Source organism: Parasteatoda tepidariorum, chromosome 8, assembly GCF_982258835.1.
Source record: "Parasteatoda tepidariorum strain Cologne lab strain chromosome 8, Ptep-v5.0, whole genome shotgun sequence".
NCBI classification, from domain to species: Eukaryota; Metazoa; Arthropoda; class Arachnida; order Araneae; family Theridiidae; genus Parasteatoda; species Parasteatoda tepidariorum.
The window spans coordinates 5,342,467-5,576,708 of record NC_141762.1 but is presented as its reverse complement, the minus strand read 5'-3'; the positions used below and the strand labels follow the sequence as shown (position 1 = coordinate 5,576,708).

At 30.7% G+C, this 234,242-nt stretch overlaps 5 protein-coding genes and 1 long non-coding RNA gene across 12 annotated transcripts in view; 2 read left to right on the top strand and 4 right to left on the bottom strand.

The window, feature by feature from the left end:
• Nucleotides 1-14,125: 14,125 nt before the first annotated feature.
• LOC107442036 (phospholipase D1) lies at nt 14,126-120,765 on the top strand. The gene is made up of 22 exons (XM_087149751.1): nt 14,126-14,267; nt 17,075-17,198; nt 22,440-22,505; nt 24,391-24,545; nt 36,247-36,399; nt 36,486-36,632; nt 40,037-40,202; nt 42,212-42,322; nt 43,809-43,945; nt 54,039-54,177; nt 65,887-65,964; nt 66,908-66,981; nt 74,306-74,460; nt 78,938-79,056; nt 84,259-84,384; nt 102,600-102,710; nt 105,233-105,324; nt 105,865-106,028; nt 106,814-106,881; nt 107,642-107,856; nt 117,768-117,891; nt 120,319-120,765. The coding sequence occupies exons 1-22, from the start codon at nt 14,254-14,256 to the stop codon at nt 120,541-120,543; spliced, it is 2,763 nt and encodes a 920-aa protein (XP_087005877.1). The 5' UTR covers nt 14,126-14,253; the 3' UTR covers nt 120,544-120,765.
• Nucleotides 26,779-32,391, bottom strand: LOC107436571 (uncharacterized). 2 transcript variants are annotated; one of them, XR_001583120.4, is made up of 4 exons: nt 32,059-32,391; nt 29,112-29,120; nt 28,961-28,984; nt 26,779-27,049 (listed from the first exon to the last, which is right to left on the bottom strand). It is a non-coding gene; the product is annotated as an uncharacterized LOC107436571 (long non-coding RNA). The 2 variants fall into 2 exon arrangements; XR_015428608.1 differs by lacking the exon at nt 29,112-29,120 and having other exon boundaries at nt 32,059-32,384.
• Nucleotides 120,766-123,902: 3,137 nt separating the features above from the next.
• Icmt (isoprenylcysteine carboxylmethyltransferase ste14) lies at nt 123,903-132,873 on the bottom strand. Its single transcript, XM_016055493.4, has one exon. It carries the CDS (start codon nt 132,799-132,801, stop codon nt 131,935-131,937), a length of 867 nt encoding a protein of 288 aa, XP_015910979.1. The 5' UTR covers nt 132,802-132,873; the 3' UTR covers nt 123,903-131,934.
• Nucleotides 132,874-141,981: 9,108 nt separating this feature from the next.
• Pld (Phospholipase D) lies at nt 141,982-192,715 on the bottom strand. 6 transcript variants are annotated; one of them, XM_016055484.4, is made up of 25 exons: nt 192,456-192,715; nt 190,231-190,359; nt 189,108-189,258; nt 188,897-189,025; nt 185,931-186,039; nt 184,353-184,418; nt 183,719-183,879; nt 178,703-178,855; nt 177,291-177,440; nt 175,674-175,839; nt 174,813-174,923; nt 174,113-174,252; nt 170,616-170,775; nt 169,301-169,606; nt 168,306-168,376; nt 167,197-167,348; nt 162,296-162,414; nt 159,441-159,563; nt 157,030-157,140; nt 155,568-155,659; nt 154,295-154,458; nt 149,557-149,624; nt 149,252-149,469; nt 147,978-148,101; nt 141,982-143,669 (listed from the first exon to the last, which is right to left on the bottom strand). In XM_016055484.4, the coding sequence occupies exons 2-25, from the start codon at nt 190,352-190,354 to the stop codon at nt 143,445-143,447; spliced, it is 3,393 nt and encodes a 1,130-aa protein (XP_015910970.2). In that variant the 5' UTR covers nt 190,355-190,359; nt 192,456-192,715; the 3' UTR covers nt 141,982-143,444. The 6 variants fall into 6 exon arrangements, with proteins under 6 accessions (XP_015910970.2, XP_015910974.2, XP_071036858.1 ...); XM_016055488.4 differs by having other exon boundaries at nt 169,301-169,570; XM_071180757.2 differs by having other exon boundaries at nt 169,301-169,570; nt 192,444-192,695.
• A 14,114-nt stretch (nt 192,716-206,829) lies between these two features.
• On the bottom strand, nt 206,830-208,187 carry LOC107442039 (histone H1-III). Its single transcript, XM_016055492.4, has one exon. It carries the CDS (start codon nt 207,966-207,968, stop codon nt 207,378-207,380), a length of 591 nt encoding a protein of 196 aa, XP_015910978.1. The 5' UTR covers nt 207,969-208,187; the 3' UTR covers nt 206,830-207,377.
• A 24,032-nt stretch (nt 208,188-232,219) lies between these two features.
• The window catches only part of LOC122270795 (uncharacterized), a 6,929-nt gene continuing 4,906 nt past the window's right edge, over nt 232,220-234,242 (top strand). The window contains exons 1-2 of the mRNA XM_043049566.3: nt 232,220-232,516; nt 233,736-233,809. Coding sequence (XP_042905500.2) covers nt 233,752-233,809 — 58 coding nt within the window. The 5' untranslated portion in view covers nt 232,220-232,516; nt 233,736-233,751. The remainder of the gene's footprint in view (nt 232,517-233,735; nt 233,810-234,242) is intronic.

Sequence of the window (234,242 nt, the reverse complement as noted above, 5' to 3'; positions counted from 1 at the left end):
TTTAAATGGGATTCTACTCCATCATATTTTGAGAATCTATTTCCGGTGTCAAAATAGATTCGTCCTTGTGTACGCAGAAACAAGCCCAGAGAAAAACATCCTGTGAAGGAATGCGATATTTAAGCCAGAGGGAAGCTAGAGATTGAACCTATCAAAGTAAACCTGGTAACAAAAACCACACTTATCAATAAGAACAATCTTATCAATAAGAAAGAGGTGATTCTTCTCCCCCAGGCTTCAGTGACTGTGGGTCTATGGTTCTCAGAAAAGATAAAAGACAGATCCAAATGATGGTAATAATAAATGGCGATAAAAAGACAAAAAACGCTTACCATACATTTTCCGATTTAAGTTTAAAAACTGCTCACAATTTTAAGATTCGCTGTTTCTTACTATATATAAAAATCTAATGATGGTGTCACAGTTTTACACTGTTACTAATGCATTTTTGTTGACTGGAAAATAACATGGTAGGATCCAGTTTTCTCACACTAATTTTCACATTGGTTCGGTTGTCATCAGCATAAAATTGATATGAGTCGCAAAGTTATTATTTTCCTATAAATATTTTTGTTTCCCGAATTTAAAGTTTAAAATTACCTGTACTGTTAGCATTACGTTTTTGATATTGTTTGATTTTTAAATGAAGAGTTTAGGAGGATTGTTTTTATTATTATTAGAATAATGTAATTCTACATTACATTTTAAGATAAAGTAATTTAAATCGGTGTTTGATCGTTATTTATGGTCTTACAGTTGTCATTTTTTGGTGCAGATGGCATTAATATACTCTTTTGAATTACGGTTAAAGAGATTTATTAAAAGTTTTAGAACTTAACTTCCAGCTTCATGCACAAAGTGATGAATGCAAATATTGTATTTAAAATGCATCCGTCCGTTCGGTAAGCAAAAATATTAAATGACTGTTGCCAATTTGTTATAACGATATACTTTTAATTTTAAATGTTATTTTAAAAAAAAATGATTACTTAGAAAAATGATTTATGACGTTCACTTATAGATCTTAATAGTATCATATGGGAAATATTTGGACCTGGGAACACAAGTGTTCTTTTTAGTAATAATGCCGAGAAACAGCTATTATTCCGAAGCGGATTCGTGAGCGTCTGTGAACAGGTTGTTTAATCTAAATATAATACGTTATCGCTAAAGTGTAGAAATCAGCTATTCTACTGATTATCTTGCTAATGTGCAGATTAACTAGGGTGATCTGTTAAAGTACCTAAATTCGTTTCTCAAATGACCTCTGCAAATTGTCTTGATAATTTGCACATTACCCGTTCAAGTGAAAATAAGATCTTTAGTGGAACAACGATTATTTACGCTTAAATTAACATAGTTTTATTTGTTGATGTGTATAATTGTTGATATTTATAAAGTCATGATAAATATCAAATCGTTACAATTAACACAAAAGTTGAAAGAATCAAAATCACTTTTGAAAAAATTATAATACGAAGAGTTAAGCGGTTTAAATTCAGGAAATTAACCGAGCGCCATTTATTTATTTTTTAATATCTTAAAAGTCAAGTCAACGAATACGATCCACAATTAGTGGATAGAATGAGAGAAACAAAGTTTTGAACTTTAAGGATACGGAAACCGTATATATTTGAAATCGTTTTAGGTGTGGATCGATACTACGTCACCGAATTAGCATTACTAAAGCACTTGTATATTTTGTTTCTATTTGCGCCTCTAAAACGTGTTTCTGCGAAAAAAAGGAGCAATTTTTTTTCCAAAGGATTTATGAATAATGAAACAAAAGAAGTATAAATTAAAATTTAATGAAATTTTAAAAACAACAATTTTTATATGGATCTACACGAAAAATAATGAATAAAATAATGCGTGCAACTTATAAAAATCAAGTTTATGTAGTCTCGGCTAATTTTACAGGTTCATTTCATATTCATTTCATATAAAGTTCATCTGAAAATTGGGAGCAAGAATTTCTCATCGAATTTTTAAAGAAAGCAGATCAAAAGTTGGTAGTTTTCAAATAACAATAAAAAATTAAAAAAATTCCAATATACAATATCAATTCAAAATATAATAAATTTCAATGTACTATTGTTTTAGAATCCAAATAAATCACGAAACCTTGTCAGGCCGGTCTTGACGTATGCATGCTTTTGAAGTTTGCACAATGACAAAACTGGAGGAATAACACTGTATCGCACTGTTTGGAAGAAAGATTTTGCGGAGTATAATTGATGCGGTAAATGAAAATAATAACTGGAGAAGAAGATCTAACTTTGAACTGTACAAGATTTATAAGCAAACCCGATATTATTAAATACATAAAAATACATAGAATGAATTGGATGGCCCACGTGATACGAATGAGTGATGACAGTACAATAAAAAAGATATTGCTTTTTAGTCCCACTGGAACAAGAAAGCGAAGGCCTCGATTGATATTGACTGATTCGGTGGAGTCTAATTTTCTTGCAATTCGTGAAAAGAATTGGAGATAAATCGAAAGTCGTTATAGAGAAATCTTCAGAGGAAAACATTGGTCCACATTGGGCTGTCTGGTCAACTTGGTGATGATGAAACCACGGACCACTGATCTCCTTTCTTTAAAAATTTTATAAGAAATTCTTGCGACAAATTTTAGGATTACCTTTATAAAAAAGGAATAATAACATCTGGAAAATTAGTCGAGACTATATGAACTCGATTTTTATTAGTCCCAGGCAATATTTTATTCATTAATTTTTCCTTGCAGTTACCCACATTAAAATGCGTTGATTTTAAACATTTTTAAATTATTTTGTTCTTGGATTCAATGGAAAAATAATTTTGAAAGCAGGAAATAGTATCAGAAATGAGGAAAGAATCGAACAGTGTACTATTAAATGTTTAAAATTGCTAGATACTACGAAAAATATTTTGACGTCATGAGTTGAATAATTTTTCAAAACTATCGACAACACTCAGAGAAAAAAGTGGACACCAGAATCAGCTGATAGTCTCGTTTCCATAAAGTAAGGAAGGAATTTTCGTCAGAGAAGCTGGCTGTAAAAAAATAACCGTCAGAAAAAGCTCATTTCCAGCATTTACCTTTTGTGGAAAGCGTGCTTTTTATTCATTTGCTTAAAATATCAGAAAGAAAAGTTGCTGTTGTCGTAGATCATTAAGGCAAAGGGTGCGATTGCTCTTGTTTTCCAGTGGCACCATCTATGGCCAAAAATTCGGGTTGGACCCATTCATTCATCCACAGATCGTTATTTTAACCTGAGCCAGAGAATGATAAATCTCCAATTCAGTACACCCAGAGGTACAATTTGTTATGGGAACATGGAAGACTTTGTGATCAGACAGATTTAACGCGCACCAATCACCGTTTACTGCATGAGGAGTCTTCGGATTCGAATTCCCGTTCTCACGAACATGAGTCCAGCTCCCTGCCAACCAGGCTATCCAGGTCAGAGGGATAAGGTTTTTTCCCAAAATAAAAATGTCAAAATTATTCAAGTTTCTTGGAAAGAGGAGAAAAAAATGTTGCAATGTGTAACTGAAAGTATGTAAAATCAGTTACCTTAGTTATTTTTTTATGTTTACTTTATTTATTTATTTTTTTATACTAACTTTGAATTTGGATTTAGCGAGCAACCAGTTTTTATGAACATTTTCCAGTTTTTCCCGATTCCCAACGGATCTTGCTGTATTTTTATTTTCGGAAGTATGCTCTCATTTGTTGTTAACATTTACAAATTTTAATTAAGAATATGAAATAAAATCGAAATTTTTTACAGTCTCCTTTCAGTCATTGCCGTACTTTAAAATCCTAGATCAGTGTCGACCTTTTAAGGATCCCGCATTCACGAAGCTGATTCCCGGATGTAAATTACGAGTCGTAGTACAGGACGTCTACTCTGAAGACGAGAAATGTTGGTAAGGATGTATTACCCTACCTTTGACTGTTCTAAGTGGAAGCGATAGCTGGGGACTGAATACTTTTGATTTTATCGGCGGTGGACATTAGTACACATTCCAACCGCTACTTTAGTTACTCTAAAACAGATCCAAATACTTTGCATATTATTTATTCACCAATGATTCAGTTTGAGACGTGGTGGCTCAAGGGAGAGAGCGATCGTCTTCCAATGAGATAAATCGGGTTCAAATCCCAGCCATGGCTGGTCAATAAGAATGCCGCACCCTGCTCGCACCGACCGCAGAACGTAACCGAAGTAAAATATCCTCAGTGGTAGACTGATCATGGATTAGAGTCCCCTTACCGTAAAGTTAATCGTGAGATGTTCTCGTGGTCTTCCTCTCCACGTAACTCAAATGCGGGTTTGTTCCATCAAAAAGTCCTCCACGATTTCAAATTTCTCCCAATGCTTGATTCAGGAGTTCCCTTGTCTTCTGGATTGTGTTCAAAATTACAAGGCTAAGGAGATGAATATTAATAGTCGTCCACCCGTAAATTGGGTCGGTTGTTTAACGACGGTAATAAAAAAATTAAAAAAACATATCACCCTAAATAAGTTTTGTTTTAGTGAATGATTTTCGCAAACTAATTGCAAATAAAATTTTAAAAAAAAATATTTACATTGTATAAAGAATCATCCATAATAACGCATAGCTAAGAAACACTTGGACAATTCTAACAAAGTGATGCTTTCTTTTAATAAGAATAAGCTGAACTCCCGCTTTTCGTACGGAATGAAAAAAATTTTTCAATAATCAATAAATCGGTATTAATCAACATAAAGAAATCACGCATAAAACTGAAACACATACCGAGGCCATTAATCAAGCTAAAAAGTTCAATTTTTTTCTATTATTATTTGTTTCCCTTCTTCGTGGCTTTATGTTATCAAATTAAACAAAACATGTTTGTAGAGGTTTACCCTATCAAAAAAGAGACTAACTATATTCAGCATCAATTTACATAATGCTATTGCTCCAATTCAATTTCTGACAGTCAAAAATTCCATCCACTTTTCTCCAGCAATTATACTATACCATGTACTTATTATTTTCACTTGTATTTTGTGGACCATTCCACAGTTTGGCTATTTCCGCAGTACCTATAGTAGATATTTTGGTACTATTATTAGTATATTTAGTAAAAAAGATCATAGTACCCTTTCTCCATTAATTTAGCTTTTTCAACACGTTCTTCTAAAATTTCAATTTGTAGCTATTATCGAAATTAATTGATTTTAATTCTCGAAAAGAATTTGTAACGACATTGTTTCATAACCGTTGTTGAACAGATGACTCAATTTTAGGTTTGCGACTACTAATGTTAACTCCTTGGCCTTGTAATTTTGAACCTAATCCAGAAGACAAAGGAATTCCTGGATAAAGTATTGGGAGAAATTTACCTTCGTGGAGAACTTTTTGATAGAACAAACCCGCATTTGCGTTGCATGGAGAGGAAAACCACGAGAACCTCCCTCCGTTAGGCTGATGGCAAGGGGACTCTAACCCATGATCCGTCTACTGCTGAGGATATTTTACGTCAGCACTGTGGTCGGTGCTAGCCGGATGCGGAATACGTATCGCCAGCGATCGCTGGGATTCGAACCCGGTTCGTGCCATTGGAAGGCGAACGCTCTATACCATGAGTCATCACGGCTCAAGTCAGACTTATTGTAAAATATTTAACAAATTCCATGAAAAACTCTTTCTTTGGGATGTAGCGCGCAAACCGTAGATCGGATCTAAAGTTAGGCTCGTCGTGTCTTCGGGTGTATGTGTACCAAATTTGGTGCGGATCTCTTCAGAATTGCTGATTTGTATAAGTAATATGCATGCACACGCATACATGTAAACATTCTTTATTTATATAGATTTCGTAACTAACTGAAAAATTGGTAATAATGCAACTTTTTTTTTCTTCTATATTAATGTATACGTGGAAGCCCTTACAAAAATTTAAGTTATTTTTGAGGAAGAAGTTGTTTTGAGGTGTCGAGGTTCATTCGAAGTCGATTTCAAAAACAACCTGAAAAAGATCAACCTCCCAAAGTGTATAATCAAAGTTTATGAAGTTGTTTATTTATTCACACTTGAAGTTGTTTTGAGGTTGATGGAAATCTACTTTAGAGCAACCAGCTTAGGGAGGTTGCTTTTGAGGTGTACGGATTATTTTTGGACGCTTCAAGCAAATATCTGCAAATATCTGAGTTATATATGAGGTTCATTTTGTGAGGTGTAAATGAGGTTGAAATTGAGGTTATTTTGTTACATTTGTCAAAATCAAAATAACCTCAAAAGCACCGTATGTTTTCGTAAGGGGAGTCCCCTTTAGAGTAATATTTCGTAAGTGAAAAATGCACTAAAATCTGGTTCGAGGCTGCTATTTCCGATAAATACATAAATATAACATACGTTAAGATTACAGAATAGATCACATGTTTTAACCTGAAAATAAACCACAGCAAGGGGAATGACATTTCCAATAGAAGAAGTGAATACAATTGGTCAGCAAAACGTGACTTTTATGCATGGGTCGTTATAATGGAAAGATCATTGTAATGGGGGTCATACTAAAGAGCCTAGACTGTATAATAGCTTCGAAAATATAAATATTTAAAATTCTGACATTCATTTATGTTGTAATGGTGTGTCGCAAACGAAAATAAAATTTAGAAATTTGCCAGGAAACAAAAAGACAGGTTATATATATTAAAAATAAAATAGAGATATGATTTCAATCTTTATCCAAATATGAGAATTTTTTTCGAAGCTTGCGATGTATTTTTAAAAAGGATATGACACTTTTGTCAAAATGTGTAAGCTCTTCAATGAAATGACAAATATCGGTTTAATCGATTTCACCTCCATTGTTTTATAACAATCTGTCAACGTAAAGGAACTACTTCAAAGGAAAGTCTTTCACCTTATCTATAGGAGGGTTCACATGAATAAATAATAATAATAAAAAAACGAATTTCTTAAGCTTTTGTATATTTTTTTTTAGTCTCTTTATCTTAAAAATACTTGAACTGAAAATGAGTTCGTGAATTTGAGTCATTGTCTTCCAACTGTTGTTGTCGAAGTGCCCATTGTGAAAAACCACATAACTCATTATTTTAAGAGCTTGAATATAAATATGATACTTGATTTGTGGGAAGATTAGATAAGGAAGAAAAATCGTTAAAATGTAATATATCACTGATTGTATTATATTTATTTCAGGTCGCTATCATTCTCATGCTGAGTATAAACGAAGCTAATTATTAAATTTTAATTAAGCATCTAAATCATGTTATGTTTTAATATTTTTGAGACTTAGATAGATGTATTAAAGGAAATTTATATAGCTTTTTATCTATAATTAATTTAATTTTCGAGACAATGTTTTTTTTGCTGGGAAGGTGGGTGGGATTTTCAAAATTTTATCTTCTGGAAAGATTTGATTATAAACTTGAACTTTTGTGCTTATGTATAACCAAATTTATAAATTTTGTATTTATAACTACAAATCAATTGAATGGAAAATTATGAAATTAATGAACGCACAAGAGAAAATTGCTTCTCAATGTTAGGTTTTTCTTCTTGATCCCCTGCTAACCTTTACTGTTACCCACATTTGTGCAAACATAGTTCTTCATTACTATTTTTTTGGAATTTACTGAAGTTAATAGCGGATGGTAGTATAAATATTTAGATGAAAAAAATAGTTACTCATCGACATTCAAGAATTAATGAATTTGGTGGGAAATATACTTACCAGGGCCCGATAAAGGGTTAACTCGTGCGTTTGTGACAAATGTTGCAATCGAAATGTCACCCACTTTCCATATAGAGCACTCAAAGTTTATCTGAAGCTCTGTGCTAGATGACAATATAAGTTTTAATAGTTTCCTGATCGTTACTATCAGGATTTATGTCGACATTTTAGAGCCGAATTGTCAATCAAAATTTCGATCACTTTCCGAGAAGCTAGAGAGCTTAAATGTTCAACTCGAAATCTGTGTTTGTTGCTACACAATTGATACTTTTTAAAAGTGTGAAATCTCTCTAAACTGTGAATTGTATTTTTATTATTTTAACTTAAAATCTTTTTTTATTTATTTATCTCCCTTTCCTGTGGAAATTTTATGGTTTTTGTGATCTCTCATTCATTTACATCGATTAAAATTTCTTAAAATCACCTTATTCTTCTAATTCTATATATTCTTCTATAGGAATCTTTATACCGTCGTAATGTTTTACAGCCTTCAAAACATTGTGAGTGCAAAATCCATGATAAACAAATTATCGCAGCAGAAAACAGCAAAAATAAGGGGGTCTTTTCACCCAGATAAAATATTCAAAATATCATTGTGATACGTTAATGTTGTTGGTTCATATAATCACACTTTCAGAATATCTACAATACATAGTATTGCGCAGATTTGGACAAAAATGTAATCGATTACATTTTTCGATTACACTAATCAATTAATTATAGTCATGATTACAAGGTAACATAATTATGATTAAAGCTGTAATCGTGATTACAGCAATCAATTACCGTAATCAATTACTTAATCGCGATTACTTTATTTAAAGCTCAAAATCGTGATTGCAATAGTTGATTACAGTAATCAACTATTTGTTATAGTGATTACAACTTTCTATAATTTTGATTGCATCTGTAATCATGATTACCAGTAATTGATTGCTGTAATAGAAAAATGCAATCGATTACATTTTTGTCTTACTCTGATGTAATCAAAATTGTGATTACTTGTAATCGCAATTACCTGTAATCGTGATTGAAAGTAATTAATTGCGTAACAGTAAATATCTGTAATAAATTACGGTCGTAATTGAAAATTGTAATCGACGCCCAACTTTGGCATTGTGCCAATATTGAGACCCATAATAAAATCCCTCATGATAATTTGTACCAGTGAGAATTTATCTACATAATATTTTGCACATATGATAATTTGTCTGGACAATCTCCAGTTTTTTTTTTAAAGAAATATTTCAGTTTGTGCAGGTTGTCAAACATACGTGGGTTTGATTTTGATAAAGTGCATTAGTCAATTTTTATAATATAATAGCCACAAAAGCTAAAACTTGAAAAATATAGAGGGTACTAAGCTATTTCTTGTTTTATTTGCCATTTTAATGTTAAAAACTTACATCAGGTAATTTTTAAATTAAAAACAGACATTCTATTGATATCATTTATCTTAAAATCCATTTTATGGATTGTTTTCAGCTCAGAACTTAAAACGAGAAAGCATCTCTATCGATTCTTGTAAATTATTATTTTAATTTTTAATAAGACGTTTGTACAGGAAAAATCAACGTTCCGCGTCGATACCTAAGTTCTTCTACATTACAAAACCTTTTTTAAAAGAACTGAGATATTTAATAAAAAAAATTATATGTATAAATAAAAGTGATGAAGCATACCCCTACATTGAAATTGACTTAATGAATATACAGTACTAGTGGGCTGTGCCCCCTGCTCGCTAACGCTCGCCAACCCCCAAAAATTGCTACGCAATCTTATATGGTTTGCTTCGCAAACCAAGCTCGCTTCGCTCGCTACTGACTTAGGTACATTGCAAATGCACAAAATTCTAAGAATTCAAAACAATCATTCAAATCCATATAACAACTTTATTTTTTAAAAAAAATTACATCTTTTTAGTAAATACTAAGTCATTAAAATGAATTTGAATTCATATAAATGACATGTAATTCGTTAAACCTATTAGAAATGTGCTATAGTATAAAATCTTAAGATAAAATTTCTAAAACTGATATCTCTTTAAAAAGATTAAAAATTTTGGCTATAACTAAGTCTATTAAAAATTGAAATAAGTGAATTGCAATGGAAAAACCTGCATAAACAAAACATTGAATTTTGGAAAAAATCTCATTTGGTGAGAATTCTCTCTCTTGTCATCGCAGTTCCAAAAAACAAATCTCACACTCACTCAAAAAAACAATTTACATTCTAATTAGTCACCATAGCAACCACAAAACTCTTCTCGTTACCATCTATAAACTGATATATAATAAATAAATTATTTATCAAAAAATACGATGCGCATAAGCACATAATATTTTACACTCTGGTTATTTCAGTTTCCGTTTTTATAAGCGCTATATGTTGAGCCTCCTAATCTAGATTTGGCATGTCACATTTTTATCGGCAATCATTGGTTGATTTTCTAGCGTTGCCATTCGGGGAGTTGTAATAAGGCTTTTTTTTATCGCCGTGTAAGAGAAATATATATATAGATACTCTCGATATCTCAAAGTTGAAGAGACGCTACAAACATTTCGAGATAGCGAGTTTTCGAGATCACAAGTTCGAAACTAAATATGTTCTAAATAGTAGAAAAATATATTCAAAAATATTACTCTAAAAAGTAGAGTCGTGAAACTTAAGAATAACTACTATTAAATTTATACGTAATAATAGTTGACTATAAGTCTAAATATAACAATGATAATGTTATTTTCAAAAGTAATATAAAAAATAATTATGCATTTAATAGAAAAGAATTAGTGTACAATAGTTTTACATTGTGATTTTTCTGAAGAAACTAAATTTCTATTTCGAAAAAGAAATCGTCATAACAAGGTTTTGAGAAGAAACTCGGAGACATTGGAATTCAAATTAACATTCAATTTTAGTAACCATATAGTCTCAGTTATAAAGAGTTCCACTTTTTAAAAAATAATTCCAAAATGATATCAAAACCTGTATGGATACATATATTTTAAATATAATAGAATAATAAAGAAATTTTGGAATTAGGAATCTCGTGCAGAAAACTAACAGTACTTTTTTGAAAAATTGAATTCAACTTATATTATGCAGTAACAGATAAATATGGAATGAGCATAGAAGTGGAAAGACATTTCAAAAAAGCATTTAATAGTGAATCAAGTTAATAATGTTTTACGAAACGTAGAAATATGCACCGCAAATGCTAACTACACTGGTAAAAACACTATGCCTTGGCCCATATACTCGTGCGACCATAACAAGGCCACTGTAATTATTCTTGTATGTGAATGTCTTTCATGTAGATTTTTATCAGTATTTTTACTTATAAACTTATCTATTAGAATATATTATCAGAAGTGATCAGGGGTTTGAGATGACCACAGATAAGCATTGCGAAGTCACTGATAAAGTCATTTCCTTTAACAGTAATCCTTCATGTATTTTATCTGGAACTCCACAACACTCGTTCTATTAGATTGGTTTTTCTAATGGAAACTCGAACAGTGCTAACGTTACCGAGAATGACCGAAATCACGAGAATGTCGACTTTCACCGGTGAATGTCAACAATCACATGGTCCCTTTGGTGAATGTCCGAAATATTTGTTATATCCGATTTGATATTAATTTGTTCGTTGTTATTACTATATTTATTCGATATTTTAATGAAACATCAGTGTTCGGAGTACCGGTAGTTAAATGCATACTGGGACTCGGGTTTGACTCGGTACCGGTTTCCCGGATCCGGTCACTCCGCGTATCCAGAGCTACGTAGCATTAACTTACGCTCGATATAACCATATTCAGATTTTCAGTAAACTTAAGCCCGACTTCGCGTGCAGGTCGTCGGGCTACCGAAGTGGAGGTGCCATCCCCTCTGCAGACGATCAAAATTGTGATGGCATGTCTTCGGATCATCCTCAGGGATGTTTCCCAGACCGTCGCCAATAGCCCATTGTGCAGCTCTAGTGCGACGTAAATGAACAACAACAGTAAACTTAAATATAGCAGTTTTAGAAATCTATGCATTCCACGAGTTTCTTACTAATAAAGTTGAAACCACAGATTTAGGCAGTGATGATTTTACACTTGAGTAGAATTTTAATTCTCTTGGTTGACTGAACATCTTAACGCCGTTTTTCGAAGCTCTGTAGCAAAAGGAAAAAGAAATAGCTTAAGTGCCTTACACTTGAAGCAATGCAATGATTTTAAACTATACACACAATCTTGTCGTGAAGAATTATCTGGGCCTTTGAACAGGCTAATACTAACTTAGATATTTTAAAAGTTTTTAAACTTTTTTTAAAAATCGCTAATTAAGCAAAATTTTTCGACCTAGAAAAAAAATTATAAAAATTATTGCCGTATTCTCAGTTTTTGCAAATTTTCATGAGCCCGGGTAATGCAGTATTGGAGTAAGTTTTTAAATATTAAAAAGTTAGACCGTAAACGCTTTTAATTTTCTGGAAACTGAAGCGCAAAACGCCAATAAGAATATTGACGTTTTGTGCCATTTTCAAAATACGCTTAAACAGCGCTGGCTTTAGATAGGCTAAACTTGACCTAACAGTCATGAATAACAGTTGCAAACTCGCAGCATCTAAAAAAAAAAAAAAAGCAAATTTTCATGTTAAGACGTAGCCTTCGAAAAAGTATGTTCGCTAAAGAAATGTATTTTTTATATTTCTTTGCATTACTAAGGAATCCGCTTAGTCGAAGCAGGACATGCAAATTCAGAAATATAATGCTAAAAACAATTTTTATTAAACTGATATGATAGTTAAATAAATACAAAATTAAAAAAATGGAGAGAACTACTTTTAAATGTTCATGTCTTGCGCAATTTTTAGCAAAATTGTTCAAATTTTAAAAAGAAAATCTATAATTAATTAAAAATTTCTCCAGAACTTATGTTTAATTTTATTAAATATCTTTAAACTTAGAAAAAGGGAAAAAAACGTAAGATAAAAATTTTTTTTATAAATATTACCTCATTTCCATAAATATGATGTGGTATAGGCAGTGTCTGATTTATCTTAAGGCTTAAGAGGCCCAGGCCAAGGGCCTCCTCATTTCTGGGGGACTACTCAGTCTTACAAATAATTTCATTTTGTGTTTTTGCTTAAGAATTGTCTATTATAATTTTGAGTCAATGAATATTGAAATAGATATAAGCTAATATTTGCTAGTGAATCGTAATTTACGTATAATTTAAAAACAGTTCATCACTAAACAACAAGTAAATTTTGTTTAAAATAACGACAAGGGAGCTCTTGACAGTTCTGTGTCTAAAGCCCCGTATTTCTAGATCAGCTAAGCTTACTAAATATTATGCAATTTATTGCTAATAACAACTAAAGAAATCGATGCCAGTTACAAGCTTTTTGTCACAGGGTGTTTAAAAGATGCTTGCTTTCATTCATAATTTATTGTCGATCTCTCAAACCTCTGAAAGCTTTAAACTTTATTGATAAGTATGAGAAATCGCGTGACCTAAACAGCTCTGTTTAGTATATATATGTCTGCTAGTATATATAGTCTGTTTAGTATATATAGTCTGTTTAGTATATGTCAAAAACTGAAAATGTTTTCCATTATTGTAGGATAGAGTTTTTATAAGACATGTAACTGTCCGAAAGGTTATTACCTCTCGGATACATTTTCCTTACAACTAAAAAATAACAAGTAAAAATAAATTCTGGATTAATAGAAAGCTCTATCATGATAATATGAGTTCATTAAAAATATGAATACAAAGCTAATATTCATGTCCACAACCGCTTTTCAACGATGTTTGTTTTGTTCTTCTTCTCTTTTCATTTATCTTTATTATTTTCCGTGTTTTCTCTTTTTTCTTTTTAACCTTTTTGTCTTTATATCTACGTATCGACATCCTACTTACCGTACAACTGTTCATTCATCAAGTAATGTTTAATTTCTGGGGGGGGGGGGTTGCCCTCCAAACCCTTTCTTAAATTTGGCATGACTGAAAATAAACAATGATACTCAAAACACACGTTTTTTTATTTTATTCAATTCCTTTGTAACACTAAAAGTTCTCCATTATTATTATTATTTTTTTTGTTGCACTTTTGTTTTTAAGGAAAAAGAGTGTGAGTAAACATTTCACTTTCGATTTTCTTTCGATACGAACCTGATTGACAAACGATTCGTTATTACCCCCCCCCCCTTTATAAATACCAATCCGACTCTCTTCATCATAAATGTGGTATTTGAACTATTATAACTATGCTTCATTTTTATTTTAATAAAAACGTTTTAATTACTGCACATGTTGCTAAACAGCTCGTTTGTTTACTTTTGCTGTCAATTCTATGAACTATTTGAACATTCCATAAAAACTGATATTTTTTTAAAAATATTTATACTACAATATTTAGGTTCACTTTTGAAGTGGGACATGGCTGTTTTAGATGGACCCTTAGAAAGCGTTTGAGCGATCTCAAACGACTTCACACACAGCTCACAGTATTCAGGACTCTCCAAACCATAAAGATGCCCGACATCAAGTAAGGAAGCGTATCAAGATAATGGCTGTATTGCAATTTGTAATGACTAGTCAACTCCGTGATCAGCATTCTCAACCCCTTCGGAGTTAGGGCTCGAAATTATATCAAATATATATCTATATCTATATCAATATATGTATATATATATATATATATATATATATATATATATATATATATATATATATATATATATATATATATATATATATATATATATATTGTATATATATATATATATATATTGATATAGATATATATGGATGATATACACATTATATGGCAATGTTACTTTTAAAAAGTAACGAGTAAAAGTACAAGTATTTTTAAAAAAAGTATCGAGTAAAAAGTAAAAAGTTATTATTTTAAAAAGTAACGAGTAAAAAGTACAAGTTCAAAACAAAAAAAGTAACGATTTGAAAGTACATTTCTAGGAAATCGAAAATTCAAACTTAACTAAAATTTTATTGAATAATATTCTTATATTCTTCAATGTTTTTGCAAAATTGTTGTTATTTATTTAGTTATTTTTAATTTTGAAAGTTATGGACATTAATTTATTTTTAAATTCGGAAGAATATTATAATATAATTTTATAATATAATTGTGTAATATAATTTTAAAATCAAATATAATTTTAATTTCAAACTTTTTATGGATTTGCACGAAAAAGAAATTTTATGTATTATCCTTAATTTTTAGTCTATTACTTTTATTTATTTAAATTAACATTGATTTAAGATTGTTTTACTCTTTAAAAACACGTTTTAAAAGCACAAATATAAACAAAGCAAACACGGGGTTTCAGATAGCTTTGTGATCTTTGAGCTAGTAAAAAATAATTGAATGTGCAGTATAAGTTGAAACAGAAGGTATTTAAACACGAAGTTACCGGTGAATGCATATATATTGCAAATTAATTTTATAAATTTAAAAAACATAAGCATTTTTTTACTTTATTTTATTTTATTTATTTTTTTATTTTTAAGAAAACTTACTGAGTTTTAGAAAAAAGTAACGATTTCATTCGATATTTCCGTTACAAATACTTGTACTTAACGAAAGTACAAGTACTGCCATATATGGATATATATATATATATATATATATATATATATATATATATATATATATATATATATATATATATAACCTCACAAAATGGCAATCATGAATTCGAACTTAGAATATTTTAATTACTTGATTTAAATTGCTTTAAAATTAAGATAAAATGAATGAAATAAATTACCTGCAAATTATTTATCGCTCATTTAACTTTATATTTTAAAATTCTATTTCGCTGTTTTGTTTTTATTCTGTTCCTTGAGAGATTTGAACAGCATTAGGGAAGATACATTTCCTCTGCGGATGGAAGAGTAAGAGATGATTTGATAGCAGTTTTCACCAAGGAAATGTTAGAGCTTGCTTGGAAGAATAGTAATTTTTTTTTTAAAAATTGTTACACAAAAAAATTATTATAACTTTTTTTAATTTTAAATTTAATAACACGAATATTGAATGAAAAATTGTAATCTTAGAGAGGGCTGTCTTTTTTCATCTATAAAATGTGAGTGAGGTGTCAAAGCCCCTTCTCTGCCCCCCCCTCCCTTCCACGGATTCTTAGACTAGCAATTGATATAGAGATATGGTAAGCTATTTTGGTTACAAAATAGTACAGTTCATCATAATTGTAAACATTACATACTCTTTGTATTATAATTTTTCATTTACCTTATTAACTTTTTAAAAATAAAACCTAATCGAGATATGTTAACGGACCACTGACAATGTGTACGGACTAGTAAGATCTTAAACGCTGTTTTTCGAATCTCCGTCGCCAAAGAAAATGATACTTTAAGTGCCTTACACTTGAAGCAATGCGATGATTTTAAACTAGATACATAATCTTGCCGTGAAGAATTATCTGGGATTCAGAAAAGGCAAATAACTTAACTATCTTATAAGTTATTATATTCTTTTTTTAAAAATTGCTAATTTAGTGACATTTTTCGACCTAGTAGAAAATTATCAAAATCACTGCCTTATTCTCAGAATTTGCAAATTCTTATGATCCTAAGTAATGCAGTATTGGAGCAGGTTTTTAAATATTAAAAGATTAGGACTACAAATGCTTTTCATTTTCACAAAACTGTGGCTTTTCTCCATTTTGCGTCATTTTTAAAAAAGTTTAGACAGCGTTGGCTTTAGTTAGACTAAATTTGACCAAACAGTCATGAGTAACAGTTGCAAACTCACAGCAGTTATAAAAATAGCATATCATTCGCAAAAAAGCATCATTACATTTCATGTTTCGACGCAGCCTTCGAAAAACAGCTCTTGGCCTTCCCAAAAAATCGCAAATATTATTGAGTACTTTTTGAGACGTTGGTCAATTTTTGTTATGGCTGAGTTATTCTCTTTTTTCTTTTTTAATATGATCTTCGAATTCTTCCAGCGGTTTAATAGCGTATCTAATATAAATAATTCAAAGATCAAATACGTTCTCAATTTTCAATCTTCTTTCGTAGTGCTGCCATCTAGTGGTCATTTGTCTTTGTAACCGGACTCAATTAAGTCAATTTCGAGTCATTAACAAGTCAATTTCGTTGATAACACAATACAAATCATCTCTGTTTCTTGTTTCTCCTCAAATGTCATTTAGAGAATTTTGGATTTTTTTTTTTAAATCACAGAATGTATACGTAACACGAGCAAAGGCGGGGGTGGGTCCATTCTAGTGATCAATGTTTGACCCTTTTGTTGTGCTTTGATATGAATATTAATTTAAGAACACCTTTTCGTTATAGGATCGAAAAGAATGTAAGAACACAACGATCAAGTATAGTGTTAAAGTCTAGAAAAATACCAGCCCTGCCTCCTTTTCCTCTAGAATCAGCTGAAATTGCAGAACAAGCTACTATTCGAAAGAAAGTAAGAGCGTCATTTATCAACTAGTTAATACTAGTGGGCTAAGTTCTCTGTTAGCTGACGTTTATCAACCCCGATTGGTATTTCTTGTAACAAACACTTGAAATTATTAAAGTAAACATATATGCTCTGAAAAGAGCACTCGTTCCTCCACTTCCCTTGTCCAAATATTTCCCTTATGATACCATTAAGATCTATTAATGGACATAAATCTTTTTATGAAGTAACATGTATAATTAAAAGTATATTGTCGTAAAAAATTTCGTGAGTTAACACAACTGCATTTTAATATTTTTGCTTACCAAATGGATGGATATATTTTAAATACAATGTTTTCATTCATCACTTTGCGCATGAAGCTGAAAGTGAAGTCCAAAATCATGAAACGAATCTCTTTAACCGAAATTCGTAACAGTACATTGATGTCATTTGCACCAAAGAATAATAATTGCAAAACTGTTAATAAGATCAGACACCGATTCAAATAACTTTATCTTAAAATATAACGTAGAATTTCGTTATTCTAATAATAATAATAATTATGACAGTCAGTGTCGGATTAAGCGTACGCGGGGCCCCTAGGCCATTCAAATTTTTGGGGCCCTTAGATTAAATTTTTTTTATTTACTCAAATATAAAAGTATTTATAGATCTTTTCATTTAAGAAATCATATTTAAAATTAAAATAAATAATAATAAATTAAATTTTACTTTATTTTGTTAAATTAGAACTAAAAAATAATCATAGCATTTTGAAAAAATTTGAAATTTATTAACACTTTGGAAAATCAACGCTACCGTAAACCGGGGCGAGTCTACTCATCCAGGGGCGAGTCTACCCATTTTAGTTTTATTTAATTTTCACTATTTTAAATTGCAAATAAAATTTTTTTTACCGACGGAGGACTTAGTTCAGACTCTAAGGAAGATGGCGCTGTAGTAGTTTGATCCGTTTTTATTTATTTGGTGTCTTTTTAACCGACCTGCTCAAACCTCTTTTGAGAAATTTGTATTGAAAATCAGCAAACTTTTAGTTGATGCTCCGTAAGTATATTATTATTATTACTATTTTCACTTTGGTTAAGTGATAAACTTATCTAAGACTAAGATTACATTAATTTTATATGAAAAAAACCAAAAAGAATGTAAGTTTTGCTGTTGTAAACAAAAAGCCAGAATTCGCGGGGCGAGTCTACCCATTCGTATTTAGTTTTAATAAAGCATAATAATATAATTTAGAACTTTGTTTATATTAAAATTAAGTCATTTTAAATGAATTTGAGTATATTATTTTAATTCTGCATTGATAAATTTATCATTAATAAGAAAATTTATAGGTTAAATATAAATGTAAATATAAAATATGTTTATTTTACCTATTTTTTAAATTTTTATATTACAAAATTAACTTTTTTTTATTTATTATTATATTTTAACGAGAAAACATTGTAAGAAAAATCACACCTCCCAAAAGAATGGGAAAAGGATTTTTCATGATTCCCAATGTTTGAATTTCGATTTTGTTAATAATCTTTAATTATTATTATTTATTAATTATTTAATTGTAAATTTATATTAATTTTAATTTATTTTTATCACCAATAATCAGAAAAAAATGCTATTTTATAATGTTAATGATTATAAAAACAAAACTGTGATCAAAATGTGATAATCGATCAAATACTCAATTTGTGTTATTTTATGAATAAAAAAATGGAATATATAATAAAGTTATGAATTTTACTTCATAAATATCCTATATAGTAACTAAAAAAACAATTTAATAGTAAAATTTGATTATTTACAATGTTAACATTCATTTTAGTAGAATGGGTAGACTCGCCCCATACGAGAGATTTGTCAGCAGTTCTATAAAAATATACAGTAACAGCGTAACTGTTAATATTTTCTAAAATCGATTTCACAGCTTTAAAGAGGGATAAATAGCGATTCCAAAACACCTATTAAAAGCCTTTTTTCTTTAATATTTACAAAAGTTTGACCACTTGAAAGTTGACAAACTGAAAAAATGGGTAGACTCGCCCCGGTTTACGGTACCTGAAATTTGGTATTCAAAATTTTTTTTTTTTATGCTCTTGCGATCAATAAACTCAACTATGTTATCAAAATTAATTTCACGGAGAACATCTTAATTTTTTTAAATTTATTTTCAAAAAATCCATTTTAAGGGGGCCCCAGGCCATGGCCTAGTCAGGCCTAATGGGTAATCCAACACTCATAACAATCCTCCTAAACTCTTAATTTAGAAAACAAACAAAATCAAAAACGTAATACTAACAGTTCAGGTAAATAAATATCTTTAAATTAGGGATGCAAAAATATTTGTAGGAAAACAGTAACTTTGTGACTTATATCAATTTTATGCTGATGACAACCAAACCAATTTTAAATTAATGTGGGAAAACTGGATTCTATCATGTGATTTTCCAGCCAATAAAAATGCACGGACGACAATGGAAAACTGCGACGCCATCATTAGATTTTCATATATAGTAAGAAACAGTCATTATAAATAAAGTTACCCTTTGAGGATTCTGTAAAAATAACCGAACGCGGAAATATTATAAATAAAAGTCGTCACGGGATTTTTGTTTTCAAAAGGAAGAAGAAGAAAAAATGCATGCGGTGTAGAATAAATACGCATACGTTTTCAACTGGAGGTCTTTTGCAGATGATTAATACTCATGAATGAAAGTAAAGAGAGTTAATACGCGATCCCAGTAGATCACCGAAGTCAAGCATCAATGGCTGCGGTCAGTGTGCGGGTGGGTGACCACTTTGATCAGTCTGCGTAGGGACCGAGGGTGTGCGGTATGGGTCCTCGTTAAATTGTTTTTCCATAAAGTGCTCGACTTCGCGCGCAGGTCGTCGGGCTACCGAAGCGGGGGTGCCATCCTCTCTGCAGAGGATTAAAATTGTGATGGCATGTCTACGGATCAACCTCAGTGATGTTTCTCAGACAGTCGTCAATAGCCCATTGTTAGAGCTCTAGTGAGGCATAAATGAACTGCAACGATAACTAAGTAGTCTGCAATGCAGAACATTGTTCAAACTAGAATTCTTCACCATTAAAAATATTTTTTAAAAAAATTATACAACTTCATAGCTTAATGTTTGTCTCAAAACTTGTTTTGAAAATAAGTAAGAATATTAAAAAAGTACTAAACATTTTCCCACATAGTATGAACACAAATGTTATTTTCATAAAGATGAACTTTTAACTTCCGTTCTTTTCTGCAGGGATTGGCTAATGAAAAGAAGAGTAGATTACACAAATATTGGAAAGGAACCCATTGTTAACCCGGTAGCAGAAACCCTTTAGCTAGCGCTGAAGATTATTTCTTTTACCGCAGATTTAAGAAAAGAAATAATAATAATAATGATAATAATAATATAATACGCTGCTTGTAAAACTATGTCCGTTTCTGTTTCTTTCTAAGTAACTGAAATTGACGAATAAAATAGAGATCGAGAGAAAAAGTTAAGATTTTTCATCCACAAGGAATCATCTTTTGAAAACTGTTGTCGTAGGTCATAAAGGAAGAGGGGATGTGATTGTTCTTGTTTACCAGTGGCGCCATTTATGGACAAGAATTCGACTTCTGCCACATCCATGCATCACACCCGTTTAACGAGGTGAATCCATTCATTCATCCACGGAACGTCATTTTGACCTGAACGATTCATCTCCAATTCAGTACACCCAGAGGTATGGATTTGTTATGGGTACATGGAGGACTTTGTGACTCGACAGATTTAACGAGCACCAATCAGCATTTACTACTCTTCAGCCGGCTGGATTCGAATTCCCGATCCGCATTTCTTGTATTTAATTTTTATGAGCTATTTGAAAATTCAAATTTTGTAATTAATTCTGATATACGCCTAATATTTACAATATTAGTCTTCACTTGATTGATTTTGGGTCACAGACACATTTTAAATTAATGCTGCAGTTTGGTTCACTGTGACCGGGATTGCCATTTCTGATTATAAAATATATTTATAGTACGATATTAAAGGCTTCCTGATCTGCGAACCATGAACTCACCACTTCGTTACACCCTATTGAATCAGTTGCTTTTAGCAGCATTATGGAGCGATCTCGCCGCTGTATGCCTTCCCATTGATCAATCTCATACTGTAAATTTAAAAAAAGTGGCAAATTGAAATAATCACAAAAAAGGACTTTTGAGAGTGCAAGTATGGAAGTGAAACTTGAGTTGATCCTTTTGCTTTTGGGTCATCAGTTATCCTTTACATACTTTGTGGATTATGCCTAGTCAACATTCCCACGGTATGAGAAAGATACGAGCTCGCAAATTCGAAGACACAAATGAAAATCTGAATGGTGATAAATATTTTTATCCTCGAAAAACTCACGAGAAAGTAAATTTTCAGTTTTCAACATTTTCGAGGCCTCTTTCTTCTCCTTTTTCACACTTAACCGTCACATGCCACGCCATAATGCATACACTTATAACATCTCCAGTGCAGCCGGGATAGTCTGACTGGCAGGACGTTGGGCTCCTGTTCGTGAGAACGTGAGTTAAACGTCCTCTGGTTCAGTCAAAATTACGATCTGTGGATGAATAAATGGAGTATGATTGGGTCTTCCAGGTAAAACGGGCTGTGATATTAGTGTGGCTGTGCGTTAGTGTGTGGCACCACTGAAAAAACAAGAAACGCACCCTTCTCCTTAAAAATTCGATTAATCTCATGATCACATTTTTATTAAATAGATATTTTATCTCTAATCGTCCAATTAAATGATTCACTGTTTATTATTTTAGCCACTGGATGGCGCTGTTTAATTATGTAATGTTTAACTTTTAATAAGATTCACCTCACTACTCATCTTTTCTCCATCTTGTTAAAAGCATATTTACTAATTATGTTCATTTAATAATAAACTCGTATTTTTAAATGCAATCTGAACTTTCTTACTGAATTAATTATGCCTATATTTATTGAGTCAAGTCACACTAGGTATTCCTGCACTATTGAAGAATATAAGTCAACATGCACGAGACAAAGATAAGCAATATTTATCTCTGCTACCTTTTATTCACATAAGTATGTGATTATATCAACACACATCGCTGAAAATAGTCATAGTTTTTAAACTGAATTCTGATAATAGTTATGGTGACTCCCAGACGATAATGTCGTCTAACAATAGTTGTCTCTTTTATAATAAAATAATTTTTTGTTTTTATCTAGGAAGAAATAGAAGATTATTTAAAAAATCTTTTAAAAGAATCGGCATTTAGAAATTATCGCGAAACAGTGAGTATATTTGTTTTAAAATTTTCAGTTGTTAATGTTATTTAACACGTTGAGTTTTTAAGGAATTTCACGTCAGACCAGGATCCCTGATTAGAAGTGCTCATATTGTCATATAGCAATACGAAGAACGCAACTATCACATTGAAATAAATGAAAATTTGATCAGTAATAAATAAAAACTAAGTGAATTTCAAATAAATTCTCAGTAATTACCTAAAATTTTTAAGTTGTTTAGTTTTATATCATACTTTGCACAGTCAGTCACCGGTAACTAAAGTGGTCTAAACGGGAAATTCAGTTTCAGTTACTGTTGACTGACGAAGCTCTCAACTAGTTAAAAAAATTTCAAACCGCATTTAATTTTTCATTAGTTAAACTTTTACTGTTTTAATTATCCTTAAAGTATCATAAATTCAGTAAAGTTTCGTTGATTTTTCATCATTTAGCTTAATTTAGTAAAAGGCGAACTCAAAAAACGTTTAATATTTCTTTTGAATACACATATATTTTTCAAGTGGCATTTCATATTAAAGTTCAACATAAATTCAGTTAAGTTTTAGTGTTTTTTTACAAAAAAATTATTGAATTGAGTTCAATTTGTTTAAAAATTGACTAGATATTTAATAGTCTTTTAATGAAATGTGCTTCTATTTACTAATGCTTAAGTTGTATTGAAATAAGGTGCAATTCACTACTGCATAAGCTGCATTGAAATGTGCTTAAATTTACTAATGTTTAAGTTGCATTTAACTGAAGGAAAGGTCACTCCGTAATAAGTTTTATTTATTGCATGTGATGCATAAAGCATAAAACTTAAAATTTACTTAATATTTTAAAGGGTTTTTAAGCGAACTTTTCTCATACCTGATTGATAGATTCTGATTGACTGTTTTTTTGCAATTGAGTGTACATTTTACTTATCAATTTTTCAGAGGTACCTCCAAATTCGTAAAAGCAACTTTGTCGCATGTGGTGTGTGAACAACGGACAATCATCTTCTTTCGTAAGATGGACTATGGATGTTGTTTTCTAAACTAGGGTACACTGCAAGCACTCTTTACAGTCTATATTTTGGGGTTACTGTTTCCGTTCTATTTTGAAAAAATTTGGCTCACAACGTGAACCAAATGGTTTTGAGACTATCCTCAGTAGTATTTCTTGAACACGTGTATTTGTTATCTGATATATTATTTGTGTTAAAAAAATAAATAGTTATAAGAATCGGCATTTTAAGACCTGTCATTTTAAAACGGAAGAATCGTCGTTCGAAAAAAAAAGAAGGAAAAAGAAAAAAGAATCGTTCTAAAGCATTGTTCGAAATTTAAATCTTAATGATAATTTGTAAAATGGACTTAATCTCGCTTCTTGAACAATATGCTAATGCTAACATATGGCGATGCATGGCTTGCAACAAGAATAAACAGTAATAAACAAGGACAAATAGGGTCTGTCAAAAAAGCGAGATCTTCCTAAATCTAGCAACCATGTCATCTTTTTTAACAATACATATAAAAATAACTAAAACAAATTTTCACTTCAAACTCACCCGAATTACTTAATATCATTAATATCTTATGAAAGACAGCAGATTTGCTCACCGAAATTATATTATTTATTTATTGCATTAAGAACAAAATTATCTGTTTGAAATTATCACCGCGCAGAATAAGCTGTAGTAAGCAGCTGTATACTTTCTAACCGGAAGTAGAACAGGTCCAGAGCTCGAGATTCTTGTTTGAATTTATATTGAAAACACCACCCATTAGTATTACTTTTTTTATTTTATGAAAATGGAAAATGTATTGTATTTCATTTGGTATAAAATAGGTCGAATAACTTATGCAATCACTTCTGATATGAAGGATTTTCTTCTGTTTTGTTTCAGTTAGAGTTTTTGGAAATAGGTCCCTTGAGTTTCATTGATGAATTAGGACCGAAAGGTAAAGAAGGCTATGTCTGGAGAAGATATGGTTTCCGGAACCGCTGTCTGGCAACTGTCACCAAACCTTGTGTTGAAATATGCCCCTGTTGGAGTAAAAGGTTCGTTCTAATTGTTAATTCTAAGTTTGCTAATTGTTTAGAATTACAGTAAAATTAATCATAATCAAAAATATTCAGGGCCTAAGCATTCGCCGTCTCGCCAAATACAATAAAATCGGAAATTCAGCGAAAAAAATTGTGTTTTGGCGAATGCTTTTTTCTACCGAAAAGAAAAATACAGATACTCCTCGATACTATAAAAAAAAAGTCCAAGGGAATTTTTCTGAACGAATGCTGTACTTTTTATTCGAAGGCAGTAATTTCCGTTAGATGCGTCGCATAACCAATTAGAATTATATTAGATTACCACTTTCTCTGACGGATCAGGCGATATCATAGTCATGATTTATTTTCCTTTGGTTTGGTGTCAATAAAGCAGATTAAATGGCAGCAAGATGCATTCAACTATTTTCTGCAAAAATATGTTTCTTCGTGACAATAACATAATGTTGCTTCAGGTTTATCCTTGTATTACTGCTCCAATTTAAGAAGTTATCAAAAATTATTACCAACCTACTCCCATTTTCTTAAAGACAATAAAACAACATCTACACTTTTCATTCTCTCCCATTCATTGCTCATTTTCTCTTCTCCATCTGCAAAATGTTTCTTGATCTGAATGTGCATTTTATAAAATAATTTAATTTTTAGTAAATTTTCATTTTGAATTGAAGTTTTATATGGTAAAAAATCATTCTTAAAAATTGTTATGATTTGCCTTCAGCTAAGAATTTTGAAATTTGGCTAGTACTTTTGATATTTGGTTAATTTTCAGGCTAATAATATGAAGTTCTTAGCTCGGACACTGAATATTTAACTTCACAAGTTTTATTACAAGTCTCAAATTTGCGCAATTTCCCCACTTTTTTCTCTCCCCGTTACCATGATCTCGGCAAATCTAGCTCAACACCACTCATGTATATTCCAACTTCTTACTGAAACGTACTGCGATAGAAAATAAGTGAGATTCGACGTAATCATTGTAACGGAGAGGGGAAAAGTGTGGAGAGTAGAAAAATTGCGTCATCTTGACATGCATAGTCTATTCACGAAGGATATAGTTATTATTCTTGAGTGTTAATAATGTAGAAAAAGAGCGTGAGGGTGACCCAACTTTCTGGGTTTTAAAAAGTAATAGCAAATTATTTTAAGGAAAATAATTTATGATTCCAAAAAAATTTATTCTTAAATGCTAAGAATATATATGTGTTCTTCATAAGATATTTTGCAGGCTGGGATTGTCTGGTTGGTTGGGCTTTGGGCCCATATCCAAGAGGACATAGATTTGATCCCCGCCTGTCGAAGACTCCCCATGGTGACTGGTGCATTTTATATCTGTCTGGTCACAAAGTCCACCTTGTTCTCATAACAAATTATACCTTTGGGGGTACTGAATAAGAGATGGATCGTTCTCTGGTTCAGGCCAAAATTACGATCTGTGGATGAATGAATGGGTGTAGGAATGGGTCCGCCCTCTAAAGCGGGCTGTAAGGTATGTGTGACTAAATTCGTATACTTGGCTATAGATGGCGCCATTGAAAAACAAGAAATGCACCATCTGCCTTAAAATTCGCGTGGTTTCACCAAGCAGGCTTACTGATATTGACAAGCGGTATTAGAAACAGCAACAGCAGGATATCTTGCTTCCGAAATGTGTAACTCTTGAGAAATTTACATAAAAAAATATTAACATTTATAAAAATTTTATAATAAAAATAATGGCCTCTGACTTAAAAACTAAGTGTCTTTAGTCGAACAATGGACGACAAATTTGACTTAAGTTTTGAGTGCATTTCATGAGTCCATAAAATACTTATTTTCTTAGATTATGGTTATTCATGAGTCCATAAAATAATTATTTTAGGATATAAATTAGAACATTTATTTATCATAACTAAATTGACATGTTGAATTAAAAACACAGAGAATTTTATTGCTTGAAAAAGTAGTGCATTTTTTAAACGTTTTAGCAATGCTGAGGTTATAAGTTATCAAAGATAATTTTGTAGGATATAAATAATTGCGTAATTGATTAAACTTCATTTGCATATTTTTTTTGCACTTCTTTTAACAAGTGCTCTTTTGCATATTCCTTTGTGCCCTTTTCAGTCAACAAAATACTTATTTTAACATATATTTTATGTAAGCCATTCAACTTTTGTGTGCATTTCTTTCAAAGCCGAACTTCTTTTTGACTCAACCTATTTTATTTAACGAAAAGAAATATAAAACATTAGACTAAGAAGTCGCTTTGATTTATTTTTGACTATTCTGAAGATTGATATTTTTTACATTCGCTGTTAATCTAAAAAATATGAATTAAAGGATTTACAAAAAATTTTTTCTTGCATAATATAATCACATAATCACGTTTTTTTTTAAAATTTTTTAATATTTTTTTTTTATTCCAAGAAAATTCCGCCAGTGTTGGGGCTTTTCCGTGAGCTTTCACTGATTGTGAGCTCCTGCAGTGCTGAGAATCTCATCGGCTCCTTCTTTTAAACCTGAAACAGAAAATAGTTTATTGTCATAAATCGATTAAAAAATAATAAAACAGAGCATCGAAAATAGTCTCACAGTACAAATCACAGAAGGGTTGACTGAATGTAAACAATAAAAAGCTTCTTAGAACCTGAAGAAATTCAGAAAACTTCCCGTGTCTACCTCCGCTTATCTTATGCTTACGAGGTGATGTGTGAACAGGCTTAATATTCTTGGAAGTTTTATTAATGTGATTTATTTTTTAAATGTACGCGTAATTTTTTCACTCATGAGAGTTTTCTGTTATTTATAAATTTTAACAGGTCGTGAGCCAACAGCAAATTTAAAAAAATTAATATCAGAATATAAATAAGGTGTAAGGTTTATCATATTTTGAATGTTATCTCTTATTTGGCTGTATTTGTGTAAAATAGCGCCATTTGTTATTTTTTGGGTAGCCTCATAACAAGCTTGCGGAGTCTTCCGAATTCATTTGTTGTTTGTTTCGTTGAAAGTTAAATTGAAAGAATGCCTTATATTAAGAACACTAAAAGCATAATACTATTGGATAGCTCACTTTTTCAAGCTTTGGCAAAAAAATCAATCTTAAGCAGTAGCCCGGAAGTTTTACGACAAATTTTAACCTGTAGCGCCATCTGTGCTTAGCTTTACATGGTCAACCAACCATAGGAATCTTGACATCACGTGTCACAATTCATTCAGAAATTGATATGTTAAAAGTAAATAATTTGATTAAAAAATTATATTAGATTTATTTTATTTATAGAAAAATGCGTTTTATTAATATTTGCATAATAGAAATTTTTTTAAAAAAATCTTTATCTTATGGTAAAAAGTTTTTGCAAATTTGTAACTTACCCATTTTAAATTTGTTTATACTAAAAATAAAACTCTATCAGGAAGAATATGGGTCTGCTAACAAACCCTTCGTGATTTATTTCATCGTAAAAACAGATTGTTCACTATTTATTTACAGTAAAAATGGATCTTTTACGAAATATTGCATTACAAAATTGGAAAACAGAGCTAAAATGCTAAAACTACAATTTCTTGAAAAGAATTGATGTAATTTATTTTAGAAAAACAGAGCCCTATTTTCGAGCATTTCCGAAAACAGGACCCTCACAGAAATAACCCATTTCGTTGGCAATTTTAGAGTCAGAAGATTTTTCACGACAATACAATTACAGGACCTTTTCCAAAAAAGTTTAGACAGATCACTTTTTAAATTCTTTACGGAACCACTGAAACAAGACCTTATTTTTATAAAATTTGTAGTTTATTTTAACAAAACATCTGAAAATATTCCTGCCTATTGAAGATTAAAAAAAAACTAAGTAGAAGAGCATGTTTGTTAGTGAATTTAAAAACTATAAACTGTAGAATGCATGTGAATAAGCGTTGCAAGGCGACCTCTGAATGAGTTTATATTCTATAACAGAGTATTGAAATTGAATACCTTCAAACATCATGCTCTAAACGTTCTAGAATCTTCAGAACATAATGTAGCTAACAAATAAAATGCTACAGCAATAAATTACATTATTGTAACATTTGACATCTAACAATTTATGATTATTTTAAGATAGGCACTTTACAAGTTTCCAGAATAACAATAATAAACTTCAATTATCTTAATGCCAAAATGGAAATGGTAGTTTTTTCACCAAAAATGTCTTTCAATTTTAAAGTGTAACTACTTGCATCAAGCATCTAGAATTCTTGAGCGCCCAATGTTTTACAGAATGAAATGTTTACAATGAAAATCATCACGATTTTCTTAATTAACATTCGCCCCCACAAAACATATAATAGATTTACAAATTTTCACAAAATTTTTAGATTGTCTATCCTTTAACTTTATTCTGATTAATGCTTGCCTGTTTAATATTTAGAGTTATATATATACTCACCTCCCAATACTCCCAAACCTGGCTCTAGAGGGAGGAAAAAAACATCAATTATTATTTATTTATTTTAAAAAAAACTAGATCAATGAATTTAATGTAATTTTTAAAAGCTGGACTAAAGTATGCTAATTAATGCAAAATATTTACTGCTTACCGGCCAATGCTAGGAAAAAAAAAAACAAGAAGGGAAAAAATGTTATAATAATAAATTTAGTGTACATTTTAAAGACATGTAAAATTTCTAAGTAAATTAAAATATTTCTAAATAAATTAAGAATAAAGTGGAAGAATGATTTATGTAAACTTTTCACAAAAACGACGATTGGATCAAAATCGGTTGCATTTTGAGAGATTCTAAGTTTGGTCAAATAAATAACGTGCAAAATCGGTTCCCCCGAGAGTTTCTGATGATGGGGTAAAACGCTTCCTGTCCACTCATAGACAAGGAAAACAAAGAAAAAGTGAAGAAGACAACAGAACTTTCACTCAGAAAATATTGGTCGAAGAGGAATTTGAAGGAAAAAGAATGGTTCTTGACCGATTCAACTCTCAAATTTTATTTCTTCTCAATATCAAAAATTATAAGTTTTGTTTTGAAATTTTTGGAGGTTGCAAATAAATGCTTACCATGTTCATGCATATTTTTGTTTTTAAGATTTCAGTCGAATGCTGACTCCTGATCAATCTCAAAACCTTAAATTAGTTTTTTTTTTCTCCCAGAATCAGATTTCTTTCATTCATTTTTATCACTTGATCTTTAAATAAGAACATAAAAAGAACCACTGGTAGACGGGATTAAGCGGACTTCTCGATGGTCTGATGTAGAGTAAGATATAGATTATGATAGATTTTCTATAGATGTAGAGTAAAGATGATAGATTTTTGATGTAGAATTGAAAATTTTCAGACCAATAATTAGCTTTAAAATATCATTTACTAACTTATTACAAAAAATTAAAATTTGAGTAAAATAGTAAAAAAATATTTTCCTACAAAGATTAATTTTGTAAGCTCTTTCGTTCAACTCATATTTGTGATGATTATTATTATGATTGTGATTATTAAACTATATTTATGTGATTATTAAACGCATTTATATGATTATTAAACTTATATTTATGATGTAATAGCTTAAAAGCATCGAAACATATAACTTTGAAGGGAAATAAATGCCTTGAAATTATTTTTCTCTCAAATACTGCTTATGTTGGACAAAATCTCATCCAGTTTGAAGCATTAAGTCCAACGTAACACTTTGATAATATTGCTGTAAATTTGCGTAACAAATCACACGTTTTACCTTTTAATTGAGGACAAACTCTAATGCTATCTGGATTTTAGTTTGAATTTTTGATATCCGTCGTTGAGAGTGCATGAAGGGTAAGAAAGTAGGTGTCGGCTACATTAGATTATACTCTGTTGAGTTAAGAAAAAACCATTATCCTTTAGCCAGTTTGCATCTAACAATAAGTGTAAACTAAAAGGATGCCAAGCTCCAAGTGCGTATAATTATTAACATCGCCAACTCTTGAAACGGCGTAGCATGGCCTTCTTTTTGCTTGCTTCCTTAAATCGTGTGAAATAAGTAAAACAAAACTTATTGAATAATCAATTAAGAAGCAATAAGAATTAATTGAAATGATGTCTAAATATCGTAACAAATATAAGCCTTTCTGTTAGCATTTAAAGATACTGATGATAAATATTGTTTCTTGCAGATGATTTTCTTCTACAGCAATACAAAAGTAAAAATTCTTTAACTCGCATTTGGTTAGTTAAGAGCATGTCAGTATAAGACTCGCGATTTTTATTGGACCACTCAAATCCAATGCTCTTGCTACGTCATATAGTTGTTTCTTTTTCAAGAACGAATGTTCGCGTTTTTTATCGAAATATGTCGCCAAGTCTAGGATTCCAGTAAGATTACGTAACTATAACCTTTTTTTTTTAATAGTTCTATGATATATATCGCAAAAAAAAAACGCGAATTAAATTTCTGTCCGACGAGTTTAACTTTTAAAAGCTTTTATTTTGTTTTGAAAATATGAATTTATTATTTGATAGCTTAATAAAATGGAACTACTAATGATTTGATAATTACTTAAATCCTATACCGCAATGGTCTTTTCTTAACTTGCAAGGAGTATAGTAGAAATAGCGTTCGACAACTTTTAGAACTACTGCCGATTTTTTTTTAAAACTTAAAACAGTAACGTGGGGCGGCTAGTAAATTTAGGAATGTATTTTAAAAACTATACATTTACTATTGTTTATTGCTGAAATCCAAATTGGGTATTACAATAAAGCTCTCTAAGCGTGAATATGTTAAATACGTGAAATATGTTTAAAAAACATGAAACATTTTCAAAACTCTAAAAACAAGGGTAAAATATTACATTTCTATCTTGAAAATGCTAACGATGAAATTCCCTATTTCTAATTGGGTTAAAATTTTACATGAATCAAAGATAGTGCCAAGAGGTGTGGATGTGATTTCTGTTCTTTAGATACAACTGTATATACAAAAGTAAGTGCAAAAATTGCTTGATTCATATATCAGAATCAAAATGGTCTATAAAATACCGTTTTTGTAAAAAAAAAGAAGAAAAAAAAGACATCATGCTAAAAGTGAATTCTCGGATATCACGCTTCTAACCATCTAAAGCCTCAAAATTTCAGGAAGGTAGAAATGGCTTTTGTCACCGAGATCACTGAAATTGTCGCCAAATTGGCCATAATCCTATTTTTCCCCTCTTTTTTTTTGCAAGCTGTTATTGTTTTCTGCTAAAGTACTTAAAGTCGCCAAGTTAAATTCTGGATTATTAAAAAAATAGTGCTTGGTAAGAAAAAAAACAACAAATCCGTTTTTAATTGAGCCAAAAATATACAAGAAACTCATATTTCCATTTAAAAGACATCTTTTTTATGCTGAACAGTGATAAATTTATACTTGTTTTAGAGAAAGACCGAAATACAATTTAGTATAAAAATACTCATTATTTTCATGGTAGAGAGAGACCTAATTTCAATCATTTAGTACAGAAATGGTGGGAAAAATCGACGTTATAACTATTATTTGTGAAATATATTTTAAGACTTACCTAGAGTAGCAAAAAGGGCCAAAATGACGAGGACAAGCAAGTAAAGTAAAGAAGACATCTTGAAATTGCTGTTATTGGATGAACCTATAGCTTTCACTTTTGAAGATTCAGTATTTATATTGAAATTTATGAGGGGAAAAAAAGCGTTTAAAAAAATAGATTATTTACACAAGCTGCGCATATGGATACGATGTTTACCAAATTTACTGCATGCATTTTTGGTAATTGTGTTCCATAAAAAATTTATTATAATGCATCAGTTTCGCCGAAATTCAATTTCATTTCTGTTTTTTTATAGCTAAAGATAGACATTACATTAATAAACAAAGCATATTAGTTGCTTTTTATTATTCTTTCCATTAATTTCCATCAGACTGAAGTTGTTTGTTGGAAATTTTAATTTCTCCGACCGGTGGATAAATAGACAAGTTTATGTATGGGAAGAATTCAGTAAACAAGCATTTTAATTTTTATGTCTATTACTATTAGTTAGTAAATAGATTTGTTTGATACATATCTATTGAATGGAATTGTTTTTCTTTTTTCTTCTTCATTTTACAACGTTGTGGGCAAATATCAGGCAAAAAGTTTTAAATTGAAAAGAAAACAATCGAAAACGTTTTTTTCCCCTCGCAGTCAGGCATTTAACTTACGTTCAACTTCACTGCTGTAAATGCCACCTCTGTTCGCCGTAATACAGATATTTTATTATATATGTTACCGAGAAAGCTCAAAAGCGTTAATATGCACATTATCCAGCGCATATTCGCTAAAGTGTGAAATCAAGTGTTTCTCGCAATTTACATACTGTTTGTCTAAGATAGGTACTCTGACCGCCACTAAGTCTGCGGCAGTCTGGTGCTATGGAAACAAGAAGAGGGTATTTTAGGGAGGGTGGCTTCCATGAAGAGGTCTCCATTTCTTGTGCCGAAACCAGTCCTAAAGAGGGACCCCGCATCCCTAATTGAAATAATCATACCTCGTTACCATAGTCACCGCCACAGCTCCGGACGAATGTCTGGCAGAGTACCTATCGTAGACAAACAGAAGGTAATGTGCGCATTAAAGTTTACCGTATCGTTAAAAATCAAAAGCTTGTTTCATTTTATCAACTAATGTGTGGATTCAAGTTGAAATCAAGTTGTCGTTGAAATTAAGTGTTTTTCGCAATTTACACAGGTAATGTGCGCATTAAAGCTTTCAGTATTGTTAAAAATTAAAAGCTTGTTTCATTTTATCAACTAATGGGTTGATTGTTTTAATGTATTTACTAACACGATTCTTTAGATATTGAAAAATAATAAATAAATGCCATGTTTATTTCATTAATTGTAATAATATTTCAAACCGCTTGATTACTTGCATGATTGTCTTTAAAGTGATTCTAACAATTAATGTGTCAATTGTAGTCACTTGATTTTTTAGATAAAAGGATATCAATAACATTAAGGAGATTTCGCGCTTTTGCGTTAGTTTCCGTACGCTCCAGTATGTAAGATTGAAGCAATTGCGTATGCTCGCGCTTATTTTAGATGCTACGTATCATTATACTATGTTGGCGTGATTTGCGCTGCAAATACGAAGCCACAAGCACGCTGTTTACAGCTGTTGAATGTTGTTTTCTGTTTAAGCCTGTCTTCGAACTAAAAACACGGACATGGAAGGCGAATTTGAAGAAATGTATTGATGAAATTTAGATACGAATTGAATGATCTTATAACCATTGATTCATTCATTAAAAAATAATTTTGTTGATTTTTGTTCAACAATATAGTTGTCCAATTACCCAAGTTCCATAAGAAACTAGATATGTTTTTGCTATTTTAAAATTATGAATTATATTTATATGTTAACTATAGGGGAGAGTGGTGTCAATTGTAACATTTTTTACTTAACTATTTTTATCTAACAAAAAATCCAATATATTATTACTATTAATTGACAGACGAGTAAAGTAGACTATCCTCTACTAGAAAAAAAATTAAATACCTGATTTTAAATATTATTATATTAGTTATTAACAATTTTTGACAATCGTGCACTTGCTACAATTGTCCCCACTTACGGGGTCAATTGTAACAGTTCATAAATTCAACTAAAACATAGTTAATTATACATATTATCATAGTTGTGATTTATTTTTTTATTGATCAAAATAGTAGTGATATTTTAGGAGAAAAATAATAATGAGCATTGACCTAAAGGGTTAAACTTTTAACTTTAAGGGGTTAAAATTTTTAATTTATGCTGTGAAAGGTGACAAATAAAATAATTCACATGCAACATAATATAAATGCTATAGGAAACTATTGGTGGTTCTTAAAGAGTTAAGTAATGGTTTGTAAACATAAGATTATTTATTTTCAGCTGTTACAATCGTCCCTTTACTTATTGTTACAATTGTCCCCAAGACGCCATTTCAGCTTCATTTGTTAAAAACAATGCTAGTTAATTAGCAAAACTAATCTTTTTTTTATTGAAATGTTAATTAAGGTGTCCACTTACATATTCGGTTACTAATTTTTATTTGTTTAAACAAAATTACTTTATTACAATAAAATATTCTAATACCAAAAAAAGTACTTGCGTGACATGGAAATATCTTTTGTGATGTAACTCTTTCAAAAGTACATAAAAATGGTTGCCATCAGGGGTGTACATGTAGATTTGTTAAATACACCTTGTGCACCACCTAGGAACCAAATCTAGAACCCGACACTCGAAATCTTTGCTCTGTTACAATCGTACCCTGTTACAATTGACCCCACTCTCCCCTACAATTTAGTTTTTAAAAAAAGTTAAATAATCAAGCTCAATAATATTTTTTAAAATATTAATAATAATAATAAGCTGCATTCTTTATCGCTGAATTCATTAATCTACCAAATGATTCTGCTCATCGTGAATGTTTGTTTTGATTTTGTGATCAAAAGTTAAAATCATATTCCAATACGCTAGCGTTTTTAACTTACGGATTTTTGCAAAATCTCTTATTTTCACTTACGTAAGTGTGATATTTTTTCTCGGGCGCATGCGCAATTACTTGAAATATTACGTACGGGAGAGTGGTGTACGCAGAATTTTTTCAAGGTGGGGTGTTCATAATTTTCTGAAGCTACTAAAAGAAATTCGAGTATGTGATAAAGAACTATTATTTCCCTAATTTAGACAGTTTTGACTTTTTATTTAGACAACATTGTTTAGTTAAATTTTGATTTAATTTTTTAAGTTTAAGAACATAATGTAATATCTTCTAGCATGTAATGTCTTCTGAAAAAAAGTTCATTGTCATATGGGTGGAGAGTAACACTTTGAGGGCCACTTTCACATTCATCAGATTTTGTTATGCTAGAAACGTTTTCTTCAACGGAAGTATCACATTTTGAACAACAGAAAAACTTAAATTGTACTCCGTTCCCCCTTTTATATAATTTTTCACCGCATCTCCAAAATTCTCGAATTGTCTCAGAGACGACAGAACGTCTAAGATTCCAGAATCATCGCGTAAAGACCTCGCGAATGACAGCCAGTCTCGAAAACTATCGCGACTGGCAGAACAGAAAGAAACCATTCCGTAACAGTATCACGTGAATTTGGTTTCAAAAGTACAACCCTATTAGAGTAAATGTTTTTTTTCAGTATTCTGAGAAATACCGTGAGAAAAAAAGGTAGGCATATGGCAAATAAAAATGTATAGTCTTAAAAAATAATACCCGCATAATTTCAACTAAAATTTTTATTTTTGCCATTTTGTCAGAGCTCAAGGGGGGTGTTCAAACCCCTAAACCCCTCCCTTGCGTACGCCACTGTATGGGAGAGTACGGAAGCTAACATAAATTTGCGAAATCTCCCTGTTATGTTAATTTAAGTGTACGTTGCTCTTGTTCCAGCAGAGATCTTAAGATTCAATTTAGTAGACAAGTAGATATTATCTAGGTAGTTTGCAGATGAGTTAGGTACGTTGAGAAATGAAACACTTTGTTTTTAGTACTTTAACGGTCTTCCTAGATAATCTGGCACATGAGCTAGATAATCTGTAGAATATAAGATTTCTACACTTTAGCAGAAACCTGTAGATGATTAATATTTTTTTAAATAAAAAAGATTGATCTGTAGTAAAAAACGAAACTATGTCATTTCTTAATGAATTAATAAGCATTGAGCTTAAAGGAATGCTTCATTTTACAGGTGGCTTTTCATGAAAGTTGACTTCGTTGGACTTCTAAACCCACACTCAGGACAAATAGAAAATGTTCTATTATTAGATCAAGCGTTTCGTGTCAGATCGGGTGGCGGGAGATCGAAGTCGAAAATGGGTATTTTGATACAGAATCTTAACAAGTAAGCATCAATAAATAAAATATCAATCAATAATTATGCATATGATTGAATATGAATCAAAAGCACATTTTATTGACATTTAATAGGAAATTGTACGTCAAATGTGAAAGCGAGTATGAAGTGGAGTCCTGGATTATTGAATTTAATATGATGGTCAGAAAATCTGCCGATTTCGTTCGTCCAAACAGATTCAATTCGTACGCTCTTGTGCGTCCTCTCTCGGAATGCAGATGGTAGGTTGTCATTAAAAGGAAATGATTTTTTGGTTTGGTTGTTCTATTGGGTTGTTTTAGTGGGATCCATCTTAAATTGAAAGATGATTTGGAGACGAGAGTATCGCAAATTGCAATATGGGGATATAATTATCGACTATGTCTACCTTCATCTATCAAAAAGTAGCTCGAGATAGAATCAAGTTAACATTTGTTATTTAATGAGGGTTGTGCCACATTACTCCCCTTCCAGAATTTTTATCGATGATAGAATTCGATGAACGAATACCACTAGTTGATTAATGCTGTTTGCTTATTTATTTATTTCTATTCTCTCTTTTGCCCATTGGCAAAATGGGTCCTGGTTTGGATTTCTGGTCGTCCCCACTTTTCAACAACAATGTCAAGAGTAATAGTAAACAGTGCGCATGCGTTGCTATGGCGACCGCAGCTGTTTGATAATTTTTTTAGAATTTCTTTTTTTTAACTTTTAATTTTGTTATGCATTAAGTGGGTGGGTTTATTTTTGAGATATGGGATCAGAGAGATCCCATAAATACTTCTTGAGTTGTGAATAAAAGAGAATTTTATCATTTGAACGATATTTTGGTTTTTATTGTTTTAATTAAGAATCAGAAATTCTAATCTACAGTTCAAATTGGATCGTTTTCAATACTAATTCAGGTGAATATCACACATAAAGAGGGTCCAAACTGATTGACACGGTCCCAAAAGTAAAGCAAGAAGAAAACGATGCCAAGGCTTAAACTTACCGAGGCTGAAAAAGCCGAAGCCAAATAACGTAGACGGGAATATCTTAAGCGTTACACACAAACAGAAAAAGGAAAGGATTCCGTTCGAAAACGCAAGCATGAAGCCCGTCCCTTACAAAATTACCAAAGTGGTTGAGAGAATTGAACCCTACCGAAGATTGAATGGTGGCGCTCCGAACTCCTTTCATGCAAATACGAGAACTGGATGTTGATCACTAGTTAGGGGTAAAAGGATCTATTGTCAACGTACCGAATAACTTGCACAAGACCGCGAACTGTCTTCCACGCAATATAAATGATTCATTCACTATTGATGCAAAATTGAGAAAAAGTCTAGCTTTCAAATCATATTTCATGTATGAAATGGTGAATCCGAAACAGGTGTATGATGCTGCTTACAATCTCCATCAAACACCATTGTACCCAGCCGAAAATGTTAATATTGATCTCGATGTCTATTCAGTGATCAAAAGAATTGACACAGAATGCGTCAGAGCTGCATTAAGATATGTCTGCGAAATTGTGTACCGAGCAGTTCAGGATGACTGTTACAGATTTCCAAGATGAAAACACAATAAAGTTTCTTTTCCAAAAAATTAGACAACAACCATTTTGCCAATGGGTCACAATTTTCTTCATTTTGTAGTGGAATTATGAAACTAGAATAATTTTTATTTTGTTATTGGCCGGGAGAATTGTAATTACTTCATCGGATTTTAAAGCGCTTTTTTGTGAACAAATCAACTGTTTAATCTGGATCATCCATCGATGTTGGCGAGTTCATATTACCAATGTGTCCGGATCACCAATGTGGGGATTGTAATATTGACTACGTCAACCTTCATTAATCAAATGAAGGTACCTCTGTATGGAACAAGTTAACATTTATGTACTAGCGAATTGATGTTTAATATTAGTAGTGGTAGTTACGCCACAGCACTACCGCACTTTTGATCGTACGGCAGATGATAGTAGAAATTATCTGGCCTTTGCAACACACTCCTCAACCACCTAACTCTGCGCACGTATTTTTCGGATTTTTAAAAAAAAACTAGGAATTTTATATTAGAATGTATTGATTAGATGAACAATACGTCATGATTGGCGGGGACGAACGGAAGAACCCACCACGCCGACTGAACGATTAAAACAACGAGAAAAAAACGTGCATTTATAAATATTTTTGCAGGTTGAACCACCTTGAAAACTCGCTCCAACTTAATTAAGGTGTTGCTGCGAAACATTCCTAGTGTATTGTGGGGAATTATAAATCGACTATGTCAACTTTTATCTATCAAAAGGTACCTTAAGATGGAATCCAGTTAACGTATCTTATATACTAGTGATTTGGTATTCAATATTTATAGTGGTAGTTACACCACATTATTCCCCTTCCAGAATTTTATCTGTGATAGAATTCGATGAACTGTTACCACTAGTTGATTCATGCTGTTTATTTATTTATATCCATTTTGCTCAATATATTTTCTTCATTTTTTTGCTTATAGCATTTCGCTCATAATTATTTTTTCTTCGTCTTTTTATAGCATTCCGCCCATTTTTTTTCTTCATTTTTTATAGCATTTATAGCATTTTTTTCTCAATTTTTTTCTGTCTTTATTAACCGGGAGATTTAATTTACTTCACCTTCTGAGCAGTATATTTTTAAGCAAATCAACTGTTTTAAAGTGGACCATCATCCATCAATGTTGGCAAGTTCATATCACGTCCGCTGGTGGATTTAATTATCGACTATATCAACCTTCATCTATCAAAAGGTACCTCTCGTGATAGAATCCAGTTAACATATCTAGTGATTTTGGTATTTAATATTTGTAGTGGCAGTTACGCCATAGTTCCGTAAAAATTGTTATCTATTGCCACCATTGAGAAAGACGAATATACAAAGAAACCTGTTTGGTTGCCATTTGATGATTATTAGAAACACCTTCAAATTTCAACCGGAAATCAAACATTTTGTTCTCCCGCTTTACTCAATAGTGATTTTGAAATATTTCTATGACATTTTTGTATCTTCCCATATTGAATTTGTGAAATGTTTATCGTTTTGTCTTTAATTTTTGTCTAGAATTCTAAACAAGCATAATTTATAATAATTAATTAAATATAATTTACAATAATGAATTAAATATAATTTACAATAATTAATTAATATAATTTACAATAATTAATTAAATATAATTTACAATAATTCATCAAATATAATTAACAGTATGTAAACGCACAATAGAATGACCAGATCTATGGTTTTTCAAACCGATCACACTAATATCCTAAAATAAAGAAAAATAGGTGAAGTTTATTTTTTCTTCAAGTTACAAATATTAAGTGAAAAAAAAAACTATGTGTTTAGAAATTTGTCAATTAATTAAATGAAAACATATTGAATATTATCTGTAGTCAAATTCGTCGTAAGTTCCGCAATAATTAATTTTCATGAAAATAATATTTTATTTTTCAGGAAATACTTTCCTTGAGCTAAAAATTTACTTCCCAAAATTTTAATTTTAAAACTTTTAAAGTTTTCAATTGGATGTACTCCACTGAAAGGAAGTGGATCAGTTTTTAAATAAGTAATAAAACTTTATCAAGAGTATCCAATAACCATTTTTTTTTAAAAAAAAACCTTAGGATTGTTGATGGGGCTACGTACTTTGAGGCCGTAGCCCAAATTCTAATGAAAGCGAAGGAAGAAATATTCATAGCAGATTGGTGGCTTTCTCCTGAAATTTACTTGAAAAGGCCAACCTTGCAGGGGCATTATTGGCAGCTCGATCACGTGCTCAGGACAAAAGCAGTAAGTGTCTTTTTTCTTATTTTATAACCATCGCTGAACGTTTGCCTTCCTGGAGGATTTTTCGGTGGAACCAACCCACATTTGCGTTACAAGGTGAGGTATGCCACGAAAATCTCCCAAGGTTAGCCTAACTGCAAGGGAACTCTAACCCACGATCCGTCTACCATTAAGGATATTTTACGTCAGTAATGTGGTCGGTGTGAGCCTGTTGCGGAATTCGTTTCAATCAGCCATTGCTGGGATTCGAACCTGGTTCAACTCATTGGAAGGTGAACGCTCTCTCCCCTGAGCCACCGTGCCTTAGTAAGTGTCCATTGAAGAAAATTCGATAAATTCTAGAAGTAATCATAATAATAAAATATGTCAATGAATAAAAATGAATTGTTGAAAAAAAAATATGCTTTCTATATTTTTTATTTTTATAAAAAGCAACGCCAACCATTGCGTTGCATGGGAAATAATGGAATGTGTTTCGTAATAAAAATAATATGTATTTTTCGATTCCTTGTTAAATTATCGGTTATAAGAACCATGTGCTAGCTTTTCCGAGTTACCTTAACACGAACAGTGCCTCATACATCCGATAAATACGAATTCTAATATCACGTTACATTGTAAACAATATCAAAATTTAGCTATGGATCGTGATATTTTTTTTTCCAATTTGGTTAGTTTTTATTATTTTTTTCTTAACCGATATTTTTTATGCATAAATAAAATTTATCAACACACACAATAATATGGTATTCAATGATTATTATGAACAATAGACTGAGTACTTTTTGATGTGTTATGTTATAGATGATAATCGCCTGACATTATCGTATTCGATAATTACAGTTATCAATAATAATCGCAATATTATCGTATTCGATACGTAAGTGATAATATAGTATTATTATTGATGGTCTCGGTATTGTCGTCGTTCATGCACCCATATTTATTATCGATTCCCCTTTGACCTGCGTAAACTATTATCTGAAGTTGTTCTTGTTTGTTGGCTTCATAATTGGCTCCATGGTTCATGGCCCCATGGATGATAATATAAAATAACGATCGTAGAACAGTCGACCCAATTTTGGGGCTTGCGACTTCTAATGTTCAACTCCGTAGCCTTGTAATTTTGAACCTAATTCAGAAGTCAAGATAACTCCTGGATCAAGTAGTGGGAAAAATTTTGCCTTCGTGGAGGATATCTTGATGGACATAACCAGCATTTCAGTTACATTGAGAAGAAAACCACGAAAATCTCCCACGGTTAGCCTGATGGCATGGGGACTCTAACCCACGATCCGTCTACCACTGTGGATATTTTTGCCTCAGCACTGTGGTTGGTGTGAGTCGGTTACGGGATTCACTTCGACCAGCCATTGCTGATTCGAAATGGGTTCACCTCATTGGAAGGAGACCGCTGTATCCCCTGAGTCACCTTGGCTCTCATGGTTCCTTTACCCAAAAAGTACCGGAATCAGAAAAAGTTTAACTATCAAAAACATCCTCAAAGTTTCATCAGCAAAAATATTTTTCTTTTCATTTCTCACTAGTAATACGACAAAGTCTTTGTTTTATTTCTAGCTTCAATACGATGAGCGTATTTTTAAAGAAATCTACGTCAGGCCACGATTTCTGCTTAGAAGCACTTGTATAATGGCGTAGCAATACGAATCGCACAACTAACAGATTAAAATATGCAAAGATTTGATTGTAATAAATAAAAAATTAAGCACATTTACACTGTCGATCACAGGTGACTTTTGCGGTCGGAAAGGAAAGCTATGTGTCAGTCGCCGGGGACTGACGTGATATACATTTAAAGACCCCTAATATACATAGATTTTAGACTTCATGTTTAACGAGGATTTTAAAAATTTTAATTTAAGGGTAGTCATTATGGAACACCCTGTATCATTGAAAAGAAGACACAAGCTTACTTTTACCCAACAATTGAACGTTTATTTAATAACATATTCAGTGGTTTGTTGGTATTATGATGATAACTTTCTTTTCAGAGGGAAGGAGTTAGAATTTACATACTTCTGTATAAGGAGCTGAACGTTGCGCTGGGCATCGACAGCCAGCACACAAGTAAGAAACTCTCCAGAATGCATCGAAATATTAAAGTAAGATTTTAAATTGAACATTGAAAGAAAATTAGAATAATTTTTTTTTTCCAATCAGTTATGCAGCTCCTTCTTTATTTTGTGTTTTACGATTAAAGGTTTGATATTCATGTTGCAAAAAAGTATTCTTTAATAGGCCGATATTTGTACCGTTTGATGAAGTCCGTAAAAATCACTTTTTTTAATGGGGAAAGTTATAGTTAAGAATAACTAAATGAAAATGTAAGCTTACGATTCTTTTGTGTCCTGAAAAAATAACATTGTAAGAGGTTAAGGAACCCACATTTGTTGGTAATGCTACAAGGTATGTTTAAATTACTTTCATGTAACTTAAAAATATCCTCTGGAAAAATTAATTAGCATACTTGAATTTTTCTCCCTTAAGATTACATCTTATGTGGTAATCTGTTCACTAGATCAAAAGTTATTAAGATTTCCGTTTTTTTCTCTTTTCTGTCTTTTTTTCACGATCTACACATTGATTTACTCGGCAAAAAATGGTTCATATTCTTTGCAAATAGAAAAGTCATCTTAAAGATGCACATTAACCCATTCTCCACACTTTTCCGTTACCATGATTTTGGCAAATTTTGCTTTTCCCTCCATTTCAGGTTTCCAAGGTAATTCCCCTAGCGCAGAATGAGTTCGTTGTAAAGAGTGCCGTGCACTTTTGAGTAAAGACGATGACAGTATGTTAACGAGAGAGGTCGTTCTATGAGATGTTCATTTGTTTACTGGTTTTCTTTACTACTGTATCGTCTTGTTTTCGAAATAAATGTTTATTTTATGTTCACGAAAATTAAAAATTCCCTTCACAATTAACAGAGAAGAACCCCTTTATTATAACCCGAAAAGTATATTCCAATTTCTCACTGAAACTGAGGAAAAATACGATTTTCCGAAACCATGGTAACGGAGTGTCAGGAAATTGAGTAACCTTGAAACTTTTATTATAAGGAATTAAACTTCAAAGTGGCTGGATCACTCTATCGGTCGAATCTTTACTTGTGGGTAGGGAGATGGTATTATGTATCGACAGGCGTTTACTTAACTTTGATTAAAGATTTAGTTTTTACTCAGGACTTATTTCATTCTTTTAAATGCTTACGTAATATGAGGATTTAGTTTTCTTTCAATGACTCAAAATTGTACAAAGTGTAAATAGTATTTTTATCTTAAACGATTTCAATAATTAGAAGAAACATTTATTGAGTCGCATGCATTATACATTATAAAATTTGTAATGGGAACAAAACAATATGCTGTCTGCAGTCACAGTATTTATATTTATTATCTATCAAGTCTTATAAAAGTCTTTTTCCAAAATCGCGTGAACTTCAGCCGATACATATAGTCTCCTTTTCCACAAGTAGTGATGTCATTTTTGATCAGTAGCGTGATCCGGCCACTTTGAAATTGAATCACTCGTCTTTTATTTCCAAAGGGTAATTCATAAATATTTAAAAAAACATTTCCCTCTGAACAGGTGATTCGGCATCCGGAGGTTTCTGAAGGAGTGTGGTTATGGGCCCATCACGAAAAAATCGTTTGTGTAGACCAAACTTACGCTTTTGTGGGTGGCATCGATCTGTGTTACGGAAGGTGGGATGATTATCAACACAGGTAGGCATCTTATTGTAATTCTTCAAGATTACTCTTCGAAAATCTTTTAGGAAGAAAAATGATGAAAAAAAGTTTGACTGTCTTAAACTCGGGGTAAAACTAAAATACCTTAACAAAACTAAAAGGCATTATGCGGTGACAATAAAATTTTTTTCAAAAAATCTCTATTTTTTTCATATAAGTTTTTGCCTTATTTAAAAATTTTTATGTATACCTTTCGGGAGTGCTCTGCTGTAATATGGTGGTCAATGACGATTGGTCATTCCTAATGGCTACCTTCATTGACTTCAAAATATTAGCGAAGGTTTTCCCGTAAACAATTTTTATTTTACTCAGGGGGATTCTATGGGGCAGAAATGCCACTTGTTTTAGCGTCATGAAAACCGGATCAATTCATAAAATTTAACTTACATAAAAATCGCCTTTACTGATATAATTATGTGCAAAAGCAAATTTACTAATTTTGAATAATAGAACTATTTTAAATAAATAAACAATTATGTTTTTTGTTTACGTTTTAATTAATTTTATGTCATAAAAATGAGTTAGCCTTAAAAAATCTGAAGACGTTTGTTTGCTTGATATGCTCATTTTTTTTCTCAATAAAAATCTCCTTTACTGATATAATGATGTGCAAAAACAAATTTACTAATTTTGAATAATAGAACTATTTTAAATAAATAAACAATTATGATTTTTGTTTAAGTTTGCATTTAATTTTATATCATAAAAACTAGTTAGCTTTAAAATAACCTGAAGACGCTTGTCTGTTTGATATGCTCAGTTTTTACTAAAATAACTTTCTTTTTTTCTGATTTAACTTTCAACTGTAAAAATAAATCCTTCATAGTATCGTCTTTAATGCACTCTGACTGCAACAAGAGACTGTATCTTTAAAAAGAGGTCTCTAAATAAGAGCCTCACACAAATATTCTGAATGCAGTTGAATCTACTTATTTGTTTTGTTGATATTTTATTCGTGTTTCCTTATTTGACCGCATTTGGTGCACAGGTTTTCCCTGTCACTGAGAGAAGTTTTGATGGTCTCTCCTAAAGGTTTTCTTCAACGCAAAGTCTGTGGAAAAAATTCAGCGCCTCCCAACCCAAATAGAGGATGTCCTTACACTACCTTTAATAATAGAATATTATTATTAAATTACTATATTAGATTAAGAGCCACTGTGTCTCAGGCAATACAGCGCTCGATTCCCCGTGAGGTGTCCTTGGTTCAGACCACAGCGATGTCTGATCGATTCTCCCAGCTCTTACCGATCACAGTGCTGACATAAATTATCCCCGGTGGTACATGGTATCAATGGGATAAGATTCCCTTATCACTGAGCTAAAGATTTTCGTGGTTTTTCTCTTCATGTAACGCAAATGTGGGTTACTGCAATCACAAAGTCTTCTATAATGTCTAGTTTGTCCAAGTATTCCCTTCTCTTTTGGATTGGGTACGACATTATAAGGCTACGAAGTTGAACATTAATAGCCGTGAACTCAAAACTGGGTCGGCACTTCAACGTCAAAATAAATTAAAATAAAATAAATTATCCGTACTAGGAATAAGATGTTTTCCTTTGAAAAAGTGTTCAGAATTGTGAAGGAGCTAAAATGTGATTTCTTTTCTCTTAACTTAACTTACTTAGTTAGTTAAACTTAACTTGCTAAAGGTTCTACGTCCTTTAACTTAATTTACTAAAGATTCTACTTATAAATCATATTCAAAATTAATTATCTTTCTCGAATTTTCAAACCCTGTGTATAGTGTAGAAAGTATGAAATTTTAACCACTGTGGTTCTAAGGATCAGTTATTAAAATATTTCATTTGTCCGTACATGCTCTTATTGAATATATATTAGTAAATATTGATGAACCAATGATAAAATAGCATTTCTCTGACAAGATTTTTCCTTTTATAAGATATTCAAACTTTATTTACATTTAATAATAGATTGTAAGAACAACCATGTTTTATAAAACAGCGAAATTAGTCATTTGAAACAATAAAAGAAGTAATAAGGAATAAAAAAAGTAATAAAAAATAAAAGAACCTTAAAGATATTGATAAATAATTGTTAAAAAGATGTACTCATTTCATGAAATTGTTTTCTATCGATCTAAACAATTTCAACAAGAAATATTTTTTGTGAATTTAACTAGATATTAATATTTCTGTGCTAGGATAATTGTAAAATTCGGCTCTTTGTTAATTTTTAATACGCCAGACTGACTGAGAAATTCTTCAGTATATACTAATCTGATAGATCTTTTGTAGGCTTATTATGATCAGCCTATATACCATTGAGCAAGTAAGAAATTTTGTGGAGAATCAGGAGCTTAATCAGACTGATTTGTTTTAGGCTTATTGTAACGAATTATTTTCATACGACTATTTAAAATAAGCCTTTAATACTCTGAATTCATCACAACTTGCCTAAAATAAATCAGACTAATTGAACTATGGATAACATATTTTCTTATTAGCCTTAAGGTGTACCGGTTCACTGAATAAAGCTTACAAAATGCCAGAAGAATTAGAAACTGATAACTTTCTTTATTAGCCTGTATTGCAAAATGTCAGCAGCTGATTTCAAGGAGCTAGATTTATTAAATCAGCTTACGACATGTATATTATTGCACGAAGAAAGGATGTACTTGGTAATGTCAAAGCTTCATTAGTTTTAAAAAATTATGAAAATGGGAAAAAGTCGACAGGTTTCGAGCTCTCAAAAATAAGGGCCCATTTTAAAGACTCGCTAGACGTCAAGAATAAGGGTCTATTTTAAGGACTCGCTAGACTTCAAGAATAAGGGTCTATAAGCACTCGAAACATGTCGATTTTTACCATCTTCATAATTTTTAGAAGCAAGTGAAGTTTTTGCATTATCAAGTATATCGTTCCACTTTAGTTTCTTAAGATTATTCATTTAACATCTTTGATAACACGATATTTAATATTTAATGATTTCAAAAATTATCAGGGAACAGTATTGGATTTTAATACGGTTTCACTTACGGTGCTTTATTAATTCAATTACTGCATAAAAAATGGACATCGATTTTTTCAAAATTATTTTTGGAAAATTTTTAATTTTTATGCATTTAGTTATAGTATCACTCTTACAATAATGTATTCAGTTAAATGTATCTTATCCTTAGATAATATCTTGCGTGAATAATCATCTAATTTTAGTTGTCTTCTCAGCTCTAGTTGTCTTCTCTCTTCATTGGATCCAATCTTGTGACTATATTTTCCAGTTTTTCTATATAACCATCAAGACGCTGATTGAAACAGCAGTTATTGCAACAGATGCACGTAGTTTTTGGCAAAGAGCAATAAGATGCTAATTCTGAACTTTGATTATCCAATACGATATTAAAAAATTGTAATATCTCCTTGAAATTGTGCAAAGTGTGAAGATCCATTTTCATTTTCTTGATTTGCAAAATATTACCGGTGGTATTCATAATTTGCAACAACCATTTCTCTAAAACTTGTTGATTTTCTTCATCCAATATCAACTCTTCACAATTTTCTTTTGAACTGATCGGTGGCAACATTTTGGCTCTTTCCTCGAAAGAGTTAGTTGAGGAGGTGTAATCAAGAAAAATACTTGGATTGTCTGTTGCAATTGCTTCCCCTTGTTGTTCAATTTCAGGCTCGCTATTTACTTTAGGAATTAATGGCTTTTCACTTATGTAACCGAAATATTCTTCATAATTTTCTGATAGAGTGGTTGGAGGTTCAGCATCATGTTCCATCACTGTTTCAGTTTCTTCTCCACGATGCTCAATTTTAGGGTCAAATACTTTTTCAGAGACTGGTGAGATTTCATTTCCAAATCCGAAATATTTTTTATCATATTCAGATATTGCGGTTCGAGATTGGGGATCAGGATCTTGTTTAATTACTATTTCAATTTCTTCTCTTCGATGTTCAATTTTAGGGTTAAATACTTTTTCAGAAACTGGTGAGATTTCATTTCCAAATCCGAGATATTCTTTATCGTATTCAGATATTGTGGTTCGAGATTGTGGCTCAGGATCTTGTTTAATTACTATTTCAATTTCTTCTCCTCGATGTTCAATTTTAGGGTCAAATACTTTTTCAGAAAATGGTGCGATTTCCTTTCCAAACCCGTAATATTCTTCATCGTATTCAGATATTGTGGTTTGAGATTGTGGTTCAGGATCTTGTTTAATTACTGTTTCATTTTCTTCTCCTCGATGTTCAATTTTAGGGTCAAATACTTTTTCAGAAAATGAAGGGATTTCCTTTCCAAACCCGTAATATTCTTCATTGTATTCGGAAATTGTGGTTTGGGATTGTGGTTCAGGATCTTGTTTAATCAATGTTTCAGTTCCATCTCTGCGATGTTCAATTTTAGGGTTAAATATTTTTTCCGAAAATGGTGCGATTTCCTTTCCAAACCCGTAATATTCTTTATCGTATTCAGATATTGTGGTTTGAGATTGTGGTTCAGGATCTTGTTTAATTACTGTTTCATTTTCTTCTCCTCGATGTTCAATTTTAGGGTCAAGTACTTTTTCAGAAAATGAAGGGATTTCCTTTCCAAATCCGTAATATTCTTTATTGTATTCGGAAATTGTGGTTTGGGATTGTGGTTCAGGATCTTGTTTAATCACTGTTTCAGTTCCATCTCCTCGATGTTCAATTTTAGGATCAAATACTTTTTCAGAAAATGAAGGGATTGCATTTCCAAATCCGTAATATTCTTCATTGTATTCGGAAATTGTGGTTTGGGATTGTGGTTCAGGATCTTGTTTAATCACTGTTTCAGTTCCATCTCCTCGATGTTCAATTTTAGGGTCAAATACTTTTTCAGAAAATGGTGAGATTTCCTTTCCAAACCCGTAATATTCTTTAGCGTATTCAGATATTGTGGTTTGAGATTGTGGTTCAGGATCTTGTTTAATTACTGTTTCATTTTCTTCTCCTCGATGTTCAATATTAGGGTCAAATACTTTTTCAGAAAATGAAGGGATTTCCTTTCCAAATCCGTAATGTTCTTTATCGTATTCGAAAATTGTGGTTCGAGTTTGTGGCTCAGGATCTTGCTTAATTATTGTTTCAATTTCTTTTTCTTGACGTTCTATTTCAAAATCATTTATTTTTTCAGAAAATGATGGGATTTCAATTCTGTAATCGTAATATTCTTTATCGTGTTCTGATGTTATGATTAGGGGTTTCACATTTGGAATATCTTCGGCAATTTTTGGTTCCTCTAAGTTTACAGAAATTTTCCCATTTCCGGGAACATTTTTAGTACTATTTTTTCCTCTAAATATTGAGCTTGCCTCAGTTATTTCCGTTTGATGATTAATTTCAGATTCGGGCAGTTCGTTAAAAACTGGTGTTATTTCTGTAAAATTTCTTTTCTGCATGTTAATTGAATTTTGTAAAATACCAGGATTTGGCGATTCAAGGAAAGGAAAAATCTCATTAATTGCTGTTTTATTATTTAAATCCTGTTCTATTCCAACCACCAAATCATTAGTCTCTCCACTTTTCGGTTTGATTTCCAGATTTATAAGTTGAGTATTGGATTTCACTTTGTTTGGAACGATTTCATAACTAGTTATTTCAATTCTTGGCACTAACGGTATGCGAACTTCATATTTCACGTCTGATTCAATTATGTCACTTTCCTGTGTTTTTAAGGTTTCTTTATGGCTGGGATCTGTCACAATTTCTTTCTGCGTTAATTTGTCTTTATTCATATTTTTAAATTTTTCATTAGATACCGACGATATATTCAAAATGAGTGGTATTTTTTCAAATTGCACTTCTGGGTCCTCTTTTGGTATTTCAATCTCAGTTGTCGATTCCTCGGGAGCTTTACTTTCGGATATTTCGTTAATTATTCGAAAAGTTGTGGGTAAAAAATAATTCCTGAAAACATTAACCAAATTTTTGAAAAAATCCCGATGCTTACTTCTAAAGTTTATGTTTGGACTGGTATTCTTATTCTGTAGAATAATGGATTCATTATTAGGCATCACTGATGGATCATCAGTTTTTTTACTCGAATCGTTCGTGTTTTCAAATAAAGTAACATTCTTTTGATTAGTAATCATTATTTTAGGGTTAGTTGAGTTTATTTCCGACGTGTCAGTTTTTGCTTCAAAATCCTCTCTGTTTGTGTTTTGCTTGTCACGTATGTTCTTTAAAACTAGGGACGATCGGAATAATGCATCAGGCTTTATTGGATATTTTCCATGAACTAAAGAAATGCTATGAGGCTGTTGCTTATTTGTTGCTTGTTCATTTTGCATGCCTTGCAAAACTGCAAGAGAACGAAAAAGTGCATCGGAAGACGTTTCACTTATGCCTGAAGCTGCAGGAATCGTTTTAAAAGTTAGATCAGATTTTTTGTGTGGATTATGCTTGTCAGCCAAGACAACGTTTGACTGAAGTACTGTATCAGGATTCACTTTATTCATCCCGGAAGCTGCATGACGGGATCTGAAAATTCTTTCAGGCATCTCATTCATGCCAAAAGTTGCTTGACTGGATTTGAAAAGTTTCTTACCTAGTTTCTGCATTTCATCAGTCCCAGAATCTGCATCACTGGATCTGAAATGCTTTTCCCCAATTTTGAGCATATCATTCATTCCAGAAGCTGCATGACGGGATCTGAAAAGTTTTTCACTAATTTTCCGCTTATCATTAATTCCAAAAGCTGATTTGAAAAGTGGATTCCTAACGGTTTGCATTTTATTTACTCCCGCAGATGTACGGCTGGATTTGAAAATTTTTTCCTCCATTCTCTGCATATCATTCATTTCAGAAAACGCTTGACTGGATTTGAAAAGTTGTTTGGCCATTGCCTGCATATCATTCATCCCAGGAACTGATTTGAAGCGATGTTTTCCCATTTTCTGCATTTCATTCATTCCAGGAGCTGATTTCAAAAATTGATCTCCAATTTTCTGCATATCATTCCCTCCAGGAGCTGATTTCAAAGACTGATCTCCCATTTTCTGCATTTCATTTATCCCAGGAGCTGATTCGAAAAGTTGTTCTCTCATTTTCCATATTTCATTCATTCCAGGAGCTGATTTCAAAAAATGATCTCCAACTTTCTGCATATCATTCCTTTCAGGAGCTGATTTCAAAGACTGAACTCCCATTTTCTGCATTTCATTTATCCCAGGAGCTGATTCGAAAAGTTGTTCTCTCATTTTCCACATTTCATTCATTCCAGGAGCAGATTTCAAAAATTGATCTCCCATTTTCTGCATTTCATTCAATCCAGGAGCTGATTTGAGAAGTTGTTCTCCCATTTTCTGTATGTCATTCATTCCAGGAGCTGATTTCAGAAATTGATTTCCAATTTTCTGCATTTCATTCATCCCAGGAGCTGATTTGAAAATTTTTTCTCCCATTTTCTGTATGTCATTCATCCCAGGAGCTGATTTCAAAAACTGATCTCCCACTTTCCGCATGTCATTCATTCCAGGAGCTGATTTGAAAAGCTGTTCTCCCATTTTCTGCATATCATTTATTTCAAAAGCTGAAAGAATGTCACTCTTCCCAGAAGAAGCATAATTTTGCAAAAGCCCTGGAAAGTTAAGTATCGATCCAGGATTCATTGCTTGCATTGTACCAGATTCCAAAGCATTTTTCCAGAAGTTTGTTATTGGGTTATCAGATAATGCAGAAGCACCTTTTTTCACGAGATCAGAAATTGTGCCGACTATTTCTCCGAACGATGGTATGTTTACGTCGAATTCAGATGCCTTCGAATATTTAAACAGACTTTCGTCATCGGATTCTTTTGACTTTGAAGAATACGATTCGGGAAAATCTGTTTCCAATCCTCTCTTCTTTGTGATCGAAGCTGACTGAGTTTCGTGTTTGTTATCAGGTGCCATTTCTGAAATGCTCTTAGAACTTTCTCTAAATAATCCATTCAACATCGATTGTTCATTTGAAGGAAGAAGTTCCTTTATACTTGAAAAAAAGTTGGCATACGCTGTCCAAATTAGCAAACTAGGATAGAAAACCAGTAAAAATGAAAAACGCAACATTTTCGATCGAAATAGATAAGAGCAGTGAAAAACTGCAGTCTTAGGAAAAACTTTCTCTTATCATTTCGCCTGAGCACCCATTTATACACCACGCTTAAAACAACTAATGTATTATTTATGAAATAATTATTACTCTTCTTTATTTTGCGATCATTAGCCAGAAAAATGATCCTGAAGTTTGCTTATTGAGAAAGAGAAATTTCAATTGAAATAACTATTAATTATTTGAGCAAACATATTTTTTTGGGGCATCAGAGAAATTAATGATTAAAAAAACAGTCATTAAGCATAAAAGAAACGTTTTCTTGATAAATAGGTTTTTGACATTAAGTGCTGTTCAGATAATTTTGATTTGTGATTATTATTGTTATTCCAGCTGTGCGTACTAGTTAGAAAGGAAATAATCTTTCAAAAACCGTTTGCTTTTTAAACTACTTTTGAGTTGTCTAATTTTTAGTTTTTATTATTTTTGAGAAAAAAATGATAGAAAATTTAAATTGAACGTTCCCTTGTTCGTTCTGTTATATAATCTTTCTATCTTTATATTATTGTTCACAAAGAGTGTAAGAAAAATTAATACATAGTTATTTTTATATTATTCTATATCGTTTGAACAGCAAAATGTGAAATAATTGGGAACTTGCACTTCAAGAAGAAGAAGACCTCTCATATCTACACATGTGACCTATGCGACAGCTAATCTTCATCAGCAAAATGGCGTATTAAAGTTGAGCAAAGTTTCTCTACATAAGTTAGAATGTTAATTAACTCAAAACCAATTAAATTCAGAGCCATATCGCACATCGACTTTAGTTGAAATATAATTCTTTCTCCACTACATCTTTCACTTAACTTAGATTTATTATTTGTTAATGTATTTTATTGTAATCGTGATATATTTTTGTGTTGTGTGCCTGGCAACTTCGATGTATAATTAGTTTAATTATGTTCCACATGACTTCGTGTTAAGGAAATATATTGTGGTAGAATTGAAATCTTTGAGAAAGAGTCCTTATGAGAGAATTTAGAATATGTCACTTAAGAAAACTGATGCTTGACGGTCTAGGCTTACTCGAAATAGAATGGAAAGAACAGTTGCTAACGTAAGCAAATGCCAAATTTCAAAGAGTCATCGGGATCTACATACCCATACTATGTCACTTGCAGGTGTCTCATTGTGATTAATTTATCTATGATATGTACAATATTCTATTTATCATAAAACACTTGTTTAATGTTTAGTATTGAATTTTTTAAAATGTGTATAAATCGCTCTAATCGTTCATTTGAGTAATGCGATGCTTTGAATTGACATGGAAAATAATTAAGCATTTAAAGAATTGACTTGGTGAAGCATTTTTTAAAATTTTCTTAAAAAGAAGTCACTCATTTAAAAAAAAAAAAAGATTGTCTCGTCGAGATTTAAAATATTCTTTAATGTCGCTGAGCTATAGTTAATAAATGCTGGTTCTTAATAGATAAAAATATAGGTCATGAGAAGAATTCTTTTTATCTATGACTTGAAAATTATTTTATAGAATTGTTTTGAACTTGCAAATTTAGGTAAGATTTCCGTATCGTGGCAACTTCCGGGCAGCTGCCCGCGAGAAATTTAAAAATATCACAGAAAGTGACCAACTCGAAGGGTATAACTCATAGCCAACCCCGGGCAAACCTCTACGTGTTTTTTCTATAATAAATTTTTTTTGTAGTTTTTTTTTCGATTAGAATCAATTTGGTGCCTTGGTGTAAATAAAGTTTTAATAGTTGGCGTAAAAATAGATGAAGAAGGATAAAACAAAAGTTAAAGAAAGATAGAAGATAAGATAAAAAAAAAAGTTAATGGAAGATAAAGCATTCGAAATAGTTTTTACGTTTTTAAGACAAGTGCTTGCTTTGTTATTATTTAAATTGGCATTTTCAAAATTTTTTGCGAATTTGAAATATTGCCGTGATTTTGTCAGCCCTTCTTTTGGTTGTTCCATAAGGTTAACTGAATTTTATCTTAATCACATTTCCGTCTTTTGTTCACAGGTTATGCGACATTGGTGATGTTATGGTAAAAAGTAAAGCAATGCGTCATATGTCTACAGCGGTCCCCTCTGACGTACCAAATATTCCAAATATCAGGAGATCTATTTCTGATCCATCAGTGTCAACAAGCAAAAAAGAGGTGAGGAAGCCTAATCTCTTTATAATACAGGGTGTTCCCCATCAAGAAAGGTAAGAACACCCTTAATATATAATTAGAATATTTGTCAAAAATTAAGTAAGAAAATAAGTATACACATTGCGGTTGCAAATTAATCTTTGCGAAACCAAAAGCGCTATCGAAATCTGCATATGCATTGCTGAGGAAGGTGGGATGGAAATATCAATCCCAGTTTGGTTGCCAAAGGAAACAATATTAAAAGACTATTCTTAAGACCTGTTTACACCGTTCAAGTTCTTGAATCCGAGAACTTGGAGGGATTTTGCTCTCCAAGAAATTCGATGATTCGTCAACACTATCCAAGTTCTTGAATGTCACTGATTGGTCGGATGAAAAACCAGCCCATTGTTCATATTCAGCATTATAAAATCATACTTAAATGAATTCGAAATTGCTAAATAAATTCAAATTCAAATAAAATCATAATAACACAAATAGATCCTAACGGATTAATTTATTTGAAGAAAAATTTATGAAAACAGACAACAAAATGACATAATCTGATGCCTGCTTGGTGACGTCACGAAACTTTAGAGGTTAAAAGAGGAAAAACTTGGATGAAAAGTAGAACATGCTCTACTAAAAGTTCTACTATCCAAAGACATGGACCAAGAACTTGGATGATCGCTTATACGATCCACGCTCCAAGCAAAACATGTTTCCGTCAATTTCAATCAATCTTCGTACTAGAACTTGGAGCAAGATCTGTGTTTTAGCAGGCAGTCATTCAGGTCCGCTACAAGTTAAGAAAAGACCATTACGGTATAGAATTTAAGTTATCATACGCTACTGCTCATAGTTCCATTTTATTTCATTAGCAAAATATATAAATATGCCTTCAAAACAATATAAGTATTTTAAAAGTTAAACACGTTTGCCAGAAATTTAATTTGTGCTATCTTTCTCGATATATATTAAAGAATTAAACAAAAGGTTATAGTTTCCTGACATCCTAGACCTGGCGACATATTTCGATAAATAAAGAGAACATTCGTTCGTGTAAAGAAACGATATGGCGTTGCAAGAGCATTGAATTTGATTGGACCGATAAAAGTAGCACGTCTTATTCGGACATACCCTTAACAAATCAAATGCGACATAAGGAATTTTTATTTTTGTTCCTCTGTAGAAGAATATTGTCTGCAAGAAACAATATTTATCATCAGTATCTTTAAATGCGCACAGAAAGGAGTATATTTGTTACGATTTTTAGATATCATTTCTATTAACTTTAATGCTTATGAATTGATTATTCAATAAGTTTTGGTTTCTTCATTTCACGTGAAGAAAGTAAGCAAAAAAAAAAAAAAAAAATCTGCTGTGCAAAGTCGTTTTGAGAGTTAGCGATGTTGATATTCGTTCGTGCTGTGAGCTTTACATCCATTTGGCATGCACTTAGATGCAAACAGGCTCTATCCATACCATAGGGATAATGTTTTCCAGGTTTTTTCAGTTCCACCTTCATCAACAGTTATTCGTTATATTTAGTTAAAGTTCTTGCTTTTGGATCTTGTAATATTAATTAATAAGCGACTCCTAATGTTCAGACATTTTTAACAAGGATTTTGGAAACAAATTTTATTATGCAGCTGTGATTACGGAACATTCTTCATGTGTCCAGAATTAAGGAAATTGTCAAGTTATCACTGTGATTTCGGAACACCCTGTATGAAGATGCTTGCGAGATAGTAATTACGGAATACCTTGTATCTGTCCTTAAATAAGGAGACACATTAACATTTTAGGCAACTTAAAATCTCTCATCATCACGTGGAAAGTCAAAGAAAGTGCATTTCTGTGTACTGTGTGTGATATGTTTCTGTTTCAAAATCAGCCAGAACACTTCTTTGATTTTTGGTATTTATTATAATTCCAATAAAAGATCATTCCACCCCCGTAACAACCAGTTCAATAACACCGTTTGCTTCCGTATACTCATGATTTTGAGCTTAACTCAAAAGACAAAGGAACACAACTAAATCGAGTCGGCACTTTAATAAATTAGCACATTATTAATTATGAGCATTTACGACTGAATAAAAAATTATTCAGGGTATGTACAGTGAGCGAAATAATATAAAATATATAATTGAATAACTTTTGTTCCAATGATCGCATTTTCAGATTTTAAGTATTAATCTTAATGACTTCAAATATGTTGATTAGTTAGTGCTAACTATTAATTAAGCTACGAAATCAGACATAAAAACGCACTTTCTCTAAATAAACATTTTCCTCACATACTTGGATTTCTGATCCTCAAAATTGGGATCAATCTGAAAATTGTGGCCCGAATAATTTAGTCAGGAGAACGGTTTGAAGTTTGGACCCTTAATGTTAACTTAACTTTTTGCGTTTTTGGTCATGTCTTTAAAACTGATTGCACAATTTGAAAAAATAGCATCCATTTATGAATCTTGTTTACCCAATGGTAATTTAATGCAAAAAATGCAACTTTAATAATTATTTATCATTGATTAAATTAATATTGGAAGAAAATTTTTTTAAAAATGAACCAACATTTTCTTCATACCATATTAATCTACAAATTTTTCTTTAGTGAAATCTAAAGTTTTAAATGTCCTTATTAATTGTTTTTATATATCTTCAGAAAAATTAAAATTAATTATTTTTAAAAAAGTAATTTGCCAACACTAAAAATTTTATTTAAATTGAGCGATTGATGCCTAAATTTGGTAAACTTACAAGTAGGACTGGGCTATAAATCGATATATCGCGACATATCGATTTAACACCTGTATCGGCAGGCCGATACAGCGACTTTCGTTCCAGGCGATGCATCAGAAATCTGATTTAAGCCGTCGAGTAAAGAAGACGAATGAAATAGCGATATACGATACAGCGATATAACGATATAGCGATATACGATATAGCGATACAAGACAAGAAAGGGTCTCTTACGTTCCGATGCCAACTCGCGCTGGGGAAGACGATGTACAGTCAGCAAAAAAAAAAAAAAGATATCACCCTGAATAACTTTTGTTCTAATGATCGGATTTTCACGATCTAAGTGTCAATCTTAATGGTTCCCGGGGGTGACCTCAAATATGCTAATTAATTAGTGCTAACTATTAATTAAGTTACGAAATCTGACACAAAAACGTACTTTCTCTGAATAAACATGTATTTTTTTTTACATATTTGGATTCCTAACCTTCAAAATATAGGGGGTAGCCGCAATCTGGGAAATGTGGTCCCTATAGTTTGGTCAGGAGAGCGATCCAAAGTTCGTACCCCTTAATGTTAATTTCGCTTTTTGCGTTTTCAGTCATATTTTCAAAACTAATGAAGCAATTCAAAAAAAATTGCACCCACTCATAAAACTCATTTACCCAAAGATAATTTCATGAAAAAAATAATTTTTAATAATTATTAATTATTTTTTATTATTTAATTAAATTGAGGATGAAAAAATTTTGAATTATAAGGTATGAATTTTTTTATACCATAATAATCTACATATTTTTCAATAGAAAAATCTTAAGTTTCAACTGTTTTTATTTATTAGAAGCTGAAAAAAATTAAAATTAATTATTTTTAAAAAAATAATTTGGCGACAATAAAAAAATGATTAAATAGGGCGATTAATATTAAAATGTGATAAACTTGCGAGGAACTTGACTTCGCGCGCGTAGTGTAAAATTTCATTCATATTTTTTTCGCTAATAATCGTTTGCTAATCTTTTTATTTTTATTTCTTTCAAACTATAAAATACGATGTTTCTTTTTAGTCATTTAATAATGTATTTGTAATTTAGTAAAGAAATTATGAATAAAACATTTTGAATAAAAAACACTTTATTCAACGAATGTCTAGTTTTATAAAGGCGTGCTTCTGATAGAATATGATTATGCACCAGATTGTGCTTACTTAATGTGATTATTTTTTAATTTTCGATTTTCTTTTTCAATAACTGATACAATTTCAATAATATACACACGTATGCATAGATTTGGAATAATATATTTATCAATTTCTTGAATATATATTTTATAATTATTAATACGAATGCGTAGTCAACATTTTTAATCATCTTAAAACTTCCCCCGGTGGCTGAGCGGTAGCGCTTCGCCCTGTCGTTCCTCGGGCCGGGCAAGGCTGACTCAGCCTTTCATCCCTTCAGTGGGTCGATAAATAAGTACCAAGCATGATTGGGAACTAAACACTGGGGGTTCCGCGTTCGGCTGACCACCTGACCGGAACATCTGCTCCTGCACCCCAGAGCCCTAGGTCCAGAAAACTGAGATGGGCATAGTAGGCCTTGGCCCTCCATGGGCTGTCGTGCAGCTGAGTTTAGAGTAGAGTTTTTTAAAACTTCTTTACATCTTATATATCGCCTTAATCTTAAAATAAATTTGTAAATTACCTGTCTATGCGTGTTTCGCAGAATTATTTTTCTAACTTTTTTATTGAATTTTAATGCAATTTTTTTTTAAATTCTATTTTGTATATTTTTTTCCAATAATATACTAATCAATTGTTTAAGTACTTTAATTTATGTTTTTCTTTAAAATAAAATTACTTTTTAAATTATTGCTAAGTTCTTATTGAAAGAAAACTTAAAATTATTGCCAGCTATCTGAGAATTAAATCTTGTTAAGAAATTAAAAATATTCTACTGATCACACTCAATATCATTCGAAGCAGAACAGCTGACTATTTACTAAAAATACTATTGTTTACGAAAAATGAAGATAAATTATTAATTTTATTTTTTTTATTACTTCTTATTTATTCGAGTAATGAAAAGTAAATGCGTATGTGCGCACAGGGGAAAAATTTAACAGATTGTTTTGTTTTTTAAATGAACAAAAAACTATGGGCATGCAATTTTAATTCAACATTCAAAGTTAATCTTGTGCGCTAACCCTTTTAAGTTACCCTTTTGTCTTAAAAAGTTGAAAATATTTTCTTTAAAAGTTGTTTGTATAATTTCTCAACTTTTGCACAGTTCAAAAAAATATTGCTATATCAGGAAAATGTTCGATATGCCTTCTTTTGTTAAACAACTACTAAAATAAAAAATTGCAAAAAGATTTGAAAAATGTGCTATTTTTAGAATCATCATCTCAAAAATTGTTCTTTTACTCCATTTGACTTTTTTCTTCTTAAATAACTTATAATCATAGTTTTAACACACGTTTTGAAGAAATTATGTATACAAATTTCTCCTAATATTTCGTAATAAAAAAACAAGAATATTAATGATTTATTTATACAGTGAAACCTGCCAAGTTGACCACACTTGTAAGTTTTACACCTGAATAAGTTGACCTCAATTATCAAGAACGGAAATTTTCCTACATAATAAAGAAGCAAAACCTTTGTAACTTGACCACCTGTCTATCTTGTATGTTGACCACTGAAATAAGTTAATTTTGTCTAGGAGTATTATGACATTCTATTCCAAAACCCTCGTAAATTGACCAGAAAATAAAAATTCAGAAAATTTTCTGTCATTTCGCAATGTATGTTAATATTTCACTTGTTTGGTGAAATAGTGTAAAAAGCTAATCTAAACCTTTTTGTGAGTTGACCATCTGGGGAAACTGTAGGGAGTCAGCTTTTGACCATTTCTTTCATTCATTCATTGAAAACAGGTGTGTTAGTTGAAAAGTTGCTCTTCCAGTTGCAATAGTGAGCAAATAGGCTTGTATGCGTAGTAATAACAGAATAAATTTTAAAGTGTTAAAATAATTTTGTTTTGTTAAAGTTTTCAATGTTTTCGTGTTCTGATATTTTAAGAAATTATTTTTATTAAACACTTCACATGCATAACTAACAAAATAATTTTTTTTTAAAAGTTAGTTAAATATTAAAATTATTTCTGTGTAACAAATTGAAGTTCGTTTAGGTTTAAACACATTTCTTGAGATATTCATTTGGCCATTTGCTAAATCAAATTTTTACGTCAAGTAAAAAAAAAAATTTTAATGTATAGCAACATGTAGGAAACGAAAAAGTAAACAATGTCCCACCCCTTCTATAAGTTGACCACTTGTCTACGTTGGCCACTAAAACAATGCACATGAAGTGGTCAACTTACCCAAGTTTTACTGTAATTGTTTCATTGAACCAGAGTAGTTAATTGTTTTCGTAATAATCGGTCTTACAACTATTTAACTTAGATTCTTTGGACTAGGCGTCACTTCATGCATGTCTTTCGAGACTGAAATTTCAAAGATAAAATGTAAAAATTACAAGAATGCGTAAGCTGGTTTCAACTAACAAAAAAAAGGGACAAAATCGTTGGCAAAAGAAGTTATCTCATGAAAAGAGTGTCAGAGTTGAAAAATTATTGTAAAAACTGTAACAATTGTTACTCTTGTTTAATTAAGGGTATTATAAACCTAATTTTCGTTTAATCATGTTTTTTAAAGAACTAACGAAAGGAGTGTGTAAATAAACATCAACTCTTTTTACTGCAAACTAAGTTTACTTAATATCATTTGCAAATATTAAGAAGTACAAATTCTTGACTTGCTCCTTAAAATAAAGTTTTATTTTAATCGTAGTTGAAGAAGTACGGATATAGTTAAGGGAGGTATGCGACATTCGGAAAAAAAAAGTCGTGTGATAGAGATAGTTTTAAACAGAACGAATTAGTTCTTTTAATTGAAATGCTGACAATATCATTACAGCATTTTGGTTAACAAGTGCCATGAAAAAAGGTTCTGAACTTAAGATATGGATTTTAATATATTTTCCTATTTACATACCTCCTTGATCTCCGCACCGTTTTAATATTCTGTAAAGCATAAAATGAAATAATGTTGAATAAAAAAATAGATTTCAAATGAAATATTTTATTTTCCTTAATACAGGGTATCTGTTACATTTTAGATTTTCAAATTCATAACTTTTCATGTCTAATTCCAAGAATTTTCATGATTTAACGAAGTTACTATTTTCTCCGATAAAAACAGAATAATAAATTCAAAAAGCATTATAATCACATTATATAAAATAGGTATAACCAAAACACTGCAGTAAGAACCCACTTTAATACAAAACCCCTCTATTTAAGCTTTTAGCTCAATTTCCGCTTTTGGTTTCATATTTTGTAATGTGGCAATCTTTTTCGAAAATATTTTAAATAATTCTTTAAAAATTTCACGTTCATGTAATAAGTTCATTTGAATTCGCAGCTCGCTTTATAGATTTCGTTTCATGTTTTATTCTGTTTCTTCTTTATACTTAATTTTCTGATTTCGCTTGATATTTTTACTTATTGTGTTCCATTATGTTTGTAATTTTTTTGTAAAATTTTTTTGAGTGCTTCTCAAACTATTGCATTGATATATTTTATTTGGGCTATATTGATACAATAATAGAAAGTACTATTTTTTTGCTGATATAATCGTGTAAGCTGATGAAAAGATTATATCTTTTATTTTCCGGATATTTTTAGAATTTTTTTTCCGGTTTCTTGCTGTTTTATTTTTTATTATTATTTTTCTTCCCCCCTTTTTTATTGTTCCGTAATTTTTCCCAAGTTTTTTCTACATTTTGAACTTATTTACTTATTTTATGAGTTCTATTTACTTGCAGCTTATGCGCAATAAATAAAACTTATTATTTTTCGTAATTTTCTTCGTGTTTTTTTTTGTTTTTATTTATTATGATATATATATATCAAAATGCTTTTAAAATGCCTTGTAACATTTATTAAGTTTTACAATTTTATCGAAAATAAATACCGTGATTTCTATAAAATTTTGCGATTATGCATCAGAATAGCTATCTTTTTTCAGGTCCACCTTTGCTTGATCACTTTTTTTTCCTTTCCTAAGAAACTCGAAGTGCGGGGCAAAAGCATTTAACCCTACAACTCTTCATAAATTTATGATAACTTATGGAAATTTGGTTTTAATTCAAAACTGTCATACAAATTACATTAAAACAGCTTTACAAAAATAAATAATGTCAGATAAAAATTCAAAGATTCTATAATCTTGGAGAATCAAAAATAATTTATTAATTTATTTAAATTTCCTTTTTAAAGGAGATTTAAAAAAAAAAAAAAAAAAAAAAAAAAAAAAGCCCAGAAAGCAACGTGAAAAATTCTTTTGGTTGCTTAGCAACGAGAAGCACTATCTTTTCCCATCTTGTCATTCATTCAGTTTCTTTATGGTTGTTATAAATTATTTCCCCTTCTATGGCGAGGTAATTTGGCATATTTTTAAACCATCGCCAGATATATAAATCCCTATTGCGACCTAATTTACAACCCATTTTTTTCGAAATTTTGTCTACCCCCCCTATTTTAAGGGTCAGGATTCCAAATATGTAAAAAAAATACATGTTTATTCAGAGAAAGTACGTTTTTGTGTCTGATTTCGTAACTTAATTAATAGTTAGCACTAATTAATTAGCATATTTGAGGTCACCCCCGGGAACCATTAAGATTGACACTTAGATCGTGAAAATCCGATCACTAGAACAAAAGTTATTCAGGGTGATATATTTTTTTTTTTGCGGACTGTACGTATCGTTATATTGAAACGGCCTTGTTTGATGAGCGGTAGAATCAGAATCAGTTTTGAGAACATATATCGTGATCTCGCATGTTCGTTTCCACACCTCTTAGTTTTTTTTTTCTGCTTTGTCGCTACTTGATATCGTTTCTTGTAGATTATTTTCAGTGGGACTGACTTTGTGATCGTTACCTTGTTCTGAACGTAATCTATTATTGAAAAGAATATATAAGGAAGTGTTTCTTAATTAATTGGTTAAAATTTTTTTTAAACAAAAATTTCTTTTTTATCTTTAAATGTGAAAATTAATTTTGATACTATATGTTTAAATATTATTTTACATTATTGAATTTATTACAAAAGGAAATCTAATTTAAGGTGCCCATAAAGAATTAAATTAAAAAGTAATTCAATTTGTTAGGCTATTTTTTACTTTATTTTAATTTATTAAAAACTTTTTGGATAAAATAATAATTTAATGGGTTTTTATTACTGAGTTTAAATTTATAAATCTTTAGTTGCCTTTATTTCTATAAATAAAATTATAACAAAACTTGTTTTTCCTCTTTTGGATTTGGACATAAGTCAATCAACTTTGTTTATTCAAAAAAATTAGTAATGTTTGCGACTGCGACTTCTTTTTTTTAAATCTTTTAGCACTTTGTTTTATTAAAGATTATAATCGTGTTTTTAATTTTCTTTCAATATTGTCAGTTGAATATATTATCGAATATCATAATTCGTTTGTTTTTATTTTAAAGAAATTAAACCTTACTTTGTGTTTCCTTCAGAATACGGTAATTATTCAATTTAACTTTATTATTTATGTGAAATAATAATGATAAAAAGTAGTGTTGTTTTAAAAGTGTTTTTTTTCTTGTTTAATTTATTTAGCACTTTGTTTTAAGCATACAAATCATTTTTAACGAACTTATTTTTTAAATTTTCTTTCTATATTGTTAGGTAAATGTATTGATAAATTTCAATTTTATTTATTTTTTTATTATTTATTTTTAAACTAATAAATCTTTCGTTATTCACGTGATCATTTTTAGAAAATATAACATTAATATCTTTCTTAAGCAAAGCATAGAAATCAAATTCATAAATTGATTTAAATCAATCTGAGTATGAAGTTTTGATAGAAATCCGACTTTCTGCACCTTACAAGTAAATGAATTTTAAAAATACTATATTGCGATACATCGCTATATCGCGATGCAAAACTGACGATGCACCACGATATAAAATTTCTTATATCGCCCAGTCCTACTTACAAGTAATTTGACTTACGCAAGCCTAGCGTAAATTTCATTCTTGATTTTTTGTTGTTTTGATTTGATATCGTTTTCTTTTTTTAATTATAGAATACTTCTTTTAAGGTCGTCTGCTGTTTTATACTTAATTTAGTAAGGTGATTTGTCGAGTCTGTCGAGTTAAAAGCAAGCTTTTAATTGAGTGTGGTTTGCTTTTTTCAATTTTTGTTTTTAATTATTTCATTCCACAATTGATTCAATTTCAGATGTTTCTAATGCCTATTGCATTTACTAGCAAGCTTGCTTGGTGAAATCAAACGAATTTAGAGGGTTTCATAGAGAGGCTTGTTTTTTTTCTGTGTTGCCATCTATGTCCAAAACTACAACTTCAGTCATACACACGTCACTGCCCGTTTATACGGCGAACCCATTCATACACCCATTCAACAGATCCTAAAAAAATTCCACAGATCCTAATTTTGATACCCCCAGATTGTTAATGCAGTACCCCCAGAGGTATTGATTTGTAATAGAAACATAGTGGATTTTGGGACCCGACAGATTTAAAGTGCACCAATCACCATTTACTACACGGGAAGTCTTCGGTCGGTGGGGATCGAACTCACGACCTCTTGGTCATGGGCCCAACATCTTATCAACCAGACTATCTCGACCGATCAATTTCAATGAAGTGCATAAGTATGCATATGTTTGGAATAATATATTTATCAAGTAATCAATATACATTTTAATAACCACGCAATATAAATATAAACGAAGATACCGGTTATGTAAAAGATATATCGTCTTGAGCTGAACTCTTGTAACATCAACGACCATTATCTTTTTTATTTTAATTTTATTACCGTCGTTGAACAGCCCACCCAATTTTGGGTTCACGACTACTAACGTTCAAATCCGTAGCCTTGTAATTGTGAACCCAATCCAGAAGACAAGGAAACTCCTAGATCAGTACCGCCAGAGGTATGATTTGTTACGGGAACATGGAGAACTTTGTGATTCGACAGATTTAACGTGCATCAGTCACCATTTACTACCCGGGGTATCTTCGGCCGGTGTGGATTGAACCCATGACCTTTTAGACATGGGCCCAGTGCGCTACCAACTAGGCTATCCCGGCTCAACGACTATTATCTGTAATATTGTTGATATTTTAAAAGATGTTTTTCTCTGATGATATTTTTTTCTCTTTCGCAACCAATCTGTTTTTGACAATTTTCAGGCTATTGTCGTAACTCTAAGTGTTAGATAACTCTAGTTTTACTCTTTGTTGTTGTTGATGCTATATGCCGATCCAGCAACCTGATTAGTGAAACAATACGTATTTACGGGAGAGGGTGTGTTTCTTCCTTTTATGTAGCGCCATCTGTGGCCAAGAATATGACTTTTGCCACACACACGTCACAACCCGTTTATAAGGTGTACCCATTCAAACATCCATTCTTTCTTCCACAATCGTAGCTTTGACGTGAACCAGAGAACGATCTATCTCCAATTCTGTGCACCCAGAAGTATGATTTGTCATGGGAACATGGAGGACTTTGTTACTCGATAGATTTAACGCGCACCAGTCAGCATTTGCTACACGGGAAGTCTCCGGTCGACGGGGATCGAACTCACGACCACTAGGATATGGGCCCTACGCCCTGCCAACCAGGCTATTCCGGCTTCGTTCTCTTTGTTAATAGAATAGTTGAGATTTCCCCCCTCTTCGTTACCATGGTTTCGGCAAGTCACAAACCAAAAGAAAAATCAAGTTTTGTTAATTTATTCAATAATAATAAAAGTGTGCTTAAAAGTAATTGAGAGAAACAAATACTATTTGCTTCATTTTTTTTAAAGAACTGCGAATCTATTTTTTTTTTTTTTACCCATCATATTGTTTATTTTGCAGATTGAATTTGTATCTGAAAAGCAATTAGAAAAAGCAGCTCGTTTCAGAATCGCAGCTGAGAAACTTAACGCTGCCCAGGTAAGCTAAGCGTTTTAGGGTTTTTTTCCCTGAAGAATCTAGATTTACAAACCAGAGGATCCCCAACAAAAATTTTAAAGTTGTTCCCTCACATAGGATGGTTTGAGGAGCATCATTGAATGCATCTTTAGAAAATATTTCTCAAGTATATTTTCAGATATTTTATCCGATGCCTGAAATTTGATGTGTTTGGTTACTCAGTATATTATTTCTGTTATTAATGTTTCCCTTTCATGCACAATCTTTTGATGAATGAATTTGGATTATTGAATTTAGTGTCTCTCGATAAATTTTAACAGAAATTGTGTACAAGGTGTAATACGATGAGTATGTTTGTGTGAGTGTATTTGTAAGATAAAGGAAGTGTACTGATTCCAATGTTAAAATGGCTAAATTTTGAGGGCATATTCTTTTCAGAAACTAAGGAATTCTGTTTTTACGAAAAAAGCATGTTCCGCACAATTCTTCTCTATTTCAAAATGATTACAAACATCAGGTTTTATTGAAATTTGAAAATTTTTGCATTTAAAATGAAAGTCGAAAAACATTTTGTTAAAAAAAGAAGGCACATTAACAAAAATTTAAAAAATTCAACGGCTTAAAATATCAAAATAAAAATTAAAAGCGTAATTAGACTAAAAGTATTCATTATAAAAATGAAAATCAGTGCAGCAGATTGTCTTTCATTAAAAAAAAAAAGTAGTTATTTATGAATCATAATAAATATACAGACCTATAATCGCTGGCTTAAAAATGTTTCTTTTCAACTCCCTTATTTGGCGAAATGAAGAACATTCTGTTATCTGTCGTTCATAATTTCTCTCCTTTGTTCTATCTGTATTTTCTACTTGACAATGACTTATAAGCCTATATTGAGCACACAAGTCAGCAAATGTATGTATGTAATTTCAATAAATAAATAATTTCTCTCCCCTTTTTCTAGAGGTTTGATAAAATCAGAAGAAAACTGTTAATGGAAGCAAAAGAAGATTTTGCCTCGACACAGAAAGCAACGGCGTAAGTACTATAACTCATACACGAATCCAGTTTAATTTCATGAAAGCTTTTATCTTTTATTTAATTTGTTGATCTACGGAACAACCATTTTTTGGTTTATCTCTACCCACATTCATTTAAATTCTACCCAGAAGACAGGAGAACTCCCGGATCAAACATTGTGTAATATGGAGAGAACAATCTCTCCTCAGCCTGACAGCAAAGGGATTCTAACCCTTGACAGCATTGTGGTCGGCGTGAGACGGGAACAGAATTCGTAGTGGCCTACCATCGTTGGGATTCAAACCTGGGTTACCTCATTGAGAGGTGAGTGCTTTATCTCCTAAGCCACCGTGACTCACGGGATTGCTATTAATGTAAGAAAAGAATTAAAAGTGTTGTTTAAAAATTAAATGTTTTCAAGTTTCATATGGATAGGAAATATACTTTGATATTCTCAGTCATGCCTTCCTTAGTAGTGAACCATTAATTTTCGATGGAGTTTCAATTATATCCATTAACGACCCCCAACGTGTTTACTTTTTTTTAAACTTAATTTTGAATGAGGATTCTGAAAATATATATTAAAAGCGGTCATTACGGAACACCATGCATAGTTACTATAGTGATTCCGCTAGATTTTACAAGCTACGGGTCCCCAATTTCTGGGCCCTTTTATACCAGAAAGCGGATTCCGATAAATAACAGTATAGATACAAGTTTGAAAGATACGCACGAGGAGTAAATATTTTATATTTAAACTTTTTAAATGTCTTTATTGTTGTTAAAATTGGAGTTTAAAACCTTTTAACCTTCATAAAGCACAAAATTATATGCAAAATCAATTAAATTTGCATTTTAAACGATATTTTAAAAATTAGAACTTTTAGAAAGAGGAGAGGAAGTCTACAAGTTTTAAAGAAAAAAAGGTACAAATGATTTGTAATATTGAACAGACGATAAATTCTCTGCTCCTTAATTTTACACCATACCCTCAAAATAGATATGATGGATAAAGGCATTGCCAAACTGAACATAAAATTTTACGAAAAAGCCACATCTTACTCTGCAGTTAACGAGATCCTCTCATTTGAAAACCTAATGTGTACTTTATTTACAATGAACTTAAGAAAACATCCCTGGGAATGCATGCCTCTGAAAAGGGGGTGGCTTTTCCGCTTTGGTAGCCCGACGACCTGCACGCAAAGTTGAGCACCTTACGAAGTACAACAGTTTAACGAGGATCGATACCACGCGCCCTCGGTGCCTACGCAGTCTTATCAAAGTGGTACTTGACTTCGATGTTCTACTGGGAACTGTGTCTTTGCTAACAGGCCACTGCGGAATGAAGTCCTAATCGAGGAGAGAAACATTAGTCCCATTGCAGCATTGTATTACCTACAGTGACGTGTCATATTCTAAGTATGTCATCTTCATCAAATATCGTATTTTCGTTCAATTTGAGCTTTTAATTCAAGTAGAGCTCTAATTTTATATTATTTATTATTTTATGGTTTTATTACCACATTGAATATTACTATATAGTCATAGTTCACCTGCCATCTAAAATACTTCATTTGAATTTCCACCACATCGATCCAGATCTGGATGAATGGGTGGCAAACGAGCATACTTCTTATATAGTTCAGTTCTTCTTAATGCATTTAATTAATATGTGCATTTTATTTTGTTGTTGTTGTTGTTGTTCATTTACGTCGCACTAGAGCTGCACAATGGGCTATTGACGACGGTCTGGGAGACATCCCTGAGGATGATCCGAAGACATGCCATCACAATTTTGATCCTCTGCAGAGGGGATGGCACCCCCGCTTCGGTAGCCCGACGACCTGCACGCGAAGTCGAGCACTTTACGATAGAACAGTTTAACGAGGACCAATACCGCACACCCTCGGTCCCTACGCAGACTGAACCAAGTGGTCACCCACCCGCACACTGACCGCAGCCAGTGATGCTTGACTTCGGTGATCTGCTGGGAACCGTGTCTTAACGATCAGTCCACTGCGGGACTGCATTTTATTTATAGATAGACAAAACAAGAAAGAATCAAGACTCTTAATTAGATGCAACGGAATTATTTCATCCTTCTGATGTTAGTGCATTATTTTTTCTTTTCTAATTTGCTCCGACACGTCGGGGGTGTTGGTCTTTTCGCGGTGGTGGAAAATACGTCTTCCTGGAGATATTATTTCTCCTCTCCCCTATCCTCTTTTCGGTTTACTAAATGCGCTATAGCGTGTAAGTGGAATCACTGATCCCAAGTTTTTCTCTTTTTTAAGTATTAAAATAAAATACCTTCAACATGAGAAAGATAAGTTTAGCATTTCGTTAATATCGGTTGATAACTCTGTAAAATTTCCATAATTCTTCCTCACGCAATTGCAACTTAGTACACGAAAAAAAATGATCATGAAGACATGTTTGTCCTATCACTTGACTCAATGAGTTACTTACCACATCTTTTGATGTAGTTTAAAATTACCCTCAATGGTCAGCCTGTATGAAGGAAGAATTTGGATTTAAAATAAAATAAATACCATTTTTTTTCCACGTAGGTCAACATTATTGATATTCTACTTCAACTGGGTAGTACTCAGTTAGAGACAGTATCAGGATTTAAAGAATTTGGCTTGAACCTTTTGGCTAAAGGGTCTAGTAAACCCATGAATTTTATTTTTACATTTGCAAGATTTTTTTGCATTCCTCAATGTGTTCATCTAGAGCCGCGGTTGCTCAAAGGGTAGAGCCTCTTGATGAGGTGATCCCCTCCATGGTGGGCAGGCCCGGTCTGGCCTGAGGGCCGGTTGGACCGAGCCAGAAGCGCAAAATTTCTTTTTATATATTGCATGAATTTCAAATAATATTGCGCAAATAATAATTATATTTAATAACATATATATGATATATGTAGTAATAATATTGTTTTAATATACAGAGTGATTCAGATCATGCGTGCCACCCATTTTTTTCGAGAATGAAAATAATCAATTTGAAATAAAAAATCTAATGACTAAATCGACCCCAAGGAATTCAATAGTGATCTTTTCAATTCCCGGAAGTACCGGAATTTGAACACAGTTTTGATTTTTTAAATGAAAACCTATATCTTATTTGGCATCATTGGAGAGGGTTTTCGAAAAAAAGTAACTTTCACTTGAAATTTTTTTACATCTCCTACTGTTCTCAAGATAATAGATACGAAAAAAGTTCTGATTATTCACTTCAATTTATAATTTTTATCAAAAATAATTCACTTAAATTATCAAAATCGCTTCAATTTTTCGAAAACATGGGAAGAAAAGCACAAAGGTATTTTAATGAAGGTAAAAGACATTATGACGAAAAATTTTTTTTTTAGTGAATGTGTCAAAATCTATTTAATATGTATTTTTTCTTATCTATTATCTTGAAAATAGTAGGAGATATTAAAAAATATTTTAAGTAAAAGTTATTTCTTTTCAAAAACTCTCTCCAATGATGCCAAATAAGATATAGGTTTTCATTTAAAAAATATATGAAATATCGTGTAGGGCAATTCCATGAAAAAGGGGAAAAGCATTGGAAAATTCAAATAAGAATAATGTTATCATTTTGGATGTTTTCTGAATTAGAAAGGTTTGAAGTTTGATAATTTATAATTATTTTTTTTTTTGAGAATTCAGTTTTTTAGTGATGGTAACCCATTGAACATTGGCGTTTATTTGTTCTGATTTGGGTGAAGAACATGGTCAGTTTTTGAAAATCAGTAAGTTAACATTATTTTAATTTCAAAATGTTCCAAAGAATAAATATTGTTTATTACACTTAATAGAAATATTGTGCAGTGTTAAAATAAGTTTTTGTTGCTAAATTCACTTAATCATATAAATTTCAACTAAACATTAATGCATGTAACGTAAGTTACCAAAAACTAGAAAAAGTTTTTGTGTGTAAAAAAGAACAAGTGATACAAAAGTAAGAATAATATTTTTTCTTCCTTTGAGGCTAACACTAAATAAGCAGCAGTAGTTTTCTTTTCAAATATTACTTATTTATTGTTTTGTGCCCCATTCAATATATGTAAAAGTTACTGACATGCATGCAATAGAAGTTTCCAATGTGAAATGAGTTTATTCCTCTTGAAAATTGACATAAAAACTAAATAAGATGTATCCAGTTACTATACCAAAGTTTAAATAAATTATCACTGCCTTAAGATATTCATTTTAATGAAACTCTTTGCTTTAAGTTATTAATTTGGGTGTTGACATTCATATGTTTTCAAAGTTGAACGAAATCTTTCGACAGGCACCGGGAGTTAAGGATGTAGTTATAATCAGAGATGCTAATGGTAGCAAAAAGAAAGTACAAGCACGGCATCTTCATCATTCAGTTCGAGAAATGCACCAAATGTTTATGGAAGAAAATCCAGAATGCAAAATTGGAAAAACTAAATTCTTTGAGCTTCGTCCAAAGCATGTCTTGCTTAGTAGCAAACTTCCAGGCAATGTTTGTGTTTGTAAGCATCATGAAAAGTTCGGATTGACTAAGGAAGCCTTCAGCAAAATTTATAATGTTCCATCTTACGAAATTCTTTAGAAATTTATTTTATGTTTAGAAAAAACAGCTGAGTGCGAGTCTCTAGAACAGATGAGTGGAGTGTCTAGTCTATTCTCAAAATCTCCACAGATTAAAAACATTAAGCATATCTACCATTTAAGAGTACAAGAAGGCATACCAGAAGAGTTTTTTTTAGTGAAGGATGTTGAAAAAGAAAATGATGAATCCAAGATAAATGCTGGGGGTTGATATATGGTTAGATAGGAGGACATGTTATATCCTGGTGTGGTAATGTCTGTTGCAGAGAATCAATTTAAAGTCAATGTAATGGCTGCTGTGGGAATCTATTGTAAATGGCCAGAAAAAAGAGATGAAATATTCTACCAGAAAGAAAGCATGGTGAAAAGAATTGAGCCCCCTGTACTAGTTAATAACAGAGGACTTAATAAGTTTGCAGTTATGTGTGAATAAAAAGTATCTGAATTTACTTCATGTACACTTCAACTGGACAGAAGGTGTCTTCTTTAGTGGATTCAGTTTTAAAGTCTTGTAATATAGATATAACAAAGTGCATCGGTAATTCAACAGACGGGACTGCAAATATGCAACGTGAATATAAAGGATTTTCTTCATGGCTTTCCAAAGAGTCCCCTGGTCAAATTCATGTTTGGTGTTATGCACATGTCTTACATTTAGTTTTAGGAGATACCACGAAGGCACTAATTGAGAGTGCATTATTTTTCAGCCTACTAAATAGCTTCGCAGTATTTTTACGTGAATCATACCAACGCATGAACATCTAGGAACAAAGTAACGAGCACGGAAATAAAAAAAGGCTCGCAACTATTGGAGAAACACGTTGGTGGTTCAAAGACTCAGCATTAAAGAAAATGTTTGGTTAAGTTTCAAACTCAGATTCAACTATTAAGCCGTTACATGTCACATTGATTACAAGTTTAGAAACTATACAACAAAATTCAAATTTCAAGCCAGATATCCGTGCAAAGGCAAAACTATTTTTAGAATCATTTTGCAAATATGAAACAGTAATCACCGTCAAAATATTCTCAAGAATATTTGAATTAACTACACCGCTCTCCCAATATTTGCAAACCTTTGGTTTATGCATCCTAAAAGCTTTTGGAATGGTATTACAAACGTGTTGAGAACTAAAAAAAAGTTACAAATGATTTCATTATTCGCGCAAATAAGGAACTTGAAGAAACTGAACTGAAATTTAAACAAAGTTTCCATAAAAAAAATTGATGCCGGGTGAGACAGCGTCGAATGAAACAGTTTTTGATGATGAAACCACTGCATTTAAGATAAACGTCCATAAAATTATTTTCGCACGGTTGTAGCGACAATGGAACGCCGATTTCCGGCAAATGGAAAATTATACGCCGATTTTTCCTATCTAGATCCGAAACGTTTCCCTGAAAAACGTCTTTACAAGCTTCAATCTGGCGAACTAAATGAGTTAAGAAAATTCTTGCTAAAATTTGACGAAACAGCTATTTTTATTTCAAATTTGCGGATTGAACTAAGAAATTTAGCTTTACATTGGGAAAAACTGAAAAATTCAGACTTAGAAGATTATAAAATAATCACAGAAGATCATTCAAATGAAGATAATAACGACTTTACTTTGGAAACAGAAGAAGTAAGTCTAAAATGTGAGACACGCAGTGCGCTCAAAAATTGTGTTATTTGTTGCTACAAGATGCTACAGAGATTAAATTTATTGACCAATTCTTACAATTTAATTAGTCTAGCATTAAAAGTTTTACTAACATTGTCAAAAAGTCAGGTTGCTTGTGAAAGATCATTCTCCACATTAAAAGTAATTGAAAATCGAATGAGGAGTACTTTATCTTCGGATAATTTGAATGCCTTCATGGTAATGGCAATAGAAAAAGATCTATTAATGAAATTAGATAGCGACGACATAATCGATCAAGTGGCAGGAAATAATGATCCTCTTTAAAAGTTAAATTAAATTTTAATTTCAGGACTTTTGAAGAAGCATTAAATCTATTTTTAAATTTTTTTTATATAACTCATTCATGTATGTGTAGTATAATAAATATTTTTATTTACTCTTCATCTTTCACATTACTTTTGATTTTATCAACCAATGTTTCCTCATAAGAACCATGTATTTTAAATTGAAATATATTCTATAAAGGATTATTAAGCAATTTTTATCTACTTTCTTACTTCGATAAATTAACTTACATTCATGAGAATTTATAAGTAAAAAATGTCTAAAAATGATACATTAGGAGCCGCGTACTCCTCGCTCACGCGGTGTTTATGTAAAGTAGTGGGCCGATATCTCTAAAATGCCCGGGCCGATTTTCGATCCCAGTCCGGGCCTGATGGTGGGTAGATACGAATTCCTCTCCTGGCTGATACCGACCCGCAGTACTGACGTAAAATACTCTCAGTGGGTAGAAATCAATGTGAGGTCCGACTAGGTTTTGTGGTTTTCTTCTCCATGTATCTCAAAAATCCCGGTGAGTTCTATCAGAAAGTCTTCCACGACGGTTTCTAATGCTTGAATCTGGAGTTTTCTAGTTTTCTGGATTGGGCTCGAAATACAAGGCTACGGAGTTGAATATTGAATATTGATAGTCAAAAACCCAAAAATGGGTCGGCTGTTCAGTGTCGGTTGTAAAATACATCCATCTAGAAATGCTTCCAGACGCAAAATGAAATAAATGTTAACGATACTGAGCAAGCATAGCTTGTTGTAAGATATAGTTGATCTACAATCTCATTTCAGAGAACATTTTCCTCAGTTAAGTGACCGTCGCCGGACGTTGAAGGAGACTGCTCTCATTGATCTAGGGGTGGAGAAGAAGTACAGACTGTGGCACGGAAAAGATTACGCCAATTTTATATGGAAGGATTTCGAGAACCTTAATGAACCTTATTCAGGTACTATACGGACTGGTTATATGATTGAGCATTTTAAATAAGTGGTGCACGGCTCACACTTCTGGTTATGAGCTGGAAGTAATGGGATCAACCTCAGTTTCTTTCACCCGGCAAATTGGAAGAGTCTGCAATATTATTTAAAACAGTCTGGTATTTTAAAGCTCATTGCAATGAGCCTATGACTCTCTATATCTAAAAAAAAAGCCTCCCTCGCCAGTCGTCCCGTCTAAAGAAATGTCGGTGACTATGATTACGTGTTTGAGTAGGGGTGTAGGATAAGCAGTTTGAACAGAGGCTGGTATGAGAAATATAAAAAGTGGTTTCCATAACTGCTGCGAGAGGAGCTGTTTAGGTAGGCTACGCACAAGCTTTTATTCTAAATAGAATCTTTTATTCAATTGCCTTGATTTATGACAGGCTGTTTGCGATAAACCTAGAGTAGGTAAAATTTATAATAAATTACCTTATTATTGCAATAAATCAAATCTTATTCGATCATTTCTGCCCTTTAATTTTTTTTATAAAATATCGTTAGTGTTTCCCGATAGGTTTCGATAAATGCGGCACCAAAACTATTTTCTCTTCTTTGCTAATGCTAACAACTCTAAAATAATATGAACAAATTAGTTTTTGTAAATGATATTGCAATAAGAATTTTATCATACAAAGATGCTCAATTTTGAATTTTTTGTCGCTTGCGTTGAATTTTAAATTGCACGGCAGCATAGGCTGATTGTAATAAGCCTACAGATTGTAATAAGCCAGACAGATTAGGAAATACCGAAGACTTTTTCCGATTAATTAGCCTGACTCAGTGGCAACATGTGCACTGAGATAAGCTTTTCAATTAGCCTACAACATGTACACTGTTGGTAATTAAAATCACTGCACCAGGAAATGATAATGTTCAGATTATGTAAGCAACAAGAGAGATTATGAAAAGCACGAGACAAACTACTGTAAAATGCAGATGACCACGTTCGCTGACGATATCGCATAATGAAATTATTTCATACAATTTGTGTCCATAAAGCAGATTAAGTGGTAGCAAGATGCATCCAACTATTTTCTGCAAACATAATGAACATAATAAACATAACTATTTCTGCAATAACGTAATGTGGCTTCAGGTTTATCCTTATATTACTGATCCTGTTTAAGACGCTTTCAGAAATTGTTACCAACCTACTCCCATTTTCTTAAAGACAATAAAACAACATCTACACTTTTCATTTTCTCCCATTCATTGCTCATTTTCTCTTCTCCATCTACAAAATGTTTCTTGATCTGAATTTGAATTTTATAAAATAATTAAATATTTATTAAATTTTTATTTTGAATTGAAGTTTTCTATGGGAAAAAATCAATCATAAAAATTGTTAAGATTTGCTATTGGCTAAGAATGTTGAAATTTGGCTAATACTTTTGATATTTGACTAATTTTCAGGCTAATAATACGAAGTCCTTAGACCTGACCCTGAATAAGCTCAGTGTTATTATTTCCTTTTTTACTAGAGTTCAAAAAAATCAATTGTAAGAGCAAACAGATTACCCCACAAAAGTCAGGAAATTTAGTATTTCGAAATCTTAAATCTCAGTTTTTAACTCGAAACCTTTAACAAATAACTATAATTGACATTGTATAAACACAAGGTAATCAATAAAATTCTTGATGTTTTTTTTTCTTCTTTCTTTTTGCCATAGAATGAAGGGAGAAAAGACAAATTAGTGTATCACGTGGTTTAAAGAAACATCGCGGTTGGTTGAGAGTAGGCATTATAAAAGCAGGTCCAACGCGCATTCTCATCAATCGTAAAATAGGGAAGACAAATGTGCAAGAAGTTCGTTCGGTACGATTTTGCTGAATATATTATATAATTTAGACCAGAAGATTATTGACAACAATAACAAATGAGCTTTTCAATGGCAAGGGGAAGTTAGCATAATTTTTTCACCGATATTTGAATTAGCTAAATAAAAATTTAATTTTAATCAATTTTATTTGTGTTTTCAAAAAAAGGGGGGGAGGGAGAAAGTATACGGAAGAGCCAGATAAAATGTGCCGAATACTAAAAATCTTTGGAAGGCACAGCGATCTAACATGACTTCTCATCCCGGCGCCCGCGCTCCCAAGCCTTCAATACATTGGTTATTTTCCAAGATACAACCCCTCAAACGCAAGGCAGCCTATGCACGCACGCAAGATTATACTTTGTGTCTCGTGGACTCGTCAAGTTTGAGAGTCTACTAACGGCCCAAACCAACACCTCCTAGAAGAGAGAAGGCGGTCTAACGTAACGAACATAAACTGTGTAGTGGGGGTGTTAGAAAGACGTTCGGACTACTAAAGGATCGAATTTTTCGTTTACGGTAATCCGTAGGAAAGCTTAGGTGATGTTCACCAAACGGTCAGTGCTAACCTGTTTTCGCAGCAGCTGGAACATGTGCAACAAAAGGAGCCAGAACTGGTGAATCACAAATGTGTACTCTTCTTGCAGGACAATGCCTGACCGCACGTCACGCGAGTGGTTAGGGATACTATACAATGACTCGATTGGGAGACTTTGCACCACCCTATTACCACCTCTTCCACTCTCTGCACAATCATTTTCGTGGAAAATCGTTCACCCATAAAGCAGACTTACGAACATTTACTCACTCATAAAGTACTCACGAACATTTTTGCTTTCGAAACCCCCAAGTTTTACCTTAAAGCAATGTTTCCCAAAGTGTGGTACACGTACCCACAGGGGTACGGGAACAGTTTAGCTGGGGTACGCGTTCTTATGCGAAGTATCTTGCAACAAACGAAAATTTCAACAAATTTTATTTAAAAACAGAGCTAAGCATGAAAATTTACGATAACGTATTTTTTTACTGGCTATTTTTTTGCAGAGTTAACAGTTAATAATTAGTTGTGATTTTTAATTTTTGCTCAATTTTTTTATAGTAAAAAAATACATTCATTTTTTTATTAGTGGTACGCAGCGTTACGAAAAATTTAGAAAGGGTACACAAAAGTCATGCGTTTGGGAAACACTGCCTTAAAGGAATTGCTCAGCTGGACACATGTTGGCAGAAAATGTCGATGGAGATATCTTCCATAACAATGAATAGGTTGCACTTTCGGTAGGTCATTTTCTTTTATGGTCATTAGAAACGGAAAGAATTTAGGGGAGAGTCGGGTAGCCCCGCCCACGGTCAATTTCATATGTATAGAATATTTTTTCAAGTCAATGGGCCATCGGACATTAATTGTTATATTAAAAGAAGATTATTTTCAAAGTTTCAAGTATTTATGCAGCTGGTAACATGGTAAACAATAGTTTTGAAAATATGTTGAATACAGTAGTCATGAAATTAAGAAAAATTGGTAGAATGTTTCGATTAAACTTCATTTTAATACTAAAAAAAATTTTTTTTCTATACATACAGCATTAAAGTATGTAGTCTTAAGTTTAATTTGCACAAAGAAAGAAGTTTGTATGTAAAAAATTGTTCTAGTAATTACAAATTTACAAAAAAATTGGATTTCGGGTAGCCCCGCTCACATGAATGTCGGGTATCACCGCCCAATTTTATTTCGTCGATAAATGTACGGTTGCAAAGATTATTATTTTATTGCTTCAAATTTGAATGTTATATGCATTTTTAACAACAAATATATGTTTTAATATTATATGAAACATAAATTTATATATTTAAAAATGAAAAATTAAATATTTTTAAAATGTAATTGATATATCCAAATTAAATTTAATATCAAGAAATCATAAATATTATGATAAGCTATTTGCTTACTTATTTATTTTCACTTATTTGTGAACGAATCAATCTACAGAAGCATTTGAATGCAATCAAAATACAAAGTGAATTTGTAATTTTATAAGAAGTATTTTATATTAAGTTTATAAGAAGAGATCAACCAAATAAGTTTATATTGAAAAACAACTATTGTTATTAATTATTGTTACTTAAATTAAATTATTTTCGTTAAATATTTAATATAAATATATATTAATATTATAATATACATTAATAATGATAAAAAGTATGACATGCGTTGTTATTAAATGATAGAATTCACTAAAAGTATATAAATATGTAATAAATGAAATAATTTTGTGATAAAAATGATAAATGAGGTTTATCTATTGTCAATACATTGGTCATTCTCATTTACACCTGAAAAATAGCTAAAAAACAAAATTTTTGTAACTGGGCGGGGCTACCCGACACATTTTGAAAAGAGCTGAAAAACAAGTTTTTTTAGATTTCTATTTTTTTAAGTTTAACTATTATTTTTTTGGCTTATTCTTTTTGCATTATTTAATTAGATGATAAAACAATAGAAACATACAAAAATGTTGATTATTACTCAGTATTATACAGAAATATAAGCAATACTCCTTAAGTGAGCGGGGCTACCCGACTCTCCCCTACCTTTTAATTTTAAATGGTTGAATCTTACCAACAGACATAATTGATCGTACTGAAACACCTCGAATGCCTTGGCATGATGTCGGATTATTCGTACAAGGAAGATGCGCCAGGGATATAGCGAGGCACTTCATTTTGCGGTGGAATCATGCAAAGGTTACTACATTTTGTCCTTATTTCAGTAAAATATATTTAAAGCCAATTTGATTGCCTGATTAAAACTCCTTCCTTCCTTTGTAGTCCCGCCCTATATTAGTTAGATTTCTTTAACGTTTTTTTTACCACTTAAATATTGATTTGCCTTCTTCAGTGACTCCATTTGACTTTTTTATTTAATTTTTGACATGAGTTTTAAACTAATGACGAAATATACTGCATACTAATAATGCTATATTTTAACACTTTGTAATATAATCAAAAAACTACAAACCACAGCGAAAAATTAATATGCGAACTCATGGCTGGAACTTTTAAGAAATGTTTATAAACTTGTTTTTTGTGAACTAAGGAAATTCATTGAAATCTAATATAGAAATCTCTTACGTATAGAAATCTCTTACATAGAAATCTCTTACGTGGCTCCCAAATTTTGGCTGTATTTCTTTTCCGCCGGTGGCAACGTTTGCTTTGTTTTGTTTACGTTACTATTTCTCTTATACGGCGAATCGACCCATGATTGCCGCTAAAAATGTCACATGCCAAATCTAGCTGAGATGGTTCAACATATGGAGCTTTTAAAAACGGAAACTGAAAGAACCAGAGAGCATCAGCTGCGTCAATCTCATACTATTAAGCTAGGCAGAAGTGAGTAGTCTTTGTCGATAGATCTCTATTTTAGTGTTTTGTCGAAAGCGCTTTTTTTTCGCGAATTTAATTGACGATTTTTGATTTATATCACGAATTATACTATAGCACATTTCTAATAGGTTTAACGAATTACATGTCATTTATTTGAATTCAAATTTATTTTAATGACTTAGTATTTACTAAAAAGATGTAATTTTTTTTTAAAAAAAAAGGGAGTTTTGATATGGATTTGAATGATTGTTTTGAATTCTTAAAATTTTGTGCATTTGCAATGTAACTAAGTTAGTAGCGAGCAAGGCGAGCTTGGTTTGCGAAGCAAACCATATAAGATTGCGTAGCAATTTTCGGGGGTTGTTGAGCAGGGGGCGCAACCCACTAGTTAAATATTATTCTAAAGGGATATACAGGAAAACCACTCGGGTGCGACCACTTTCCGTTCCACTGTAAAATGTTCGCTAAGGGAGGTGGGTCGTTCTTAGGGGTTACCTCTATTGACTTGACGGAAGATACATAATTTTTCGCAAAAGATTTTAATTTTAGTCAGTGTCACATTTTCTTGTTGCGGAAGTGCCATTTGTGTTGGCTTTATGCAGATCAACGAATGAAATTTAGCGTCAATAAAAAGGATCCCTACTTTTATAATTATGAGTTTTTTAACAAACAAATTTACCAATAACAAATTAAGTTAACAAATGTACCAATAATGAATGATAGAACTATTTTAACAATTATGTTTCTGTTTAAGCTTGTATTTAATTTTTATATCATAAAAAATTTAAAATTTAGTAAGAATTAGTTAGTTTTGAAAAATGAGAAGAGGTTTGCATTAGGTTGAGATTCTTCGTTTTTTGTAAAATATTTTTTTTTTACTCATTTAACTTTCCACTCTAAAAATGAATCATTGATAGCATCGTCTTCAATACACTCTGACTGCAACTTGAGGTTGTTTTCTTTCCGAGATCGCCAAAAAGAGCTCTCTAAATCAGAACCTCGCACAAATATTTTGAATACATTTTAATTTACTTATTTGTTTTGTTAATATTTTTAGTTTTGATATTTTTTCGTGTTTCCGTATTTGACCTGTTCTGAATTGGGTGCAGAGGTTTCCCTGCTCACTGGTAGACGTTTTGATAGTCTCTCTTAAAGGGTTTCTTCAACACAAAGCCTGCGGAAAAAATTCAGTACCTCTCAAAAAATGGTCGTAAATAGAGGAGGTCGCTACAAAGAGCTGATCTTTCCTGGAGGTTTCCCTGTAGAATTGGAAAAGATTAACTATATTTCAAGTTACAACATAAATTATGTTTAGAATGACTAGTTTATGAGTAAATGAAGAGAATGTGAAATTAAAAAAATTATCGTTATTTATTAAAAACGGATTTATTTATTTATCAATTATTAGTATTATTAAAAACGTTCCAAAGGCAGCATGCTATTTCTATTTACTGTCAAGACACCAATTTCCCCCTTCTCACCGTTATTGTCCCAAATGAATGGTTGACTGTGTAAGATAAGCACAGATTGCGCTAGGGGTTGAAATTCGTAGTAAAAAACGTTTAAAAAGGGAAACGTTTTATATTATTTCTATGTGTTAACCGCCTGAACATTTGCGACGCAAAAGATGTTCTTTTCTGTTGAAGCACCAATTTCCCCTATCATTCTAGGATAGAACATCTTACAGCTATCAACATTTTAGTTCTTTTGAGACAATCAGCACTGAAACAGTAGGGTCACAAAATGTCTTTTTTCAACCAGAGCATATGTTGAAGCTGTTTATCGAAAGCCATTCGAAATAATATATTCATTATGACTGCTGTTAACAGTTGACAGTTAAGTCAGGTTCTGCCTATCTTTAGACACCGCCTTAACACGCTAAACATGAAAATTGAGCAAAATGTCATAATAAAGCCACCATTTCGTGAAAATGAGAAATGTTTGTGATCTGATTTTTGAATAGTTGAAAATTACTCTAACGCTGTATTTATCTGGGCTCATAAGAATTTGCGAGAAATGAAAATTATTCATTGATTTTAATTATTTTTTATCTACGTGGAAAAATCTAGCCAAAAAGGCGCTTTTTCAAAAACCTTTAATAACTTTTAAGAGCCGTGGTAGCTCACGGGATTGGGTGCTCGTCTCTCAATGTGGTTTCTCGGGTTCGAATCCCAGCAATGACTGATCAATACGAATTCCGCACTGGGCTCGAACCGACGACGGTGGTGACGTAAAAAAATCCTCAGTGATAAATGGATCATGGGTAAGAGTCCCCTTGCCATCAGGCCACCGTTGGAGGTGTTCGTGGTTTTCCTCTCCATATAAGGCAAATGTGGGCTAGTTCCATCAAATGGGCTACGAAGAAGCTGATAGGTTAGCCAAATTAGCCTGTGAGAGATCAATGGTCGACCTGTTTGAAGATCCTAGCAGGCGGACTGCAAGAAAAACTTTGGAACGCGAAAAATTGATTGAATGGCAGAAGAGATGGAGTGACAGCTTTACAAAGGGAAGGCACACATTCGAGCTCCTCCCGAAAGTTCAAACGAGGAAAATCATGGGGAAGTGCAGTACCTGTCAACTTGTTGAGGATTGGGAACATATTTTAATCCAGTGTACAAATTTTAAGCACATTAGAGAGAAATTTTTTCATTCAAAAACCACCTACGAGTTTATAAAGCAGCATTGGTCAAACCCTAAAATAAAAAAGGGAATTGAGGAAATAATAAGAAAATTGTTTAGTAACAAGGCACCTCCCTGAATCCTGATGGCCTTTTGCTGCCTCTTGTTAGGAAAAATACACCTAAATCACGGCTTATTAATTTACCTGTTATGGTTTGATAATTACTTGAATTTTCTCTTAAAATGTTTTTTTTTTGTGCTTTAGTTTCATGCTTTGTCAATCTCTGCCACTATGTGATTCCTCATTTTGAAAATTTTAATCACTTGTGTTCCTAGAGTTTTTATATATAATATATATATGTCCTTTCCGTTTAAAAAAAAATTCCTGGAATTTGATACCTTTAGTACTGTTGTGCCAGCCGTAATTATATTCTGAGTTACAAACATCCTATATTTTCCATGTGAAATTGTTTCCTTTTATTAACTTTGCACCCCTACTGAAGATGCGACATCAATATCTCTTCTGACTGTTACTGTTTATTTTCTTTGTAATGTTTGTTTGCATTTAGTTTATTTCTAAGTAGCACTGTTTTCTGGATTTCATATTTAATATTCTACCTATTTGTTAAAAGTCTAATTTGAAAAATTTGAATATACGTATTTGCTCATGTAATTGAACTGTTACGCTCACTTCTAACTTTAGGAGTGCCCCCGGATGCCCCTTTACGGGGGCGGGTCGGGCTAAAGCTTGTTATTGGTATTCGTAAACTCAAACTTAGGTCACCTGTTTAATGACGGTTATAAAATCTACTAATAATTGGTAGGATGTTAGACTCGTGCTCGTTAAAATAGGAGTTCGAAACCAGCCGGCGGCAGATTACCCGTGTATAAAATGGTGACCGAGAAACGTTGAGGTCATAAAGTTCTCCAAGCTCCCATGAAAAATCTATACCTCTGGGTGCTGATCCAGGAGTTCCCTAGTCTTCTATCCGAAATTACTAGGCTACGGAGTTAAACATTGGTAGCCGTAAACTCAAAATTGGGTCGGCTGTTCAACGGCGGATATTAAAAAAAAAATTAAGCAATAATTAAATTGTATTTTCTTGTGTTCTTTCAAACTCATTTTTCAACTCAAAGTATTCTTTAAAGTACTCTTGTATTCTTTCAAACAAACTCTTTTATTTATTAGTTCTAAAGCCTAGGTAATTTTTATGGCCAGAAAGAAGTTCAAAAAACGCTGTAATGATTTTCAACTAGGTGGAAATATCTAGGTGGAAGTTTGATAACTTTCTAAAAAAATATTCAAACTACTTGACAGCTTTAAAACTCAAGTAACTTTTTAAGTCAAGATGGTATATATAGTCCAACTTAGATTCCCTTCGAGTTTAAGGAACTTAAACTGCGTTTTAGGAAAAAGTTGTTGTTCTGATTTCCTACTTGCCATGTCAGCAAGCCTGATTGGGAAACCAAGAAATTTAGAACAGAGAGTGAATTTCTTGTTCTTCAGTGGCACCATCTATGGCCAATAATACGATTTCAGCTACATACACGTCACAGGTCGTTTCACAAGGCTGACCCATTCATACTTCCATTCTTCGTCCACAGATCGCAATTTTGACCTGAACCAGAGAATGATCCATCTCTAATTCAGTACCCCAAAAGGTATAATTTGTTATGTGAACTTGGAGGACTTTGTGACCCCGACATATTTAATATGCACCAGTCACCATTTAATACGCGGGGTTTCTTCGGCAGTTGGGATTCGAACTTCCGTCCTCACGAACACAAGACCTTCATCCTATCAACCTTAGGAAAGAGTAAATGTAGATATTTTCAAGATTTTAAAGTTCAAAAATATTTCCTTAACTGCTATAGCTGCTAAGAAACCCTCTATCGATTTATTTACTTTTAGATGAAACTTAATTGTCTCTTCTATTTCAGAAGTCGAATCACCCTAAAGATAAAGCATACAATTATTTGTTACCAAAATCGTATAATAATTTGGGAGATCATGTACCAAGTGTTTTACATGATACCCTTGGATCTATATTTTGGGCTGAATGTCAAGTAAGTTTTTCCTTTAGACATCTTTTAGTAAAATATCTTTAAGTAAATTCTTCTTTTTTGTCATCAATTAAATATTCGTCTCCTACCTTCTGGTATCTTATAAAACCGCTGTTGATTTGGGAAAAAAAAATAATAAAAATAAAATTTTCTAAAAAAAATGGAAGGAGGCAAAAATGCACAGTTTACTGTGTTCTATTTTGGAAACCGGAAGGTTTTATCTCACCTAATCTCACAATAAGTTAAAAATTCGTGAAACGGTGGTGCATCAGAATGAGAAAATGATAGAATTGCGTTTTAAAAGTAACCAACCTATGCAGTAGTAACGTGTTGTAGTTTGAACAAAGAATATACATAGGGGAAGAAGGCTAGCCTCCGCAGGCATAATGTAAACCAGTCTTCCAAGGTTTGTTGTGGTCCCTGTGTTTAAAAGAAAAAACAACATCCAGGGGCACAACTTCAGAGATTCTATAAACGGGTTTGCATCCTCCTCTCCTCCTAACCAATACTGGGCATGGGGAAGCGTTGGGGGTGAAGAAGAAAGATTTTCTTTTTTTATATAGTTAGTTTGCTCTGTATTTTTTACTCTATTGATAAACATTGTACTTCTAAATAATATTTCTCTTTCAAAATACATTTATATCATTCATGTTAATTAAATCTGCTAACACATTTCGATATAAAAAGAAAGAATAAAATGGCAGTTAGTGGGAAGCACCGTACTTAACCATACATGTAGTAGTCCAACAATCGGTTCACAGGTTATGTACCTTTTGACTTAGTTTGAGTATGTTGCTCTCCCTCTAAGTTACTTTTCTGGTATAGCGTACAAAACCGAGACGTTAGTTCCGTATTTCTTCTCCTTTCTGTATTCCTTGTGGGAGGATAATCTCATAAGTTAGTCAATTGTTAAAAGGGAAGAGATCTTAGAGCAGATTTCTCACTATAACATGTAAAGCTTGGAGATGATATCATAACATTAACGAAAGGTAAAATTATGCAGGAAAAAAAATTGTTTAACCAATCTTCATTTTTTATAAGGAGATTTTTTTTTCAAAAATAACATAAACGATTATCATCTGATCGACTTTAATGCACATTAAATGCTTAAAAGAAACAAAATACACTGTTGCTAAAGACCACAAATGGCTGCATATTGCATAATTAAGCATGGTTAAATATCAAGGGAAATAAAAGAATACGAGAATGAGATGACATTAAAAAAAATAGTTTAATTTGAAGTCGAAAGCTGTTGGAAGTATCGGTTGAAGAGGATAACATCAGTTATTTTATACAAGATAAACGATTATCATCTGATCGACTTTAATGCACATTAAATGCTTAAAAGAAACAAAATACACTGTTGCTAAACACCACAAATGGCTGCATATTACATAATTAAGCATGGTTAAATATCAAGGGAAATAAAAGAATACGAGAATGAGATGACATTAAAAAAAAATAGTTTAATTTGAAGTCGAAAGCTGTTGGAAGTATCGGTTGAAGAGGATAACATCAGTTATTTTATACAAGATAAACGATTATCATCTGATCGACTTTAATGCACATTAAATGCTTAAAAGAAACAAAATACACTGTTGCTAAACACCACAAATGGCTGCATATTACATAATTAACCATGGTTAAATATCAAGGGAAATAAAAGAATACGAGAATGAGATGACATTAAAAAAAAATAGTTTAATTTGAAGTCGAAAGCTGTTGGAAGAATCGGTTGAAGAGGATAACATCAGTTATTTTATACAAGATAAACGATTATCATCTGATCGACTTAATGCACATTAAATGCTTAAAAGAAACAAAATACACTGTTGCTAAACACCACAAATGGCTGCATATTACATAATTAAGCATGGTTAAATATCAAGGGAAATAAAAGAATACGAGAATGAGATGACATTAAAAAAAATAGTTTAATTTGAAGTCGAAAGCTGTCGGAAGTATCGGTTGAAGAGGATAACATCAGTTATTTTATACAAGATAAACGATTATCATCTGATCGACTTTAATGCACATTAAATGCTTAAAAGAAACAAAATACACTGTTGCTAAAGACCACAAATGGCTGCATATTGCATAATTAAGCATGGTTAAATATCAAGGGAAATAAAAGAATACGAGAATGAGATGACATTAAAAAAAATAGTTTAATTTGAAGTCGAAAGCTGTTGGAAGTATCGGTTGAAGAGGATAACATCAGTTATTTTATACAAGATAAACGATTATCATCTGATCGACTTTAATGCACATTAAATGCTTAAAAGAAACAAAATACACTGTTGCTAAACACCACAAATGGCTGCATATTACATAATTAAGCATGGTTAAATATCAAGGGAAATAAAAGAATACGAGAATGAGATGACATTAAAAAAAAATAGTTTAATTTGAAGTCGAAAGCTGTTGGAAGTATCGGTTGAAGAGGATAACATCAGTTATTTTATACAAGATAAACGATTATCATCTGATCGACTTTAATGCACATTAAATGCTTAAAAGAAACAAAATACACTGTTGCTAAACACCACAAATGGCTGCATATTACATAATTAAGCATGGTTAAATATCAAGGGAAATAAAAGAATACGAGAATGAGATGACATTAAAAAAAAATAGTTTAATTTGAAGTCGAAAGCTGTTGGAAGAATCGGTTGAAGAGGATAACATCAGTTATTTTATACAAGATAAACGATTATCATCTGATCGACTTTAATGCACATTAAATGCTTAGAAGAAACAAAATACACTGTTGCTAAACACCACAAATGGCTGCATATTACATAATTAAGCATGGTTAAATATCAAGGGAAATAAAAGAATACGAGAATGAGATGACATTAAAAAAAAATAGTTTAATTTGAAGTCGAAAGCTGTTGGAAGTATCGGTTGAAGAGGATAACATCAGTTATTTTATACAAGATAAACAATTATCATCTGATCGACTTTAATGCACATTAAATGCTTAAAAGAAACAAAATACACTGTTGCTAAACACCACAAATGGCTGCATATTACATAATTAAGCATGGTTAAATATCAAGGGAAATAAAAGAATACGAGAATGAGATGACATTAAAAAAAAATAGTTTAATTTGAAGTCGAAAGCTGTTGGAAGTATCGGTTGAAGAGGATAACATCAGTTATTTTATACAAGATAAACGATTATCATCTGATCGACTTTAATGCACATTAAATGCTTAAAAGAAACAAAATACACTGTTGCTAAACACCACAAATGGCTGCATATTACATAATTAAGCATGGTTAAATATCAAGGGAAATAAAAGAATACGAGAATGAGATGACATTAAAAAAAATAGTTTAATTTGAAGTCGAAAGCTGTTGGAAGTATCGGTTGAAGAGGATAACATCAGTTATTTTATACAAGATAAACGATTATCATCTGATCGACTTTAATGCACATTAAATGCTTAAAAGAAACAAAATACACTGTTGCTAAACACCACAAATGGCTGCATATTACATAATTAAGCATGGTTAAATATCAAGGGAAATAAAAGAATACGAGAATGAGATGACATTAAAAAAAAATAGTTTAATTTGAAGTCGAAAGCTGTTGGAAGTATCGGTTGAAGAGGATAACATCAGTTATTTTATACAAGATAAACGATTATCATCTGATCGACTTTAATGCACATTAAATGCTTAAAAGAAACAAAATACACTGTTGCTAAACACCACAAATGGCTGCATATTACATAATTAAGCATGGTTAAATATCAAGGGAAATAAAAGAATACGAGAATGAGATGACATTAAAAAAAATAGTTTAATTTGAAGTCGAAAGCTGTTGGAAGTATCGGTTGAAGAGGATAACATCAGTTATTTTATACAAGATAAACGATTATCTTCTGATCGACTTTAATGCACATTAAATGTTTAAAAGAAACAAAATACACTGTTGCTAAAGACCACAAATGGCTGCATATTACATAATTAAGCATGGTTATCAAAGGAAATAAAAGAATACGAGAATGAGATGACATTAAAAAAAAATAGTTTAATTTGAAGTCGAAAGCTGTTGGAAGTATCGGTTGAAGAGGATAACATCAGTTATTTTATACAAGATAAACGATTATCATCTGATCGACTTTAATGCACATGAAATGCTTAAAAGAAACAAAATACACTGCTGCTAAAGACCACAAATGGCTGCATATTACATAATTAAGCATGGTTAAATATCAAGGGAAATAAAAGAATACGAGAATGAGATGACATTAAAAAAAAATAGTTTAATTTGAAGTCGAAAGCTGTTGGAAGTATCGGTTGAAGAGGATAACATCAGTTATTTTATACAAGATAAACGATTATCATCTGATCGACTTTAATGCACATGAAATGCTTAAAAGAAACAAAATACACTGTTGCTAAAGACCACAAATGGCTGCATATTACATAATTAAGCATGGTTAAATATCAAGGGAAATAAAAGAATACGAGAATGAGATGACATTAAAAAAAAAAGTTTAATTTGAAGTCGAAAGCTGTTGGAAGTATCGGTTGAAGAGGATAACATCAGTTATTTTATACAAGATAAACGATTATCATCTGATCGACTTTAATGCACATTAAATGCTTAAAAGAAACAAAATACACTGTTGCTAAACACCACAAATGGCTGCATATTACATAATTAAGCATGGTTAAATATCAAGGGAAATAAAAGAATACGAGAATGAGATGACATTAAAATAAAATAGTTTAATTTGAAGTCGAAAGCTGTTGGAAGTATCGGTTGAAGAGGATAACATCAGTTATTTTATACAAGATAAACGATTATCATCTGATCGACTTTAATGCACATTAAATGCTTAAAAGAAACAAAATACACTGCTGCTAAAGACCACAAATGGCAGCATATTACATAATTAAGCATGGTTAAATATCAAGGGAAATAAAAGAATACGAGAATGAGATGACATTAAAAAAAATAGTTTAATTTGAAGTCGAAAGCTGTTGGAAGTATCGGTTGAAGAGGATAACATCAGTTATTTTATACAAGATAAACGATTATCATCTGATCGACTTTAATGCACATTAAATGTTTAAAAGAAACAAAATACACTGTTGCTAAAGACCACAAATGGCTGCATATTACATAATTAAGCATGGTTATCAAAGGAAATAAAAGAATACGAGAATGAGATGACATTAAAAAAAAATAGTTTAATTTGAAGTCGAAAGCTGTTGGAAGTATCGGTTGAAGAGGATAACATCAGTTATTTTATACAAGATAAACGATCATCATCTGATCGACTTTAATGCACATTAAATGTTTAAAAGAAACAAAATACACTGTTGCTAAAGACCACAAATGGCTGCATATTACATAATTAAGCATGGTTAAATATCAAGGGAAATAAAAGAATACGAGAATGAGATGACATTAAAAAAAATAGTTTAATTTGAAGTCGAAAGCTGTTGGAAGTATCGGTTGAAGAGGATAACATCAGTTATTTTATACAAGATAAACGATCATCATCTGATCGACTTTAATGCACATGAAATGCTTAAAAGAAACAAAATACACTGCTCCTAAAGACCACAAATGGCTGCATATTACATAATTAAGCATGGTTAAATATCAAGGGAAATAAAAGAATACGAGAATGAGATGACATTAAAAAAAAAATAGTTTAATTTGAAGTCGAAAGCTGTTGGAAGTATCGGTTGAAGAGGATAACATCAGTTATTTTATACAAGATAAACGATTATCATCTGATCGACTTTAATGCACATTAAATGCTTAAAAGAAACAAAATACACTGTTGCTAAAGACCACAAATGGCTGCATATTACATAATTAAGCATGGTTAAATATCAAGGGAAATAAAAGAATACGAGAATGAGATGACATTAAAAAAAATAGTTTAATTTGAAGTCGAAAGCTGTTGGAAGTATCGGTTGAAGAGGATAACATCAGTTATTTTATACAAGATAAACACTTATCATCTGATCGACTTTAATGCACATGAAATGCTTAAAAGAAACAAAATACACTGCTGCTAAAGACCACAAATGGCTGCATATTACATAATTAAGCATGGTTAAATATCAAGGGAAATAAAAGAATACGAGAATGAGATGACATTAAAAAAAATAGTTTAATTTGAAGTCGAAAGCTGTTGGAAATATCGGTTGAAGAGGATAACATCAGTTATTTTATACAAGATAAACGATTATCATCTAATCGACTTTAATGCACATTAAATGCTTAAAAGAAACAAAATACACTGTTGCTAAAGACCACAAATGGCTGCATATTACATAATTAAGCATGGTTAAATATCAAAGGAAATAAAAGAATACGAGAATGAGATGACATTAAAAAAAAATAGTTTAATTTGAAGTCGAAAGTTGTTGGAAGTATCGGTTGAAGAGGATAACATCAGTTATTTTATACAAGATAAACGATTATCATCTGATCGACTTTAATGCACATGAAATGCTTAAAAGAAACAAAATACACTGCTGCTAAAGACCACAAATGGCTGCATATTACATAATTAATCATGGTTAAATATCAAGGGAAATAAAAGAATACGAGAATGAGATGACATTAAAAAAAATAGTTTAATTTGAAGTCGAAAGCTGTTGGAAGTATCGGTTGAAGAGGATAACATCAGTTATTTTATACAAGATAAACGATTATCATCTGATCGACTTTAATGCACATTAAATGCTTAAAAGAAACAAAATACACTGTTGCTAAAGACCACAAATGGCTGCATATTACATAATTAAGCATGGTTAAATATCAAGGGAAATAAAAGAATACGAGAATGAGATGACATTAAAAAAAATAGTTTAATTTGAAGTCGAAAGCTGTTGGAAGTATCGGTTGAAGAGGATAACATCAGTTATTTTATACAAGATAAACGATTATCATCTGATCGACTTTAATGCACATTAAATGCTTAAAAGAAACAAAATACACTGTTGCTAAAGACCACAAATGGCTGCATATTACATAATTAAGCATGGTTAAATATCAAGGGAAATAAAAGAATACGAGAATGAGATGACATTAAAAAAAAAATACTTTAATTTGAAGTCGAAAGCTGTTGGAAGTATCGGTTGAAGAGGATAACATCAGTTATTTTATACAAGATAAACGATTATCATCTGATCGACTTTAATGCACATTAAATGCTTAAAAGAAACAAAATACACTGCTGCTAAAGACCACAAATGGCTGCATATTACATAATTAAGCATGGTTAAATATCAAGGGAAATAAAAGAATACGAGAATGAGATGACATTAAAAAAAAATAGTTTAATTTGAAGTCGAAAGCTGTTGGAAGTATCGGTTGAAGAGGATAACATCAGTTATTTTATACAAGATAAACGATTATCATCTGATCGACTTTAATGCACATTAAATGCTTAAAAGAAACAAAATACACTGTTGCTAAAGACCACAAATGGCTGCATATTACATAATTAAGCATGGTTAAATATCAAGGGAAATAAAAGAATACGAGAATGAGATGACATTAAAAAAAAATAGTTTAATTTGAAGTCGAAAGCTGTTGGAAGTATCGGTTGAAGAGGATAACATCAGTTATTTTATACAAGATAAACGATTATCATCTGATCGACTTTAATGCACATTAAATGCTTAAAAGAAACAAAATACACTGTTGCTAAAGACCACAAATGGCTGCATATTACATAATTAAGCATGGTTAAATATCAAGGGAAATAAAAGAATACGAGAATGAGATGACATTAAAAAAAAATAGTTTAATTTGAAGTCGAAAGCTGTTGGAAGTATCGGTTGAAGAGGATAACATCAGTTATTTTATACAAGATAAACGATTATCATCTGATCGACTTTAATGCACATTAAATGCTTAAAAGAAACAAAATACACTGTTGCTAAAGACCACAAATGGCTGCATATTACATAATTAAGCATGGTTAAATATCAAGGGAAATAAAAGAATACGAGAATGAGATGACATTAAAAAAAAATAGTTTAATTTGAAGTCGAAAGCTGTTGGAAGTATCGGTTGAAGAGGATAACATCAGTTATTTTATACAAGATAAACGATTATCATCTGATCGACTTTAATGCACATTAAATGCTTAAAAGAAACAAAATACACTGTTGCTAAAGACCACAAATGGCTGCATATTACATAATTAAGCATGGTTAAATATCAAGGGAAATAAAAGAATACGAGAATGAGATGACATTAAAAAAAAATAGTTTAATTTGAAGTCGAAAGCTGTTGGAAGTATCGGTTGAAGAGGATAACATCAGTTATTTTATACAAGATAAACGATTATCATCTGATCGACTTTAATGCACATTAAATGCTTAAAAGAAACAAAATACACTGTTGCTAAAGACCACAAATGGCTGCATATTACATAATTAAGCATGGTTAAATATCAAGGGAAATAAAAGAATACGAGAATGAGATGACATTAAAAAAAAATAGTTTAATTTGAAGTCGAAAGCTGTTGGAAGTATCGGTTGAAGAGGATAACATCAGTTATTTTATACAAGATAAACGATTATCATCTGATCGACTTTAATGCACATGAAATGCTTAAAAGAAACAAAATACACTGCTGCTAAAGACCACAAATGGCAGCATATTACATAATTAAGCATGGTTAAATATCAAGGGAAATAAAAGAATACGAGAATGAGATGACATTAAAAAAATTAGTTTAATTTGAAGTCGAAAGCTGTTGGAAGTATCGGTTGAAGAGGATAACATCAGTTATTTTATACAAGATAAACGATTATCATCTGATCGACTTTAATGCACATTAAATGCTTAAAAGAAACAAAATACACTGTTGCTAAAGATCACAAATGGCTGCATATTACATAATTAAGCATGGTTAAATATCAAGGGAAATAAAAGAATACGAGAATGAGATGACATTAAAAAAAAAATAATTTAATTTGAAGTCGAAAGCTGTTGGAAGTATCGGTTGAAGAGGATAACATCAGTTATTTTATACAAGATAAACGATTATCATCTGATCGACTTTAATGCACATGAAATGCTTAAAAGAAACAAAATACACTGCTGCTAAAGACCACAAATGGCTGCATATTACATAATTAAGCATGGTTAAATATCAAGGGAAATAAAAGAATACAAGAATGAGATGACATTAAAAAAAAAGTTTAATTTGAAGTCGAAAGCTGTTGGAAGTATCGGTTGAAGGGGATAACATCAGTTATTTTATACAAGATAAACGATTATCATCTGATCGACTTTAATGCACATGAAATGCTGAAAAGAAACAAAATACACTGCTGCTAAAGACCACAAATGGCTGCATATTACATAATTAAGCATGGTTAAATATCAAGGGAAATAAAAGAATACGAGAATGAGATGGCATTAAAAAAAAAATAGTTTAATTTGAAGTCGAAAGCTGTTGGAAGTATCGGTTGAAGAGGATAACATCAGTTATTTTATACAAGATAAACGATTATCATCTGATCGACTTTAATGCACATGAAATGCTTAAAAGAAACAAAATACACTGCTGCTAAAGACCACAAATGGCTGCATATTACATAATTAAGCATGGTTAAATATCAAGGGAAATAAAAGAATACGAGAATGAGATGACATTAAAAAAAAAATAGTTTAATTTGAAGTCGAAAGCTGTTGGAAGTATCGGTTGAAGAGGATAACATCAGTTATTTTATACAAGATAAACGATTATCATCTGATCGACTTTAATGCACATTAAATGCTTAAAAGAAACAAAATACACTGTTGCTAAAGACCACAAATGGCTGCATATTACATAATTAAGCATGGTTAAATATCAAGGGAAATAAAAGAATACGAGAATGAGATGACATTAAAAAAATTAGTTTAATTTGAAGTCGAAAGCTGTTGGAAGTATCGATTGAAGAGGATAACATCAGTTATTTTATACAAGATAAACGATTATCATCTGATCGACTTTAATGCACATTAAATGCTTAAAAGAAACAAAATACACTGTTGCTAAAGACCACAAATGGCTGCATATTACATAATTAAGCATGGTTAAATATCAAGGGAAATAAAAGAATACGAGAATGAGATGACATTAAAAAAATTAGTTTAATTTGAAGTCGAAAGCTGTTGGAAGTATCGGTTGAAGAGGATAACATCAGTTATTTTATACAAGATAAACGATTATCATCTGATCGACTTTAATGCACATTAAATGCTTAAAAGAAACAAAATACACTGTTGCTAAAGACCACAAATGGCAGCATATTACATAATTAAGCATGGTTAAATATCAAGGGAAATAAAAGAATACGAGAATGAGATGACATTAAAAAAATTAGTTTAATTTGAAGTCGAAAGCTGTTGGAAGTATCGGTTGAAGAGGATAACATCAGTTATTTTATACAAGATAAACGATTATCATCTGATCGACTTTAATGCACATTAAATGCTTAAAAGAAACAAAATACACTGTTGCTAAAGATCACAAATGGCTGCATATTACATAATTAAGCATGGTTAAATATCAAGGGAAATAAAAGAATACGAGAATGAGATGACATTAAAAAAAAATAATTTAATTTGAAGTCGAAAGCTGCTGGAAGTATCGGTTGAAGAGGATAACATCAGTTATTTTATACAAGATAAACGATTATCATCTGATCGACTTTAATGCACATGAAATGCTTAAAAGAAACAAAATACACTGCTGCTAAAGACCACAAATGGCTGCATATTACATAATTAAGCATGGTTAAATATCAAGGGAAATAAAAGAATACAAGAATGAGATGACATTAAAAAAAAAGTTTAATTTGAAGTCGAAAGCTGTTGGAAGTATCGGTTGAAGGGGATAACATCAGTTATTTTATACAAGATAAACGATTATCATCTGATCGACTTTAATGCACATGAAATGCTTAAAAGAAACAAAATACACTGCTGCTAAAGACCACAAATGGCTGCATATTACATAATTAAGCATGGTTAAATATCAAGGGAAATAAAAGAATACGAGAATGAGATGACATTAAAAAAAAAATAGTTTAATTTGAAGTCGAAAGCTGTTGGAAGTATCGGTTGAAGAGGATAACATCAGTTATTTTATACAAGATAAACGATTATCATCTGATTGACTTTAATGCACATTAAATGCTTAAAAGAAACAAAATACACTGTTGCTAAAGACCACAAATGGCTGCATATTACATAATTAAGCATGGTTAAATATCAAGGGAAATAAAAGAATACGAGAATGAGATGACATTAAAAAAATTAGTTTAATTTGAAGTCGAAAGCTGTTGGAAGTATCGGTTGAAGAGGATAACATCAGTTATTTTATACAAGATAAACGATTATCATCTGATCGACTTTAATGCACATTAAATGCTTAAAAGAAACAAAATACACTGTTGCTAAAGACCACAAATGGCTGCATATTACATAATTAAGCATGGTTAAATATCAAGGGAAATAAAAGAATACGAGAATGAGATGACATTAAAAAAATTAGTTTAATTTGAAGTCGAAAGCTGTTGGAAGTATCGGTTGAAGAGGATAACATCAGTTATTTTATACAAGATAAACGATTATCATCTGATCGACTTTAATGCACATTAAATGCTTAAAAGAAACAAAATACACTGTTGCTAAAGACCACAAATGGCAGCATATTACATAATTAAGCATGGTTAAATATCAAGGGAAATAAAAGAATTTGAGAATGAGATGACATTAAAAAAATTAGTTTAATTTGAAGTCGAAAGCTGTTGGAAGTATCGGTTGAAGAGGATAACATCAGTTATTTTATACAAGATAAACGATTATCATCTGATCGACTTTAATGCACATTAAATGCTTAAAAGAAACAAAATACACTGTTGCTAAAGATCACAAATGGCTGCATATTACATAATTAAGCATGGTTAAATATCAAGGGAAATAAAAGAATACGAGAATGAGATGACATTAAAAAAAATAATTTAATTTGAAGTCGAAAGCTGTTGGAAGTATCGGTTGAAGAGGATAACATCAGTTATTTTATACAAGATAAACGATTATCATCTGATCGACTTTAATGCACATGAAATGCTTAAAAGAAACAAAATACACTGCTGCTAAAGACCACAAATGGCTGCATATTACATAATTAAGCATGGTTAAATATCAAGGGAAATAAAAGAATACAAGAATGAGATGACATTAAAAAAAAAGTTTAATTTGAAGTCGAAAGCTGTTGGAAGTATCGGTTGAAGGGGATAACATCAGTTATTTTATACAAGATAAACGATTATCATCTGATCGACTTTAATGCACATGAAATGCTGAAAAGAAACAAAATACACTGCTGCTAAAGACCACAAATGGCTGCATATTACATAATTAAGCATGGTTAAATATCAAGGGAAATAAAAGAATACGAGAATGAGATGGCATTAAAAAAAAAATAGTTTAATTTGAAGTCGAAAGCTGTTGGAAGTATCGGTTGAAGAGGATAACATCAGTTATTTTATACAAGATAAACGATTATCATCTGATCGACTTTAATGCACATGAAATGCTTAAAAGAAACAAAATACACTGCTGCTGTTGGAAGTATCGGTTGAAGAGGATAACATCAGTTATTTTATACAAGATAAACGATTATCATCTGATTGACTTTAATGCACATTAAATGCTTAAAAGAAACAAAATACACTGTTGCTAAAGACCACAAATGGCTGCATATTACATAATTAAGCATGGTTAAATATCAAGGGAAATAAAAGAATACGAGAATGAGATGACATTAAAAAAATTAGTTTAATTTGAAGTCGAAAGCTGTTGGAAGTATCGGTTGAAGAGGATAACATCAGTTATTTTATACAAGATAAACGATTATCATCTGATCGACTTTAATGCACATTAAATGCTTAAAAGAAACAAAATACACTGTTGCTAAAGACCACAAATGGCTGCATATTACATAATTAAGCATGGTTAAATATCAAGGGAAATAAAAGAATACGAGAATGAGATGACATTAAAAAAATTAGTTTAATTTGAAGTCGAAAGCTGTTGGAAGTATCGGTTGAAGAGGATAACATCAGTTATTTTATACAAGATAAACGATTATCATCTGATCGACTTTAATGCACATTAAATGCTTAAAAGAAACAAAATACACTGTTGCTAAAGACCACAAATGGCAGCATATTACATAATTAAGCATGGTTAAATATCAAGGGAAATAAAAGAATTTGAGAATGAGATGACATTAAAAAAATTAGTTTAATTTGAAGTCGAAAGCTGTTGGAAGTATCGGTTGAAGAGGATAACATCAGTTATTTTATACAAGATAAACGATTATCATCTGATCGACTTTAATGCACATTAAATGCTTAAAAGAAACAAAATACACTGTTGCTAAAGATCACAAATGGCTGCATATTACATAATTAAGCATGGTTAAATATCAAGGGAAATAAAAGAATACGAGAATGAGATGACATTAAAAAAAATAATTTAATTTGAAGTCGAAAGCTGTTGGAAGTATCGGTTGAAGAGGATAACATCAGTTATTTTATACAAGATAAACGATTATCATCTGATCGACTTTAATGCACATGAAATGCTTAAAAGAAACAAAATACACTGCTGCTAAAGACCACAAATGGCTGCATATTACATAATTAAGCATGGTTAAATATCAAGGGAAATAAAAGAATACAAGAATGAGATGACATTAAAAAAAAAGTTTAATTTGAAGTCGAAAGCTGTTGGAAGTATCGGTTGAAGGGGATAACATCAGTTATTTTATACAAGATAAACGATTATCATCTGATCGACTTTAATGCACATGAAATGCTGAAAAGAAACAAAATACACTGCTGCTAAAGACCACAAATGGCTGCATATTACATAATTAAGCATGGTTAAATATCAAGGGAAATAAAAGAATACGAGAATGAGATGGCATTAAAAAAAAAATAGTTTAATTTGAAGTCGAAAGCTGTTGGAAGTATCGGTTGAAGAGGATAACATCAGTTATTTTATACAAGATAAACGATTATCATCTGATCGACTTTAATGCACATGAAATGCTTAAAAGAAACAAAATACACTGCTGCTAAAGACCACAAATGGCTGCATATTACATAATTAAGCATGGTTAAATATCAAGGGAAATAAAAGAATACGAGAATGAGATGACATTAAAAAAAAAATAGTTTAATTTGAAGTCGAAAGCTGTTGGAAGTATCGGTTGAAGAGGATAACATCAGTTATTTTATACAAGATAAACGATTATCATCTGATCGACTTTAATGCACATTAAATGCTTAAAAGAAACAAAATACACTGTTGCTAAAGACCACAAATGGCTGCATATTACATAATTAAGCCTGGTTAAATATCAAGGGAAATAAAAGAATACGAGAATGAGATGACATTAAAAAAATTAGTTTAATTTGAAGTCGAAAGCTGTTGGAAGTATCGGTTGAAGAGGATAACATCAGTTATTTTATACAAGATAAACGATTATCATCTGATCGACTTTAATGCACATTAAATGCTTAAAAGAAACAAAATACACTGTTGCTAAAGACCACAAATGGCTGCATATTACATAATTAAGCATGGTTAAATATCAAGGGAAATAAAAGAATACGAGAATGAGATGACATTAAAAAAATTAGTTTAATTTGAAGTCGAAAGCTGTTGGAAGTATCGGTTGAAGAGGATAACATCAGTTATTTTATACAAGATAAACGATTATCATCTGATCGACTTTAATGCACATTAAATGCTTAAAAGAAACAAAATACACTGTTGCTAAAGATCACAAATGGCTGCATATTACATAATTAAGCATGGTTAAATATCAAGGGAAATAAAAGAATACGAGAATGAGATGACATTAAAAAAAAATAGTTTAATTTGAAGTCGAAAGCTGTTGGAAGTATCGGTTGAAGAGGATAACATCAGTTATTTTATACAAGATAAACGATTATCATCTGATCGACTTTAATGCACATGAAATGCTTAAAAGAAACAAAATACACTGCTGCTAAAGACCACAAATGGCTGCATATTACATAATTAAGCATGGTTAAATATCAAGGGAAATAAAAGAATACGAGAATGAGATGGCATTAAAAAAAATAGTTTAATTTGAAGTCGAAAGCTGTTGGAAGTATCGGTTGAAGAGGATAACATCAGTTATTTTATACAAGATAAACGATTATCATCTGATCGACTTTAATGCACATGAAATGCTTAAAAGAAACAAAATACACTGCTGCTAAAGACCACAAATGGCTGCATATTACATAATTAAGCATGGTTAAATATCAAGGGAAATAAAAGAATACGAGAATGAGATGACATTAAAAAAAAAAATAGTTTAATTTGAAGTCGAAAGCTGTTGGAAGTATCGGTTGAAGAGGATAACATCAGTTATTTTATACAAGATAAACGATTATCATCTGATCGACTTTAATGCACATGAAATGCTTAAAAGAAACAAAATACACTGCTGCTAAAGACCACAAATGGCTGCATATTACATAATTAAGCATGGTTAAATATCAAGGGAAATAAAAGAATACGAGAATGAGATGACATTAAAAAAAAATAGTTTAATTTGAAGTCGAAAGCTGTTGGAAGTATCGGTTGAAGAGGATAACATCAGTTATTTTATACAAGATAAACGATTATCATCTGATCGACTTTAATGCACATGAAATGCTTAAAAGAAACAAAATACACTGTTGCTAAAGACCACAAATGGCTGCATATTACATCATTAAGCATGGTTAAATATCAAGGGAAATAAAAGAATACGAGAATGAGATGACATTAAAAAAAATAGTTTAATTTGAAGTCGAAAGCTGTTGGAAGTATCGGTTGAAGAGGATAACATGAGTTATTTTATACAAGATAAACGATTATCATCTGATCGACTTTAATGCACATTAAATGCTTAAAAGAAACAAAATACACTGTTGCTAAAGACCACAAATGGCTGCATATTACATAATTAAGCATGGTTAAATATCAAGGGAAATAAAAGAATACGAGAATGAGATAACATTTAAAAAAAATTATTGTCCTCTGAAACCCAGAAGGTTTGAAATGTGTTCAAAGAACAAAATTGTCATTTCGTGCTGAATACGTGAAATTGAAGGGAAAAAACTCAAATACCATTTGTAAGCATCCTGATGTAAAATGGCAATGGGAGTATGACCCCCATGTAGGGCGAGACAAATTTCCAGACGTCGTTGCATACTCTGAACAACAGTATTCAGCAACTGTTGAGGTAATTTGTCCCATTCCTCTGTCAGTGCACGGATGAGGGTATCCTTGTTTATAGCAAGCCATTCTAAACCAGCAACACATCTCCCCGACACATCTCACCCATTTTCAATGGGATTCATATCTAGAGAACTAAACGGCCATACGGGGCGTGAAATATCCTTTCTCTGTACACTCTCCTCGACAGCGACTGTTCGATGACATGTTTCGTTGGCGTCCATAAAAACAAATTCATCTCCGACAGAGCCACGAAACAAGCGATCATGAGGCATGAGGCAGCAGTATAATATTAATGTGGCATTAGCCAGTCATAGTCCCAGTTGGAAGCATACAGAGGGGCGTACGGCTATTAATCAAAATGCCACGCACCGACCACAGTGCTGACATAAAACGTCCTCAGTGTTAGACGGATCATGAGTTAGAGTCCCCTTGACGTTAGGCTAACCGTGGGAAGTTTTCCTCTCCATGTAACGCAACTGCAGGTTAGTTTCATCCCTCCAAAATTTATCTGGATATTTGATCCAGCAGTTTCCTTATCTTCTGGATTGGGTTCAAAATTACAAGGCTACGGAGTTAAACATTGGCAGTCGCAAACCCAAATATAGGGTCTTCTGTTCAACAACGATTATAAAATCATAATGCCATACCATACTGTGACACTACGTGTAGGATATCGGTCCCTTTCCTGTATGTTTGCTCGACGCAGTACTGCAGTGCCAACCCCACGACAGATCATTTGGCAATGACAATCAGGCAAGAGACTGAATCTACTCTCATCTGTGACTAGTACACAAGCCCAATCCTCTTCTCTCCAACTACGATGCTGAACATACCATTGCAAACGGGTGAGTATAGTTCTCCTGCTTGAGTACAAACGTATTGCTCTCCTGCTTGCAAGCTTCTGGCTACAGATTTACATTCGCTTGAGAGTAGCAGCATGAAACTGATTTGCAACCAGACCAGCTGTATTGCACCTGTTCTTCTTTGTCGATAACACTGTGTACCTGTCTTTTGCTGACGTCGATATTTCACGTGACGTCTGCTACTCATTCCAGCTGTTTGAAATTATTTCAAAAGCCTTGAAACAATACTGTGGCTGACATTGAACTCTTTAAGAATAACTGCTATTTTTTTACTTTCTCCAACCTTACCGATAATACGGCCACGCGTAAAAATGATCTAACTGACGTTGAGAAGACGTAGCAACGAAGAAAATTGCAAGTTTGTCGATTGATTGTTTCCGGTTGAACTGATTTTGAACAACAACTCTCTATACGCGTCCTTTATATCTTTATCTCAGAGTTCTTATGTGACAAGCCAGCTCGATAACCCAGAATTTGAATACGCAAAACATGTCTTACTGTATTTCGCACTTATGCTAATTTTCACATTTTCCTACCTTTTTTGTGGTTTCTATTATCACCTGTCCATAACCATTGTCCAGTTGGGTATTTATAATACAAATTTAGCAATAAAAAAAGCCAATTCAGCATTTTGTGATTAGGATACACATTAAATATGATTTAATAATCAGATACAAAAATATACCATGGAATGCGGTAAACCACAAATCGTATCCATAATACTTTTCTCGGTTGAATCGTACTGCTTTTCAAATTAAACTGTCTGAATCTTAATTGCACAAATACTTGCTTCAACTTACAGACTGAAAGCATGATTCAATTTAACACTTTATTAAGGTCGCAGTAAATTTGCACGACTCTGCATTGAATTTATTTGTCTTTGCAGGCTTCTTATTTCATGCAGGCTCATATCAAGACTAGTCAAATAATTCTCAGTCACCCTGCTTACAATATTCAATTTATAATGTGAAAAGTTCTCTAACTGGTAAAAGTAAGGAATTTTTAAAATGTGTTGTGTTTGTTTGAAGGTTTTACGAAGTTTATGCAAGTGGTCTGGTGGTGTCAAACAAATAGAAAACTCCATACATGAAGCATACATTGAAACCATTCAAGAAGCTAAGCATTTCATTTATATTGAAGTAAGTAAAAGTATTTACGATTTATTTTAAGGAAATCATGTCTATTGATTTTGTGGTAAAAGCATACACTTTTACTTTTCTTCTCTGTGACTATGCTTCTTTTACTTCCTCTCTTTCTTTTAAAAAAAATAAAACAAAAAATGAAAAGCAGATTATGGAAAAGAAAAGAAGTAGTGGTGGTTTTTTTTACGTTGCACTAGAGCTGGGAAACATTCCTGAGGATGATCCGAAGCCATCCTCTGGAGAGGGGGTGACTTAGATTGCCAGACGAACTGCAGTTGAAGTCGAGTACTTTACGGTAGAACAGTTTTACAAAGACCGATACTGTCCACCCTTTGCTCCTTCGCAGGCTGATCAAAGCGGTCACGAACTAGTTCGCTGACCGCTGCCTGTGATGCTTGGCTTAGTTGATCTACTGGGAGCCTTGTCTTGCGATCAACCATTGTGAGACAAAAGGACAACAAAAAAAAACATTCAGAAATATTTAAATATTGTTATTTTTGCAATTTCAGTCTCAGTGGGATAAAAACAGCCCCATTTATTTTAGACAATAATATGAACCACTGAAATCGTAATAGTTTTTCATGAACTACTTTTTATTTTGAAAAAAGTAAACATAAAAAGGGTATGTATGGTAGATACTTTATTTACGTCGCACTAGAGCTGCACCATGAGCTTTTTTATTTATAATTTTATAACCGGCGTTGAACAGCCGCCCCAATTTTATGGGTTTATGACTACCAGTGTTCAACTCCGTAGCCTTGTAATTTTGAACCCAATCCAGAAGACAGGGGAACTCATGGATCGAGTATTGAGAGAAATTTATCTTCGTGGAGGACTTTTTGATGAAGCCAACCCGTATTTGCGTTACATGGAGAGGAAGACCACGAGAACTTCCCACGGTCAGCCTGACGGCATGGGGACTCTAACCCACGATCCGTCTACCACTGAGGATATTTCACGTCAGCACTGTGGTCTGTTCAAGCCGGTTGCGGAATTCATATCGAGTGGGATTCGAAACCGGTTCGCCGCATTGGAAGGCGAACGCTCTATCCCCTGAGCCTCCCATGCCATGCTCATGCACGTCTAAGTACATGCCGTATTAAGGCGAGACCGCGAATGGCTCATTAAATCAGTTATGGTTCCTTGGATCGTACCCTACTACTTGGATAACTGTGGCAATTCTAGAGCTAATACATGCAGCAGAGATCCAACCTTCGGGGACGGGCTGTTTATTCGGGAATTATGTTTACTATGGATTGCCAATAGCCCATGGTGCCATCCCGGCTCGCACTATAGGCAACGATCTGGGAAACATCCAAGCTGATGATCTGCAGAGGGGATGGCTCCTCCGCTTCGGTAGCCCAACGACCTGCGCGCGAAGTTGAGCATTTTACGGTAGAACAGTTTAACGAGGACCGATACCGCACACCCACCGTCCCTACGCAGTCTGATCAAAGTGGTAACCCATCCACTTACTGACCGCAGCCTATGGTACTTGACTTCGGTGTTCTACTTGGAACCCTGTCCTTAAGGCCTGTTTCTAAGATCCAAGTTCTTGGACGAAGATTGATTGAAATTGATGGAAACTTGTTTTTCTTGGAGCTTGGATCATGTAAACGATCATCCAAATTCTTGGTCCCTGTCCTTGCATGGTAGTAGATCATGTTCTACATTCCATCCAAGTTTTTCCTCCCTGAACCAATCAGCTTCTAAAATTTTGTGACGTCAACATAAGCATAAGATTATGTCAATTTGTTATCCGTTTTCATATATTTTAATCCAAATTAATTAATCTGTTAGGGTCTATTTGTGTTTTTATGATTTTATTGGAATTTATTTAGTAATTACGAATTCAAGTAAGTACGATTTTATAATGTAGAATATGAACAATGCGCATGCACCGGTTTTTCATCCAAACAATCATTGACATTCGAGAACTTGAATAGTGTCGAAGAATTATCCAATTTCTTGGAGAGAGACATTCCTCCAAGTTCTCGAATTCAAGAACTTGGACCGTGTAAACAGACGACCAGTCCACTGCACGACGTAAACATAAAATAAATCCACAATCCTTTTTGGAAACATAAAATAAATCCACGATCCGTTTAGGAAACATAAAATAAATCGTTTCGCTATGATTCAACTTGATTGTCTCTTGAATTGTGGCATAAGCAAGTGCCACGATTCAGCAGCCAATTAGGTTCGACACCCACACGTGACATCACTTGCAGATACCCAATTAAAAAATATAAAACTTTTTATCATTTTGAAGAATGTAATTTTATACGGCAAAACATAAAATTTGAAAGAATTTGGTCGAATAGTTCTTGATTGGGTGGGATTTTTTTTTTCTTTCAACTTTACAAATGTCGTCGTTTTTTGGTCGTTGTCATTTTTTCCCTAAGTCAAAATCCAGGAGTTAAGAAAACTCCGAAAATAATTAACGAACGTTTTGTCAAAGCATAAAATGATAGAAGTGCTATTATTTCATTCAATCAAAGATTTGTTTTTATTTACAGAATCAGTTTTTTATTACTCAACCAGCAAGTGAAAGATCTGTACATAATGGAATCGCAGACGCTTTGTTCAACAGAATTATAAAAGCATACAGGTAAATGTTTTTAAGCGTAATTTTTTTATTCTAATTAACAAAAGTTATGATAGCGCTCGTGATCACTGCCTTTTATACGAAGGGGAGTCCGAAAATAAGTTGTGGGAAACTTATTTTTGTATTCTCTCTCGTACTTAATACATACGTATTTAGAATTAATAAAAATAAGTATACGCATTAGAAGTCTAAGATTGATATTTGAGCATGATAAAAATAAGAAGATTATCTGTCAATTAATTATTAAAGAATGTGGGATTAAAAACATCCAAACCTAGGAGGATATTAATAAAATTTTAACCACCGCTCAGTTTGTTCCAATTATACAGATTTCGTTATTTTTGATTTAGCCTTCCTCGTTAATGATCCGTCGTTAATAGAGCCCAGAAAATGGGGCCAGGTGATTAATTCATGGTTGGGGGATGATGATCCGTCCTTATTTGATAATATTTTCGTTTTCAACTCACTTTTTCTGTGACTTTTAATGTGTATATTTCTTTGACACCACTTTTTTGTCGAATTTTAGTTATTTAAATTTTACAGAAAGCGGGAATCCTTTCATGTGTATATCGTCCTCCCGCTGCTACCAGCTTTTCAAGGGACTTTGGGTACAGGAACGGGCACTTGCATACAGGCAATCACACACTGGAACAATGCATCCATTGGAGGTGGACATTCTTCGTTAATCCATAGGCTCGCTAGACACAGTGAGTAATTATATTTACTATACTCTTTTGCAAGTTAAGAGAAAACCATCATCTCTATGGAGAGAGTCTGTTTGCATCAAGTGTGCACCAAATGGATGCCAAGCTCCCAGAACGAACGTATATCAACATCGCCAAAACTCTTGAAACGACGTTGCACAGCCTATTTTTTTCTTGTTTCTTTTTTTAAAATCGTGCAAAATGAAATAAAGAAAACAAAACTTATTGAATAATCATTTAACACGTTATAAGAATTAATAAAAGTGATATTTAAAAATAGTAACTATTCGCATTTAAAGAAACTTATGAAAGAATAATAAATAACATTCCTTGCAGACTATTTTCTTCTACAGTGAATCAAAAGTAATTATTCCTTATCTTGTATTTGATTTGCTAAGAATATGTCAACATAAGACGTGACATTTTCAGTGGTTCAATCAAATTCAGTGTTCTTGAAACGTCATATAGAAGTTGTTTTCTGTTTTCTTTTCTTTATTTATCGAACATGCCGCCAAGTCTAGTATTCCAGGAAACTACAACCTTTTTTTTCTTCTTTTTTTTTAAATAATTCTGTGAATTGTAAAAGATAGCACGAATTAAATTTCTCTCTGACGTGTTTAACTTTTAAATTGCCTTGAAAGCATATTTGTATAATTTGATAACAAAATAAAATGAAACTATTCTTAATTTGACTTTTCTTAACTTGCAATAAAGTATAAGATGCTTATTTGATAATCCTTATTTTTATTATAAAATAGTCATATTGGATTTTTTTTTTTCATTTGCAGTGAAAGATCCGAGTTTGTATATCAACTTTTATGGATTGCGCACTCATGGTTTCCTACGAACGAAATTGGTAAGTTTTAAAATCAGTAATAAAATCAGGTATTACGCGTCAAAAACTTGTGGTGTGGTTAAATGTCAAAATCATTTTCATTTTTGATTGTTTTTTAAACATTTTATTTTACCATCTAATGATTCTATTGAAGTACGATGCAGGGATCCTTCATTTAAACCCTGATTTTAATCCATTGGTTTTATTTTTAAATCATCACTTTAAATCACTAAAGTGAAAAAATATGTTTAGATAATTTGTTTTTAATGTTATTTGGATATTAAAACGTTAATCAGAGTAAAGAAATAAAATAATTCAGAAATATTTATGAAATTAAAATAAAGCAATCCACAGTGGATTTGGAAATCATAAATTACAATTTCACGAATATTGTTATTGTCCTACTTATTCGTATAACCTTAAGGTGCATAAATATTTTATTCTCTTTCCGAGTTGTAAAGTCAACTTTAAGTCCATGTCAAAGAATTTTCAGATTATTTAGAGTGTTTACTTATTATACTCTCCGTAACTAGAATAGGCGTCTCAAGCTTTCGATTTCCCCCGCTCTCCACACATTTCCCCTCTCCGTTAATCTTTAAATCTTGCTCTTTCGAAAAGCAGTATGTTTCATTAAGAAGTGAGGATTATGCAGGCGAAGGATAAAACAAGATTTGTCGAAACCATGGTAACGAAGAGTGAGGAACACGTGTCACCTTGGAATGGGAGCATTCCATTTACAAAAAGTATAACTTGATTTTAAATCGAACGATTTGTATTTAAGGTGACAGAGCTTATATACGTTCATAGCAAGCTGTTAATCGCCGATGACCAAGTCGCCATCATTGGTTCCGCTAACATTAATGATCGTAGCCTCCTGGGCAACCGAGATTCAGAAATAGCTGTAGTTGTGAGAGATACGCAGTTCCTGAAGGAAGAAGAAGGTCGACCTCACCAGGCAGGAAAATTCTGCTACTCGCTACGAACCGCTCTTTTCAGGTGAATTGGAAATATTGTTTTTAACTTAATTGATAAAGAACTGAATATCTGTATCAGTATATCTGACATTTTGTGCTAAGTACATAAAAGTATCTAAATGTACAAAAAAGTATCACCAGAAAAATAGTGAATATACAACTTGTATTAATTATATTCTTTCCTTGTATTAACAACTTGTATTATATAGTATATTGTAACTATATACAACTTGTATTAACCTTGTTATCAAGACTTTTGGAGGACTCTAATTAAACTTCGCACTAGCATAGACACGACAACAACAACACTAATTCTTTCATTTAGGCAATACCATTTTGAAACAATTTTGTATTCATTTGGAATCATGGACGAGGCAGGAGTTCAGTTTTCGAGGGGGGACAAAACTATAATACAGAGTCACAATTCGCGAATCGAATCAACACCTCCTAGAAGAACGAAGGCCTCTGCACGGATCAATTTAGTAGTCCGACGTGACGAACATAAACTGCGCAGTCGATGAAAAAGAAGAACGTTTGGACTACTCAAGGATCAAATTTCTTGTTTAATGGTAACCGGTGCTAAGGCCTTCTCTTTTCTAGGAGGTATTGATCGAATACGCCCTCTAGGGAGGAGATCGGTTTCATGTCTTGAAGCTTCCCCTTCACTTTCCTCCTCTGCTCAGCAGTACGATATTTTCCCTTTCCATAATACTTTTTGCATTTAACTGCAGAAATATTAAAACACTCCCCGTGTAGTAAATAGTGTCTGATGATCGTTAAATGTATCGGGTCGCAAAGTCCTCTATGTTCTCATAACAAATTATACCTCTGGGGAGGTACTGAATTGGAGATGGATCGTTCTCTGGTTCAGGTCAAAATTACGATCTGTAGATCAATGAATGAATGGATGTAAGAATGGATCCTCTCCATAAACAGGCAGTAACTTATGTGTGGTAGAAGTCGTATTGAAAGTTTTGGTATATTTGAAATATAAATTAGAGCCTAAAAATGAATATCTATAGTGGTAATTTAAAATGTTTTTACTATTTATAGTAGAGATATATTTTTATTGAATTTAGTTACTTTAAGGAAATTGTTTTGTTTTCCATGAAAAAACTGCCATGTGAAAACAGCGTGAAAACGCATCTGTATATGTAAATATGTTCATTCAATTATACCGTTATGATATTTTGGTAAAATTGTATATGTCTCATATTGTCAATCTCCCCTTCATGCTTCCCTTTAATAAATAGAATTTAAAAGGAATTTTTGTTTTCAACGTTAAAATTACAATTAAGGGCAATAATTGAACTAGCCAATTATTTTTTTAGCTATTTCCTAGTAAAATATAGAGCATTTGATACTTTTTAAAGCTAACACAGAAGAAATATATACACTCTATAACAAAAAAATCGACTCACCAAGGAGTTGTCCGATTGAAACAATAATTGGTGGATAGGAAGACAATGTACAGAATAGTAAATGATTAAAATTTCAGAACAATTGAATAATTTATTGCAGAGTTACAGTAACAAGTTTAATAAGGTGTTGACCCGCCTCTAGCCTGGATACAAGCTGCCACACGGCGTGGCATAGGCCGATAAGGCTCCCAGATGGTCTCTTGCGGTATTTCCTGCCAAATTCGATCCAATTGTCGAACGAGGTCATCAACATTCCGAGCCAAATGCAATCGCCTTCCCATCATATCCCAGACATGCTCGATTTGAGAGAGATCTGGTGATCTGGCAGGCCAAGGAAGAGTTTGATAAGCTTGCAAACAGTTCATAGCAACACGTGCCGTATGTGGTCTGGCATTGTCCTGCTGAAAAACCAGCCCAGGGCTCTGCAAAAGGAACGGTAGCAAAACAGGTCTTAGGATGTCGTCGACGTACCGCTGTGCAGTAAGTGTACCTCTAATGACGACCAAAGGGGTCCGGCTGTCAAAGGAAATGGCACCCCAGACCATAATGCCTTGTTGAGGGCCGGTGTGGCGTGCAATAGAGAAGGCAGGATCCCCCCCTCTGCCCTGTGCGTCTCCAAACACGTCTTCGATGATCGTCAGGATACAGTTGGGGATTCGTCGCTAAAGACCATACGTCCCCAGTCGGCATCATTCCAGCCAAATCTATTCAAAACATTCATGCATACGAAATTTCAAAGCAATCGGATGATTGCTTCTTGGTGCGTCGATTTTTTTGTTATAGGTGTATATATATATATATATATATATATATATATATATATATATATATATATATATATATATATCCCTATCATACAACACTTAGCTGAGCCTAACCATATACCCACTTCATCCCACCTCAGAAAATAATTCATAATAAATAGAATTCTGAAATGTATTCTTAAATTTCTATGTAGATCTGTTCTTTAGCTGTTCTTCTACTAGTTTAGACTAAAATTAATAGTTTTTGACTATTTTTAATGATTATATGATCATTTTGATAATGATTATTTTTAATTTTAGAAGAAAGTTCATCAAAAGCTTAAACTAAGATAAGTTAGTAGTTTATTATAAATAGATAGTTTGTAAACAGTAATTTTTTTTTATCAGTTTCAAAAGCTTGAAAAAAAATGCTTGCCGCAATCCTAGTAAATGTCTCTAAAAATATTAAAGAAATTATCTCAACTCAAAAGGAGGAAATACATGTGTTTTAACATAAGCCCACATTACCCCACCTGACCTTATGGATAGTTGACACTGTGTGAGAGAGATGGCGCTAGATGTTAAAATTCATCGTAAGACTTCCGGGTTACTGCATTCGATTGATTTTTACGCCTGTCGACGCTCAGGTAAATATGAACTCGCTCAATAAACAGAAAATAAGCGGACTGTAAATTCACAATATTTATTTATTATTATTTGGAAGAGAGCTTTTTTGTAGCTCGTTACAGCTCTCCTTCCACACACACTCTTTTTCTCAGTGTTACAAGTTACACTAGGTGGCGCTACAAATCCGTGCGGATACATACCGCCGGGCGTTGCATTGTTTTAACAATCAACAATATTAATACAACTATTAACAATATTACTACTATTACACAAATATTACTATACTAAACAATTGCTATTACACGATAAATTTCACACTTTACATGATTATGAAAAGTAGTATAAAGTTTTTTTAAAAAAATATTCATTCAATTGGCAATAAACAAATCTTGGAAATGGGCCTTTTAAAGATCCCTTTGTTCGTTTTAATACTACAAACACGAACTCTGCCATCCTTTCCCGGAAAGACCTCCACAATTCTACCAATTGGAAAATTACATATAGCTAAATTATCTTCCTTTATCAAAACCATATCTCCAAATTTAATGTTTTGCTTATCAATGTACCACTTCGACCTTTGTTGCAAAGTTGACAAATAGTCTTTGTGCCACTTTTTCCATATTAATTGCACGAATTTAGTGGTTTTGTGCCATAAACTCAACCTATTATCAGATACATTGGTTACATCTGGTTCAACAATTGATGTGAACGGTCTTCCGATCAGGAAATGGCCTGGAGTGAGAACGCTCAAATCATTGGCATCTGAAGATAACGGGGTAAGCGGTCTTGAGTTTAAAACTGACTCAATTTGAGTAGTTACAGTCAAAAAATCTTCATAAGTTAATTTCTTATCACCCACTACTCTTTTCAGATGATATTTGAAGGATCTCACTCCAGCTTCCCAGAGCCCTCCAAAATTCGGACTCCTAGGTGGCAAAAATTTCCATTTGATATTTTCATGACTCATATAATTACATAAACTCTTATCAGGATTTTTAACTAAGCTAAATAATCGCTGTAACTCATTATTACTCCCAACGAAATTAGTCGCATTATCTGAGTACAGAATACTGCTTTTTCCTCTACGCGAAAAAAATCTCTTTAATGTAGCTATAAATGCTTGAGAGTTCAACTCTGTCACAAGCTCCAAATGAATCGCTTTTGTGACGAAACATACAAAAATCGCGACATAAATTTTTTGAAAAGTACCTTTCCGTTGGTTCTTGTATTTAATTGTAAATGGACCGCAAAAGTCCACACCTGAAATGGCAAATGGAAAGTTTTGACTCACACGACTTTTGGGTAGATCACCCATAAGTTGATCACAAGTTATTGGTTTAGCTTTAAAGCATGACAAACACTCACGAACTACTTTTCTACAAATAGATCTGCCATTGATTGGCCAAAATCTTTGTCTTATAATAAACAATAATGTTTGAGGTCCAACATGTAAATTCTTAATATGATTACTAATAATTATCAATTGTGTTAATTTATGTTTTTCTGGTAACAACAATGGGAATTTTTTGTCAAAGCACAAATTACTATTGGACAAACGTCCACCTACTCTTAAGAGACCTTTTTTATCAATGAAAGGACATAAATTTCTTACCTTACTCTGCTTTGAAACTTCACCTGTAATTTCTAAATCTCTGATTTCCTTGCTGAACTCCCGTTTCTGCACTAAACTTACCAATTTTAGTTCAGCTCTTTTAAGTTCATCTGGAGACAAAGACCCAGTTGATGTGTCATAAGTGCTCCGACAATTATCGATGAACCTATATACAAAACTTAATACACGAATGAGTTTACTATAATTATTACTAATTTCCAAAAAATTATCAAGAAAATTACTATTATCACTAATAAAACAATTGAAGTCACTAGATGGTTTAAATTCATTAGAAAATTCATCTTCAATAACTCTGGATGGAATGTCTCCATTTGGATATTCACTGTTACACAAGAAATTTGGTCCTTCAAACCACAATCTACATTGTGAAAGTTTATCAGGATCGAGACCTCTGGAGATAATGTCTGCTGGGTTCTCAGTTGATGGTACATATCTCCAACTGTCAATGTTAGTTAAGTCTTGAATCTGGGATACACGATTGGCAACGAAAGTCTTAAGTAGAAATGACTCCTTACGTATCCAAGAAAGCACAATCATGCTATCACTCCATAAGTAGATGTTGGATATAGGCAAATCAAGAGCTTTTATGACTTTTTTCACTAATTTGGCTAGAAGCAGTGAGGCACAAAGTTCTAGTCTTGGGATGGTTACTCTTTTCAAAGGTGATACACGACTTTTGCTAGCAATCAATTTGATAGTCGCTGCTTGACCATTTTTAACACACTTACAGTAAACAACAGCACCGTAAGCAACCTCTGACGCGTCGGCGAATCCATGAATTTCAATCATGTCAGCTCCCTCTGTAAGTATACATCTATCAAATTCCATGTTGTTAACACTCTTTAAAGCTTCGACAAACTTCTTCCACTCTTGGATTTGTTTCTCAGGTAGTTCTTCATGCCAGTCCAGTTTTAAAGACCATAGCTGTTGCAAAAATATCTTTGCTTTTGACACTACTGGTCCAAGCAATCCAAGGGGGTCGAAAAGGCGTGCAATTGTGGATAAGACACATCGCTTCGTAACTTTCGAGTCTTTTCTATGTGATGCACTACAGGTAACTTTAAAATAAAGACTATCTTTCTTCGGACTCCAGGAAACTCCTAGCACTTGAGTTCCATCACAGTTAGTAAAATTATATATTTCTTCACCATCAGAAACTAACGCTGCGCAGTTGCTATGCCATTTGTGGAGTTGCATGCCAGCATTTCCTAAAATACCAATTAACTGATTTTTAAGTTCTCTTGCAGTTGCTAAATTATCAGAGCCGGTCAACACATCATCGATGTAGAAATCATTTTCAATGACTGGAGCAGCAAGAGGATACTTTTCTCCTTCATCAATAGCTATTTGCTTTAATGTACGAGTTGCTAGAAATGGTGCACACACTGTACCGTAAGTGACGGTATTCAACTCGTAGGTTTTGACAGGTCCTTCCTCTTTTTCTTTCCAAAGAATACGCTGCAATTTTCTTTGGCTTTGGTGAATTAAGATCATTCGGTACATTTTCTTTATGTCTGCTGTGAAGGCATAGACATATTTACGGAACCGTGTCATGATGGAAAATAAATCACTCTGAATTATGCCTCCATTTAATTGCAAAGAATTTAAGGAATTACCAGTTGAGGTAGGATAACTCGCATTAAAAACAACTCTTAGGACAGTTGATTGCTTATCAGGGCGGTAAACTCCTAAATGGGGAATGTAGTAAGTGGCTTCTTCCTCTTCATCATCCGAAATTTCTGACATGTGTCCCATCTCTAAATATTCATGAAGGAAATCTTTATATAAAGATAAATAATTTGGCTCCTTAATTAAACGTTTCCACATCAGATTTAATTTCTTTAACGCAAACTCTTTAGATTTTCCCAAATGCTTAGGATCCTCTTTTAAAGGCATCTTTACTATGTACCGTCCCTCAGAATTTCTAGCACAGTTGTTTTTAAAATGTTCTTCACAAATAATTTTTTCTTTACTCGCTATTATTTCAGTTTCGATATTTTCTATCTCCCAAAAACTTCTAACAGTTTGTTCTAAATCAAGAGTTTCTTTAACTAACCCACAATGGATTTTATTATCCTCCATATTTGATATGCTTCCACTAACTAAATAACCAAACACAGAATTTTGTAAGATTAAATTCGAGTTAGGAGGGTAAATTTGCCCAGGTTTTATTAGCTCAAAAAAAGATTCCGCACCAATTAATAAATCAACTCTCTGCGGAATGTGAAAATACTCATCAGCTAAGTTAATGTTTTCTAACCCCTCCATACACTTGTTTACTTTCTTTGAGGGTGTGAGATCCGTAATTCTAGGAACAACTAATAAATTTAGATCTGCTTCAAAAGTTCGGGCTTTATTTATTAAAGTAGCATTAACTTGAGACCTAACAGAAATAGCTGAATCATTCAACCCTGACACTACTACGTTTATTTTATTCTTTCTCAATTGTAGGCGATCTGCACATTCTTTACTTATGAAATTAGACATCGATCCCGAATCTAATAAAACACGAACTTCACTCTCATTTCCAAAAGAATCACATAAATAACAAATTGCAGTACTCAAAAGAACTGTTTTGTTTTTATTCCAGACATAACTACTCGTGGCCGAAAAGATATTGGCGCCTGTGTTTTGCTCTTCGCATGCTGCGGGTGTAAATTCAGAAGCAAGTGGAGAGAGGGGGGGATTTCCTCTATCAATTTGTTTTTTATTCGATTCTGAATTCATAATGTTCTCCTCTCTTATTTTTGATTTCGCGGAATAATTATGTTCTCGATTAAAATGTAATGAAATATGATGCCTTTTACCACATTTAGCACAAGAATATTTTGATTTGCAAGACATCACTTTATGTTTACCAAGACAATTAAAACACAATTCATTATCTTTAACAATTTGCAGTTTCTCATACACAGATAATTTCTTATAAGTAGAACACATATAAAGGGGGTGATTTTCATTACATAAAATGCACTTCGAACTCTTAACATCAGACAAAAAGGTTTTAGAAATATTTCTTTCATTATGACTTTTATTATAAGAGCACTTAGTTAAAGATTTTCCGCGAGAAGTCATAAATAAATCTATTTCCTTTCCTAGTTTAATTGGTTCAAACCAGGTGTCCGATTGTTTTACACTTATATAAGTAGCGGTTTCCCTGTCCAATGTTTGGAAGAGTTTATCAGAAATTATTAGCTGATTTAATGTTTTGAAATCTGTCACATTTCTTAATTTTAAGTAATAATCCCAACTAGTTGTTAAACGTGACGCAAACTGGACGTGCGTTTCGTTTAACTGGCGCGTGGTTGTTTTGAAATTGTCCAGACAAGATTGAGCCGTTGGCTGAAATTCTCTAAGTACTATTTCTTTCACTTTTTCATAATTATTAAGATCATCATCACTTATATATGTGATAATATTAGACGATCTTTCCCCAAGTAGATTAAGAAGAATCTCTGATTTATATTTATCTGGCACACACTTAACTATAAATGCTCGTTCTAACGATGTAAAGAAGAATCCCCAATTTTCGGGTTTACACGGCACTTTAATGGTCAATGTTCTAATGCTCTTAATCAAAGAATCTAGGGAATTATTAGATTCAATTAGCTCTATATTATTCTCTTTTGGCTCAGAACGAATGCGTGCAATTTCTAATTCAGTTTTTGTTCTCTCGAGCTCCTTTGGCTCAGCACGAATACGTGCAATTTCTAGTTCAGTTTTTGCTCTCTCGAGCTTTATATTCTCTAACTTTAATTGTTTTGATTCTTCAGACTTGCGCTCTTCTACTATTAAACTTACTAGATCACTAACAGTTTCAGAGTCAGTTTTATATTTTTTACAACTTTTAATTATATCAATTAAGTTTACCACAGTCATATCATCACTAATCTCTAGATCTAGTTCACTGGCAATAAGCCTTAAATCATCTTTTTTACAATTCTTAAGCATTGTAAATTAAAGTTTTTTATAAAAAAATCAAAACAATCCTACTTTGAATGGGAAGGCACGAATCCACAGTTTTCTCGTAACACTGTCCACAATGGTTATCTCTTAGAACTCAAAACGAAACTCTTTTCGTTAATTGTTTTAATTTTGCTGATTTTTTCTCCTGGTGAGCGGACCACTCATGTCGACGCTCAGGTAAATATGAACTCGCTCAATAAACAGAAAATAAGCGGACTGTAAATTCACAATATTTATTTATTATTATTTGGAAGAGAGCTTTTTTGTAGCTCGTTACAGCTCTCCTTCCACACACACTCTTTTTCTCAGTGTTACAAGTTACACTAGGTGGCGCTACAAATCCGTGCGGATACAACGCCTAAGTTTGAAAAAGCTCTCCATCCAATAATATTTTACTCGTAATGTTTACAATATAACGCGTTCTTACAATTTAAATTTTAACCAAGCAAACAACACATAAATGAGAAAGATTCTAAAAGCACTCTTTGATACGATCCAAAAGATAATGAATGGAGATAATATGAATAAATATAGCCAAATAAGAGATAACAGTGCCGGGATAGCCTGGTCGGTAAGGAGCTGTGCCTATGTACGAGAGTTCGAACCCCGCTGGCAGAAAACTCTACGTGTAGTAAATGATGACTGGTGCACGTTAAATCTGTCTAGTCACAAAGTCCTTCATGTTCCCATAACAATAACAAATCAATACCTCTGGGAGTACTAGATTGGAGATCGATCGTTCTCTGATTCAGGTCAAAATTACGATCGGTGGATGAATGAATGGATGCATGAATGGGTCCGCCCTATAAACGGGGGTGATGTATGGTGTGGCAAAAGTCGAATTCTTGGCCATAGATGGCGCTACTGGAAAACAAGATCAATCGCACCCCCTCTGCCTAAACAGGCATATGCCAACAACAACAACAACAAGAGATAACACGCTAAACACGGGAAACCTTACACTTTATTTATGTTGATATTTATTTTCTTAAATTTGTTTTCAGCTCACGATCTGTCAGAATTTATAAATGACAGAAAACTCTTATGAAGAGTAAAATTATGGTTAAATTAAAATACAAATTACTATAATAAAACTTCCAAGAATATTAAGCCTGTTCACACATCGCCTCGTAAGCATAACATGAGCGGTGGGATACACAGGAAGTTTTCTAAATGTCTTCCGGTTTTAGGGAGCTTGTTATTGTTTACATTCAGACAACCATCCATAGATAGTTTGTGAAATTGCAATACCACGAAACGAATGGTCAAAAAGTAATTAAATTTATTCCACACATTTCTGATACATACGCAATCGCTTTTTAATTCTAATCATTTGCATATCTTAGCACTTCACTTTGTTTCAAGTTTGGTTCAATTTGCATTGATTCCTTCATGGTGCTGCAATTTTCACAAACTGAGTAAAAATTTATTACATATTTCAATGATTTTATTTATTTTTTTACGAAATTTTTTTCTGCTTATTTTATTCTGCCTTATTATGTATGCCTGTGTTGCATACTGTTATATAATTAAGTATTTTTAGGGAGCATTTGGGAATGTTGCAAGATACATCCATCTCCTTTGATTTGAATAATCCCAGCAATGAGGAGTTTTTCAGAAATGTTTGGTCTAAAATTGCTGAACAAAATACTTCCATCTATGAGAAGGTAATTAATAAAAAATCTTGACTAACTCCCTTTGAGAAAAGAACAAAAAACATGGAGATTAGAAACAAATCTTAGAAATCCTTCAAACTTTTGAGTTTAAACGAAACCCAGAAGACAAGAGAACATTAGAATCATGAATTCACATCGTTTTTCGAATCAATTTTTCGGCTATTATACCCATAAATTTCTACATATTTTTTTTTTTTTAATACAGATATTTTCAAGACGAAACCATTACGACTCGTGAATCTCTAATCACGCGTATGAGTAATCACCTATCGATCTGCGATCACGCTCATTCAATTTCGCAGCGATTTCATTGTAGATCCAAGTGGTTTTCTGCAATGCAGATTTCTACATGGTTTTTTGTATTCCAGATTCATTTAATAGAATATTATTACGCAAGTGAATTTTGAATTGCGCCTTTAAATTATAATTTTTTTGACGCACGTGTTCGATTTGCTCCGATTTCGACGTAAATTCACGTGTTTTATTCATTTTGTAACTTTTTCGGCAATTATACCCATGGATTTCTAAATCATTTAAAAAATTCTCATATTTTTAAAACGAAACTCTGATGAATCTCGAGCTGCGCTTACGATTTCATCGTAATCCAAGTTGTTGTTTTCGATCGCAATTCCACTGTTACTGCCATGAATACTTTAACACGTTTTTTTTTTAAATTCCTGTTTTCTTTCCTTAATTACTAAATGCGGAATCAGAAATTTGAGGAATACGCGAAAGCACGAATACAGGAAAAAATAGAATTTTCTTAGATGATTGTTGAAAATACGAGAAAAAATTTGAGGAATACTCGAAAGCACGACGATAGGAAAAATAGAATTTTATTCCTCTATGATTGTTGAAAATACGAGGGAGAACGAAAAAAAATAGGGGTCATACTCATTGCTCAAGCCTATTTTTTTTATGATGGATATTAACAGATAAAGAAAAAATGCCAGATCGTAATTAAAGAGCTAAAAATATAGTCACCACTAAAAGTCACCAATGGCGAACAGTCAACAATGGCGAAACCTGATTATAAGAATGCTGTGAATATTTAGATTTTTTTAGAAAGTAATAAGAATGAGTTACAAGCATATATGGCAGTACTTTTACTTTCGTTACTTGTACCGTCGGTACAAGTAAAAAGTACGTACTTTTACTTGTACTTCGCTACTTTTTAAATTTAGTAGTTTTACTTGTACTTCCGTTACTTTTTTAGGGAAAAAGTACAAGTATTTGTAACGGAAATATCGAATGAAATCGTTACTTTTTTCTAAAACTCGGTACGCTTTCTTAAAAAAAAAAAGAAATTAAATTTAAAAATAAATGCTTATGTTTTTTTTATTTATAAAATTAATGTGCAATATATATGCATTCACAGCTAACTTCGTGTTTAAATACCTTCTGTTTCAATTTACTGCACATTCAGTTATTTTTTACTAGCTCAAAGATCACAAAGCTATCTGAAACCCCGTGTTTGCTTTGCTTATGTTTGTGCTTTTAAAATGCGTTTCTAAAGAGTAAAATAATTTTAAATCAATGGTAATTTAAATAAATAAAAATAATAAATTAAAATTAAAATCAATAGATAAAATTCTTTTTCGTGCAAATCCATAAAATGTTTGATATTAAAATTATATTTGATTTTAAAATTATATTATACGATTATATTATAAAATTATATTATAATATTCTTCCAAATTTAAAAATAAATTAATGTCCATAACTTTCAAATTTAAAAATAATTAAATAAATAGCAACAATTTTGCAAAAACATTAAAGAACATAAGAATATTATTCAATAAAAGTTTAGTTTACTTTGAATTTTCGATTTCCTAGAAATGTACTTTTAAATCGCTACTTTTTTTGTTTAGTACTTGTACTTTTACTTGTACTTTTTACTCGTTACTTTTTAAAATAAGAACTTTTTACTCGTTACTTTTTTTAAAAATACTTCTACTTTTACTCGTTACTTTTTAAAAGTAACGTTGCCATGTATGGTTACAAGTGTATAATTAATCCCTTGTGCAGAAAGTAAAAAAAATTAATGGAGATAAATTTAAACAAATATACTCATTAGATTACAAGGCAAAGTATGTTAATCTCTTAAGGCATACAACAAAAAGGTATCTTAAATTTACATTTATTCTTTTGGTTAACACTCATTATTTTTAAAAAACAAAATTTGTTACTAATATGCTGACTGTTGAAATTATAATTGTATTTGAAATTATGTTTGAAATTTTAATTTTAAGAGTAACCAGCATTGTTTACATTCAGTCAACTATTTGAATAAACTAAATATGCAAGATAATGAAAAAACAATTTGTAAAATATTAATTTGATTTTCACATACCCCTGAAGCCCATAGATTTTTCAGTGAACAGTACTGTTCTTTGACCGGTTTAATTTCTTTTTAAGGTGTTTCTATGCATACCCACAGATAGCGTGAGAACGTTTAGGCAGTTGAGAGAGTACCAAAGCAGACGACCTTTAGCAGCAACTGATCCGGCAAAGGCTATGGCTGAACTGAAGTCTATTCGAGGATATTTGGTGAAGTTTCCATTGTACTTTCTGAGAGACGAATATTTGCAACCAACAATTTCCACAAAAGAACGTTATTTACCAACAGCAGTTTGGACTTGATTCTTTCTTTAGAACACGTTATTAAAGTATTATTTTTAATGTTCGAGACGAATATTTGCAACCAACAATTTCCATAAAAGAACGTTATTTACCAACAGCAGTTTTAACTTGATTCTTTCTTCTCAGTTAGTTTTAACTTGATTCTAACACGTTATTAAAGTATTATTTTTAATGTTTTGAAAAAGTACAGTATATTATAAAAATTAGTTATCTTTAAAAGATGAGAAGAGTTTTGTTTGTTTGAGATGCTTAGTGCTTCTTCTAAAATATTTTTTCCCCTAATTTAATTTTCAACTCTAAAAATAAACCAGTGCACTCTGACTGCAACATGAGATTGCAGTCAGAGAAAGTCAAAAAGGAGCTCTAAAGATGGATATATTATATATTTTGAATATAATATACCAAATACAAATATTTTGAATACATTTTAATCTACTTATTTGTTTGATATTTTTTTTCGTGTCTCCTTATTTGGCCTTTTCTGCATTTGGCGCAGAGGTTTTGATGGTCTCTACTAAAGGTTTTCTTCAACGAAAAGTCAATGGAAAAAATTCCATGTCTCCCAAAAGTGGTCGTAAATAGAGGTGGTCTTTTTTGGAGGTTTCACTGTATTGTAAAATTATATACATTATGATTTTTTTTCACTTGAGGACCCATGAAAAATTGAAAAGGCATTGAAAAAAACTCTTTTAAATTCAAATTTTTTTTCTAGGTGAAATAAAGACTGTATAAACTAAAAAAATTTTTGAAAATGCCCCTTTCGTTATAATTTTATTTCTAGGAGAAAAAAAGATGTAAAATACAGTTTTGAATAGTTTAAAATATTAATAAAAAAGGAACAGCATATGTTTTGATTTCTCTTTCAAAACTTCTATTTTTCAATTTCTTTCTTGTGACTAGTCATCACTTCACAAACATTTATATGTCATATAATATGTCGGCTATTTTAATCTACATATGTAAAATGTTATATTGTTCATTTACAAATTATCGAACAATGACCACCTTTTTATCTATACTATTATATCCCTTGTCAAAAATTTTAAAAAAAGTATACGAATTCGGAGTTTAAATGTTGCATTTGAGGCAGTTTGAATACCTGAAACCAAATTTCCTTATAGCTCCTTTTCTGATAAGTATTTATGTTTTCAGCACCACCTTCTTCATGAGTGTTTCATCAGATAATAGAGTTGGATACTGAATCGAATCACTAAACTGATTCAAATCACAAACTTGCAACTGATTCGAATAACTTAGATTATTCGTTTTGCCCAATTCTATTAGATATCATTAGAATTTCTGTTTTCTCCTGGCTTAAATATTAATGTGTTTCCTCCAACATGTAAACTTTCTTTTACGCTACTTTTGGTAAAACGATATATTAGGGAACAATTTGTTTGTATCATTGTCAGTTGCAAAATCAAAAGAAATTTTGAAAAAATAAAATCAAAGAGATTTTAAAATTCTAATTTCACTCGAACTGATGGCGATAACAATAACCATCATTTGCAAGATCGCCGATGAGCCCTAGTGACTATTTCTTCGCCATATTTTAGCCAACTCTTTCCTATGTAACAGAAAAATAGTCTTATATGTAACAGAAAAATAGTCCTCTATATATGAGTTAAAGTATTTAGACCAATGTTGCAGAAATTCCCTCTGCTTTAGTTCCAAATTGTAGATTTGAAACTAAAGCCGAAGAAACCGGAAAAAAAAACATTATAAATAATTTTACCAAGAATAATTTAATAATATTACTGATCTATGATTTAGTGTAAAAACTCTCTTTAATTCAATTTCTGTTAACTAGATATCATGATGTTTGATACAAAATATAATATATTTTTACTCATAACTTTTGAAAACATAGATGTAAGTTATAAAACTACAGTATACAAATAATAGAATTTTAAATAAAATAAATAATGGATATAAAACAAAACTATGTTCTGACAAAAGTAATTTAGGATTATTGATTTTTCTTCTATGTTTCCTGATTTATTCTTCATTTTATGCAATTGACAAATTTGCCTTTCGGAATTCGTGAGGGAAATGAACTCGAATAAAAGCAACAATGATTTTATTTATTCAGTGATAAGTTCGTGATAATTATATACGGGACCCGACTTAGCCTAATTGGGGCCCCCTCTGCTTTTCTACTTCAGTAATGAAGAACCGAACTTAATGGAGGTATTTAAATTTTTCACGTCATTATAGATAACAGGAAAGCTCACTAGAATCTGAAAATAGTTATCAAGTCCCTCCATTGGTCAGACGAAATATCATTCTGTCCATTTTATTGATATTCTGACAATTCTATGCCCATCATGCCGAATGCAGTTTTCTGATTGTTAACCTTGTCATCTAGCTGCGAGATATTAATATCCTTGTTGACATTAGGGCAGAATTCAGCTACATTTACACAATTATGATGGCTCAATTAAGCCAATCAGAAACCTTTTTTTTTGTAAACATATCGCATTTTGCGATAGGTAAAAATACAGGCTTTGATTGGCCAAATTTGTCTATCGTAATTGCAAAATATTTGCTGAATTCCGCCCTAGAAAGCCATGGATTTACGAATTATAAATTGTGTTCATATGATAGAATAATGAAGAAGTTAACATAAAACTGACGGATTTTACACTGTATTGATATTTTGTTTAAAAAAAAGTTCATTAAAGAAGGAAATTTAAAATAAACTTTCTATTCGATTTGTGGCATTGATTCCCCTCTGATGTGGAAGCCGGGGCAACTGCACCGTATACCCCTGCCTTCATCAGGCTCTGATTATATTAAAATTTTAATAATATTACTTGAAAATATTAATGCAGTTATGATATTGTTTTTTAAAAATACTAAGCGTTATAATTAGATTTTATCGGAACTTTAAAATGATAAATTTTAAAAAAAAAGTTCGATTAAAAAAAAAAATCTTAATTTTAGTTTAGTAGTAAGATTTTGAGCCGTGATGCGTTCACCTTCTAATGAGGTAAATCGAGTTCGGATCCCAGCAATGAATGCTCGACACGAATTCCGCATCCGGTTTGCACCGACCATAGTCCTGACGTAAAATTTATTCAGTGATCATGGGTTATAGTCCCCTTGCCGTCAGGATAACCATGGAAGATTTTCGTGGTTTTCTCTCCGTGTAACGCAAATGCGGGTTAGTTCCATCAAAAGTCCTCCACAAAAGCAAATTTCTTCCAATGCTTAATCCAGGAGTTCCCTTGTTTTCTGAATTGTGATCAAAATTACAAGGTTACAGAGTTGAACATTAATAGTCGCAAATCCAAAAAATTCGTAAAAAGAAGCTAGATAATCATTGTTGATACTAACCGCACAAAAAATCCAAAAACTTTTTTTAAAAAAATGAACTTTTAATGAAGCACCTCAGTGTGATGCATTATAACAACTACATTTTTGCATTATTTTTCTAAACAACATGTGTTTCGCTTTGTCACAAATCAATCAAAGCTATGATATATTCACATTAGGCAACAATACTATAGCAAATGTATTCAGGGGGCTCGTGTAACTTATACAAACTGATGAAAGTTTATGCAATATTAACAACTATACAAATATATCAAGTTTAGACTGATCAAATTCCTAACTAGTACAATGACAAAGTCCAGCGCAGACATTGCTAAAATTAAAATTGGTGAGATGAATAGTTTATATGCACAAAGTGATTCGATGAAGACATCTATTCACAAATGTTCTATCTATACATTGTACTAGACTCTCTTAATTCAACAATGAGATCATTAAGTGCAAAAGCATCATACAGTTGGCATCAGGCCAAAAACACAAATCTACCACTTTGACAATTGGCAGATTCATAGTGTCAGTGATATACAAATAATTAACCCTTTGGTACCCAATTTTTACTTATTTTAGTCAACAAGCATGAAATTATTGTTTACTTCATGGAGGAAAAAGGAAATTTTTACACACCAGGAATGTTTTATCTAAGCAGTTACAGTATGAGACCATCAATATTCCAGATTTCGGCAAAATAATTAGGGGGTGGGTATTCCTAGTAATGAGCTGGCTGACAAAGCAGTACAGGCTGGGTCCAGTGTGATTTTCTGGGGCCCTGAATCAGCTTTGGGAATTTCTCTCAAATCCTATTGCATCTATTTTCAAGCTCTATGGCAAAATTGCCTATAAGCAATGGTGCAACTTGGATGGTCAAATTTTGACAGTCCTAGTGTGCGTCCAAAAGAGCTTCTTAAGCTAAACAGGAACAGTTTGAGGAAGATTAATGGTCTTCTCACTGGATACTGCACCCTCAGGAGACACTTATACACTATGGGAATTGAAGTGATTATTTTTTTGTCGAGGTTGTCATTTTGAGGAGAAGACTTCAAAACATATACTTTGTGATTGTGAGGTCTATTCTGCTCAAAGATTTTAGCACTTAGGGCAACACTGCATTAAGGCTTAGAATTTACAAGATATTTCCTGATCTTTGTTTCAGCTATAAAGCTTTTTCGTTAATCATGATTTAGCGTATAGGTACAATGGACCTGTGGTCGACATGCCCAGCTCTTTGGAGCTGTCCAATATCTAAGTCTAAGCATATTATAATATGCAATGAAAAACGAGGTAAGTTTATACAGAAAGACTTAATTTAAAACGAGCTCACATTGAACGTGAGTGCCTTTAGCAAGGGAAATCTATGGTTTGGAATAAGTTGTAAATGCGTTTAAGAGTAAATTTTTATATTGGCTTGGGTTTAATGAAGAAAATTATTTCGAAAACATAAAATAGAGTAATAAAAAAAATTAAAAAACAAAAACAACAAGTGAATATTGTGAGTGTGATTACAAAATTAATGAAACAACAATTTCGTAAAGCTAAACAATTCTTAATAAAAATTATTTGGAAGTGATTCAAGCAAGTTCTTCTTATATATTTTAAAAATTTTCGTATTAATTTAGAATTTGAATTTAGCAAGCACCTGGATTTAACGAGCATTTTTTTCCTTCAATTTCCGAGCTCCTCAATAAACACAGGTACATAATAAACCAGAATAAACATGAAATTTATCACTAAATCACTAATTTTTCTTAATTGCAAGATTTAACTTTTATTATAACAGACAATTTTAACAGTTAAAAAAGTTTCTTTCTTAGTTTAAAAATTATCATAATAGCAACTTTTATAACTAGGTAGGTATTATTTAGTATTATTAAATTTTAGGGTCTTATACTCTACCAGTGCATAATCGTAAAAACTTTACATAAGAGTTCCATAATGACTATTTCAAAGCAATTTTGGGTACTAAAAGGTTTTAAGGTGATATTTTACAAGATTTAAAGATCATTTTATAGCTTTCGGAACATTTTAAAACACATTTACGCAATATACAACGCCATGTTCACAACTTCTCTCTTTAAAACACTCATTTTCATAGTTTAATATAAATCTTTTCACAAATCAACACACACTTACATTAACTTCAGCAATACACAAACAATCACATTTGTATTGCTGAAGTATCTCTGCTGTAATATTTCACAAACAACCAACTTAATACTACTACATTATTAATATACTTGATATTCGAATAGTACAAACCACTAGGAGCATAGTTCACTTTAAGAACCTAATTTTGTTAAAAGCATGATTATATAAGAGTATGAATAAAAAATTTTACACAAAGGAGGTAAGTACAAATTTTGTTCCTCTATTAACAACACATATTTTTTAATATGCTTTTTCACACAAGTCACATTTATTCATTAAAGGGTGTACAATATAGTGTATACAACAAACATAAAAGCTTTCTGGATTATTAAAGAACATAAAAAGACCAAAAAGCAAGATGGGCAAGTTAAATCTTGGTATATGAAGTTTTTCCTTGAAATGATGATTTAGGTAATATAATATTACCAATTGATTTTAGCATTGATCTGGCAGTAGATTTTGTGTTTTTGAAAAAATAAAACATTAAATCTTAAAATTTTTAAGACGCTGGCCATAAATGATGTTAGACTTGGAGGAGAGAAGTAACAAGGAGTCATATTTTGGTTAAAATAAAAATCAACAAATTCATCAAAACAAGTACACTTATAATAATTATTATGTTTACAAATATCAATAAAAAAATACAGTCAAAGTTTAAAAATAAAATTTGAAATATGATCTATAGCATAATGATTGGTTCCTAAATGTTTATGTAATACATAGCTGCCAACCTTAGGAATCAAAAATTAGGAACACTATATATGCACCAATTATGAGAGTAATTATTATATGCACCAATTATGAGAGTAAGACAAAAATGTAACTATTAAATAATTAATATTATTTAAATACCTTATGTAAATTAGTAAAAAAATTTTTAAACACTATCTTTCCTCGGAAATTTATATTATTAATATTTTACAATTCGGAATACTGGTATAATAGTTTAAAAAAACAACCATTGCTTATTAATATATACTTATTTTTCTCCAAATTATAAAACACAAGTAAATATTAAACAACATCATAAACAAATATTTCTGATGCAAATGTTTAAATACTACAACACATTTTTTAAAAAATAATAATAGTTGTTTAAGATTCAATTTAGTGAAATGATCAGCAACAGCTATTGGAATAGTATTTTCCAATAAAAAGCTACTAAAAATTACTTCTGCACAATAATCACAGGAAGCGCGATTGCGGCAATCAGAACAAGGGATTGGTTTAAAAGCAAAATTACTGAAATTTTACGAAAATTCGGATTTTTTATAAAAATATCAGATTTGATTTAAAAATTAGGAACAAATCCGAAAAATTCTGGACAGTTGGCAGCCATGGTAATATAACAGATGTAATATAATATGCCACTAAATGTTTATGTAATATAATAGACGTAATATGAGAATAGGGGATAGAGGTTACAGTTAAGAGTGATACTTTGTGGCATCTTTTATGAGACAGCTTTTAAAAAGTAAAACAATTTAAAAAGTTTCACATTCTAATTTAAATTTATGTTCTATAAATAGAAAATTTTAAAATAAAACATACTTGAGACAATTTTTTTTCAATTTGAACCAATGAGGTGGAATTATAGGATATCTTAACTTAAGAGAGATAGTTTCCCATAAACCACTTTCTTTTGACTATTTATAAATTAATACCCAATAAATGTTTATACCAATAAAACTAAAATAAAAATTTATCACATATTAATATCGTTTTTAATATATTTAAATCATTCCTAATAATCATTTGTGTCAATTTTTTTTCTTACTAAAAAATTAATGAATATTCTACCAGAAATTTCGTCAATTTCGTAATTTTAATTAAATTTCTGTCGGGCTATACCACGTAAAGCCAAGCGCAGACTGGGCCAAGGGGAGGGGGGTAAAACTTGCCGTTAGACTTCTTGGTTACTATTTATGTCTAATCTTGAAGAAACTGTGCCATTCACTTTTAATTATACTTGTAATGTTTTCATTACAACACGTTTTTCAATTTAACTTTCAACGAAACAATTAGCAGTTGGAAAACTCCGCAAGCTTGCTATAATGCTACCCAAATAAAGGACAGTACACAAAACATGGCAAACCTTGCACTTTATTTATGCTGTGAAATTAACTTTGTTAAATTTGTTTTAAGCTTGAGACATTTTTGAATTTAAAAATTACAGAAAAATTTTACAAATGGTAAAATAAAGTGCAAATTTAAACCCAAATCACAACTCGTAACAAACTTCGCGGAATATTAAACCTGTTCACACATTGCCTCGTAAGCACAACATAAGCGGAGGGATGCATCGGAAGTTTTCTAAATTTCTCCTGGTTTTAGGTAGCTTACATTATAACATTTAGTCAACCATACATTGAATGAAAATAAATAATAACTACACATCAATATGCAATAGTTAAATAAAAACATTAGAAAACTTTTTATCGATACTAGAGAAATATCAACAATATGAATTTATAGTTAAAATACTCAATAGAAAATGTAACACCAAAGAAGTACAATCAAACCTTGACCCGCATACATATCTTGTCTAAATAGCCCTGAGACAAATGATATTCATATAATGTTAATAATGCACTGTTACATCAATTTTGAAACTAGAACTCTTTCTTTGCTCAGATATTTTAGTAACATTTAATGGTTTTGAGAAGAAAACTTTTGATGTTAAGTTAAGATAAGAAAATAAGATTACAGTTTTGGAAAAATGTCTCTAATAATATTTTTAATGTTTATGCATTAGTTGAAAATCCTGGTTGCAGAAGCTGAAGAAGTGATACCAATGAAATGGATTCTTAGCGAGTACAAACATTTGTGCCTTGAACTATCTGTATTCACTTTCACTAGCAAAAAAAAATTTTAAAAAATGAACAATATTTTGCAAATGTTAAAAATTTATTGTTTGTGCTGAAAAAAAGGTGTTCAAATAAATAAATAGGCTTATTCCCATTAAATATATAATTCTGTAAATTTTTTAATGCCGTGATGGCTCAGGGGATAGAACGTTCACCTTCCAATGTGGTGAACCCGGTGATGGCTAGTCGATACAAATTCCGCATTCGGCTTGCACCGAAAACAGTTCTGACGTAAAAAAAACCTAAGTGGTAGACGAATCATGTGTCAGAGTTCTCTTGTTGTGAGACTAACCGTGTTTTACACTCCACATACGCAAATGCGGGCTAGTTCTATCAAAAAGTTCACCACAAAGGCAAATTTCTCACAATACTTGATCTATGAGTTCCCTTACCATCTGGATTGGGTTCAAAATTACTAGACTACGGAGTCGAACATCAGTAGTCGTAAAACCAAAATTTGGGTCGGTTGTTCGACAATGGTTATAAAATAAATAAAAAAATTTAGGCTATTTTCTCTTTTAAGTTTACCAGCATTTGTTCGTATCCCACAACTCTAACATTAGTTAACAAATGGACGCATGAAAAACAATGGGTTAAAGTTCTTTGTAATAATTTTCATTTGGTAAAAGTATTTCTTTTTTTCAAATTTTGAACAAATTAGCTTAAAAAAGTTTATGTTAAAAATAAGGCAAATTAAGAAGGACAGCAAAATCTGACCTTTTAATTCATTTTGAAGGTTCTACGCTTGGAAAAACAGTGAACATGTGACTTGTTGTTAAAGCACAGATGAAAGAAATATCTTCTATTAAAAAAGTTATTCCAAATCAGTTGGGGGGGGGGGTTTATTACTTTGATCACGATGGAAGATGTTTGTGTCGGAATAAACAAAATGTTATAAACAAAGATAATAAAAGATGTACAGCTGTTTCAATCCTGTAATTAAACATTATCATCAGTGTAAGATATTAAAATAAAATTGGCTTGGCTAAGCGGTAAGAAGGATGCATGTTTACTTATAATATCTAAGTGCATGTCCCACAGCCTTAATTAGTTATATTTGTATAACTCACTAGATTTCAAAAAATAAAAATATCTAATGAATGAAGAAGAATGAAAATGTATGAAGAATTATCATCAGTGTTTTCACTACAGCGCGAGAACGCGAGAATCTCGCATATTTTTTTCTTTTCTCGCATTAAAAAATGATTACCGCGAGAAATTCGCTCATTCTAAAAATTAATTTCAAAATTCGCGAATTTCTCGCATTTTGGAAAAAGCTTCGAATTACGTCATTTAGAATAAAATCCGTTTCACATTTCTTCCTGGATCTTCATTATTTTCAACACTTGCCCCGTTATCTAGCTTCACTATTTACTATTATTGTTCAGAACCTTTTCGAACAACAGAGCACAACCCCTCCGAACCACGGAACCCCTTTCAGAACACATTTTTCTGCAACCACGTGTTTAGTGTAGGTATGGTTTTTTCATGTAAGACGTTCAAATTTTTTTATGCACTAATGTAAGATGGACAAATGCCTAGTAAAGAAAAATTTTCTATGATGATGGAGCAAAAATATTCAATGCTTTAATAAATACTAGGCGTTAAAAATGTATTATAATAAAAGAAATTTTTTTTTCAAGTCTATTTGTATTTTTTCAGTTTTTAGAAATCTCACTTAACTTTCTGAAATCTCACCCTGTTTTTGAGAAAGGGTGAGAAATTCTCACCCATTTTTTTTCTATGATGAAAACACTGATCATATATTCTCGAATTAATTTTTTCAATTTATTTTTTATATCATTAATCATTACGTGCAAAATAATACCTTTAGAAGAAATGTTTTAAGAAAAAAAAGTTTTTTACCCACTATTGTATTTTTATTCATTCATTGTAAAAAATCAAAAAACAGAGTAATAAGGCAGTCAACCTTTTAAATACATTAAATTTAAAAAGTTTTAAATACTTTTAAATCTTTCATCAAAAAGACCGTGATGTTATGTGAACCAATTCCAAAATATCTACATACACTTTAATCAGTATCTTAAAACAGAAAAAAAAAGCTTTAGAGAATGATTCAAAACTTTCAATTCTATACAACACATTTGTATCTGTCGATCACCAAAATATCTGTTGAAAGTGTTACTATGTCAGTTAGTGTTGAGACTCTCATTAAAGGGTATCAAACTTTTCCATGGAATCAATATAATACAACAGAAATGGGATTTATATCACTTAGTCATTAAGAAAAATATTAAGTGACAAAAACTAAACTTCATACAATGGTCCAGAGACTTTTGACTGTGAGTTTTAATATATTCTGTTATGAAAGATTTTTTAACAGTACCTGTACCAAAAACCTTTTGTGGAGTAGCATTCAAGAAACTAACTAAAAGGGACCCACTCGAGGAATATAACTCAATGCCACCTCTGGTCAAATCACAATGCAATTTTTTTTTTTAAATGTTCAAGTTAATAAATCATTTGGTACCTTGGCATGAACAGGTTCCCTTTGTCTTGCTAAAACTGCAGCACTCATATGCTTTTAATATAATAAGTAAAATTAGTAAGTGAAATACAAACCAAGGGAATTATTAATTCTGCTCAAAAAATTTTTTTGTTTTAAAAAAAAAACCTACCAGATACATCCACAAATGAGCAATTTTTGGTAGCTCATCTTCAAAATTATAGACCTAGCGTTTTGAAGTCATTTAAAGCTGCAACGGGTATGGCACATATCAAGCAACAATCACAAAATGACTATTTATGCACTTTCCTTTGCGCATCTCTGCAATTTAATATCAAAACTAATTAATAATGCTGTTATTTTCAAAGCTTTAATCTATAACCATTAATAAAAAGCAAGCCAGTGGTGGGCTTTTCTCTGATTATTCACATAGTCACCACCAAAGATATTCAGAAGAGTTGTTTCTCTCAGTTTGAAGAACCTCCACGCAGCAACTGCATATACAATAGAGCAGAATGGACAACTAAATGGAGCAATAAAATTGAATTTACATATCAAAATAAATTAATGTTGTTATTTTCAAAGTTCTAGTCTGTAACCGTTAATAAACGGCAAGCCGGTGGGGACTTTCCTCTGATAATTCACATAGTCTTCGCCGAAGAAATTCAAAAGAGTTATTTCTTCTTCGACCACTCTTTGTTTGAAAAACCTCCACGATGCAGCTGCGTACACAATTGAGCAAAATGGATTTTGTAATGTCACCTGTGTACCTATGGACCACAAAAACCACCCGCAATACGAAGGGTGTCGACACCATCCATATATACCGTGCACTACCAGCACGTGACCTTCCTCTCTATGACTTTGAATAATATGGTTAAAGTTTGTTCTGGCAGTAAACATGGCTCCTTTACGAATCATTTCTCCACCGATGCACATAATCAAACCCAGGACTACAATTAAAGAGAATACCTTTGAATTTGGGAAAAAGTACCATTCCAGAAAGAATTCGAGCCAGCTGAAAACAGCTGCCATGACGTATTCTTTACTGTGGTTTAAAAGGAATGAATCTAAACTAAGTGATTTAGGATTGATGATTGCAGTGGTAAGATACTCCGAAAAATGGAAAAAGCTTAAGTGTGACACGTAAAAACCAAAAGTATTCCAAGAAGGCTGAGCTAAACAGGCGATTAAAATTCCTAATCCGAAAAAGAAACCAAGTAAACCAGATCGCCAAGCAATTTTATAAGCATAGCCTCTGTTTTTGTAAACTGTAAGTATATGTAGCTGAATTCCTAAAGCATAAACGAGTGACATAATAATCCAGTAGTCTTCTACTACTAGTTTTAATGTTCGTGATAAATATCCTAGACATGGAACTAGTAACACAGTTAGATTAACACAAAAACAATATAAACTTATTCGACCGTTGGTACTAATAGCCATGTTGATTGTTGATTTTTTTGTTAGATAATTATTTCACTTCATTTTACATTGTTGCTGTAAAGAAATAACTTTTAACTCTGCTTGTAACCTTTTTTATATTTTTAGTGTAGTAAAGGATTTTGCAGTAACGCTTGTAACCTTTTGAGTAAGGAACTGTTTTAGCGGCCGTAATTCTTCACAATCGCTCAAGTACGCCCTCAAGCGAATAGATATTTCCAGGCTTTTATTTATTAAGTTCTTATTTAGTTCTATCAGAATCATTAGCAGAATAGGACGCCATTTTAGCAGCTAATAAAAAGCAAAATTTCCTTAAGGAAGATGCTGAAAAACTAGAAAAAACGACCTAGAACATTGATAAATATTTCTGGAACAGAACGCGCCCAACATTTGAAGAGTTTTTCAATAGTTTTTACCTTTCTATTATCAACAATCGGAAGTTATGTTAACATAACTTCCGATTTCGTGATTGCATGCTGTAAGAACTGTAATAAAAAGCAAAATTTCCTTAAGGAAGATGCTGAAAAACTAGAAAAAACGACCTAGAACATTGATAAATATTTCTGGAACAGAACGCGCCCAACATTTGAAGAGTTTTTCAATAGTTTTTACCTTTCTATTATCAACAATCGGAAGTTATGTTAACATAACTTCCGATTTCGTGATTGCATGCTGTAAGAACTGTAATAGTTATAGAATATTCTTCTTTACATGTCCCGCAGTGGACTGATCGTTAAGACACGGTTCCCAGCAGATCACCGAAGTCAAGCATCACTGGCTACGGTCAGTGTGCGGGTGGGTGACCACTTGGATCGGTCTGCGTAGGGACCGAGGGTGTGCGGTATTGGTCCTCGTTAAATTGTTCTATCGTAAAGTGCTGGACTTCGCGTGCAGGTCGTCGGGCTACCGAAGCGGGGGTGCCATCCCCTCTGCAGAGGATCAAAATTGTGATGGCATGTCTTCGGATCATCCTCCGGGATGTTTCCCAGACCGTCGCCAATAGCCCATTGTGCAGCTCTAGTGCGACGTAAATTAACAACAACAACAACATCTTCTTAACAGAATAGTATATATTTCTGTATTTTTATAATTCGAAAAACAACAGTAAAGAAAGAATCAAGAGCAACTTCAACCAAGCACCAAATTTAAGACGAGGACCGGGAGCCATAGTATGAAAATTTTTTAAAAAAGAATCAATGATTAAGATTCCATATTAGAATATTACTAATAAATTTTGAACCCATTACAATTCCTTTTTGTAAATAAAATACGTTCTTTGTTAATACGTTTTGTACATCATTTTTTGTATTTTTGTGAAGTTCAATTAAATATTGCATTTTATTACTATTATTTTATAATACTATTTTTTGTAATATATTGTTGGACATTAATTAATCATTAGTGAACTTTTTTGTTGAGTTGAATTAAGTTCCGAGCTGTTTGCTGAGCAGGCTTTCCGGTTGGGGTTGGAGTACATGGATTGCAATGGAACTGACCCCTAGGTTTCTGCAGCAGGTTTGACTCTCGTTCTGGGCGTTCCTGCAAGTTCGTTGATTCAGAATTTCTGTGTATTAAAATATCGAATAAATTCAATAATATAAATGAATAAATTAATATCAAATCGGATACGACAGATATTTCGGACATTAACTAAAGCGATTAGGTGATTGCAGACATTCACCGGTGAAAGGCGACATTTTCTTGATTTCGGTCATTCACGTTAACATTACTACTACTGAAGAAGAAGAAAGGGAAATTGTCAGACGTGGAAATAGAAGCACCTGTGTCGCAGATGCTTGCTATACCTCAGGGTTCCCCAGAAGCCATGAATGAACCTGTTTCTCCAACTTTAATTGGATCCAGAAAGTAATAGATAAACCACATTCTCCAAAACCAGCAGATCCAAAATCACCTCCACGTTCTCCAATTTCTCCACCAGTGAAACCCAAATCTCGTTCCATGGTGTTGGTTGCTCCTTATTCAATTAATTCTTAAGGATCATTACGGTATTCAATATTGTTGTGGGGGAAGATAGTAAAAAAAAACCTTAACATGAAGATTAAACCAAATGCCTCAAATGATTCATCAAGGCTTTATTCAATGGTTTCATCAACAATCAAAAGCCCGAAGCTCATGTGTTTCCACCAAAATGGCTTCATTTCCTTGGGATTATGCATTTCATAAGAACAAAGGGAAAAAAAAGGTCTTAACAATCATTATTGGTCAACAAACAAACTGGATTTAATTAACTTAATGCACCGATATTCAGCATAAGAATCTTTGATTAAAAGATAATTTGATGGTAATTGTGTTAGTTATCTAAAGTTTTCATAAATTTGTTTTTATCAGCTTTTAAATTTACTGCGGATCGTAACGCTACCAGAGAAATATATCTTTCAAAAGTAATACACTCAAATAAATAAAATGAAATAGTATGATATTTATTTCAGTATATAATATGGAATACAACAACAGTTTAGTCAAATATACGGTAATATACAATCCACCAACAATAATAAACAAATTTGACTTTTACATTAGTAATTGAAATAAAATAGTTTTATTAGCATTTATATAATAAATTCAGATTTTTCTTATTTTATAAATGAAATGCTAAATTTGGTCTCTAATAATAAAGAAATAGCTGACTCATATTAAAAGTATAACAAAATGATTTAATTAAACTCTCAAGTTCAATTAAATCTTTGAACTTGAAAGTTTAAGGAAATACTAATCATAATTCACTGTAAGTCTTATATGATAAATAAACCTAATAAAATATGATATGTAAATGTGCGTATGAGTATTTAATTTAATATTTACGATTTTTTTTCTTTTTTTTACTCTAGGGAAATAATTAAAAAAATTTAAACTGTAAATTTTGAATTATTATTGAAATCATTTCCATTTTTTACCACCCACTTCCCCCAGGGAATTTTTTTTAACAATATTGCAACTACTGAAATATAGTAATGTGACAGGGTAAATAAGTATCCCTTTCTTTTTAGAATATGCTCCCAAGTTGATGTAACTTTTATTGCATGTAACCAAGAACTTTTCATTTGCTAACTAAAAAGTTCTTGCTCATTTATTTTATATTTATAAATTTTCGTAATGTTTTCATCCGTCAATAATTTTTTTTATCGATAGCTGCAAAATTCTACAGCATGATCGAACCAGAATTTACCTGTTGCTAATGAGTAAGTATGACAAATTTTACACAGTAATAAATTATTTGCAAAGAAGAAAAATTTTATTCTAATTATATTTTGAAAACTTATACTTAAATGAATGACTGGTCAAGAAAGAATAAATATCAATTTCAAGGCAATGTGGCTTTTGATTATAGGACCTCATGTCTCAACAGAGACATTTTTAATCTGAGCCGATAAATAGGAAACAATCCCAATGAGATGAGTTTAATAAAATTCTTTGATTTAAACTCTATGGTTGCTAAGCAATGAAATGAAATAAGGAAAAATTTCGCTATAACATTGAAAATAGGGAGAGGAGCATTCTTGTCCCAATCATATTCATAATCCACAGGGGGGGGGATTTCTATCAAGATTTTATTCACCGCTACTTGCCTTTAAAACAATTTTGAAATTCTCAATTCAAAAATTTTCTTTTTAATTTTTTTATCACAATCGAAGTTAATAAATAAAAATTGAACTTAACAAATAAGTTTTCAAGTTTGACAATCTTTTATGAACTAACAGTCTTTTTTTTTTCTTCTTAATTTGAAGACTACTGATTGAAATGTTCAGGAAAGCATATAATATTTAAAAATAATAAATTAAACATGTTTTTGAAGAATTTAAAAAAAAAAACATATACATTACGTCAATTATTATTTTTTAATAGCACCAAATCTAGCATTTCATAATATATTACTAAAAGAGTTCTACTATTAACAATTTTATTAAACTTTGTGAGATATAAGAAAGAAATAATGTACATAAAAATGATAGTTAAATACTTTGAAAACAAAATACATGAGATTCAACAAATATAATATTTGATTATCTTGTTTAAAAATAAAAATGTATAACATGTTTTAAAATGAATATGCATGCATATTTAATGTATAGTTACATTAGTATAATTGTGAATATGATGAATTCTCTCAGAATGATTCTAATATATCCTAAAATGAACTAAACAATCCTCCGGAGAAAAAACAGCACCAAATCAAATAGTATATAACAGGAAGAAACTTCACATTATTAATAAAAAGAAATGAATAAATTTTGAGCAATAAATACAAAATTTAATTATTAAACACACAATAAACATTGATTGCTAACATTGTGCTATGATTAGAAAATAGCATAACAGATTTCATAGTATAAAAAGACCTATTGTCAAATATGTATATATATCACAGTCATTTTCTACTGCAAAAAATGCCCTTTGTAATCTCAATACGAATAACTGAAGTTTTAAAATATTGAATGATTTTGTTTTAAATCTAAATGAGTAAAAGGGAGTTAAAACAACAAACACTCATAATACATAATGAAAGAACAAATTGAGTCAAGTTTCCAAGAAAGGAAATATAAAACTGGACAATGGTATGTTAAGGCGAACAAATTTTTTTTTTTACAGAAATGAAAGGATTATAAATGGCAACAGAAAAGACTAGGTTTAAAAGTATCAATAGACTAGAAAAGCTTTAGTAAGGTTACACTGAAGAGCAGAAAAAATGAACATGTTAAGTGAAATTTTTGTGAAAAAAACCATGCAAACATGCCAGGATCTGTAGACTGAACATAATTTTCATTAATTTCCATCCAAAAATAAGGTGATTTGAGAATAATAACAGTGTGTAGTAATGCATACTGGAACTTTAAACCAACACAGTGTCTGTTTTGAAAAATTGAAAAACAAAAGATATAAATAAACATTTTACTATGTCCTTTTAGGAAACCAAAAAATTTATTCTCACCAAATTTCAAATTTAGTAGCACATTTCAACAACAGGTGGCACTGCTAAGAAAGAAAAACTATGAAACAATGTTTTCAAAACAGCCACTATTTGGATCCGTCTGCGTCTAAAAACAAAATTAACAAATGCCACAGTAATCATTACTCTTTAAAATATCAAACAAGCAGCAGAAAAAAATGTTTTTTTTTCTCAGCCAGCAGCCTCATCTTCCCTCAAACTTTACAATTAATTTTGAAATTTAGCGAGAATAAATTCAAAAATTCTATGCAGAACACAGCAAATTTATACTTTTTCCTCACCTTCAACTTTTCAAAAATTAATTTTACAGATCATCAATCATTTTGAGATACCCAGCACAATGCTCAAGCGCTTCATAATTTTCTATTGTATCACTACAACACGTTATTTACTCAAATCTCTTCTAAATTTTATTGTAAATCGACTCATTGTTAAGAACATGCCATGCTGGAAGAATAATTACTACAGAAAAAGAACAAAAGTTCAGTACGTAAATACACCACATCTGTAAGTACTTTCATGCAAAATTGAAGTACAGCCAAGATAATTTTGTTAGAAGCTGCCTAGTAATATTTGAGCAGAAGTACAAAAATACTGATTAATTAAAAGCATTTAAAAGTCACATCAAGTTTGCAAAATTAGTTTTTGTCACTGTATTTTTTATATAAAATGAAGACAGAGTTCAGACATATTAAAATATTTTAATTTAAATATTTTTTTAGGATATATACATTAAATGGGTTTCTGTTACTAAAAATATTAAAGATTCTAACTAGATACAGTGTCATTAGAAGTTGAATTTAAAATAATATTAGTAAAAACTTGCATCTTCTGTTTTTGCATCTTTCTTTTAAAAAATTGTTTCAGCTCACATATTAAAATAAAAAAATACAATCTTGTATACAAGTTTAGACAATTAATACATTATCTTAAACACAAAAATTACCTCTGGTTTTGTTTAAGCAAGTTATGATGTGAATAAGTTATTGAATAACCTATTACTGATCATTAAATATGATCAATGTATGAAGAAAAAACGCAAAAAAGCAGCAGTAGATTTTTGTTTATACAAAGTGGATATTTCTTCCAATTGTCTACCACTTTAGCTTTAGAAAAGTACTGGGCTACGAGTAAACAACATATAAATGTTTATATTAATAATACATAATGATAAATATATCTATATTGCTTTTGAAAAATTTTTTATAATAAAATACCATTGCTACCAATTTTTTTTAAAAAGTATTTTAGTAAAAAAATATCTAAAAGTATTTTAGGCACATAGGGTTAATGAGAAAGCTTTCGTCAAAATTTTATTGAGGTAGTTTCAAAGTTTTTATGTATGTAAATGGTACACACAAATTTTTTGGTACATACTTATGGATTTGTTTTGTTTTGTTATATGGCAAACTACAAATTTAACACATAGACATATTTTAAGACAATTAGATAAGTGGTTAGAGTATCGCATATTATAATATGAAAATAGATTTCAACTAATATGCATATACATAGCTAACAAAAATTTAAATTAGAATTACCTTAAATTTACTAATTTATTGTAATTTACTTATGCTGTAAATAATTTAAAAGCTTTTCATAATTAAACAACATGTAAATTTGGTTAAAAGTAAGGGACCTCTGTGTTTAGGGCCCTCAGTAAGTCCTACTACTAATATAGTTAGTATGTTATCAAACAGATTTTATAATTACATAGAAATTGTATATTTTAAAAGCACAATGCTTAGTTGACAACAACAAAAAAAGAATTTATACATTAAGTTCATCAATTTTAAATAGTTTAATAGTTGCAGCATTGTTTAATATGTGTAGCCCCCAGCTATGCTTTATGTTACTGCTCAAATCAGTTATGTTTGTCAGTTATGCATCAGTATCAGATAGTTATGTTTCTGCTTCAAATAAGTTTGAAGACTATCAAAAAAAAATTTCAATTAACAATTGTATGTTAAAAATTAGCATCAATGAAACTTTTCATGAAAAATTTAACGAAGCATAAAATTAATTCAAAAATAATATTACATTACACAAACATAATAACAAATAATTTATTATGTTAAGACTTTTAATTAGTTAAATAAAATTTTATTATAGAAAATGAGCAAGTTAATACATCAAATCATTACTAATTATTAGTTAATTTACCAAAATGTATCATTTTAGCAGATCTGTTTCAAGTTGATAAACACACTATCTATTTTTGTTATCTCAGGATATCAGTTATGCATTTTTATAACAAAATTTGTTGTAATGCAATATTTTACAGATAACAAACTAAGGCTTAAAAGCTTTATTTTTTAAAAAATAGATAATGAGATGATTTTTGAAATTTTGTGACTGTGATTCACTGTGAGTAATTTTTTAATCACATGTATATGAATCGCGATGTGATACATTAACCCCTTCCTTCTCCCTCCCATGAAAATGACAGGGTAAGGTTTTGCCCTCTATTTCTCGCTCCCGTGATATTTCCGGGTTGGAGTGTTCAGTAGTAACGTGCCAATAAGAATAAAATTAATTCATTTCTTTTGCCCAGAAAGCATTTTATTTCTCATTTTACACACCAGATGGCAGTACCAGGATATTTTTAAGGTAATTGTAAACAGTTTATTTTAAAATAGATGGCAGCACTAATCAATACGCGTACAATATACGGGTATGAAAAAACAGGCATTTTTATGACCATTTTCTTGAAAATTAACCGATTGTTCAGGAGTTAAATCAAATTTATATGAAGCAAAAAGACTCGAAGATTGCTTAAATTAGATATCCCAATGTGTGACTTGAATATTGAAATTTAATAGCGATAAATGTTTAGTATGAAGAGCAAATGATACAAATTGATAAAATGCACAAATTAACAAATCATAAATTGTGATGCATGGTTAATGTGAAACGTCTTGAATGATTCGCCAATCATTTTAATGCGAAACACAATGTGTGATTCGTTAATCATTTTTATATAAATAGTGATGCTTTATTTGGTAAACATTTTAATACCAATAGCGGTTTTTGATTCAATAAGCAATTAAAATCAAATCCTTAATCATGAATGGTAATTCTGAAATGCATCTTATGCGAGTCGCAGTGCACAATATTTAAATTCTTCTAATACTAGAATCTTAAAGCGTGATTCATAAATCACTTAAATGAGAATTGCAATGCATGATTTGCAATTCACTATAATGCAATCTTTGACACATGTTTTGTAAATTCCTTTCATGCGAATCCTGATGTGTGATTACTTGAAAACTTTTAAGCACATCGCGATTTGTAGAGCACTTAATACGAATCCTGATGTATAAATCATTTATCATTTTAATGAGAATCATGATGTCTTATTGAAAATTCGGGGAATCTGAAAAACTAAATTTTATATTTTTATATATTAATGGTAAAAACTAAATGTAAAAATTTGGACATAAACAATAAAAAAATTAATGATCCGTATTTCAAAAATTAATTATATGAAGGATAACAGTAGTAGCCTGCCGTAATAATGAAATTAAGACAACAATAAATACATTTAAAATGAAACAAAAACACAAAAAATTCTCATAAAATTTTTTCAGTGCAAATTTCTTTACATTTCATAATTGATAGCATTAAAAATTGCATTGATCAGAAATCACCAGGTATTGGAAAAGGAAAAAATGTGGGAATTTGGCTCCTTTTCCACCCAAATCAGAATAATAATATTTAATTTTTGCACCTTAATAAAATAAAAAACAGTTTTAAAAAAACTGCTAGAAAATTAATGCATGCTACACGTGGTTATAAGTGGCTAATACTAGACGTGGTCTGGTTAAAAAAAAATTTCACTTTTGGTTTCCCCCACACCTTACTTGCATTTTGTCATCCAATCACAGGAAAGAAAGAAAGAAGGAAAATGGTATTTTTCTAAGTTAAATCAGACTCCTAGACTCTCGCTTAGTTAACTTTTCAGCAAACAAAACAGCATAGAGATGGGATGTAATCTGAATATCTATCACTTCCATTTTAAGCTTTATTTCATGTTTTTCCGTACGAAAGATATTATTTTTATTTATTTAGTTATTTTTTGAAAATTATTTTGCGAAAATTAAAAACTTTTGGGACACTCTATCGTAAAATTCAAAACTTTTTCGAGGCTCCAATTTTTCTAACAAAATTCAAGGCCTCTCAAATATCCTGGTAACCCCGATTTTTTTTCCAAAAACTTTCACAATGCTTTCGTAATGTAACTTTAACACTTGTAGAACGCATGAATATCAACAATATCAATAAAACAGACTGCTGTGTAGTAACCGTTTTTAACCTATATTTTTAAAATCCGCAACAAAAATAGAGTAAAAATTATTATACATATTAAAAGTCAAAAACTAATAATTAAGTAAGGAAAAAACAAAAATGCTATTGAAATTATTAATTAGCGACAACTAATGTGTAGATTTTTCTTTCATTTTTTGGCAAGGCTTAAAAAAACAGGCAGATATAATTAAGGCGACTACTACATAACAACTCTGTATAACAACAACAAAGTTTCTTCATTAATTAACAATTCTACTTAACATTTAACTATAATTAATACAAAACTTCCATTTTAACAAAAACATGTTATCACAATATATATAAAGATCAAGGGGAAACAAAGAGATTTCTTCAGTATCTCTAACAAGAGGGAAAATAATTAGACTTTAAAACTGTTTCAGAAAACATAATTAATATAAGATAACATATATACATTAACAAGAATCTATTCTAGATAACATGAGCAATTAAAATTTTTTAAATATTACAGAGGATTCTTTAGAGCTAATCTTTGTACATTCTTTATTGGAATAAATTGAAAAACATTTTTTTTTAATTCCTTACTATTCCAGTTAATCAAAATTAAATCTAAAAATTTTCATAAAAATGATTGCCATTTTTAATCAATGATATATTACTTTTAATTTATTTAAATGATCGAGTTTCCAAGAAATTTATCTAAAATATTATTTACAGCAAGCCAGAGAAACAAAAATAATAGGAATTCAGGAAAAATTCGTTATCATTTCACTAAAAGCGTTCAGATTTTCGATTTATTTGTTTTTAAAGCAAATATTCTCAGTTTAGTTATATATAGTGAAATTTACAAACCAAAACTATCAGGTAATAAGCCAAAAGGTAGTGTAACATACATAAAGTATTTACACTATGGTTTATATAGTTGTATTAAGAAATAATAAAATAGAAATTATAAACAAAAAATCAAAAGTTTTTGTCATAAGTTGGAAACATAAGTGTAAAAACGAACATGAAAAACAATTGCATTCTGATATCTAAATAAATTCGAAATTAAAGTTCAGAGAAGAAATTAATTCTGGATCTTTAACAGTATCAAAAACAATTTATTGACTTGTCATGTTCCAGAATGGTCAAGAAATTTTGCAAAAATATTAAATTTTCGAATTGGAAGACTTTTTATTTAATTAAATCACACATTGAGGTAATTAAAAGGTGACATTGATCATTATACTTTTCATAATTTATAATTATCTGCCAACAAACATCTGAATTGGAGCCAAAGGTTTTTAGAAAAGTTCCTTGAAAATTATTGCCAAAAAAAAAACAGATTCATAAACAAAAATAATTGTAAACTTATTAGTGATAAAGAAATAATATAGTTTCTTATAATGATCTATGTCCAAAGGCAGACAGGCATAAGAGATTCTTTAGTTCGAGCAGATGGAGTTAAGTTTTCATTACAGAGAAAGAAAAATGGCAAGAGTACCAAATGTCCCTGGACATTGGAGAGTAAACTGCTAGCTGAAGATGGGTCAGATATCACCATACCTGGTTTGCTAAGATATTCCTTGAGTTCAGAAAAGCTTCGAACTTCATCAGAGGGAATGCAGCGGAATACCTAAAGTAAATATAAGAATACTTAAAGTAAAGGAAATACACGAATACTCAAAGAAAAGTAAAAATACAATTACCTTAAGTAAACACAAGAGTTACATAGAAAAAAAAAGCTGACAAATAAATTTGAACTTAAATATTAAGAAAAATAATGAAATCCTCAAAGGGGAACACATGTCAATGGAAAGAGACTATTAAACAGGATTTGAAGTTAAGAGTCGTCAAGGAATGCTAATATTTGACTCGGATTATCACAAAAAAAATTATTATTAGTCCTCAGGACCTACAATCATTGTAAAGGAATGGTATATTGCTTTAGTTTTCTTATTTTCAGTTTCAGTTTTTTTTTCCTGAGTCTTCACAGGTTAAAATTATTCAGTTAGTTGATATAATAGTCTTAACTGGCTACCTATTTTAAAAATAAATAATTGGCTAGTTTCTAAAAGTTTTAATTTAGATTAAATTAAAAATATAATATGTAATTTTCAAGGAAATTTATCAAAACAAACATAAATCTATATATTTTTGATAATTTTATAAATTTTATTCCAGATTTTATTAGATATAAAATTCTATGATAACAGCAATAAATAATGCAAATCATCACAGTAAAATTATTGATTCCCTTACCCACACTCCAAAAGATAAAACTAATGTTTAATGTTTGAAAATAAATACAAGAATACCTAACGTAAATACAAGAATACTTTAAGTAAAGTGAGAGAAGATCATATAGAAAAAAAAAGTTGACAAATAAATTTGAACTTAAATATTAAGAAAAATAATAAAATCCAAAAAGTGTGAATGGAAAGAGACTATTTAACAGGGCTAGAAATTAAGAGTGGCCAAGGAACGCTAAAAAAGTTTTAAAATACAAATGTATTGAAGTTAATATATTTAACTTTAAAAATACATATATAAAGCTTTTCATATGAGATACAGTGCCCGCCGTTTATTAAAATCACTTTCGTTTTATGCTCTTTTGATTTTATTAAGCGGCTGATTTTATTAAGAGGCGATTCAGCATTTGAAGAAAAAAATCACATTTTTAAAATATATTCTAAATGCACACACTTCAAAAGCTGAAATAATGACAACATTAATGGTTTATTCAACTAATTTAATTATTTTAATAAAGTAAAACCCTATATAAGATTAAATTTACAAAACTTTTGCAAAAAACCGATCAATGGTTGCTTGAGTTGCACTATTTAAAATTAACTTTTCAACATCATTTGAGAGTTTATAGAAGTTTTTATAGTTTTCGATATTTCCTCCTCTTTGTTCTAAAGCTTGCCGCAATACATTAAGTGCTTTTCTGACTTCCGTTGAAGATGGCACTGATGAGTTTATTTCATCTTCTGAGTCTGATTCCTCCATTTCTTGATTGGAAATAACTTTGCAATTTTTGATGTCAGTAACAATTTCAGAATCAGATTTTTCTCCTGATGTTTGTAGGTGATCGTCAATAGCTACGTAACATGAAAAATTCTCGTCCATATCATTTTCTTCATTGCTGAGCATTTCTTCGAAACAGTTATCAGCTCCATCACCAGTGCTTAATCCACACTTTTTAAAGCAATTTGATATTGTTTGGGTTGAAACAATGTCCCATGAGTTACGAATCAAATGCATTGATTCCAAAATCGTAAGGGATTTCGATAGTTTGTTTGCAGTTAAGAGTTCCGAAGAGCTGTCACAGTCTATGTCACTAATGATTTTTTGAACAACCATTTTTCTGTAATGAAACTTGAATGATCTTATGATTCCCTGATCAAGGGGTTGAATAATAGCTGTAGTGTTGGGTGGCAAAAACACTAATTTAATGTTTTTCAAACTCAAGTCCTCATCAGCAGGGTGCGCAGAACAATTGTCTAAAAGTAAAACGACCTTTTCATTTTTCAGCTCCTTGTCCCATTCAAGAAGAAATTTTGTGAAGATGCTGGATGTCATCCATGCGTTATAGCTGTTGGCATAACTGGTGGGCAGGTGTTTTACTCCTTTAAAACATCGAGGTTTTAAACTCTTTCCTATCACTAAAGGATTTTTTTTCACAGTTCCTGTCATGTTGCATGTTAGCAGCACGGTTAGTCTTTCCTTCATTTTTTTACATCCACCAGTCGATTCATTTTTAAACAGCAGTGTGTGTTCAGGAAGTGCTCGGAAAAATAATCCTGTTTCATCTGTGTTGAAAATTTGCTCTGGTTTATAGTCTTTGATGAGTGTTGGCCACACGTCATTTACCCAATCGGCGGCAGAGCTAAAATCAGCATCTTGCTTTTCACCATGCAATTTACGATAGACAATGTTGTTGCGTTCTTTCCATCGGGTTAGCCACCCATCTGTAGCTTTAAAATCAGAATCACCAAATAAGTTAGCAAAGTCCTGTGCTTTGTGAAATAAAATTCCACGGGAAATTGGAATTCTTCGTTCGCGTGCATTTTTGAACCATTCTAACAGAGCCATTTCAATTTCCTCCGATTTTCCTTCACGCTTACGCTTTCTTGACAGATTTCCATTCTTTTTTATTTCCTCAGAAATATTTATCCTTTGTTTCAGAATGTTGAAAAGAGCAGTTTGGGAAATCCCTAATTTAATTGCAGCTTCACGTTGACTACATTTAGGAAGCTTATCATAGTTTTGCAACACTTCGAATTTATCTTTAAGACTCAAATCCTTCCTTTTCGGCATGCTGATAAAATTTAGCACCAAACGAACTTAAAAATGATATGTGCTCTAACTATAATTTACTCAAATGGCCTCGCCTAAATAATATGGAACATGCGCACAGACAGTTTTTGGAAATCTATTCATGTTCTCTGTTAAGATAGATAACAAAAGAAACTTCTTTCTCTCCCTTCTATGGTTCATTCAATAAAAAGTAAGATAAGAATTCAACCCCTTCGACCCCCTGTTGAATGAGATGGGTTTCTCCAAACTTCTTTCAAGTCAAGGAATTGACACTGTTAAATTGATTTCTATGAACTCGCCGCTTACCACCCACATTTTTCCTTAACTCTTACACTATGAATATCGCAGGAAAGTGCTAACCACACCAGTTTCACAGGCTTGTGAGTAACTATTGCTTCTTCTAAAAAAGTCTTTAAACTTCGAAAAATTAAAATTTTATAAATAAGGACAAAAGAAGCTGAAATATCGCACTTTTGATTTATTATGTAGTCAAAATTTTGATTTTAAAAAGCGGCGGTGTTGATTTTATTAAAGGATGTTTTTAACATGTATTAATATTGTAACGATTCGGGTCTTGCTGATTTGATTTTATAAAGCGGCTGATTTTATTATCCGGTGATTTTATTAGCGGCGGGCACTGTAATGAAATTATATGAATAATTTTGTATGATTTAAGACTGTGAGGTTATTAAAAAGTATAATTAAGTCGTAAAAACATAAAATAGAATACACAAGTATCATAGTCATAAATATATTAGAATGAAACAATTTTCAAAAAAATTAATATTTCTTTTCAAAAGTATAAAAATTTTATAAGCAAAGTCTAAAGTGTACATGTACCGTGAATGACCAAAATCAAAGAGAATGTCGAATTCCACCATTGAATGTCAACAATCACATATTCCCTTTGGTGAATGTACGAAATATTTGTTATAGCCCATTAGATATTAATTTATTTGTTGAGATTATTAAATTTATTCGATATTTTAATATCATCTGAGGATAGATAAGGAGTAACAGTGTTCACAGTACTGGATAAATGCATACTGGACAGTGCATTTGACCTTAAAAAACATTCATGTAGGGCATACTTTTCAAATATATACCAGGCAGTGGCCCTAAATCTTAAAAAACATTGATGTAGGGCATACCGCGCAATGGCACTTAACTAAACCAAGTATATATTTCTGACATTCACCAAAGCGACCAATCAATACCTCTGGGGGTACTGAATTGGAGATTGATCGTTCTCTGATTCAGGTCAAAATGATGATCTGTGGATGAATGAATGGGTCACACCCTATAAACGTGTATGACGTATGTGTGTGGCAGAAGTCGAACTCTTGGCCATGGATGGCGCTACTAGAAAACAAGAACAATGCACCCCTCTGCCTTAACAGGCATACGCCAACAACAACCAAAGCGACCATATAATTGTCAACATACACGGGAAGTCAATAACCAACAATATTGGTCAATCACAGTAACGTAAATACACTTTCTGTGTACTTGGAAAAGTACATTGTAAAAGTACATTGTAAAAGAACCTAGTAATTTCAACTAGTACATAAAGAATTAACAAAACGTAAAAGTTTGTAGGCTAAATGGATTTTGAAATTACCTTTTCATAAATGGAAGTGTTTAAAGCAGCAGTTTTAATCCAGACTTCTTTGTAAAAGGTCTCACTGACTGGGTCACGGATATCAATAGTCTTGCAACTTTTATCTAGAAGTCCTAAATGTTCTCTGAAAAATATTAAAAGTATCATACTTACTACCATAAAAAAGGAAAAAAAAGGTATATGAAAATTATAACCCTCTCTCTAGATTTAAAAATCCTGCTACAGGTCATAGAAGTTTTTACGTAACATAAAAAGTTTCAACTATAATCTTTTTAAGTTAAAGTTATTCCATTATCGAAATCTTCTTCCTTACTTAACATTAAAAACTAAACCCTTTCTCACACTTTATTATTCACATTCAGTCATTTAATCTACTTTTGGCTTCAAGTTATGCATTAATTAACATTTTATTGTTTTCCCTTTAATAAATGTGAGAAACATACTTTTCTCTCTATCTATTTTATACAACAATTGTAATTATCCAGGTTTTCATCTTTCCCTCTAAGATAAAACATTACGGGACAACTTTGCAGGATTTCCTCTAATTTTTATTGGAGAGCACTTCGATTTGTGTGTCACTTGAATGATTGTTCTCCATTAATAATGGTTAAGTAAATATTGATATCCTATCTCCCTGCCTAAGACCTGTTTTTATTCCTCCTCTCAGCAACAGCTTTGCATATATATATATATATATATATATATATATACGCACACAAGAAAACAGTTTTTGACCACGACAATGCAACCTCCGAAGAACTACAATATGTTTATGGTACTGAATGTCTTCCATAGGATTTACATTACAGAGGATCTTTAAGCAGAAAATTCTGAACATTATAAAAATTTAAATAAAAAATAAGTCTAGTTCGAAAACTTAACAGCATAAAAACTTAAGTGTGAATAACTATTATAACTTGAATATTAAACTAAAGACAAAAGTCTAAACATCGAACACTAAAAAAGATATCATTAGAGAGAATTTTTTTTAAATGTAAAATAATGGAGAAGCAGAAAAAAAAGGCAAGAAATATAAAAAAAAAACTTAACTAAACTCAATGGTGTTGTGATAGCTAATGGAAGGTTAAGGCCTACTGTTACTTGAAAAACAATAACTGTAACTTTAGAAGCAATTTGAAAATTTAAAAAATTAAAAAAATTCATTAGACAGAGAGTAAAAGTTAGTAGATACATTATGTAAATATTATTACATCACAAATTAGTAGAATTATATTTAATGCAAGCTACACAATGAGAAAGGAAAACACTTTTACCTAAACAGGGTTCGTCTTAAACTGCAAGCAAAATGACCCGCTTGATATGGTTTTCCATCCATGATTGCATTTTCAAAATCAACGTCTTCAAATATCATTGCAATTTCACTATCTCGATTTCCCAACAGGCTTCTGTCGTTGATGTTCGCAGATCCGATGATGACAGTTCGATCATCAGCGATCAGTAATTTGCTGTGAACATAGACCAGTTCAGATACCTAACAAATAGATGTTATAAATGGAATACATTAAAAAGGGACATATTTTACACACATGAAGAAAAAAACTAAAGAGGATCAACTTACAATTTTTTCATTTATAATATCATGAGTTCTGAGGCCATAAAATGTAATGTATGCGCTGGGATCACCAACTAAAAGATGTAAAAAAGTGTTTAGATTAATCAAATAACACAAATAAAATTATTGGTCATAAATGTGATTTGCACTTTTATTATATTTACTAAATTGAGTGCTACAAGTGAAGTGTCAAGTAAATAATTCTCCTATTAAAAAGAAGATTTTGTGTGCCTGAGAACCAGGGTTTGAGACGGTTTCTGATTTAAAAATAAAAAAAAGCAATTTATTTCATTTAAATCAGATTTTTATTTAAAATTTAAATTGGATTTTGTGAATTTTTTAAAGATGCATTAAAAAATTAAGTTTATAATTATATTATTTTCTTTACTAAAAAATCCATTTTCAATAATTATTTCTTACAGATACATTAAAAAAAGATTAAATTTTTATTTTGTTCTTAGTTCTTTGTTGCACTTTGAAAAATCCATAAGAATTTTTAAAAATATCATTTCAAAAATGCTCTAACTTATTACACACCAAAAAAATAATGTAATTTCACTTATTGAAATTTATTAACATAGTATTTTAACAATAAATTTTAAAACTAACAAAGTTCATCATTTAAAATATCACACATTTAAATGCTTCATAACTTTTAAAATCAAGGGTATTTTTTTTTTAATAAAAAAAGAACAATTTAAACGAATGATTTTAAAAAAAAACACACACACACAAATTAGTTGACTTAAATCAATGAACCTTGCTGAGAACTCATTTTTCTTTATTGCAGGGGTGATTGTATTCTATTAATTATTAATAAAATAAAGATAAGACTGTATTGCAGGGGTTTACCCTGGAATTCTGTATCACCTTCTGGGTCTAGAAACTAGGAGTAGGGTATGCTTTTTTTGTGAGGGTCTCAAGATCAATAGTCAAAAAGTTTTGATAGCGTTTTGAAATTTAAAGTAAAAATCAAGAGTTCTGCAATCAAATATTTAAATTTTGAAACATTCGCTAAATCGCGTTAACGAGACGTTTTCATACACGTGATTCTTCCGCCAATTTGATTTTTTTCCCTTTCGATTTGTTGGATTTTCACTGTTTTTTAATATTTGAAACAACTCCAGAAATCGCTAATATCACGATTCCTATTCACGGAATTTTAATATCAAGCATCGATTTTCGTATTTACCTGATTTGAAAGCTACACATTATTAGTATTAACGAGATTTAAAGCGATTCGTATTCACGTGATTTAAAAATCCAATATCGCTATTCGTATTCACACGATCTAAAAATTATGCATCGCGATTCACATTCACACGCGACTTAAAAATCCCATATCGCAATTTGTATTTTCGCGCTCTTAAAATCCAAAATCGAGAAACACATTAACGCGATTTTAAAACCCAATACCACGATTATTGTAACAGCCAAGTTTTTTCTTAAATTAGTTACTATAAAGGCGTGATATTCTTCATTGGTGGGTAATTTAATTATAAATTTTAGTTCAAAAATTTAGATTAAATATCAATAGTATATAAATTGATATCTTGTTATTGATTTTTTGCGCATAAAATTTTCAGAGTTTTTCAATTTGTTATCTGATTTAAGTGGTTATTCTGATATTTTGATAGCCCAAACAGCTCATTACACGATCACAAACCTATATCTGAAAAGGGTAGATAAATTTTTCGTGGGATTTTCCATCATATTAAGGTGTCAAGCAGGAATTAAACTTTATCCACTTGGGTAACAATCCAATTTAATATAGCATTGCTTGGAAAAACAATGCTATAAAGTAGTGAAGATGAACTGCAGTGAATCTCCAATCGATTTCAATTATTTCTACTCATTACCAACACTTAAATGCATTACCCCTTCTCTTGCACTCATGATTCATACATTCTTCTTCAGGATAAGTAGTTTAATTTCTCTACAATATTTATTTTATACTTGATTATTAGAACATGAAAGGGGTAACAGAATCCGCATAATATTTTTTTTTCAATAAAAGTAAAACAAAAAATTTTTTTTGGTTGCTATGTATGCACGCTTAATTGACGATCAATAATTTATTTTTCAGAATTAGCAATATAGTTTAGCTTTTTTTTAAAGTTTTAAGAAATTTTTGGATTTTTAAATCCGCAATACTTTTTTTTATTTTTGTAAATTTTTTTAACCGTCTTTTGCTTAACCCACTGCACGTAAAAAAATCGTATTTTTACCTGCAGTCAAGGACGCCGGCAGCGGGGTGCACTTGCACCCCCCTGGCTTTTTTTTTAAACAATTAAAGAGATACAGAACAACAATTTTGTAATAAAATTTTTTCATTAAAAATATTTTTATTCAAAAACAAATAATTAAGTAAGTATTGATACATAACAATTAAAAAAATTTCTAATCAAACAATAATTGTAATCGTCTTGCTTGTTATCCAAATCTTTTTATAACTTTTTCAATGAATTCTGAGTCACCTTTGATTCTTTTTTAATGCACACTGAGCATGCACAAACTTGGTAGATATCTAAGCTGCATTTTTAAATTTCATTTAATAAAATATAAATAATATTATATTTTCTATAAGTTATTTAGTTTAACAAAGGTGTAAAACACAAACTGACTTCTCACAACTGTAAAACTTCATCAACACAATAAATATCAACGTTAAACATGCACAAACACGTTAGTATACGAAACTACTGTTTGTAGTTATTTGTATTTCAAAGTCACTAGCTATGCCAGCGCCATCAATACAGTTTCCCGTGGCAAAATTTACAAGTACGAGAAATTTGTATTTTTTTTTAAATATCTAGTTAATAATGAGGAAATGTATGGTGAAAAAAATTAACAGATGAAAGTATACGTAATAACAAAACAAAATGTATTAACAGAATATTTTTTAAAAAAATTTTTCGAGGGGGGGGGAGTTTGTTAGAGGGTTGCACCCCCTTTTATATTATTCTGCCGGCGCCCTTGCCTGCAGTCTTCATCACAAACCAAAACTAGTTTTTCCATTCTATTAGATAGAGAAATAGTGTATTGGGGAGAAACTTTCCCTCAATTTTGCCCATTTGCTAAACCGCCAGTGGATTATTTTAATGATCACTGATAGAAATCTATGTTCATCTTACATCAATTAGAATACTTTTTAAGATTAGCAGTCAGTTGTATTCAAAATCAATGAAAAAACTAAAGATTAAAAAAAATAACATGAAAAAAATTTAATAAGCATTAAAACACTTAATCAATGCATAATTTAAATATATTCTGCTGATTGCAAATAAATCATTCCCGCAACAGCACATTGTCAGCTGGGGGGTCACAGAGGTTAAGGCTACACAATTTCATTGACCAATGGCATGATCATAGAAAATTTGGCCAGAATTACGCACAGGCCACTTTTACTTTACAGACAAGCTGGTACCTATTTTTATTTCATAACCGTCGTTGAACAGCCGGTCCAATTCTGGGCTTATGACTACCAATGTTCAATTTCATAGCCTTGTAGTTTTGAGCCAAACCCCATCAATCTCAAGTTGGGTGGGCTTTAAGATGCCACTGATTGAACACTAGTGCAGTGCCCGAACCACTGAGCCTCACTGACCCTTTGAGGCTCAGTGGTCACGCTGATCGTAAAAAGACTAAATTTCAAAGCCCCATCATTAAAAGAAAATAATAAACTAAAAAAAAAAATTGAAACACTTAAAATCATTCATAATGTGAAAAAGTACTTAAAATTTCTGTCTTTTGATCTTGATTCTTAGTTGGTATATTTCATACTCAATAGTTGTAGATTTACTTTTAATATCATAATATTAATAATTTTCAAAAACAAAGAATGGTAATAATAATAAAATTACAAAATGGGTAAGTTGCAAAGCACTGAATTGGGAGTTGACTGTTTAGCAATTTCATTTGTATTCGCTACACCAAGTGTTAAGAAAAATTATGATATTTCAAAAAGAGAGAGATAGTCTTTTGGTTAGAATACGATCCTTTTTAAATTTTAATTGTTTTCAATTCTTTCTAAATTAAATTGTTAAGTAAAATTATCAAGTATAAAAAGTTTTTAAAATTAATAAATCTTTATAAGATTATTTTAGGAAATATAACTAATGCACATTCAAATGTAAATTATTATAACTATGTAATAATTGTCGAATGGACAAAATTTATCCTCATTTCAATTAGAACTCCTCCAAACAGAAATTATATTAACTAGTAGCATAATTTCTAAAAATATCGAAGCTCATAATATCATATCTATATTTATTACATAACATCTGAAAATATCTAAGTTTAAAACTTTTAAGTTTTAAAAAATGTATTTTTCAAAGATATTGAAAAGGAAGAAAAAATCTTATTATACAGATACATTCAGACATTAAATACAAACACAAAATATAAGAAAGGCAACAAAATCTGTACATTTTATTAAATTTATTTTTACTTTGCTTTAAAAAAATTTTGCACTTTTCTTGTTTGTTTTTTTATTATCAGACAGCATCTATAAAAATATAATGCAAAAGCTGGTTTATTGTTAGTATTAAATTATTTTGTAACTTTAGAATAACTCTTAATTTTCTAAACATCTTACTTGTTTAAAAATTTAAAGAATTGATGATTAAAATCAATGATATTTTATTAAATAAATGAAATAATTAAAATATTTAATTTAATCACTAGATTTAAATTGCTGACAACTTGAAACATAAAAAATAACTTAAGTGTGTTAAAATACCTTCTCGCTGTAACCTCTGATATAACGAGTCTACTCCCCGGCAGATAGAAGCATAGTTCCAATGTGTAATGGCTTGAATAGCTGTACCAGTTCCAGTACCTATTTCTCCTTCAAAAGCAGGTAACAGGGGCATGACAACAAACACTCTAAAGGTCTCTTTTTCCCTAGGAAAATATTTAAAAAAGAATAGATATAAATACATGCATGTGCATGAGTATATATATATATTAGGTGGACCGGAAAGTAATGTGGTTTAGGTGTATTTGATATTTGTTATCAGGAATTTATTTTTAATCAATAATGCATTCATCCTTGTTAGCAACTAACTTTCAATGCCAGATTGAAAATGAATCGGAATTGATTGAGAAAAATAATTGGTTTTTAAGACTAACGAATATTTAATGCGAGAAAATGACATTACTTTCCGGTCCCCCTAATATATATATACAGAGAGAGAAAGAATGAGATAGTAAAAAATCTTTTGTGGCTTTACACAGAAACGGTTTTATTATAAAAGATGAATATTAAGTGTCGAAAATACAAATTAAAAAGATAGATACAAACTGCTGCTTGAAAGCTCTACTTAAGAAGCATTTCAAAAATAAAAACAGATCTTATAACATTCTTATAAACATTGAAAATTGTCTGAATACAGTTATAGTGCTTTAATAAATAAATATACATAATAAACAAAGCTTCAAATAAAATTACTAAACATAGAATCTTTTGCTAATGTTGACGTTGTAAAGCAAATTATTAAACAAAGACCACGAATTATCTGTAGGCCATGTTAAATGTACTTTGCATACTTCATTCTTTGTCATTGAAAAAAAAAACAAAGGTACAAGAAAAGTATCCTTATAAACATACCTAAGTAGTACATATAATCTTTATCAGCAACAATGCTACAGCTTCATTTTTTCACACGTTTTTTTTTCCAAAAATAAATAACACACCTTATTTTAAAAACTAAGAACTTACCATAAAATATCAATAAAAATTTGTTTGTATTAAAGTTGACTATAAAAACATTTTCGTCATCAAAGGAATGTACACGATATGGAAACATTAAAATTGCATTATATTGACCAAAAAAATTTAAACTAATGAAAAATGTTTTCATAAAGTTTTCAGTAAAGAATTTGGACTAAACTGCCATGAAAACTACGTGAAAAAGAAAATTCAATAACAATTCAAGCTATAAAAAAGCATTTTACAAGACATTCAAAAGCGTCATCTACATGCAAGAAGAAAAAAAAGAAGTAAAACATACTTATGTGCTTGCAAAATGCGCTGATAAAGTGTTTCACCAATTCCATTGAACACATCTTTGTGACCAGCAGCTTGCGTAATAAAGAATTGGTTCTAAATAAAAAATATATATACAAAAATATGTGACAGCTACTAAGCAAGCAGTGCAATTCTAAGTAAAAGGAAGTGAAATAAAAAGTCTCCATATGTAGTAAATGAAGTGAATATTTAAAACAGAGAATAAAATTATTAAAAGAAATAACACATTCACATAAAGGTATATTGAAAAGCAAGCATTAGAGAACAGCCAAATAACTAATCATTCTTTGAGTTCTAGGTTAAAAGATATTTGTGAATAGTAAACTACTCTTTTGACTACTTAGCAAACTTACTACTTAGCAAAAACTATGTGTTCATAATTTTGTTTCTTACGCATTACTCCAACTCATAAGGATAAAGGAAATAGGAACTGTACTGAAAACAAATTACATAGTTATAATTAAATTAAGAAGGAGTTAGATAATAATGTTATTAGACATTAGTAAAAAAAAAAAAGAAGAAAAAGAGATAAAACCTTACCTTATTTGATTTTTTATTAAAACTATAAATTTTAAAGCTTAAATAATCAGTGATTCCACTAGACTTTTGAAAATACAAGTTTTTAAGAGCCAGGACTTAAGTCCCTGTATACTAAAAGCGGGTCCCTATTTAAAATATGGATTCTCTATCTCTTTATCCATCTATTAACATCCCCTTTAATCAACTGATAAACAAAACAAAAAAATAATTTTAAAACAAGAAAAGAAAATAAGAAGAAATGATTGAACAATCAAGGCTTTTAAGTAGAGTGAATCAAACACCTGCATCAAGGAAAAGCAGCCACATAATACAAATTGCTTAGGTTTTTTTTGTACCCTAGTATCTTTCTAAGATTTTAGACAAATTCAGTCAAATTCCATTCAAATTCAAAATCAACAGCCACTTAACAAGTATTATGCAGTAAGAGAAAGCAGCTGAATTTTAGATCTACCGAATTTCAGAATCTCAGGTTTAACATCCCACATTACATTTTGGAGTGCAATTCAAGACATAGGCTATTATGTAAAACAAAACATAGTAATACTTAATGTACGAGTATGTGAGGGTACGGACATGAGATTCATGGAAGTTCATGCTACAATGTGTTTGCTTTTTCAGACAGTAAAACGAATTTTGACACATGTTACTGATTTTGATACACTGCTAACCATATTTGAATTCTTAGGTAGTTATTATTTTTTATACCCCAGTATTTTTCTAAGACTTTAGATGAATTTCAGGAAGTCACTTAACAAATATTAAGCTGTAAAAAAAAGCAATTGAATTTTAGGTCTACCAAATTTCAGAATCTCAGGTTTAATACCCCACATTACATTTTCATAAAACTTTGATGCATAAAAAGTTTTAGGCATATGAAAGTTTTATTTTGAGTGTAAAAATCTTACCTCAATATAAACATAGTGCTTAGCATTACGTATCACATCTAAATAAGCAGTATGAATGGAATGTTCCATTGTTTTTATACCACCTGACCAAGTACTGACACTCCGAAGAACCTAAGAAAAAAATTATTAAATTTTAATTTTGATTTGAGTTTAACTTTTTCAATAACGATCAATATAAATTTTTAAAGTAGGCAACTAATCAATATAATTAACTTTGATTACTGAAATAACAATGTATGATTAAAGTGCCGATTCCTAACAACAAAAACTGTTGATGTATAAGTACAAGGATAAAATAGCTTTAGCTAAAGTAATAAGTAAATTTATTATTTAATAAGTTGAGAAAACAAAATAAATTTCTTAATTAGGACATTAATTTTTTAAAAAAAGTTTAAAACAGTTAAAAGTTTAAAAAGTTAAAACATAATGGAAACACTAGAAATAAACAGTCTATTTAAAATAGAAGAAAGTGAATTTTCTCATTAGCAGTTTAACTGATATTCTTCAACTTCAAGTTCAAAATTTAAAAAACTCAAATAAATTTTTTTGGCTTGGACAAAACATAGCTAAGGTGTTACAGATATAGCTATTCTCTCGAATAATCTAATATTTTCAATTCATTTTAGTAAAAAATAAATTGAAATACTTATTATGCTCTCATAATTTACTAATTATGCGATTGATTTCTGACTTATGCTTTATTTACAATTACTGTTTCAAAATTCTTTCACTATGCATACGTTTTTGAAAGTTTTAGCCACTTTTTATGTATTTTTTTTCCATATTGTTTAAAAAAAGACTTATTACCCTAATGTTTAAACAATAGCAAAACAATCCTTCTTCACAACTAAATTGTATTCAATTTAAATTCTATAAAGTAAACAACTCTTTAAAAAATATTTTCAAAAAAATTATTTGCAAAAAGGATTCTTTTTCTCACCCATTAATTCTAATTAAAGTTCAGAAAGAAATTTTTAAAAAATTATTTTACATAGGTGGACTATTCATGGTATTAACCTTTTCATGATGGGAATTGTAAATGCATGTTTATTATTAAGGTCTGGAGTCTTTTACACAAGAACGTCTAAGTCCAAAGGTTTTTTTCCTGTCAAACCTAAATCCATGAAATTACCTAAAGATGACCGTATTTGTTAATGTAGACGGTGAATGACATATGCAAAATATTATTTTAGTTACATACTTCATTTTTTTCTTATTTTATGACATTTTTGTAACAATTTTTTTTCAGTATTTATTTCCCATTAAAATTTTGACATTATTAACTTTGATTGTTTTGATAAATTTCTCAATTTTGATAATTTTTTCAATTGACTCGTTAAATTTGTAATTTATAAAATGAAAGTAAAAAACAAATAAAGTAAGTGACTTTTTAAGTTGAATTTTTCAATTATTCTAATAATTTGAATCAGAGTTGTACAACATACTGATTTTAAAGAGCATTCATAAAGAATGTGATTCAGAACCATTTCTTTCCCCTCTTGTTCATCAAAAATCGTGTGGATGTGAGTCATATGTATCTCATTTTGAGTTGAAGGTCAAATCTACATACATCTTATGGATAAGCAATGCCATAAGGTGCCTAAAATTATAATTTGTAAAACGTTCCAGAACACTGTCTTATGATTAGAGTCCCAACAATGTTGGGCAATAGATGACATTGTTGGGACTTAATTTTAATTTTTCCTCCTCTAAAGTCATTCAAAATTGTTCCTCAATATATGATTTAGATTTTTATGAGTCTTATCATATTTTCAAAAATTCCAAACTGTTGGTCAATGACCTATCAAGTGTTCCTTATATTTCTCCTGTTTGGAAATCTATGATAAAACCTAACTAACCCCCCCCTTTTTTGTTCCTTGCTTCCTATTCGTCGTCTTCCATTCACCCTTCCCTCCTATTGGCCGTTGGTCTAAACCCTCTTGTGACGTCATCTTTCTATATATATTTACTCTGTTCTCTTATTGTTTTCTGTTGCACTGATGAAGGTTGCCCTTTGAGCATCCGAAACAGCTGTCTGGTTTTAATAATATTTTTGTGCTCTTTAACGTTGTCTACCTTAGTTCGTATTTTAGCACAAAGGTCGCCCACTTGTGTATTTAACAAAAATTATATTAATCCTATATATGCTGTTAAAGGTTAATACATATTAGTTGAAAATCAAAGGAATGCATAAAAAAACACTGTTTCTAGAAAATTACATTTAAAATCTGCGAACACTTTCTACATTTACACACACATAAACACAAAAATCACTGCATCTTTCTCATTTATTAATTTCAGCTTATACTTTTGGAAAAAAAATCCCAAATAAGCCTTCTATCAAAAAAACGCAAAGTTGAAAAAATATAATAAATAGAGATCAGTAAAAGTAAGCATAAATGAAAACTAACCTGACAATTAGCACAGAAAAGCTTTTTCGTAGAGCTGATACGTAAACGTGGTATATTGTCACATCCTTCATATGATTTTGGTAGTAGCCAAGGGTATCTGTCATAATATTTTGCTTTTTCAAACTGAGGGACATTAAGTTCATTACTGAAATTGAAATAAACTATCTTTTTTCTTTACAACTAGCAACATATATATATATATATTAGCATTTAATAGCCCCAAAGTTTAAAAATAAAATATATAACAAATATTTTAAAGAAAAAATGCATTTAGGAACTGTTTTTAAATGAATAATGATTCTACCTCAAAAAAAGAAGAATGTTAGTCCTATTTATATGCCTCTCACTATTTTGAACACAGTTCATGCAATGCATTGTATTACTGCAGGGCTATGTCAAAATTACAACATGTTGTTAGAAAATTCTTTGAAATGTAATATGGAATGTTGTAATAATAAATCCAAATGTTTTCCCAATTTAACTGATTCAAATTTTTTTACGTAAGTCAATATTTTCATTATCTGAAGGAAATTTATCAACACTCATGACAATATCATATTCCATAATAACAGAGACATTACTGAATTTGATATTCATCGTTGTCGATAATTGTTATATATTCATTATTCCTTGCAAGGGATGATATTATGAGAATACTTTTGAAATATTGTTTTTGCGGTGTAAAAAATATCATTGTTTTACAATATATTTCCCAGTTCTACTTTGATCAAAAAACTTTAGTATCTTGTCATATACATCCTTTTTGATATTTTAAACATTTTTGTCTTAGCCATTATTTCTTGGCTTTCTATTAAAAGTTTAATGAGCCTTGTCCATAATACTCTACACAATATTAATAAAAATTGCTTACATGGAAATTGTATCTATGAAATATACCACTTAAGGTCAACATTTAAAGAATATTGCTTACATGGAAATTATATAAATGAAATTACCATTTAAGACCAGCATTTAAAGAATATTGCTTACATGGAAAATGTATAAATGAAAATTACCATTCAAGATCAGCATTTAAAGAATTTTTTTTCCTAATTTTATGATAAATGTATAATTTCAAATTTAAGTACACGGATGCATGTTGAAAAGTAATGAGTAAACCCTACACTATATGTGACCTATAAAACACTTTTTTTAAAATGCTAGAAAATGTCCAAATTAATTTTTAAAATGGTTTTTAATTGTTAGATCATATTTTATTTTTAACAACATAAATTTTATATTTTTAAAACAATATAACATTTTTAAAAAATTAAATTGTACCTCAATACACGAAAAATATAGATTATTCAGGGAATTTATTTTACATAAATATAAAAAAATGTATACATATAAATTGCATATTTATTATTGACTATTATGTAAATTTCTTCAAAATTTTCTTCTTAAAAAGCAGAATATAAATTTTGAAAGGAAAAGGGGGGGGGACAGATAACATTCAACCTTGGTAAAGAATACTTACTCCAACATATTTTGAGATTGTGGTTTATAATTATATACAGAAGTATATACACAAAAAAATATGAAAAAAATGATGCAGATTTGAAAACAAAATTCGCAATTTAAAAACACTAATAATAATGAAAAATCTTATACATTTTAAAAGAAAGCAACCAATATATTTTAAGAGCTTTGAGATCAAACACATTTTAAAAAAAAGTTTTAAAAATTTTATAAATTAGCTTAAAGTTTAAATAAAAGATTTTATTGAATAATAAAAAAAAGCTATAACTTTTTGCTTGTCCTAATTTTTGTTTTGTTTTATATCCATTTTTAAATCAAAATATTTGGAATTAAGTTCTAAACCACTAATATGGGTTATTAGACCATTTTAACTCATGCCAGTAAGTTTGAATGTTACAGAATAAAGTAAAACTTTAGTCAAAATCAGCTAGTTTCACTGATGCAAGTCAAAGATCTTAATAGAATGATTGATATTTTAAAAACAATCAATTTCTCTGGTTGAAAAACATGTTATGGGAGTAAGAATGGAAAATTATTTTATACTAGCAAGTCTTTAATTATGAAAGTTCTTAATTTAGTCCAGATGAAAAACATCCAATCCTTCTTCGTAGAAGCTCTAAATTTGCAGAACTTTTAATAGAGGATGAATATGAGAAAATATTTCGCAGAGGTATCTCAGCAACATTAACAAGACTACAAAGACAATTTTGGATTGCAAAAAGAAGAAAATTGAAAAAGAAAGTGATTTACAAATTCCGCATACGTCAAAGATATTCTTAAAAACCAGACAATCAAATCTCTTCATTTTTGCCTAAAGATCGAATTTTGGAAACACCAACATTTTCCGTAAATGAAATAGATTTTTCCGGCTCAATCTATGAAGAAAAATCTACAACAATTATAAAAGCATATGTCTGTCTACCTATATACTTGTGCAGTTACGAAAGGCTTACATTTGGATTTGTTATCGGATTTAAGTACTGAGAAATTTTTATTTGCCTTAACTCGTTTTTTATCCAGAAGAGGCAATATATATACTGTCAATACACACAATGCTAAAACTTTTAAATGTGCAAACTGAGAAGTATTACTTTTCTTCTCCATCTCCAAAGATCACATAGCACAAAATTTCATGACTAATAAGAAAATTTGGTTGGAACATGTACGAACGTGCTACCTGGAGAGGTGGTTTTTACAAAAGAAAGGTAAAATCACTTAAAAACTGCCAATGGAAAGTCATTTCCTTCCTAAATTTGATTTTCTGAATGGCACTAAAATATCAGTTAATAGGCTCTTCTGTTAAGCTCATAATTTGTAATAATCAATAAAAAGAAGACAAACATAAACATTTAATTACAACGTGTGAAACATACTTTCGTAAAGTTCCATCTTTGTATAAAGTGTCGGGCAACATCCCTGGCAGCTGCTCCTTGAACAAAACATCCAATATCGTGCCATGGCATCCTGGGTGTTGTGTGCCGATCAATCAGATCTTAAAGAAGAGAAAAAAACAATTACAAGCTAATAAATATAAATTGGCTTCACAATAACTTATAAATGCTTTTTCTTAATTGAGAATTAATTCTCAACACCTATAATGATTTGAAAAAAAAAATGTCAGAAAAAGCTTTTAGAATTTTAGTTTAACTTTATTACCTATATTTAAAAACATACTTTATAAGCTTAAATACACGTGACATATTCAAACACAACACTGTAGAAGTTAAATGTTTTTTTTATCACCATTTGTATCAGAAAACCGAATAACGGAATTTTTGAGTGCTTATGTACAAACCAAAAGAGCACTCTAACATCGTTTCAAGGAACATCAAAGCTGCATCAAGTATTCCCCCACTTTTCTATCGTGAAACACAACTGAACTCAGTGCTGTAGTTGGGAGGGAACTGAAGGGATCACATTTCAAACCCATTTCCTTTCTTTTGCATTCCTTCGCTTAGTTATTTATTATATATATATATATATATATATATACCGAAGAGCCATTACATTATGACCACCCTGCTAATGACATGTAGGACCACCTTTAGCCCTCAAAACAGTTAGCACCCGCTGTGGCATAGATTCCACAAGGTGCTGATAGGTAGTCTGAGGTATCTGGTACCAAGCGCTCACCAACTGGTCCTGCAATTCCCTCACATTGGGAGGGGATAGCGTGGCAGCACAAATTTGGTTTTCCAAGTAGGACCACAAATGCTCTATTGGATTAAGATCAGGTGAATTTGGGGGCCAAGACATGACTTGAAAGTCACTGGAATGTTCCTCGATGATTCGACCTTATGACTAATGTGCCCCATGAAAACATTGTTCCTGGGCGAGAAGCCATGAAAACCTGGGCGAGCCCATTGTTATAGATGGAGGGTGGTCATAATGTTATGGTTCTTCGATGTGTATATCTTTATATATAAGACGAGAGTGGAATGATAACACATAGCCAATCACAGAAGACTTCTGACTAGTAACGCACAAAACAGCCAATCGAAATTGAGAACGCATGTGTGTGTAAAGGTAATAATTTTTAATAATGCTGTCTGCAGAAATGTTACAAATAAACTTACCAGCAAAATCTTGTTGCAATTGAATGTGTGAAATATATTGAACAGAGTTTACTTTAAAATACTAATCTTTTATAAAAAATGGATCGCCGTGAATATCTTAGGCGAAATCAACAGCGACATAGGGCTGAACATTATTTAGCAGTACAAAATTACCGGGAAAATAATCGCAGTACTATCAATATGCGACAGCGAAATGAGCGGCAAAGAAACGTTGAAGAGTCAAGACGTTTAAATGAAAACTAATAATATGGAAAAGAAATTCATAAAAAATTTTGCATATAAAGAGGTTTCGTAAATAATTTTTATTTTTTATCATTGTTTTTTCTTACTTTCAATTGTTTTTCACTTACTTTCAAAAAATCGTTCAGCCAGAAATATTAATTAACAGTTCATATTTGCTTGAAATATTTCTTAAATAATGCATAAAAGTGCAAATCATTGGTACACAAAATGATGTGAAAAGAAAAATCAATGAAAAATGTACATAGCTAGGTCTTGTGAATATTCAGAGATCTATTGTAAATAATTTTTAATTTTATTGTTTTCACCTTATTTTTTTATAACAATTCTGACAAAAATTTTTATTGATCATTAATAACATAATTATTTCATTTTACATTTGTTTTTTATTCGTATTCAATATGACATAAAAATTAAATTGCTTAATTTAATTTGTCGAATTTCAGTTACATATGTTTTCTTTACTTAATTTGCTTTTTGTCTGATTGAAACCAAAATATTTTGTCAGTTGACATTATTGTAGTTAATTGGGCAATTACTTGCAATGGGTTTTGCTTTTGAACTATCACTCAGCATCAACTTATTAATATTACATGTTTTAATTTGTTTGCTATATTTTAAAGTTTTTTTTAATTAGGTTTTAATTGTTTTCAGTACAAAATTTAAATTACTGGGGGGGGGGGGGCAGATGAAGCACCATATAGGGAGCGTCCGGCATCCTACAAGATCTACAATGATTTGAGTTAGTAGGGGTAAAAATATATATGGGTTTCCCCTTGGCGAAATTGCCGAATTATGTTTGGCGCCATTCCTCATTGCGCGGAACACCGTGGTAACAGGAATGGCTGCCAAAATATGATGACATTTCAATAAAACATTGGAAAATCTCAACAAAACATCAGCCAAAACTTTATAAAATTGCAATGAACCCGATGTGAGCAAAATTAATAAACCCAAGAAAATGCATTTTGAATCGAAACGAAAAGTAATGGAGTAAGCACAAAAAGAAAAGGAAAAAAAACTCACTTAAATATCCTCAGATTTAGGTGCACCAAATTCTCTAATAGCAGTTAGATACTGTCTAAATTTATCACAAATAGAATCTGTGTACCTCCATCGCTACATAAATTCGGCGAAATACGAATAGAAAATTGCGTCTGTGGTACCAGCCGTTATCCAACTTAGAACGAGCGGATCTCTGAAATCACATATACCGTTGAACATTTAAAAATAACGCTAAAATCTAAACCAATCAGAATCACGATTGGATTTCAACATAGCCCAGGTTGGTGATCAACCGCGATCACAACTTGGTGAGAATCAAGGGGCACCCTCAAATATAGTCAACCCGAGTTAGGCTCTGCCACGTGTGTTTCGAATACGGAGATTAATCTCCGGCTAATGCCCTATAGTAATGTGTTAAATAATATTGCTTCCTCGCTTTACATAAGTTTAGAATATTGTTTGTATTAAAATTGCTTTATAGAAGCTTATAGTTCTATCATATTCTCTGTATGTGATGTTGGTGCAGAAAAATTGCCAGCTTATCTCCAGGAAAACGACTTTGATTTTCTTCGCGAAGCGAACAAAAATTTAATTGCGAGCGGTAGCGAGCAGGGGGCGGAGTCCTCTAGTATATATATATTCCTTTTTTTTTTTACAGAATGAAACAAAAATTTCTGTTTGGTTCTGGAGAAAAACATTTTCCCACCAACAGAAGTGCCGACTGTACAACTCACATTCAAAAGCCGAATTGAGCTTTGCAATCTGATGCTTATCCAGTGTTTAATGAGAACAAAACCTTTGTTGCTTTCAGTTAATTTCATGCGTTTTGTAAAATTTTGTATACTAAATGAAATTATTTTTCTTTAAAACTCTGTTTTACACATTTTATAATCTGGTAAGCAAGGAAATCAATTTAAGAATAAATATGATCAACAATAAAGGATAGACTCGTGGAGTTCACTCACTTTTCATTTGAATAAAAACACTTTTAAAGTAAGTAACATGAGTTATTACAAATGTGAAATATGTGTGTTAGAATTTAAGTGTCTCTTACACTTAAATTCTAACTAAACAAATCTGAATCTTTTTTTTTGTGTCTATGCATATGTATATTTTCTACCTTCTAACTACCAAGGCAATGTATTTAACAAATAAGTAGTGCATAATACTTTTCAAGCGCTAATGAAGAATTGAGTACTCAACTCACTCAGCAATATTTTATAGAAATTTATATAGTTTATTATATTCAATAATTATTTTATCAATAGTTTTTATAATGAATACACCAAAGATAAAAATAACGTTAATTGGAAGAAAACCCTTTTTTAAAAAAAAACATAAATGTCTGAATTTTTATTCCAAGCTGGCCAAGTAATTTAAACTGGTCGTTTTTTAGCAAATCAAAAATCAGTCAACCATGACTTACACCCTATAGATGAGAGTTCCCCCAAATATTTTTTTCCAGCTACAGCACCGACTGAACTGAAGGTCATAAGTTCAATTTTTTTCTCATCTAACAGCATTCATAATTGTAGTTTATACATTAACCTGGATTTTGGGGACAATTATCACATCATCAAAGCACCTATACCGTTACAGCTATACCATATTTTTTAAATATTAGGATCAGTCATCAGTAATTCTTTAAACTTTTACTGTCAATTTAATGTCATCGCTTAAAACTACATATTTATCTCTCTGTTTTTCCGAACCTCTGTCATTTGTCCCACTGATTAAGGTGGACTTATGTGACATTGAAACTTGTAGAGGTTTTAATCTAAGATTTTACAATTTGTGGTTTTTAAACATTGTTTTTTATCTCATTTGTTTTTGCCTCAAAGGATTACTCTTTATATTTTATCAATCACTTATTTACTGCTTCAGTATAATAAATACAATATAAGTAATGTTGATTCCCACAGTAGGTTTACAAAGTATACATACATTATTTTTGAGGTTAAAAAAAATTAGCAGTTTTGAACATGTTTTGTTTTCTACATACAAAATAAAGCGTTAGCTTTTTAATAAAATGAAAAATTATAGTAAGCTTTTAATAATTTTCCTTGAAAAAACTTTTTAATAATTTTTTACAGCTAAAAAACTTTTTACAACTAAAGTTTTAAAATGAACTTTAAACCTGCTAATGCTTTGACTAAAAAAGAAATTCTTTAAAATATTTGAAAAAGGATCAGATTATTAATTCCTCTCCTTCAGAATTTTATAATCATAATCTCTATTTTTTTTCCTTCAACTTATTGATATTAGTTTGAAAAACTCATAGTTTCCTGATATCAGTTATTTATAGAGTTTCCATCTTATGTTTTGACAAAATGAAGGAGCCCCAAATTGACAATTCAAGATTAGCATCCTAGTGTAAAATAAATTTAATAAAAGTCCAAAAATTTCATTCAATAAAAATATAAGATAAGAAACTTTAATATTATTATGCATACCCTGGTAAGGTTTATGTAGATGCTCAAAATCTTTAATTATAAAATTGATGTAGTCTTTACCAATCCATAACTTAGCATTTCCCTGTAATCCCAATTCATTTAAGGCAACTTCACTACTCGTTCTTCTCATATCTGTATCAGGTAGATCCAAGCTGCAACAACTTTTCTTTTAGTGTCAAGTTATGAAATATTAAAAAATCAAATTATATGAAAAAGCAACACATTAAAGAACAATAAAGATCCATAAAATTTAATCAAAAACATAGATTAAAAAAATGCTCACAAACCAAGAATTGTAGGACCTGACTATCATCAGTGACATTGTTTATTTATAAATGTGACATTGTTCTATTTATTTTTATAAACTAAGAAATACATTTTGATTTGATATACAATTTTGCACAGGGTGTAGCAGCTTTTCATTTTGTCACTCTCCATGTTTAATAGATGTGTTGCACTGTCAGCTCTTCCATCTTAATTTTGCATTACACGGCATTTGCGTGAGTAAATTAGTTAAAGAATGCAAATAAAGAAATTAATGAGTAATTACACAAATTTATTGCTGCTATTTTTGACGTTGCAAAAATTTTCTTTTGAGTTGAACTACATTTTATTTACCAAGAGTGGATACTTGTTGCGATACTTAAAAATAATTTATACCAATGAAATAAATAGTTTTTAAGTGCTTCCATCACTAAACTTAAAACAGATTAAGAACATTTAGTTTTCACTTCACTTTCCACAATTTTTGGTAAACTTATGGGGATAAAAGTAAATATTTGTCAAAAGTAATTAGTTCAAAACAAATAATAGTTAATTTAGTAAACAGTTGATAACAGTAAACAGTTAATTTGAACTTCTACACACAATAATCTGAAAATTATGAAAATCTATAAGCGTATGCAGCTTTTAATTTAAAATTATTTTTTTAAGAAATGTAAGAAACTGGCATGAGAAATCACTTTTATTAGAAATAAAATTCTTTGAAAATCAGTGAAAAAGGTAACTAGAAGGCAAAATTAATTGTAAATTTCAGGTTTTCATACATTTCAGGTTTTTAAATAAATAAATAACTTTATTTAAGAAAATGAGTAGAATAATATATTTACCTGTCACATTTAATATCTTGTAATGAGTCTAAAGATTTGTTGTGAGCTTGCTTTTTTAAACCCTGTAACCGCTAAAATGAGAAACAAGTGATTTTGTAAGTCAAAAATAAATTTAAACAATTAAAGCAGAAAAGATTATTAAAAAAGTTCATGTTTAAGAAAAATGTTTTCAAATTAATCATCTTAGACGATTTAATTTTTATCACTTCAGTATAGTAACTGTTTATGTTATAGTAACTGTAACTATTTAGACTCAGTTTTAATTTGAGTCTTGAAATAATTATGCTAGTTTAAAAGAAATGTGATCTACTATGAAGAATATTGTCTTAAAAAAACATTTTTTTTAAAAGATAATTTCAAAGAAATTGAAGCAATGTTATAAATTTTAAAAATAATAGGAATCAGTAATTAAAGTAATTTTACACACTGGGTGATAATAAACAATATTTTTCAAATAATTTTATTATTTTTTGGGACTATAAATGTGATTTCCATATTATATCATTGCTAAAGTTTTCCGATATAACGTGGCATACAGACTACAGAACTTTTTAAAACATAAATTGAAGAATGCACCAACTAATACGATATCTGTTTTTTTGGAATAATCACCAATAAGCATCAGTTGCAGCATTTTTATTTTATTTGCACAGTATTTACAAAATAAATTGTGAGAATAATTTTTAGAATACTGTAATCATGTTAATTTAAGGAAATTTATATTTCCCAAGGTATTTCTTAACTTTAATTCTTAAGTTAATATAATATTTATTAATTACTTATGAAAGGAACAACTAAAGGAAATATGAATGGGATATTAAAGTAAGGTCCATGGTGGATATCACTTTACTGTATAAAGATTAAACATTGACAAAAATATATTTATTTTTAAATCGACATACTGCACATGACACTTCTCTTTTGGTTACTAATTCTGCATTAAATTTACAACTACGACACTTATAAAATGTATAAATTGTAATTAAGAAACATACCACAACTGCTTGCATAACCATCTTTGCCTTTAGTTTCCTTGAAGTATATTTCTTTTTAGCACATTCGTCATTATCTAGGGCCCTCAAGTGGCTTGTAGGATACTCGAGCAGCTCAGGTTCATGGATTTTCTTCTCTTCTTCGGATGAGGGTGTTAAAATCTGAGACGAGGTCGGAGTTGGTGACTGGACTTGAATTTGAACTGGATTGAGGTTCCCAGGGCAGTCAATTTCATCATCTGTTGTGCTTCTGTCTATTGAAATTTGAGGGGGCTGAGGAAGGAGAGAATGGCGGGCTAATTTAAGACGCTATGTTAGTAACGAATGAAGTTAATGGAAAGAACAAACAAAATAAAAGTTTAATGTTAATTAATTTTTTAAAATATATATACATATATGATCATTAAAAACTAATTTTTTCATAATTAATGTCTTTAGTCAGATTTATTTACTACAAAACTACTCTGTCAGATTTATAAACAGCTATTACAGAATTTCTGCAGTTTCAGAAAATATTTTTCCAATTGATAGTTACAGTAATGTATTATTTTTTCAATAAATTAGAAAAATGTATTTTGTAAAATTTGAGCTCCAGTAATATTTACATGTATTATTCAACAACTGCTAACATTTTGACAGTATGGAAATGTATTTTTAAAAAAAATTTTATCGCATGCTTATGAGGAAATGCTATTGTAAAAAACTTTTCATCTGTTATTGTGAGAACATGTTTGTTTCATTTCATCACGTAATTAAAATTTTTGGATAACCCTTTATTCAGCATCCTGGTTTTATACAAGGCTGAAAGAACGGGAGAAACTGATAGCAAAACCATTACGTTAATAGTTGGTTTTCGTGGGATGTAAAATAAGCTCTTACAGTTCTTAGATAAAAATTATTTATCATTATTTATTTATTTACATTTTTGTTAAAAAACAGCCCTTCATATTTGTTATACCTGCTAAAAAAATATTAGTAGGTACGGATATTTTAATTTTCCTGAAAAGCTAAACAAAAAAGGTTTTCTTACTAGTGCTTGCTCTTTTCAGTGTCAATATAGATTAACTTTTAACCTTGGTCTCATAATAAACTAAGCACTCAATATATTACTCTTAAAATTGTAAAAATTTATTTAATTAACTTTCATTTTAATATAAAACTCAAAAACTAATGCCATTAATCTACAAACTGAAAAATTGGAACATAGGTTTTTCTCTTTCTATGTAAAAATAAATTATCAAAATAAATACATTTTTCTTATTAAAACAACAAGTTTGTTTTTGATTTATTAATGTAGATGTTGCATAAAAATATTTACCAAATTACTCAATTTTGCTCCTAATTCTACCTGAATTTCAGACATGGAATGAGACCTACGTAATTGAACCATTGTTTCAGAAATACTATGATTAGTCTTTACTTCTTCCATCAATGTACCTTGGCTAATTCTCCTGGCTACTCCACCAAGATCTGTCAGTCTACAGTAAATGTAAAGAGAACACATAAATAATTTCAAAACAAAAAGGTTTGTCAATAGAATGAAATTATATTTTAAGTTTTTTCCATCTAAATTTTCTTTACTAAAAGAAGAAAAAAACTTTTTCAATTTCTTTCTGATTTGAATGTGTAACAAATAATTTAAAATTTAAATTAATAAATATTTAAATTGAAAAAAAAAATACTCTTTAATAACACTTTTTTCACAAATTTTTTTCATAATTAAACAAAAAAATTAAAAGTAAATTAACAAGCCATGAAATTAAAAAAAAATATAATAATAAAAAATAAAGTTTGGTACATTAGAGATAAACATGACTCTAAAAAGGAAAATGTAATTCAAAATTGTTGGAAAGACAGGTACCTACAACAAAATAGCTGCCAAGTTTTGTCAATAATCAGACCAGGCAGTGGTACAGGTAAAAAAATAATAATTATAGATTGGGACTAACTGGAATATATGTAGAGGTAAATAACTAAATCTTAATTCTTTTAAAAAAATTATTGGGATTGGAAATAGCACTTGGCAATTTCAGTTGGTATAAACTGGTATTGATCAGAAATATGCTTTTTTAAGTGTGTTTCTCAGAAACATTAGGTGAGAAAGAACAAATATTATAGATAACATTAAGAGAATAACACTTCAAATAGACATATACTACATCTACACTGAACATATACTTCAAATAGACATATACTAGTTTTATGTATCCAACAATATCACTATACATAAACAGCATTAGAACAAGAGATGAAATAGAATAAATATATGTACTTTTCTTCTTTAAAAAAAAGTATTGTGAGCAAAAGGAATTTTTAAAAAAATGAAAACTAGCAGGTAAAAGGTATTGAAATTATAAAAATAAATAATTAATATTCCAAGACGCGCTCAATTTTACATGAGTGTGCACTTTGTAATTTTTACGACAGCTTTTATTTACCGATTTTGGAATGGAAAATGAAATAAATAAATGAATATTGATAATAAATATGTCAAAAAATAAAATAACCTTATTGTTGCAAAATACAAATGATGTTGCTTTCAAATGAAAGTAAATTATTAATAAATGCTCATATATTAGTCAGATAGAAAGCAAGGCTGTATTTTATCATAGATAATTTAAAATTGAACTAATTTTAAAATTCAAGATCATATTAATATTCCTCAAAGGCAAGTATAAACAATTAAAAAAAGGAAACCTTGGTAGGAAAGATTAAGTTTAACATTATTTATTTCAGCAAAGAATTTTACTATGAAACTAATTTTACTAGTCGAAAAATAAACAGCTAGTAACAAAAACTAGTTTATTAATTTTTATTTCTAAAAATTAGAAATAAGAGAAAATAATAGACTAGTAATTACACAAAGAGAGTAAAGTAGAGTAATAATAGAAAAATAGAATTCTAATGAGATTTCTCAGTGTTATAAGTTCATATTGCTTTCCATTCAAATAATTTCAGTAATCAGCTAAGGCATGTTTTGATTATCCGGTGCCCTCACTCGAGAACGGTACTTTTGCATTTAAATGGTGTCCTTTTCCCCTATCGTGTGTAACAATCCAAAGTATGCCATCACTTCCACACTTGACGTAGCAAAACAGTCTATCTCTTGAGTATTTGCCTTTTAGCAAATTTATAAATTTATAGGACACTCTAAAGTTTCATCAATCATATTTATATCAATTATTTTAAAAAATGATCCTGTTTCCTATTTCATATCCTTGGCATGATACTTTAGGTCAGGTGACATTAAAGCTATACTTCATAATAATAATATTCATCTTTGAGCAGTTTGCATGCTTTACTTTTCGCCACTTCGAAGAATTATCCTTACCATTATAGAACATGTCATCATCTTTCTTTCCTCTACATCATTAACATCACCTTGAATATATTATTCAGATTCACTAATGATATTTTTTATTTCTATATCTTCTTCACTTAAATCGATATTAGTCTTGATTTCAAATGTTTCCTTTCCGTCTTTTTCCTCATCAGATAATTCTTGAAGAATGTGGGGCAAATTAACTGGCAGGGTGTGTAGCCAAATCTTTGAATCAAAAATAAGCACTTTTTAAAAACTTTTCAAGCACTTGACAAAAATTTTCAAGCACTCAAAAAATTCATATTCAATCAATGATATTACTGAAAAACAAAAACTTTTTATAAAGAGTTTTAGCGTTAAAAAAACCCAAAAAGAAACGGACGTAAATCAAAACAATCAGTACTTTCCCACATCACTGAGTGAATTCAACTTGACCCTGAACTCAGAACAAAATTACCCTTACCCCCTACGTCAAAAAAGTGTTAGAAGTAAAATAAACAAGAATAAAATTAAATTAAATTAAAAAGAAAAAAATGTCATAAGGATCTGATATTCTCTATTCGAATTGGAGCACTCGGGTTTCGGTTTTAAGTGTGCGCGCATGCGCAAGTCATAACGTGGGTACCACATGAAGTCCGCGTGAATGATTACGTAGCCAACACCCCATTTTTCGTGAAATGCATGGGATCCACCAGATATCACTGAAGAAAAAAAAATTATTTGTGGAAAAAAAGCACTTTTTAAAAACACCAGCTGAAAAAAGCACCTTCAAAAGCTTTTAAAAACGAAATCCCCAAAAAAGCACCTTTAAGTACTTTTTACAAACGCTACACACTCTGACTGGTTGCATATATTTTTTTATCATAAAACCCAATATAAAAATATAGTTTCAAATTTAAACAAATTAAAATAATACACACAAACTATTAACACACAATTACAAAACACTCAAGAAAGGAATATTTTTTGAATTTTCATCCACGTGTGCGTCGTAAATTCCATGAACTAGCAATCTCGTAGCACAAAACTTATATTAAAAATAAAAATTGTCACATGATTTCCAGTTGGCAGATTCCATGATATGGGGAAGGGTTGAAAAGATGAATAGAAATGATCTTCAGGCAACCCAGCTGTGATAAATGCAAAAGTGCAGAATAAACTGAAATTTACATAAAATTTAAACAGATGCACATGCTAGAAGGTTAATGCTTCTCATTCTTCTAATAACAATCAAATAGCAACAACAATCAAATAAAATCTCGCAAACAAACTAATCACATACCAATGTTGATAATCATCTCATAGGTATGAGATAAATTATCAATTGTCAATTCAATCAACATCAAATAAAATTATCAATTGTCATTGCTATTTGATTTTTATTAGGTGTATGAGATGCATTAACCTTCCAGCTCAAGCTGGAATTTTAATGCATCTCATATTTCAAAAAAAAAAAAATTTAAAAAAACCTTGCAAACTAACTAATTACATACTTATGTTGATAATCATCCCAACGACCATAACATAGGTCAATGCCTCCCAGGAAGGCATAACTTTGATCAATACACACAATTTTTTCATGATGAGCCCAAAGCAAAGTACCATTAGTCACATGGTCAGGATGACGGAGTACCTGAGGATAAAATAGGATGAAGCATATAATAATTATATAACATATCTTTTGTTTGCTTGTGTTGGATAAAATTATGATTTTACAACATTTAAACACTGAAAAGTATTGAAAACAGCAATTATATTTAAAAGAAACAAATCATTGTGCCATTGGTTTAGGTTCATAGTAAATTGTTTTGACTCAGGTTTGTTGAATTAAAAATTTAAAGATAATAAAATATGTATTTTTCATCCAAGGTAATAAAATTATATAATAAATCTTAATAGTTTCCTTTTCAAATGCTATAAAACATTTCTTATTTTTTGGAAATTTTTAAAATTCTCACTCTTTTTTTTCGTTTGAAGTAAACATTTCTTATGAAAATAAAATTCTAAAGATATTTTCAAGAAAAAGTTTTATTGATGGTGAACAAACATTTTGAAAGCAATGACTTATTAAGGAAAGTATATTTTTTGAATTCAAATTACATATAATTGTACATAATAAAAATTAATTTTATATAATAAAAATAAAATTATTTATAATTTGATAAATAATCATCTAAAACAACAATAACTCACCTTAATATTTGGATGCATATTCACAAGTTGTTGTTTGCTATACAAACTATTGATTCCTAAAGCTAATTCTACTTCCTTGTATAAAAGTACAAATACTTTCACTCCTTGTTGCTGTAAAAGAAAAATAATAATTTGACAATTGAATTATTAGAAAATCATCAAATCAATCACCTATCATGAAAATATCAGTATGTGTCTAGCCATATGGATATACATTTTTGTAACATACATAGCAAAAACGTATTTCTGTTACTGTCAGTTATTATAGATATTATTTAGTTTATGAGCAGATTTACTATGTGTCCAAATTAACAAACTAAGGTTGCTAACTTAGATAATTTAGCAACTCAAACAACCTAACAAATAAACTACCTATATAAATACCTAACAAGAACTAATTAAAGTGAAATTAATATCTTTACTAGAAAAACAACTATGATTTGGTACTCTTAAATTAGCATAATGTTATTTAATTATTTTTTGCTATTAAAAAGTCAAGTTACTACACTCAACACATTAGTTGATAGAATGAAACATCAATTACTTTAAAAACTCTAATACAAAGAATCAAACAATTTAAAATATTATTGAAATAAAGAACTTAACATGATGTCCTTCATTTTTCAATAACTAATGAATCAAGTTAATAAATGCAAACAAACAATCAACAAGCTTTTGAACTTTAATAATATGGAAATTGTTTGTATGCGCACATTGTCTAGTCAAGTTGATGAAAGCTCTTGATTCCTCACTTTAAGGAATTACCCTAGCTAATTTTAATATTAGTTAGCAGATAATATGCATATTAATTGCTTTATAACTTGGGCAGTAATAAATCAATTAAAAAAGGGTTTCACTTACAGCTTTCCTTTTAAGAATATGATCTAACCGCCAAATTTCTCCCTGTATCACAGGTCTCTTCATATAAATTTCAGGACTTAACCACCAATCTGCAATAAAGATCTCTTCTTTTGCTTTTTCTAAAGCATCTGCTACAGCTTCAAAATAAGTTGCTCCATCAATAAACCTAAAAATAAGAGCATTTAAATAAAACTATTTTCGAATTAGAAATCACAATAACTTCTGTTGAAATTGGAATTGTAAATTTCATTTGAGTAAATTATGTTACAAAAATCTGTAATTAATTTTATCTAACAATTCATTTTACTTTCAATAGTGATGTCAACAAACTTAAGACTCCAAAAGTTCTATTGGTGAAAAGTGTGCTGAAATTAGTTTTGATACCTACAGTAGAAAGCCTTTATAATGTAAACCTTTAAATGTGAAGCTTTGCATTATAAAAAGTTTTACATTAAATAGATCATTTCACAAATCATTAAACTTACCAACTAAGCATGGTAATATATGCATCGAGAACAGATCAATATAAAGGCCAAGAAATAATTTTCAAATACAAATAGTTTAAAACACAAAAATATGCACTACAGTATTTATTATTTACAGAAAAAAAATGTAAATTATCAAGAGTATTAGAACTAAAAGACGCCCGGTGGCTGAGCGGTAGCGCTTCGCGCTGTCGTGCCACAGGTCCCTGGTTCGATCCTCGGGCCGGGCAAGGTTCACTCAGCCTTTCATCCCTTCAGTGGGTCGATAAAATGAGTACCAAGCATGCTTGGGAACTAACACTGGGGGTTCCGCGTTCGGCTGACCACCTGACCGGAACATATGCTCCTGCACCCCAGAGCCCAAGGTCAAGAAAACTGAGATGGGCACAGTCGGCCTTGGCCCTCTTAATGGGCTGTCGCGCCACTGAGTTAGTTTTATTAGAACTAAAAAGCAACTATTTTTTCATTTTTGGTGTGCTTAAAAGGATGTAAAACTTCGATCAGTTAATGGAAAATCGTGATTTACAGAATTGTGCAACATTGGCTTTCTACTGCACTAAAATTTGAGTCAAGAGGAGATAAATTTTACATACATGATCTTGTACAAGTATGAACAATGAATTGTTACTCAAAGTAACAATTTTAAAAAAAACTTGAACTTTCTAACCTACAGAAAAAGATGGTTTCAAATATCTCAACGACTAAAAGAAGATTATTTTGTCTACTTCAAATATAATATAATGAAAGTTAAATTAGTAAAGAATTAAATAACAACACAAGTCATAGATTAATCTTCTGTTAGAAAGAGAAAAAGAGTAACTAATTATAATAGAAAACTATGCATAGCTACAACTCAGTTTAGTTTTAATAATTAAAACCACTATTGTCATAAGGCATTGACTAACAAAATTTAGTTAATTTTCAAAACATTTGTTTATAATCTGAATTTCAACTATATTAAAATATGAATGTGCGTAAAATAATAACCAACTTCAGCTTAAAAAAAAAAATTTTAATTTAAAAAATCGCTCGTTATTACATAATGTATCTGAAATATTTTTGATAAAAAATAACAAACATAGAAGAATTACAATAGAGAAATTTCAAACGCTTTAAAAAAAAAAGCACTTACCACCTGCATTCATTATTATTTCTAACGGGTACAAAAGAACTATGACGATTCGGTTGAGTAAAATCGTGTGCAGTTGTCTTAGCAGCGTTGAGTAAACATTCTGACCATTCTCTAGCCCTTCTGCGAGTCCAACAACGGACCAATAAGTGTCTAAAAAGACAATACAAAATCAGTTTTAAAACTAATTTAATAGATTTAAAATTCATAATTTACTTTTAAATGAAAAAATGTCGATTGTTATTAAAACAATTTTTATAAAACTTAAGTTAAAACAGTTTAGGTATAATTATCGAGTTTTTTTCATTTTGAAAGAGTCTTAATAACATTAATCTCAAATTTTTTTACAAAATTAACTCTAAGAAAAAAAATGAGAACTTCGTTGACAATTTCAGAAAAAAAGTTTTCAATCAATGTTGTGATTTTTTTTAATTTAATAGTTCCTAAAAAACTAAATCATTTCACCAGAATTTTTATTGTAGATTTAATAACTGAAAAAAGGCAACTAAATGGTCATCTAAATAATTGAATCACATTTTATAAAATTTTAAGAAGTTAGAAAAGCATATTTCGGTGAAATTTATTTCACATTTTGTAGCAAAAATATTGCATTTCTCCCAAATCAGTGTTAGAAGAGAAAAATTAGCAGTGAACATCCCTTTAAGAATTTTTCCCACTGTTTTATAGGATTCAGTAAAAAATTATACAAAAAAATATTCCTTAAATTAGAATTACAATTATTAGATTTTAAATAATTATACCAAAAAGAATAATAAAATTATGGCAAATTTGATTCCCAACTCTGCGATAAATAAGTCAGCATCCAGTTTCTTTTAAAACTGTAAGTTTTTAAATAATTGTTAAATGCAAAATAAAAAAAAAATTCTTGATTTTTAAAATGTATAAGGAGTGCAATTTGTACTTCTTATACATTTTAAAAAAGAACTTACAAGAATCTATACAAATGCTTCACTAATTATAGATAAAATAGTTAAAGTTCATCAATAATATTAAAATATGGAAAATTCAAAAAAAAAAAATTATAACTTTCCGCTGGTGTTTTTGCTACATCAAAAAACCACTTTTCTCTGTGCTATTCATTGTGAAAATATTACTAACCAGAGAAATATTAGTGAATTTTTTTTTCTGAGGACTCTAAGCTTGGATAGTTAAAAATCCACATTGATATAAGTTTTTTTAACTAGATAGATTTCTTAATACACAATACGTTTACAATTTGACAGTAAATATATTTTACACTAAAAAAAACAAAGTTTTTCGTGTTCTCAAATTATTCCATATTTTTTTTTTGTTTTACAAAACATAAACATATGATACTTTTGAAAGAAAGTAGGACATTGACAACGCAAGACATTGCATGCAAAGAACTTAAATTTAAAGGCTATATTATTTACCTTGCAAGATTAGATATTTGCAATCCATGGTGTATTCCAGTGCTTAGGAATCCACACTCAACATTAAATGCTTGATCCATAAGTAAAACAGATCTTATTCTACCATCCTCAGCCTTTATATAGGCCACCCAACTGTCCTTTATTAGCAACCATCTAAATCACCAGAAAGATTTCAAAGTCACTCTTAGAACATTAATATTGATAAACTATTTATTTAAAATATAAACTCCAAATAACTATTGAAATGTTGTTTTACTAAAACAAATATTTCCATAATAGCAGCTTTTAAATTTTGAGAAATAACTTTAGCATTAAAAACTTTAATTTTAAAATAAAATAATTCCTAAAAGTGGAGAAACACGTCTCTTCATTAATGCCTCAAGATTGAGAAAAAGAACTTTTTTTTAAATCTTTTTCTGCTTTATTTAGAAGCTATAAGACTTTTCACTGACCATTTATTCATGAAAAAATATTGAAATAAATATTATTAAATATTAAAAATCCATAAAATTATAAAGGAAAAAAATATTTCTATTTTGCTCATTATTTAAATAACAATTTTTTAAATAAGATTCTCTTTTTGGAATAAGAGCAGAAAAAAATGAACTACAAGGAAACAGAAATATGAGGAAATAGCAACAGTTGTGATAAATATATAAGAACACTTTTTAAAAATGATAATTAACAAATAAAAGAAAGTATAATTTGCTGCACTTAAATATATTAAAGGCAATTTTTTTCACAAAAGCATAATAAAACATACTATTTTTAACTTCAGTTATTTTCATTTTAAATGTTGGATCAAAAATTGATTTTTCAAATCTCTCATTTTAAAATTTGCAACTGTATTTAAAAAAATGGAATGTTCTGAATACACACATAATTCAAGATTATTAGGACAAAAACTAAAAATCACGACAAAATATTTTTATCAGAAAAAATTAGGACTTCTACACCAGCTATTTGAATTTCTATCAAAACAACTTCAGCATTTAAAAAACTAAATATTACGCAAAATAAAAGCTTTTTCAGTGAGAAATATATATGTATGTTTATAAATTAGATGTGATTGGATTCCTGAAACAATCAGGAAGATGATTTTCATTAAATATAAGAGCATTTTGGAAAAATAGTTATGAAATTTTGGAGCAAATTGAAGTAACCAATTCATAATTTTAGGAACTATTCAAAACAATAATTTTACTTCATAATTTTTTTTCTTATTATATAAGTTCAAATAAATTAATTATAGAAATTCCTCTAAAATTAGTTACTTTTAATTTCTGCAATCTCATTTTTTTTTTTTTTTTTTTTGAAGGAAAGGTGCAAGTTTTATACTTTTATATAATCTAGTGAAAAATACCTGTGTCTTCAAGGGGCTGTTGTGCTAGTAAAAAAAAAAGAAAAAGTACTTGTTTTAGAGTAGATTTTGTAAAGAACAGTGAAAAATGTTTATTTTAATGACAAGGAGAGCTCAATAATGGTGGAAGAAATATTGTATGCAAAACAAATTTGTTCAGAAAAGCCTTTACGTGTAGGTTGAAAAATATAGGGAGGATTGGTGCAATAATCTCATTATTGGAAGTGAGGTAGAGACATTTCCCCTAATATGAGGGAACAAAACTAAACTAAAACTTTTTTACAGTACAGTCAACCCCCATAGCAAAATGGACAATTGAATATTTTGTTTGTAGAAATAAAACTAAATTGAACTAGATTATTATATATATATATATATTATTTAATATATACAGTCAAACCCCGTTAACACGAAATCGTCGGGACCACCGAAATTTTTCGTGTTAACCGAATTTCGTGTTAACCGTTTAGGTAGTGGCGGCATCTAGTCAACAATTATTGAACTACTAAACAATTACTTATATATTACAGTTCTTAAAAGTTACTAATGAAGACATATTGCAAATTTAAGTGAATTTAACATAAAATTAAAAATACTAAAAACAATGAACATTTAAAAATAACTTGAAATTTGGAGAAGAAATAATGAAGTGAATTGAACGCCAAATTACGAATTTATTTATCCGTTACGGAATCAAGGTTGAAAAAAGTCAGTTAGTATTGACTTCTGTTTTAATTTCTTAAGATAACACTTATTAATAAAGTCATTTATATGTTCTAAGTTATCTAATGCATCCATAGCATTTTCTTGTTGCATGAGGAAACGATTAATTACTTTCATTGCACATGTCGCCTCATTTAAAGTAACTGGGTTTTCTTGTTCAATATCGGACTCTTCATCAGTTGTATCCATGTTGACATCATCATTTTTCGCCGATAGTTCAGCGATTATGTCTTGATCGGTGGTTATATCCGATGTTAGCAAATCTTCGTCTATAGTGGTGTAGTCTTTGAACAAAGGGGCTGATAGAATCCCGCGTTTTTCCGCTTCTTCGATCAAATTAGTCAACGTTTCTGGTTCTGCTTCACTTATTTCTTGAAGATTCATTTCTTTTCCATCTGTGAACCCACCGCACTTGAAACTGTTTATAATTGTTTCAGAAGAAACATTGTTCCAAGCACATTTTAAGTATCTCATTGCGTCTAATAGATTTACAGAAAATGTAATTTTATTATCAAAGCAATGGATCATCTTGCGTACCATTTCTTTTCTGTATTGCACCTTCAAGCTATGAATGATACCTTGATCGCACGGCTGAAGTTTTGCTGTGGTGTTAGGAGGTAAAAAAACACATTTAATCGCTTTTAGTCCGTGAATATCATTATGAGCACTACAATTGTCAAGCATCAAACAAATATTTCTTTTTTCCCGAAATAGTTTCCTGTCCAAGTCTGTTAACCATTTCTTAAAAAGCATTTTAATCATCCAGGCTTTCTTATTTGAAGCATATACAACGGGTAAAGTTTTTAAGTTCTTAAAACAACGTGGGTTCGCTGATTTACCTACGACAAACAAGGGCAATTTTTCGGTCCCATCCATATTACAAGCGACCAAAACAGTAATTCTCTCTTTAGAGCATTTTCCGCCGGAGCATTTTTCTCCTTTAATGCTCAATGTACGGGAGGGCAATGCTTTGAAAAAGAGTCCCGTTTCATCAGCATTGAAAATGTCACGTGGCGCATAATTTTTCCTAAGAGCAGGCCACTTTTCAGACAAAAATGATTCCACAGTCTCCTTATCTACAGTTGCTTCTTCGCCACAGATTTTATGACACACAATTCCATGACGCTTTTTGAATCGTGTTAACCAACCGTTTGAAGATGCGAAATTTGTCACGCCGAGAGCATCCGCAAAAACTTTTGCTTTTTCTTGCAATACATGACCCGTTAAAGGCAGATTCTGACTCCTTGCTTCACGCACCCATCGCAAAAGCGCTACTTCGATCTCCTCATTTCCCCCTGCTCTCATTCGCTTTCTAGCTGGCTCAAATTGATTGATAGCATATGCGACTTCAATTTTTTCACGATTTTTTATAATCGTAGATAGCGTGCTGTTGGGAATTCCATATTTCGTCGCGATCTCTGTTTTCTTTAATATTCCATCACAAACTTCATTCAAAATTTTTTGTTTAGTCTCTAAGGACAAGGATTGCTGTTTTCGACTCATTTTTACGAAATTTCAAGGGCAACTGACAGTCGGACTCTACCACGATTATGTGTGCTTATGCACTACTTTCCACCCCCTTCCACGCACGTGCAAAGAACATTCCGAAACAGAATAGCAGCAACCAATCAAAAGAGATAATTATGGAAGGATGGGACCTCGATTCGAGGGTAGGAGTAGAAATTTCAAAACACTAATTCCAAACTCTTGTAAAAGAAGAAATTTTGACTTGGAGTGAAAAAAATTCTTTTCGTCTTAAGCGGTATTTTGCGATTTGGGTTTCGCGTTAAAAGAATTAATTAACACTATTCTTCAGACTCGATCGACGGGACCTAACAATTATTTCGCGTTAAGCGAAATTTCGTGATAAGCGATTTCGCGTTAACGGGGTTTGACTGTATATATATATATATATATATATATATGTATATATATATATATATATATGTATATATATATATATATATATGTATATATATATATATATATATATATATATATATATATATATATATATATATATATATATATATATATATTATTTAATATATATATATATATATATATATATATATATATTATTTAATATATATATATATATATATATATATATATATATATATTATTTAATATAATATATATATATAAAGCTTCAATTAATCTTTTTATGTTAGTTCATTTCTGAAAATCCTATTCTTTTATTTTATTATTCTAAATGAAATACTTTCTCACACTTTTAAATTCACATCCTGTCCTTAAATCTATTTTTGGCTCAACTATGCATTAATTAAAAGCAGGACATTTTCCCCTTTGCTCTCTGTGGGAAACACTCAACCTATTTGATAAACCTATTACAATTACTAAGATTTCCCTCTTTCCCTAAATTGAAACATTTTACGGATTTACTTTGCAAGATTTTCTCTAACATATAACCAAGAAGCACAACTTTTCGTACACACTTTCATGACTGCTCTGTCTAATACTTAATAAATAAATTTTGTACCCTCCTTCCCTGCCTAAGACCTGTTTTAATCCTTCCACTCGGCAACAACGTTATATATATATATATATATATAAATGTTAAGCATTCTAGGAGAAATTTCCAAACATAAAATTATCTCCATTCTCATCACTAAAATTTTCTTTTTTATTAAACATGTCACACTAAAGACATTTTTAAAACACATAATTTTTGACACAAATGGTTTGTAACCATCCAAGATACCTTATCAACCCACAAATTTAATGAAATTTAGTAAGCAATGAATTAAATATTATAAAACCAAGCACTAATTTTAACATATTTATTTTATAAAAAATATAAATGTAAAATCTCCCCACACTTTAACACAACAAGCAACCTTAAATGATGGTAAATAATAAATTAGATTTCTTTTTTAAAAATGCATTTAAAAAAAAGACAATTTCTGTACCTCCATCTCCAACGTCCACACCAATCTATAAATCCTCTCTTAAGACGGAAGCATCCAGTGGATGAACGGTGACCACCCGATCTTTTTTGAACAAGTCCTTCTTTCAATTTCCGTCCAAGATCATTAATAAAAGACAGGGGACATATTTCCAAAAAATCCATCTAAAATAAAAATATATATTGAAATGTTTTAGCAAAAGTTTCTAAAATAAATTTTTATTAAATAAAATTAGAAAATAAAAAATTAAGACTTAAAATGTGTACAAGGGAATTTTCTGCTGAGAAAAAATTAGAAAAAGTTAAAATTAACAATTAAAAATATTACTTGGAAAAATTTTGAATGGAATGGAAAAATGGAATTTAAGCCCACTTACTATGTTTTAAGAAAAAACAAATTATTAATTAAATTATTAAAATTAAATTATACTAAAATTAAGTTATTAATTTAAAAAAAGTAAAAATGAATTAAACTTGAAACAGAAAGTTAGAAATAAAAAATACTGCTTCAGTTAACATTAGCATTGATCTTTAACTTTATCAGTGTATTTTATAAGAGTAATTCTTTTTGGAAAAAGAGGATATTGATGAAAAAATGTAGTCACAATATATATGTAAAAAAATGGAAAAGCAGTTACCATTTCATAATGATTTCTATACAAAGGAATTCTTAACACATTCTTCAGGTATTCTTCTAATTGTTGCTGTAAATAAAGTTTTTAGCAATTTAAATTACATAATGAAAGTAGGAAACTAAAATATTTATTAAATAATTGGAAAAGAAATAGTATTAGATTAAAAAATAAGATACATAATAATTTCTGTTATTAAAATTGGTATAATTTCTTTAAAAACATACAAATAAGAACTGCAGCTTTTTTGTCAACAGTTTTATAAAAAAAAAAATATATGAAAAAATTCCATAATTTTCAATTTCTTGACCGTAAAATTGCCACCAATTACAAAACAAAAATAATTCAAGTAGGTTCCAGTAGGCTTATAACAGTTTATAACCAACTGAAAATTTAAAAGCAGTAAAATTGTCCTTGTAAACATTAGTATTCTGAAGGTGTTCCTCTAAACATCTTATTGTACTTAATGATATCTCTAAACATAAAAAACTTATTAACAAAAAAATAATAAAAAGTCCTCACAAAAGTGTTTTTTTTTTGTTTTTTTTTTTAAAATAATGAAATTATAAGAAAAGAAAGTAAAAAGTCAAAACACTTCCAATCATAAGAAAAACGAATGTAAAAAGTTTCTACCAAGGTCAAAAACTACACAACAATCATATGATGAGGAACAGTAAGAAGTCATTACAAAAGTAAAAAAACAAAGCTTGCTCATTGAAAAAAAAATAGATAATATTTGTTAAATTACACAATTTATCAAAAGGCTACATGCTTTTAAATAATAAAGTGGGAAAAGTTTAATATTAATTAAAAGAAATCAAGTAACATAGAACTACTTCTTAAAATAAATCTGAAAACTTCATTAAAGAGTGAAGCACTACTGTTAATGTTTACCAATATGAAAAGATATAATTTTAAAAAAAGTTATAGTCATTGTAATTGAAAGCATCTGCATTAACGAGTGACTTTTTTCCTTTTATTTCCAAGAAAAGAGTTGAGATTTAATGTAATAAAAACAAACTAAGATTGATTAAACAGTGACCCTACTCGCACGCTACAATGCATCAAACACACAGAGGCATGCCCTTTGGGACGTGTAATTTTACAGAACAGAAAAAAAATGGCCTAACAGCAGATTCATGTATGCAAAATTAAAAAGTAAGGTTTAAATAAAACAACTCCTTTCCTTTTGTTGTTAGAGCTGAAGGAGAAAATTCGAATTATTCTGAGTATCAAATTACATTGCTGTTTTTCAATCATGCAGATGTTTGATCAGTTCTAATTAAAAACCTTGATAGTTCAAACCTTGATTTGAAAAAAAGTTTTTTTGTCCATCAGTTAAGAAAATAATATTATTACAGTGAATTATAGTAGAAAGATAATAAGATTAAGAATTCATATTTTAAATAGGGATTCGCTTTTAATAAAAAGGGACCCAGAAATATGGAAGTTCTGGGTTCTAAGGATCCGTAATTTAAAAAGTTTTGCAGAATCACTGTTAAGGTTAACTGAGTAAAAGTTTATAGCAAAATAATTGAAACTAAAAACCTAAAAACAATTGGGAAGCATAAATTAAATACTTACAGCTCGAAGTGGGATCTTATCATTAGTTAGTAAAGCATCTGGTCGCTTGGGAAATCTCGGCAGACGACTTTTTTCAACCTTTCGACAACTTTTTCGCCTTGCTTTATGCCTAATAATAAAAATTTATTCACCTTCAAATTGAAACAGTTATCTAAAGATATACAAAGCATAATTTAGGTTGGACTGCATAGACAATATGCTTTTACCATACATAATCAGGAGGAAAAAATAATAAAAATGCTTTTTTTTCAAAAATCTGCATTATAATATTAAGTTTATTGAAAGCAAATGTGGCAAAAATAGTTAACTATGTAAATAAAAAAAAAAATAAAGTTTTACTCTAGAAAACTGACAATGTCATATCTTTTAACAAAAATATTATATTAATTGATTAAGTTTCAAACTGCAAGTTAAAAACCGTAATTGTTTTTCATAGGGCCTCTAACTGAGAAAAAAATATTAAGTAATCCAAATTTTTTGTCAATTATTACTAAGTGAAAAATTTAAATTAAATTTAAGTTCATACTTATTCATTATATTAAAAAAAATTAATATAATTTTATTACTAAACAAATATTTTAAGATTATTTTACTTATTTAAAATTATGTCTTCACTAAGCCCTGGTCTGGTCAATATAAAAATTGTAATTGGTTTTTATCTTCATATGTTAAAAGATTTCTGAAAAATTATATTAAAGGTAAGGCATTTCATTCAAGTTAACTACTGAACAATTTCCCAGCATAAAAATATGTTACTTTTTAAAATTTTTGTTTAATGGCCAAAATGTAAAAGAATAAACAATAAAAATACAATATGTAAAAAAGAGATAAAACTCAAATTTATACATTTTTCAAATAATATTTTTTTTTAAAAAAAGTACGCCCGCCATCGTCTTCTCAGACATAAGGAGTCTTGCAGTCCAATACAAAAGTGAAGTAGCTCCAGAAGGTGAGAGGGCACGAAAGTCGTCACAGGAGCGAATGTCAAGAAGAGAGGGACAATCAAATAGATGCTCCCCAGTCCTAGGCGAAGTGTTACAGAGCACACAAAGAGGTGAATTGATCAGGTCAATTTTAAATAGATGGGCTTGCAAGTAGTCATGTCCAGTAATTATTCTAAGGCAAGCAACTCCCTCGGCCCCGAGAAGGAGGGAAAGGGGAGAGCGCTGCTGGCCATCGAGAAGACTTAGCCCAAGATTTTCCATCAGCTAAGTCCCTAAGAGCAGATATTGTTCTGTGTCTGAATTGGATCTTAAGAAGCCGCTTTGCCTTTCTAAGGGGAACTGGATGAGAAGGTGGGTGCAATGCTGAAGCCTCTCTAGCCAACATGTCAGTCTGTTCATTTCCGTACATGCCACAATGGCCAGGGATTCCCTGGAGGACTACCTCTCTTCCAGAACAAAGAAGAGATTCGATAGGTTGTTCAGACTTAAATTCAAGTTCAGAGGGGTATAAATTATATTCAGAAATGGTCTGAATTGCAGCCTGAGAATCGACAAAGATAACAATGTTTTGTTCAGATGGTTCACCAATAGCTGTAAGTCATAAGGATTGCAAACATTTCTCCATTAAAATTATCTGCCCAAGTGTGGAGAGGTTCTCTAAGGCTGAAAATATTTAGAGTAAGCACCGGCTCCAGCTCTACCAGTTGAAAAAGTGGCGGATCCACCAGTAAAAACCTGCACCCATTCCTGGCAAGGGTTCGTGTATAGTGGCCAGAGCAATAGGATACAACTCGGTCTGGTGGATGGCCGATTTCCGGACAGGCAGTACCAAGTCAAATCTGGCATTGGCATATCTCAGAAGGCCCGCAAAAACAGGCAGCCTATAAATTCAAAGTTTGGAGTTGGAGACCTCAAAAATCTCTGCAAGTCTCCGGCACTCAAAAAGAAAAGAATGTTGAGATTTAAGTCTAGTTTAAGGAAGAATGTAGTACGGCCAAAAGTGCTCCTTTCTCAACAATCTTTCACCAAAAGAAATGGCAGCATAAGTTCGTATGTCAGATAAATTATAAATTTCTGTCTTTAGCTGCATGGCAGGAATAGGGGTTGAAATCGCAGAACCAGTGACAAGTCTTAGTGCTTTATTTTGAACCAAATCGAGTTTTGATAACGCACTGTTCGAGGCAGTAACAAGGATTTCTTAACCATAGTCAAATACTAGCTTAATGTAAGAAGTAAAAGTGGAAGCAAGGGCACTTTGGGATGAACCCCACTTTATTCCAGTGAGACGTTTCAATAGACCAAGGTGATTCGTCATGCTATCTGCCACTTGATTTATGTATTTAGTCCAGGTCAGTCTGGTATCAAGAGTTATGCCCAAGTAGGTAGCACAATCGGTCCAATCCAGAGTACTATTTTTGTATACCAAATTAACATTAAACTTTTTGATAATAAGGGTAAAAAGTACAAAATTTGTCTTTTCTGAGTTAACCTTGAATTCGTTGTCTACTGTCCAGGCTGCCAAAGCTTTGAAAGCCAAATTGAGTGTTTTCTCCAGCAGAGATATCAGAGTCATAATAATTAAAAATGGTAAAAAAAAAATTTTTAATTTAATACTTTTGTTTATTTTATTTATTTTTATCATAAATTTCTTTTGTTCTAACATAGGTACATATTTCTTAGAAAAAATCCTATGATTCAAACATCAGATCATAAATATATACATATATATATATGTAGGGTACATACAGCAAATCAAAAATTAAATGTATAGTAAGCATATGGCAGATCATATGCAAAAAGAATGTATGATAATATAATCTCACACGGACAAAGAATCATGCAATAAAACCCTCACACAAACATAGTATAATGAGACAGAATCCTATGTCGACAAAATAAAGTATAACAGAATCACTTCTAGTGAAAAAATTACTTGTAATATTTTGTTTTAGAATCAGGGCTAAGATAATCAGGGATTTATCGTGTGTATAAATTAAAATATATAAAATTAAAAGTAAATACTTTTTTGTTGGAATAGGTATAGAGAGAGTTGTTCTGAAAAGGCGAAGTTGTTGGTGTAGGTGTTGGAAATGTTTATAACGTTTCTTAACAATCCACTGATAAGGACCATGTTGTAGCTGCAATACATACCTAAAGCAATACAAATAACAACTAAGTGAAAAAAGAAACATAAAATATATTAATACATCGAAACAATATATTAAATATTTACAGGTTAGGGTTGATCATATGTGTTGATGGACTACGTTCGATATCTATAATCTTTACATTGATGGAAGAACCTGGTATCAGCATGTTTAATTCTGGGTCTTTGAAGCTTACTGGAGTATCATGAATTTTAGAAAAATTCATTTTCTTAAGACCTGTTAAAAAAAAACATTGATTTTTTAAGAAGTATATCAATATTTAAAAAAAAGTCTATTTAACGATTAACTAAAATATGAACATTTTAATAAGGTGCTGTTTAGCAAATGATATCTATTTATCAGTTAGGCAAACAGAAAATAAAATTACAGAAAAGGAGGTGATATTTTGTTAAATTTTAACCTGGGATGGCAAGTTTCTTCCATAGTGAAAATAAACTGCAAGGAAGCCATGGAAAAAATTGCCTTGGAAGAAATAGATTTCATAGAACTTAAGTGGAAAAAGTAAAACAAACTCCATTTCAAAAATAATAATAATAATAATAATAATAATTTATGTAATTATGTAATAAAGCAATTTTTTTTAATAGGTGCAATCAAGTTAAAATAATAATATCAATTTCTAAGCTGTTTAATTTCCAAACTCATTTTTAAGTAAGTGAAAAATACTAAATACCAATTATAAAGAAAAATTAATTTCATAAAGTTCTGAAGAAACTAAAATATATGTAATTCTCCAACATTTTACAAGAATGAGTGTTATAAAACTCAATTTTATAATTAATTAAAAAACTTTTCTCAAATCAAAATTTTATTTGTACAATTAAATTAACCCATCACATTATAAATATATTCACTATTATGAATCACTTATTGAATTCACAATTACAAATAGCATACTAATTTTTATAATCAAACACTGATAAGTATCCAACTCACTCTTACATAATATGTATTTCTTTAAAAAATAGATGAGAAAAACTCCTAATTTTCTAGTATTAAGTTAAATAATTTATTTTAATTCAAGCTATTCTTATAATTACATATTGCTAAAGAATTTATATGACATTTTTGGTTTCTTCCATTTTTGTCCAGATTCTGTCCTGGAAGAAATAAGTTTCTTCGAGAAAATACAAATCATGATTTTAAACATTAATTTTTACAATATAAAATTTTTAAAAAAATGCATACCTTCATTGTTACAAGATTCATCAACTTCCTCAATTTCAAAATCAGGGGAAGGCAAATCTTCATAATCAGAATCACCATCAGTTATATTGGAATCCATATTCTCCAGTGCAATGTGATCAGCCATCTTTACTGAATGTAAAAACAATAAGAAATTTAGATATTATGAAATAAAAGCACTTCCCTGCTTGAGAGGCGGGCAGACATTTAAATATATTTAAAGAAATACGACTACTAATATTGTAAGTCATAATTTTAATGATAAATAAAGTAATTGGGCATACTATGACATCACATATCACTTTTCCAGGGAGTTATTCCTAGTAAAAACCCATTTTTGGGTGTGTAACCACTTTTCCAGTAACAGTGTGGAAAAAAATGTATGCTTCCCTTTTTCAAACTTTTGTTCAGGAAAGTTTCCTTAACAATTTATCTCACAATTATTCTCCCCCCCCCCCCACAGAAATATCGAATTTTATAGGCCATTGCAACACTTGAATACGCCATCTAGGGAGAAGACCGGTTCCCTGCCTTTAACCCTTCTCTTTTCAGTTGTATAGGAGTGTACTATGATATTTCTTAATATTTTTCGAATTGAATTACTAAAAATAATTTTTTTAATTTTTATGACGCTTTCTTTTAGAACCATGTTTAAAGCAGTTTTCAGTTCCATACAGTTTTCTAACTTTAAAAGATTTGAATCTATTTGAAAATCAAGACTAACGTTCTTCCTTCTCTCATGACTCTCCACACGCTAATGGTGAAAGCATGTAAAGTGTTGCCATAGGTAAAGAGTTCTGCTCCGCCACTTGTAGCCCATTTTGATCGCCAATGCTCGGTTTAAGTGTTATTATGGCAAGACTATTTGTTATAAAATATGTTCAAATATGTGAAAAAAAGATTTTTTATTTAAATAATCTTTGAATAAGTAACCTTTTTTGAAATTTTTTTTAGGAATAGAAAAAATATAGTTCCAGTTTCTGGTAATGGAAATCAGAGTTACCACCTAAGCACTAAGGAAAAGTACTATCCAATCCTACAACAAAACTTAAATATATTGATATTTCCCAGATTTCAGATATCTTAAGAAGCCACCATACTTTTATGACTCTGTGGTTCATTTCCGCTGTGCATCTAGGGGAAGAAAAGCCCGTTACAACTCTAGCCCCACCTTAGATATCTAATTGGCTGGGCATTTGAGGAGCATTGGGATGGAAAGAGTTAAATCAAAATCAATGAGAATACTCATCATAACTTTATATAATCTATTATTAAAAACTCATTATTAGTTTAATTTGAATATGGCAGTAGAATATTGCAAAAATAATTTAAATTGAATGAAAAATAAAGTTAAAAAATATAGTGGTTAGTGAATACTATTTTCAACTTTAATGAACTTTAAATCGAATGAAAATAGTCAGTCACTAAGCTGATTTTCGGTTTAACAAGTTTCTGGTGGGAAAATCTCCACAGAATAATTGCCAAGTCTTGGTCCCTTCTGAGCAGCAACCGACATAGAAACTATAAAAAATATCACAAAAGGCGACCAACTTACAAAATCTCAACATGTTTTTGTTTGTTTTTTTAAATTTGCACATTAAAAATCCATTATAATTAGCACAACAGATCATGATACAGAAATATCCCCTTCACCTGGAATAAAACTCTAATTTATACCTAATATAAAATGCTATTTTTTACTTTTTGGAGCACATTGTAATATTATTAAAATTTGTACTATGAATTTGCTTTAAAAGCAAGAAATGTAGTGGTAACAGTATTTCTTTTTTGACAAATAACAAAGTACAAAACCATTGAGTGATCACTGTTTCATCAGGTATTTAGAAAGTTATCAACTACTTACAATAAATAATGCACTGAAGTCAATCCAGTACCTAGTTTACATCAAAATTTCTAATTCAGTGAACTAAATTCATAAAACGTTCGTCGCAAAAATTTCAGACAATTCTATCCATGAAAGACAACTCTATAATATCCTGATTTATGATCTATTGAAAAAGATATTTCGCCAAATCAAACGCACGAGCAAGTTATTTTAGTGTATGACGGTTGCTTTTGTTATTGTCGTCTTCTAGATAAAGCAAATAAAAATAGATGATCTAACGATAATATATAAGCAAAAAAGGATTTATCCGATCTAAAAAAATAAGCACAGCTGTATGACAGTTAATTTTTAATGACACAAATATACAAACTTGAATAAATACCGGAATATGGATAGGCCAAGAAAATGCAAACTTTCCAGATGAAAATAAGAAAGTTAAAGAAAATTGGATCGTAAGAACACGGCACTCCTATAACTTGAAAGAATGCTCATCATCATTAAAGCACAAGGAAAATGTTAGTAATTTTTAATAACAAGGAGGTTATTGATGATGTCATTTACTTATAAAAGAAATCTTAACCTTGACCGATAACCACCGTTCACAAGAATCTTAGCAGACATCTCAGAAAAACGTCAACTTCCGGTTTTTTGTTGAGTTGTTGACAACTTGTTTATTTCAAATTCATTTTATGTTTATTCTCTCTTTATCATAAAAAGTAATTTATGCTTTTTTTAAAAAAAAAAAGTGTGCGTTTATTTAACTGTATTTAATTTATAAACAAAGAGTAGAAATAAATTAATTAAAATACTGAACTGAAGTGACGTAAAGTTTCACATCATGGTTTCGATTTCGAAGGCGTTCGTTCTTGTTTCTGCCGTTCTGTTTCAAGAGTCATTTGTACTGAAAAGTTTTTTCTTCCTTTTTTGTCCTTTCTAAAGATTAAATATTAAGTTCAATAATTTTTTTAAATCCAATAAAAAATATATTTTAAATTTCATTTGATAATATTGTTAATGAGTTTTCTTAATTAATTAGTTTACTCAAAATATACATACTTAAAATTAATCTCCTTAACGGAAAAATTTTCAATAAAAAATAATAATAAATATTTTATTTCATACATGAAAAACGCATGAAATCCACCGTGCAGTGTCTGTTTTCTTCAAATGATAAGTATAAATAATTCTTCGAAACTTTTAGTGTTTAATTGTACAGTTAGCTGAAACATCTTAATTGATGCAACGTTACGAACGGAGTAGGTCCGGTCATATTCAATAAAAAATATTAACCGGTGTTCAAAAATTTTAACATCTTCTTTGGAAGAAGAAATACTTTTAGTTAATTTTTTAAAAGCTGGAGCAACATTGCATCAATCAATCCTAACCATAGCAAATCTTCGAAATGAAATAACTTAAAACTTTTTTTTTTTGTTTTTATCCACACCTACACGAGCTACAAAATGTGCAACTTACCTCTGTTTTATCTGATTTCCAAAATTCCCCCACGATTCTTTCATTTTTTTTAAAACTTATTGTACAAAAAAAAAAATTTAAAAGAACTTCGTAAGAGAATATATTGATAACTGATTAGTGGAATAATAATAAATTAGTGAAATAATAATTTTTAATGCCGTATTTCTTTTTGAAATAAGAATAAGTGTACATCCATTTTCATTTAATTTCTATTTTATTATTTCTATTCTCCAGGGGAAGACAAACACATTATTTATAAAGCAGATTTTTAAATTTTCGTCGATTATTCGATAGTCGTTAATTCAAATAATATGACGGATAAAAAAATAAAAAATATTCTTTTTTGTCCCTAGTATACAGGAATAGTTTTTTTAAGTACGTAAAAATAACTAGAATTGCAATAGTGGATATATTTACAAGGATTATTACTAATTTTCTTAATTAACAATTATTTATAATTTGAGAATTTACTTAATTAATCTACAAATTGAAATATCGAAATACTGAAATATAAAATTTCTAAATATTTTTTTTCTTTTTCAAATGGACTTTAAAAGGAAAAAAATAATTCCTCTTTTGTTTGTCACAAAACGAAAAATATTTGACTCGTTAATTTTGAGATTTGTGGGAGGATTCACGGAGACGATAGAGTTATTTCCTTCTTTTTAATCCACTTTGAAAACGCAGCTTAAAAAATAATTTAAATTAAAATTTGGACTAAAATATAGAGAAAAAAAATTTTAAAAATCTTTTTTCTTGGTTTGTTTAGATTGGAAAGAGTATTGTTTAGATGGGTCGTAAGACAAGGCTTCCCAGTACATCACTGAAGTCAAGTTTCACTGGCAACGATCAGCGAGCCGGTGATCAGTCTGCAAAGGGACCGAGGGTGAGCAATATCTGTCATACCCTAAAGTGCTCGACTTCGCGCGCAGTTCGTTATTCTACCAAAACGGTGGAGTTATCCCATCTGCAGAGAATGGAAATTATGATGGTACATCTTCGTAACACAATCAGGGATATTTCTTAGACCATAGCCCATTGTGAAACTCTGGTGTGACGTAAATAAAGTACTACTACAACTGCTTATTGGAAAGTGATCGAAATTTTGATAAGGAATTATAATTTATATTTAAATTAAGCACAGAGCTCTAAATTAAATTTGAGAACTGGAGCTAGGCAGAAAGTTCGAAAGGGCCATTCTTTTTGCAATGCGATTCATGCACTTCCAATTGCTATCTAGGGATAATGAGAACCAGATTAAAATACATTCTTCAGCTAAAATCTCACCCATCAAATTCTTATATTTCACTGACAGTTATCGGAAGTGCCTGGATCGCATTGCAATGTAAATGGTTCAGTATTCTTTATTCACAATATTGCGATGAATTCTGCTTGTACCGATCGTCCCGCAGTGGACTGATTGTTAAGACACGGTTGCCAGCAAATCACCGAAGTCAATCATCATTGGTGGATGACTGCTTGGATCAGTCTGTGGAGAATCCGAGGGTGTGCGGTATGGGTCCTCGTTAAACAGTTCCATCGTAAAGTGCTCGACTTCACGCTCAGGTCGTTGGGCTACAGAAGCGGGGCTGCCATCCCCTCTACAGAGGGTCAAAATTGTGATGGCAGGTCTTCGGATCATCCTCAGGGATGTTTCCCAGACCGTCACCAATAGCCCATTGTGCAGCTCTGGAGTGACGTAAATGAACTACAACGACAAAAACAGCTTGTAACGATCAATAAACGATTGAAACTTTTTTTTTTATCTAGCACAGAGCTTCGGGAGATATTTGAGTGCTTTAGCTAGTCGAAAAATGGTAGAAATTAACCATTTTTTTTCTACCGGTATGGGTCATTTCATCATTACCAAAGTATTTATCGGTTACATGGACCATGTACCACGATCCCTTTTTAGAATTTTCTGCAACCAGTGATAAATACCAAATTTTAGTATCGCGATTGCATGGGATTTTTCCACTATAATACACCAAACTTAAATTATTTCTACGTTGGTCAATGTTTCCGTTACAGAAATGAAATTTCTCAGCATTCACAAGAATTTTCTATTCCATAACAGTTATCATTAATATACAATACAAGCGAATTTATATTTTTATATGTTTAAATTATCGAGAAAAAAAATTCGTGATATTTCGTATTTGATAATTATAGTTAATAATCGCGAAGTTTTAAATTATTGTTATTAATGAATGCCATATTATATTGGATACAACGATGTTGGTAGCCTGTACAAACCATAATCTGGTGTTGTTGGAACTTGGTTCCGTGATCCCTAGAATAACCTACAAGTACCCAATTTTCGTTCTTGATATGTCATTTTGTTTGTTTTTGTTATTAATTTTGTTAGATATACTCACGCTTTTGTAAGATATACTCATTCGAAACATAAGTTATAGTTATATATTGTGTGCATCATTGACGAGGAATGGATTCGTTAGTGATGACGGCTGACGTCACAATTGGGTACTTACACTTCGAGAAGCACCAGCTGATCGTTAATAAGCAAAATGACGTGTTAAAGTTTCTCCACATAAGTTAGAATGTTAATTAACGTGAAGTTAATTAAATACAACGACGTATCGCACATCAAATTTGTTGAAATATAATTCATTCTCATATTTATTATTTGTTAAGATATTTTATTGAAACCGTGATATATTTTTGTTGTGCGTACCAGGCAACTTCGATGCGTAATTGGTTTGCTTATGTTCTATATGGTATCATGCCTGCCTTTGTGTTAGGTAAGAAATGTATAGAGAAAGAATAAATCTTTATCAAAGATTATAGAATGCAACACTTAAGAGAATTTATAGTTGATGAGCTTGGCTAACTCGTAATATAATGGAAAGAACAGTTGCTAACATAAACAACTGAAACGATTCAACAACCAAACATCATCGATATACCCACACTATGTTGCTTGCAGTTATCGCATCATAATTAAAATAAACTGCGGTGGAAATGGGCTTCGTTGATAGGAGGGGGGGATGACGGGTCGAATGCTCCCTCAATCGTTCGAAGTCCCTCTCAGTATTTTAGACAAATAAAGAAAATTTTCCTGAATCATCATCGATTTAAAATCATGAAAAATAATAAAGAAAGAAGTTAAAAATTTTTTACAGATGTTTAGCAAATTTTAGAAATATTAGGTTGCTCGGAAAATAATTTCGTTTTTGTCCAACAGAGGATTTAATTGTATTCACAGCTCACAGGCAATTTCATACTTAAACTGCATAATCATTCTAAATTTTCACAGCTGATTTCGGAAGGCTTGCTTCTTTGCTTGTTTAAAAAGTTCAGTGTTTAGTCGGTCCCCATTCAAATATTGAAAGTGCCATCTTTTTGCTTACTTTTTTGTATAAAAAAAAAAATAAAAATGCTGTTCAGGCAAGAAAAATAAAAAATCCAATGTGTATGGCGAACATGTATTGGCCTTGGCAGTACGCCAATGTCAAAACTGGTTCACAAAATTTCATTTAACATGCACGATGATGCACCACGCCAGTTTAAATTAATGCAGACGCAATAAAGATGTTATACAAACCGGCGAATAAACAACTCGGGATTATGACTGAGACATTAAATGTATCGAATTCAACCGTTCATGATCATTTGAAAAGCCTCACATGTCCTTACGGAAAGAAATTTGTTCCCTCGCGAGGACGTCAGTGATTCGCTTCTCAAACGTCAAGAGAATGATCCCTTTTTTAAGCACTGGGGACAAGAAACGTCGTTTCGATAAAATTTATTACACAGTAAAACTTTTAAATCAATTAAAGAGGTCTAAAATCACCTGGATCAGATTTTTGAGTAGAAAGAAAACATTTTTATGAGCTAGTATGGATGGTTTACCGTGTACAGATGGCGCTGAGGGTCAAAATTCGTCTTATGACTTCCGGTTTACTACTTCCGATTGATTTTTAAGCATAAAACTTGAAAAAGCGCGCCATCCAATATTATTATACTAACAGTGCTCTACAATTTAAACAAGCATTCTTTCTTTTTAAAAAAAATTTCTACGCAACAAAGACTTCACAAGAATGCTATGATGCAACCCAAAAAATATCAAATATTGCACAAATAAGGGGTAACATTCAAAACAAGGCAAACCTTACACTTTAAATATGTTTTGATATTAATTTTCTTAAATTTGTTTTAAGCCCACAAACAATTAAAATATGTAAATTACAGGAAACTCTTAAAAATGGTAAAATGAAGCGTAAATTTAAACACAAATTACAATAATAAAACTTCTAAGAATATTAAACCTGTTCACACAATGCCTCGTAAGCGGAGGAACACACCGGAAGCTTTCTAAATTTCTTCCGATTTTAGAAAGCTTGTTATTCAGAATTGGACAATATATGATTGAATAAAATACTTACCTACCCGATATTTATGAATAGAAAATAGATTTTTTTTTTTCTTCTTTAATTCCTACCTGCTTACTTCGATTGGGTGAAGGTCTTTGCTCTCTCGTTGTCTCATTCGACTTTTGAAATCTCAATTGCAGACGGAATTGTTTAACATCCTTAAAAAATGTTTTTTCAAAGCAGAGATCAAAAATAATAATTATAATAATAATGAAATAAAATAAAACTGATTGATTTTTTTGAAAGTTGCAACGAATTATTTTTTCAATCTAAGAGTCATAACCGTTATATCAGGTTAAAGCAAACATCTGTGTATAACTATATCAACAGAGTTCATGTGGTCCTTAAAACATTAAGGACCACACTGTATTGTAATTATGAAGTTATCTCAAACTTTAAAAAAAAAAAAAAGATTTTGTAACAAGAAATTAGGAACTACTAAAATTTATTATTGAATGTTGTGATGAATATGAACGCAATAAAATACAGTTATCTTCATAGTTTTACTGCCATTTCATTATCTTAAGGACCTTGCGAACTCCATTTAAAAGAAGACTATTGTATCGAATATATGCATGTAGTGATGGTAAGAATCGTAAATAAAGCTTGTAATAAAAGGAATTAAGCAAAGAAATTATAATAACTATATTTGGAGATAAATACAGCTGGTCGCAATTAATGAACACATTGAGCCAAAATTTACGAAAATCCGCTTCAGAATGTACAGAAACATCAGGATGCTATTTGCAAATTATCTAATCCAAAGAAAGCCCACGTAACTCACATATCTGGCAGAATAAAACGATTTTTAAAAAATGAATCATATAATATTCCTGAACATACATATTTCTGTTTTTAAAATGACACTTAACATTCCCTAATTCCTACAAATATAGAAAACAGAAATATGGGGAATAATATGAAGCCTCGTGAATGTGCATTATACTTATTATATTATCCATTTTTTTTCGGAATTCGCCCTACAACTCGGTATATAATTAATGCAAATTTGGTTTAAGTATTAAAGCTTCATAATTAAAAGTTAAGAACAACTTAAAAAGTACAAATGCCATATATAAAGATAACGTGTTCAAATACTAAAATCTTGGAAAATCATAAATAATTTATGAATCGATTCAAATTTTCTTTTCAAAGGAGATGAAAACAAAAGCAATATTTGCTTTTTGAGCAGAAATCAGTCCAAAAAATGTCTGTTGCTTAGAAATTTCGAGATATCTTGAATGGAGACATTGGTCATTTGAATGAAAATATTGTTTTCCAGTCTTTCAGCATTAATGTACTTTTATCATTAAAAGATTTTAAAAAAACTGAAAAAAAGTGTCTGGTTGTTTATTTAAATCGCCACTTTTTTTTAACTTTTTTTTGTTCTGTTCAAAAGGAAAATTAAGTAAAATGAATGATATGAATACTTTAAATAATGAATAATTTTTTGAAGCTTACCTATGAAGGTCAATATTAGACAACTAGTTTTAGAATAGACCTCTTTTTATAAGGAATAATAATCCAACCTACTGTCCGAGGAATTAACACACTAAAATCGTATTTTTTACTGTACTTTATTAGCAATAATTTTCTCACATATTTGTCAAGTTCTATAACTTGGTAATTTATGATCTGAAAGACAAACAGAAAAGCAAAATTTGGATACTTGAAACTATATTACTTTACATAGAACGAGTTTTGTGTAATGCTGATTTTTTTTTCTTTTTAAGTATATTCGGGCAAGTCAATTTCGTCGTTTTTTCAAAAAAAAATTTTTTAATTTTATTTTATGTTTGCTTGTTTTCCTGATTTAACTGAATTAGTGCAGCATTTTAACGGAGCGATTCTAATAGACTTAATAATTTATTGTCAGTTTTTTCTGTATGGTAAGGTAGATAGATATAACTGATAACATAGAATATTATGATTCTCGACGAATATATTATATTTCAGAACAATTGTTTTTCTTTTTTTATTAACTTATCTTTTTAACAGCGTTTTATGACATAATTTTTAAAACGGGTTACTAATGAACATTATTCTTTTATGGTCCCTTTACTTCTAAAAAAATTAAGAACGGTTTTTGTTTTGGTTTCTATTTAGTTTTTTTTTTTTTTTTTTTTTTTATTTCTAAAAAAAAAAAAAAAATTAAATAAATTATAATAATGTTTATATTATGAATCGTCAAGTAAGATGGTTTCTATTAGACTTTTATCTTCGTTTTCTTCTGAAAATATGGTAATTAAGAAACTGAGATGTTAAGCTGTAAAAAATTTTTTCAAAAATTAAGATCGATTTTTACTTTTTCTGTTTTGTTTTTGTATATTTTCTTTCTTTATGTCATTTTTGTTATAGTAATGCATTTTTAAAAGCGTTTCTGATAGACATTATCTTTTTTATTAATTTTTTTCCGGAAAATATTATATTTAAAGTTGTGGTGGCTCAGGGATTAGAACGTTTGCCTTCCTATGAGGTGAACCTTGTTCGAATCCCAGAGATGGCTGATCGATACAAATTCTGCAGACGGCTCGCACAGTGCTGAGGTAAAATATCCTCAGAGGTAGTCGGATCATAGGTTAGAGTCCGCTTGTCATCGGGCTAACCATGGGAGGTTTTTCTCTCCATGCAACGCAAATGCGAGCTAGTTTCATCAGAAAGTCCTCCACGAGGATAAATTTCTCTCAACGACGGTTATAAAATATTATTTATAGCATTGAAGTTTTGTTTTAAGAATTAACGAAATATTTTTTCCTACATTTTTTTTCAACTTAAGTTTTCTTTTCAATGTAGCAGTTGGCCAGGTTTTTATCCAAGTTATTTGCTTCTCTTAATTATTTTAAAACCTAATTATCTTAAAAACGTTTCTATAAAAAAACTTTTTTCCCCTTTCCACCAACAATATAGCTCAGTTTTGAATATTTTTCAATAACGACAACTAATTTATGTATAAAAAATACTTATTAAGAATTTTTTTTTTTTTTTTTTTTTTTTTTTTTCTAATTTGCTTTTCGGGTGCTGAATATTCGGTATTCTGCCAAATCACTATTCCATACATCCCTAAATGGATTCCAGTTCGTTGTGCAGACACATTTAATTTAAATTATTTTTTACTTGAAGTGAAAAAATGGTTCAAAAATTGATTTATTACGCCATTTTTATCATCATATACCAGTAATAATTTAATAAGTACTAATGTGGTTCATTAGACACCCCACTTCACATCTCCTGTTCATTTAAAAGGTTAGAAAATTTACTTGTTAATAAACACCTACAAAATAAGACATGCGAATTTAGATGAATTAAAATTAAAAAGTGGGCAAATAAATTAGCCGTTCTATAATAACTTGACAAGAAATTCAACCTATTACCTAAATCTAAAATTGTATTGCCTCAAAATAAAAAAATGGCCAAAAAAAGCTAGTTTATTTTTTAAATTACTATAATTACATGGTAGATTTTTGTAAAATGCAAAATTCATTATAATTACTAAATGATAAAAGGTAGTGGTCGGAACTAGCGCACAAGTAGAGAAATTACTGTAGTCGCTACTTTTTTTTGTAATGTGTAGTGTAGTTCGCTACTTTTTTAAAAAAGTAGTGAAGTGAGTAGTACGATATAAAAAACAGTAGTTTGTAGCGATTCCTGGTAAACTACTTTTATTGTTAGTTTAGTAAAAAAATTTTTAAAAAAAACGGTTCTAAAGCATTTAATTTTTCGAATTTCATGGCCACACAATTTCGCAAGTCCGCCAATGGAAACAATGAAAATGACCCTCTGTGGCTGCAGTTGCGCGTTAACAAGATTTACGTATTTGAATATCACGAATAGCTTAATATTTAAATTAACCATTACGAAAAAAAGATAAGTAATCACTTGGGTCACAAATGTACAGTGCGAAAAAAACAACCAAAATAACTTTTGATCTTATGTTAAGATGTTCAAGGTCTAGGATTTAATATTAACGGCTCAAGGGGGTGATCCGTTGAAAAGTTCCGACCACTTTTGCTCCAATTTTTTATTTTGTCATGTAAAACTTTGTTTAAAATGATGCAAAAAATTTTATATCTTACAACTCAACATTTTTTCGACCCTTATTAAATCAAATAAAAAATATTTACTAAAATAAACTTTTTGTATGGAATTATCTCTGGATAAACGAATTTTATAATTGCGGGAAATTTTTTTTTTTTAAATTTACTTAAAAAGTTCTCGAGATAAAGTAAAATACGCAGAGTAAGGGACTTGGGAGCGCTTCCCTGACCGAACTATTGGGATCAAATTTTGGGGGTCTGAAATCCGAATCCGTCAAAAAGATGGCATGTTTATTCAGAAAAAGTACGTTTTTGTGTCTGATTTCGTAACTTGAATTATCGTCTGCACTTATTAATTAGCATATTTGAGCTCACCCCCTTGAACCATTAAGAATGCATAAGATCTAATCATTTAATCATAAATTATTCAGGGTAGTCTTTTGTTTTTAAAGCATTGTACACTCGTGAAACATTAATGTTATTTCAAAGGTATATATTTTCGAAGTACTTAATTTCTTAAAAGGAAATAAAAGAGCGTTAAACAATTAAAAAATTTCATTATTTCGTTTTTCCAAAATTAAATATTCGTTGTCTAGAAAGGCATAAAAAGTAATATGAATAAATTCGAAAGAAAAAAAATTTGGGGAATAAATTGGCTCATGTATTCATGAATAAATATTTCTTAATGACTCCCTTATATTTAACTCTCCTTTAAGTAGCGAAGTAGTTAAGTTACTACAATTCCAAAGTAATTTGTAATCACTACAAACGTCGTTGTCGTTACTACATTTGTAACAAATGTAGAAAACTAGTAAAATAATGCAGTTTTTCTGACCACTGGTTAAGGGCTATTAAAGACACCTCTCGCATAATCAAAATTTTTACACAAGTAAAAAAAGGTAATACTTACCTTAATACAGGACTTGAAATTAATGATGGTTCTTTGGTTTGAGACTGCTAAAATCTCACTCAGGCCACCAAAAAATAATTATCAGTGATCCTCCAGGCCAGCAATTGATGTAAAGGGATTAGTTTAAGTCTCTATGCTATTTAGATTAGTTTAAGTCTCTATTTTTGTCATAAAAAAAGTATATTTCATAATTGTGACACCGCTCATTTCCTGTGTTTCATTTTCCCTTCATTAACTCTTTTTAAAAAAGAAAAAATACTACTTATCCATAAGTCCGCACCCATAAATTCAGCCATTTTATTTATTAACTAATTTATTTAAATGAAAAAGTGCTTTCATTGGAGACTAACTGCTTGCTTCAGCACAAATATCAAAAAATCTAATAGAGCACCGGTATTTCAGTTAAAAATGTGTATGGACATTTTAATTCAAAATTCTATCTCAATTATCATCTGTTTCAATTCTTTGAAAATTGTAATTTTATTAAAATCATGCAGAACTGTTTTTTTTTTTTCATGTAAAGTCAGTCTTTAATTCGTCTGAGAAAAAAATGATGGCTCAAAATGGACTCTTAATTAAGTCAGCAAAAGATGAAGTCTTTTTAGATGACGAAATAAAAAATGAAACATGCAAACCTTGGGAGATCCTCAGGTATAAAAAGACATGGTGGGAAATCATAAGAATGCATAATTAATAGAATGCATAATAAATTCAATGCCAGTGATGAGGAATCAATTTATAGTGATGATCTATGGCAAAGGGGTTGCTTTGTGTGTGTGTGACTCAAAATTTTATAATAATGGATATACTTTTCTTGTATCGTTCATTCATGAAGAACAGTGTTCATCTGGAATCTGTTACTGTGAATGACCGAAATTGGTGGTTGTTGACTATCAGTCACTTTGGTAAATGCCCAAAATAAATACTGTAGTCAAGTGACACTGCCCGGTATACCCTATACGGATGTTTCTTTAAGGTTCCGTGCCATTTAACCGGTACTTCGAACGCTGATGTTTCTCCTAATCTACCCCAAGCAGATATTAGAATATCAAATATTTCGGACATTCTCCAAGGCGACTATGTGACTGTGGACATTCACTGACTAAAGTAAACATCTTGATTTCGTTCATTCACGGAAACATAGAGAAATAGTCTTTCTTCTGACTGCACCCCATATGGTAAACAGATTTTTAAAAAAATTCTGAGTTCATAACTGTCAACAAACATGGTAAAAATTCAGGTTTAATAAAAAACTAACTTGAAAAATAATTCTAAAAAAAAAAAAAAAAATTACTTATTGTCTTATACTTCATTAAAAACACAAAGCATAGGAATTCCATTTTCCATACTGCATTCAATAAAGTTAAGTAAAAAATGCATTAGTTGTTAAAAATGTTTTAATGCTTAATGAAAATCAACAGTGAAATAAAAAGTTTGCTTCGCAGTTTATTGTCATGTCTATGACACGCGTAACAAACTACTTTTACACTTAAAATTTAAATGCAATGAAAATATGAATTTGAATATATTTAAAATCATTGACACTCATTTACAGAAGTATACTGTCAACGTAAAAAAATAAGTTTAAAATAAATTCTTTGAATTGGCTTAATTTATTGATTTACTTCAAACATTATATTTACTTAATTCCAGCGCTGTCTCACATGTGACACTTGTTATAATGAATGTATTTTATGACTTTGAAAAGAGTTTATTAGTCTTAAAAAATAAAGTACTGTTTTCACTTCATAAAATTTCTGTTTCTTAAAAGTTTGTAAATATATTATGATACAAGTGGTAGAAAAAAAATGACCAAGAAATTGTCCCACACAACATATAATGATGATTCCCTTATGAGTAAACTAATTATAAGTTAAATATAAAATGATTGCTTAAATGAGTTAATTTTTCAATCAAATCAAGAGTTTAAACAAATTCCAATTAATATTTATTATTTTTAGAAGAATAAATCTCCTAATTACACATCTGTGTGATTATATTATAATTATTTTTAGTAAATCTACGTCCTATACTCCATCCATGAAGCCGAGTGTCAATAGAAAGATTAGTTTCGAATTTTGGTCTTGTTCACATAAAACTGAAAAATGAACTTAAGAATATAGAGTGCTTCAAAAAATTTTTTGTAATTGCATGCTTTGAAGAAAGGAGGATTTGGATGAAAATTGATAATGCATATAATTAATAAGATGATTGTTAAATGTTTATTTTTGTTATAAGAAGATTTTGCATTTTTAATTTCCATAATTAAACAAATTATAAAAAAATTGCAATTTCGCACATTTTATACCTATTTGTTTAATATTTTCTACACCAAAATTTAGGTTTTTGACAGTAAATGTCAAATCAAAGAGTTAAATGTCAAAATAATTCAAGAATATAAATGATTTAACACTTGTTAATTCTGTACATAAATACTTCATATTTTAGGGTATTTGGCAATTGTCAGAAACTTGCTAACCCTGGTGGGTATACATTTTATTATAACTTTAATTGTTAAATTTAAAGAAACCCAGACTTAATAAATCACTTTTCATCAATACTGTTCTTAAATTGACAATTAATTGTAGAATAATCTTATTTTAAACATTTAACATTATTTGAATAACTTATGCGAACAAGCATCTGACATTAAATTTTAGATCTTAAGAGGTGTGAAAAATAATTTAAACCATACATAAAAACAATGAATCATACCTAAAAGCTAATGAAATTAACTACTAGAAGAATTTTCTTAAAAAGCATAAAAAGTTGGCAGCCCGATTAATCTTTCCATATCGTGATCTGCCATGCCAATTACAATTGACTTTAAACAGGGAGAAATAAAATAAAAAAAAAAACATGTAGTTAATGTTTGCCATAGGGTAGTATGAGTTATGCCCTTCCCCTTTTTACAATTTTTTTTTTTCAGTTTCTCACAGGCCACTGACCTCAAGTTGCCTCGGACGTATATGCATATTTTTATATATTTTCTAAAACTATTTTTAAACAAGAACATCAGAAATTTTTTTTATAAGTAATTTCAATATTTGTAGAAAACATTGAACACTAAAAAATGCTGAATATTTAAACTGTACATTACTATACGTTAATAATATTCAAACTTATTATGGAATCACTTTTAATAATTTATCCAATTAGTAATATTTTGCAATTTACAGCATCTGAGGGTAAATACAACTTTTACACGTAGTTAGTGAATATTTTCACTATATCATGCATCAAGGATAATTTTTTATCATTTATTATGAAAACTGTTAATAGCAAAAATTAAACAAGTAGAGGTGCAATCATATTTTCCTAATCTCATCAGTTATTACACGGAGAGATAAATTTAAGCTTATAATGAAAAGAATTTTTTTTTGTACCTCAAGAGAAAGTGCATATTTAATAACCATCTAGCAAATATATCTTAATATTTGATGCAATAAATTTTTCTCACTTCATAAAAATATCAGTAATATCGAAATACTTTCAATAGATGCATTATCTTAAAAACAATGGATATTTGCAAAAGTGCATAAGTTTGCTGCATAAATAAGTTATGTATTTGGTTACATACTAATGTTGAAATTTGTCTAGATGAATATGCACATTTTATAAGCCTTCATAAAAAATTTTGTAGAATAAGATTAGCTGGTTAAAAAACTAAGTCATTTTCTTTGAAATTCTAAAAAGAGAAATTAATACTTTGCTATAAAATTTAAATGTATTGATTGCATCCTTTAAAAAAATTCAACTGAATATGCAGACTAACAAAAATTATGAACTTTCTTCAAAATAAATTTTCTCTAATGAATAAATAATATCAATCTAATGCATATGTAAATAATTTAATTAACTAGAACTTATTATAGAGAGATTTATAAGAAACATTTCATAAAAGTAAAAAATTAGAAATTGAAAGTGCATAAATAAAATAGAAAATTCCATAAAATATAACTTTATTTAAACCATAAATAAAGGAAAATTTTGTTTAACAATAAACATTATACCATAGAATATTAAGTTTGGTTAGAGAATGTGATATGCAACATTAAAATGCCAATTTATAAATTGATGTTCAGAACACATGCAACTTCAAAAACAGCGTTAACAGAACTATCTAAACAAAACAAAAGAAAAAAAATTACACTACTCAATACACAACATTTGCTGTTCCTCGTAACATAAAAAGGATGAAAATCGAATGATGATACATGAAGATTATCAAATTATAATACACATGAATTAATGAAAGATGCAGATGAATATGTGCTAAAATTCAATTAAAATTTAATAAAAATATGCACATTTCAGTGAAAGACAATAGTCATGAACATTAGTACATATGAGTAATAATAATTTACCTTTCAAAAGATGTTTACACAGTTTCAAGTCCATAAATTAACCATCTTCGAACGATAACACAGTTCACGAAGGAAAAAAAAATGTCAACGTCCAGTGACAATTTGAAAAAGAAGTTGGTCTCACATTTACTTCTTCGCCTTTTTGGGGGCTGCTTTCTTTTTAGGTGAAGCCTTGGCTTTTTTAGGTTTTACAGCTAATTTCACTGCTTTGGGTTTCTTCGGAGAAGCAGCTTTTTTTGCAGGTTTTGCTTTCTTAGCAGGACTCTTCTTAGCCGCAGGTTTGGCGGCGGCTGTTTTCTTAGGTTTAGCTGCTTTTTTAGGAGTAGCTGTTTTAGCCTTTTTAGGTTTGGCTGCCTTGGTCGCTGCTGACTTCTTAGGTTTGGGCGCAGAGCTGCTCTTTTCTTTAGTACCAGTGCTGATTTTAAAAGATCCGTTGGCTCCTTTGCCCTTGGTTTGTACGAGACTCCCACCAGCGACTGCAGATTTGAGGTATTTTCTGATAAAAGGTGACATTTTATCAGCATCCACTTTGTAGTTGGCGGCAATATATTTTTTAATTGCAGCAAGCGATGAGCCTCCTTTTTCTTTTAAGGCAGTGATAGCCGCGGGAACCATCTTTGCGACGGGTGGATGAGAAGGCGCAACTTTCGGTTTTTTTGCCTTCGCAGTTTTGGTTTTTTTTGGCGTTGCAGGAGCAGCTTCAGTGCTTTCAACCATTTTTAATTACTGAATGAAGAATTCGTTGATAAAAACTAATAATCGGTCAACAAACAGAACGACGTAACGTCCAGAGTAGCGTGAAAGAGATTTGAATCGAAAACACGTTCAAGGCAGGCGCAGCTTATATAGAGTTGTAGCGGACCTCGCGGAAAGCTGTAAACAGAGAGCGCACCGTGTCACTACTCTTGTTCGAAACGATCGGACTTTCGCTCAAAGATTGTGTTTCTTCATCGACTTTGAAGGATGTTAAATACTTTGAATTTATTCAAAATATTTTGTTTGATCATTGTATCGTTATAGAACAGTCTTGTGAACCATTTTCCAATCCAAAAATATTTTATTTTAACCGCATCTTTTTTAAAAAACGTTCTTTCTGACGAGATCGATGAGCGAAAATTTATAAGTCTCTAATTGTTTCTCGTTTTTCTTGAAAATAAAATTTATTCATTACTGATCTATTATGTAATTATAAATTTTGAACAGTTTTAATTTGGTTTTTTAAGTCCTATTATAGTTTAAAGCCTCGAGAAGTTGATGAAAGTATTTTTTTTCGAGGTCACCTAACACACATCAGAGCCTTCACATCAAATCTGGGTCGCCATTACTTTAATGTTGTAACGATTTTTTTTAATTTAAATAAATTTTTTTTCATATTTTAAGTTATATTTGTAAACGCACGGTGTTTAGAGGATATTTGGCGACATTTAATATTTAAAATGATATAAATAAACATTAATAAAGCGAAAAAAAGCTTATTTCACACGAATGCTTGGGTTAACTGATTCTGAAGTGATTTGATGTATTGTAAAAATTCATAAAATATGTGTCAATTAAATTTTCGAAATAAATATGTTTAAAAGTTCTTTTTTTGTTTATATTTTACATTCGAGTAGCTTCAATGTTATCGAAGCTTTAGAAACAGAATTATTATTTCATTTTTAGAAATAGTTTGAATATACACATATTGTTTCAGTCAAATGTTAGTAAGGAATATTCAAACATTTAGTTATGTCTCTTTCTTTTAAAACTCATATTTTTAATATTTTTTCCAAATTAATTAATATGCAGTATATATTTTGTTAAAACTGTATTAAGCTTTTAATAATACAGTTAATAAAAATAAAGTTTTTTCTTTTTCTGTCTACATTTATGACTAAGTGTAGTGATGAATAATAATATAATGGTTATGTCTAGGACAAAGAAAAAAAAACGTTTGTTATGACTTTATTTATATTTAAATAATTACGTTTCCAAGGAATTTGATTAAAATTAGATGGTTATTTTTTTTAAAAATTCCTTTCTCATTATGTTATATTTACTTTTACAGCAATAATTGAATCCTGATCATGAATAATAAATAGTGTAGAGTAAACATTTGACTTCTGTGAATGTAATTTAGAACATATTGTAAGACTTTTTGTGAATTTACAGATTTTTAAGTATTTCCCACATGTATTTATAATATTGTAAAAAAAGGTTTTATAAAGAAGAAAAAAAAAACGAAAATTTAGACGAATTTAAATTGTTAGTAAATTTTTTAATACACGAAATTATCAGTGAATACTGTAAATTCGTGTAAAAGACAATTCCAAGAATTTAAAAGCAATTCTGAATATTCGTTAATTTTACAAATTGGTGACATTTTATTTATTTATTAATTTTTAATTAAAATAAGACTAAAAAAAACAATCTTTCATTGAGACTTTTTAAGACTTGGAAAAAAAAAGCTATTTTTTAAATACTTAATATCTTGCGCTAAATTTCAAAAATAAAATTTTAAATTTACTTATTTTGAAATGCAATGTCTAATATGGATAATATATTCATAGAAAAATAGATGCTTCACGCAATAAGGAAAATATGGATGTATTTCCAAGTTTATAAATTCCATTCTCCCATGTTAAAATGACTTGCTTGAAAAGAATAGTACTTTTAATCTCATATTGTCTTTGTATTTCTTATCGAAAGTAAATTTCAGAAAGGAAGGAATATTAATGCACTGACTCCACTAAAGTTCATAGATATGTGGCTCTAGATGAAATATTGACGCGGCGTGAAATTTTATTATTTTTTGGGAGGGGGTGGAGAAGGGGGCGCCGAATTTTTCATCTTTCGACTTTTTTTGTTTTTGAAAATTATTTTGCTTGCTTAAAATTAAACAATATGTTAAAACTCGAAACCTTTAATATGCATATTACCTCGCTGATTCATTAGGGTAATTCGCTTAAGTGCGGAATCAAGTGTTTTCCTCAGGCATTGTGCACATTAACATTTTCTGTATCATTAAAATTTCTCTCCTTTGATTTGCTATTTTGTTGATTGCGTTTATTGACTTGATTCTTTAGATATGAAAAATAACTTTATGACATTATGTTTACTTTATTAATTGTAACAATACCTAAAACAGTTTGGTTCCTTGCTTTTAAAGTGATTGCTGATTATCTCTATGCGCTAATTTTGTTCACTGTAGTTACTTGATTTTTTAAATAGCGAAAGATAAATAACTTATTGAAGCACAGAAGAGTGTTGCAGGATTTACACTTAAACGAGTGACTAATGTGCGGATCATCTAAGTCAGAGCCGACGGGGACCTATGCCACGTGACAGGTGTTTCGATGGTACACGAGAAGATATGTTAAATTATTTTTCTTCACTTACATTTATGGCTTACACTAGAAAAATTTAAAAAAAATTCTAGTAATAGCTGCCATTATAGGTATAGTGCACCAAAAAAATGGACCCGGAATATCTTTTGATCTGGGGTGGCAGCAAAATGTGGTCAGGAGAGCGTTGTTTCTGTGGTCAAGTTTTTCCCGCCCTATCACGATCACTTTTTCAGCGAATTAAAAAAATTTTACGCACACAACGATAAAATTCGTTTGTCTAAAGATAATTCTACGCAAAAAATAAATTTTAGTAAATAATATTATTTTTTATTACTTTATTTAATAATAGTAGTAGAATAATACTAATAAAACTTTATTTAATAATAGTAATAGTATTTTTTGAATTGCAAGGTACACAATTTTAAAATATCTAATTTTACATGGCGAACTGCAAAATTTGAGCAAAATCAGTTGAATAGCTCCTGAGAAATCGAATTTTAGAAAAGTTATATATTTCTCGGGAACTATTTAATCGATTTCGCTCAAACTGTGTATTTTACCATGTAAAATTATATACTTTAAAATGACGTAACAGTTGTATACCTTACAATTCAAAATAATTAAATAAAGTAATAAAAATTAGTAAATATTTACTAAAACTTATTTTATACATGGAATTATCTTTGGACAAACAAATCTTATAATTGTGTGCAAAATTTTTTAAAATTCGCTTTAAAAGTTCTCGAGATATGGCGAAATACGCAAAAAGTAAGATGTCGAAACTTTGGATCGTTCTCCTGATCTAACAATGGGGACCATATTTCCCAGATTGCGACTACCCCCCCTATATTTTGGTGATTAGTAATCCGAATCCGTCGAAAAAAGGTACGTTTAATCAGAAAAAAGGACCTTTCTCGTGTGTTGATTTCGTAAAAGTTAGTTTAAAAAAAGGTATGTTTATTCAGTGAAAGTACGTTTTTATGTCTAATTTCGTATTTTAAAATATCGTCTTCACTCATTCATTAGAATATTTGAGGTCAACCCTTCTAACCATTAAAATTGAGTCCTAGAACGTAAAGATCCGATCATAAGAACAAAAATTATTTTGGGTGATCTGGTTTTTTTGTGTGCACTGATCTAAAAATGAAACCGGAACATCCTTCATAAAAAATATGTTTTCTCTCACATGTCATCGTTCCTTATACCATTACATTTAGGTGTATGAAAGAACAGCTATTATTGCAATCATCGGGGTCGTTAAACATCAGCGAGCAGGGGTCTTAGCTCTCTAGTACAAAATGGAAAAAAGTAAAACCCTAAATGAATTTCTATCGAATTATTCCGCCCTAAACTCAATCTTAATGGTTCGAATGGGTGACCTCAAATATGCTAATTAATGAGTTCAGACGATATTTTAAGCTACGAAATCAGACACAAAAACGTACTTTCTCTGAATAAGCATACGTATTTTTTTAAAACAGATTTGGATTTCTTTTCCTCAAAAATAAAGGGGGGGGGGGGCAGTCGCAATCTGAAAAATTAGAGTCCCAAAAGTTAAGGCAGAACAGTTATCGAAAGTTTGGATCTATTAATGTTAGTCTCATTTCTTGCGTTTTTCGCTTCATCTTGAGAACTTTTTAAACGAATAGAACAATTTTTGCTTATCCAAAGATAAATAATTCCATACAAAGAATAATTTTTAATAATAATTTATTATTTTATTTAATAATAGTCAAAAAGAGTTGTAAGGTATACTATTGAATAGTCTATGTATTTTTAAATGCCTATTATTAAAGAATTAAAGACGATAAATAAAACATTTAGAGAAATAGAGAGTACTTGGCCACCTACAGGTGTGATCGAGAGTCAGGACTAAGGTCCTATGCTCTCTAAAGAGGTTTAGAAGATGTAGAATTTCAAGTGACAAAATCTGAACGATATCTGGCGAATAATACGAACGAGTCATCAAATTTTAAGAATACAACTTTTTAAAGATTTGTTTTCTCTAGAGCTGTTCGACTGATTTAGTTGAACTTTTTATTTTATCATTTAAAATTGCATACGCTAAAAGGATGTAAAAATTCTTATTCCTTACAATTCAAAAAGTTTTCGTTTATTATTAAATAAAATAATAAAGAATAATTTTTAAAAAATATTCTTCTATATATGTTTGCATCTTCTATGCATCTTCGTATATATGTTTGTATTTAAAAAATAAAGTATTGTTATCTTTGGATTAGCAAAGTTTATAGTTATAGACAAAAAAAATTTCGATTTGTTTAAAAATTTTTCGAGATATTGTGAATTTTGCAAAGCTGTGAAATTAATACTAAAGGGATCCAAGCTTTCGAACACTCTCTTGCCCAACTATTTGTGACCCTATTTTCCAGATTTCGGCTACTCCCATATTTTGAAGGTCAGAAATCGAAACCTATGGAGAAAAATCAAACCATTAAGCTTGAATATACATGTGAAAACCCGATCATACGATCAAAAGTTATTCGGGGTGCTGTTACCAGATTCATCATGCTCAGGGTTGGGGAGTTTTTCGATTCCAGTTAAGTTAAAATTTCAGGACTTAAAACAGGAAATATAATTCGTGACAATTATTCAAACAAATACTTATATTTACGCAAAAAAGAAAAATATTTGGATGAACATTATGACGATTATTTAAAACATTAATTATTACATACTTAATTAAACTCATTTGAGCGTTTTACGAGCCTATGTTTGATCGAAGGGTTAAAAAAAAAATCAACGAAAATAAATAAAAGTATGGAAAAATAAGAAATTAAAAAAAAAAAGATTTATTTGTAAGTTTCTTTTCAAGTTATTAACTACAAAATCCAAATTTATTTAGCTAAGTTAACTGGAGAAAAAAATAATCCGCGAATGAATCGAGTATATTATTTGTAGTAACAGTTTATAGCTATTCACCCAGTTTTAAAATGTTTTCTTTTGCATACATATATATATATAACATAAAAAGCTTCAACTAATCTTTTAGTGTTATTCCTTTATCTAAATCTTCTTCATTCTAAACAAAATGCTCTTTCTCACACTTTAAAATTCACATCCTGTCTCTCAATCTATTTTTAGTTCAAGTATGCATTCATTAACATACTAACGTTTTTGCTTTTACATTTAACATTTGGACCAATGATAATTATAAGATTTCCCTTTTTCTCTAAGACGAAACAGTGTTGCCAGATTGGGATGCTTATAAAAATTCTCGCTACTGAAAATCAAATTTGGACTATCCGTTACTTTTCGGGCTGCTCATTATTTTTCAAACGCAACAAATCTTAAAAACGCTCCTTTTTTTTCCCCTCATAGAAATATATGTTGTTTTTTTTTTAATTTTTTCCCTTTCCTATTGTAAAATGATTCTTAAAAGTCTGCTGTTTTTTTTAAAAACCTTTTTTTTAAAAAAGGACATTTTTTTATTGTCGAAAACGCATCCGTTTTAGTTTTGGATTCTTGTTTTGTTTTACTGCGCGGAGTCTATGTTTCAAATCGTAGACTCTTAAAATCGCAAAGATATGCAAAAGGAAAAATGCACGGCGAGTACGATGGGAATTTTTTTTTTTTTTAAACTCCAACCAATATGAACCGTTTAAAATAAATCACGTGACCTTTAATCTGAGTTAAAACGAAACATTGAATTTGACGAAATTTTTAATTCAATGCATAGAAATTTTACTTCTTTTTTTAAAAATTTTATATATATATATATATATATATATATATATAAAGTTTTTTTTTTCGGGGGGAAGGGCTTCAAAATGTACGAATCCGCTATTTTTGGAGCTCCCATTCGCTACTTTTTAATTTTAAGTTCTGGGGACACTGACGAGAGAACATTTTACTGATTTACTTTGCAAAATATATCTCGGGACGCTATATCAGGGGAGAAAATTTTCGTCACAACTTCTCTTTCATCTCCATAAATAATTTAAAATAGAGAAAAAGTGAGTTGTGACAAATATAGAGTAAGACATGAAGTTTCAAATACTGAAAAGAAATTTCTAAGTTAACAAAATAAAAATAAATTATGAGAAGATAACTTAGGATTAAGCAATGTGGAATATCTCTATCAATAATTTGTTTACCTTTTGATAGATCGATATATTTTTTTCCCTGAAATTTCATGGCTTAATCTAAGCTTGCCTGTTTCTCTCTTTTAAATATTAAAATGGGGATGAAAGAGAATGAGCGACGATAAGTTTCTACCGTGGTATCGGGTCTTATTAAGGATTGCCAGACAAAAATTACAAATTTTGTAATTTTCATACATATATTTTTTTTAGAAATTCCAGCAAAACTTTTTCAACTTGCTTAAAAGGATGGCTCAGGGGATAGGGTGTTCGCCTCTCTAACCCCAGCGTTGGCTGGTCGATACGAATTCCGCAGCCGGCTCGCACCGACCACAGTGCTAGCGTAGAAATATCCTCAGTGGTAGAAGGATGATCGGTTAGGGTCTCCTTTCTGTAAGCTTAACAGTGGGTGGTTGTCGTGGTTTTCCTCGCCATGTAACGCAAATGCGGGTTAGTTTCATCTAGAAGCTCTCCACGAAGACAAAATTTCTCCCATTACTTGATCCAAGAGTTCCTTGTCTTCTGGATTGGGTTCAAAATGACAAGGCTACGGAGTTGATAATTGGTAGTCGTAAACCCAAAATTGGGTCGGCTGTTCAATGACGGTTATTAAAAAAAAAAAAAAAAAAAAAAAAAAAACTCGCTTTAACGGCTTTGAAAGTATAGGATCTACGCAAGAAGTGATATTAACATTAAAGGGTTCAATCTGCCTATTTGGAACTTATATTCCATAGGGTTTTTAAAAAGTACTTAAAGATGCTTATTTTTGATTTACGTTTTTTAAAAAGTGCTTAAAGGTGCTTATTTTTGATTTACGTTTTTTAAAAGCCCTTAAAGGTGCATTTTTTATTCGGGGTTTGTAAGAAGTGTTTAATTTTCTATCTTTTAAAAAGAGACTTTTTTCTTCGCCGTGTCAATTGTCGTTCTTAATTGCAAGAAATGTTTTTCACAATTTTTTCTGCGATATTTATCAGAAACTTATGATTATGTAAAGTTTTTAAAAATGTTTTTGAATTTTATTGATTTTAGGTTTATAAATGAAGAACTTTAAACGATGGAAAAAAATTTTATTACTACACAGATCTTAATTACGATTTTTTTTGTGACAAGTGATAAAAAATATTTTTTTGAGTGCTTAAAAAGTACTTATTTTTTGTTGAAAAATCTGACTACACCCTGATTTCAGATTCCGGCTGAAGAATTCAGATCCTTTGAAAGAAGAGGTATTTTTATACATAGATTTGCATTTGTTTTTTTCTAACCTAAAATATCGGCTGTACAAATTAAGTAGAGTATTTAAGGTGTGGCTCTCGAACGATTGAGTCTTGGTTCGGATGGTTAGATCAAAAGTTATTCAGTGAAAAAGTTATACACTTCTTTTTTTCTTTTCTTCTTTTTCACGTCCTGTACAAATCAAAAATTTTTCCAAACTAATTCAATAATTTTAATTAAACTACTAAAGCAATAATTTTTCTTGACAAAAAAATTTACATTTTTCTTAAAAAAAGGAATAAATATGCTTGATTTAAATTCTTTTAATTTAATACTGTTAAAACATTAAAAAAAACAAGTGACCTTTAAGGTTCTATACTTTCAGATTTTCTTTTTTTTCCTGCTACATCTGGAAGGGGGAAAAAATTGTTAAATAAAGCATTACATTTCAAAATGCAACTTTTACACTCAGTTTGCGGAATTGATTTTAGGTTACATAACAAAGTTAATTTGTAATTATTTAAAATAAAAATTAATAACTTTAAGGAAGGGGTCGGTAGAGCAGATACCAATAATGCTAAAACTGACCTTTTTCAATGTACAGTGTACCAAAAAAAAAAAGAAAAAACGGACCACCCTGAGTAACCTTTTGATATGATCGGATCTTCACGTTCTAGGATTCAATCTAAATGGCTTGAGGGGGGGAGCTAAAATGTGCTAATTAATAAGTGCAGATGATATTTTAAGTTATGAAATCCGCCTCAAGAACGTACTTTTCTGTGAATAAACAAACTTCTCACCAAAATTTCAGGATTTCTGACTCCCCAAAGTATAGGGGCAGCCGCAATCTGGGTTTTACATTTTGCTTAATTCGCAATATCTCGAGAATTTTTTAAGCGAATTGAAAATTTTGTACACAGAATTACAAAATTCATTTATCCAAAGATGCATGCAAAAAATTACTTTATGTTTATTATTTTAATTAATTAAAGCTGAAAATTGAATTGTAAAGTATTAAAGTTTTTGTATGATTTTAAAAAACACAGTTTTATGTGGCAAAATATGAAATTTGAGCGAAATCTGTTGTAAAGTTCCTGAAAAATTGAATTTAAAAAAGTAGATATTTCTCAGGAACTATTCAACCGATTGAAGTCAAATTTTGTATTTTGCCATGTTATATTATTCAAAATGATGCAAAAAATTTTATACCTTACAATTCAAAATATTTTTGACCATTATTAAAAAAAATAATAATAAATATGTATTGAAATTTTTTCTTCCTGCTTAGTATTATCTTTGGATAAACGAATTTTATTTAAATTTGTGAGCAAATTTTTTTTAATTCGCTTAAAAAGTTATCGAGCTACAGTGAAACACTCAAAAAGTAACATTAAGGGGTCGAAATTTAGGAGCACTCTCCGGGCCAAACTATTGGGAACTCTATTTTCCAGAGTGCGTCTTCCCCCTAAATTTTTGGGGTCAGAAATACGAATTCGTCGAGAAAAAGGTATGTTTATTCAAAGAAAGTAAATTTTTGTGTCTGATTTCGTAACGTAAAATATCGTCTGCACTTATTAATTAGTATATTTGAAGTCACCCTTTCAAGCCATTGAGATCAAGCCCTAGAACGTGAAGATCCGATCATTAGATCAAAAGTTATTCAAGGTGGTTCGTTTTTTATTTTGCACACTGCACCTTTTCTCAGCATCTAAACAAGATACTGCTTTAGCTTTTTTTTCTTCCACAGAATATTTACATGCACATGTTTACATTGTGGTAACTGTTAATACATATCTTTGGCAAAAAATTGTTTAAAAAAATATGAACTGAAAACTTATAATTTTTTAAAAAGTATCCTCAAAATTTTTTCATAACTCAAAAAGTATTCCTGTTAACGCTATAACATAATCATACCATACAACTGATATAATCTCAAATTTCCCCCAAAATATTTCAAAGCGATATCATAAGTGGTTTATTCGAAAGGTTAGTTTAGTTTTATTGAAATCTCATCAAAATATAATTTATAGAATTACTAGGAGATTGCAAGTACACTTTCTTGTCCCCCCCTCCCTCCTTGTGGGTGTCCAGGTAGGTAAGACGTTTAATCGTGTACATGTGTATCCCTACCATTACAATGGAGGAAAATTATTAAAAATAATAATTTTAATTTATCTTGTTCCATAGACAATAAATCGAATTCGAAATGATGAAAAATGCATTTTCATGCCTATAATGTTCAAAACAATAGAGATGTGCTGTTTAAAAATACTTTTAGGCATTATTTGAAATGAAGAAAGAATAATTCTGGCGGAATTGAGTATAGTTATCAACGATGAAATTAACAAATCAAAGCCAACATCACATCGTTAAAAAACATTAAAATTCAAAGTGTGCCATAAAAATACATTTTGAATCTAATTAAAATAAAATTATCGTGTTGAAAAGCTTTTTTTTTTTTTTTTAACCTTTCTTCAATTTTAAAACAGGCACCCTTTTATTTTATTTCCTAAGCTATGTATAATGCTAAGCGTAAATATGTACTTAACATTAGTAATTAGTGGCTCCATCTATTATGTGGCAGCATAAATTAATACAAAAAATATCAGTAATAAATTCTAAATATCTAGAGTTTATTAAGAATCTTAATTGCTTCAATATTTCGATAAATAGTAATTATTCAATAAGTAACAATGATACATAAGCTTTATAGCCATATTTAAATTATCTTCATATACTTATAAATTTTATTAAGCTTTTGGCAATTTCTACTGGTGCTGCCATCTCCATTAATTTTAAAATAACTATTTTACTGATAATCGTTTGTGATTTTTCGGAGACTGATAAGTTCAGAAATTTTTAATTTTTACAAAACATATAAATCGGCATTTATTTGTAGTTTTCTTTACCTAGAAATTGCTTTTTAACGTGACTCATCAAGTGCTTAAATTCTAGTAAATATAAAGTGAAGTTTACTATAGTTTATGCTATAAAAATTCAATAATAAAACATGTATAAATTGGAATATAAAGCTCTGATACTTAATTCAATAAGTTTTTATTTGGAAAAAAAAAAATAGGATATTATTAATAATAATAATTCACTAAAATAATTTCACCGAAATAAATGTTTGAATATTAATATAATTATTTTACACTAAACGAAATTGAATTTTCCTTTATTTAATCGAACAAAATTTGGGATTTAATATTGTAATACAATAATAATAAGAAATTTCAGTACATATTTCACCCACATGATAGGAAAAGTAGCTTTTTCGCTTAGTATATGCTTTTGTTCATTACATCAATGATTGCAATATATAATACATTCTAAACTAATATGCGATGGTCATTAATACTATGTTAAATAAAATATTTAATTATTATATTAAAGTTATTGATGCATTAATTATTTTTTATCTCTTCTGACTTAACTTCAAAGATTTATTACATTTTAAGGAAAGAATTTTTGGAGGTAATTTTTATTCCCGAATCCCAGCAATGGCTGGTCGATAGTAATTCCTTGCCGGGATCGCACCGCCTACAGTGTTAACGAAAATACAGTAGTAGACGAATAATAGGTTTGAGTTCCCTTGCCGTCAGGCTAACCGTGGGAGGCTTTCCTCTGCATGTAATGCAAATGCGGGTTAGTTTCATCAAAAAATCCTCCATCGTGGCAAATTTCACCCAATACTCGATCCAAGAGTTCCCTAGTCTTCTGGATTGGGTTCAAAATTACAAGGCTACTTAGTTGAACATTAGTAGCTGTAAACTAAAAATTTGGGTCGGATGTTCAACGACAATTTTATAATAAAATTCATTCATCTGTATTTTTTTTTCTCTTTTCCGTTTTTACCTTGTTTTCTGAAAAGTTATTTTTGCTATCTGCCATTAGAAATAAAATAAAAAATTCTCTTTGACTTTATTATTAGACAATCTTGCAATTTATATATATTTTCAAGCCTTTATTTCCATCTCCTACAATTAAAAACAAAACCCTTTTCGACGGAAAAATAAACGCTTTTGGGGAAGGAAAAAAAAAAAAACTTCATTCTAAAATGCTCTTAATTTTATTTTACTGATAATCAATAATTAAGGCCAAATTGGAAAACCAATAAATTTCGTAGAAAATTTATGAAAATTGTAGTTGTACGAATTCAAACCTGAAAAAAAAAAATCAGTTAGAATTTTCTTTTTAAATTTTCCTTTTAGTTTTAATTACAACTTTTCAATTGATATTACAATTAAAATTTTTCTTAATTATCTTATATTCATATTTAACATCATAGCGATTATTCAAGTAAAACATTGCTTTAAACTTTGAATCGTAAAAATTTGGCAGAATACAGCTTTCTCACAAGTTACCCAATGAATTACTTCTTTTACAATTCCATAGAATTGAAAAATAAGTTGTCTTGCTAGTCTAGCTATGAAATAAAGATTATGCAGATATTTGAGATAAAGAGTATTGCAAATTCTGTGATTTTTAGCATTTTTGAACAATTTACTGTGCCTAATTTAAAGATTATGTAACCTTACTTACTTACTACTTTCTATTGCATAGGTTATTACTTTTAATTTATTTATTTATAATAATTTGCATTTTTGGTGATTTGTTAGGGAATTTTGAAGTTATTCTTGTGCTGTTATTCTTGTGTTCATCAGACACAAAAATGTACTTAATTACTATTAGGACTCAAGGAACGATTGCTTGCGCCGTGTCCTGACATTCCTTGGGAACTACTGTGCTCAGTTACAGCTGTCTGGGTAACGTGTACGGTCAGTTCTGTGTCTTTAAAATGTTCAACAAATCTTCCGCCTCGTATGAGGTATTGTCAGTGATGCGTTTTGAGTCAGCAAAAACCCTGTCTGCAGCCCATATTCACCGTCAGATGTGTGAAGTTTACGAAGCTTCCAACTGGCATCCTGACAGAAAATTTTGTTCTCCGTGACAATGACTCTCTCCTCCTCTCAGTTCCGAGCTTTAGTGGACTCTTTTGGCTGGGAAGTTTTATACCATCCCTCCATACAGCCCAGACCTAACGCTAAGGGATTTTCATCTTCTCTGATGTTTCAAACATCGTTTTGGCGACAACTTGTACAGCGATGACTGAGACCTCTTGGGTATCAGAGAGGTTAAGTAGAAGAGGGTATTCTGAAGGTATAATAAGTGTTTAAGCAACTTTAGCAACCATTTTGAAAAAAAGAAAGAGGAACGTATATAGAGTCAAAAAAATAAATTTACTTCTTGTAAATTTTCTTTTGTTTTGTTTTTATTTTCAAACTCGTACCTTAAAATGAAATGAAATTAAGTTAAATGAAATTATTTAAGACTTCTGAAATAGGTTTCTTAATTAAAAGCCTTATTATTAATATATGTCAGATATGTCAGCTTTCAACGTTCACAAATAAGAACTCTATTGACTAATATTGAACAATTATCCGTCGACGCTAATAGGCCTTAGAGATATATAAAACTTGTAGTGATATTTTGCAATTTCTGTTTAAGCTTGAGCCCGATTTTTCCCCTAATTAACTATTTTTTCCCCTTATTTTCCTACATATAAAAATACGTTCAATAAAAATAAATGTTGACACCATTCATTTCGGAATGAAATCATGAAATATTTCATTCTAAAAAGCTGCGTCAGAGCTTCATAAATAGCCGAAATCGAATTTGCTATTTTCTTTAGCAAAATTTGTTACAATTTAATAAGCCACACTTTTATGAATTCAGATAAAGATGAATAGTAACCCTTTAATTTTTGTTCAAAACATATTTTTTCAAACCGTTTGATTGCTGCGTTGACTACTTAATAAGGTTTGTGATTAGTCATGATTCCAGATTGAGTGCTATTTGCTTTTAAACTCTACATTCAACTTATCAATCTATATTCACACAGTGGATTTGTTGTCATGTCAACTCCATAGCTTTTGAAATCTAGTACTCATTTCAGAGGACAAAAAAATTTAGCTAACTAAATATAGACTCGATACTATGGTATAACTTTTAATAACTAATCCACACTTGGATACATGGAAAGGAAAACTAAGAAATGTATTTACAAATTCATTTTTTCTTTAAAAAAGAGAGAGATCTAAATGACATTTTCAAGTTTGCTAGTAAATTGTATGTGGAATTTTATTTTTTGAATTAGTTACTGCTTATAAATTTTTAGTTTATAACCGTCGTTGAACAGCCGTCTCAATTTTTGGGTTTATGACTACTAATGTGGCGGCTCTCAAAAGTGGCATCTACAGAAGTTATTACGCTTTATCTTCATATGGAAATAACGAGTTAAAATTATTGTTTTAAAACAAAAAGGTGATCATTATTACAATATTTAATTTCATTTATATCAATTGCGTTTGATTTTCTTCCCTCTTACTAAATCCATGTGTTAAGGTTTCTAAGAGATCCATTTACAAAAGAGGTAATATATTATAATATTACAACCGTAGTACAGCCGACGCAATTTTGGGTTCACGATTATTAATGTTCAACTCCGTAGCCTTTGTCCTTTTGAAACCAATACCATAAACAAGGAAACTCCTGGATCGAGCATTGGGAGAAATTTACTTTCGTGGAATACTTTTGGATGGAACTAACCCGCATTTGCGTTACATGGAGAGGAAAACAACTAAAACACCCACAGTTAGCCTGACGACAAAGGGATTCTAACCCATAATTCGTCTACCACTGAAGATATTTTATATCTGCTGTGTGGTCGGGCCAAGCCAAATGTGAAATTTGTATCAACCAGCTATCGCTGGCATTGGTACCCTGGTCACCTCATTGGAAGGCGAACTCTCTATCCCCTGAGCCATCACGGCTCTGCTTATAAATTGTAGTAGTTTTTTACAAGAATCATTATTTATAATTGTTAGTTTATAAGAAGAAATAAAGTATGTAAATTAGACCAAACCTATTTTTTTTTTAGAAAAAGTAGAATACTAATTAGGTTATTTTTTTAAAAAATCTCAAACTTCTTTTCTTTGTTTTGATCTGAAACTGAGATTTAGTCTCAGAAACAATCAATTTCAACGTTGAATATTTTACAGTGATATTTTAAATACATCAACATTATATTTTTATTACATTGATATTACATTTGTATTTTCGGTTATTTCATTTAACTTATAATCAATCAATCGGAGCAAAAATAAATAAAAAACTCTTTTGGAAAATGATTTAAAAAATTTTTATATCGAATTTTTTTATTTACTGTGACTTCATAGTTTAAAAGTTGTGGAAAAGATTCTGTTAAAATTATTTTATTATTATTATTATTTCTTTTGTTAAATAAAATTAAATGTGTTCAGTTATTTTAAATTTATCACATTTCTGATAAAAAATAAATAAAGAAGTTTTTCTATAACTTATTGGCAATTTCTACTGATTTATCATTTACTATAACTAAAAATCTTCATAGAAAATGTAGAAAAAGCTTTACAAAAAGCTTATTATTAATTATATTAAATGAAGGTCGTAGTCTTATTAGTTTGAACCGTTTTAGTTTTGGGAAAGCAGTTTTTTGAAAACAAATATTTAAAATTATTGTAGAAAAAGAACTAGATTGCGCTTTACTTTATTGTTCCATGTAAGATACATATTCTATAAATTATTCCAATATATATTATATTTATTTTCAAATTGTGGTTTAAATTAAAACAATTTTCTTTCAATGAATCAACTGATTTATCATTTACTAAAGCTGAGAGTCGTCCTATAATATGTAGCAAAAGCTTTACAAAATGTTTATTATTAATTATATTAAATGAAGGTCGTAGTTTTATTAGTCTGAACTGTGTTTGTTTTGAAAACACAAATGTTTGAAATTGAACTTTCTGCGATTGTAACATTAACATGTTAACATTGGAACCACAATCAACATATATTTACACTAGGTGATGTTACCTCTCCCCTCCCCCCCAAAAAAACTGTAAACTAACAGGGGCTTCTCGACCACAAAATATCCCAGTTTATTATTGCTTTTTTACTCCCCATTTTTTTGTATCAGACTTGGTTTACTACACCATTTGAATTCGTCGACTTGTATTTGCTCTGTCGCACAAGTTTAGCGCAGTATAGCAAATCTTGGGTATATTTCATCCAACCACAAAATCCCAAAATTATTTCTCTTATTATATTCTCTTATTATATTTCTCTTATAAGTTGTTAGATATGCATCTTCTAATTTATATTGAAAAACGATTTTTTTATTTTCTTATCAAGGTATGAGAATTTTCTTAAAATCTGAAAATTTTTCTTGTTGATATTTTAAGGTTATCATCATACAATTTCTACATTCAGAAAAAATTTGTTTTTGTTAATTTGGATAGAAATTTATTTTTAAATTTCTGATTTAAAAAAAAATTGTTCATAGAAAATTTCAATCGTTATGTTTAAACTTTTTTTTGTCGTGTTGGTTTCTTTATGTAATAATGTAATAATTAAAAGAAACAAAAGAACATTCTAAAAGTTTATTTACATAATAAATACAGCAATTGTAATTTTTAAAAGTGATAAATTAACTTATCTAAGAAATAAGGTCATCCTTTAAAAAAAAATTCAGTGCTAATGTGGCTCAATGAATCACCATATTTAAAAATCTTTGGCTTTAAAATGTCAGATCGATTTTCTTTCCTTGAAATAACAAAGAAACACGGAAGGTTGAAATTCTCTGTCGATTCGCTCTACAGTGTCGTGGTTTTATTATGAAGACAAACTTTATCGTGATATGTGTGTTCTATTATACTTATACCTCTATGTATAAGACCAATCATTAGTTTTATATTACGAATTGTTACCAACTCTTAAGAAAATATTAACAGTTTCAAATATCTATTTGAAATAAATGATATGTTAGCGTAGGGACATTTGATCAACTTTTACTCTAGTACAAAAGTTCCTTTGATAATAAGTCAAAAATAAGTTTTTATGCAAACTTCGAAAAAGACATTCGAAATGCTCATCGGGTCATCCGGAAACATCTTTGGAACCATAGTTTGTCTTTAACGTAAAATAGAATCAGCTTTTTTTTTAAAAAAAAAAATCTTGTGGGTAAATTTTAGTCTCTAAAAGTTTCTTGCGGACAATGTGTTTTGCCCGGGTAGTCTGATTGGCTGGGTGCTGAACTCACGTTCATGAGAACGGGAGTTCAAATCCAGCTGCCTGAAAACTCCCCATGTTGTAAATAGTGACTGGTGCACGTAAAATATGTCGGATTTAAAGTCCTCTATGTTCCCATAACAAATCATACCTCTGGGGGTACTGAATTGAAGATGGATTGTTCTCTGGTTCAGGTCAAAATTACGATCTGTGGATGAATGAATGAATGGGTCCGCACTTGGCTGTAGATGGGTTCACTGGAAAACACCCCTTGCCTTAAACAACAACAACAATGTGTTTAAAGATGCATGAATATGAAATCAGATTAATATTTGTTTGCTGAAAATCTTCCGCTATTCTGATAAGACGGTGTCTTTAAAGACAAGCAAAATTTCAGTAAGATTCTTTTTCTTGTTGCTCTGCCTTTTCTTTTTAAAACTGTATTTTGATTTGCTGCGATTTATATTTTCAGCATGAAGTTAGATTTCTTAGTAATTTTTTAAATATGCTCTACTCTTATCTTCTCGATTTTCGTGAAAGATTTTGTACGTAGAGCCGTGATGGCTCAGGGGATCGAGCGCTGCCCTCTCGATGAGGTGACCTAGGATCGAATTCCAATGCTGTCTGGCCGATCACAGATTCTTCTCCCGGCTTGCCCCCAGACCACTTAAAATATTCTCATTGATCAGCGGATCATTTGTTATAATCTTTCGTGGTTTACCGCTCGATTTAACACAAATGCGAGTTAGTTCCATCAAAAAAATCCTCCACACTGGGGAAAATAAGTATGGCCAAAACTATCTGAATACAATAAAATGTATCGTGTTTCTGGCTGAAGGGGAGGACCAAAACGCTCGGTGATTTTTACCGAACCGCTTTGGCAATTATTTTGGTAAAATGAATAATAAAATATGGTTTTATAATATGCGATGAAATGTGATATATGTGGTAAAATTTGGTAATTTTATGATGATACCTTAAAACATGGCATATAAGCTATTTATTCGATTAACGGTAAACCGCTTATTTCGTTTTTATCATCAGAATTATAGTTTTTATTTATTTTTTACCAGAATTGTCATTACCAGCAATACGGTAATTTTACCAGAATTTTTTTCTCCGGTCACGATAGTTAGTTCGGATTATGCCTGGTCTTGAAATTCCATTCGCTTCTAGGTTGGGCTCAAAATTACAAAATTTCGAACATTTGTTGTCTTAAACTCAAAACTGGGTAGTCTCTCCAACGCTGGTTATAAAATATTTTTTCGCTTGCAGGTCGTCGGGCTACCGAAGCGGGTGTGCCATCCCCTCTGCAGAGGACCAAAATTGTGATGGCATGTCTTCGAATCATCCTCAGGGATGTTTCCCAGACTGTCGCCAATAGCCCATTGTGCAGCTCAAGTGCGACGTAAATGAACTACAACAACAACAATAAAATATTTTTCTTAATGTTATGAAACCTTAAACTTAATTTTTCAAACTCATTAGGCTTAAAGCATTTCGAGGAATTTTTTTTTTGAAGTGATACTTCTTATGCGACTTCCAACAAGGTTGCGTTAAACGTTTAACGCTACATTTTTATTGGCCGGGAAATCACGTGGTAGGATCCAGTTTTCCCTCATTCATTTCCATATTGTTTTGGTTCTCACTAGCATAAAAATAATAAAAGTATTGTTTTTCTATAAATATTTTTTTAGTTTGTTTTGATACACATATAATTTAATAACAAGCGACTAGGGGAATATTTGGATTCCATAATGTTAAAAACTTAGAGTTTCGTCGGAAGAGTGAAAATAGGGAAAGAGGTAAATTACACTGAGAATATTGGGGATTTTTTTGTTCGCTTCCTTGGCGTATTGGCTAAATTTCAAAGGTTTACCGTCAACGTTCACATTTTTTTTTTACGTTTATTTTTTGCGACAGTTACTGTCATTTTCGAACTCGTATAAAATATGTTATTTGTTGAATTTTTTCGTTATGTCTTTGTTTTTATTATTCTTATCTGTTTTGCTTTTGTTTTTAAATTTTTTTTTTTTACTTTGAAGTTAGTTAGATCTTAATATATGTAAGTTACCGGCAAAGTATGAAACGCCGGCATTGTATAGAATGCTGGATGTTTTTAAGTAAAGTATGATATATGAGAATTATAACATATTTTCCCTAGGCATTGTATATAATGCCTAAGCATTCTATAGAATGACAAATGCTATTTTGGCAAAGTATGAAATAAACGTCCTGATGCGGTTATTATGCAAATGATGTGCATGTTACTGTGAATGACCGAAATCGGTGGTTGTTGACTTTCACCGGTGAATGTTGACAATCACATTGTCGCTTCGGTGAATGTCCGAAATATTTATTACATCCGATTTGATAATAATTTATTCGTGGATATAATTACATTTATTCGATATTTTAATACTTACTGACGATAGATTAGAAGAAACATCAGTGTTTGGAGCATCGGGCAAATGTATACTGGGCAGTGACACTAAACCTTAAAAAAACATAATTGCATGGTATACCGGACAGTGGCACTGAACTTTAAAAATACATCAGTGTAGGGTATACCGGGCAAATATATACCAGGCAATGGCACTTGACCTTAAAAAAACATCAGTGTAGGGTATACCGGGCAGTGGCACTTGACCTTAAAAAACATCAGTGTAGGGTATACCGGGCAGTGGCACTGAACCTTAAAAAACATCAGTGTAGGGTATACCGGGCAGTGGCACTTGACCTTAAAAAACATCAGTGTAGGGTATACCGGGCAGTGGCACTGAACCTTAAAAAACATCAGTGTAGGGTATACCGGGCAGTGGCACTTGACCTTAAAAAACATCAGTGTAGGGTATACCGGGCAATGGCACTGAACCTTAAAAAACATCAGTGTAGGGTATACCGGGCAGTGGCACTTGACCTTAAAAAACATCAGTGTAGGGTATACCGGGCAGTGGCACTTGACCTTAAAAAACATCAGTGTAGGGTATACCGGGCAGTGGCACTGAACCTTAAAAAACATCAGTGTAGGGTATACCGGGCAGTGGCACTTGACCTTAAAAAACATCAGTGTAGGGTATACCGGGCAGTGGCACTTGACCTTAAAAAACATCAGTGTAGGGTATACCGGGCAGTGGCACTGAACCTTAAAAAACATCAGTGTAGGGTATACCGGGCAGTGGCACTTGACCTTAAAAAACATCAGTGTAGGGTATACCGGGCAGTGGCACTGAACCTTAAAAAACATCAGTGTAGGGTATACCGGGCAGTGGCACTTGACCTTAAAAAACATCAGTGTAGGGTATACCGGGCAGTGGCACTTGACCTTAAAAAACATCAGTGTAGGGTATACCGGGCAGTGGCACTGAACCTTAAAAAACATCAGTGTAGGGTATACCGGGCAGTGGCACTTGACCTTAAAAAACATCAGTGTAGGGTATACCGGGCAGTGGCACTGAACCTTAAAAAACATCAGTGTAGGGTATACCGGGCAGTGGCACTTGACCTTAAAAAACATCAGTGTAGGGTATACCGGGCAGTGGCACTGAACCTTAAAAAACATCAGTGTAGGGTATACCGGGCAGTGGCACTTGACCTTAAAAAACATCAGTGTAGGGTATACCGGGCAGTGGCACTGAACCTTAAAAAACATCAGTGTAGGGTATACCGGGCAGTGGCACTTGACCTTAAAAAACATCAGTGTAGGGTATACCGGGCAGTGGCACTTGACCTTAAAAAACATCAGTGTAGGGTATACCGGGCAGTGGCACTGAACCTTAAAAAACATCAGTGTAGGGTATACCGGGCAGTGGCACTTGACCTTAAAAAACATCAGTGTAGGGTATACCGGGCAGTGGCACTGAACCTTAAAAAACATCAGTGTAGGGTATACCGGGCAGTGGCACTTGACCTTAAAAAACATCAGTGTAGGGTATACCGGGCAGTGGCACTGAACCTTAAAAAACATCAGTGTAGGGTATACCGGGCAGTGGCACTTGACCTTAAAAAACATCAGTGTAGGGTATACCGGGCAGTGGCACTGAACCTTAAAAAACATCAGTGTAGGGTATACCGGGCAGTGGCACTTGACCTTAAAAAACATCAGTGTAGGGTATACCGGGCAGTGGCACTTGACCTTAAAAAACATCAGTGTAGGGTATACCGGGCAGTGGCACTGAACCTTAAAAAACATCAGTGTAGGGTATACCGGGCAGTGGCACTTGACCTTAAAAAACATCAGTGTAGGGTATACCGGGCAGTGGCACTGAACCTTAAAAAACATCAGTGTAGGGTATACCGGGCAGTGGCACTTGACCTTAAAAAACATCAGTGTAGGGTATACCGGGCAGTGGCACTTGACCTTAAAAAACATCAGTGTAGGGTATACCGGGCAGTGGCACTGAACCTTAAAAAACATCAGTGTAGGGTATACCGGGCAGTGGCACTTGACCTTAAAAAACATCAGTGTAGGGTATACCGGGCAGTGGCACTGAACCTTAAAAAACATCAGTGTAGGGTATACCGGGCAGTGGCACTTGACCTTAAAAAACATCAGTGTAGGGTATACCGGGCAGTGGCACTGAACCTTAAAAAACATCAGTGTAGGGTATACCGGGCAGTGGCACTTGACCTTAAAAAACATCAGTGAAGGGTATACCGGGCAGTGGCACTGAACCTTAAAAAACATCAGTGTAGGGTATACCGGGCAGTGGCACTTGACCTTAAAAAACATCAGTGTAGGGTATACCGGGCAGTGGCACTGAACCTTAAAAAACATCAGTGTAGGGTATACCGGGCAGTGGCACTGAACCTTAAAAAACATCAGTGTAGGGTATACCGGGCAGTGGCACTTGACCTTAAAAAAACATCAGTGTAGGGTATACCGGGCAGTGGCACTTCTACTAGGTCTAGTTGACTAGACTTCTGGTAAATGTCAGAAATATATACAAGGTCTAGTTAAGTGCCACAGCCCGGTATATATTTGCCCGGTGTACCCTACACTGATGTTTTTTTAAGTTTAAGTGCCACTGCCCGGTATTCCCTGCACTGATGTTTTTTTAAGGTCAAGTGCCACTGCCCGGTTTATACACGGAATTCTTTTCACGATCTCCCCCCCCCTCACGTTCCTCCAACATGTACAGAATTGCTGGAACAGCAACCGATAATTGTCAACAGTACTGAGGTACGTAAAAAAAAATCAATTCTGACTGTCTTCTCTGTAAAGCCTAATAATCAATTCTTTCTTTTTTGATGACCCTAGTTAAGTTTTATTTTTTTTGTTTCAGAAAATCCCGTCAAAATTTGACTTCCAATGTTGGCGCTAAAATAAGGCGATATTTTGCTAAGCTAAAGCTTGCACCAGCAACGCTTTCCCGATATCGAGCTCATTTTCCCCTATCTAAATTTTTTAAGCCCGTTTGTATTATGGAATCGTCCTGTCCCTAGTCGCTTGTAATTTAATAGGGTAGTATTTCTTATTTTCAAATTTAGTGGATAACAATTGTAAAAAATGAGTGAAAACAATCCCACGGACAATGCGACGGATTTATAAGGTTATGTCAAGGTACGTCTCTTGTGAATGTCAATTGACTGTTAGGTTTTCTCTTTTCTAATTGCCATTTATATTTCACCAAATGCAGCCATGAGGGATATTAAATTATTTATTGCAAAATCTTTATTGCCGCTATCCACTGCTGGTTCACAAACTCTGACAGACGTTACTGGTGAAGAAATTGATTATTGTGAGCGTCCTATGATTCTTGCAGGAGATTTTAATGTGAATTTCTCGTTACCTGAAGCTGAAACATTATTAACCTTCTTTAAAGACAAATTTGGATTGGAAAAGATAATGGTAGGAATGATCCAACAACCAAAGGGGTAACTACTATTGATGCAGTTTTTGCAAGAAATATATGGAAAAAATAGGACTCAAACATTTCGTATCTTACTTTAGTTATCATAATCCCATTGTAAATTTTATAGATTTGGATATTTCTCCACTCGAAAATGATAATTAAAAGATGCGATCAAATTTTAAGCATTGTTAATAAAGTTTGTTTTAAAGAAACAATATGATTTCACTAAAAATCAATTTCTACAGCTTCCTATTATTTTTTTTTGAATCCGTTAGTTTTGCTGAAGTTTATGTTTCTTTTGTTGACTGCGTATACCAATCGTCGAAAGCAATGATTAATTTATGACAATTATTTTTTAAACAGTTTTTATGTCCTCAAAATGAGATAAATTATTTTTCCTTAAAACAATTAGATACCCCACTAAAAAAAGAATCGACCTAAGCAATCTTAAGATTTATTAATTTAAAGTTGCCGTTTTACAGAAATAAAACTTTTTCAATGATTTCATAGAATAAAGTATTCACGTCTAAATTCGTGGAATGTGATATCTGGCTTTTATTAAATTTTCCATCCGAAATTGCATCCAGAATTAAATTATTTTTAAATTTAAAGAACTTGAAAACTTATTTAAAAACTTAGGGATCATTGCGACATAATAAATAAGAGAATAAAATAGTTAGCATTTACAGATTCATTTATGTAAAATTGCCATTTTTCAGAAATATATTTTATTGATTTCCTATAATAACGTCTTCACATTTAATTTTATAGAGTGCGATATTATTTTTTTTATTAATCTTTCCAATAAAATTGTATCATCACGAAATAATTAAAATATTTCTAAATAAAAACTTTAGGATATTTTTTTTTGGAAATTATATAATAACTAAAAAAATTAAGTAGTGAGCATTTGAAGATATATTAATTTAATATTACCATTTTGCAAAAATATTTAACTATTTTATTAAATTCCTATAGCGTAATTACATCTAAAGGGTTGAAATATTTAATATTTTTTATTAATTTTCTGTAGCGTATTTATACAAATATTGATAAAATAGTCAACTGGTTTATTGATTTCCTATAATTACTTACCTATATTGATTTCCTATATCTAAATTTATTGGAATTGATATTAAATTTATTCTAATTTTCTCACATTTTCCGCTAAATAATTATTTTATCTAATAATAAGTAAATGTTCTTTTTTTTTCCTTTCCTTTTTTTTCGCGTTTCTTTTTTTGCGTATATGTCATCAATTTTTATCTTCTGCGTTTCTTTTTTTTATCATTCGATAGTTTTCTTCGAATCCTTTTTCTCCGTTTAAAGGTGAATTAGAAAGTACAAAGTTCTAGATTAATGCACAATTTGTATTTTTTGGTGACGTTCGGTTCTAACCTTTGAATTCTAATTTCTTTTCTAATGATATCAAATATATTTACAATTCCGGTCTAAAGATAGCATCCTGAAAAACTTACCTTTGCCCACATACTATATTTAGAGACAATTAGAAAGATAAGGGAGTGATTTTAATAATTTTCAGATCTCATGGGTCACTTAAGAATCTCATATAAATATACCTGAATATTTACCTCGTTCCTTACAATCTTTTACTTCTCGCAATTCTTCATTCTTTGCACACAATATTCATACCTTAGGTAAGTTCTTGCATACATTTGTTGATATTTTTTCTACCTTATTTTTATATGTAAATTTGAATGAAATTAAATACTATTAAAATTTTAATTTTTCTAAAAACTTAAAGTTTTGTAGCAATTTAATTTCGATAGCTAGTTTTATTATAGGGGATAAAAAATACAAATTTAAAATATTAAATATCAGTAAAATATATTGATGCATTTGTGGATAATTTCTCTTCTTTATTTAGCTAGTTATTGTGTTTATTAGCTATTGTGTGGAATTATTTAGCTAATCGTTTTGCTAATTATTGTGTTTAATTACTTAGCTTAGTATTTTCTCACTAGTTATTGTATTCATATTAAGTTATATATTATTCGAGTACATTTTTGCGATAAAATTAAACTCGGATTTAATTTTGATGCAACTATATTTTAATATTATTAAACACTATTAAAGTTTTAATTTTCTCAGAATTTTGTTTTTCATTTTTGGGTGCATTTTCTTACATTACCCAATAGTAAATAAAATAAACTTATATAGTAAATGATTAATTAATATCGGGTAAATATTTCTTGTCAGAAGTTTCCTCTCTCTGTATAACTAACTGAGTGTAAATTTTATTAATTTATAACATATAATTATGATAAAATCAACTTTATTCTTAATTTATTATGTTTCGCTAATTATTGTGTACATAGTAAGCTATAATTTATCCGAATATATTTTTAAGATAAAATGAAACTCAGATTTAATTCTGATGCAACTATATTCTAATATTATTAAACACTATTCAAGTTTTAATTTTCTCAGAATTTTGTTTTTTACATTTTGGGGTGCATTTTCGTACATTAGAATAATGGTATTTATGTAAATAAAAAAGTAGTTAAGTAAATAAAAAAGTAGTAAATGATTAATCAATATCGGACAAATATTTTTCCATAAAAATTTTCCTTTTTCTGTATAGCTAACTAACTATTGAATGTAGATTTTATTTACTTACAAGATATAATTATGATAAAATAAACTTATATTTATTATCTAATTAATATTCAAATACTATTAAATATTAATCAAGGTTAGTAGTTTTTAATAAATTGTTTATTTGGAAGAAAAATATACAATTCTAAACTTCATGTATAAATTTTAATTTTATTATAGTTCATCGAAATATTGAAATTGTAAATTGTTTTTCTAGCATTTGGTTATCTTATTTAAATAATAATGCTTTCTTTTCAGAAAAATAATTATAAAAATGAAGACTTTATTGATTTTGATTGCTTCCATTACGGTTGTGGCTGGTAGTCCTCTTGGTAAGCTACATTCTTTTTTTTTTAAAATAAAAATAATACATAGTTTTCTTTTTTTTTCAATTAAGTTGTTTTAAAATTGCATGCTTATTCATTGTTCAGTTGAAATATTAAAAAATAATATTTAAATTTAGATTTTAACTAATGTTTTTTTTAAGTAAATTTTTTTCCAAAAACATTTTAAAAGGTAACATTAACTAATAGAGCATCAGAATTGATGCAAAGTTAAATTAAAATTGTGATTTTTTTTTTAAATCAAATTGTTGGTTTATTTTGGTAGAATATAACGTGACTAAGCGCATTAAAAGTGGGAAATATTAAAGCTTTTATAATTGTAAGGATATTTTTTTTCTTTAAAATCTCACATAATTACCAATTTTTATAATTTTTACTTTACGTTACAAAATTGTACGAGTTTTAAGACTTTTAATTTTTT

Bases quoted from the DNA above. Each gene is read 5' to 3' on its own strand.
- LOC107442036 (XM_087149751.1), top strand. The intron at 40,203-42,211 runs GTAAGTGTCTTT...CTTTCTTTTCAG, and splicing joins ACGTGCTCAGGACAAAAGCA to AGGGAAGGAGTTAGAATTTA. The intron at 42,323-43,808 runs GTAAGATTTTAA...CCCTCTGAACAG, and splicing joins GAATGCATCGAAATATTAAA to GTGATTCGGCATCCGGAGGT.
- Icmt (XM_016055493.4), bottom strand. From the start codon at position 132,801: ATGGCTATTAGTACCAACGGTCGAATAAGTTTATATTGTTTTTGTGTT.
- Pld (XM_016055484.4), bottom strand. From the start codon at position 190,354: ATGGCTGATCACATTGCACTGGAGAATATGGATTCCAATATAACTGAT. The intron at 174,253-174,812 runs GTGAGTTATTGT...TTTTATCCTCAG, and splicing joins ATATGCATCCAAATATTAAG to GTACTCCGTCATCCTGACCA. The intron at 154,459-155,567 runs GTATGTTTTACT...ATATTTTCCTAG, and splicing joins CGCATTTTGCAAGCACATAA to GGAAAAAGAGACCTTTAGAG.
- LOC107442039 (XM_016055492.4), bottom strand. From the start codon at position 207,968: ATGGTTGAAAGCACTGAAGCTGCTCCTGCAACGCCAAAAAAAACCAAA.